This window comes from Lepisma saccharinum, chromosome 9 (assembly GCF_977018435.1).
Source record: "Lepisma saccharinum chromosome 9, izLepSacc3.1, whole genome shotgun sequence".
Lineage (NCBI taxonomy): Eukaryota > Metazoa > Arthropoda > Insecta > Zygentoma > Lepismatidae > Lepisma > Lepisma saccharinum.
The window spans coordinates 11,427,218-11,715,575 of record NC_139237.1 but is presented as its reverse complement, the minus strand read 5'-3'; the positions used below and the strand labels follow the sequence as shown (position 1 = coordinate 11,715,575).

Sequence of the window (288,358 nt, the reverse complement as noted above, 5' to 3'; positions counted from 1 at the left end):
TCTCAGTTTCGTATCGAGCTAAAAATGCATCTCTCGTTCTCGGGATTGTCATATTTGAAATGAAAGGCATTCTCGGTTTCGATTCTAGCTCAAAATATTTGTGTCGTTCTCTGTTTCTTTATACTTTGACATGAATATCATTCTCAATTTCGTTTCGACCTGATAATGTTTCCCTCGTTCTCGGTTTCGTCATAGCTTTACATGAATGTCATTCTCGGCTTCGTTTCGAGCTGAAAATGTTTGTCTCGTTCTCAGTTTTATCATCCTTTGACATGAATGTCCTTCTCGGTTTCGTTTCGAGCTGAAAATGATTGTCTTGATCACGGTTTTGTCATATTTTGACATGAATGTTATTCTCAGTTTCGTATCGACCTCAAAATGTTTCCCTCATTCTCGGTTTTGTCATACTATGACATGAATGTCATTCTCGGTTTCGTATCGGGCTAAAAATGCCTCTCTCGTTCTCGGGTTTGTCAAATTTGAAATGAATGTCATTCTCGATTTCGTATCGAACTGAAAGGTTTTGTGTCGTTCTCGTTTTAATCATAGTTTGACATGAATGGTATTCTCGGTTTCGTTTCTAGCTGAAAATGTTTGTCTCGTGCTCGATTTCGTCATACTTTGACACGAATGTCATTCTCGGATTCGAAATGAGCTGAAAATGCCTCTCTTTCTCGGTTTCATCGTACTTTGACATGAATGTCATTCTCGGTTTCGTATCGGGCTAAAAATGCCTCTCTCGTACTCGGGTATGTCAAATTTGAAATGAATGTAATTCTCGATTTCGTATCGAACTGAAAAGTTTTGTGTCGTTCTCGTTTTAACCATAGTTTGACATGAATGTCATTCTCGTTTTCGTTTCTAGCTGAAAATGTTTGTCTCGTGCTCGGTTTCGTCATACTTTGACATGAATGTCATTCTCGGTTTCGAATCGAGCTGAAAATGCCTCTCTTTCTCGGTTTCGTCGTACTTTGACATGAATGTCATTCTCGGTTTCGTATCGGACTAAAAATGCCTCTCACGTTCCCGGGTTTTTCAAATTTGAAATGAATGTCATTCCCGATTTCGTATAGAACTGAAAAGTTTTTCTCGTTCTCGTTTTAATCATAGTTTGACATGAATGTCATTCTCGGTTTCGTTTCTAGCTGAGAATGTTTGTCTCGTTCTCGTTTTAATCGTAGTTTGACTTAATGTCATTCTCGGTTTCGTTTCGAGCTGAAAATGTTTGCTTGTTCTCGGTTTCGATATACTTTGAAATGAATATCATTCTCGGTTTCGTATCGAGCTGAAAATGCGTCTCTCGTTCTCGGATTGTCGTATTTGAAATGAATGTATTCTCGGTTCCGATTCGAGCTCAAAATGTTTGTCTCGTTCTCGTTTTAATCATAGTATGACATGATTGTCTTTCTCGGTTTCGTTTCGAGCTGAAAATGTTTGTCTCGTTCTCGGTTTCGACATACTTTAACATGAATATCATTCTCGGTATCGTATCGACCTGAAAATGGCTCTCTCCTTCTCGGGTTTGTCATATTTGACATGAATGTCATTCTCGGTTTAGTATCGAGCTAAAAATGCCTCTCTCGTTCTCGGTTTGTCTCATTTGAAATGAAAGTCATTCTCGGTTTCGTTTCGAGCTCAAAATGTTTGTCTCGTTCTCCGTTTCGTCATATTTTGACATGAATGTAATTCTCGATTTCGTATCGAAACTGAAAATATTTGTCTCGTTCTCAATTTCGTCATACTTTGACATTAATGTCATTCTCGGTTTTGTATCAAGCTGAAAATATTTGTCTCGTTCTCGGTTTTTTCATAGTTTTACATGAATGTCATTCTCAGTTAAGTATCGAGCTAAAAATGCCTCTATCTTTCTCGGTTTGTCTCTTTTGAAATGAATGCCATTCTCGGTTTCGTTTCGAGCTGAAAATGTTTGCCTCGTTCTCGGTTTTGTCATATTTTGACAGGAATGTCATTCTCAGTTTCGTATCGAGCTAAAAATGCATCTCTCGGTCTAGCGTTTGTCATATTTGAAATGAATGGCTTTCTCGGTTTCCATTCTAGCTCAAAATATTTGCGTCGTTCTCGGTTTCTTTATACTTTGACATGAATGTCATTCTCTATTTCGTATCGACCTGAAAATGTTTCCCTCCTTCTCGGATTTGTCATACTTTAACATGAATGCCATTCTCGGTTTCGTATCGGGCTAAAAATGCCTCTCTCGTTCTCGGGATTGTCAAATTTGAAACGAATGTCATTCTCGATTTCGTATCGAACTGAAAAGTTTTGTCTCGTTCTCGTTTTAATCATTGTTTGACATGAAAGTCATTCTCGATTTCGTTTCTAGCTGAAAATGTTTGTCACGTTCTCGGTTTCGTCATACTTTGACATGAATGTCATTCTCGGTTTCGTATCGAGATGAAATTATTTGTCTCGTTCTCGGTTTCGTCATACTTTGACATGAATGTCATTCTCGGTTTCGTTTCTAGCTGAAAATGCCTCTTTCTTCCTCGGTTTCGTCGTACTTTGACTTGAATGTCATTCTCGGTTACGTATCGGGCTAAAAATGCCTCTCTCGTTCTCGGGTTTGTCGAATTTGAAATGAATGTCATTCTCGATTTCGTATCGAAGTGAGAAGCTTTGATTTGTTCTCGTTTTAATCATAGTTTGATATGAATGTCATTCTCGGTTTCGTATCGAGCTGAAAATGCCTATCTTGATCTCGGGGTTTGTCATATTTGAAATGAATGTAATTCTCGGTTTCGTTTCGAGCTAAATATACCACTCTCGTTCTCGAGTTTGTCATATTTGAAATGTATGTCATTCAAGGTTTCTTATCGACCTGAAAATTCCTCTCCCCTTCTCGGGTTTTTCATATTTGACATGAATGTCATTCTCGGTATCGTATAGAGCTAAAAATAACTCTCTCGTTCTCGGTTTGTCATATTCAAAACGAATGTCATTCTCTGTTCCGTTTCGAGCTCAAAATGTTTGTCTCGTTCTAGTTTTAATCATAGTTTGACATGATTGTCATTCTTGGTTTCGTTTCGAGCTGAAAATATTTGCCTCCCTCTCGTTTTCGATATACTTTGACATGGATATCATTGTCGGTATCGTATCTAGCTGAAAATGCCTCTCTCGTTCTCGGGTTTGTCATATTTGAAATGAATGTCATTCTCGGTTCCGTATCGAGCTAAAAATGCCTCTCTCGTTCTCGGTATCATAATATTTGAAATGAATGTCATTCAAGCTTTCTTATCCACCTGAAAATGTCTCTCCCCTTCTCGGGTTTGTCATATTTGACATGAATGTCATTCACGGTATCGTATCGAGCTAAAAATACCTCTCTCTCTTTCTCGGTTTGTCATATTTGAAATGAATGTCATTCTCGGTTTCGTTTCGATCTTAAAATATTTGTCTCGATTTCGGTTTCGTCATATTTTGACATGAATGTTATTCTCGATTTCGTATCGAGCTGAAAATGTTTGTCTCGTTTTCGGTTTCGTCATACTTTGACATCAATGTCATTCTCGGTTTCGTATCGAGCTGAAAATATTTGTCTCGTTCTCGGTTTTGTCATAGTTTTACATGAATGCCAGCCATTCTCGGTTTCGTATCATTCTGAAAATGTTTGTCTCGTTCTCAATTTCGTCATAGTTTTACATGAATGTCATTCTCGGTTTCGTTTCGAGCCTGACAATGTTTGTCTCGTTCTCGGGTTTAACATACTTTGACATGAATGTCCTTCTCGGTTTCGTTTCGAGCTGAAAAAATTTGTCTCGATCTCGGTTTTGTCATATTTTGACATGAATGTCATTCTCAGTTTCGTATCGAGCTAAAAATGTATCTCTCGGTCTCGCGTTTGTCATATTTGAAAAGAATGTCTTTCTCGGTTTCGATTCTAGCTCAAAATATTTGTGTCGTTCTCGGTTTCTTTATACTTTGACATGAATATCATTCTCTATTTCTTATCGACCTGAAAATGTTTCCCTCATTCTCGGTTTAGTCATACTTTCACATGAATGTCATTCTCGGTTTCGTATCGGGCTAAAAATGCCTCTCTCGTTCTCGGGTTTGTAAAATTTGAAATGAATGTCATTATCGATTTCGTATCGAACTGAAAAGTTTTGTCTCGTTCTCGTTTTAATCATAGTTTGACATGAATGTCATTCTTGGTTTCGTTTCGAGCTGAAAATTTTTGTCTCGTTCTCGTTTTAATCATAGTTTGACATCAATGTCATTCTCGGTTTCGTTTCTAGCTGAAAATGTTTGTCTCGTTCTCGGTTTCGTCATACTTTGACATGAATATCATTCTCGGTTTCGTATCGAGCTAAAAATTCCTCTCTCATTCTCGGTTTCGTCATATTTGAAATGAATGTCATTCAAGGTTTCTTATCGACCTGAAAATGCCTCTCTCCTTCTCGGGTTTGTCATATTTGACATGAATGTCATTCTCGGTATCGTATCGAGCTAAAAATGCCTTTCTCGTTCTCGGTTTGTCTTAAGTGAAATGAATGTCATTCTTGGTTTCGTTTCGAGCTCAAAATGTTTGTCTCTTTTATGATGTCATTAACCAGCCCCCGACCCTCAGAGATATTCCAAAATTTAGGTGGTAGAGTATTAATAATTTTTATAAGATATCCAATCCCCTGAGTGTCATTCACTATAAAATTTGGTGATTATCATGTCCATAATTCCAACCTTTTCATTGTAAAAATTTTGGTTGCCAGCATTTTCTTCCCCAGCTATCACCAGCAACCTATCTACAAGTTTCCTGACATCATCAACCCACACAAATTCTTTAGGCAGGGTGTTGTATTGTTTGATTCCACTACCAGTCTTGATCTGTGACCATATGGGCTTGATTAAGTTGTTGTATTTTGCTCCACTGCTAGACTTGACTCTTTTTTGTGTGGGATCATTGTTCTGGTATAGCGCATTTGATTTTATTAATATTTCTTTGTAATGCTCATAATCTTGATCTGTATAGCTGCCAGGTCTCTTCCGAGTCATCAGTTCACACAATCAAGGTGTGCCGGGATACTTAACAAAACCACCTCTTTCTCCAAGATGAGATTCTGAATATACAATTAGATCATCTCCCATAAATGTTACTTTGAAATTGCCAATTCTATGTATGATGCTACCATCACGCTCTGTGTCAGCATATAAGCCAAAGACCTCATCTTTGTTGTCTTTTGGTGTGCTTAAATATTTTTGAGCAAGAAGACCCAATTCAAAGGGATCCTGACTAGCCTCAATTCTTCGAGGAGGAACAGGACTAGGTGTATGAATACTAGAAAGTGGGGTTATTGGATAATCTAATATGTTCCTAGCAGCTACAGGTACAAGCTCTGTGATCAAATTTTAATTTTGCTCTGTAACAGTTTTGATATTTTTACCTAATTCACTAATAGCATCAATAATAGGTTGTTCTGTTTGCTTGTGTTGTTCATAGATTCCTCGGTTCTCTGATTTCCATCCCTTAAATCTTTTTACAAGATAATCTCTTAATTTAAGATCATCAATGATTGGCCTTTTCATGGTTATTTATATATGTTTCAATGTCTAGAAAATTGTTGATTTTATATATCTATATTTACCATTATTGGGTTTCCTTGTCATATCAATTGTGACAAACCCATAGCTGTCCTGGTTCCAGAACCTACTGCAAAATTTTGAAAAATCATTGTAGCTCAAGTCCCCACCTACATATTCATCATGTATGTGTTTGAGGTTGGTATGATCTTGATGAAACACACATATAAAATTTCTGTTGTCTCGGATCAGCTGCTTCGGTATTTTAGAAAAAGTCTGTGCCAGGTATAAGCAATCTATGATTTTGTGTCGGCCCTGTGTTAAAAAATTTCTAACCTTGTTTTGATTATCCAGTATAATGTCATCAAACACAACAACAGAATTATCGAGACATTAAGGGAGTGGCTTAACATCTGGTTCAAAAGTGGCTATATCCAGTCCATCATATAGCTTCATCAGCTGCTGATATTTTAATTGTTCCAAGCTCTTAGAGAAAACATACAAGTGCCTGTTTTTTCAGTTTAACCAGTTGGGTGCCAATAAAAAATTATCAATCATTAGTGTAGTTTTACCACAAGCCGATGGCCCAACAATAAGACATCTAATATTATCAGGCAGCAGCTTGCCATTTCTCTTAGTCTCTGTTCAGGATCTGGCAGTCTCTTTATAACATCCCAAGTGTTCATAGTATCACTTTGTCTGCCTCGATCCAGCTGTGTTCTGGAAGTCCTAGCCATTTGACAAGTATCTTGTTGCCTTTTCTGCGGACGATTTTCTCTAAAAGATATGTGTCAGGCTGATTAGTTTTGCTGAGTTCTTCTTCATGAAACCTGCCTTTGAGAATTTCTCCTCGGTGATCTTTTATTATATATGTGTATCGGGTCCCAGGCTTAACTTGAACCACTGTAAATAATTCAATGCTCCAGTTTCTGGTAAAGCCTCTTTTGAATAAGTGCTTATATTTGCTGATTCTTACTTGATCACCTACCTTGTATTTGGCTTTTCTTGTTGTTGGATGGTATCTAGGATAACAAACAGTACTGATCAATTTTTGCTCATCAGATGAAGTTACCTCAGAGGGCTTCATGTTGATTGTGGAATGGACCGAGTTGTTATATCTATCTAAAAGTTCTGGTAGGATACTGAGCCATTTATAATTACCTTGGAGAGTAAATTGTTTATACATATGATTTTTTAGGGTTTTGTTGAATCTCTCTACAATAGAGGCCTTGAGATCACTGTAACTCGAGTAATGTTGTATTGACTGGCTTTTAATAAATTGTTGGAACACCGAATTATAGAATTCTTTGCCATTATCTGTTTGCAAATAGCGCGGTGATCTTCCACTCTGATTGATTATTGTCCTGAAGGCTTCTGTAACACATTTTCCAGTCTTGGATTTGAGTGGCACAGCCCAGGCAAATTTTGAAAATGTGTCCTTGACAGTGAGTAGATACTTGTAGCCCTTGTTGATCTTGTCTAAGTTTTTCAGCTGTCCACTTGCCATCTTAACCAAGTCACACTGTCATAAATCATCTATGCCTTTTGTAACCACTATCAGTCTCTTATAATTATGTCTGGCTTGTCTGTGTAATTCATCAACAATAATTTGTCTAGACATAGTATGTAAACAAGAATATTGCAACTATGGGGTGTTCAGCAGCTGATACTACAGGATTTTCTAAATATAGTTCGTCTCCTATTTGTATATTAAATTCCAGAGAGCCATCATCTTCAGCCTAAGATGTTTCTAATGTATTGGGGTCTGTAAAATCCTCTAACTCTACACTGGTGACTTTTGGTTTCTTGCCAGCATTTGTTATTGATAAGGTAGGGTAATGGTGTGCCTGTGGTTGTCATAGGATCCTGGGACCTCAATATATAAGAGGTCACCAGCAGAAACAGTATATACAGTGCCAGAAATCATGTTTGAGTGCTTTATCCTGTAAATATTTTTGCCTACTGAAACCTTGACATTACCCTCGGGAGTTGTAATAAATTGTAATTGACCACCTACAGGTAATTGGTAATGATTTAAGTTATTGTTAAATATGTACAATGTTTTACCTGTTTCATCATCAACATCTGTAAGTATGCTGTTCAGATGAATAATTAACACAACCACTTAGTTTAGTTATCATAGATTGTATATTAGAAGAGGGTGCTGGTGTTGGCAGGTCCATAATAGCCTGTTTTTTAACCCAAATAAGTTCATAGGCATGTTTATTTATTTCAAATCATGCTCTGTATTTGGGCATTGTTTGCCACTTTTCAAATCACAATGACCCCATGGTAGAGTATGTATGCCACATAACAAAATGCATCTCTTATCATCATGTGGGTCCAGAGCGACTTTTCTTACAACATTTGTAGTCAACAAGTGATCCACACTCTGAATTCTGCATTCTGATGTTCTAATTAAACTCTGGGATTTGAGACAATCTTCATAATTTTTAAATTGGAGCTCTTTATCTACAGTATCTCTGCCAATGCCCTTGGCTTTTTTTGCAACAACACCACTACATGTTTCAAAACTGTACATCTTGCCTTAACCAAGCAAATGCCTCAATAACATCACCAAGTGTCTCATCTTTTAACTTGCCAGGCACCTTTTTGTTGTGGGGTTGAATCTTTGCATGTTCACTGGTATAAAATATTTAAGCAATGCAGGCTGTGATATATCTTGATAAACATCTTCTGTCTGAATATCAAGAATAAAACTATCTGTGTCCATGAACATCAGTTTTATACGATCACCATATAAAGGCTTGAGAACATCATAATACAATTTTAACATGTGTAATTTGGCCAATTCCAATATCACAGCCCCTACATAAATAGGCTTATCAAACTTAACTTTTGTTTTTATTTCATGTTGAAGAGTGCCATATTTTCATCATAAATTCTTCTATAATTGAAATTAGGCTTTGCTATCAATTTTTTGCTCCGGCTGGGGTCAGTAATTAATTTAACATCAGTATGTTTTCTGACATTTTCTATGGTTTTGCCATACACTGAATTTACCATCAATTTAAACAAGGTCTTATCAAATTGGCTCATTGCAGATGTTCGAAGCTCTGTGTTTGTATCAATGTATGGCTTCAACCATCTTGAGTGCCTGAACCTTAAGACTTTGCCAACTTTGGTCACTTGAACACCATGATGCATCAGGAACTGGAGGTTTTTGTAATATATGACATAATCCTGTTTTGGCTCTAGAGTCATCATGAGCTTCTTCTGTTTAGAGCCAGGTGAACACTTAACCTCAGGAATTGGATGCAGGTCAGAAAATGTGTTTTGTAAATGATCTGGAATTGTCAGATCAACCTCTAAGAACAGGCCATAGTTACTGTCATCAAAATCCTGAAGATCTTCAATATTGAAATCTTCAACCCACTCAAGCCCTGCATATGGCAATTTATCCATCATAGTATAACCATACAGGCTGTTGGCATCTACATACAGTATATAATTTGATGGCAGTGCTGGATCATAATTGGGAATATATTTGTTATTTGCTACGGCATATCTCTGAGAACATTGCACCATGGTTCCTCTTATACATTGCTCCATAAACAGATACATATCTTGATCTTGGATCAGATCCAATTGCATTTTGGTGTTTAAAAACATTGCCGACCATGCTAGGCCTGGTGCACTATAGAAATACTTTGGATCCAGTTTATAATTTTCCATGGAAGATTTTCTAAATGCCTGAAGTATATCAGCTAAGAGAGTGACATCAAGTTTTAAATATGCCTTGTGATAATCACCAAATGTCTGGCATTTTAAATTGTTCTACATCAACTGGGCATGGTGATAATCATCATCAGTGATTCCAGATGCCCTGAATTTACTGTAGAACTCTTGTTGTGGTGGTAGAGAACACTTATTAAATTTAGAAAAATCTGTAACATAGTCATATGGATATACACCCTTCCGCCTAAATAATTTCAGGTCCTGATTTGGAAACAAAGCACATGCGATTTTGAATTGATCATCAGATAATTGACTGGCCAGTGTAGCAGGCTAGCAGACAGAATTCTGTAGGAATCAAGAAATCTTAAGTGAATGGGAACACCATTAACTTTAATTATCTCGCTAATAGCTATATATTTCTCATTATTTTCTGCTAAAATATTTAAATTCTGCTTGTCAAACCCCTCGAACCTGATCAAATGATGAACATCATAATTGGATGCACCATGGCAAAATATAAGGACAAATTTTTGTCTCTGGATCTTAATATTACAGCTATTATACAGGGCAATTAAGAATTTACCATCTGTATGAGAATGGTGTTTCACTTTGATATTTGTATCTGAAAATTCAGAATCACATACCGGGCATTTCTCTGCATTGTTGAAATCTTCAATCTGACCCTCTGTTAAAGGCAACATAGGTTTTGATTTTAATAAGACATTAGATGCTATGTTATGGCACTCATTTTCTATTCTATGTGCAAATTCTTTGATGGCATCTGATCCCATGTATAAATATTATTCACTAACAACCCCATCTTGTACAACAACATAATAAAAACTAGAAGGTTCATGTAGCTGGTATGATGTAATTGAAGATTCATCAGGATCTGGGCTGCAGAATGCAAGGGGTTTGAGGTTTGATTCAAAATCACAGACTATATATGCTGGGTGTTCCAACAAGGCTTCAATTTTTTTGAATTTGGCATTTTCATTTGGCTTAGGCATAACCATAAGAACAGGTTTATGGTTGCCACAGTATTTTAAATGTTCAATTAACTTGTTTTTAGCAATTTCTGCATTCTCTTCACAAACACTATTCACCATTTTTCTACCATTAAATACAGTCAAACATCTTCTACACAACTTGAATATTGTCTTAGATTTGTCTAGTTGTTTTCTGACTAAAGCTTCAAGACTGTGTATCAGAGTGTAATGGTGTGTGTCATCCCATTCAATTAAGAGCAGATCAATCGGAACAGCAGAATCATCATCAAGTGTATTGATTCTGAGAGGTGCTATCAAGCAATTTCCACGGCCAGTAGAACAAATAAAACATGAATAGATAATTGTTTACCATTTATATCCCTGGCCTTTTTTTCAAATTTATCAATATTCTGAACAGACATTGGATATTCTAAGCCCTCCATAGCTTCATCAAAATTGTGTTATTATTGTTTATAATAAGTTATTCTCTGAGGATTCCTTAAAACTGGATACGAAGCAGCTAAAATACACCACAGAAAACATTTCTCATCATTATTTTCTATGTTAACCACGGCTTTTTTGTTTTTGATATTGGCAGGTAATGGCAGATATGTAGAACCTAGAAGTGGGCTGAATTCAGAAATATTAATATATAACTTGTGTGCAGATCCACATAGGCTCCATCCTGATTCTTTTGCTGCAAATTCAAGGTGTTTAATATTCAATTGCTCTATCAAACTGCTTATTATTTTGTCTAAATTCGCATTTGAATATACAGCTACAGTTTCTGTTATGTGGGCTGTGTAAATTTTGTGCCATTTGATTTCTTATATTGTGTAAACAATTTGAGGGGCAGCTTATAAGAGCCATTTTGTGCATTTAGAATTGCCTGCACATCAGGATTTATACTGTTCAAAAAATTCTTAATGTCACATCTTGGTTCTGATTCAAAACAGTGATCCCTAAGTTGGCCATTAAAACTGCTATGGATAGGTAGTGCATACCGTGGCTGCTTTGCTGCTCTAGCATTAACAGGTGTTTCATGCTTCCTTTTCAGACCAGATGTAGATATCTGTGGGGGCAATGTTGGTGACTGTACATAACAAGTACACTTATGCCCATTGTAATATGCTTTGCTTAATATTTTATGGCATCTTGGACATATTTTTGTAGCCTTTCTGCATTTCTTAGGATCACAATTATGCCGGTGCCTAGCCCAATTAGAACTAGATATATTTTTATTGCATTGATTGCAATATTTCAAGTTTGGCATTTTTATTGTTTGTTTATATAAAATTTCTTGGTCCAAAAAACAGAACTATGGATAGTATGCCAAAACAGTTATAACAGCAGTTAGTGGCTGAGCTGGTGCTTTTATACCCAGACAACAGCAGTAACTGGGCTCTGGTGATCCCCAATATAAAATAGTTTTGCTCTATTATACTGTTGTATAACACACTTTACCAGGTATCAAACCCGGGAGCCTCTTGATTACAAGGCAATAATACCAACACTTTGCCATCAGGGAGGCCTACACACTTTACCTGGTATCAAACCCGGAGCCCTTGATTACAAGGCAGCAAGACTAGCACTTCTCCATGGGGAGGCCTCAAACCCAGGAGCCTTTGATTACAAGGCAGCAATATTAACACTTCTCCATGGGGAGGCCTCAAACCCAGGAGCCTTTCATTACAAGGCATATAAGCTATGGGGCTATGCCACGTTCTACTGAGTATCAGAGCCCAGGAGCCTCTTGATTACAAGGCATATAAGCTATGGGGCTATGCCCACACTCTCTACCGGTCTTCAGACCCGGGAGCTCTGAGCTGGATATCAGCTAGCAGTGAACATTTTCAAAGTCTAACTTGTGTATATATTATTTCAGAGCAAAGCCCTTTAGAATTGGACTCAGGCTTGCATGCTGTTATGCAAAGAAGTAATGTCCTTTTAGTAAGAACTTCTCCTATTACACAGAAATTTTAATTGACGTTTCATGCCCCTTCCAGTGAATTGGAGTCAATGGCATATGTCAGGCCTGCATAAGAGCATGCAAAAGAAATTTTCTCTAGAATTACACAGAAATATCAATAATGCCCCCTTTCAACTTATTTTTTTCTCTGTAGATTACCTCCCATGCATGACAGCTATAATGGAATATAAAAGCCCCCAAGCATGCATAATTTATTACCGGGGCAAGCAATGCATCGATCTCCCAGATCGAAACTGTCTGACAGACTAATGCATTTCTGAGCTAAGTAATTACTGCTCCAGGCATAAAACTGATCGAAGATTAGAAAGAAAACAGGTAACACTTCTATTTACAGCCTGTCTTTGCCCAAGATAATCCTGTATTGTATTAGATATCTTTAGCAGGCTTACATCAAACAACAATCTCACAGATGTAGCTTTTGCACACATGGCCAAATCTGTCTGTTGAGGTTTCTTCATTTGTACACTAGGGCTCAAGATTCTTTAGACTTAACTGTGTGCACACTTGGCCGATTGATTCATATAGACATCTTGACATTGTTTTAAGTATAGCCAAATCGGGCTGTTTAATGATATGAGCTCTTCATTTGTACACTGTGTGATTCTTCATTTGTACACTAGGGCTCAAGATTCTTTAGACTTAACTGCGTGCACACTTGATCAATTGATTCATATAGATATCTTGACATTGTTTTAAGTATAGCCAAATCAATCTGTTTAATCATTTGAGCTCTTCATTTGTATGGTTTTTGTGCTCATCCTACCACAAATAACACTACTGGCTTTCTCGGTTTCAATTCTAGCTCAAAATATTTGCGTCGTTCTGGGTTTCTTTATACATTGACATGAACATCATTCTCTATTTCGTATCGACCTGAAAATGATTCCCTCATTCTCGGGATTGTCATATTTGAAATGAAAGGCATTCTCGGTTTCGATTCTAGCTCAAAATATTTGTGTCGTTCTCTGATTCTTTATACTTTGACATGAATGTCATTCTCTATTTCGTATCGACCTGATAATGTTTCCCTCGTTCTCAGTTTCCTCATAGTTTTACATGAATGTCATTCTCGGCTTCGTTTCGAGCTGAAAATATTTGTCTCGTTTTCGGTTTTATCATACTTTGACATGAATGTCCTTCTCGGTTTCGTTTCGAGTTGAAAATGTTTGTTTCGATCTCGGTTTTGTTATATTTTGACATGAATGTCATTCTCAGTTTGGTATCGAGCTAAAAATGTATCTCTCGGTCTCGCGTTTGTCATATTTGAAATGAATGGCTTTCTCGTTTTCGATTCTAGCTCAAAATATTTGCGTCGTTCTCGGTTTCTTTATACTTTCACATGAATGTCATTCTCTATTTCGTACCGACCTGAAAATGTTTCCCTCATTCCCAGTTTTGTCAAACTTTGACATGAATGTCATTCTCGGTTTCGTATCGGGCTAAAAATGCCTCTCTCGTTCTCGGGTTTGTCAAATTTGAAATGAATGTCATTCTCGATTTCGTATCGAACTGAAAAGTTTTGTCTCGTTCTCATTTTAATCATAGTTTGACATGAATGTCATTCTCGGTTTTCGTTTCTAGCTAAAAATGTTTGTCTCGTTCTCGGTTTCGTCATACTTTGACATGAATGTCATTCTCGGTTTCGAATCGAGCTGAAAATGCCTCTCTTTCTCGGTTTCGAATCGAGCTGAAAATGCCTCTCTTTCTCGGTTTCGTCGTACTTTGACATGAATGTCATTCTCGGTTTTCGTTTCTAGCTGAAAATGTTTGTCTCGTTCTCGGTTTCGTCATACTTTGACATGAATGTCATTCTCGGTTTCGTTTCTAGCTGAGAATGTTTGTTTCGTTCTCGTTTTAATCATAGTTTCACTTAATGTCATTCTCGGTTTCGTTTCGAGCTGAAAATGTTTGCTCGTTCTCGGTTTCTTTATACATTGACATGAATAACATTCTCTATATCGTATCGACCTGAAAATGATTCCTTCATTTTCGGTTTCGTCATACTTTGTCATGAATGTCAGTCTCGGTTTCTTATCGACCTGAAAATACCTCTCTCTTCTCGGGTTTGACATATTTGACATGAATGTTATTCTCGGTTTCGTATCGTGCTAAAAACTCTTCTCTCGTTCTCGGGTTTGTCATATTTGAAATGTATGTCATTCCTGGTTTCGTTTCGAGCTCATAATGCTTGTCTCGTTCTCGGTTATGTCATACCTTGACCAGAATGTCATTCTTGGTTTCCTTTTGAGCTGAAAATGTGTGTGTTGTTCTCGGTTTGTCCATATTTTGACATGAATGCCATTCTCAGTTTCGTATCGAGCTAAAAATGCATCTCTCGTTCTCGGAATTGTCATATTTGAAATGAAAGGCATTCTCGGTTTCGATTCAAGCTCAAAATATTTGTGTCGTTCTCGGTTTCTTTATACTTTGACATGAATGTCATTCTCTATTTCGTATCGAACTGAAAATGTTTCCCTCGTTCACAGTTTTCTCATACTTTGACATGAATGTCATTCTCGGTATCGTATCGGGCTAAAAATGCCTCTTTCGTTCTCGGTTTCGTCAATTTTTGACATGAATGTCATTCTCGATTTCGTATCGAGCTGAAAATGTTTGTCTTGTTCTCGGTTTCGTCATACTTTGACATTTATGTCATTCTCAGTTTCGTATCGAGCTGAAAATGTTTGTCTCGTTCACGGTTTTGTCATAGTTTTACATGAATGCCATCCTTGGTTTCGTATCAAGCTGAAAATGTTTGTCTCGTTCTCGGTTTCGTCATAGTTTTACATGAATGTCATTCTCGGTTACGTTTCGAGCTGAAAATATTTATCTCGTTCTCGGTTTTATCATACTTTGACATGAATGTCCTTCTCGGTTTCGTTTCGAGCTTAAAATGTTTGTCTCGATCAAGGTTTTGTCATATTTTGACATGAATGTCATTCTCAGTTTCGTATCGAGCTAAAAATGTATCTCTCGGTCTCGCGTTTGTCATATTTGAAATGAATGGCTCTCTCGGTTTCGATTCTAGCTCAAAATATTTGCGTCGTTCTCGGTTTCTTTATGCTTTGACATAAATATCATTCTCTATTTCGTATCGACCTGAAAATGTTTCCCTCATTCTCGGTTTTGTCATACTTTGACATGAATGTCATTCTTGGTTTCGCATCGAGATAAAAATGCCTCTCTCGTTCTCGGTTTCGTCATATTTTAAATGAATGTCATTCAAGGTTTCTTATCGACCTGAAAATGCCTCTCTCCTTCTCGGGTTTGTCATATTTGACATGAATGTCATTCTCGGTATCGTATCGAGCTACAAATGCCTTTCTCGTTCTCGATTTGTCTTAATTGAAATGAATGTCTTTCTCGATTTCGTTTCGAGCTCAAAATATTTGCCTCCTTCTCGGATTCGTCATATTTTGACATGCATGACATTCTCGATTTCGTATGGAGCTGAAAATATTTGTCTCGTTCTCGGTTTCGTCATACTCTGACATGAATGTCATTCACTATTTCGTATCGACCTGAAAATGATTCCTTCATTCTCGGTTTCATCATACTTTGACATGAATGTCATTCTCGGTTTCTTATCGACCTGAAAATGCCTCTCCCCTTCTCGGGTTTGTCATATTTGACATGAATGTCATTCTCGGTTTCTTATCATGCTAAAAATTCCTCTCTCGTTCTCGGGTTTGTCATCTTTGAAATGTATGTCATTCTTGGTTTTGTTTTGAGCTCAAAATGTTTGTCTCTTTCTCGGTTATGTCATACTTTGACATGAATGTCATTCTCGGTTTCGTATTGAGCTGAAAATGTTTGTGTCGTTCTCGGTTTTTTCATATTTTGACATGAATGTCATTCTCAGTTTCGTATCGAGCTAAAAATGCATCTCTCGTTCTCGGGATTGTCATATTCGAAATGAAAGGCATTCTCGGTTTCGATTCTAGCTCAAAATATTTGTGTCGTTCACTGTTTCTTTATACTTTGACATGAGTGTCATTCTCAATTTCGTATCGACCTGATAATGTTTCCCTCGTTCTCGGTTTCCTCATAGTTTTACATGAATGTCATTCTCGGCTTCGTTTCGAGTTGAAAATGTTTGTCTCGTTCTCGGTTTTATCATACTTTGGCATGAATGTCCTTCTCGGTTTCGTTTCGAGCTGAAAATGATTGTCTCGATCTCGGTTTTGTCATATTTTGACATGAATTTTATTCTCAGTTTCGTATCGAGCTAAAAATGTATCTCTCGGTCTCGCGTTTGCCATATTTGAAATGAATTTCTTTCTTGTTTTCGATTCAAGCTCAAAATAATTGCGTCGTTCTCGGTTTCTTTATACTTTGACATGAATGTCATTCTCTATTTCGTACCGACCTCAAAATGTTTCCCTCATTCTCGGTTTTGTCATACTTTGACATGAATGTCATTCTCGGTTTCGTATTGGGCTAAAAATGCCTCTCTCGTTCTCGGGTTTGTCAAATTTGAAATGAATGTCATTCTCGATTTCGTATCGAACTGAAAAGTTTTGTGTCGTTCTCGTTTTAATCATAGTTTGACATGAATGTCATTCTCGGTTTCGTTTCTAGCTGAAAATGTTTGTCTCGTGCTCGATTTCGTCATACTTTGACATGAATGTCATTCTCGGATTCGAATCGAGCTGAAAATGCCTCTCTTTCTCGGTTTCGTCGTACTTTGACATGAATGTCATTCTCGGTTTCGTATCTGGCTAAAAGTGCCTCTCTCGTACTCGGGTATGTCAAATTTGAAATGAATGTCATTCTCGATTTCGTATCGAACTGAAAAGTTTTGTGTCGTTCTCGTTTTAACCATAGTTTGACATGAATGTCATTCTCGTTTTCGTTTCTAGCTGAAAATGTTGTCTCGTGCTCGGTTTCGTCATACTTTGACATGAATGTCATTCTCGGTTTCGAATCGAGCTGAAAATGCCTCTCTTTCTCGGTTTCGTCGTACTTTGACATGAATGTCATTCTCGGTTTCGTATCGGACTTAAAATGCCTCTCACGTTCCCGGGTTTTTCAAATTTGAAATGAATGTCATTCCCGATTTCGTATAGAACTGAAAAGTTTTTTCTCGTCCTCGTTTTAATCATAGTTTGACATGAATGTCATTCTCGGTTTCGTTTCTAGCTGAGAATGTTTGTCTCGTTCTCGTTTTAATCATAGTTTGACTTAATGTCATTCTCGGTTTCGTTTCGAGCTGAAAATGTTTGCTTGTTCTCGGTTTCGATATACTTTGAAATGAATATCATTCTCGGTTTCGTATCAAGCTGAAAATGCCTCTCTCGTTCTCTGATTGTCATATTTGAAATGAATGTATTCTCGGTTCCGTTTCGAGCTCAAAATGTTTGTCTCGTTCTCGGTTTAATCATAGTATGACATGATTGTTTTCTCGGTTTCGTTTCGAGCTGAAAATGTTTGCCTCGTTCTCGGTTTCGACATACTTTAACATGAATATCATTCTCGTTTTCGTATCGAGCTTAAAATGCCTCCCTCGTTCTCGGGTTTTTGATATTTGAAATGAATGTCATTCTCGGTTTCATATCGAGATAAAAATGCCTCTCTCGTTCTCGGCTTTGTCATATTTGAAATGAATGTCATTCAAGGATTCTTATCGACCTGAAAATGGCTCTCTCCTTCTCGGGTTTGTCATATTTGACATGAATGTCATTCTCGGTATAGTATCGAGCTAAAAATGCCTCTCTCGTTCTCGGTTTGTCTCATTTGAAATGAAAGTCATTCTCGGTTTCGTTTCGAGCTCAAAATGTTTGTCTCGTTCTCCGTTTCGTCATATTTTGACATGAATGTAATTCTCGATTTTGTATCGAAACTGAAAATATTTGTCTCGTTCTCAATTTCGTCATACTTTGACATGAATGTCATTCTCGGTTTCGTTTCTAGCTGAAAATGCCTCTCTCGTTCTCGGGTTTGTCAAATTTGAAATGAATGTCATTCTCGATTTCGTATCGAAGTGAAAAGCTTTGATTTGTTCTCGTTTTAATCATAGTTTGACATGAATGTCATTCTCGGTTTCGTATCGAGCTGAAAATGCCTATCTTGATCTCGGGGTTTGTCATATTTGAAATGAATGTAATTCTCGGTTTCGTTTCGAGCTAAATATACCTCTCTCGTTCTCGAGTTTGTCATATTTGAAATGAATGTCATTCAAGGTTTCTTTTCGACCTGAAAATTCCTCTCCCCTTATCGGGTTTTTCATATTTGACATGAATGTCATTCTCGGTATCGTATAGAGCTAAAAATGCCTCTCTCGTTCTCGGGATTGTCAAATTTGAAACGAATGTCATTCTCGATTTCGTATCGATCTGAAAAGTTTTGTCTCGTTCTCGTTTTAATCATTGTTTGACATGAAAGTCATTCTCGATTTCGTTTCTAGCTGAAAATGTTTGTCTCGTTCTCGGTTTCGTCATACTTTGACATGAACGTCAATCTCGGTTTCGTATCGAGATGAAATTATTTGTCTCGTTCTCGGTTTCGTCATACTTTGACATGAATGTCATTCTCGGTTTCGTTTCTAGCTGAAAATGCCTCTTTCTTCCTCGGTTTCGTCGTACTTTGACATGAATGTTATTCTCGGTTACGTATCGGGTTAAAATGCCTCTCTCGTTCTCGGGTTTGTCAAATTTGAAATGAATGTCATTCTCGATTTCGTATCGAAGTGAAAAGCTTTGATTTGTTCTCGTTTTAATCATAGTTTGACATGAATGTCATTCTCGGTTTCGTATCGAGCTGAAAATGCCTATCTTGATCTCGGGGTTTGTCATATTTGAAATGAATGTAATTCTCGGTTTCGTTTCGAGCTAAATATACCTCTCTCGTTCTCGAGTTTGTCATATTTGAAATGAATGTCATTCAAGGTTTCTTTTCGACCTGAAAATTCCTCTCCCCTTCTCGGGTTTTTCATATTTGACATGAATGTCATTCTCGGTATCGTATAGAGCTAAAAATACCTCTCTCGTTCTCGGTTTGTCATATTCGAAACGAATGTCATTCTCGGTTCCGTTTCGAGCTCAAAATGTTTGTCTCGTTCTCGTTTTAATCATAGTTTGACATGATTTTCATTCTTGGTTTCGTTTCGAGCTGAAAATATTTGCCTCGTTCTCGTTTTCGATATACTTTGACATGGATATCATTCTCGGTATCGTATCTAGCTGAAAATGCCTCTCTCGTTCTCGGGTTTGTCATATTTGAAATGAATGTCATTCTAGGTTTCTTATCATGCTAAAAATTCCTCTCTCGTTCACAGTTTTCTCATACTTTGACATGAATGTCATTCTCGGTATCGTATCGGGCTAAAAATGCCTCTTTCGTTCTCGGTTTCGTCAATTTTTGACATGAATGTCATTCTCGATTTCGTATCGAGCTGAAAATGTTTGTCTTGTTCTCGGTTTCGTCATACTTTGACATTTATGTCATTCTCAGTTTCGTATCGAGCTGAAAATGTTTGTCTCGTTCACGGTTTTGTCATAGTTTTACATGAATGCCATCCTTGGTTTCGTATCAAGCTGAAAATGTTTGTCTCGTTCTCGGTTTCGTCATAGTTTTACATGAATGTCATTCTCGGTTACGTTTCGAGCTGAAAATATTTATCTCGTTCTCGGTTTTATCATACTTTGACATGAATGTCCTTCTCGGTTTCGTTTCGAGCTTAAAATGTTTGTCTCGATCAAGGTTTTGTCATATTTTGACATGAATGTCATTCTCAGTTTCGTATCGAGCTAAAAATGTATCTCTCGGTCTCGCGTTTGTCATATTTGAAATGAATGGCTCTCTCGGTTTCGATTCTAGCTCAAAATATTTGCGTCGTTCTCGGTTTCTTTATGCTTTGACATAAATATCATTCTCTATTTCGTATCGACCTGAAAATGTTTCCCTCATTCTCGGTTTTGTCATACTTTGACATGAATGTCATTCTTGGTTTCGCATCGAGATAAAAATGCCTCTCTCGTTCTCGGTTTCGTCATATTTTAAATGAATGTCATTCAAGGTTTCTTATCGACCTGAAAATGCCTCTCTCCTTCTCGGGTTTGTCATATTTGACATGAATGTCATTCTCGGTATCGTATCGAGCTACAAATGCCTTTCTCGTTCTCGATTTGTCTTAATTGAAATGAATGTCTTTCTCGATTTCGTTTCGAGCTCAAAATATTTGCCTCCTTCTCGGATTCGTCATATTTTGACATGCATGACATTCTCGATTTCGTATGGAGCTGAAAATATTTGTCTCGTTCTCGGTTTCGTCATACTCTGACATGAATGTCATTCACTATTTCGTATCGACCTGAAAATGATTCCTTCATTCTCGGTTTCATCATACTTTGACATGAATGTCATTCTCGGTTTCTTATCGACCTGAAAATGCCTCTCCCCTTCTCGGGTTTGTCATATTTGACATGAATGTCATTCTCGGTTTCTTATCATGCTAAAAATTCCTCTCTCGTTCTCGGGTTTGTCATCTTTGAAATGTATGTCATTCTTGGTTTTGTTTTGAGCTCAAAATGTTTGTCTCTTTCTCGGTTATGTCATACTTTGACATGAATGTCATTCTCGGTTTCGTATTGAGCTGAAAATGTTTGTGTCGTTCTCGGTTTTTTCATATTTTGACATGAATGTCATTCTCAGTTTCGTATCGAGCTAAAAATGCATCTCTCGTTCTCGGGATTGTCATATTCGAAATGAAAGGCATTCTCGGTTTCGATTCTAGCTCAAAATATTTGTGTCGTTCACTGTTTCTTTATACTTTGACATGAGTGTCATTCTCAATTTCGTATCGACCTGATAATGTTTCCCTCGTTCTCGGTTTCCTCATAGTTTTACATGAATGTCATTCTCGGCTTCGTTTCGAGTTGAAAATGTTTGTCTCGTTCTCGGTTTTATCATACTTTGGCATGAATGTCCTTCTCGGTTTCGTTTCGAGCTGAAAATGATTGTCTCGATCTCGGTTTTGTCATATTTTGACATGAATTTTATTCTCAGTTTCGTATCGAGCTAAAAATGTATCTCTCGGTCTCGCGTTTGCCATATTTGAAATGAATTTCTTTCTTGTTTTCGATTCAAGCTCAAAATAATTGCGTCGTTCTCGGTTTCTTTATACTTTGACATGAATGTCATTCTCTATTTCGTACCGACCTCAAAATGTTTCCCTCATTCTCGGTTTTGTCATACTTTGACATGAATGTCATTCTCGGTTTCGTATTGGGCTAAAAATGCCTCTCTCGTTCTCGGGTTTGTCAAATTTGAAATGAATGTCATTCTCGATTTCGTATCGAACTGAAAAGTTTTGTGTCGTTCTCGTTTTAATCATAGTTTGACATGAATGTCATTCTCGGTTTCGTTTCTAGCTGAAAATGTTTGTCTCGTGCTCGATTTCGTCATACTTTGACATGAATGTCATTCTCGGATTCGAATCGAGCTGAAAATGCCTCTCTTTCTCGGTTTCGTCGTACTTTGACATGAATGTCATTCTCGGTTTCGTATCGGGCTAAAAGTGCCTCTCTCGTACTCGGGTATGTCAAATTTGAAATGAATGTCATTCTCGATTTCGTATCGAACTGAAAAGTTTTGTGTCGTTCTCGTTTTAACCATAGTTTGACATGAATGTCATTCTCGTTTTCGTTTCTAGCTGAAAATGTTGTCTCGTGCTCGGTTTCGTCATACTTTGACATGAATGTCATTCTCGGTTTCGAATCGAGCTGAAAATGCCTCTCTTTCTCGGTTTCGTCGTACTTTGACATGAATGTCATTCTCGGTTTCGTATCGGACTTAAAATGCCTCTCACGTTCCCGGGTTTTTCAAATTTGAAATGAATGTCATTCCCGATTTCGTATAGAACTGAAAAGTTTTTTCTCGTCCTCGTTTTAATCATAGTTTGACATGAATGTCATTCTCGGTTTCGTTTCTAGCTGAGAATGTTTGTCTCGTTCTCGTTTTAATCATAGTTTGACTTAATGTCATTCTCGGTTTCGTTTCGAGCTGAAAATGTTTGCTTGTTCTCGGTTTCGATATACTTTGAAATGAATATCATTCTCGGTTTCGTATCAAGCTGAAAATGCCTCTCTCGTTCTCTGATTGTCATATTTGAAATGAATGTATTCTCGGTTCCGTTTCGAGCTCAAAATGTTTGTCTCGTTCTCGGTTTAATCATAGTATGACATGATTGTTTTCTCGGTTTCGTTTCGAGCTGAAAATGTTTGCCTCGTTCTCGGTTTCGACATACTTTAACATGAATATCATTCTCGTTTTCGTATCGAGCTTAAAATGCCTCCCTCGTTCTCGGGTTTTTGATATTTGAAATGAATGTCATTCTCGGTTTCATATCGAGATAAAAATGCCTCTCTCGTTCTCGGCTTTGTCATATTTGAAATGAATGTCATTCAAGGATTCTTATCGACCTGAAAATGGCTCTCTCCTTCTCGGGTTTGTCATATTTGACATGAATGTCATTCTCGGTATAGTATCGAGCTAAAAATGCCTCTCTCGTTCTCGGTTTGTCTCATTTGAAATGAAAGTCATTCTCGGTTTCGTTTCGAGCTCAAAATGTTTGTCTCGTTCTCCGTTTCGTCATATTTTGACATGAATGTAATTCTCGATTTTGTATCGAAACTGAAAATATTTGTCTCGTTCTCAATTTCGTCATACTTTGACATGAATGTCATTCTCGGTTTCGTTTCTAGCTGAAAATGCCTCTCTCGTTCTCGGGTTTGTCAAATTTGAAATGAATGTCATTCTCGATTTCGTATCGAAGTGAAAAGCTTTGATTTGTTCTCGTTTTAATCATAGTTTGACATGAATGTCATTCTCGGTTTCGTATCGAGCTGAAAATGCCTATCTTGATCTCGGGGTTTGTCATATTTGAAATGAATGTAATTCTCGGTTTCGTTTCGAGCTAAATATACCTCTCTCGTTCTCGAGTTTGTCATATTTGAAATGAATGTCATTCAAGGTTTCTTTTCGACCTGAAAATTCCTCTCCCCTTCTCGGGTTTTTCATATTTGACATGAATGTCATTCTCGGTATCGTATAGAGCTAAAAATGCCTCTCTCGTTCTCGGGATTGTCAAATTTGAAACGAATGTCATTCTCGATTTCGTATCGATCTGAAAAGTTTTGTCTCGTTCTCGTTTTAATCATTGTTTGACATGAAAGTCATTCTCGATTTCGTTTCTAGCTGAAAATGTTTGTCTCGTTCTCGGTTTCGTCATACTTTGACATGAACGTCAATCTCGGTTTCGTATCGAGATGAAATTATTTGTCTCGTTCTCGGTTTCGTCATACTTTGACATGAATGTCATTCTCGGTTTCGTTTCTAGCTGAAAATGCCTCTTTCTTCCTCGGTTTCGTCGTACTTTGACATGAATGTTATTCTCGGTTACGTATCGGGTTAAAATGCCTCTCTCGTTCTCGGGTTTGTCAAATTTGAAATGAATGTCATTCTCGATTTCGTATCGAAGTGAAAAGCTTTGATTTGTTCTCGTTTTAATCATAGTTTGACATGAATGTCATTCTCGGTTTCGTATCGAGCTGAAAATGCCTATCTTGATCTCGGGGTTTGTCATATTTGAAATGAATGTAATTCTCGGTTTCGTTTCGAGCTAAATATACCTCTCTCGTTCTCGAGTTTGTCATATTTGAAATGAATGTCATTCAAGGTTTCTTTTCGACCTGAAAATTCCTCTCCCCTTCTCGGGTTTTTCATATTTGACATGAATGTCATTCTCGGTATCGTATAGAGCTAAAAATACCTCTCTCGTTCTCGGTTTGTCATATTCGAAACGAATGTCATTCTCGGTTCCGTTTCGAGCTCAAAATGTTTGTCTCGTTCTCGTTTTAATCATAGTTTGACATGATTTTCATTCTTGGTTTCGTTTCGAGCTGAAAATATTTGCCTCGTTCTCGTTTTCGATATACTTTGACATGGATATCATTCTCGGTATCGTATCTAGCTGAAAATGCCTCTCTCGTTCTCGGGTTTGTCATATTTGAAATGAATGTCATTCTAGGTTTCGTATCGAGCTAAAAATGCCTCTCCCGTTCTCGGTTTCGTCATATTTGAAATGAATGTCATTCAACGTTTCTTATCGACCTGAAAATGCCTCTCTCCTTCTCGGGTTTGTCATATTTGACATGAATGTCATTCTCGGTATCGTATCGAGCAATATATTATTTCCGGCTTTTCTTCTGAGAATTTCCCTGTATGGCAGTATCATGATGTATGGTACTCAAAGGGATAACAGCCGGATTCTTCTTTGGAACTTAACTTACTAATGTGAGGTTATCCTTGAACCCAAACGATGATGAGTAAACGTCTCGTTCACGGTTGGGCTACATTGCTGTTGGTATTTGAGGTTTGTTGAGGTACATCGTTCAAACTGAAGTTACCTCTTTCTGAAAGAGTTCCTTAGCTAAAGGAATGGTGGTGAAAAAAATATCGAAGGTGACATTTGTGGATGAGTTGTGCAATGACTTCACCAAGCATATCACAATAGATTGTCCCAGATTTCTTTGTACAGGTTCTCTCTCCTTCCGCCATCAACAGCATATCTCGTCAATGAATCGCAAAGCCAGAAAATGTTTATGCCGTACTTGGCAGGCTTAATTGGCATATACTGTTTTAACTAACATCGTCCACGAAATGGAAGAAGTTGTTCATCTACAGTCACACTCTCTTTCGGTATGACTCGTTTTCGGCACATCTGAATAAACATGTCCCATACATGGCGAAAAGCAGCCAATTTATGAGATTGTAGGCGAGCTTCTCTTGTCCTATCATAAAGGCGAATAATTCGACGTATATATTCAAATCTGATGACAGATATGCTGGGTTTGTACATAGGATGTGAACGTTTATGAAAGAATATTTCCCTTGTCTCCACGTCTCCACGGCCCTCATACTGGAAATTAAATGCATCTTTACTAGAGCATATTATGTACAAACAATGTTTCAAGAAAAATGGTCATATTGGTGTGGGAAAAACAAACATATAGAGACTATGAAAACTAAATATTCTGACCCAGGCAGTGATTTATTTTATTATAACATAAACTAAACGTATAGTTTCAACCTTCTAGCAAGGTCTTCTTCAGACTCTATATCTGAAGAAGACCTTGGTAGAAGGTTGAAACGTTACGTTTAGTTTATGTTTTTAATAAAATAAATCACTGCCTTGGTCAGCATATTTAGTTTTCATAATCATGGAAAAAAGACTTGATGGTGTTATATTATAGAGACTATAAAGAATGGTGGATAGAATATGTAAAACCTAGAATAAAATCCTTCTCTCAATGGTTCGGGAAAGAGTGTGTACGCGAAACAGGAAATACACGTCGTAGATTCCGTGAATTGAACGCAAGGTTACTGGGGCACCCAAAATACCGTTAGCCTAGAAAGGAGAATTATATATTCCAAATGCAGGCATAATCATTGTTCTTTTTTTTAAGTTCACTTTATGCACAAATATAATAATCGGGCTGAATTTACAGTTTCAAATCACTATGTTCTGGCACCAAGTATCAAAAACCTGTGGTTATTTTATTATATGTTAGGCGATATTGATAGGATGTGAGTGAAATAGTTGTTGCAACTTACCTTTTAAACCCAGTACATGTGTAGGAAGAACTGCGTATAAGCTGCCTCACTCTCTCTCTCTGTCTGTGTGTTTTGTTTTCGTCAGGTGGTCGTGTCAATCGCTAGTTGTATGTCACAGTTTAATCCGTGAAAAAACCGTACTAGGTAATATTTTTACATGAGTTAAGTTAGCATACTCTAATAGGGTGTTTTGTGAGTATATGTTTCAAGCTTCTAGCTGTAGAGCATTAGCTTTAGCTTATTTCCAAAAAGGTAAGTTTGGTAACACTGCTCGTGGAAAGCAGCTCAAGCATTGTTTCTAGCTGTAGGTTAATTTTCCCCGTCATAAAATATAAAAACAATTGCAAGAGGTGAATTGCTTATAACCTATCTGGAAGGCTTGGAGTGTTTTTCCATGGCTTAAGTCGTAGGTTAATTTAGTTTGCAATAAATCTTGTGTGTTGGCAACCGCCAGCCCTTAAAAGTAAAATAGCAGGCTTACTCAGTAAGGCATAGTGTGTGTGTGTGGTTGAGTGGGTGAGGTTAGTTTAGTTCACGATAGATCGACCTGTCACGACCAATCAAAGCTATGCACCACTTTTTGCCTTTGAGTCACATCTGCTTTACTCTGTAAGGCTATATGATGGGTAGACGAGTGAGGTTAGTTTAGTTCACGATAGATCACACTTTGAATTTGCTCACTTTTGGACAGTAAAATTAATCAGAAATATTAACTGTACTTCAAAAAGTAAAATTGTGTGTATCTCATGTCGAACTAGAAATAAAGAAGTCAGACATTAAGCATGCATGCAGATTAATTAAGCTGTAAGGTCAAAATTTGACCCCTTCCCCCAAATCGCATTACAGACATGTGGGGGACAGAGGTATGCATGTTTCCGTCCCTGGTAAAACAAGAGAAGAGCCCTGCCTCCCAATATTGCTTAAGAGGATTTGGTTAGCATGCAATGGATCAGTATGCTAGAAAAGACAGAGGGGAGAGCATCAACACTGCACCACTACTATTGCTAGTTAGCATGTGTTAGATCGTAGTCATTTGTCACCAACTCTCCATCTTACTGCATACTTATCATCTTAAAAGGCTACAAAATATTACAGCATAGATCGCTGTCAACACCTATTTGTAGGTTAGCCTCGCCTGCGAAATATCATATGGTGAAATTTTTGTGGAGTAATTTGGCAACACTGCGAGCCCCTCCCACTGTGGGCCCCACCAAAAGTAGTAGTGGGGGCTTTGAACCAAGGCCACAATGTTCTTCGGGATAAGGGGCTCACACATCGTAGCCGTTTACGCTGAGGAGCCACCCCACCTACAAAAAAGCCCGTAGGCGTTTACGTTGAGAACCCACCACCTACAAAAATAAGATTGAGAAACAAATAGGGTCAAATGCTATGAAATCAACAAAAAAATCATCAAAATCATCAAAATATGTCACAACTGAGGTTAAATACTAGGTCCACCTACGTGGGTTGCGTAGAAACAGCCATTTTTACAGTTCGTAGTTTATTTTAACCCGTAAAAGGCTGTAAAAAAGTGAATAGGTTAAGTTATATCACGTAAGATCATCGCATACCTACAAAGATGAGGCTCCAAAAATAAGATTGAGCAAAAAAATAGGGTTAGAGCATCGTCGAACGCAATAAAATCCATAAAAAAATCATCAAAATCATCAAAATATGTCACAACTGAGGTTAAATACTAGGCATACCTACAAGGATTACTTAGAACCAATACACTTCCACTACTTAGGAATGTTCGCGCCGATGTGTTTGATGCCAGCTTCGAGTTTGGTGTTGTTCTCGAAATAAAAAAAATCTCCGATCGTACCCAAGTCCACGGTTTCTGTTGCGGATACCAACTCAACTCTGTGGGTCATGAAATTTTCAGAGAGAAATACTCATTTTGGTAATACGACTTGTAAAGTGAACAAATACTTCTTTTCCAGCATGATGTTGATTTTTTCGTTTCCGATTTTGATAGTGTTGTTGTGTTGGATCACATTTGGTATCAGGTACATGCTGTAGAATGCACGAATGACAATGGATTTGGGATAGAAGATATCGTCGTTCAACGTGAGTTTCAAGACCGAAGTTTCGCTTGTGAGATGGAACACTCCCACAATGTTTCAGGTTCCACAATGCTTTATGGAAATCTCGAATTGATGGGTTATTGATTAGAGACAATAAGGAGAGCATGGAAACGCAAATATGACTGCAGTTCATTTCCTCGAAACCTTGGATTCTTACGTCGTTGTAGTAGATATTGGAAGCTTTGAGATATTTAAGTAAACCCGATGGTGGAATACCTCCGAAAGAATCGAATACGAAACCGTTATTTGAATTTTTGAGCTAACATATCCAATGTTTGCCTGGATTTTCGTTATTGTCCAAAGTGACGACACCATGCTCTGTTCTTTTAACTGTAGAGTATAAAGAATCTTACATGAAATCTGGTCTGAAGTGTTTGATTCCCAACGGTTCGATCAGAGATTCAATGTCGTGGTCACTGAGTGGTTCTTCATTTTTTAAATTTACTCAAAGCATTGTTTTGTTTTCTCTTGGGGCCTTTACCTTTTTTTTCCATTTCCAGGTTGTGACGTTTCTGTTCTTCAAATTCCGCCTTGCTCTTTTTCGCGCCTTTTGCTATGGCGGCACTACCACCTGCCAAACTCTCCACGGCACCCAAAGCTGCTTGAATTACTGGAATGCTTAATATGAAACCTCCCGTGTGAGATTTTTTCCTCCAACGCTACAATCTTTTCAATTGAGAAGTGCTGAGCAACATTTTCAGTACGGTATTAGTTGTTTCTGTATATCATAAATTTCTAGGTTTGCGATCTGGTTTTGGCTTTGCGTGAATGTCTAGTCAGTCAGGGATGCAATGCATTTTGAGCGTATTCCGGATATTATGTACAAGAGGTTGTGGTCGCCATTGATTTTGGGAGCAAGTATAGTAATACTAGTGACGTTTTTAAAATTATAATATGCTCATGAACTGATTCAGTTAAAAAGTGCTCTTTCTGGAATAAGATCTCCACATGTTGGATGGGCATGAAGTATATTTTGAAGAGGGTCAAAATATTATCATTGATCTGCTCATAGGTAAACTCCTGAAATTTAGTGCGGGACTTTATTATATCTTCCAAGAAGTTTACCGCAAAGTCCCATAGGAAAAGAGGTAGCGTTTTCTTTATATCGTGCCAAATTTAAGGGCTTGCTTTGCTTTCCAGCTTGGCAAAGAATTAATCTACCTTGCTGGGTTTCCCCCGCTAAACACGGATGAATATACCGCATGTGTTATAATATTCCTTTTCACCTTGTGGGCTTGTGGGTTTGGTTTTTGGATGTGCTTGTCGTGAGATCGTGTGTTTTTCTTGGCCTTTTTGGGATTGTGTATACGCGGCATGGGCGACACGGGAACATGCGATCGGATGATGGGTGCTGCTGGGTTTGATGGAGTTTGAGATGGTGCAGAGAAGAGAATCAGGATCTCATATTGGTATATATCTATATATGTGTGTGGAGAATATCATTCATACATGCGAGACGGTGGACGGCGTTGTCGAGGACCTTGCGTCAGTTAATAGAGTGTACTAAACATTTGAGCAAAGAGAAAAATGTATTTCCAAAAACATAAGTAAACGCAATTTGCAATGTTATTTTGGGCCCCCCAGATAGCGTGTTGGTAGCGCCGTAGCCTTGTAATCAAGGAGTCCCGGGTTCAATTCCCGGTGGAGGCACATAGTAGTTCGGTGCCCACTTTAAACTGTACATCCAGTCCCGATTATTCTTTCTATGAATAAAGTGCACTTCAAACACTAACTCAACCAATCAAAGAACAATGCTAATTCGGCATTTCAATTGCAAGTCGGAAATGGTCGCTGAGTACGAAGCAAGTTTCCCCTGTAGTGTGGGTGGTCAGGGAAAGTCTTATTTGGTTTTCGAGTGTGTTCTATTAATGGGGAATATGATAAAAGTTCACAAAATTAGTGTATATATATATATATATATATATATATATATATTAGGGTGGGTTTACTTTTGTTCGGGGGCAGCATAGAAAAAATAACTTTCTCTGGAATTTGTGCAATGTGTAGTATCCTCAATTTTCAGTTTGATACGTAGTAGAGCAAAAACACCGATTGAATGCTGTTAAATCTTTTATTTAATGGTTCCAAACTTTTCCTATTTTAATAAATATCTTATATATATATATAAACATTCAATTTACATTATTATTGAAATTTAATTTTTTTTGCATATTATCAATTTATTTTTTTGACTTTGCATATCACGTGAAATTGTGGCAAATACAGAGGAAATATTCTATACAAAATAATCTCCAATATTGTATAAACGAAAGCGTCTAAAATTGTAGAAGACATGCTATGGATATATCAGTGCGGATTCCGTTCAAAGAGATAATCTATACATCACATATTCAGCATATTCAAGATTATGGAAAAGTTCTATGAACATAATCTTGAATATATATCTGCACCTTCTCTTTATAGACTACCAGTGGGCATTTGGAAGTTTGCACAGAGCAGAGATCACTTAGGTAATGTAGAGAGTTCACAGATAAGGTGATAAGAATGATTAAATTTACTTTAGAAAATACAACAGCTGGAGTCATTATGCAGGGTGAAGTCTCAACAACTATTAAGATAGAAACAAGGGTGAGACAAGGGAATGTTCTGTCCACTTTAATTCTTATTATTGTTCTACATGATATTATCGGTCTACTGCAAAACGGGGGTACATATTCTACAAACCAACTCAGATACTCGCTTATGGTGATGTAATTTTGAAAATGTCATGGACAATTACAGATATGTTCTTAATGATATATAGCAAATGCGTAGGAACTGGAGAATTAATTAATGAAACTAAGACGAGGTACATGACTGTCCAGATAGACAAACGAGCTGAAAATCCGTGACTCTAAATGTTAGGACATACTGTTTTGAAGGAGTCTCCACTATTACGTACCTTGGAGCTATGATACTTAAAAATATAGAAGAAGAAGAGATAGCTATCCAGAGTAACCAGAGGCTGAAAACAGACAATATTATCCACACATAGAATTATACAAGTTCAAAAGCATATCCATGAATACAAAATTAAGACAGTATTGGACACTCATCAGACCAGCTTTAATATATGGTGCAGAATCCTCGTAACCTACAACTAAAGCAGAAAGCAAGGTGTTTGAAAGGAAGTTTTTACGAAAGATCTTTGACGCTATTGAGAATGAAGATGCATCCTATAAAATTAGAAATAACATGGAGCTAAAAGAGTTGATCTGGTTAGATACACATTTTGGATTGAAAGCATTGTGGCGTAGGGGGTATCGAAAAAAGCAAATTTTTTATGATGCTTCTGGGGTAGAGCGGAAAAGTTGCCTCTATACATAAGTAACTTCTGTTCAAAATTTCACCACCCTAGGATAATGTCTTCTGTTCTGGCAAGGGACGTGAAATTTCAAAAATTTAGTAAAATCGGCATTTTTTTTTATTTTTTTTTCAAATTTCACAGCACTTTGCGGTAGTGTGCAAAAGTTGCACCTATGTATGGTTAATTACAGTGCAAAATTTGGCGCCCCACGGACAATATGTTCTGTTCTGGCAAGGAGCCTGAAATTACCTAAAAATCGACAAATACACATTTTTTTTTCATTATTTAACTAACATTTATTAAACATAAACCAGAATTGTCATACACTCGCATACTATTAGATATAAGAATTAAGAAATAAGTATTCAAAATTAAAAGTACGAAAATGTGTGTTTTGTAGGTAATAATAATGTAAAATATGTGTCTTTAGGTTTTGTACTGTCTCTTGCACCTAAATTCAGGCATGGCCTTTCTCAATTTCAGAGTGCAGCGAATAAATCCATCCCGTTTTTTATGACCACATACTTTCTTTGAGGCCTCCGTAATCAATTTTACTGTTTTTTCCACAGCTTGTGTGTGGCATGGGAACTTTGTAGAAGTCCAGTCAATTGGTATTGGTTCTTTCAGCATACTTTTCAAATCTTCTGTAGTCACATCATTCAGTATTGATGGTGGAGTTACTTCGCTGGACGACCAGTCAATTAGTTCGATATAGTCGTTTGCTTCGAAGTTTATTTTTGGAATATCGAACTTTCTAATCCCAACGTGTCCAACCGTCTCACATGATTCTCGTGCTTTTATGACTCTTCGAATGCCAAGGGCTCTGATATGTGTTCTCTTATCAGTCAGCATCGCGAGCAGAATGTTTTCTGGAGATGCGAAGTAAGCATTCAGAGAAATCACTGGGTCGATGACGTTGCGGTTAACTTGATCCAAGTATCTGGATGACTGCATGAAATGGTAAAGATGCCGAGCTCCATCCTTAATTGAATGATGGATTTTGATGCGGAACCAAGATGGCACATACACCCTGATAACGAACTCTACTATGGTACGTAAGTTGTCTGATGGTTCCGTGGTGGAAACATACAGCCTTAATATCCTGTTGGCTGTTGTCAACCAGCGGGACATGTTTAGGGGACCTGGATCGCGCTTAGCAAGACCTGGAGGACACATGCCTGAGCTAACGGCGAGAGCATTATCCCTCAGATATTTCTGGTCCTTACTCAAAGTGGATATATCATCTGATGGCAAGGTGCAGTTAACTGGCTCAAATGTTAGCACTGGAAGCATCTCACACGCCTTCAAAGATTTTCCAATGCAACTAGTGTAGGAATTGGGTCCGGAGGTGGGACCATCAAGGGACTCGAACAAGTGGCGGAGAGGCAATTCGTTGAAATGTAGTTGACAAACAGCCCATGGCACAGCTCTTCCGATCTTCAGTTCAAGACGACGCAGTACCCCATTGTGAACTCCAGTATTTACGACCGTTCCATCACACCCTAGAACAAGAATATGGTTTAAACCTCCGGGCACTTCTGCTGTGATATAGTCGTAAATACTTTCAGCAATGGCCAGACTTGATCCTGAAACTGGTGTAACAGGACCAACGTAGCTAGATCCTGGTTGTTTCACCAAGGAATAGTGTTCCTCTACAATTGTTCTTTGGTAGTATTTATCATCCTCCTTTTCTGTTGACAATGTTTTGTCACGTCGGCCATCGAAGTAAAGACCTGTTAAATGATCATTGTCAATGTCCGAACTCTCACTTTAAAGCTCTTGCATGGTTCGATACCTTTCTCTAGCAATTTTGTTCTTATCAATCACTAAAGATGTATCCGATTCAGAGACTAGGCCTACGTCGTGCAGAACGCTAGAAGCTATGGCAGCCGTGGCTTGAAGCGATACTCCAAATCTTTGGCTTATTAAGGCGGTATTTGAAAGTTTCTTTCGCACTTGCGAAGAGGATGAAGTCGACGGTCCGGGATTGTAGTCGTAGTCATCAGGTTCAGGTTCCTTATCCTCATCCATTGCCTCATCATCTCCTAATAACGTTGATGTTGATGAGAGCTCATCACCATCAGGCTGCGATGAGCAGGACGCAGTAAATTTAGAACTACGAAGGATTTTTTTTGTCTTCCTTTCAGCACGTGCTTGGAGCTTTTTGGTTTCTTGCAAATCGTGAGATCCAATGCACATTAGGCGCTTTCTTCTCTGATCAGCAAGAAATGTCTGTTCCTTAAAGGGGACCTTGGATTCCTTTGGGCAATTGCAGTCTGTAAACGTGGAGCACTTACAAGCTGCTATATCAAAAAGAAAGCATGATTCTTCTTTAAACTTCTCCACCCTTGCTTTAGTTGCCATGCTTTTCTCTTTTCTTTTATAAACAGCCTTGATATCGATATATTACTTGTGATATGCATGAATCATATCAAGGACACGTTTCTTTGAAACTGTCGGAATGGAAGCATCAGAATACAGCATTTGCAGCTTTACACTAACTTGCTCTGCGATGTAAGAAAATGCGGGTTCCTTGTTACCAGTTGTTTCAGATCCAAGACGCCACCTTTCGTAAATGCAGCATTTAATAACATCCTCTTTTGTTGGAAGCATCCCAGCAAAATCTGTCGGTGATCCGAAAATTGGGCAGTCTAATGCTCCTCGCTTTGAAAATTTTGAAGATTTTGCCATGTTTTGTTGCTCACTGCTAGCTCAGTTCACGACCTGTAACAAAAAAAGATTAACAATTAATAATCATTAATTAATAATCATTAATTAGTGGTTAATGATAATCTGGAAAATCTGCTGCTAACATAATTGTTAATAAATCATATTTATATGTTAAAGTATAATGAAAAACAGTGTATTTGTCGATTTTTGGGTAATTTCAGGCTCCTTGCCAGAACAGAACATATTGTCCGTGAGGCGCCAAATTTTGCACTGTAATTAACCATACATAGGTGCAACTTTTGCACACTACCGCAAAGTGCTGTGAAATTTGAAAAAAAATTCAAAAAAAAAAATTGCCGATTTTACTAAATTTTTGAAATTTCACGTCCCTTGCCAGAACAGAAGACATTATCCTAGGGTGGTGAAATTTTGAACAGAAGTTACTTATGTATAGAGGCAACTTTTCCGCTCTACCCCAAAAGCATCATAAAATATTTGCTTTTTTCGATCCCCCCTATTGTGGCGATATAAGACATATTTTTTGTAAGGTACAAAGTAAGAAAAGCCAACATTTCCGGATTCATTTACATGTAGTGAGACGATGTTCATTTCTATCAACCTCTCCACATTGTCGACACTCATTTGTTTATAATCTTTTTATTTCATTTAGTATAACATTTGTTGAATCTAGGCCATGCACCAGGGTATACCACAAGCTCCAAATGTCCGTGTCAAAGAAATGCTTTTGGAGATTTCGCCATATATTTGAACTAAGAACTTTAAGATATTTTTCTCTATTCGGCTACTCTGCAAGTAAAGTTGTCATTGAAAATGTTGATGGAAATGTTTTCACATAGTATTCTAACACAAAACCACGGAGAACTCCACATAACTCCACTCTTGTACAAATATTCTTAAATACATAGGGTTTTTCTTTAGTAGAGAGAAGTTGTGTGAATTTTGCGGTGGAAACGTATCGATAAATAGGCGCCACCACATTGACGTAATCGACTCTTGAAGTAAATGCAATTTATAATTTCTAGCTAAAAATAGCGACTTACATTTATTTTCAATCTTCCAATATTCTAGTTGACCTGTCATTTGTGTTTGTCACAAGATCGGGAAAGATATCCGAAGAAAATGTCCGTACCATAAACCATCCGACAACACTAGCAGATATTTTGTGTGATTATCAACAATTGAGCTACAAGAGTTATCTTACTAAAAAGTATGAAGAAACCAAATCCGTTGGATTAAATTAAGTTGTCTTCCTCTCTCTCATTGATAGCACTGTGTCATGATTTCGCTTACAATTTTCATCCAATTTAATTCCAGAATGCGAGACTGGTTGGAATGAAAATCATACCTACAATTCTGAGTTAATTCGCATAAAGTATACCTATGTCCTGCTGTTCTTGTTTCCAGTTTCCAACAGGTAAAAATTTTGATTTCTTCTTGTTTATTTCTGCTCCATTTGCAGATTAATATTAATATATTGCATTTAGAATATTTTGGAGCTGGGTCCTTACAATTACAGAAGGCAATAAATCGTCTGCCAAAGTAAACATTTAAGTTTCAAGAAAAGCATTCTCTGCTCGTGGAACTCGGCAATGAATGTATCTGAGTAGTGGATCCAAGGTCAAGGCATAGAGAAGCCTACTCAAAGGGCATCCCTGGCGAATGGATCTCGTCACATGTATTGCAGAAGTCACGAATCCATTGATAATGAGACTGGAGTTTGCTTTTCGGTAGAAACCTTGCAAAACAGAAATAAAGACAACGCCGAAACGATATGTTCGGAGTACGCTAAACAAATATTGGTGAAGTACAAGTTCAAAAGCTTTTCTAAACTCAAGGGTAGAACATACACATGCTGATGTCTGTTGCATTTCTTAATAAGACATTAAAAGAAGTATACCCGCCACCGCAGAAAATATGTTATGTGTTTTCTGATACATGTTTGCTTCGTACTGAGTATAGAAGATAATATAGGTTTTACCTAATTAGCCAAGACTTTAGCCATGATCTTATAGTCACAGTGTAATCGTCCGCAATCAGCGGGGCGTCACTGAGTGCCGCCTCTTTAAAAATATTAAATATTTTTCCTTACGAGAGCTATAATGGTAGGGAATGCACTAGGTAACTTATCTTCACTATTCCCCTGAAAACATAGAGGTGTTTGCGTCATTATTCTGTGGTTCATTCAGTTGCATAAACGCCTCTGAAGTGACCGGTTCCCCTTTGGTGATACTCAGTACCGCTCTCGGGAACGTTTCATTTCTTATATCACAGCATGCCAGCCATGAGTGTGGGGGAAATAACAAGAATATAACCAAGGTACGTTGTTCGAAATGCAAATTATTTGTATGCAGAAACCATTGCAGTACGCATACGAAATGTCGGTGTTGTCAAAGTAACGATATTGAAAATTGACAACATTGTCATCCTTATGTTTGAGTCAGTATGCATTTTGTTGCTTATACCTCGTATGAAAACGAGAAAAAAATTGAGATTTTAACATTTGAAAATTTTTTGTAAGATTCTTCTAGGTGTTTTGTTCTTTTCTACATTTGATTGCTTTTTATGCAAGCCAGTAAGATTCTGACAGAAGAGTTTTGGAAGAAATAGTTTCTTTGTACGCTCATATCAGTTGTAAGATTTCAATTTGATTTTAAAAATAAGTTGGATATTTTTTAAAAAAAATACGTTGAATATTTAAAAAAAGACTTTGACACTGTTGTGAATGATGAGTTAATTTATTTGTGCCTTTATTAAATGGCAAAGTTTTAATTACTTTTAGAATAATATTTTTGTGCATTTGCTTCAAGAGTCTAAGCTTGTAATTCTATGAGACTCTTTATTTTTTCTATTCTTTTAATAGCTTATAAAAATGTCCGAAGTGGACATGTTTGCATTTATGCATATTTCGCCTGATTTGCAGTAAGTGCTGGTATAATTTAACCTCCACTTGCATCAATAATTGACGTAAATAAAGTTGGTTTTGATGAGGCGGCATTGAGTGTTGCGAGCGGGACATTTTTGCTACAATGAGGACGCGGATGACGGAGGGTTAACAAAGTGATGAGCCTGTAGTCATGCACTGCACTCGGTTGAGTTTTTTCGGGAATCAATACGGTTATATCTTCATTTATATCTTATACCATCTTTCCCATGAATTTTCTTAATATTACAGGTTCGCAATGCTTCGTAAACCTCATGATCAGTGACGTATTTAACAAAGTGAGCTCTATCTTCGTCCGTTAAATAAATTGTTTACTGAGGTGAGCAATTTTTATTGATCTAGTTCATTACCGCTATACAGTGTACAGTGTATAGAGTATTATAATAGTTTTAAACGTCGGTTATATACCGTGTTGAGATCGATGTGTATCTCCATCCAAAACTGCAATACTTTTTACGAAGAGGGCTTTTCTTTGTTTGTGCATTTGTATGTACTGATGAAATTATGTTCTTTCATCTTGCTCCGTGTTTGTCAGAGCTCTTACTTTGAAAACTTCTAAATGTTTCCGTTGTGTGCCGAGCATTTCGTCTTTATATTTTTATTTTTTTTCATATTGTTTGTAATGTGTTTTCTTGTATACAATTAGTGTAAACATGCATAATAGAGAATTAGATTTTGATTTCGATTTCGTACACACTCTTTCCCGAACCATTGAGAGAAGGATTTTATTCTAGGTTTTACATATTCTATCCACCATTCTTTATAGTCTCTATAATATAACACCATCAAGCCTTTTTTCCATGATTATGAAAACTAAATATGCTGACCAAGGCAGTGATTTATTTTATTAAAAACATAAACTAAACGTAACGTTTCAACCTTCTACCAAGGTCTTCTTCAGATATAGAGTCTGAAGAAGACCTTGCTAGAAGGTTGAAACTATACGTTTAGTTTATGTTATAATAAAATAAATCACTGCCTGGGTCAGAATATTTAGTTTTCATAGTCTCTATATGTTTGTTTTTCCCACACCAATATGACCATTTTTCTTGAAACATTGTTTGTACATAATATGCTCTAGTAAAGATGCATTTAATTTCCAGTATGAGGGCCGTGGAGACGTGGAGACAAGGGAAATATTCTTTCATAAACGTTCACATCCTATGTACAAACCCAGCATATCTGTCATCAGATTTGAATATATACGTCGAATTATTCGCCTTTATGATAGGACAAGAGAAGCTCGCCTACAATCTCATAAATTGGCTGCTTTTCGCCATGTATGGGACATGTTTATTCAGATGTGCCGAAAACGAGTCATTCCGAAAGAGAGTGTGACTGTAGATGAACAATTTCCTTCCATTTCGTGGACGATGTTAGTTAAAACAGTATATGCCAATTAAGCCTGCCAAGTACGGCATAAACATTTTCTGGCTTTGCGATTCATTGACGAGCTATGCTGTTGATGGCGGAAGGAGAGAGAACCTGTACAAAGAAATCTGGGACAATCTTTTGTGATATGCTTGGTGAAGTCATTGCACAACTCATCCACAAATGTCACCTTCGATATTTTTTTCACCACCATTCCTTTAGCTAAGGAACTCTTTCAGAAAAAGGTAACTTCAGTTTGAACGATGTACCTCAACAAACCTCAAATACCAACAGCAATGTAGCCCAACCGTGAACGAGACGTTTACTCATCATCGTTTGGGTTCAAGGATAACCTCACATTAGTAAGTTAAGTTCCAAAGAAGAATCCGGCTGTTATCCCTTTGAGTACCATACAGCATGATGCTGCCATACAGCGGAATTCTCAGAAGAAAAGTCCGGAAATAATATATTATTACAATAAAACCAAAGGCGGTGTTGATAAGATGGATCAGATGGTTAAAAATCATTCATGAATCCGCAAACTCGTCGTTGGTCTTTGGCGCTGTGGATTTACGTAATGGATATAGGCCGCACTGAATGCTGTATGCATTTAATCTCTTTGTAGAGCAAAATCCTTATTACCGCAAGGACGTGAACAAGAGTAGAAGACTTTTTTGAAGGAGTTAGCAATGCAGCTGATATTACCAAACATAGGAGAATCGCACACAAAACCCAAGTCTCCCTAGGTCGACTGTGGAAGCTCTCTTACGTTGTGATGTGATCGCTGCTTGTTCTGACATCCCCACAGCAACAAAAGGAAAGCGAAAGAGATTGCTTTCTTTGTTCCCGTAATAATGACAGAGAGAGTGCAATTGTTGCGTGAAGTGTAAAAGAAAATGTATTTGGTGAGCATTCTAATGTATTCTGCACTGAATGCAAGTAGAAACTTAAAGCTTTCAGCTGTGCGTTAGAAAAAGAAGTGTAATTTATGCTTTTACATGAGAAGAACACTGCAATTTTTTATACCTGTGTGTGTCCTGTTGTTGTTGCTATGAATTCCATTGTATGACTGAATATAAGCAATAATATTTTAGATATAATTATAAATATTTTTTTGTTAATACAGATAGAAATCTAACTTCCAAATACACTAATCACGTACTAATGTTGAAAAAATTAACTTTATAGTGCTAATGTAAACAACGTTGTGAATTCTGCTTCATCTGGCAATAAAAAAGATTAAATATGTTTTGATTATTATTTTTTTGTTCGTTTGTAAAAAGATAGGAGGTAAATGTTAGAGTAGATCTGTTATAACTTCGTGTGGATAGTAATAACTGGATTGGGAGTACGTAAGACAGAAGGAGGTGGAGGTTTTATGTTGCTTCGGCGATTAATATTCGGGTTTTGGGATGCCATAGAGTTAGTTAGTTTGTAAATGTTGTGATTAAATACGTGAGTATATCTCAAAACGACATGAATATGTGATTTCCTTATCTTGCTTTAGAAAAAATGTATTTGTAATTACTTTTACTGATATATTTTGAAGGGGTCTATGAGACCCCACCTATCTAAAGTAGTAAATATTTGTGGATATGCGTCCTAGGGTTAAGGTGGTATGACGAACACAATAAATAATTTTGTGTCTTTTACTAGGGTTGGTCACTCCTTCTTTCTTCTGTTATTGTGGATACCCCTGGATGTTGACAAAGGGTTCCACCGGGTATCAGTGAATGTTGAGTCGGAGCTGCATCGGGTTTTTCCATCTTGCTTATTGTCGGTAAGAATCGTGATCTGGATCCTTTGGGTTTTGCCGGTCGACTTTGTCCTTTATCAGTATTGATTGCTGGACATTCATCCCCTGATATGAATCCATCTTCTGTGGCGGTTTCTTCATTCTGGAATACTGTCTTCTTGTCTGCTTCCTTCCCGAGTTGTGTGATATTATCTGAATTGTGTCGTTCCTTATAGGGCATGTGTAGTGTTGTTAAAGGGGTTGAATTGGAGTTGGAGTGTTGGCGACTTTCTTCTTTTCCGCCCGCACTTTTACCTTGTTCTTCGTCCTGTTGCTTCGTCGATTCTCTTTTATTTCTTTGGTTCTGTTGGTTTTTGACTGTGTTTGAAGCTCTACTTCAGAGGCGGGTGTCTCTGTTGTTTCATCTGTGAAATGGGAGTTTACCTCTTTTCTTGATGTTGTTAACCTTTTTTGGGGTATTGACGGTACTATTAGGTCGCTATTCCATAGGTGTCGATGCAGTAGTCAAACTATCAGGAAATCTTCCTGCTCTATTAACGCGGGGCCTTCGTGAGACGCATTCTAAGAAGTAGTGTCCCTCCAAATCACACCCGCTGCACGTACGTACTTCACCAGAAAAAGTTACCCAGTACCTGTCTCCATAGTAGATATAATTGACGGGCTGTGCAACTTCAAGTGGGTCTCAATGTTGCCAACCCACCCCAAGAAAATTTCACCATATGATATTTTACAGGTAAAGCTAACCTACAAATATGAGTTGGCAACACTGACTAGTTTCTTCACAAACCTTTTAATTTTTAAATTTTTTTCCATATGATATTTCAGAGGCGAGGCTAACCTACAAATAGGAGTTGACAGCGTAGCCTTCTAAGATACTAAGTATGCAGTAAGATGAAGAAGAGTTGGTGACGCTAACTGGCAATAGTGGTGGTGGTGCTCTTGTTACCCCCCTTTTTCCCCTTTCCCCCCTCTATTTTTTCTAACATACTGATCTATTGCATGCTAACCAAATCCCCTTAAACAATATTGGGAGGCTGGCTCTTGTAACGCCACGGCTCCTCCACATGTATGTATGTATATAATGCGATTTGTGGCGCGAGCTGGTTTGCCAAAATGTAGGGGACTACCACGATGAGTACCTAAAACTCGATATGACGCTCCTCGCTGATGTGAGCCAGGCGTTTCGTGCAACTGCGATGACCATCTACAAGCTGGACCCTGTATACTTCTACAGTCTTCCTGGACTGGCATGGTCGGCCATGCTTCTTGTTACAAAAGTCAGGCTTGAGCTTCTTTCGGACGTGGACATGTTGCTGTTTGTAGAACGTGCCGTCCGGGGTGGAATGGTCCAGGTGTCGCAGCGACACTCGCACGCCAACAATCACCACATGGCCACCGATTACGAACCCTCCCAACCGTCCAGCTACATCATGTACACAGACGTCAACAACCTCTACGGACACTCCATGATGCTGTCACTTACCTTTAGAGGGTTCATGTTGACGTTGAAGGTTTCTGCGATTTGCATTTCGGATTTTCTGCCGATGTGGACCTTGAGTTCTCCAAGAAGCTGCAGGATTTTTTCTGCGACCTTCCGCCAGTCCCGGAATTCAAGCCCAAAGAGCGTTATGTTCTGCACTACCAAAATCTCTGGTGGTTGATGAAGCAATGGGTTACCGTCCGCACAGTACATCGAGTTCTTTTGTTCGTGCATTCTCCATGGTTGAGGCCATACATCGAGCTCAACACCCAACATCGCACAGTCGCCACTTCTGATTTCGATCGCGATTTCTTCAAGTTAATGAACAACGCAGTGTTTGGGAAAACCATGGAGAATGTGCTAAATCGTGTGGATGTGAGGCTAATATATAAAAAAGCACAATTTCGCAAGCTTGTAGCAAACCCGTTATTCAAGTATTCAAGTCACGTACAATTTACAATGAGCAGCTTGCTCTGGTGCATATGAGGAAGAGCGAGGTGATGCTCAACAAACCCTCTATGTTGGTGCCTCAGTATTAGACCTGAGCAAGCTGCGCATGTTTCAAATATATTATGGGATACTACGCCAGCACTATAACAACAATATCAGCCTACTCTACACGGAAACAGATAGTTTGGTGTACCACGTTCGCACGGACGACCAATATCGGGATATAGCCATGGTACCAACTTCTGTGAACCTTTTTGACACGTCAGGCTATTCCCAGTCGAACCAATACAAAATCCTGGCTCGCAACAAGAAGGTGCCTGGCAAACTCAAAGACGAGAAGGACGGAGTTGTAATTCTTGAGTTTGCCAGTCTTCGCGTCAAAGCCTATGCTATTCGGGTAGAGGGTTTCATCACAAAAAAAGCTAAGGTTGTGGGCAGGTAGGTCGTCCAAGACCACCTCAAGTTCGAGGATTACGTCGAGACTCTTCAAACTAGGACGCGAATTCTAGGAGTGGAGCAGCTCATTCAGAGTGTCGACCATGTGTTGACAACCAACAAGGTGAGAAAGGTTGCCCTGGACGCACGCGACGACAAGAGGTGTATTCTGAAATGTGGGATTCACACGCTCCCGTGAGGCCACTATCGTCTAAAAACTAGTAAGACATGCCTCAAATGTAGTAGTATGAAGTAATAGATAGTATGTATAAAAAAACAACTCATGTAACAGAAGTTATAATTTAATAAAGCCAAGGTACTAGAACAATAGTGTTTATCTTCAAATGCAAACAGGTGGAGGTTTGGAATATTTTTTTAAAAGGAACTAACTTCCTGCCGTGTCCTACGGGGCGAAAAAGGGGCACACGCAGGGCCAAAGAGGAAGTTTCTTTGCGCGCTCAATTATGATTATTTCTAAAATGCATCAAAATTAAATTTTATTATTTTTTTCCAGATTATCCTCAAAACATTTTCTCCACAAATGTAAGAAGATGTTCCATGAAGTATGCTTAATTATCAACCTCTACTCTTCGCAGTACATCCTGGACACTGCGTTGCATGTTAACAAGAACATCTAATATTTGAACCTACGGTCAGTATAATTTTTATAGAATTATGTGAATTTCTTTTCTTGTACTTAAAACTGTTCGGTCACTCTTTCATTCTTGACATCATACACAAAAGTTTTCTCTGCAATAAGGATGAAGCTGCACAGGGTGTTGGCAGGCAAGGCATCGTGGAACTCAAAGACAACCTTGATGTTGGTGCGATCGTTAACAACCACCTGCTTTCTCTTCGATGTGTTAATGACGAGCATGGGTCTGCGAGCTATGAACTCATTGGGGTTGTAGTACACGTCAACATTGCCGGATGTCACTCTTTTGTAAGCTGTGTATGCCTCGTACAGTTTCAGGTAGTAATTGTTGTTTGCAATGTTCAGGTTGTAGTTCTCACGTGGGAATATCTCGTTCCTGCCATTTTTGAGGTATATGTTCTTGATCTTGAAATTGTCGAACTGGCTCGAATCTTCTTCTTGGTTGTTATCCTACCCCGTCTGGCAGAGCACGACCACAAACTTTGGCATATCGTACCGGATGCTGTTAAATTGTGTGGTCATGTCAAATTCAAATTGGTTGCCGGAAGCAGGTTTCTAGCACGCGCTGGTAACCGTAAAATTGGATGGGTACTTGGGGATTCTTCAAAATGTTTGCTTTGTACTTGAGAGCGTAGTTAGTTTCGTATTCCACTACGGGCATGCGCAGCTTCATGGACTGGATGATGCACTTGGCAGGATCGGGTAGTGTGTTGGGAAGTGCTCAACCGTCTGCACTCAAGGTGCTGAAACGCATCAGCGCATCGTTGTCAGTAGTGTAATTGATGATACAACCAGGACCACTTACAGGTGTACAAATGATGAGCTCATATAATTAAACAGCCCGATTTGCCCACACTTAAAATTATGCCAAGATGCTCTTATTCCCTAATTCTTCAAGTGTGATATGCTCTTAATTCTAAGAATTTTGAATCCTAGTGTACAAATGATGACCCCCCTCAGATTGATTTGTCCACACTTACAAAAGGCACTTCTGTCAGATTGTTGTCCATAAATTTGTTAAAAATATGCCCCTCTTGATATTTTTTTTGCCCACGCCTAAAACTAAGCTAAGATGCTCATAAAACCCCCACCCACACACACCCACACCCACCCACACCCACACATATTTACTTCCGGTCCACTTCCGGTCCACTTCCGGTTCACTTCCGGTCCACTTCCTGTTCACTTCCGGTCCACTTCCGGTTCACTTCCGGTCCACTTCCGGTTTGCCTACTTCCGGTCAACTTGTGGCAAATTTCAGGTTTATTTATAATGCATCATGTTTAGCAACAAATTATTAGACATGTGTTGTTTTCTGATTGGTTGGTTATGACATAATGTGTTGATGTGTTATATTCTGATTGGCTTATTGTTTCAGATGTTTTCAATGCGGTCTGTGCTTAGGCTATATAAAGAGATTTTGCATTGCATATCAGCCAGTATTGTGAGAGTGGGTGAGGATCACAGATGTGCTGTTACAGTGCTTTTCATACTACAGGCCTGTTTGGGTTAATATATAACATTTATTATTATTCATATTAAATATATTTCTGGTATATTGAACAAAAAGGGCTTATATTTTGTATAAAAAATCTGATATTTGTTGCATCCAGCTTGTTTGTTGTAATCCACTCTTATTTAGAGTCAGGCTTATATCTGTCCCAGCCTGTTATACAAAAATCAATACATAACACTCAGCGCTAGGTCATTGCCTTTCTAGGACATGCATGCCTGTGCAGGCATTTGCGGAAGGTCAGTGTAGATCAATATTTATTCTCTTTTTCCACTTGTAGGCTATTAGCTTTACAACCTGTCATAATAAGCATAGAGTTTTTGTTTAAAACCCAAAAAAATTTATATAATAAACTGAGAATAAAAATTAACAATATTAACATATTAAATATACACAAGAAATAAACAAAGCACACAGATGAACAAAATATATATATATATTAAGTACAAAATTTTGAATTGAACCCCAGGAAATCTTATATAATAAACCAACAACAAAAATGCCAAATCAAAAATATTGCAATCAGTGTAATAAAAATATATCCAGCCCCAATTGGGCCAGACACCAAAAGAATTGTGACCAAGGCAAATATAGAACTCCCACTAAAATATGTCCTAAATGCCACAAAATATTTAGCAAGGCATATTTCAATAGACATGTGGGCTCTTGTTCTGCACAGTTATCAACATTGCCCCCTCAACCATCTACATCTGGTCTGAAAAGGAAGCATGAAACACCTGTCAATGCTGGACCGGCAAAGCAGCCACGCTATGAACCCATCCATAGCAGTTTTAACGGCCAATTAAGGGATCACCGTTTTGTATCAGAGCCAAGATGTGGTATTAAGACTTTTTTGAACAGTATAAATCCTGATGTGCAGGCAATTCTAAATGCACAAAATGGCTCTTATAAGCTGTCCCTCAAATTGTTTACACAATATAAGAAGCCAAATGGCACAAAATTTACACAGCCCCACATAACAGAAACTCTACCAGTATATTCAAATGCAAATTCAGACAAAATAATAAGCAGTTTGATAGATCAATTGAATATTAAACACTCTGAATTTGCAGCAAAAGAGTCTGGATGGAGCCTATGCGGATCTTCACACAAGTTATATGTTAATATTTCTGAATTCAACCCATTACAAGGTTCCACTTATGTGCCATTACCTGCCAATATCAAAAACATAACAGCCGTGGTTAATATAAAAAATAATGACGAGAAATGCTTTTTGTGGTGTATTTTAGCTCCTTTGTATCCAGTTTCAAGGCATCCTGAGAGAATAACTTATTATAAACAACATGAAAATGATTTTGATGAAGCAATGGAGGGTTTAGAATATCCGATGCTTGTTCAGAATATTGATAAATTTGAAAAAAAGGCCAGGCACATCAATGGCAAACAATTATCTATTAATGTATTTACTTGTTCGACTGGCCGTGACAATTGCTTGAAAGATCCTCTCAGAATCAGTACACTTGATGATGAATCTGCTATTCCGATTGATCTGCTCTTAATTGAAAAGGATGGAACAAATCATTACACTCTGATACATAATCTTGAAGCTTTAGTCAGAACACAACTAGACAAAACTCATAGAATATTCAAGTTGTGCAGAAGATGTTTGACTGTATTTGATGGTCAAAAAATGGTGAATGGGGTTCGGGAAGAGAATGCAGAAATTGCTAAAAACAAGTTAATTGAGCATCTGAAATACTGTGGCAATCATAAACCTGTTCATATGGTGATGCCAATGCCAAGTGAAAATGCCAAATTCAAAAAGTTTGAAGCCTTGTTGGAACACCCAGCATATATAGTCTGTGATTTTGAATCAAACCTCAAACCCCTTGCATTCTGCAGCCCAGACCCTGAGGAATCTTCAATTACATCATATCAATTACATGAACCTTCTAGTTTTTGTTATGTGGTTGTACAGGGTGGTGTGGTTAGTAAAGAGTATTTATACATGGGAGCAGATGCCATCAAAGAATTTGCACATAGAATAGAAAATGAGTGCCATGACATAGCATCTAATGTCTTATTAAAATCAAAACTTATGTTGCCTTTAACAGAGAAACAGATTGAAGATTTCAACAATGCAGAAAAATGCCCGGTATGTGATTTTGAATTTTCAGATACAAATATCAAAGTGAAACACCATTCTCATACAGATGGTAAATTCAAAATGGCCCTGTGTAATACCTGTAATATTAAGATCCAGAGACCAAAATTTGTCCCTATATTTAGCCATGGTGCATCCAATTATGATTTTCATCATTTGATCAGGTACGAGGGGTTTGACAAGCAGAATTTAAATATTTTAACTGAAAATAATGAGAAATATATTGCCATTAGCAAAATAATTAAAGTTAATGGTGTTTCTATTCACTTAAGATTTCTTGATTCATACAGAATTTTATCGGCTAGCCTGGCTACACTGGCCAGTCAATTATCTGATGATCAATTCAAAATCACATGTGCTTTGTTTCCAAATCAGGGCCTGAAATTAATTAGGCGGAAGGGTGTATATCCATATGATTATGTGACAGATTTTTCAAAATTTGATGAGTGTTCTCTGCCACCACAACAAGAGTTCTACAGCAAAATCAGAGGGTCTGGAATCACTGATGAAGATTATCACCATGCCCAGTTGATGTGGAACAATTTAAAATGCCAGACATTTGGTGATTATCACAAGGCTTATTTAAAACTTGATGTCACTCTCTTAGCTGATATACTGCAGGCATTCAGAAAATCTTCCATGGAAAATTATAAGCTGGATCCAATGTATTTTTACAGTGCTCCGGGCCTAGCATGGTCTGCAATGTTTTTAAACACTAAAATGCAATTGGATCTGATCCAGAATCAAGATATGTATCTGTTTATGGAACAATGTATAAGAGGAGGCATTGTGCAATGTTCTCAGAGATATGCCAGAGCAAATAACAAATATATTCCTGATTATGATCCAGCACTGCCATCAAATTATATACTGTATGTAGATGCCAACAGCCTCTATGGTTATGCTATGATGAAAAAACTGCCATATGCAGGGCTTGAGTGGGTCGAAGATTTCAATATTGAAGATCTTGGTGATGTTATTGTGGCATTTGCTGGGTTAGGGGCCAAGATGTACAGTTTTGAAACATGTAGTGGCGCTGTTGCAAAAAAAGCCAAGGGCATTGGCAGAGTGACTGTAGACAAAGAGCTTGAATTTGAGGATTACAAAAATTGTCTCAAATCATGTAGCACAATCAGAACATCAGAAAATAGAATTCAGAGTGTGGATCACTTATTGACTAGCAATATTGTAAGAAAAGTGGCTCTGGACCCACATGATGACAAGAGATGCATTTTATCATGTGGCATACGTACTTTACCATGGGGTCATTGTGATTTGAAAAGTGGCAAACAATGCCCAATTACAGAGCATGATATGAAATAAATAAACATGCCTATGAACTTATTTGGGTTCAAAAAACAGGCTATTATGGACCTGCCAACACCACAACCCTCTTCTGATATGATATCTAAACTAAGTGCTTTGTTAATTATTCATCTGAACAGCATATTTACAGATGTTGATGATGAAACAGGTAAAACATTGTACATATTTAACAATAATTTAAATCATTACCAATTACCTGTAGGTGGTCAATTGCAATTTATTACAACCCCTGAGGGTAATGTCAAGATTTCAATTGGGAGAAATATTTATAGAATTAAGCACTCAAACATGATTTCTGGCACTGTATATACTGTTAATGCTGGTGACTGCTTATATATTGAGGTCCCGGGATCATATGACAAGCTTATACCTTTTTTTATAGAATTAAATATCAGATATTCAATAATAAATAACCACTAAAACAAAATGCCTAATGATATATTTGGCCATACAAGACATGAAGATCACAGTGATGAGATTCTGATGCTTGATGTCAGAGTCAAGAAATTAAGATGTGATTTACAAGCTTTACAAACCACTCTCAATGCTAGTCTTCAACTAGAAATTACAAATTTACAAACACAATGCATGGACCCTCTTCTTAAAATTGATTCTAAACTCAAATTATTGCTTCAGAAATATACTGACTTGGCCACATTAGATAATTTTCAAAGTTTAGAAGAAGCTGTATCAGCTCTTCAAGCCAAATTTAAGACCCAGGCCACCAACTCTGAGCAATTGAAACAGCAATTGGAAGAGCAGATAAATAATGTCCAGGCACAGCTCCAAACAATTGTCAAAAGCATAAAATCACAAGAAGATTTTGATCTAGTGATTTCCACTCTAAAAGAACAGATTCAATCACTCCAAATACCTAATCTGGACCCCTTGAACAATGCCATAGCCGAGGTTAAAGAAAAAATTGAGACACTTGAAAATTTTATGAACAACTTGCCATCTTCTGATGCTTTGAGTGCAATAACTCGAAGTGTTGCCAACATTAAGCTGCAACTTGAAACATATGAAGATTTTGGAAAAATTCAAAGTACCATAACCCATCTTGAGGGTACAATAGCAGCAGTGCAAAGTGATTTGACAAATGTACAAGAATCTCTAGAATCCCGCCTGCCTGGTATTGTAGACACACTTGTCAGTGTCCAGCAACAGATCACAAAGCTTGAAAACCTCAACACTGAATCTGAACTATCTCATTTTCATCACTTGATCGATGATATCCAAACAAAACTTGAAATTTTACAACAATCAACACCCACTCATACAGATATAGCCCTGCTCCAAAATGCTATGCAAATGTGGCTGATGCTTCTGAATTAAATAATGTGAAATTGGCACTTGAATCTTTGCAAAATACTGTATCAAATCTGCCTACATAACAGGAACTTAAAAATATAAAGAGGGTAGTGAATCGCATATTGAAATCAGAAGATATCAAGAATATCCAGACAGAGATCAAACAACTTACTCAGACAATGGCCACTCTACCAACTAATCAACATATTAATGAACTGCATGCCCTGTTTGAGGATATCAGAAGACAGGTCCATGATCTTACTGCTCAAAATTCAAAATTGGCAGTTATTGAAAATTTGCAACAAATTGTAGCTAATATCAAGCAACAGCTAGGGACCATGGAATCCAATCAAGCAAATGCTCTGTCTGTTCTTGCCACCCAGCTTCAAGAGATTGTGCAACAATACAAGAAACTTATTGTGGACATAAAAATCAAGCCAGGCCATGATGATGTTGTTAGGACTATCAATGAGCACCTTGAATCTGTAACAAGCAGATTGCTTACAGCAGAAAAAGAAATAACAGGCATAATTGATAATCCAAAACATACAATAATTATTGAATTGTACAGCATCCCCAACAAAGAATATGATTCACCATTTACACCAGGTGGCAAAATATATATGCTGTCCCCTGCTCAATTTTATTACCAGTTTTTTGTTGGGGTCACACTGAGACCAATCAAGATCAAATATTGGCTTCAACCACAGGCACACCACTACCCCACTTTATCAATAACAAATGCTGACAACAAACCAAAAATCACCAGTGTAGAGTTAGAGGATTTTACAGATCCCAATACATTAGAAACATCTTTTGCTGAAGATGATGGCTCTCTGGAATTTAAAATACAAATAGGGGACAAATTATATTTAGAAAATCCTGTAGTATCAGCTGCTGAACACCCTATAGTTGCAATATTCTTGTTTTCATATTATGTCTAGACAAATTATTGTTGATGAATTACACAGACAAGCCAGACATAATTATAAGAGACTGCCAGTAGTCACAAAAGGCATAGATGATTTATGGCAAGGGGACTTGATTGAGATGGCAAGTGGACAGTTGAAGAACTTAGACAAAATCAACAAGGGCTACAAGTATCTACTCACTGTAATAGATACATTTTCAGAATTTGCCTGGGATGTGCCACTCAAATCCAAGACTGGAAAATGTGTTACAGAAGCCATCAGGACAATCATCAATCAGAGTGGAAGATCACCGCGCTATTTGCAAACAGATAATGGCAAAGAATTTTATAATTCGGTGTTCCAACAATTTATTAAAACCAGTCAATACAACATTATTCGAGTTACAGTGATCTCAAAGCCTCAATTGTAGAGAGATCCAACAAAACTCTAAAAAATCTTATGTATAAACAATTTACACTTCAAGATAATTATAAATGGCTTAATATTCTTCCAGAACTTCTACATAAATATAACAAATCGGTCCATTCCACAATCAACATGAAACCCTCTGAAGTAACTTCATCTGATGAGCAAAAATTGATCAGGACTGTTTATTATCCTAGATACCAGCCAACAACAAGAAAGGCCAAATACAAGGTGGGTGATCAAGTAAGAATCAGCAAATATAAGCACTTATTCAAAAGAGGCTTTACAAGAAACTGGAGCACTGAATTATTTACAGTGGTTCAAGTTAAACCTGGGACCCTTAACACATATATAATAAAAGATCACCGAGGAGAAATTCTCAAAGGCAGATTCTATGAAGAAGAACTCAGCAAAACTAAACAGCCTGACACATATCTCATAGAAAAAATCATCCGCAGAAAAGGCAACAAGTTATTTGTCAAATGGCTAGGACTTCCAGAACACAGCTGGATCGATGCAGACAAAGTGATAATATGAGCACCTGGGATGTTATAAAGAGGCTGCCAGAACCTGAACAGCAGATTAAGAGAAATGGCAAGTTGCTGCCTGAAAATATTAGATGTCTTATTTTTGGGCCATCGGCTTGTGGTAAAACTACACTAATGATTGATATTTTTTTATTGGCACCCAACTGGTTAGACTGGAAAAACAGGCACTTTTATGTCTTCTCTAAGAGCTTGGAACAATTAAAATATCAGCAGTTGATGAAGCTATATGATGGATTGGATATTGCCATTTTTGAACCAGATGTTAAGCCACTCCATGAATGTTTGTATAATTCTGTTGTTGTGTTTGATGACATTATACTGGATAATCAAAACAAGGTTAGAAATTTCTTTACACAGGGCCGACACAAAAACATTGATTGCTTCTACCTGGCACAGACTTTTTCAAAAATACCGAAGCAGCTGATCCGAGACAACAGCAATTTTATATGTGTGTTTCATCAAGATCATACCAACCTCAAACACATACATGATGAATATGTAGGTGGGGACTTCAGCTACAATGATTTTTCCAAATTTTGCAGTAGGTGCTGGAATAAAAACAGTTATGGGTTTGTCACAATTGATATGACAAGAAAACCCAATAGTGGTAAATACAGAAATAAAATCAACAATTTTCTAGACATTGAAACATATATAAATAACCATGAAAAGGCCAATCATTAATGATCTTAAGATAAGAGATTATCTTGTAAAAAGATTTAAGGGATGGAAATCAGAGAACCGAGGAATTTATGAACAACACAAACAAACAGAACAGCCTATTATTGATGCTATTAGAGAATTAGGTAAAAATATCAAAACTGTTATAGAGCAAAATCAAAATTTGATCACAGAGGTTGTACCTGTAGCTGCTAGGAACATATTGGATTATCCAATCACCCCGCTTTCCAGTATTCATACACCTAGTCCTGTTGCTCCTCGAAGAATTGAAGCTACTCAGGATCCTATTGAATTGGGTCTTCTTGCTCAAAAATATTTAAGCACACCTAAAGACAACAAAGATGAGGTATTTGGCTTATATGCTGACACAGAGCGTGATGGTAGCATCATACATAGAATTGGCAATTTCAGAGTAACATTTATGGGAGATGATCTAATTGTATATTCAGAATCTCATCTTGGAGAAAAAGGTGGTTTTGTTAAATATCCCGGCACACCTGGATTGTGGGAACTGATAACTAGGAAGAGGCCTGGCAGCTATACAGATCAAGATTATGAGCACTACAAAGAAATATTAATAAAATCAGATGCTCTATACCAGAACAATGATCCCACACAAAAAAGAGTCAAGTCTAGCAGTGGAGCAAAATACAACAATTTAATCAAGCCCATATGGTCACAGATCAAGACTGGCAGTGGAATCAAACAATACAACACCCTGCCTAAAGAATTTGTGTGGGTTGATGATGTCAGGAAACTTGTAGATAGGTTATTGGTGATAGCTGGGGAGGAAAATGTTAGCAACCACAATTTTTACAATGAAAAGGTTGGAATTATGGACATGATAAGCACAAAATTGTCTAATTTTATATTGAATGACACTAAGGGGATTATATATCTTATAAAAATTATAAATACTCTACCACCTAAATTTTGGAATATTTCTGAAGGCCGGGGGTTGGTTAATGACATTATAAACAAGCTGCCAGTTGAACTACATATTCCAGGTTATCAATATTGTGGTCCCGGTACAAAATTGGACCATAGATTAAGCAGAGGTGATCCTGGTGTTAATCCCCTAGATGCTGCTTGTAGAGACCATGACATAGCATACAACACACATTCTGATCTTGACAAGAGACATGTTGCAGACAAGAAATTAGAAGAGGCTGCATTTGGTAGATTTGTAAGCAAAGATGCTTCTTTGAGCGAAAAAATAGCAGCATTGGGAACCACCATAGCTATGAACACCAAACAAAAACTGGGGTGGGGGCTGTGAATATATATATATAATAAACCTAGAATGAAGGCCAAAGGTGTTATGTATCAAATACCTTATGCAGGTCTTAAATCTCTTAAAACTATTGGTAGCCTTTTAACCAAAAAGCAGCGCAAGAAAAAAATTCTTGTATTGCCAAGGGCCATGGTATGAAATTGTTGCTTAGTACCCCCCAATTAAAAAAAATACAACAATCTAGAAAAAATCACATGTGGGGGGTTTCATATTTACTATCCCTTTCATCTTAGCAGCACTTGGGATTGTTGGGAGCTTGGCTGGGGGATCAGCTGAAATAGCAAAAACAGTAATAGATGCCAAGAAAAATAAGGCAGAATTAGATGAAATAAAGCGCCATAACCTGGCCATGGAGAAACAAGGCAAAGGTGTTAAGAGAGCCATGAATAAGTTTAAAAAAACAAGAGCCGCTTACAAACCAACATATTGAAGCTTTAATCAAGCCACTGGGCATCAAAAATTTTAGAGGTGTGTACATATCTGATTCTTTGCCAGAGCAAACACTCAACAAAGAGTGTGGCATTGTTAATTTGGATAAGTACAAAAATCAGGGCACTCACTGGATTTGTTATCTTAAATATTTAAACAATGAGGCATTTGTGTTTGACTCATTTGGAGGTGATCCACCTGAAAATTTAATAAAATATCTAAAATCAGCTAATCTTTATTACAATAATGCCCGTGTTCAAAACTTCAAAGATGTTAATTGTGGACATTTGTGTTTATCTGTTCTTAGATATATGTTTCAAATAAATAAACCATCAATTGAAAATTTTCAAAAAGCCTTGTGGTATTTAAAACATCATGGGGGTATTCCATCTCACCAGCCAAAATTCAATATTGAAACTCAAATTACATGATGATATAGTGTATCCCAAAACAATAGCTCTCAGAGTATTTTATGGCATGTACTTGATCCCTAATATTACACACCACAACAACACAATTGCAGTAGGGGATCAAAAAATTGTCATCACTCCAGGGCGATATAATCTGTCCACTCTAAATGCTCAATTACCCAGAGGTATAGTATTAACTCAAAATTCTGTCACTCACAGAGTAGAGATTGTATCTGCTAGAGAGACAGTGGATCTGGGTACTATAGGAGAGCTGTTAGGCTTTGAGAACAACACAAAACTTGAACCAGCCATCAAACACACTGCTATTAATATACCTAAATTCTTAGCCATAGAGACTCTGAATATTCACTGTAATGTGGCCGAGGGTATGATCACCAAATCAAATGGCATAGGCACTCACAAACAAACTGGCATCATTGCAACATTCAAACCTAATTCTGAATTTATGGAGCCAATCATCTACACTCCATCCCCAACATTATATTTTCCTGTGTGCCATAATAGAATAGATAACATTGAATTGATGGTCACTAATGATAAAGAAGAATTAGTTGATTTTGCTGGAGCCACAACAACTGCAATCATAGAGATTAATATTTAAATAAAAATACATACAAAAAAATGGAAAATATTGAGAGTTATGAGCTACAATCATTCCCTCCAAACAGGAGGACATTTGCAAATTTAAATCAACCCAACACAGAAATTGAGGTTGATCTTGATGTAGGGGATGGCTTTATACACCCCCACAGAGCAGATCTATACATCAAATTTGATGTTGTAAAGCTCGATGGAACAGATTATCCGGCAAATTCAAATATAAGAAATGTAGATAATTTTGTGCCGCATCTGTTCTCTGAAATTGAGATCAGAAAACATGGTGTTGTCATAAACAGAGTGGATTATCCCGGCATTACCTCCACAGCTTTGGCCACACTAAAATTATCCAAGACCGAGGCTTCTTACTGCAAAATAGGTGGATTTGAGGCTGGTGATAAAATATTATCCAAGAGCCACACAGTGCTGTTCCCTATGCGCCTGTTGCCAGGATTCTTCTCAGATTACAAAGATATTATGTGGAAGGGTGGTTTAAGAATCACATTTAGAAGAGCTGCCAATGATAATAATGCTTTGATGAGGTACAGCACATTAAACTCTACAGGGGAAGCTCTGCCCAATACCCTACCTGATGAAGGTAAGTGCCTTATTCAGACTATGGAGCTAAGAATCCCAGTTGTTGAATATGGAGCCAGTTATGCTCTTAAATACAAAGCAGATATAATAAAAAATCCACAGATTCCTTTACAATTTTATACATATCAATGTGTACAGAAGCCTGCCGCTGGTACTTATTATGAGTTTGATGCTACAAATTCATTCTCCAGTGTACAATATGACATGCCGGATTTTGTGGTGGTACTGTTTCAGACTGGAAGACACAATAATCAGGAAAAAATTCAAGTAGATTTGATAACTGCAACACCAAGAACATATATCTTAAAAATGGCAGAAATGAGGTATTTCCTAGAGAAAATTATAATTTAGACATGTCCAAGGATGATTTCCTTAAATTATATGAAGCATTTACAGCATACAAAAGGGTCACTACTGGCAATACTGACATGTATTACACACCAGATGAATTCAAAGCACAGAGACCCATGTTTGTCATCAACACTTCAAAAAGAAAACAATTTGTGGTTAATGACAGGACAAACATTAAAATTATCTGTGAATTCCACGATACACTCCCCGATGACACCATATATAGTGTTATTCTCATAGGAGAAAAATCATATGTTTATGATGTAAGAAATGAGAGAGTCACAGAGCAATTCTAGAAGAATTACATTGTTTTAATATTAGGTAAACAAATTGAACCTGGTATCCAATTGAACTTAAACCGGAAGTAAATATGTGTGTGTGTGTGTGTATGTGTGTGTGTGTGTGTGTGTGGGTGTGTGTGGGTGGGTGGGTGTGGGTGTGTGTTAATGCTTTTGGCCTAGTTTTACGTGTGGGCAAAAAAAATATCAAAAGGGGCATATTTTTAACAAATTTATGGACAACAATCTCACAGAAGTGCCTTTTATAAGTGTAGGCAAATCAATCTGAGGGGGGTCATCATTTGTACACTAGGATTCAAAATTCTTAGAATTAAGAGCATATCACACTTGAAGAATTGGGGAATAAGGGCATCTTGGCATAATTTTAAGTGTGGGCAAATCGGGCTGTTTAATTATATGAGCTCATCATTTGTACACCTGTAAGTGGTCCTGGTTGTATCATCAATTACACTACTGTTGTCGTTGGCGCTTCTGCGAAAAGTGACGCGCAAACCACCCTTCCACATAATCTCTGTGTAGTCGGAGAGGAAGCCAGGAAGCAGGCGCATGGGAAACAGAACTGTGTGAATTTGAGTTTTGATTTTTGTACCTGCTTCGAATCCCCCTGCAAGGTAGTATGCTGAATCGGTCTTCGAGAGTTTCAGTGTTCCCACAGCTCTAGAGGTAATCCCGGGATAGTCAACCCAATCGATTACGGTGTCATGCTTTCTAACTTCCACCTGCGAGAATAAGTACGGCACAAAATTATTTACAAGTCTTAAATTTGCATTGGCAAGAAATGCTTCGCCGTTGTCTCTCTTTACAACATCAAACTTGATATACAAATCAGCTCTGTGAGGATGATTGAATCCACCCCGACGTCCACGTCGTATTCTATCTCTCGATTCGCTTCATTGAGGGTGGCAAACGTGCGACGATTGGGAGGGAAGGACTGCAACTCGTAACTCCTGCAAAATCAACCACCTCTCCCTTCTCGTTGTAATTGCCAATTCTATGTTGTCTATGCTACTACGAGATTCAGGAAAATATATCGGTGGCGAGGGTGTGTAGATAATTTGCTAAATGAACTCAGAGTTTGGTTTGAACGTAGCGATAATACCTGTTTGCTTGTGACTCCCTGGTATGTCGTCCGAGGATTTGGTTATTATACTTTCTGCCACATTGCAATGACTGTCCGGTGTCTCGATGTCTAGAAATTTAGGAATGTTAGCACGGATGTGCTTGATGCCAGGTTCGAGCTTTGTGTTGTTCCCGAATCCCAAAAGCTCTCCGATGGTACGCAGGTCTACTGTTTCCGTGGCAGACACCAGTTCCACCCTGTGAGTTACAGAATTTTGGACAGCAGTACACTTCTTGGCAATTGAGCCTGCAAGGTAGACAGGTTGTACTGGTCAGGGGTGATGCTGATTTTTTCGCTGCCAATTTTGATGGTAATGTGTACCGTCACATTAGGTATCAGGTACATGCTGTTTTACAGGGTAGGTGGTGTAAAATTATTTTAATAAACATACATGCACCAACGGAAGATAAAGATGATAATACTAAAGATGATTTTTATACAGAGTTAGAACAGGTCTTTGATAAATTTTCTCAGCATGATATGAAAATTCTGTTAGGTGACTGTAATGCACAGATTGGCAAAGAAGAGACATTTAAACCCACGATTGGTAAAGAAAGTCTTCATGAATTAAATAATGATAATGGTATAAGATTGATTACTTTTGCAACCTCAAAGAATTTAATTGTGAAAAGTACCACTTTTAAACATAAAGATATCCATAAATATACCTGGTCTTCTCCAGATGGTAAAACTCGTAATCAGATAGATCATATTCTCATTGATAAGAGAAGGCATACTAGTATAATTGACGTTCGTACACATAGAGGTGCTGACTGTGCCAGTGACCATTATTTAGTAATTGCTAAATTAAGAGAAAGACTCTCAGTGATAAATCATAAGCAACAAAATCTAAAAGTTCTAAAATTTGATACAGGAAAGTTTACTGATGAAAGAATTAAGAAAGATTACCAAATTAAACTGTCAAATAGATTTGATGTCTTGCAGGATTTAAATGATGATGAAAATATAAATGAAACAGATGTAAATAAGAATTGGGAGAACATACGTAATGCAATAGAATCAGCAGCTAAAGAAAGTATAGGATACCATAAACCGAGAAAAAGTAAGCCATGGTATGATAATGAATGTCATAATCAAATAGAAATAAGAAATCAGGCTAGACATAGCTGGTTAAATAACTCTGATGATACAAATCTAAACAATTATAATAGAATAAAGCGAGAAGTTAACCGCATGTTTAGAAGTAAAAAAAGAGATTAATTGAAAAGCAAAATTAACGAAATTGAAACAAACAGCAAAAACAAAAATATCAGAGATTTATATAAAGGTGTAAATGAGTTTAGAAAGGGGTGGCAACCTAAAGTAAACTTGATAAAAGATAAAGACGGTGATTTTCTAGCTGACCCAAGCGATATTCTAAATAGATGGAAGAACTATTTTAATGACCTTTTAAATGTCCATGTAGGAGATAAATCAGAAGTAAATGAAGTACACACAGCAGAACCTTCAGTTCCAGAACCTAACTTGACTGAAGTTAAAGATGCTATTAAAAGGCTAAATAATAACAAAGCACCTGGCATTGATTTAATACCAGCTGAGTAAATTAAATATGGTGGAAATTCATTAATATGTCAAATTCATAAATTAATTTGTTTAATATGGAATAAAGAAGAAATCCCTGAACAGTGGAAAGAATCCATAATTGTTCCTGTGTTTAAAAAAGGTGATAAAATGAACTGCAATAATTACCGTGGAATTTCTCTACTCTCACCAACATATAAAATATTGTCTAACATTCTTTTAACAAGACCAACCCCATATGCTAATGAAATTATAGGTGATTATCAATGTGGATTTAAACGTAACAGATCAACTACAGATCAAATTTTTCACATCAGACAGACACTTGAAGAAAAGTGGGAATATAATCAAAATGTCCATCAGCGATTCATTGATTTCAAAAAAGCATATGATTCGGTCAAAAGAGATAAATTATATAATATATTAGTAGAGTTTGGAATACCTAAGAAGCTTGTTAGTATGATAAAAATATGCACCAGTGAAATAGAAAGTAAAATTCGTGTGGGTATCAATATGTCTGACAAATTTACAATTCATGATGGGTTAAAACAAGGAGATGCATTATCTCCATTGCTCTTTAATTTTGCCTTAGAATATGCTTTTAGGAAGGTAAAAGAAACTAAAGAAGGACTAAAATTAAATGGTGTTACTCAGTTGTTAGCATATGCAGATGATGTAGACTTACTGGGGGATGATGTGAATACAATTAAGAATAATGCTAAAATATTTTTCAAAACTGCTAAAGAGATAGGTTTGGAAGTGAACAAAGAGAAAACTAAATATATGCTTACAGGCCGAAACCAAGTGTTAGGTAATAATCAAAATCTAATTATTGATAACAACTCGTTTGAATCAGTTTCCAAATTCAAATACTTAGGAGTAATATTAACAAATGAAAATTATATTAAAGAGGAATTAAAAAGTAGGCTTAATTCAGGAAATGCATGTTACTTCTCTCTTTATAAACTTTTGTCTTCTCGTTTAATATCTAAGAAACTAAAAGTTAAAATATACAAAAAAAATAATTTTGCCTGTAGTATTATATGGATGTGAAACTTGGTCCCTTACATTGACAGAGGAACATAAATTGAGAGTATTTGAAAATAAGATCCTTAGGAAAATCTTTGGACCTAAAAAGGATGAGGAGACAGGTGAGTGGAGAAGGTTACATAATTTAGAACTGCATAATTTATATTCATGTCCAGATATTATTAGAATGATTGAATCAAGAAGACTTAGTTGGGCAGGCCATGTGGCACGAATGGGAGAGCAAAGAGGAGTTTACAGGATTCTTGTTGGGAAACCTGATGGTAAGAGACCTGTAGGAAGGCCAAGACGAAGATGGAGGGACAACGTTGAGATGGTCCTAAGGGAAATCGGTAGGGATGGAAAAGAGTGTATAGAACTTGCTCAAGATAGGGAAAGATGGAAGGCCTGTGTTGCTGCAGCCATGAACCTTCGGGTTTAAGAAGGCTAGAGAGTTAGTTAGTTAGTACATGCTGTAGAATGCACGAATAGCAATAGATTTAGGATAGATGATATCGTCATGCAATGCGAGTTTCAGAAGCGAAGTCTCGCTTGTGAGATGGAATACTCCCATAGTGCTTCAGGTGCCTCAATGCTTTCTGGAAATCCTCGATTGTTGGGTTATTTAATTGCGAGAGGAAGACAAGCATGGAAACGCAGAGATGGCCACAGTTCACATCGCTGAAACTCTGAATGCGTTCGGCATTGTAGTAGAACTTGACAACACTGAGGTACTTTACCAACCCAGCAGGTGGCGTGCCTCCGAATGAGTCGAAAACAAATGCTTTGTTGTTGTTGGCTTTGAGATTGCATATCCAATGTGTACCTGGATTTTCGTAACTGTCTAGGTTAACCACACCACACTCTTTTTCCTTCACAACAAAGGGTAGAGAATCAGACATGAAAACGCACCTGAAGTACTTGACCCCCAATGATTCGATCAAAGATTCAATATCGAATTTGGACAGGGGCTCTTCTTTTTTTAAAACTTTTTCAATGCTTTTAGGTTGTTCTTTCACTTTTTGGTCACACCTTTCCCCTTTTTCTCCATAGCTAGGTTGTGGCGTTTTTGGTCTTCTAGCTCGGACTTGTTCTTTTCTGCATCGATGACGGTCTTGGCAATGGCGGCATTGCCTCCTGCCAAGCTGCCTACAGCACCCAATGCTGCCAAGATAGCCGGGATGCTGAATATGAAACCTCCAGTCTTCTGCTGTTTTCGCGAAACTTGTATCCTCCTCAACTGAGGAATGCTAAGCAGCAATTTTATTCCATGACCTTTTGCTAAGCAGGAATGTTTCTTCTCGCGCTGCTTTTTGGTGAGCATTCCATCTAATGTTCCGAGAGACTTGAGGTTTGCGTAGTGTATTTGGTAAACAACACCTTTGGGCTTCATGGTGATAGTATGTTTATCATATATCGTGAGAGGGTAAGGCTTTGCCCCTAATAAAATAAAATGATGATAGGTTGATTATACAAGTTGCTTTTTTCAAAAGGTTATTTAGTTACAATCCCCACCCTAATTTTCGTTTTGTGTTCTTGGCGATGGTCGTACCCATTGCGGCAACCCGTTCACCTAGCGAGGCATCTCTGCTGACGATTCTCCCGAAAGCCGCATGCTCCAACTTCTTGTCAGCATCATGACGTGCGTCAAGATCGGTGTGAGTATTGTAGGCAATGTCTTGGTCCTTGCATGCTGCGTCCAGTGGGTTCACTCCCTTGTCTCCTCTTTCCAGTCGCTGTTCGAGTTTGGTACAGGGGCCGCAGTACTGGTAACCTGGAAGGTGCATCTCGAAGGGTAGCTTGTTGATAATATCGTTCACCAAACCTCGACCCTCGACTACATTCCAGAATTTGGGAGTCAAGGTGTTGATGATTTTGATAAGATAACCTATACCTTTGTTGTCGTTGACAATGAAGTTGGCAAGCTTGGTGCTAATCATGTCCATGATGCCCATCTTCTCGTTGTGGAAGCTGCGATTGCGTGCATTTTCTTCGCCTGCGAAGCTTCCTTACGTCGTCTACCCAAACAAACTCTTTAGGTAGGGTATTGTGGAGTTTGACACCGTTGCCAGTCTTGGCTTGATGAGGTTCCTGTACTTTTCTCCACTGCTAGATTTCACACGATTCTGTGTTGCATCGTTGTTTTGGTATAGGGCATCCGTCATGATCAAAATTTCTGTGTAACTTTGGTAATCCTCGTCTGTAAAATCTTTATGTTGCTTCTTAGTAATAAGTTCCCACAGTCACACCTTGCCAGGATACCTAGTCCAGCTCTTCTTCTTGCCCAAATTGATTTTCACGTCGTTGCCCTCGAACGTGACTTTCGAGTTTCCAATTTTCCAAACCACACCGTCGTTATGTTCCATGGTCGGGTACAATCCGAATACCTCGTCTTTTTCGAATTTCCCGGTGCTTAGGTAATCAATCGCCAACGGACCCAGCTCGACTAGCTTGTTCAAAGAGGTACTACCTAGGGCCTGACGTCTCGGAGCCGGAGCAAGTTCGAACGAATTGGTGTGAATGCTGGATATCGGTGTAGGTATGGTATAATTTCGAGCAGTAAGTGGCACAATTTCGTTCATTAACTCTTTGTTTTGCTCGGTGACATCTTTGATTTCTTTACCAAGTCTACTGATGGCATCGATGATAGGTTGGTCCTGACGCTTTTTCTCTTCGTAAATTCCACGATTCTCGGATTTCCAACACTTCAACTGTTTTGCTAGGTAGCTACGCAGCTTCAGGTTGTCGTCTGCAAGTTTGCGTTTCATTTTTTCGTATGTAGTTATTTACAATAGGTCAAGACCTTTCTTGTAACGTTGCAACGTTTAGAAAATTATTTATTCGGTATTTTCCGTTATTGGGTTTCCTCGTCATGTCTATTGTGACAAATCAAAATCCGAAATCATCTTGGTTCCAGCATGAAGAGCAAAATTTGGAAAACTTATTGTAGTTTATGTCCCCACCTACATAATCATCGTAAGCGTGTTTTAAATTGGTGTTGTCTTGACGAAACAAACAAATAAAATTAGTATTGTCTCGGAGGAGGTGCTGAGCAAGGTAGAAGCAGTCCATTCCTCTGTGCCGACCCTGAGTAAAAAAAATGCGAATTTCGTTCTGGTTCTCCAGGATCACATCGTCAAAAACCACCACCGAATTTTCGATACAGCAGTCTAGTGTTATCACTTCAGAAGCAAATATAACTATGCCTAGTCCCTCCTACAGTTTCGACAGCTGGCGGTACTTTGGTTGCTCCAAACTTTTGGAGAAAACATACAGATGCCTGTTCTTCCAGTTTAACCAGTTGGGTGCAAGAAGAAAATTATCAATAAGTAACGTTGTTTTTCCACATCCAGAAGGTCCAACAATAAGGCAGGAAATGTTGCCTGGTAGAAGCTCGTCACTTTTTTATCCTGAAGTTCGGATGGAAAATCTGGCAGTCGCCGTGCCACATCCCAAGCACCCGTTACACATTCACCTCGTTTGGGTCTATCCAACTTTTTTCCTCGAATCCCAGCCATTTCACAAACAGTTTGTCCTCTTTTCTACATAATACTTTTCAATAAGATACGTGCCGGGGTATTTTGTTTTAGAAAGTTCCTCTTCATAAAATCTTCCTTTCGGAATTTCGTTGCGATTATTTTTTATTATATACGTGTGACGGTTTCCGAGTAAAACACGAACTACGGTGAATTTTTTGTGAAGATTTTTTCAAACGCACGCTTAAATTTACTGATTCTCACATGATCTCCAATTTTGTATTTCGGTTTCTTGCTTGTAAATTTGTACTTTTTTACAATAAACCGTAGAAATTAAACGTCGCTCGTCAGAAATGTTGACGTCAGCTGGTTTCATGTTTATCGTGCGATGCAAACTGTGATTATAGCTGTAAACAAGTTCGGGAAGCATGTCGAGCCACTTGTAATTCCCCTGAAGCGTGATTGTTCCACATGCGTGTTTTGAGAGTTCGGTTGAAACGTTCCACTATGCTGGTTTTGATGTGACTAAAGGTGGAGTAATGTTGAATATTTTGTTTTTGAATAAATTGTCGAAAGACAGAGTTGCAGAATTCTTTTCCGTTTTCTGTTTGAAGAAATCGAGGTCGTCTGCCATTTTTATCGAAAATAGTTTTGAATGCTTCCACTACACAGGTTCCTGCTTTTGCCTTCACGGGTAAAGCCCACTCAAATTTAGATAATGTGTCTATAACGGTCAGAAGATACTTGTATCCCTTGTTGATTTTATGTAATTTTTTTTAAGTTGACACTGCTCATTTCCACAAGGTCAGCTTCCCACAGGTCGTCTATGCTTTTGGTCACTACCGGCAGTCGTTTGTAGTTTCGCCGTGCAGGTTTGTGCAGCTCGTTCACAATAGCCTGCCTAGACATTGTGTGAAAATAAAAATATAGCTTGGATGGGATTTGTGGCTGCAGACAATGCCGGGTTTTCTATGTACAGCTTGTCACCTATTTCTATGTCGATAATTTGAGTAGCATCTTCGGCATAGGCAGTCTCGCGAGTTTCGGATTGGGTGAAATCGACCAACTCCACTCCTCTTATTTTAGGCTCGTGACTGATGTTCGTCACGGTCATGGTTGGGTAGTGGGCTGTGTGAGGCAAAGACCAGTATGAAACCTTGACGAACTGAAGTGTGCCAGCGAGGAAAAAATGGTGATAGGCTTTGGCAGGAGTCAGCATGTAGAGTTTGGCACCCGTATGGAAGAGCGAGGAAAATTCCCTGTTTGGAATGCTGTACAGTTCGATGACAACAGTGGACTTGAGATTAAGGATGCTGGCGTTCAAGGTGTTTACATTGGTTCGAACCTCGCTCTCCGCATCCTCCAATCTACCGTTCACCGATTCCAGGTGTTCCTCGATAGCACGGACACAGTGTCGTAATTGGGTTTGATCTTCACATCGACAATTAGCCTCTTGAATTTTTCTTTTAACTCATGTAGTTGGGTACTGAAATTGGTTATGGCCGATTTCTGGCTCGCCTCGATGCTGCATATTTGCTCTTTCACATTGGCGATAATCTGCTGTAGACTTTCCACGAGTGTCAACTTGGAGCTCTGGGTAGTGAGGTCGTGGACCTGGGTTCTAATTTCCGCAAACAAGACATGTTGCTTGCTGATGGTTTGGTTGGTGGGTAAGATTACAACAGACTCCCGAAGCAATTCAATTTCGGTTTGGATGTGTTTTGATGTCGTCGGATTTGAGTATTCGGTTGAGAGCGCTCTTCACGCTTTTCAGTTCCTGCGAAGTAGGCAGGGGGGCCACCGTGTTTTGGAGCGACTCCAAAGCTATTTCACGGCATCCAACTCTAAGGCGGCAGCAGCAGCAGCGCGTGTGCCTTCTTGTAATTGTGTTCTGTCGTCCTGGTTGGGGGTGGATTGTTGCAATGTTTCCAACTTAGCCTGTATGTTGTCGCTCAAGTGATGAAAATGCGACAACTCTGATTCGGTGTTTAGATTTTCCAACTTGGTGATCTGCTGTTGGACGCTGGCCAGAGTATCCCTGATGCCAGGCAATTTGGATTCCAGTGCTTCGTGTACGTTTGCCAGATCATTTTTGATGACAGCAAGAGCATCCTCAGTATGGGCTATGGTACCTTGCAGCTTCCCGAAATCCTCGTAAGTCTCAAGTTGGAGTTTTATGTTGGCAACACTACGGGCAATGGCGTTCAGCTCGCTGGACGAAGGTCGATTGTCGATGAAGTCCTCCAGCGTTTGGAGTTTAGTTTTGACTTCGTTGATGACTGCATGCAAAGCGTCCGTTTTAAGCTAGGCTATTATGCTTTCCAACGTAGGAATTTCGACCGATTGAAACTGTTCGTGCAATTTGGCAATACTGGCATTCACGCGATCGTAGTCATCTTGAGTTTTTATACTGTGGATAATGTTTTGCAGTTCAGTCTGGATGGTGCTCGTTTGGTTCTGCAAGTGTCGCTTCAGCTGTTCCACGTCAGAAGCTTGCGTTTGCTGCAGCTTCACAAGTTCGTTTTGGAGCTTGCCTACACTCAGTGCCAAGTTGTCGAAGTTGTCTATTGACGCGAGGTCGGTGTTCTTTTGCAGCAGCGATTTAAGCTCGGCGTCAATTTTGTGTACGTGGTCCAGGCACTGAGACTGCAGGCTAGCTATTTCTGACTGGAGGCTGGAGTTGAGCGTGGACTGCAGAGCCTGAAGGTCGCTTCGCAACTTCTTGACCCTGACGTCGAGCATGAGTAGATCGTCGCCGTGATCATCGCGCTTGGTATGACCAAAAATATCGTTAGGCATATTTGCTATGGTTATTTATTATAGGGTAGGTGATTTTCAATTCTATGAAAAGAGGGTTGAGTTTATCGTAGTCGTCCAAGAGTTCCACGTACAGGCGATCGCCAGCAGACACATCATACGTTGTAGTAGCATCCATCCTATCATGCTTGATGCGATAGATGTTCTTGCCAGATGAAACCTTGGCCTCCCCTTTGTACTCGGAATTCATATTGAACTGCAGTTTGCCGGAGATGGGGAACTGGTAATAATTCAAGTTGTTGTTGAATACATAGAAAGTTTTGCCCACATCCTCGTCGTACTGAATAAAAATAATATTCAAGTGTATAATTAACAGACCGTTAAGTTTAGTTAGCATGGAAGGCAGGAGTTTGCTGAAGCTCGTAGGCTGGACGGGCTTTTCCATAGCTTGCTTCCTGAAGACAAACAGATTCATAGGCATTGTTATTTTATAGAAACATTTCTAGCTGTAAGGTTAAATTGGGCAGTAAGGAATTCCATCGTTCAGCTACTAAAAAAACAGGAAGTATAACTTCCGCCCTCCAAGGCCCTGCCTATTGTTCATTCTGTCATTCTGTCAACATTGTTAGCACGCAGAATGACGAAATTTTCGTTTTCTATATGTCCACAGAAAAATAATTTTCAAATACGATAACAGAGAGAGAGAGCACATTCGCTTTTCGATCTCAAAAAACTAATTGATACAATACAATAAATAAATATTTACAATTAATAGCAAAATATTAATATTTATTTAACAACATCTATGAATTTGCTTCGAACAAAAAACGCGTTACAGAAACATTGCCAGCCGTAAGTTCAAAATTTTGCCCCCCCCTCTTCCCCCACAAATCGCATTACATACATACATACATGTGGAGGACCCGTGGCATTACAAGAGTCCTGCCTTCCAATATTGCTTAAGAGGTTTGGTAAGCATGCAAAAGATCAGTATGCTAGAAAAAAATATTGGGAAAAAGAGGGGGTAAATAGAAGGGGGGCATTAACACTGCACCACCACCACTATTGCCAGTTAGCGTCACCAACTCTTCTTCATCTTACTACATACTTATCATCTTAGAAGGCTACGCTGTCAACTCCTATTTGTAGGTTAGCCTCGCCTCTGAAATATCATATAGCAAAATGTTTGAAAAAAAAAAGGGTTTGTGAAGCAACTAGTCAGTGTTGCCAACTCATATTTGTAGGTTAGCTTCGCCTTAAAAATATCATATTCTGAAATTTTCTTGGGGTGAGTTGGCAACACTGAGACCCACTTCAAGTTGCACAGGCCGTCAATTATATCTACTCTCCATATATTATAATGCACGATCGGATTACCGGACGATTCTGCAAAGTGCGTCATATCCCTGATCTGTGGCGGAAAATATTTCGGAACTCCGGCAAAATATTATTTCAACTGAGATCAAATTGTTGTACAGAGTTTCACGTAAATATTGTAATATCCTGGAGCAGTTGGTCAGACGTTCGTCTTGATATACTATTTCATCAAGAACGAAACATCGTAGGTTCAAATCTCACACACTCCTGATTTGTTTTGTTATTTACCGAGTACGAAGTGTTGTAATAATGTAATTTAAAATTATATTATATCACTGTAAATATTTATGCAATTCATATCTCTGGAATGTTTCTGCTCAACTTCTTGATTTTTTTAGTTATTGACAGTATTATTGGGAAGATATTTTTTTTTCATTCAGCTGCCAAAAGTTATGTGAACACACATTAAATATTTATATGTAATTAATATATGTTCTTAAACAGGATGTTATAATCACTCTATCCCAGATTTTAATATCAGGTGGAGGCTCATTGCACAGTGGTTTGGATTCCTGTTTAAAATGTAAGTCCAGTCCCGTTACACAGTGACAGTTACAATTAAAATGAACACATACCTTGTTACAAGAGGTGTTTGAAATTATGTCCTCCTGCATCAATATAGTTTAAAGAAATTTTGAATAACACCCATGAGTTCCTCTTCCGAAATTGTTTCAATTTATTTCCTCATATATTCTTTCAATTCTTGAAATATATGGCTTCCGGTTTATAAGCTTGGTAGTTCGCCAACAAGAAAGAAAAAGTTAACAAATTCTAAATTTGAAATATTAAAATTGAGCTCCACACCCAAGTAGTCTGACTAAAAGAGTGCTGCCTTGTAACTAAGTGGTCCGGAGTTCGTTCCCTCTTGTAGTCACAACTCATTAAGTATATCGGAAACTACTATAAAATACAGCAATATGTGCAACCGTCAGCACGCTTTGGAAATTTAAAGTTCTTCGTAGTTTTAGGAATATGCCTACATTCACCAAGCGTGCTGATTTTTTAACAGTATTGCAGTATAGTTGTTGGATTTATATTTACCTCATGTCTGAGGTAAGAAAAAAATTCTTACTCTCTAAGTAGCCCACTTCGATTTCAGCATGTGCAACCAGAAGAGCTCCATCTGAAGATCATATTACTATTACGATTTATTTTCCAGTGCTTGATCACCTAATTTCTAAATTAAAGTAAAGCTTTAATAAGGACAGTGATGCGTTAATTGGAGTTGACCGTTTCAATACAAAAAAATCCGATTTAATGAACAACGAAATGCTACAATCTTTCGCCGCTCACTACTGTTGTGATATAGAAGGAAATTGGGGGGGGGGGCTTACTTTCCCTTGGTTCATAATGTCAAATTTATTGCAAATTGCCTCTACTTTAACCCCTTTTAGGGAACACACCTAATTACAGGCACCCTGTATATATACAGGGTGATTGGTAATTCGACCTATTCCTGGAAAACGGTAATACTAGAGCACATTTGCAAACAAATTTGACCCTATGCACCAGGGGTCGCAGATCAATGACTTTCCAGTTATTGCAGTTTGTAGATTTTCGTGACATATTCCGACTTGCGACCAAAAACCTAATAAATTTGAAAAAAACTACTTCACCCTGGGCACTTAATAGACACGTTGCTAACAGCTGACGAATGAGTGACTACTCGAAAAAAAAAATATGCCCAAAATTACGATACCCACAGAAAGAAACAGTCATTGGAGCACTCGTCATGAAGAAATTTGGAAATTATAATTAATTATGATATTATTAAATATAAATAGAAGAGGATTACTCGAACAAATGATAACACACTTAGCGTAAAAATTACGGAACATTTTTTTTTCGTCTCATAAGCTCTCCAAAAAGATACAAATGTTGTCAACCGGCACAAGGGTTGGGGGAAAAATGTGAATGAAAAGCGAAGAAAGCGCGTTGTAGACTTGTTTGTAAAGTGAAAAAAGTTGTCGGTTGTGAGAAATAAAGGATTACCGGTAAAAAAAACTACAAATCCCGTTCAAATTGTCTCCCTAGGTTACGTATGCAAGCTCGCAGCCTGTGGCGTACTTCAGACACAGTCACCCGCGTTGACATTCTATCTCTTATGTATTGAGTGGCTGCCACAATTCTTTCTCTCAACTCATCTTGAGAGTCCACTGGTGTACTGTAGACTAATTCTTACATGTGACCCTAAATGTAAAACTCGCATGGCTTCAAATCCGGACTCCTCGCCGGTCAGGGGATCGGGCCCCCTCGACCAATACGTCGCATGGGATAATTGTTTATCCAGCCACTGTCGCACATACCGGAAATAGTGGGCCAGGCATTCATCATGTTCGTAAATCATCTTCCATCAGCGTCGTCAATTCTTCCCTTAGCAAGTTCTCTTAGGTTATGCCGTTTAGGTTTTGTGGCAGAAAGAATGGTCCAATAACATGATTGTGGATGATTCCCATCCACACATGTAGTGAGAATTTTCTCTCCTGACCCTTTTCTTTAGATTTTCTTGGGATGACCCTATGCGCCCAAAAATGCGCATTATGAAAATTCGTAATACCATCGAGGTCGAATTTGGATTCGTCCGTCCACAGAATTCTTGTCAGATGATGGGGGTCTTCAGTGTCGGTATTTAGAAAAAATATACAAAACCATCTTTCTGACAAGATCTCCCTCCTCAGTAGCATACACTGACGTGTAATGGTATGGATACAGTCGTGCTGTATGCACAGTGAGTTAGACTTTCCATTGAGTCAAGTTAAGTCGCCTCGCGATCGTTGTTGTTGAAGTATCCGTCTGCTCCAAAACATTGCACGATTTCCTCATCTTCGACAGGATCATGAACTTGGGGTCTGCCAGTATCGCCTTGGCATCGCTGAACCGATCCCGTTTCTCGTATCTGCCAATATGTCGTACCAAACGCGCTCACGTCAGGTAAATTCGTTTTCGTTCCTTTATTTCTCACAACCGGCAACTTCTTTTCACTTTACAAAGAGGTCTACAACGCGCTTTTTCCGCTTTTCATTCAGATTTTCCCCCACCCCATTTGCCAGTTGACAACATTTGTATCTTTTTGGAGAGCTTATGAAACAAGGAAGTTTTTTTCCGTAATTTTTACGCTAAGTGTGTTACCATTTGTTTGAGTAATCCTCTTCTATTTAAACGATAATTTCCAAATTTCTTTATGACGTGTGCTCCAATGACTGTTTCTTTCTGTGGGTATCGTAATTTTGGGCACGAATGATTTTCCCAGTAGTCACTCATTCGTCAGCTGTTAGCAACGTGTCAATTAAGTGCCCAGGGTGTAGTTGTTTTTCAAAATTATTAGTTTTTTGGTCGCAAGTCGGAATATGTCACGAAAATCTACAAACTGCAATAACTCGAAAGTCATTGATTTCCGACCCCCGGTGGATAGAGTCAAATTTGTTGCAAATGTGCTCTAGTATTACCCCTTTCCAGGAATACGTAGAATTTCCTAACACCCTGCATATATATATATATATATATATATATATATATATATATATATATATATATATATATATATAGTGTTTCCGGAATGATGATACAAACATTCAGGGATGATGGAGAAGGGCACATGTATCAATTTGAGATAAGGAACTCTGGTCCGGAAACGACTTAGTCGAAAGTTATAAGCGAAAATCTGCGTATGAAGATGTAATTCTTTTATTAGTAATTATTTTATTACCTGCACAAGTTTCACAAGCTGAGGGGATCCTGTTCCGTGGCCAGCTCGGTCACCTGATCTGACCCCACTTGATTTCTTGTGTAAGGTCATGTGAAATGTCTCGTGTACGAGACACCTGTCGAGACTGAAGAGGATTTACTGGCAAGAATTCTCGCTGCCTGTGACATTGTTCGAATTACCCCTTGGTTGGGGTTGTTCCAACGGGTACACCAGAACATTGTGCGACGATGTCATGCCTGCAGCGAAGCTGGGGGATGCCACTTCGAACAACTGTTGTGAATGTAGCAGCTTGTGAAATTTGTCACCGATTTTCGCTTATAAATTTCGACTAAGTCGTTTCCGGATCAGGCATCCTTATCTTAAATTGATACATGTGCAATTCTTCATCATCCCTGAAAGTTTGTATCAGTAGCCCGGAAACAACCTGTATAACAGGGATCAGAGTCATATAAAAGAGGAAGAGGAGGCTTTTCATTGACTAGTTTGGCTTTTGAGGATAGTCGAGAGGATATATTGTCGATTGGATGTTGGTTACTCACCTTCATGGTCTTTGGACATCACCCTGGTTCCGTGGGGGGTCTGGACTCAGGCAGTTGGCTGGCTGATGGATGGCGGCTGCAACGATCGGCTTGGGTCGTCGGGGTCAACCTACTGGAGGCAGCGAGCGACCGGAAGTGACGGTGATAGGCAGACAGCAACCCGGTAAACACGATTGGTGTATATAGAGAGCGAGATAGGAGGACAGAGACGAAAGGCGACGACTGCGTTGGGCGTTCTCAGCGTTGTCTCCAGAGGTGCAAGGCGTGCTCGTCCCCAAGTGACTGGCATATTTTTCGTTTGAGTCCCGATGTGCTGTTCTTTAGCTAATAACTTTTGATGTCTTGCAAAACGAGACCTTGGTGAGTCCAAGTGGGAGTCTTCTGCACGTTGTCTTGCCTTGGTGGAGACTCTCTCAGCTTTCTCCCGTTCGTCCCAGAATTCGGGTTTCATTCATCTTGATTTTATGGCGGAAGATACTGATATTGCCTTACGTCAATCAGTAGAGTAATCATATTCCTTCACCGACAGTACTTGGTACGAGGCCTATTATTTTTGTTAATTTAAGCACAATAGAAAACCTATTTAGACGATGTTTTTTGTCGATTTTATACTATTGCAAATCTATGATTTTTCATGTTTTTTTATGTTGTTGCAATGCTGCTCATAATTGTTTTCATGTGCTATGCACAGGGTGTTAATTTTTATACTTAGTACAAATATATATTTTATGTATAATAAAAAAATAGCTAATATAAAATAAAACATCATGAATATTTTTGGGTTTAAAAAGCAACAACATAATCAGCCTGTGGAGAGAATTCAAATGAACATGCATGTATTTAGAGAAATTTATCATGAATTGAAAGAGTTACTTCTTGTTCACTTGAATGGTATTTGGTCTCATGTTGACTAGGATACTGGAGAGCACTTACTTGTATTTAATAATAACTTATCATCATATAAGTTACCTGTTAGTGGGAAAATTCAAATAAACGTTTCAGCACCCAATGGGGCAGTTTTGTACATAGGTCGAAATTTGTATAGAAGTAAACATAGTACATTACTTCCTGATACGTCTTATGATGTGGAAGCTGGTGAATTTTTGTATGCTGAGATAATTGGAGAGTATGATAAATTGATTCCACTGTTTATCGAAATAAGAATAATCTATCCTCTTATTAATATATAAAATACCTTAAAAAACATGGATATATTTCGTAATAGAAGGCGACAGGAGATTCCAGATAATTCCAGCGAGATTGCTAGTTTAGATGTACGTCTAAAGAAACTGAAATCAGATTTACTCATATTACAGAATTCGCTAAATCTAAATATTCAAGCAAAGATTACAAATCTTCAAACTCAACTGATTGATCCTATAGTAAAAATTGATGGAGAACTCAAATCTTTGCTTGAGAAATATACTAATTTAGCTTCAATAGATAATCTTCAGAACTTAGAAGAGAATATTGCCATCTTGAAAAAAGAACTTGATAAATTTAGACAAATCCAGAGAACGAATACCGAACAGCTGATACAGCAATTAAATGACCAGGCAAATAGTATTCGTACCGAACTGCAAACCATCATCCAGAATATCAAAACTCAAGAACAATATGAGCAGGTAAATGCTAGTATTGCTAAATTGCAAGAACAGTTTCAATCTTTCGAAGTTCCTACATTGCAAATTATCAAATCTGAATTACAGACAGATGAACTGCATGCAGCTATAACGGAAGTTCAATCGAAACTACAGACATTGGAAGATTTTATCAATAATTTACCTTCATCTTTTTAATTAAATGGTATTGCTCGGAGCGTTGCCGGCATCAAATTGCAGTTGGAGACTTATGAAGATTTTGGGAAGATACAATATACCATAGCTCACATAGAAGATACTGTGGCAAACTATTTGAAATGGGCTAACAACTGTACAGGAAAATCTGAAATCGAAATTCCCTGGCATTACTGATATCCTAGCTATAGTTCAACAGCAAGTTACTCACCTTGAAACTTGAATACTGAATCAGAATTATCGCATCTTATTGACGACATTCAGAGTAAATTACAGACACTGCAACAGTCTACACCTACGCAGGATGACATAACGCAACTGCAAGAAATTTTTGAAAAATGCAGCTGATGCAACAGAACTCGATGCTCTAAAATTAACTCTCACCACACTTCAGAATACTGTAGCTGCTTTGCCTACTTCTCAAGAAATCAGAGCTATGAGGAGAGCAGTACATCGAATTTTAAAATCTGAAGATATCAAAAACATTAAATCAGGAATTGCGGAAATCAGAGAAACTGTTGCCAGTCTCCCCAACAATCAAATAATTAACGAACTACATGCATTATTTACAGAAATCAGAAGTCAAGAACACGATATTTCTACTCAGAGCTCTAAATTGAAACTTGTAGAAAATTTACAAGAGATTATTTCTAATATTACGTCACAAATTACCACTCTTCAAACAAGTCAAGAATCTGCTTTATCAGGTTTTGCTACTCAACTTCACGATCTCAAAGAGGAATATAAACAACTGTATGTTGATGTAAAAATCAAACCTAGCTACGATGAGTTGGTTCGTACTATCAACGAACACTTGGAATCGGTATTGAGCAGACTATATGACGTAGATACTCGTCAATTTTATTTTATGGGAATTGCTAGGTTACAAAGTGTTCCAAATGCTCGAGAGCACTGGACGTACGCCAATGCTGGCAATCTTTACAAATTATATCCGTACACTCAGGTACATGAATTTTTTGTTGATGGTAGTTTACGATTTCTGAAGTTTAGTTTTCTAAAACATGGAAAACATATTGAATTTCCTCAGTTTACTATAGTGCGAAAAGATGGTATACACAAGCCAGTTCAAATACCTATTGTATACTGTGATGAGTCTACAAATAAATATAAAGTACATGACGACGAACAATTATCAGTTTTTGATTGAAATTGGTGACAAGCTAGTATTTGACATAAAGCGGTTATACCCTGAGGACAATCCATTTTATGCGATATTCTCACTTCGAACTAGATGTCAAGAGAAGAAATAGTTCATGAATTACACAAACCAGCCCGTCGCAATTATAAGCGATTAAGTGTAATAACGAAAGGTATAAATGATATGTTCCAGGCAGATCTGATCGAGATGGCTCCTCGCCTAAAGGGGGGGACTTTAAAAAATTTGGATAAGATAAATCATTGTTACAAACATATGCTTACAGTTATTGATACTTTTAGCAAATATGCATGGGCTGTTCCCCTAAAATCCAATACTGGTACTTGTGTAACACAGGCTTTTAAGTCGATATTCAGCAAGGTAACGATACCAAAATATTTACAGACAGATAGAGGGAAAAGATTTTACAATTCTACATTTGTTAATTTAATGCAACAACATAAATATTAAACATTATTCTACATACAGTGATTTGAAAGCTAGTATAGTGGAACGATTCAACAGGACATTATAAAATCGCATGTGAAGACAATTCACTCTACAGGGCAATTATAAGTGGGTGCAAATTTTACCCAAGCTAGTTCATGATTACAACTATACAGTACACAGTACTAATCACATGAAACCTTCTGAGGTAACCAAATATGATGAGCAACGGTTGATTTCTACTGTTTATTGTAAAAAGTATACACACACTACCAAGAAGCCAAAGTTTAAAATAGGGGATCAGGTAAGGGTCAGTAAGTATAAACAGTTATTCGAGAAGGGATTCACTGAAAATTGGAGTACGGAGTTAATCTTAGTAGTTTAAGTTTTACCAGGGAATATAAATACATATATCATAAAAGCTAACCATAACAAAATATTGAAAGGGAGATTCTATGAAGAGGAACTTAGTAAAACAAAATATCGAGATACATATCTAATCGAGAAAATATTGAAGAAGAAAAATAATAAATTGTATGTGAAATGGTTAGGTCTGCCAGACAAAAGTTGGATAGAAGCAAACCAGGTGATTCTTTAACCAACGTGGAATGTGGTACAGCGTTTACCAGATATAGTGGAAACTAATAAGAAAAATGGAGAGTTGTTACCTGAAAACATAAGATGCCTCATTGCAGGCCCATCAGGTTGGGGAAAAACCACTTTGCTGGTTGATAATTTCTTGCTTGCCGCCAATTGGCTAGATTTCAAAAATAGACAGTTGTATGTATTCTCAAAGCGTTTAGAACAACAGAAATACCAACAACTCGTGAAGCTGTACGAGGGACAGGGCATAGCTACATTTGCATCAACAATAAAACCTTTCAACCAATGTTTGAAAAATTCTGTTGTGGTGTTCGATGATGTTATTCTAGAAAATCAGAATGAAATTAGATTTTTTTTTACACAGGGTCGTCACAAAGAAATAGACTGCTTTTATTTAGCTCAAACTTATTCCAAAATTCCCAAACAGTTACTACGAGATAATACAAATTTAATCTCTTTCTTTCGTCAAGATCATACTAATTTGAAACATGTATACGATGATTATGTGGGAGGAGACTTAAATTACAATCAATTTTCAAAATTCTGTTCATCTTGTTGGAACAGCGACGATTTTAGATTTGTTACTATCGACATGACTCGTAAACCTAACAATGGTAAGTTTAGAAATAAAATCAACGAATTTTTGAACGTTGAAACGATATAAAATAACCATTAATCAAAAAATAAATATGACGAAACATAAAATCGAAGATAATTCGAAATTACGAGAGTACTTGTCCAAACGTTTCAAAGATTGGAAATCAGAAAATCGAGGTTTTTACGAACAACAAAAGCGTCAAGACCAACCTATTATTGATGCAATCAGTGGTCTCGGTAAAGAGATTAAGAGTGTTACAGAACAAAATAAAAACCTCATCAATAAATTGCTACCTCTTACTGCTAAAAATTATGCAGAATTTCCTCCTACGACATTATCTAGCATCCACACTCCTCTAGTACTCAAGGAACCACCTGCTAAAGCAGCTATAGAAGAATCAGACAAATTCGAGTTAGGTCCCCTTGCAAGGGATTATTTGAGTACAGGAAAATTCGAAAAAGATGAAGTATTTTGTTTGTATCCTACTATGTAGGGTAATGAAGGCGTAGTATAGAAAATTGGCAAGTCTAAAGTAACATTTGAAGGGGACAACATTAAAATTAATTTGAGTGGGAGAAACAGCTGGTCTAGATATCCTGGTACCGTAGGGCAATGGGAGCGCATCACTAAGAGACAACCAAAACATTTTACAGAAGATGATTATCAAAGTTACTCTGAAATTTTGACACTCTCTGATGCTTTGTATCAAAATAACGATGCTAGTCAAAAGCGTGTGAAATTGAGCAGCGGGGATAAATAAAAAAATCTGATTAAAACTATCTGGAATCAACTCAAAACCAGTAGAGGTATAAAACAATACAATACTCTAACTAAGCAATTTGTATGGGTAAACGATGTGAGAAAACTTATAGATAGGTTGCTTGTTATAGCAGGAGAGGAAAATGCTGGGAACAATAATTTACATAATGAGAAAATGGGTATTGTAAACATGATTAGTAACAAATCAGCTAATTTTATTGTAAACAATCCTAAATGTATAGGATACATAATTAAAGTTATCAATACTCTACCTGCTAGATTCTGGAATATATCAGAGGGTCTAGGTTTAGTGAATGATATTATTAATAAACTTCCGTTCGAGTTACCTGGTTACCAATATTGTGGTCCTATTACAAAACTTGAGAAACGAATAGAGAGAGGGGACAGGTGTATTAATCCACTCGATACAGCTTGCAAAGAACATGATATTGCATACAACACACACAAAGATCTGAATGATCATCATGTGGCTGATCAAAAACTGGAAGAGGCAGCTTTTGGAAGATTATGAAGCAGAGATGCCGCATTGGGTGAAAAAATAACAGCGTTGAGTACAACTATTGATATGAATACAAAACAAAAATTAAGGTGGGGTTTGTAATATAAATACACTGAAATATAATAATAATAACAACAACAACATGAAACCAAAAGGAGTTGTGTACCAAATACCGTATCATGATCTTTGAAATTTAAAATTTAATTCGATTATAACTAAAAAACAACAAGAAAAGAAGAGGCAATGTATAGCCAAAGGGAACGGAATGAAATTATTACTCAGTACGCCACAATTAAAACGATTGCAAAATGCAACAAAGAAAACACAAAGTGGTGGATTCATATTCAGCATTCCAGCTATCCTGGCTGTATTGGGAGCAGTTGGGAGCATAGCTGGGGGTAGTGCTGCTCTTGCCAAACCTGTCATTGATTCGAACAAGAATAAGGCAGAACTAGAAGAACAAAAGCATCATAATATTGCCATGGAGAAAAAAAATAGGCAAAGGTGTGAAGTCAAGAGCACTTAGAAAATTAAGAAAAAAAGAAGAAGCACTCACGAGCCAAGACATTGAATCTTTAGTTAAAATATTTAAAATTAAAAACTTCAGGGGGGTTTTCATGTCTGATTCTCTCCCTAAAGGTAGTCTTCACTCTCGAGAATGTGGCGTGGTGAATTTGGACAAGTCCGAAAACGTTGGTACTCACTGGATATGCTATTATAAACAAAATGACAATACTTTTATTTTCGATTCTTTCGGAGGGGAACCCCCTACAGAATTAATTCGTTACTTGAAACATGTTAAAATTTATTACAACGACGATCGTATTCAAGATTTCGATCAAATTATATGTGGCCATGTTTGCATTACGACGCTCAGAATTTTAAATAAGATACCAAACATCAAATTAAAAGATTTTCAAAAAGCTGTATTATATATTAAGTATGGGAATTTTCCATCTCTCCAGCGAGACTTCGGTTTTGAAACTTCATCTTCACGATATTATCTATCCAAAATATATAGCTCTGAGAGCATTCTACAGTATGTATCTGATTCCGAATGTAACTACCTACAACAATACTATATTAGTAGGTAATGAAAAAATAATTATTCCTCCTGGACAGTATAACTTATCTACTTTACAGTTTGAACTTCCAACCACTGTCTTGCTTTCTCAAAATTCTGTAACACACAGAGTGGAGACTGTAACTACTAATGAAACAGTGGACATATCTACCATGGGGGAACTTTTAGGATTTGAGAAAAATAGCAAATTAGAAGCAGGTGTTAGGCACGTAGGTAAATTTATACCGAAATTCTTAGCCATAGAGACATTGCCAAAGGTATGATTATCAAAGCAGAAGAAAATTCGATTGGCAGCCACAAGGAGACAGGTATCATTGCTACGAATTCGGAATTTATGGAACCTATCTTTTATTCCCCAATCCCACCAGTCTATTTCCCTGTTGCTATTGATAAAGTTAATTACATAGAAATAAATATTACAAATGAAAAAAATGAGATCATCGACTTTGCCGGTGTTAATATTTAAAATACATAAATAAATACCAAGATGGAAAATATCGAGAGTTATGAATTACTGTCCTTCCTTCCAAACAGGAGAAAATTTGCAAATTTGAATCAGCCCAACAAGGAGATACAGTATGACATCCCAGTAGGGGATGGGTTCATTCATCAACTTAGATCTGATCTGTATATAAAATTTGATATTGTAAATCAAATAATGGTGAAGAATATCCCCTCCCTGGGCCTAATATAAAACTTATAGATAATTTTGTTCCATTATTATTTCTCAAATTGAAGTCAGAAAGCATGGTACAGTGATTAATAGGATTGATTGCCCTGGAATTACATCCACTACAGTACACTACATTGAAACTGTCCAAATCAGAGAGTGCATATTATAAAGTTGGTGGGTTCGAAGCTGGAACAAAAATTCAAGCAACACGTCAGAAAGTACTGTTCCCCATGAGATTGCTATTTGGATTTTTCTCTGATTATAAAGAAATTATGTGGAAAGGTGGTTTGAGTGTCATATTTCGCAGGGCACCCAATGATCATAATGTCATCATGAGATACAAAACTTTGAATGCAGATGGGACAGCCAATGAGACTAGTTTACCCGAAGCTGCGAAATGTGTGATCTATTCTATGGAATTACGAATGCCTATAGTTGAATATAAATCGAAATATGCTCTCAAATACAAAGCAAACATTTTGAAAAATCCTCAAATTCCGATTCAGTTTTATACATACCAATGCATACAGAGGCCGGTGGATTGTAATTTGTTTGAATTTGATCTTACTAATCAGTTCCAATCTTTGAAATATGACATGCCAGAGTTCGTAGCTGTGCTGTTTCAGACAGGGAGAGATGACAATCAGGAAAAAGTAAGCAGCCAGTTTGATAATTGTAAAGTTAAAAATGTGTATCTGAAGAATGGCACAAATGAAGTATTTCCTCGTGAAAATTTCAACATTGCAGAACAAGATTATTTAAAATTATATGAGGCTTACAGTGCATTTCAAAGAGTAACTGAAAGTACCATAGACATGTATTATAATCCAGATGAGTTCATAATTCACAGACGAATAATTTTAATCAACGCATCACAAAGAAAATTAATAGTTATAAATGATCGAACTAATATAAAATTAGTATGTGAATTTCATGAAACTCTATCTGAAAATACTACATGCAGTGCAATTATAATTGTGGAGAAATCATATATTTATGATGTTAAAAAGTGAAAGAGTGATAGAAAAATTGTAATAGTATAGTAGAGAATAATATATAAAAAATTAAACTACGTGTAGACTGCAATTATTATTAACTTCTAAACTAAAGTGCCCCCAAGGCAAAGTATGGATTCCACACTCGAGAATACACCTCTTGCCGTCATGTGGATCCAGGGCTACTTTTTTATTTTACGTGTTGTAATCTCATGGTTTGAGCTTTGTATTCTATTATCCTCTAGAAGTATCCTCGACTGTGAAGAAAGACAACAAATATAATCTTGGAATGTTAGTTTGTTTTCCACAGTATCTTTGCACGTTCCTTTTGCTTTCTTCGTGACGCTGCTCTCTGTACTGAATGTATACATCTTCGAACACAAACCAGCGAACTCAAAAATAATATCGCCGTTACACTCATCTTTGAACTTGCCGAGAACCTTCTTGTTGTGGGAAGGAATTCCAAATCTGTTGGGTTGAGGATAGAAACAAATGTCGAAATACCCAAGCATGGAAGGATGATTAAGATCTTCGTAGAGGTTAGATGTTTGTATGTCACAAATAAAACTATCAGTGTCCATGTACAAAATTGACAGCTTATCATTATAGAAAGGTTTCATAATATTATAGTGAAATTCGAACATGTACAATTTCGACAAGTCGAGAACCGTTCCGCCAACTTAAATAGGTTTTCTGAATTTTATCAATTTTATATCTAGATTAAAAAGTGCTAAATTCTCATTGTAAATTTTTCGCGATTTGAATCTAGGATCAGATACTAATTTTCTACATTTATTGATATCCGAAACCAATTTTATGTCTACATTCTTTCTGACGTTCTCCATTGTCTTTCCATAAACAGCATTATTCATTAGTTTATAAAAATCTTTATCTAATTATTAAATTGCAGCTGTTCTGTGTCTCGTGTTGGTCTCAATATAAGAATCTAAACATGCAGAGTGTTTGAACTTGAGAATTCTTCTCACAATTACTACCTAAACACCTTTCCCAATCAAAAACCGGAGATTCTTGTAGTGGACGACATATCTCTCTTTTCTCTCCAGAGTTAACATAGCTTGCTTTGATTAGAATCAGGTGGACATTTAATTTCTGGAACCGGAGGCAAATCGGAAAAAGTAGCATGTAAGTATTTGAAATTTCAATGTCCACCTCAATGAATAAACCAAATTCACGATCGTCGAAACGATTAATATCAATTGAAATAGGATCCAGCCACTCGAACCCTCCGTATGGAAGTTTCTGTATCCTTGCGAACCCGTAGAGATTAATTACGTCATCATAAAATATGTAATTCGATGGTCGATTTGCATCGTATTGATTCTCAGACATGTGAATATTGTTAGCCTTTGCGTATCTCTGCGAACATTGCACCATCATCCCACGTATCCCCTTTCTATAAAAAGTAACATGTCAACGTCCGATATCAATTCCAACTTGATCCTGGTCTGGAGAAACATAGCAGACCACGCCAAACCAGGAAGACTGTAGAAGTGTGCTGGATCTAATTTACAAATATTTATTGCTGTTTTTCTGAACACTTGGAATACATCAGCAATTATTGATACGTCTAAATTGTGATACGCATCGTGATAATCGCCAAGAGTATTGCATCTCAATTCCTTCCATATTAATTTCGCATGTTTGTATTCTTCGTTCGTGATTCCGGTTCTTTTCAGTTAACTGAAGAATTCTTTTTGAGATGGGAGAGTGTCATCGTCAAATTTAGACTCATCGGTTACATATTCGTTAGGATAAATGCCTTTACGTTTAATCAGCTCTAGGTGTACGTTGGGAAAACTAGCTTTTGTAATTTTAAACTGTTCGTCAGTAAGTTTACTCGCTAAAGCATCGAGACTTGCCGATAGGAATCTGAAAGAATCTAGAATCGCATCTTTATGATTTCATTCGTTGCTGGAATCATAACTTTTTACTTATAGAAATATAACGCTCTTCGTTTTGAGCAAGTATATATTTTTTTGCGTATCGTATCCAAGATTTCTAATTAAGAAGTGGAAGTCGTAATTGTATCGATTGTGGAAAAATATTGCTACAAATTTAGGCTTCTGGATCTTGAGGTTGCAGGTGTTACAGATTCCACTAATGTAGTTTCCGGTGAAATGATTGTGATAAAATACTTTCCGATTCTCATTCGTGAAATGTTGATCGCACACTGGACACGTCTCAATGTTATTGTAATATTGAAATTCATCGCTTGATAGTGGAAACATTGATTTGGATTGACATAAGAAGCTGCCAATGTTTTCAACCTCCTCTACCATCTTCTTGAAAAAGTGTTCAATAACATTCGGTCCGCGATATATATATATATGGTTTATCTATCCTATCTTGCCAGACAACAACATATCCAAAACTATTTGGATCATGAAACTAGTACGGTGTTGTGGAAGACAATTTTGGATCCGGATAGCAATAACACAATGGTTTGAGAAAAGAATCAAGGTCCGCAATGATGATGACCGGATGTTCCAATAAGGCCTTGTGCATTTTAAATTCTTCGAATTCATTTGCTTTGGGCATCAACATGCGAGCCGGCCTGTTAACTCCACAGTAGACTTTATGTTCAGCAAGTTTTTGTTTGGCAATTTCTTGATTTTGGAAATGTTGGTAATTGCGTTGGTCAAGATCGTCGAATACTGTTAAACACCTTGGACAAAATTTGATGTGTGCATGAAACTTGTTTTTTTTGCTTCTGATCAACGAATTAGCGTGTAATGATGAAAATTATCGTCAGCAATAAGAAGCAGATTGATTTCCATGGCTTCGTCATCAACAATATTAGTTATCCTAACAGGATGCACAAAATTCTTAACTGAAGTATATGAATATACATTTATAGCTAATCGTTTTCCTTCTCCATTTCGTGCCCTGTTTTCAAACTTTGTTATGTCAGAAATAGCAACAGGGTATTCGATGCCTGTCATAGCATATTCAATCTCATCGATATATTTCTTATAGTGACTAACTCGTTACGGATGATCTATCCAATGAACCGGGTGAAGCGCTGCAAAAATGCACCATACAAAACACTTATTGTCGGTGTTATGAGTGTTCAGCACAACTCTCTTATGCAGAATTTCTACCGGAAGTGGAACGTAGCTTGAAGCAGAAAAAGGTGTAAATTTGTTTACATAAGCGATTAACCTGTGAGGACTTCCGCATAGAGACCAACCTGATCCCTTAGCCTCGAACTCATCGTGTTTCCAAATCAAATCACTTGTAAGATCAGAATAAAAGACGTTCAAATTATCATTGTCCGCCAAATAAAGTACTTGGTTTCTCGTTTTGTGAAATAAAACATTTCTTGTACCATTGGGTTTTTAATATTTACAAATTAGATCAATATAAACTTTTATGACGTTGTGTTATAGTTTACTTTTCAGAATATTTATGATAGATGTTTTAATTTCAATCAAGAAACTAGAAATATCACAGCGTGGGTTCGAAGTAAAACATAAATCCAAGAGTTGGTTGTTGAATGCAGATCTAATCGGCTTTTGGTCATTAGACATCTTAATTTGTTTAGAAGTAGAAGCTTCAGTATCAGGATGATCAATTTTTATTTTCAATGTTCCATGTCTGGTTGATGCAATGCAAATTTTCATGTGCTTACTTAAACTAGCAATGCTAATTATTTCTCCACATTGACTACAAGGCCTAGTAGGTAACGAACGATTTATTTTCGAACCTGTTTCGCAACATCTTGCCCTATGCTTGCAAATAATAGTTTTGGAGATGAATTTCCCACAAATAACACATTCGATGAAAGTGGTAGATGACATTTTTTTTAATATGCTTTAAGTAAATAACAATAAGACGCACAATCAAGTCAAGATTCAATAAGACAATTTCAAACTTACGATAATTGATATAATGTAACTTAGAAAAGACAATAGTTATAATTATAATATTTTTTCAGCTCTCGTATTTATATACAAATTTTCTCCGAAAAAAAATACAAAATTCAATACAAATACAAATTCATACAAATTCAATCTGTATGAAAAAACGACTTGAACCCTATTCAAAATAAAATAATTGTAGCTATTACGATAAAATTTTCAGCTATGTTATTTATACAGAATTTCCAGAGACAATAGAAGCAGACCGGAAGTAGACCCAAAGTAAATTTGTGTGGGTGGGCGTAGGTGTGCGTGGGTGTATACTTAAAAAAACTGGAAAAACTCACAGGTGTCTGTCAAGTGGACCGAAAGTGGACCGGAAGTGGACCGGAAATAGACCTCAAATATACCGGGAGTGGCCCGGAAGTGGACCGGAAGTAGACCGGAAGTAGACAGGAAGTAGAACGGAAGTGGACCGGAAGTAAATAGGTGTAGGTGTGCGTGGGTGTAGGTGAGTGTAGGTGTGCGTGGGTGACCGTGGGTGGGTGTGGGTGTAGGCGTTACAAACTTTAGCTCGTAAGAAATTATGACACTCGTACCAAGTACGAGATGAAAAATCACAGATTTGCAATAGTATAAAAACGACAAAAACGTCATCAAAATAGGTTTTCGATTGTGGTTAAATTAATAAAAAATAATAGACCTCGTATCACTGGTACGAAGTACGAAGTGAAAAATCATAGAGTTGCAATAGTATAAAATCGACAAAAAACATCGTCAAAATAGGTTTTCTATTGTGCTTAAATTAATAAAAATGATAGGCCTCGTACCAAGTACGGTCGGTGAAGAAATATGATTACTCAACTTCAATCTCTACTCGTTACCTCTTGCCGATGATTGCAATCCAGCATTGAGGCGGTTTTTTGCTGAAATGGCGGAACTCGTAGGTATTTCTCTTACTGGGTTGGGTGAGTGTCAGGTGCGTAATGTCCTGGAGAGTGAGCGAATTTTGTTGTTAAAGATTCGGATCTCATATATATATATATATATATATAATGTGACAAGTGCGTTTCCGAGGTACGAGGTATATTACTCATTGGTGTGTCAGTAAATCTATGCTCAACTGGTATTTGCAGGTTGTGGATAGCTCTCCTTGACTCGATGAAGATGTATTTAAGGCGGACGAGCAAAGCACACTCACCTAATAGGCGTCTCGGACTCTGGTGACTACCACGGCCGAGGGAATCAATCACTCCGGATTGCAGGTCCCAGATGTTAGCACCAGAATGGTGACGCGTGTCAGCCGCAATCCACGAATAAGTTCTCAAACTCCGGATAATTCCGGATTGTCTGAGTTGCTTATTCGACTCGCCACGTGCCGTGTTTCTATTAAACTTGCAAGCTACGGTGCCACTACTTCCCTGTATCGATCATGAATAGCAACTCAGAAGTTGCAATATGGATTTTGTCTAGCCAGAGGAATTTTGTTATTGTGGCCGCCTTGATTGGGCAAGTGTGCTCGAGTTAAATTTCTTTTTACTTGAAGCCCATGATATTCTCACGATTTTTTCTGAATCCTACTTTGCTGGTTACTTGCTTTTTATTTATATTTTATTGCTTTTCTTTTGGAGGAGAGATACCCACAATGTTTATATTTAATAAAGCATGTGTGTATGATGTGCACTTTGGTACATCGACTTAGTATATGAGAATCCCGCTAATGAGAGAAAATATTTGCATTACAGAAGCTTCTTCTCTTTCGATATAGACAACTTTGCCGAAGACATAACAAACGTTTATTGGGAAACAGTGCAATCACTCAACACAGTTGAAGAGAAAGTAGATTTTTATAGATCCAATATCGTACGTTTATTTGATTGCCATGCACCAATGAAAACCGCCCGAGTGTCTCCTCGGTGGTGTAGTGGTAACATCGTCGTCTTGTGATGAAAGGGTCCCGGATCCGATCCCCGGTGGAGGTATATTATTGTTCAGATCCCACTTGGTTCAGCCCCGATTAGCTTTACTGTGCATAAAGTGGACTTAAAACACCAACTCAATCAATCAATTGATCGAAAACCGCCCGTGTTAAAAGGATGCGCCTTCCGTGGATAACTCTTAATCTCACTTTATTAATGCGTATTCGAGACAATGCTCTGAGGAAATTCAACCGTACGAACAACGTTGCCGATTGAAACCACTACAAAGAACTCCTAAATTTTACGACTACCGTTATCCGACAGGAAAATAATTCATATTTCTCTTTCAAATTTGGCGCTATTCAATGAAATAAGAAGGAAACATGAGGTGAACTAAGACAGTGTGGCATGCTGGGCAATAAAAATGTCAATACCAAGTTATCCTATTTTGTGAACACTGAACACGAGATCGATGCTTTTAATAATCATTTTGGGTAAATTAACAATCTATCTAGTATTCCCACTCAACAAAATGCACAACAAATAAAGTACTTTGAAAGCTGTACCTTTACTGGTGAAGATAAATAAATTGATGAGCATAAAGCAGTACATAACGTAAATCAAAGAATGTTTTGGAGCGGACAGCATAAACACTGAGATGTTAAAGATTGCACTACAATATACACTGGCTCCATTAACCCACATTATCAATTATTCATTGTCTAAAGCGTGTTTGCAGAAAAATGGAAAGAACCGCAACTCTTGCCTCTCGAAAGGAAACAAGACATCAGTTCATTCAATGACTTAAGACCTATAAGCCTTTTGCCAGTACTCTCTAAAGTACCATAAGAAAATATATTTACGCAAGTAATGTATTATGTTGACGTGAACAACTTGTTACCTAAAGTTCATCTGGGTTCCATGCACGGCATAAATAGCAACAGCGTTAACAAAAGTTACAGATCATACTCTTTGCAAAATTGGCAATCGTAGTTCTACACTTCTCGTATTACTAGATTTTATTAAAGCTTTCAACACAGTTCAACATGATTTGTTAATATCGAAGCTCAAATACTATAAATTTGACTCTGTAACCGTAAGGTGGTTTGAATCATATTTTCTTAATAGAAAAGAGAACATTTCTTCAAAATTCACTCTCACAGATCTCAGAGGCTATAGGTTTAAAAGCTTGGTTTCCACAGGGAATAACATTAGGACCACTCCTTTTCACCCTCTACACTGCAGACGTAAATAAGGTTTAAAAAATCACACAATATCTATGAAGATGATACACAACTTTATTTTTTTACTAGACGTACAGCGCAAGAAGCACAATCTAAAAAATCATACAGCTCAGAAACCTCTGCCTCTTCTAAGATTAACTACCTGCAGAATGTAAACTTATACTAGTTAAATATTTAATTTGCCGTTATTTGATTATTGTGACACTGTGTGTGGGTCCAAACGTGCGAAAACTATGTAAGAAAATTCAAGTCGCACAACATGCATTCATCAGATACACTTTTCGCCTGAATAAACCCGATCACATCCTTCTCATTTTAAGCAGACATAATATTTTAACAATGGCCAATATTAGGATACTGCACTATCTTATTCATGATCTGCGTACTGAGCGTAAACCTGCATACTTATTTGAAAATGCATTTAAGAGCAACACAATTCACTGACACGGGACACGTCGTCACAACGAACTTGACATTTCTCTCCACTGGACTAAGCTATATACCTCATATTTTTTTAATATCTGCACCGAAAATATGAAATGCACTACCAACGAATGTTAAATCCATAAAACTCAATAAGACTTTCAAAATTAAATTCAAAGAAATACATCTACAGGAACAGCAGAAGAACAGTAGCACAAACAAGAAGTAGACTGGCACTCAAAATACTACAAAATACTCACATTCTATAACTGTAACTATTGGAATTTTATTACAATCTTCAAATTAGAATCATTATTATTTACTTAAAGGCAACCTTACGTTAACATTCACATTTATTTTTTTTTCTTTTTACATTTGTATTTTTAATATTTTTTCTTTCATATTTACATTATCTTGTGACTAACATTACTGTAATGGGAATATTCTTAAAATTTAGGTAATGTGAAATTCGTTATTTCTCGTTAGTGTAATCAAGCTTTCCATCTGTATTCATATATTATATTATATACTTATATTTTTTTATGTAGCTGATGACAAGGGATTGGTGGTAGAGCAGCATAGGGCTGAACTTCGCCCGCTCAATAAAGGAATTATTATTATTATTATTATTATGTGTTGTCAGGACAGCGACTGCAGCTTGTTAGTGGTCTTGTGTGAGATGATCTGGTAGAGCATCTCTGGAATGGCCCTGGTATGGGTTGTCCTGGTAACCTTTCAGAGGTGCCCTTTTTAAGCAAGTAACTCTTTCTGTAACTGTAACGCAGTTAATTTTAAGGATTCCGAAAACTGTCCGCTTAATTGTCCAGAGGTTATGTTTGTTAGGACCCTTAGTCCACATTATTTGACTCTACTCGGAGACATTTATAGTTCAATTATGTTCAAACAGGGTGCTTTCAGGATACAATGCGCGTTTGGTCTAGACCGTTCATCTTCCAGGTTCGCCGAACATTCAGCTGTAAAATTCTTCTGTGAATAAGCTATATAGGAATGCACAGCACACCAACCACTAATAGGAAAATTGTGCAAAACCTGCTTCTTTAACAACACATAGACAAGTATAACATTAAGTAAAAGGTGACAACAGCACATGCGTAAGATCTGCTTTCATTAGCTTTTCGTTGTTTGACAGAAACATTTTCCATGTTTCTGATTAGTGCAGGAACTGCCGAGGCTTTATGTTCTCGGAAAAAGTGATAGGTTAGACCAAACGCGAGGTAGCTACCGGATTTATATTTTCATGTGTCTACCGATAATAAATTTGTTAGTTCAAACGTTGTATCTCTCCGTCTCTTTCCCGCCATATACGTGGCCTTGATAAGCAACACTTTCATTAAAGGTATATTCTGGGAAATATCTTTTGTCTTTATGTTAAAGATTCTCGCTAACAAGCTATTTCGAGATAGTTAAAGTTGACTAACAATTGTGTTAACAATGTGACGAAACAAAAAATTCTAAAATGAAGTTCTTCTTGTAATGATTAATTTATTTGCTGTGACTGCATGCATTAAAAATATTTAAATGTGGGTATGTAGTGAAGGTACTCAGATACGACACATGCAAACTTTTAAGTGTCGTTACAGTTAACATTTGAATCTCAGTTGATTCATGAATGTGTAATATTAAATTCAATTTAGGTATCTGAACTTCAGAAGCCTAGGATTATCTACATCTATGTTCATTTCATCGTGAGTCCTGGATTTCAATTGTCTTCTTACGGTAGGAACATTCAGCTTGAAACGTTTTTCCCTTAATTCCATGTCCTTTTTCTTCTTGTAATGTAAAATTGTCTTTATAGGTAACATTAGCCAGTACGAGAAAAATTCTAATACACTCAGAAGGCTGAGTCCAAGAAATACTCCAAAAACACCGCCATAGGACACTGAAAATAAATTAAATTAATTTTACTATTAATTTCCATGAATAATGAAATTATACTATATTTCACACAATACAATCATTCATCCTGTTTTTACTTTTACTAGTTGACCACAAATAATAACTGCATTGTGCATTTACAATAAACGGCCATTTAGTTCAAACAAATACCGGATTATCATTATTTTTAAAGAGGGACAGATACCTTAGAAACTTCAACTCATATTGCGGCTTCGTCTGGGTGTTCAATAATTGAAGATTGGGGAAAATGTATTAAGCATTAATCTAATTTTGTCAGAGCAAGATACTAAAGCATTTTGTTTGCGTAAAGTGTATCTTTAGAATGTTGTGATGGTACTGGCTCAGTCCTGGTGGTAAGAATAGCACTTTTGCGCTTATGAGCAAATCAAATATTCTCATCGCATATGAGCACACATGCTTCTTGTATGAAGCTTTTAATTTAAGGGGGACAAAATACCATGGTCTCGCATAGTAGAGTATGATTTGGGGAAGAATACACTTACATAAAACGGACTGCTACTCATAGTAAAGCCTATGTATGCTTTTCAAGTGGGGACGAAATATCATGATTCGCTGATGTTAGTGTTCAGGAGGACAAAATATATTGATGCAAAACGTCCACCTACTGATAGAGAAGTTCTTCCATAGATGTAAAGGGAATGTGGGTGAAGAAATACCATGGGTGCCCATAGTAGAATGTGCAAAATATACTTATTTACAATGTTCTCGTACTGATAGAGAGGCTTATTAAAGAGAGAAGCCTATCCATATAAAGGGGGGAAAGGAATATCATGGCTCGCGTACTATACAGTGTCCAATGAAAAATTTATCATTAAAAAAGCCCATTGAGTTTCGCCCTCATTGTTTAAACTGAGGGAGGGATTCTACAATTAAGGATAAAGTTTCAATTGTATTTTCACCTAGGGCGACATTTTACTTTTTTTCTTGGAAACTATTATCATGAGGACGTTCTACACTGCGACACCAGAACAGAGCACAATTACGACAATCATGAAAACACTGTGTTTGTATACACACATTTACACACACACACAGAAAACTTCTTTTCAGTTTTTCAACGAGTTAAATAGTCCATGTTTTAAGCTTACACCTCAAGTTTTTCCATCAATTTATTCCATTATTCTATGAGTATCTGCTCAATGAAGCAACATCCCATCAATGTGTAACGAAATACTGGGGATAACCATTTTCACTTTCCGCAACGAGCTAATCATCGTAATTCTTTGCTACGGCAGCGACGCGTCAAGTATCTGAGCGCTCAGCGAGCAACGTGATAGCTCAGATACTTGGTAACCAATTAGGATTGCTCGGAGAGCTCTGCTTATTTGCTTGTTGAGTAAACTTGAACCTTGCTCGTCACAAGTTTAAGCCAGGTTTTTAAGTTTCGATCTAGTGACGTAAAGAGTAAGAAGAGGAAGATTGTGAGAAGACGGCACCTAATGAAAAACTATTTGTGATTAACCCTCCAGTACTCGCGCGGGTGACAATTGTCACCCCGCCCTTTGTTTTCGTTACCGCCAATCAGTGTGGTGGATGGGAGTGCTAGGGGCTTCAGTACCTTCCGCCTACATTTCGAGCTACCTGACAAGTGTGCGTTTGTATGTTGTAGTGAGCAGTGGCCCGTGTTATTGCGCTTGAACATTAGTTGTGTGACACTTGTCCCCCGCGCGATTAACAACGTTATGAATGCACTAAAGCGTCCACGACTGTGTAATAACTCCCTAAAATTGGACGTAATGCTTGGTGAGAGTTCCGATGAGGACGATGTTGTGGAGAATGATAGTGCCGATGGTGGAGATGATCATTTAGATGTCCAGGATGATCTCTTTGACACCGAAGAAGCACATGAGCCACAAAAGGACCAAGTGAAAAATGACGAAAATGACCTGGTGCCAAATGCAGAAGAAGAATCCAGTGATGAAGAGGACATCCCATTTGCAAATTTATACATGGTAAGAGACCAGTTTAGGAATGTAATGAAGTGGAAAACTATCCCCTCAGCCCAGAAATGTACGAACCAGAGCCCACAACATTATTTTGCGGCTCCCAGGAAGCGTCAAAAAGTAGTGAAGCACGCAGTGCACTTCATTGTTTTGTACTTTTTAATGTTATTGGAACTATAGTCACATCAACCAACATTGATATTGACAATATAAAGGAGCATTTTAGCCGAGACAGGGACGCCAAACACACGAATGTTGTTGAAATTCGTGCTTTCATAGGCATTTTGCTACTTGGGCAGTAACAGGATAAGATCTAAGCAGGTGTGGGACAACTCTGCAGGGACTGGTGTGGAAGTCTGTTAGCTTGCCATTAGTGAGAATAGATTTCATTTTCTCATGCGATGTCTTAGTTTTGATGACATCAGAGATCGCCAGCAGTGAAGAGAAATTGAGCACCTATCTGAGAATTCCTAGAACTTGTGGGGAAAAAACCTGTGGTCAACGCCCAATCATTTACAAGTTCAACAATGCTGCAGCTAAACCACCTGCAAGACGATAATTCCTGAAACGTTTGGCGTTGGAACTCATAAAACCTTTGATTGAAAGTCGAATCCAGCTTCCTTTCATCCCAGGCCATTCTTGTAATCGAAGAAACTCCTCAGCCTGAGCGCAGACAACAAGGTAACAGTAGAGGTCGCTGCTATCTGTGTGGGAGGGCGAGAGACAAAAAACCAGAAAACATTGTGAAAAATGTGGATGTCATATCTGTAGTGATCATTGATCATTTGTTTTTACTGAATTGGAATGGGACGAAAGTAATACAACCATTGCAACTGTAAAATATTGCTGACTTCTTAGTATTTTTATGTACAAATGTATTTTTTGTAGTTTAACATTCATTTCAATCTTAATATCCAAAATGTGAAACAAAATTAGGACTTTATAGGCCTAGTTATTACATTGAAATTTTCAACCTACAATATGCGTAAAAAAATATTACGAATAACAAACATTGTTGTGACTATACTATTTCTATATGTAAAATGCAGGGTACGCTTTAGGGATTTCTTTTGCCTTGTAATAAAGGCCAAAAATAGTTAATATATATGTTGATGGATTCTCAATAAAGCTGTCTTTCAGATGAGCAAGGAGTTTTACAATGTTGACCTGAATTAAAAAAAGTTAAGGTAGCCTAAAATTTAAGATATTTTTTCCATGCAAAATTTTGATAAAGAGCGATTTGGTATTTTTTTTCTTTACAACACCTGCTTGATATAAAAATAATTCAAAAACTACTTTAAGTGTCGCTAGAATAAATTGTAAATATAAGAAAACAAAAAAATTCACCATGCTATAATTAGTATTTTCGAAATTAATAAAATACCTTATGGGTCACAACTGTATCCGTGTTATGGGATGCTGTGCGAGTACTCGAGGTTTAACAGCTTGTGATGTAGCGTAATTACAGAGGAAGTTCAAATAAGAAAATTTAATATAGTGTGTTTTAAAAGTGTGTGTGGGAGGGTGAGTGGTTGGGTGGGGGGTGAATGGTTGGGTGGGGGCATGATGTTGCTTGAAGTGAACCTCATTGATGATTGTAACTTCCAATCATCAGCGTTAACCACTAACTTTTCGTTGTTCACTAAAATACAATTTATAGGGAAACAAAATATACCTAAAATCTGAACAAAAACAATTCCCTCTTTTACTATATATGGAATGCAACCAGAGACTACTTCAATACGAGGCAACGGTATTAACCACTAAGCTTACCAACTAACTTTTCGATCGTCTGCGGCATCTTTTTTTACATGTTATAACATGTTTCGAATTGGATGCAGGCACATATCCTCTACACACACAAACACACACACACACAAACGTTTTAGCACACAACAAAGAAACAACATCAAGGTTCAATTAGCCTCTCTACATTCCACATCGCCACGGGGTCTTCGACGGATGATTTTTTTATATTTCATTTGATTTTTTTTACTTCGTTTTTGTGCCACTTTTTGCTAATTTGCGAAGATGGGAATGAGTGATGATACGATGAAATTGATGAATGGACACTTACAAATATTCATGCTCAGGCCAGGATTGGAACCCAGGACCCCTGGGTTCGTAGTGCGATATGCTAACTACTCTACCACGGGGGACTCTTCGACGGATGTATTCAAAGTCAACAGGCACGTAAAGTGTCTGATGAGTCATCGATACATCAGGTCATCCACGGATGTCTCACGTTCAGCGGAAATTAATACAGGGTGATTCTAAAGGTATAGTACAAACGAAAACCACAGATACCTCCCATGAAATAGAGACAAAAGTTCCCCTTCCACTTTGCCGAGAGATGCCTCCTTGAGGAGCTAGACAACGCCGAAAACGTGTGAAAATGAACTTCACACCTCTGTACAGCCAGTACCAGTGAAGATAGAAAGGCGGAACAAACGAAGTCAAAAGGAACACCAAAGTCGCCCATCCGAAAAACACTAGGCGGCAGCTGCGCAACGCATGCGCATGGGGTTCCACAAAGGAAATAGGAGTGTCCCGCAAGACAAGTGAAGGGAAAGTTTAGCGATCGACAACAGTAGAGAGAAAAGAAGCTATGAAGCATGAAGTAACAATTGCACAGCGGGAAACAAACACCATGAATGAAGACGTGCAGTCGAGAAAAGTAGTGCGGGCTTGTAGAACCACGGGAAGACGACGTAGGATGTAAAAACACACCGAGAATGCAAGCAAAGTGGTCCGTGACACTCGACAGGCAACAGACGCGTACATGGTTCGGGGCAGAAATGGCGGCGCTGACCAGTGCAGCGCAAGGGGAGTCCCCAAAACACAGTGGGGAGACACCGCAGCAAAAACAAAGCACGGTGCAACAAAAGAGAAAGAGGACCGGACGGGGAATGGTACCTGCCAAGGAGACAACAAATGCGGGACGAGGGATTCCCCGTAGCAGCACCGAGGAGATGTCACACAGAGGTCGTGCGCCAGCAGGACAAACACAGCAACTACGGGCACAGGAGGTTATTGCTAATGAAAGGTGCACGTACAGATAGGACCACATACCCCGTACTGACGTTGTAACAAACGTCGTGATGAGGCCCAATCAGCCTCTTAGAAATGAAGCCGGAGGCACATCGCTGGGTTGGAGCGGGCGAAAGGCTGCTGGAGTGTCGTACGGACCCCACCACTCCGTACGGTGGACGACAATAATGGACGAGGTCGGAATGTTTCCATCCCGATCACCAGGTCCACCGTTCCCAGACCTGACGCAGCTGCTTGGTTCCGAGAGCAACCCCAGCCGAACAACTCGAGTCCCTCCTCGGCCGCAGCCTTCCGCTCCGAAACCAAGCGTGGCCTCACACCACCGCAGCCGCACACTGCCGCGTGGGTGTGAGACCGGGCCGAGCAAGGCTGGACAGATAAACTGCGTGGGACAATCGTGTAATGAAGCTACGTGGGGGTATGCACGTCTGTTCAACTGCTGGGTTACCCCACATTGGTGTACACAAACACCACACGATCGTACGTAGTGCTCCCCGTCGACTCGAGCAAGACGGACGAAGTACGTGTTGTGGGTGAATGGTGCAAGAATGAAGGACGCTACATGTGTTCCACGATGACAAGGCCCCAGAGTACATGGCCCCACCTGACGGCAGTGGTCAGGTAGTGAAGAGCACAGGCACGGGTAGCTCAGGAACGTCAGCTGATTGTACCACAGCGCCGTGCGGACGTGTGGGCTGATTGGAAGTGCATTGTCAGGGAGCGTGTCAGTGAAAGAGCCGGTGGTGGTGTGCTTGACGTACGACAATTGAGTACGTTGTTTCGAAGCCGTTGTGACCAGTGTGTGTGTGTGTGCCACCTGTGCACTGCGGTACAGTATTCCATAATTGGCACTATCCTCACTGTACCATGGAACGCTACACATTTGTAGAACTGAGGGACATGCATTTTGTCTACGGCCTTGCAGATGGCAATGGCCGAGCAGCTGCACGCCTTTATCGCGGACGGTATCCGGAGAGGCGACAAGCCGACAGCAGGTTGTTTTCGAACGTGCACCGTACCCTTGGTGAATCGGGTGTGTTACGTGCAGGCCATCATGTCGGTCACCCAAGACATGTGCGCACCGCGGCGGTTGAGGAGGACGTACTTGCTCGCGTGGGCGACACACCGTCCACTAGCACCCGTAGCATTGCAGGTGCAGTGGGAGTATCACAGTCGACAGTGTGGCGTGTCCTTCATGATGATCTGCTGTATCCCTATCATCCACAGCGAGTCCACGCGTTGCAGGCTGGGGATTACCCACGACGTGTGGAATTCTGTCAACGACTGTTGCAGTTTTGTACCGACGATCCCCGTTTTTTGCGACATGTGCTTTTCACGGACGAGGCAACATTCACCCGTGAGGGCATCTTCAATTGCCGAAAAAGCCATGTGTGGGATTATGAAAATCCACATGCAGCAGTCGAGGTGCACCATCAGGCCCAGTTTGCAGTGAATATCTGGGCAGGTATCATCGATGAACAGATTATCGGTCCATACCTGCTGCCACCACGTTTAAATGGCCGCCTCTATCGCACCTTTCTTGCATCAGTCCTTCCAGAGCTGCTAGAAGATGTACCCCTCAACGTGCGACATCGTATGTGGTTTCAATTGGATGGAGAACCTGCACATTTTGATGGCAATGTGCGAACTCTTTTGCACCGTACCTACCCACAGCGCTGGATCGGCAGAGAGGGCCCCGTCCCCTGGCCCGCCCATTCGCCTGACCTCACACCAATGGATTTCTTCTTGTGGGGCCATGTGAAACACTCGTCTACGAGACCCCGGTGCCTGACAAGGAAACATTTGTAGCGCTGATACTTGCAGCATCGGCCGAGGTGTGTACCATGCCAGGGATTTTTGATAGGGTTCGCCAGAATTTCCTGCGACGCTGCAATGCCTGCATTGAATGTGGTGGTCGTCAATTTGAGCAACTTTTGTAACAACGTCAGTCCGGGGTACGACTACGTACTACGTACTATTCCTATCTGTAAGTGCACCTTTGCGTGGCAATAAACCTCCTGTGCCCGTAGTTGCTGTGTTTGTCCTGCTGGCGCACGACCTCTGTGTGACATCCCCTCGGTGCTGCTACGGGGAATCCCTCGTCCCGCATTTGTTGTCTCCTTGACAGGTACCATTCCCCGTCCGGTCCTCTTTCTCTTTTGTTGAACCGTGCTTTGTTCTTACTGCGGTGTCTCCCCACTGTGTTTGGGGACTCCCCACGCGCTGCATGTGTTTGTTTCCCGCTGTGCAATTGTTACTTCATGCTTCATTGCTTCTTTTGTCCCTACCGTTGCCGATCGCTACTCTTTCCCTTCACTTGTCTTGCGGGACACTCCTATTTCCTTTGTGGAACCCCATGCGCATGCGTTGCGCAGCTGCCTCCTAGTGTTTTTCGGATGGGCGACTTTGGTGTTCCTTTTGACTTCGTTTGTTCCGCCTTTCTATCTTCACTGGTACTGGCTGTACAGAGGTGTGAAGTTCATTTTCACACGTTTTCGGCGTTGTCTAGCTCCTCAAGGAGGCATCTCTCGGCAAAGTGGAAGGGGAACTTCCGTCTCTATTTCATGGGAGGTATCTGTGGTTTTCGTTTGTACTATACCTTTAGAATCACCCTGTATACGTCCTGATGTGTCAGATTTCACACATGTCGTCAAGTTCACTACCACCCAAATTCGCAGTGTCTATTCACTTTTCCTGATACATCGATTGTGTCCTCGTGAGAGAAGATAATATGAAACTGATGAGCATCGCCATATAATCGGGTTAATATTAATACACAAAATCCCCACCATATGTCACAGTCGCCTTAATTAATTAATTAATTGCATTAATTCAACAGAGAGTCTGGGGTATCGGTTTAAAAATGTAAAAAAATAGATTTTCGAAACATTTGCTGGTCTACAATGTCACAATTCTATCTTGGAATTTCAGATGAGCCCTGAACAGAGAGATTCGATATATTTTTCTCTTTGCGGTGAGGTATCTACATAGTTACCTGTATTGCACAAGTCATAATAACTTCACTACTCGGTGTTTTAATATTATTTAATATGTTGACGGTGATTCAGTGAGTTCCCAAAATATTATTTGAAATGATTATATAATAGAGGCGCACTTAGTCAGCTTAAGGGGCCTGAGGAACTTGGCATATATACTTGGTCTCCTTCGAAACGCTGATTAAACTTACTTCCTTGCAAATGGCCGTTTATAGGAGAAAAATCCATCTCATACCTTTCTCTATACTACACCGCATGACGTAAAGTTTTAGAGCGTATATTGCTTACGGTTATGAATCCAGATGCAAGTTTATTATCTTTCAGTCAGTTTATCTCCTATTGTAACACAATAAACAATCAAACTGGGTATTTCATGAACGTTTAACACTGATGTTATTCTTACGAGTGTTATTTAAATATAACTTACTACAAAATATTTTGAAGGGGTTCAAGGGTTATCATACTCAAGGAAGAGCTGAGATAAATTTTTCACGTTGTCCACACATGTTACGTGTTACAGTATATTCTCTATTTTTAGATGTAATGTGACGAGGATATTGCTTTCTCCTTTAACTATTAAAACTTCGAAAGGCCCATAAACTCAGTAGGCGGTTGGGCCAAGAAGGACATATTTTCTCACCAAAAGAGCCAGTAGCCCCTTGTCACCGTTACTTGGGAGAATTTTGTGAAGTTTGACTGTCTTCTGTAGTTAATTTTCTAAGATATTTCTTTGGAGCCAGGTTTCAATTTTCAGTATGTTATGGTTTTGTGATTTACAGTACTCAAAGTAGAATTTCCTAGCTGGTTGGGTGGGGATGTTCAGTCGATTTTGAGAACAGAAGAAACGATCCTTGTAGGGCTATGGATTAACATTGAGGCAATGCAGTGAGTGGGGTATACTTAAATTATTTTTTTCTATGGATGTTTTATGAATAATATTTTAATGGGGGATGCCATCTTTCCCGTGTCCCCCACACTTCAAGTACTGATGATCTATTTAAAAGACAAGTATTTTTTCATGAAAAATTAAGAAATGTATGTTCGATGGTATAATTATAAAAAATTACATCCTCAAAATTATTCTCAATAATATCCAAGTCCACTAATATGCAAATAAACACCTTGTCTCTGTGGCAACAACCTCTTTGGGATCTAGTCATCCCAATCGGCTTTCATAGTGTCATTTTCTGTAAAAGAGTCCCATCGTCGTTTTTATCTATCTCTCAATACTGTAGTTCAACTCTATTTCTTTGACAAGTAAAGTTCAACCTCAAAAAGTGTAAAAGTATATTTACTAAAATATGTAATAATGACTATTAATGTAGTATTAGTAGGCAAATGTGTACAACGTTTCCGTTAAATCTTGGACCCAGCCGAAGGGCTGAAGTCTAACTCACCTAAAAGTCTAAAAAGAAATATTTTTTATAATTTAATCAGTTCTCTAAAACATGATTTCAAAAATATATATATATATATATATATATATATATATATATATATATATATATATATATATGCATGTATATATGTAACCTATTTTACACAAAGTTGTATCAAGCAAAAAATTCAAAAGTTCGTGCACTACATATTTGACCGCAGGAGGTCCCCTTCCTCTCCTCCCCGCACACACACTCCTTACAAGAATAAATCCTGACTGTCCCACTGCATTAAAGTAAAGAAAAAAATCCAATTTTATCTACCTCTCATATATAAGAGACTCGTACCATCAAGATTTACTTTCCATAAGATAGTACACTGACATAATTCGATAACAAAAATGGGAAGACAGGGTATTTTGGGTAAAAGTTAGCTTTTTCTACAACTCAGCAGAATGACGGAGGGCGTATTGTTTGTGCGTCCAAACCATTTACACTCTCGACAATTAATTCGCTGATGAGCCCGAAATATGTCACTTGCGGGGTGTTAGCAAACTGCGCTACGCCACTGGTGTGAGCTCATCAATAGCCAATGTTAAAAAAAATAGCTCCTTAGGGCCGTCGTTGTAGAAATAATAAGGATAATATTTTTTTAATTGAATTCAGAATTAAAGAAGAAATACTTGCTGCACAAAAAAATACATATATATTAAAGCACTTGCCATTGCCTTTCATGGACCTTAAACTCTACAAGAGGGAAGATTTAATCGATATAGAAGACTAGAGAAAGTGAATTCGTAGTAACCGATGGCCTTGTCTCTCATTACGATTTACTATGAAGTGAATTTTAGCATATGTACGGATAACATAGAAATCTACATCGACGTAATATAGAAAATGTTCACAATTTTACCCCATACAATATATTCTACCCGAAATACCTAGATATACAGTAATTTTTCTACGCCCAATTCTGAAATTTTATACAGGAATCAGTGTTCAAGATATACTCATATTTCCTACTGCATTTGACCTATTTTAAACGTTTCATTATATCTTCGTAGGATAATTGTAATGACGAAGAGGAATGATTAAATGGATAAGATGTAAAGAAAAACATTATATTTTTCACGCAGGCGACTGTGAAACATACAGCCGACTCCAAGCACTGTGTATGTGAGAGAGAATGATTAAATGATGAAAGAGAAATAGAGGGAAAGAAAGAAATAAAGAGAAATGAAGAAAGAGGAAGAGATAGAAAGAAACATAGATAGAGAGACAGAGAAAGAGAGAGAGAGAGAGAAAGTGCATGAGAGTGAGTATGATTGTATACGTACATATACAGTATGTAACATTCACATTCGTACACACGGATTTGAAAAAAATACTTTAATATCTTAAAGGAAATACACTCGTTTGAAATCATTTCTTTACAATTCAATAACTAATATCATTAGGAACAGAAAATCGTACTCAAATTCTGTATAACCAATGACAATAATAAACTAAATGAAACTGAAACAGAAACATTCCTTTTTTTGCACAAATTTCCTATTCGTACAATTAATAATTTAAGAGAAAAAGTATATTCAGAGCTAATTGACTGACAGTTCTAGCACTTTAATAGTAGAATTGAAACTAGATACAAGCTTTTTCCTTGCTTTTTAATTGACATTAAGGGTTTTTTATTCACTATCGAGGGGTGACGTTATTGTTAATAAATCAAGAGGCACGTGTAGGGTGAAGGGGAGGAGATGTTTCATCGATGACTGATGCGCACGTGTGAGTTTGGAATTAATGGTTTTACATTAGTGCACAAAATATACTTTTATGTATCCCGTTTTAACCCTAAAATAAACCTATTGCTGTTCTTTATATATGCATTAGAGCCGGATACGAGTCATGGCTGCCTCATACACACGTGGGAGTTGGGAATTAATGGTTCTCCATTAGTGTACAAAATATACTATTATGGAGTCCGATTTTACGTAAAACAACATTATTGTTGTACTTTATATATGCGTTTCTGCCGTGTATGAGTCATGGACGATTCAGGCTGACATGGGAGCTTGATTTATTAGTTTTCCATTAGTGTACAATATATACTATTATGGAGTCCGTTTTTTGCCTTTCGCGTCTCCCGTTTATGTTTTTGTTATATGTGTTCCAGCCGGATATGAGTCACGGATGATTTACACAGACGTGGAGCTTGGTTATAAGGGTTTTCCATTAGCGCTCAATATATACTATTATGGAACCCAGTTGAGGCCTATTTTAACCCAAGGAAAACAGTTCTGGCCTATTCTAACGCAGTTTATGCTTTTCTTATACGTGTTACGCCCGATTTGTGCAGTCGGGGAACTTGAAGTTAATGCGTTTTATTCAATAACGAGGAGACGGTTCCGGCCAATTCTAAGCCAATTGATGGCGTCAGTCCAGGTTTGCAGGTGTCGGTGACGTCATGAGCGACCATTTTAGGAGCGGTGCTTGATCATATTAGGTATAATTAAGGATCTGGATTTATCCGGATACAACTGGACCCGAAGGGATCTGAGGTAGAAGATATTATAACAACAATATATGGTGTTATCCTATGTGTGCTTTAAAGTCGACGAAATTGAACGATGTAGCCTATATGAAAACGAACGTACAGAATGCATGTTATTAAAATTAATTGCTTTTTAAAAAGTCATGAACACCTCTAGTTCAAAACCCCTCTACAAGGTTGCGGACGAATTTCGCACTAGAAAAGAAGAATATTTCCCCCTCCGCTAAACCCGAACCGCAAGGTTTCCCCTCCGGCTGAAGTGGGAAAAAGGGTCTCCATTGTCAGTTCCCGCGGTCCCCCTACTTGAACTTTACGGGATAATAAATTGTAATGGAAGTCATGTTCCGTGAATATTTTAACACGTTTGTATTGATTTTTTGAGGTTCCAATTTTGAATTGTGGAAGTGACTTGGGTAATGTTCTTTCGTAACATTGTATAGACTATTTTACCTAAAGCAAAAGGGATTTATCTGAACTAGGAACAACGCGGGCCAGTATTTACAGATTGAAGCGGCTTCGAACTATTATTTGCTTTCGTTACGGGGTTTCAAACCACAGAGCCTTTGATAATTGCTTTATAAACAGCAATATTCAAGTAAAATTGACCATATTTTTACTCGTAGGGCCAATATTTCACATTTTGTGCTTATTTTTACTCAGAAAACTCTATTTGAAAGATTCAAGCAAGAGTTTGTATTGCAATTTAGACACTCAGAGTGTGTTTCTTCAACTTTAGCTGAAGTTTAGACTTATCTTTACCAAAAAAACGTTATTTATACTTTTCGAGCAACATTTTGTATTAAATGTTGGACTCACAAAGACATTTTTTTTAAACTTTTAACTTATTATTTTAAAAGTTGATTATTATTCAATTTCTTTGACATTAAAGCAAACATAGGCTAACGCCATATATTTTGTTATAATTTCTTCTACACCAGATCCCTTCGGGGCCAGTTGAATCCGGATAAATCCAGATCCTTAATTATACCTAATATGATCCAGCACCGCTGCCAAAATGGCAGTTCATGACGTCATCGACACCTGCAAAGCTTGACTGACGCCATCAATTGGCTTAGAATAGGCCGGAACCGTCTCCTCGTTAGTGAATAAAACGCACTAACTTCAAGTTCCCCGACAGCATAAATCGTGCATGACTCATATTCGGGAGTAACACGTATAATAAAAGAACTGCATTAGAATAGGCCGGAACTCTTTTCCTTGGGTCAGAATAGGCCGGAACCGTGTTCCATAATAATATCTATTGAGCACTAATGGAAAACCCTTAAAACCAAGCTCCACGTCTGTGTAAATCATCCGTGACTCATAACCGGCTTAAACACATATAAAAAAAACATAAATGGGAGACGCAAAAGGCCGAAAACGGACTCCATAATAGTATATACTGTACACGAATAGAAAACCTTTAAAATCAAGCTCCCACGTCAGGAAGAATTGTCCATGACTCATATACGGCTGTATCGCGTATATAAAGTACGACAATAGTGTTAGGTTAGGGTAAAAACGGACTCCATAATATTATATTTTGTACATTAATGGAAAACCATTAATTCCAAACTCTCACTAGTGCATGAGGCACCCATGACTCATATCCGGCTCTAACGCATATTCTTCTTCTTCCATTAGCGTCACAACCCTTTGTGGGTTTTAGCTTTCTCAGACAAATCATTCCAATCTTTCCTCTTCTTTGCCCTTTCTTTCCAATTTCTAACTTTGAGAATCTTTAAATCTTCGCATACATCTTCAATCCATCTCATCCTAGGTCTTCCAATTGGTCGCCTTCCCATAGGTTTCCATTCTAGTATACGTTTTATAGTTCTCATGTTATCTATTCTTTGTATGTGGCCTAACCACTTAATTCTTTGACTTTTGATATATCGTATAATGTCTGCACCATTGATTAATTTTTCTAGTTCCACATTATTTCTTATTCTCCATACATCATATTCTATCTGTACCGGTCCAAAGATCTTCCTTTAAATTTGTCTCTCAAATATACTTAATTTGTTTCTATCTTTCTGTGTTAGGGTCCAGGTTTCAGCAGCATATGTAATCACTGCTCTTATCATAGTAAGATATATCTTCATTTTTGTATTTCGTTTCAGAAGTTTCGATTTTAGCAGGGATACATTTGCATAATAGGCCTTTCTTTATTCTTTCGTCTATTTCAGATTATATTTTATTGTTTTCATTAAGTGTAGATCCAAGGTATGTAAAGTTACTAACACATTCAAAAGAGTAATTATTTATTAATATTGATCCGTTATTATTCATGTTTGTTGTATTAATATTCATGTATTTAGTTTTCTTTTCATTGATTTGGAGTCCTACTCTTCCTCTACTAGACTTATAAACGTTTCTGAAAGAGTTTTCTTAGTTCTTGATACAATAGCTACATCATCAGCTTATGCTGTGACTTGTTTTAGTCTAGTACTGATATTTCCTCTCACATCTAATATTTTAATCACCGAGTACAAAACTAAATTAAATAATGTTGCTGAAAGAGGATCTCCTTGGCGGACTCCTGTCATGACATCGAAAAAGTCCAATCTTGCATTTTCAATCTTAACTGAAGCTCTAGAAATTTGAATTGTCATTCGGATTAATCTTACTAATTTATTTGGTATTCCAATTCCTTGTAACCTTTGTAATATTGTTGGTCTATATATTGAGTCGAAGGCTTGTTTGAAATCAATAAACAGAACATGCAAATCTATATCATATTCATAGCATTTCTCGAATATCAAACGCATCTCTGTAGTACTTCTGTTATTCCTAAATCCACTTTGATACTCCCCTATAATATCTTCGGCATAATCAGTTAGTCTGATGTTAATTATTGCTGCAAGTATTTTATATAGGTTATTTAGTAGTGATATGCCTCTATAATTTTCACAGACTGTTTTATCTCATTTTTTAAGTATAGGGCACACTAGTGCTATGTTCCAATCTTTTGGCATTTGTTCTCGATTCCATATATTAATTATAAGTTTATATATTCTACGGTACATTTCTTTTCCAGCTGCTTGTATAATTTCACTGTTCATATTGTCATTTCCTGGTGCTTTCATCTTTTTAAAGTTTTTAATTACTGTCTCCACTTCTTCGTATGTTGGTGCATCAACTAATATGTTTTCATTATCCTGCTGATTCATCGTATTCCAGTAGGGCACTTCTAAATCCTGGTTGTGTTGAGCTCCCTGGAAATGTTCTTTCCATCTATTCATTATTTCTGCTTGTTCAGTTAGGATTTGACCATCTTTTGATTTTAAGTTTCTAGTTCTTGGTTTATACTCTTGTGTTATAACTTTCTTGGTTCGATAGAATTTTCTATATTCTTTTTTGGTGTTTAGTTCTTGTAACATTTCTATTTGTGTTTTTCTGCCTGGCGTTTCTTTTCTCTACACATTTTCTTAGCATGCTTTTTCAGATTTTCATATTTTTCGCTATTTGATCTTGTAGTTCTATTAAGATAACTATTTCTAGCTTCATTTTTTGCTTTAACCGCCTTTTTACATTCTTCGTAATACCAATCTTAAAATTTTTCATATGCTTTGGTTCCTAAAACATGATTAGCAGTATGATGTTTCTTAAATTATCCCACTCGACTTCTACATCATCTTCTTCTCCTGCCTCATCGAGTTTCGTTTGTATTTCTTGTCTGTATGTATTTTGTATAGATGATTTCTTCAATTTTTCTATTTTCCATTTCTTAGTTTTCTTGTATATTCCATCATTAACCATGCTAATCCTTTGTCTTATTTTAGTTCTAACAAGATAGTGATCCGTATCACAACTAGGTCCTCTATATGTTTTGACATCAATTATTAATGTAGCTCTCCTCTTATTGATCAGTACATGATCAATTTGATTACATCGTTGTTCACCGGGTATTTTCCAAGTCCCTTTGTGGATTTTTTTATGCTTAAATCTGGAGCTACTGATATCAAGGTTTTGTAATTGTGCTAGTTGTATCAGCCTTTCTCCATTGTCACTTGTTTCTTTGTGTAGGGAAAATCTGCCTGATACTCCACTGCTGCTGGATTCATTACCTATTATTGCATTAAAATCCCCCAGTAGAATTAATGCATCATGTTTTGGTACTCTATCACATACATCTGACAGTTCACTATAGAAATGTTCAATTTCTTCTTTGTTTGTGTCTTCAGTTGGTGCATATATACATATAAAGGTCACGCATATATAAAGTACAAAATAGGGTTAGGTTAGGGTAAAAACGGAATACATAATAGTATCTTTTGTGCACTAATGTAAAACCATTATTTCCAAACTCACACGTGCGCATGAGTCATCAATCACTCATCTCCTCCCCCTCCCCTTACACGTGCCTCTTGATTAATTAACAATAACGTCATCGTCTCGTTTCAATTATACTTTTCATGCGTATCATTTGGCTTTAACTTCTGCTTCACACCTGTTCTTAATAGAATTAACAACTTTCCAACATGTTTTAGAGCTTATTTTATTCCACTCGGCTTGCACAAAAGTTTTCAACTCTTGTTCGGATGTCACGCCTGATTTAGAGACCCGTCCCTTCAATATTGCCCATAAATGCTCAATGGTATTTATGTCTGGACATTGAGCTGGTGTTTGTAGTAGTTTGGGTACATTCCATAGCAGCTAATTCATGTTAACTCACGTCTTATGCTTACTGTCATTGTCTTGTTAGAATCTGTAGATAGGCGACATGCCCCATTTTTTGGGTACTCTGCTTTAAATTGTTCTTCAATATGTAAATATATACATATGCATCCATGATACCTTCAATACACTGGATGGTACCAACACCTTTGGACGACATACAGCCCCTAATCATTAATGACCCACCTCTGTGTTTAACTGTTGGAACTGTGTTAATATGATCATTGTCTTTATTTTATTTTCTCCAGACCCTTTTTATGACATCTGACCCGTATATATTAATCTTGGACTCGTCTGTCCATATGACACTATCCCAAATTTCCTGGTCCTTGTGGATATGCACTTTCGCGTATGAAAGTCTATTTCTGCGATTCAGATTATCTACATACGGCCTCTTAGTGGTGTATTAGCTTCGTTCTGGACCATTTATTTGCTATTTATTCATTTCACCCCGATGTCAGCTAATTTTCCAAGTGAAAAATATCTAAAAAATCCAAATGTTACCATTTTTATAGTGTAAATTATAAGGTACTATACATAACTAACTTAGTAGGTAATATATATTTTACATGTTATTCCTTTACTTTAAGTTATTGATTTATCTTTGACTTGTATTGTGTCCCAACCGTTGCACAAAGAAACAATTATTTTCTCCTTTAACTGTCAGAGTTCCCCTCAACTCCACTAGAATATTAAAAGGTGTATTACCTTCTTCTTTTGTTTTAAATAATTTATTTCTCAAAATTTACAAATTCATAGAAATTAAAGAGAGCAGTGTCACACCTGTCCAACCCGAGATTCAAAATTGTTAACTTATAGCTAGAAATCTGTGAAACTATTTTAAGGGTAGTTATATTTAATCAACAATATTCAGTTCCATCTTTCATTGCACAGAAACTGTAAGAGAATTGTTGCTTAACTATCAGTAGAATAGTTCACTTGAACGGCCGGAAGGTTCACCGTTTCTTTAATTACTATCCCGTTTTTCTTATTTTTCCTCAAAATTTTGTAACATTTTTAAGATGACATATTAAAATATACAAAATACGTATAATTTATTAACGTGCAAATTTCATGTTATACCTCTGGAGAAGAGGGAAGAGTCAATTTCACCCCTGTAATGTTTCATTTATGCGTGCAGCAATATGAGCGTTAGGTTGAGGTTCCTGTGTAAACGTGTATTTAGTCTGATTTGATTTTGATTTGATTTATTTTACTTCGCTTCTTGTACCACTTTTGGCTAATTTACGAAGATGGCGATATGATGAAATTTATGAATAGACATCACAAACGTCCATGCCCAGGCCAGGATTCGAATACGGGGCACCTGGCGTCGCAGCGCGATGTGCTAACCACTCCGTCACGAGGGCTGACTAAAAGTGTCTTTAGCATGATCCCACTTGCCACAGTTTACATGTCGTTATGCAGGTAGTCGTTTCGGACTGGGAAGGACGTCTCCGAACATGAAATATCAAGTAGAAGTCTCTCGTACAGGAATGTTGCGTATTCGGGAGTGTTCAGTTATTTATGATTGAAATTTTTATTTGTAATGAAAATGTATCAAAAGCCACCTGAACACTTTGATTATAATACTTAAAGCACAAAAAATAATATAAATTTAAAATACGATCCCATTCTAAAATAATTAAATTTTACATGTAATTTATAAGAGGGGTCAAATGACTCCTTTTCGTTGTTGTAGGTGTTATCACATACTTCGCCGTTCTAGTTTTAATATAAAAATTGAAGTATGTGTGTGCCACCCGTGACAATAGAATTCTCCATTTTGTCATACTGCTAACGTTTGTTTTACTTACCAAGTATATCCTGCCATCCAGAAAGAAGCCTTCTATTGTAACGTTGTTCTGGCCGCTTCGTAAGCATTATCACAAATACATTACTAAAACAAAATTATATATTTTATTCAGTGTAATAAAATGAATTAAAATATTATTTATTATTTAACAGAATTATCATGCATATGGTCAGTGCAGTAACAAAATATCGCGGTTATTTTAACGAGATTAATAAGCGGGGCAGGCATTGTGGTTAGATACAAAATCTTCAGACGTACTATACAAATTTAAACAACAATACTATTAATTATTTCACTCTGAGAATGTATATATATATATTATTATTATTTTTGCTTCTTCTTGACCTAAGTACGCTCACGTCTTTTGAAATAGTCCAGGGTTGAGGCAACATCGTTCTCTATGGATAATATTGCTAGTTCTGACAATCTATCTTGTGACATTATCCTCCGGACCTAGGTTATTAATATTTTAAAACTGGGAAAGAATCTTTCAGCGAATTTAGGGGGTATAGAATTAATTAGAAAGACTCAGCAAAATACAAATTTTTAGATACACCTCACCTCAGAAAGTTAGCCTTTCTGTACATTTTATACACTTAAGAAACAAACTTAAAGAAACGTTATTATGCAGTTTTTCACAAAGTGTTGACTGTTAAGGTTTCTTAGTGATTAAGAGTAAATTATTTTTAATTTCGAACCAAAAAGTGATATTTGGAAAATTGTATTTTTCAATCGTTGTCATTCTTTTATATGTTGCAGTAGGTCATGAGAAATTAATATTGTGCAATTTGGAGACTATGAAAAAATTTCCCTCTTCTGTAGAAAATATGAAATTTCAAGATCAGACCGACCATTTCTCATGAAATGTGAAACATGTTGCTTTGGTTGCCATAACACTCTGAACTTCAGTTTTCATATTATTTTAGGAAAAACTTTTTGCTTATAAACTTTCCCTTGTTTTAGTGGGGCATTACTGCTGTAAATTGTTAGGCGCAATCAAATAAGTGCAAAAATACAGTTCTTGTCTGATAGCCTTCCTGTACATGAAGTTGGCTTATATACAACAAAGCTCTACCAAACTCTCTGTACAGTGGCGTAAAAAGGATTTTCGAAAGAGTGTTGGTGGTGGTGGTTTACCTATACATTTTTGTAGTAGCCAGACATCATTTTGCCATTTAGCACAGCATGATGTGCCAACTACTCCCCCATGGAGGTCCAATCCTAGAGCTTCCTGAATTGAAATAGGTTTATTTTGGGAATCTCGGACAGTGTAGGGCAAAGAAGGGTAAAGTGGCCAGTGCGGCTAAAGTGACCGTGTGAGTTTTTTTCGCTGTGTAGCGCTTCCGCCACGCGGGAACCGGGCGAAACAGTCGCCACGAATCCTGTCAGTGTTGTCTGTTACTTTGAAGCGGGAGGCTGCACGTTTCTAGATTTGAACTTATTTTATTGTTTTTTCGCAAGTCTGATTTTAGATAAGTTGTACAAATTGTTAATTATAGCTTAATAATAGTAAGTGTTATAATTATATGCTCTTGTGCTGTTTGATCAGCGAGAAATAACCTTTTAAATGTTGTGTGTTTGAAAACGCTAAGTTATGAAGGTTAGACGTAAGAGCACAGTTTTTGTAAAGGCGTCATTCTGATCAAAGTGGTCACGAAACAGACAGACTCGAAAGGCAATGAAGGATGGAGTAGATGTTTAAAATATAAGAAGTGGGAACATGAAGAGTGCGCTGGTTGTGACGAAGAAGATGTTGAGTTTGATTGCGAATTTGGCAAATAGGCCTACGTTTAATTCTTATTAATACACTATTGATTACGAATTACAATTTTCTTTATTTTGTAAAGATTTCATACTTAAGATAATACTTCAAAAACATAATACTTATTCTTAATGTGTATTACTTCAGTTTGTGTTGATTAAATACACACTCAGAATCAATGTGATTTGTTCACTTACCTATGCAGGTAAAATGGGAAGGGGCTGGCAACTTTAATCAACCTAGGCGGGCAAAGTGGCCAATACGTACTTTTTCAATAAAAGTAACGTGTACATTTCTAAACAACAAGAATTAAAAATAAATAAATATAAATTAGAAGTAAAGTTATTATACTTAATATTGGTCTATGTTTCTAGAACCTTGCTGATTAAAAGGTATGATAAGAATTCACACTGTTCTTTATCAAGATATAAAGGGCCTAAAACAGGCTGAAACTACATTTTGGCCACTGTACCCTTCCTTCCCTAAAGTGTTACCAATACTGACTTTTGCAAGAAAGGTCAATTTTCTTTGATACGTTACCCCCACACCACCTATACGGCTTCATGGCGTAGTGCTAAGCACAGGGAAGCACTTTACCTTTTTTTTACAATAATACAGAATCATTTGCAAACAACGAACTCTTATCGCATGAATTCCATACATATATGTGTGTGTATGTACACGGTGACGTACACCCTATGGGCAGTGTTAAGGTCAAAACAACTTCTTTGGCCCAGTAAATAGAATATCAAAGGCAGGAAAGGATGATAAAATGATGCCTGGCTACTTAAAAAACATGTGTAGGTAAACCAGCACCACAGTTCTATCGAAAGTCTTTGGATCACCACTGTATATACAGTTTGGTAGAGTTTTCTTTTTAAGCACACTTCATTCGCAGGAAGGCTAATTTTGAGATGGACCTTACATTTTAAAGTGGAATCCAAAAAATGTGTACCTCCAACTTGAATTTTTACATCGAGGAGAAGCTACCACTACGCTATCCATGATAGAAAAAAAGAGAATTTTTTCACAATATGTCAAGGCATGGATTGTTCCATTTGGAACAAGAAAAGAGAAGACAAAGGGCGGTTCCACTTTCTGAGAGATGAGGAAGTGTGACAATTTTTATTGAAATTCCCTAATATTTTATTTTTTCTCTCAAAAATAGGACGAAGTCTAAATTTTTTTTTAATATCCTTGTCTTAGTACATATTCAAATATAAGATGGCATACTTAGTTTATTTCTTGCTTGATGCTGATTTGATATAAATCTAATTTTAAAGTAACGGATGTTTCCATTTTTGAGTACTCAAAAGGTTATATCTGCTAACAACATTAATATCCAAGTAAAGTGTCATGTCAGCTTGTTCAAATAGTGAGCTTCAATGCCCAGTAAACAAATCTTTGGGACACTGTACTTTTACCGAGATATTAAGGGCCGAAAACAGGCAGAAACTACATTTTGACACGTCTGTGTATTGAGCCTAACAATGGAAAGTAACAATGCCCCACCAAAACAAGTGAAAGTTTATAAGCAAGGTAGTTTATACTAAAACTATATGAAAACAGAAGTTCGGGGTGTTATTGCTTTCCAAAGATACAGCAGTCCGAACTTACCCATGTTTCATTTTTCATGAAAAATGGTAGGTCTGACATTGGACTTTGATATTTTCTACAGGAGATGGAAAATTTTTCAATGGTCTCAATATTGCAAATATTTATTTATCATTACCTAGATCAACACTTAAAATAATGAAGCGAATCAGAAAATACAACTATATCACTTTTATGAAATTTCATAATCTCTTAATAGCATACAATGTTCTACAAACCTTTAATACTAAAATTCGTAATCAACCTTGTGTTCGTGTGTAAGAAATTGTCCTAAGGCTTTAAACATGTCTATCGTTCTGAACACAAAAAATACGACCCGTTTGCTATGTGCCTATTTTAGCTGTGTGGGTTCAGAAGTTTCTAACGCTCTTTCTGCGTTTCCTTAAAACCTTAGCATGAAAAATATTTACAGATTCGATAAAATTGATTATTTTGTTCCTAACCCATTTATATCGACGTTGCTTCTGAAATACTAAGTATTTAATATATTCATTCAAATTGTAAGGTTCAACTAAAATTTAAAGGCAGAATAAAAATATTATAGAATGTTGCAGTTTTAATACGAAGACAAGATAGTATTTTCCATATATTTTTCTCACTTCTAAACTTCTTATATTTTTTGAATAAACCCCACGGGATGCGAGACCCATTCAGGCATTCAGTCATAAGACCCCAGGCTGTCACCCTCTTCTCACAGACCTTGTTACACAACTGCATGATAGCCCCAGTTTTTGAGGTACACCATACATAATTGATAACTATATTAGGATTGTGTGTATTACTATTGCCTCTTAGAATATTGAGGAAAATGTTTTGTGGGGGATGAAAATTAAATTTCTTTGGATTGGGCAACCATTATTCAGTGTCAACAATGAGTATAAAATTGGCATGGAAATGTGGATTGAAGATTAAATTTCAATGGCGGATAGAATTGGCAAGGGATTTTGGTAGTAAGGGAGGGTTCGAACATTATTTATGGAAGGGACTATATTTCTAGATTTGGGTAAACACGTTTTTGACACCGAAAATGTAAAAAGTGAAGCTGAAAAAAGTAAATTTCACGAAATCCTATGTTATAACACCTCATTAGATTAACATTCTTGTATTTCTGCAAAGAATTGATGTAACGCTGTCTTCTAGTTTTGCTCGCAATAGTGAATTATAAAAATGTTTGTTTGGTGTTGTGATGACGTGTTGGTGGAAACAAAATATACCATTGTGCATTACAGAGATCTAAAAAAAAATTCTCAATATTGATTAATCATATCACTTGTTAAAATATAATGCTTGTTTTTTTGTATACTGTTTACTGTGCAGGTGCATATTTTGGATCATGCAGTTCTACAAGCAATGTTGTTGTATTATAATTCCCAAATACCATGGAGTAAAATATAGAGCCAAATTTTTGTTTTAAAAACCCCCTTTTTTTTCAAGTCATCACTTTACCGTGAAAACATCTTGTTTATTGAGAAACATTTACTGGTGTCGCAACTTCGGGTATATTTTACAACAAATATTTTCATTTCATCGCATTTTATATTAATGTTCTGCAACTGTTGTGGAAGGTGAAATCGATAGTGTTCCCGTACGTAGAAAATATGATGGATACAATACAAAGATAGAGTACAATACAAGACAAAGACGTACGAACACAAACGAAAAATATAAGAAGGTCAGATGGAAGACATAAGCTCCAAATCAATCTGCACTCTGGCATGCGCATCCTGTGTCCGGCGTAGGGATCGAAGTCCTTCCACCGATGTCCGTATTGGCTGGATTAGTGTTGGGTTCAGAAAGGTAATGAGGAGTCTATGTAATACTTCTAGGTTGTCGGCTCTCTGCATTGTCTGTCACGAGAAGAAGGCCTGTGATTTGCTGGGAGAAGGAGCGGCCAATATATCGCTGGTAAATGGCTAATGTTGTTGAATGGTGCTCGGCTGTGACATCGAAGTTTGTTTAATGGCGTTGAACGCAAAGTCGCTGGTGGTTGAATGGAAGCAGTTGAAGATGTTTCTTCTTCTCCTTGTTGTTGTGGCCCTGGTGGACTGCTTGGAGCCTGGAGCACGGGAAGCCTGGAGAGAACGTAGATATAGGGGGAAACCCCTGTAATTCGATGTGTGTGACCCGGCAAAGGAATTGCATACAGCCGGGATACCGGGTGATCGGTTTGGGCATTCTGTAATGTTGTGCCCTCTTGCACATTTAACACATCTGGGTGACAGATAGCAAGAACGCCGTCTATGGCCAAGAATTTGACAGCGATGTCATTGTAGAAAATTTTGTGGCAGTATATTTTCCACCTGGATTTTGAATCCAGAAATGGAGCCGAGATCAGATGAGGGTCGTGCCTCCTCGTGCGTCAATTGTGGGCGTCGTATAGTAACAACGACCAGTGGTAATGAAATTTTTGGATATTCTTGACCAGTCTGGGACGACGAATTTGGAGTTGGAAGTCGCTGAGGGAGACGTCGAATTGTGTCTACGTGAAAACCGACCGAGTGCCTGTAAGGCATGAATGATTTGTTCGTCAGTTTAGAGGAACGTGACAAATGACTACCTTACTGTAGCACTTTACTGCTGATCCTACTGCCATATCGGCAGGGCGGCATTCTTCCTCTTAGTATTGAAGACGAAACCAAACTTTGTTTAAGTCAAAAATAGTCTTGAACTTTACCTTAAGTTGTTTACTCAAACAGACGAACATGGGCGGCCTATGCAATGACAGCGTATTGAATACCGTTGACAAAAATTTGGCCGAAAGTGTTTTTCGGTGCAGAATGGAGTGTAATCATTTCGACGAAAACCATATGGGTTGGCGAACAACTTGTTTTCGGAGGTTCACTCCAGGACGGTGATTATCTGCAACGTTTCGACCTTAACTCGGGCGTTGTTCAGCGAGACGAGTGAGACATCCTGTCTCATCAGGTCCGAGGTTGGGAATGAATAAAACCCTAATTCGCAGCATAATTATATATGGGAGTAAAACATGGACATTCAATCAAAGCGCAGCTGAAATAGTGGACTTGTTTGAACGGAAATCTGAGGAAAATATTTGGGCCAATAAAAGTGCAAGGTATGTGAAAAATTAGAACCAATCATTAAATACCTGAACTTTACAAAGATGTTACCATTTCAGCTCATTTAAGAGCTAAAAGGTTAGAATGGCCAGGACACATAATCAGGATGGATGACAGCCGAATTACCAAGAAGGTGACATAAGGAAGTTTTGGAGGGAAAAGATCAGTGGTGAGACCCAGAAGCATATGGGAAGAAGTTGTTGAAGCAGATGCAGTACAACTACTTAGAACTAGAATTTGGAAGAGAGCAGACTTGGATAGGACAGGATGGAAGAGGAAGATTGGGGAGGCCTTGCACCAAATACTAACCGGAGCGCCATAGAAAAAGAAGTATGCCGTACTAATTGCACATTATCCGATGAAAAATAAGACGATAAATGATGTCAAATTCGCATTATTAACATATTTTTGCAGGACAATTTTACTTTACGTTGATTTATCTTATCTAATATCTTAACTAAATTGCAAATGTTTCTTGCAATTTAGTTAAGATATTAGATAAGATAAATCAACGGAGATGAGGTGAAGTCCAAGTACTAATTGATGTGGATTACTAAAATAATTATGTTTTCGCCATGCAGAGGGGGGCGAGTTCTTTGAATGAGCCACCTGATTATATTTTCCCCGCAGCCTTAGGAATTTCTAGCTAGGGTTCTGCACAACCTAGTCTAGTTCGCTGCACTTTTTGTAAATAGGTGTGCTGCATGTGCATCAGGCTGTGCAAGGAAACTATGTTGAACTAAGTATTCTCTTCTTGAAAAAGAAATCGATGTTAGAATTCCGAACTTTAAAGAAATGCATGTGTGCTGATTTAAATGTTCATTTGATTGCTTAGCACACACCACGTGACCTTACTCAACACTATAAAACGATGCAGACGTTAAATACAACACCTAATGAACGAAGCAGACAAGTCGGTGTTGCATTATTTAACTAATTAGACGCGTGAGTGCAAGGACAATGTCGAAAACTGCAGGGAATTAGACGGACCTATAAGTCTAGTAAAATATTAATTGAATCGGTTACGCGAACAAGGCAGTTTTTGTTATAAGAAAAGTGCAGCACGTTATTAGTTGTGTCCAGGAAGAATGTTATATCTAATGCTATGTAACAACGTGGGAAAATTACTCAAAAATTGACATTATTCATCACTAACACTACTTAAATGCATATATATATATATATAATGAACTACATTTGCGTTGAATTATCTGAAGAATTTAACCAATTAATGTGGTACATTTCTGTTTTTCAAAAATTTGAATAATTGTAATTATGTGATTATATTTTACGAATGTTCATAGCTATTTAAAAATTACATATTATTAAGTGTTGGTTGAATATTTCTATTCTATAAAGAAGCAAGACATACATGAAGTCTAACTCTTACCGCTGCTGTTAGAATGGTGTGGTTTAACAATTCTTCATGAGATGTATGTCTTGTATACAAGAATATGTAATTATTTTATATAAGTATGCTTTCACATAATAGTTTCAAAGCGTCATTAACCTTGACAATTATTTAATTGTACTATGTACTTCTTATTCGTAATAATTTACAACACATGACATCACAATTACATATGTTATCATGAAAATATTTAAATTTGCCAGTGCGAATATTTATTTGGTACCAATATATGAAAAATATTGTTACACATGGATTGGTAATAAATAAATTGTTTTCCCTGATTGAACGCTAATTAATTTTCATGAGTTCAGGCTTCTAAATGTTTAACTATAAATACATGTTTGTGCTTATTTAAGAGGACTATAATTTTCCTGCCTCAAGTCATCTTTTGGTGATATTCTCATATTTTGGTGAAATTCTCATCTTCTCGCGAGATCCTCATCTTTTGGCGATTTAACTTGTAATGCACACACGACATCTATTTTCAGTTGAGGGTGATGCAATCGCAGAGGGTTGGTTCTCGAAACTATTTTTGGACGAAATTCCCATCATTTGGTAGAATGCGAAAAATTGCGAGAGGCCATGATGTCCTTCCGGTCCTTCCCAATCGTGTAGTGATAACGCCTTCGCCTTCCATTACAAGGTCCTGGGTTCGATACTCAGTGGAAGCACATAATGGTTCGGATGCAACGTTAAACTATAGATCCAATCCCGATTAGTCTATCTGTGCATAATGCGGACTTAAATCAACAAGTCATCAATAAATCATGATGTCGTTGAGTAGGTAGTAAATGTGCATTTGAGAACAACCCCAACTTAGACCGTTCAAAAACCTGTCATTTTAGTGCACGAACTCACTATCTCTCTACGCTCGCGGCTGTTTCATTGCAGTGACGAACTAAAAGAGCGAAAAAAAGGCTCTGAAAAATGAGTGTCAAAAATGTACTTTCAAGTACGCACGCTCCAGCGTTGTAACTTTCTAAAACATGTGTCGTCCATGTTTCTATGTCGTGAGCATTGTAAACCTAAAATGTTGCTGCTTTTTCCTCATGTTTTTTTCATATCGTGATCTTCGTAAACCTCTAATGTTCGCATCTCTTATTTTCGGAACATTTTTTTTAGGTTTCCATATCGTGATCTTTGTAAACCCCCAACCTCTCATTTTCTGTATTGCGATTTGTAAACCAAAATGTGTGCTTTCAAGCAAACAAATATTTGATTTTTTATTCCTAGGAACAAAAATAAATGGTTTCAGTATCCACCGATAAATGCACCTACACCAGCTTGCTGTAAAGCAATCGCATCGAACCACACCTTTTCGGCTACACACATACCACCTACAGTCTCAAACATTTTTTTACTCTAAAAAAAATCCTATTATCGTGAGTGTGACCACGAAAGATCTTTACGAGTACTACTTGAAGAAATATAAAAAATTAACTACTCGAAAATTGACACCTCTCCAACCAACGCAATTTAACGGTGTCATAGAAGGAGATACCATTTACCTTCTGTTACTTTCAATTTACTTCATAACTTTAGTTAGTGTACGGAGTCAAATTCGTAAATACGTGTTGCAGCAAGGTTTTGGTTTGTTGAGCGGAGGTAAGTTAATGGAGATCAAACACAACCCCATTATAAATCTATATTTTACAAATCGATACCTCAACGGAAAAAAATAAATATTTCCGTAGATTTGAACGGAGTAGCAGTTTAGCTGGAATACGCGGACCTGCAATCTCACACCCTCTATGCAAACCTTCCGAGTGCCAAGTTTCTCCAGAACTTGCAAATGTTTTAGCTCCTCGTAAAAAAATGAGCGTTTATAGCCGAACGCCAACATTAACACGAAATGATTTGCATGTTAAACGATTAGTTGTTAAAAGACGAAAACATTTGTGAAAAATTATCATTATTATATTTTTTTACGATCATGGTATTTGCAGATATCATTAACCAATATCGTGACTACATCACTTATCAATTTTACAGAATGATTCGGAAAGATAATCCAAATGCTTTACGGGTAAAAGTGAAACAAAATCCAACTTCCGGACGATGTTTCGAATTTGAATTAGTAGGCAAGCACATTCAATTGGGATTAGATCTCTGCTACCTTTCCCCGCACTTAATAAGTTCGGATAATTTTTAATTCACCCCCAGACGGCAGAAAAAGAGTATATATAGTCGATCCACGAACGTTGGACCTAAAAAATCATCTGTGTGCGACTATCTGGCTTCCGTGTTTATTCTTGCTGTCTGTTGGGACCTCGGCTAGTCTGTAATGATTATCGCGGAACATGTGTGGGGTGCATTTCCTGTCTCGCTGAAAAGAATAGAAGGTCATTTGTGACAGGAAATGCACACAACACATAGGTGGATCGGTCAACCGGGGGTCTCGCTGAAAAAGAAGAAGGAAGTAATATTTACAACTGTGTCGCTGAAAAGGCCAATTGCGTCAATAACGGTGTTGCTGAAAAGAAAGGAAGTAACATTGTCCATAGTGCCAGGGCAACACGTGGGTGAGTGAATATATAACGGAAAAGTTTCCTGCTTTGTGTAGCGGTATCATAGTGAACATTCATTGTGATAGTTCAGTACGCTCTTTTTTGTGATACAAGTCTTTTTGCGCAACGTGGGACTCTTATGTTTTTGTCTACAAGTTTTTTAGAGGTAAGTTATTTTTGTTATTATTATTTTTGCGAGTGTGTTTAATGACATTTTTTGCGTTTTTGAAGATGAGAATACGGTAATTACATACCCGGAGGAGACATAACATTTTTTTAAAGTCATGCCACACAAACTTTTTGCTCCATTCTTTTTCACAACTGTTCGCGTGTACGATGTCTAGCATGTTCAGCTTTTTGATTTTTTTCCTGTTTCAATGCTATTCTCCGTCACCCAAATAAAATCAAAGCTTTGGACATATAAAATAACATAGATACAGAATGGAGCCGCAATCCGGCCCCTCTGGTCTCTGCAAAAATGTGCCATGCCGAAACTGTGAGAAGTTGATTTCTAAGCTGAAAATGTCTAAGCATAAGAAGAGATGTCGCCTACCGGAAAATGAGAGTGTTGATGTCGCCCCGGCAAAAAAATCTCGCATTGATGCGCATGAAGGCTCTGCTTTGAATAAAAGCGCACGGATCATGACGTATAAATCTTCACCTGATGAAAAATGTGATTCTGGCACGTTCTTGGATAATTGGAAATCTCTTGTTGTTGACAAATTACGGGATTGTATTATTAACATCGCAATCAAAATTCATCTTTTGTTAACTCTTATGTATGAGAAAGTCGTCTCGTCCCAGAGAAGCAGTTTTAGTTTTTATGTAGGATGTGAAGTCTTACATCAGGGTAATCTCATCGATCTTGACGAAATTACAAGTCGTCTATTAGACCATCTGGCAAGAAAACAACAGGATTTTGAAGGACGCGTAAGCGGTTGGAGTCTTTGTGGCCGTAGCCACATGTTACAGCTCAGAGTATGCGATTTGAAAGCGCTAGCGGGTTGTGCTGCACCAGAGATTAAAAAAAAGCAAAATTCAGTGCTAAACATAGAAAGTAAAGATAAGAAGAATTTTTTATGGTCTGTCATCGCAGCGTTACACCCAGCGACTGATCACCCCCAACGTCTGTCCAACTATACCGGATTCAAGAGGAGATTCAAAAAAGTGATGAAGGGAATTTCATATCCAGTGGGTTTGAATGACATCGACATATTTGTAAAACAGTATAAAGAAGAAGAGGGGCCAAACATTAATATTTCCGTGTTCGGGGTTGACGATTGCGGGGACATTTGCGTTCTCAAACCTGCAAAAAGCCAAAATAGTGTATTCAGCTTCTTCTCATAGACGGTCGTTACAGTTTAATTCGCAAATTTTCACGCCTAGTGGGAAAACAAATAAGCAAGAATCACGACAAGATTGAAATTTGCGATCGGTGCTTGGGAATTTTTCGCTTGGGAAAAATAGAACAACACAATTGTTTCGGTTCGATGCATGCAGAACCCGAAGTTGTCATGCCGGAAACCGGAAGCAAGATGACATTTCAAAAATATCAGGCTCTTCTCCCCCATCCTATTGCTGTTTATGCTGATTTTAAAATTTTTCAAGTTCCGTTAGAGTCATGCGACCCTGACCCCAATATTTTAAACATAATAGCAATTTTTCACCACGAACCTTGAAGTTTTGCCATTTACGGGGAAAAGTTAAATGAGGTTATTACGTATTGTGGACCCGATGCTGGGGAAAAAAATGTCAAAAAAGCAGAATGTGCCAAAGAACTTGCACCTAGACTTAAAGCCCTTACGTTTTTCCACCCCCACTCACAACGGAACAACAACAGAGACATGACATGGCCACAAGATGCGAGGAGTGCAACCATTATTTTACCGACGAAAATCGGAAGGTCATTCATCACAACCATCAAAATTCTAAAATTTTTCCATCATTTGTAACGTGTGTAATCTCAAATTCAAGGAAGCACGATTCATTGCTGTGTATCTCCATTACACAGAGAAGTACGATACACGTCTGTTCATCAAAGATCTCTACAATATCACCTATCGCATCAGGATCAATCCGAGAACAAGCGAAATGTATATTGCTGTAAGGGTGTGGATACCTCTCGAACACGGAGGAAGTGTGGAAGTGCGAATCCTCGACTCTTACAATTTCCTGTCTTCCAGCCTGGCCACCCTTGCAGCTCAACTTAGCGACGAAGATCTTGTGGCCACGAAACAATGTTTTGGGGACGACAATTTGAATCTTTTCAAACGTAAGGGCGTTTTTCCCTATGAATACGTCAAAGATTTCGACAAATTTTACGATACCGAAATGCCACCGCGTACTGCATTTTATTCTCATCTCACCGAGCACGTTTGTTCCGAAGATGATTATCAACATGCCCGTAGAGTGTGATCGACCTTCAATTGTCAAACTTTTCGGGACTATCACAAACTGTATCTCACACTTGACGTCACCCTTTTGATGGACATTTTCGAATCGATTCAGAACAGATGTATTGCAATCTACAAGTTGGACCCAGCACATTTTTTTACAACACCGGGACTGACATGGGAGTCCATGTTGAAATACACCAATGTAGCGCTGGACCTCATCACGAACAAGGACCAATATGTATTTCTTGAGAATGCAGTACGCTTTGTCATTGTCCAATGTCCACGTCGCCATGCTGTTGCAAAACATTATTATTCTCCTAGTTACGATGCATCAAACCTGACACCTATATTGTCTACTAGGATGTGAATAATTTATATGGCTATTCCATGCCGCAGTGTCTTCCCTTCAGTGACTATCAATGGATGGACGAAGATGAACTCTTCTCCAAGGATTTTCTCAACTGCACCGAAAATAACGAATGGGGCTGTTTTTTGGAAGTCGACCTTGAATATCCTGAAACGCTCCATGATAAACATCAAGGATTAACCATGGCTCCAGTAAAAGAAAAAAACACCTGGACGATCGGAGCCAAAACTCGGATTAAGCTTGAACAACAAACGAAATTACATTCTCCCCTACAGTTACTTCAATTCTATCTGAATCTTGGTTTGCAGCTTAAGAAAATACATAGAGGTTTGAAGTTCAGACAGAGCAAATGGTTGGAGCCGTATATTGCTGAGAACAGCAAGCCTCGAACAAAATCTACAACTTCTGTAGAAAGAGACTTCTACAAGTTTTTTAACAATGCAATTTACGGCAAAAGAATGGACAACGTGAGCAAGTACATCGATGCAACATTAGTTACGGATGTGAAGAAATTTGAGAAAATTGCTGCTTCCTCATACTTCAAGACGTTCAAAATTTTCGATGAGAATTTAATATTCGTTGAACGTAAAAAGAAGGTAGTGAAGCTCGATAAGCCGATTGCTATAGGTGCCACCGTTCTTGAAATCTCTAAATTACTCGTGTACGAATCCAAATATTTTATGGGGATAACAATCAAATTTGCTACATCGACACCGATAGCTTTGTGTTTCTAATCCAAACGCAAGACCTCCATCATTATCTGACTTCGATGAAGCATCTTTTTGATTTTAGCAACTTACCATCAGGCCATCTTTTGCATTCGTCAGAAAATAAAATGACCATAGGAATGTTCAAAGACGAGGCGGCCGGTAATTACATCAGTGAATCTGCAGGACTTCAGGCAAAAATGTACTGCGTGAAATTTGCGGATAAGAAAGAGGTCAAGAAAGCAAAGGGGGTGGGAAAAACTTGTAGAAGTAGATTCACCATAGGAGGTTACAAAGAATGCCTGTTTAAAAAGAACAAAGCTAGCCACCGATCATCGCATTGTGAATACTTCGCACGAACTCTACACAACACGCGTGACCAAGCTAGCATTGGATTGTTGGGACAATAAATTAAATGTACTTGATTGTCAAGTACATACACGCGAGTGGGGACACTGGAATACCAGGGACAAATGTGCCAGGGTCCTCAATAGACGCTAACCGCTTTACCACGATGTCTCTCTCTCTCTTTTCTGTTTTGCGTGCTTGAAGCATAGGGAAGAAGATAAGAGATAACGAACGACATTCACTCATGCCACTAGACGGAAGTCATTAAGTCATTAAGTTCAACCTGCAACTCTTTTTTCTAACTGGTTTTAAACTTCATGCATAACATAAGACGTAAGTGCAACATCAAGCGCTTGTTACTTAATGATAAATACAGCGTATTTTTACCCGATAAGAACCTAAAACAAAACTCAAATTGTGTATAATGGTAAATTGGATCTTCAAAACACGTCATAGAATTTTTGTAATGTATTAAATAACGTGAAAATACCGATGTATTTATTTGGTTTCAGAAAGCGAACCAACAAGGAAACTGTACGCCACACGACTACAGATAATGAATTTTTATCTTCAATACTATCCAAACTCAACGATCTGTTGATCGTTCACCTGAACAGCATTTGAACGAAATACGACGACGGCGTAGGCAAAACTTTTTACATCTTCAACAACAATTTAAATTTCTACGAGATTCCGATCGGCGGAAAAATTCGTATCACCGTGAATTCGGAGAATGCAGACGAAATCAAAATTTCATCGGGGAGCAACATTTATCGAATCAAGCACGACAAGATGGATTCCGCTAATACCTACGTTGTTTCTGCAGGAGATTATCTTTACGTTGAACTCCTTGGAGATTACAACAAACTCATTCCTATGTTCGTGGAACTGAAAATCACGTATGCGATAATAAATAACCATTAACAAAATGCCTAACGACATTTTCGGACACACGAAGCGAGTGAACCATACAGACCAGATTCTCATGCTTGACGTTCGAGGTAAAAAGTTGAGAAGTGACCTGATTGCTTTGCAGGAGACGTTAAACAACAGTTTAAAATCTGAAGTGGCTAATTTACAAACACAATGCTTGGGTCCTATTATGAAAATTGATTCCGAGTTGAAAACACTAATAAAAAATTATGTTTACGTGCCTTCGTACGAAAACGTACAAAATATACAATTTAGTGTGGATTCGCCTCAAAATGATTTTGCGAACTTACAGCAATATCAAACGAAAGTTTGGAAAAATTAAAACTCGAAATCGAAGAACGAACTTCCACAATTGAGAAGAATTTCTCTGAGCTTCATGTGGAACGTCTACAAAATTATGTTTTCAAATTCACCACAAAATTCACCACCACTTTTTGAAGAAAATAAATCTAAATTACAAATTTTAGAAGATACAATGAAATATCTACCATCCTCCGATGAATTGCTAGTCATTAGCAAGAGCGTGGCAAACATGAAGATTCAATTAGAGGCTTATCAAGATTAAGAACACATTCAAACCACTATTGCTAAGCTTCAGGCATCTTTGTTGTTGACCAACGACGCTCAAGCTCAAACGGGTATTCAAAATACTTTAAGCACGGTTCAGCAGAAAATCGATTACCTGGAAAATTTGAAGGTTGAAAGAAATCTTAACCATTTTCGTCATGTACTGCACAACATCCAGGGTGATTTGGAATTGTTAGAAGTGTGCCTTCGAACGAAGATTTAAAAAAAAATTAAAACGGCAGTGACGTCATTATCCGAGATGAGTGACATAAAAAGTTCATTGACTGCTCTCGAAAATACAGTAACCAATCTACCTACCTCTAAAAATTACATGCTTTGAAAAGGAACATATATCGAATGCTAAAACTATTAGAAACAGGAACAACAAACATGGAACAGATTCGAGGTGAAATTGCTTCGTTTCGCGAAATGGTGTCCACGTTGCCGACATCGCAGAGTGTCACGGATCTTCATACCCAGTTTATCGACATGAGGAACATCTTGAACGACCTTACCGTGAAAAGCTCGAAATTGAATCTAGTTGAGAACCTTCAGAACATTGTATTCAACATTATAGATGAAATTTGAGCCCTGGAATCCACACAGGAAACTACGCTGGCCGCTTTCGGTGCAAAATTACAAGAATTGAACAAAAACTACAAACAATTAAATGTTAAAATTAAAATCAAACCGTCATTTTCTACCATATCAGATCACATTGCAGAACAACTTGTAGCTTTAGAAAATACACTGGGGCAGGTTCACCTTAACCTGCTTACCGTCGATACTAAATTCGCAAGACTGCATTCTCTGGATGCCATCGAAATCAACAGCGTTCCGAATCAGCAGTAAATTTCCACGTTCGTTGAAGGTAACAAACTGTAGATGTTGCATCCTTATCATCCGTATTACAAGTTTCCCATCGATTGCACTATTCAGATAAACGAATTTTCGTATTGGTCTCACGGCAGAAAAGCTAGTGTCCCCACCATGAACTTAATATCGAATCGTGGTGTCAAGAAAGCAGGAAACATTATTTTGGCACATTGGAACGAAACACGCAACATATATGAAATACACCAAGACGAAGATGTTACTGTGTTTGACGTGAGTGCATGTGATAAACTTATCATTCAAAACACAAGTGAGGGTACCACCTTCATTGAATCCCATCACGTTAGTCCATCTCTTCAAACGTAATCCCAATGTCTAGGCAAGCTATCGTCGACGAATTACATAAACCTGCACGCCGCAAATACCAACGTTTGGCTGTAGTAACAAATCTGGCCTTGAAAACACGCATGTGGAAACGCTTCTCGCTTCAGGGCAATTACTAATGGGTCAACATGCTAACGGAACTCATCAAGGACTATATCATACGGTGCACAGCACGATAGGCATGAAGCCAGCTGCAGTTACGAAATCTGACGAGCAGCGTTTAATTTCTAGCGTTTACTGCAGCAAATATCAGCGCAAGGCAAAAAAGCCAAAATTTAAAATTTATGACCGGGTGCGTATCAGTAAATTCAAACGCACCTGCGAGAAGGGCTTCACTAGAAATTGGAGCACGGAACATTTCACTTTAGTTCAATTCTTACCCGGAAACCGTCACACGTATATAATAAAGGACAATCGCAACGAAATTTTAAAGGGTAGTAGTGTAAAAACCCCTATAATCAGGACGAGAAAGTATGAACCCCCCTCAGGCAGATTTGCCTACACTTAAAACAAGCTCAACATGCCCATATGAGCTTTTTGCTCAAGTGTGGAACCCCGTCTAATCCAAGATTTTTGTAAAAATGCCCTCGGGAATTTCCTGAGTGCATGTGATAAACTTATCATTCAAAACACAAGTGAGGGTACCACCTTCATTGAATCCCATCACGTTAGTCCATCTCTTCAAACGTAATCCCAATGTCTAGGCAAGCTATCGTCGACGAATTACATAAACCTGCACGCCGCAAATACCAACGTTTGGCTGTAGTAACAAATCTGGCCTTGAAAACACGCATGTGGAAACGCTTCTCGCTTCAGGGCAATTACTAATGGGTCAACATGCTAACGGAACTCATCAAGGACTATATCATACGGTGCACAGCACGATAGGCATGAAGCCAGCTGCAGTTACGAAATCTGACGAGCAGCGTTTAATTTCTAGCGTTTACTGCAGCAAATATCAGCGCAAGGCAAAAAAGCCAAAGTTTAAAATTGATGACCGGGTGCGTATCAGTAAATTTAAACGCACCTGCGAGAAGGGCTTCACTAGAAATTGGAGCACGGAACATTTCACTTTAGTTCAATTCTTACCCGGAAACCGTCACACGTATATAATAAAGGACAATCGCAACGAAATTTTAAAGGGTAGTAGTGTAAAAACCCCAATAATCAGGACGAGAAAGTATGAACCCCCCTCAGGCAGATTTGCCTACACTTAAAACAAGCTCAACATGCCCATATGAGCTTTTTGCTCAAGTGTGGAACCCCGTCTAATCCAAGATTTTTGTAAAAATGCCCTCGGGAATTTCCTGAGAAAGTATGACCCCCTCAGATTGATTTGCCTACACTTATAAAAGGCATTTCTGTGAGATTGTTGTCCATAATCCTGTCAAAAATATGCCCCTCTTCATATTTTTTTGACCACACCTAAAACTACGCCAAACGTATTAACACACACACACCCAGACACCCCCCCACACACACACACTGATCTTGATCTTGACCTTGACCTTGACTATTTTTTCGATTATTTTTTCGAATTTTTTTTCTATTATTTTTTCGATTATTTTTTCGATTATTTTTTCGATTATTTTGACTTTGACCTTGACCTTGAGATGACCTTGACCTTGACCACACCCACCCACATACACACCCACATACACACCCACACCCACCCACATTCACACCCACATACACACCCACACCCACCCACAACCACCCACACCCACCCACACCCACCCACACACACCCACATACACACCCACACACACCCACATACACACCCATACACACACACACACACCCACACCCACCCACACATATTTACTTCCGGTCCACTTGTGGCCTATTTCTGGTTTATTTATATTGCATCATGTTTTGCAACAAATTATTACCCAATATTATGTATTAGACATGTGTTGTTTTCTGATTGGTTGGTTATGACATAATGTGATGATGTGTTATATTCTGATTGGCTTATTGTTTCAGATATTTTCAATGCGGTCCGTGCTCAGGTTATATAAAGAGATTTTGCATTGCATATCAGCCAGTATTGTGAGAGTTGTTAAAGAGTGAGGGTGTGTTGTTGCAGTGTTGCTCATATTTTTTTAAACACAAAAATATTGCAAATTTGTATAAATTGAATTACAAATCTATTTGATTTAATATATAGAATTTTTAACAACCTGTCATAGGTTTATTAAGTATAAAGTTTTGATTTGGACCCAAAGAAATTTTATATAAATACCAAAGCCAAAAATATTAACACACACACACACACACACACACACACAAAATATACAAATCACACTGCTGAACCCAACTGATATTTTTTTATTAAGCATAGAATTTTGATTTGAACCCCAAGAAATTGTATATAATAAACAACAACAAAAATGCCAAATCAAAAATATTGTAATCAATGCAAAAAGAATATATCCAGCCCCAATTGGGCTAAGCATCAAAATATTTGTAATCCAGACAAATGCAGAACTCCCACAAAAATATGCCCAAAATGCCATAGAAAATATAGCATGGAATACTTCACTTATAAACATAAAGGTACTTGCTCTGCACAGTCATCAACATTGCCCCCACAACCATCTACATCTGGTCTGAAAAGGAAGCATGAAACACCTGTTAATGCTGGACCGGCAAAGCAGCCACGCTATGAACCCATCCATAGCAGTTTTAACGGCCAATTAAGGGATCACCGTTTTGTATCAGAGCCAAGATGTGGTATTAAGAATTTTTTGAACAGTATAAATCCAGATGTGCAGGCAATTCTAAATGCACAAAATGGCTCTTATAAGCTGTCTCTCAAATTGTTTACACAATATAAGATGGCAAATGGCTCAAAATTTACACAGCCCCACATAACAGAAACTGTACCGGTATATTCAAATGCAAATTCGGACAAAATAATAAGCAGTTTGATAGATCAATTGAATATTAAACACTCTGAATTTGCGGCAAAAGAGTCAGGATGGAGCCTATGCGGATTTCCACACAAGCTCTATGTTAATATTTCTGAATTCAGCCCATTACAAGGATCTACATATTTGCTATTACCTGCCAATATCAAAAACAAAACAGCCGTGGTTAATATAAAAAATAATGACGAGAAATGCTTTTTGTGGTGTATTTTAGCTGCTTTGTATCCAGTTTCAAGGCATCCTGAGAGAATAACTTATTATAAACAACATGAAAATGATTTTGATGAAGCAATGGAGGGTTTAGAATATCCAATGCTTGTTCAGAATATTGATATATTTGAAAAAAAGGCCAGGCACATCAATGGCAAACAATTATCTATTAATGTATTTACTTGTTCTACTGGCCGTGACAATTGCTTGATAGATCCTCTCAGAATCAGTACACTTGATGATGAATCTGCTATTCCGATTGGTCTGCTCTTAATTAAAGGAGATGGTACATATCATTACACTCTGATACACAGTCTTGAAGCTTTAGTCAGAACACAAATAGACAAATCCAATACAATATTCAAGTTGTGTAGAAGATGTTTGTCTTTATTTGATGGTGAAAAAATAATAAATGGGGTTCGTAAAAAAAATGCAGAAATTGCTAAAAACAAGTTAATTGAGCATCTGAAATACTGTGGCAACCATAAACCTGTTCATATGGTGATGCCAATGCCAAGTGAAAATGCAAAATTCAAAAAGTTTGAAGCCCTGTTGGAACACCCAGCATATATAGTCTGTGATTTTGAATCAAATCTCAAACCTCTTGCATTCTGTAGCCCAGATCCTGATGAATCTTCAATTACACCATACCAGCTACATGAATCTTCCAGTTTTTATTATGTTGTTGTACAGGATGGGGTTGTTAGTAAAGAAGATTTATACATGGGAGCAGATGCCATCAAAGAATTTGCAGATAGAATAGAAAATGAGTGCCATGACATAGCATCTAATATCTTATTAAAATCAAAACCTATGTTGCCTTTAACAGAGGAACAGATTGAAGATTTCAACAAAGCAGAAAAATGCCCGGTATGTGATTCTGAATTTTCAGATGCAAATATCAAGGTTCATCACCATTCTCGTACAGATGGTAAATTCTTAATGGCCCTGTGTAATAGCTGTAATATTCAGATCCAGAGACCAAAATTTGTTCCTATATTTTGCCGTGGTGCATCCAATTATGATTTTCATCATTTGATCAGGTACGAAAGGTTTGACAAGCAGAATTTAAATATTTTAGCTGAAAATAATGAGAAATATATTGCTATTAGCAAAATAATTAAAGTTAATGGTGTTTCTATTCACTTAAGATTTTTTGATTCATACAGAATTCTGTCTGCTAGCCTGGCTACACTGGCCACTCAATTATCTGATGATCAATTCAAAATTACATGTGCTTTGTTTCCAAATCAGGACCTGAAATAAATTAGGCGGAAGGGTGTATATCCATATGATTATGTTACAGATTTTTCTAAATTTGATGAGTGTTCTCTGCCACCACAACAAGAGTTTTACAGCAAAATCAGAGGATTTGGAATCACTGATGATGATTATCACCATGCCCAGTTGATGTGGAACAATTTAAAATGCCAGACATTTGGTGATTATCACAAGGCTTATTTAAAACTTGATGTCACTCTCTTAGCTGATATACTGCAGGCATTCAGAAAATCTTCCATGGAAAGTTATAAGCTGGATCCAATGTATTTTTACAGTGCGCCAGGCCTAGCACGGTCTGCAATGTTTTTAAACACTAAAATGCAATTGGATCTGATCCAGGATCAAGATATGTATCTGTTTATGGAACAATGTATAAGAGGGGGCATGGTGCAATGTTCTCAGAGATATGCCAGAGCAAATAACAAATATATTCCTGATTATGACCCAGCACTGCCATCAAATTATATACTGTATGTGGATGCCAACAGCTTCTATGGTTATGCCATGATGAAAAAACTGCCATATGCAGGGCTTGAGTGGGTTGAAGATTTCAACATTGAGGATCTTCAGGACTTTGATGACAGTCACTATGGCCTGTTCTTAGAGGTTGATCTGACAATTCCTGATAATTTACACAATACATTTTCTGATCTGCCCCCAATTCCTGAGGTTAAGTGTTCACCTGGCTCTAAACAGAAGAAATTGATGATGACTCTAGAGCCGAAACAGGATTATGTCATATATTACAAAAACCTCCAGTTCCTGATGAATCATGGTGTTCAAGTGACCAAAGTTGGAAAAGTTTTGAGGTTCAGGCACTCAAGATGGTTGAAACCATACATTGATACAAACACAGTGCTTCGAACATCTGCAATGAGCCAATTTGATAAGACCTTGTTTAAATTGATGGTCAATTCTGTGTATGGCAAAACAATTGAAAATGTCAGAAAACATATTGATGTTAAAATAATTACTGACCCCAGCCGGAGCAAAAAATTGATTGCAAAGCCCAACTTCAATTACAGAAGAATTTATGATGAGAATATGGCACTTTTCAACATGAAAAAAACAAAGATTAAGTTTGATAAGCCTATTTATGTAGGGGCTGTGATATTGGAATTGGCCAAATTACACATGTTAAAATTGTATTATAATGTGTTGAAGCAAGAGATGCATTTTATCATGTGGCATACATACTTTACCATGGGGTCATTGTGATTTGAAAAGTGGCAAACAATGCCCAATTACAGAGCATGATTTGAAATAAATAATCATGCCTATGAACTTATTTGGGTTCAAAAAACAGGCTATTATGGACCTGCCAACACCGCAACCCTCTTCTGATATAATATCTAAACTAAGTGATTTGTTAATTATTCATCTGAACAGCATACTTACAGATGTTGATGATGAAACAGGTAAAACATTGTACATAATTTAAATCGTTACCAATTACCTGTAGGTGGTCAATTGCAATTTATTACAACCCCTGAGGGTAATGTCAAGATTTCAGTAGGGAGAAATATTTATAGAATTAAGCACTCAAACATGATTTCTGGCACTGTTTATACTGTTTCTGCTGGTGACTGCTTATATATTGAGGTCCCTGGATCCTATGACAAGCTTATACCTTTTTTTATAGAATTAAGAATTAGATATTCAATAATAAATAACAACTAAAACAAAATGCCTAATGATATTTTTGGCCATACAAGGCATGAAGATCACAGTGATGAGATTCTGATGCTTGATGTCAGAGTCAAGAAATTAAGAAGTGATTTACAAGCTTTACAAACCACACTCAATGCCAGTCTTCAACTAGAAATTACAAATTTACAATCACAATGCATGGACCCTCTTCTTAAAATTGACTCAGAACTCAAATTGCTGCTTCAGAAATATACTGATCTGGCAACATTGGATAATTTTCAAAGTTTAGAAGAGGCTGTAGCAGCTCTTCAAGCCTAATTTAAGACCCAGGCTACCAACTCTGAGCAATTGAAACAACAATTGGAAGAGCAAATAAATAATGTCCAGGCACAGCTCCTAACAATTGTCAAAAGTATAAAATCACAAGAAGATTTTGATCTAGTGATTTCCACTCTAAAAGAACAGATTCAATCACTCCAAATACCTAATCTGGACCCCTTGAACAATGCCATAGCCGAGGTTAAAGAAAAAATTGAGACACTTGAAAATTTTATGAACAACTTGCCATCTTCTGATGCTTTGAGTGCAATAACTCGGAGTGTTGCCAACATTAAGCAGCAACTTGAAAGATATGAAGATTTTGGAAAAATTCAATGTACCATAACCCATCTTGAGGGTACAATAGCAGCAGTGCAAAGTGATTTGACAAATATACAAGAATCTCTAGAATCCCGCCTGCCTGGTATTGTAGACACACTTATCAGTGTCCAGCAACAAATCACAAAGCTTGAAAACCTCAACACTGAATCTGAACTATCTCATTTTCATCACTTGATCGATAATATCCAAACAAAGCTTGAAATTTTACAACAGTCAACACCCACTCAGGCAGATATAGTCCTGCTCCAAGATGCTATGCGTGGTGTGGTTGATGCTTCTGAATTAAATGATGTAAAATTGGCACTTGAATCTTTGCAAATACTGTATCAAATCTGCCTACATCACAGGAACTTAAAAATATTAAGAGAGCTGTGAATCGCATATTGAAAACAGAAGATATCAAGAATATCCAGACAGAGATCAAACAACTCACTCAGACAGTGGCCACTCTACCAACCAATCAACATATTAATGAATTGCATGCCCTGTTTGAGGATATTAGAAGACAGGTCCATGATCTTACTGCTCAAAATTCAAAATTGGCAGTTATTGAAAATTTGCAACAAATTGTAGCTAATATCAAGCAACAGCTAGAAACCATGGAATCCAATCAAGCAAATGCTTTGTCGGTCTTTGCCACCCAGCTTCAAGAAATTGTGCAACAATACATGAAACTTGTTGTGGACATAAAAATCAAGCCAGGCCATGATGATGTTGTTAGGACCATCAATGAGCACCTTGAATCTGTAACAAGCAGATTGCTTACAGCAGAAAAAGAAATAACCGGCATAATGGAGAATCCAAAACATACAGTAATTCTTGAATTGTACAACATCCCCAACAAAGAATATGATTCACCATTTACACCAGGCGGCAAAATATATATGCTGTCCCCTGCACAATTTTATTACCAGTTTTTTGTTGGGGGCACACTGAGACCAATCAAGATCAAATACTGGCTTCAACCACAGGCACACCACTACCCCACCTTATCAATACCAAATGCTGACAACAAACCAAAAATCACCAGTGTAGATTTAGAGGATTTTACAGATCCCAATACATTAGAAACATCTTATGCTGAAGATGATGGCTCTCTGGAATTCCATATACAAATAGGAGACAAATTATATTTAGAAAATCCTGCAGTATCAGCTGCTGAACACCCTATAGTTGCAATATTCTTGTTTTCATATTATGTCTAGACAAATTATTGTTGATGAATTACACAGACAAGCCAGACATAATTATAAGAGACTGCCAGTAGTCACAAAAGGCATAGATGATTTATGGCAGAGCGACTTGATTGAGATGGCAAGTGGACAGTTGAAAAACTTAGACAAAATCAACAAGGGCTACAAGTATCTACTCACTGTCATAGACACATTTTCAAAATTTGCCTGGGCTGTTACACTCAAATCCAAGACTGGAAAATGTGTTACAGAAGCCATCAGGACAATCATCAATTAGAGTGGAAGATCACCGCGCTATTTGCAAACAGATAATGGCAAAGAATTTTATAATTCTGTGTTCCAGCAATTTATTAAAAGCCAGTCAATAAAACATTACTCGAGTTACAGTGATCTCAAAGCCTCAATTGTAGAGAGATTCAACAAAACCCTAAAAAATCTTATGTATAAACAATTTACACTTCAAGGTAATTATCAATGGATTAATATTCTTCCAGAACTTCTACATAAATATAACAACTCGGTTCATTCCACAATCAACATGAAACCCTCTGAGGTAACTTCATCTGATGAGCAAAAATTGATCAGGACTGTTTATTATCCTAGATACCAGCCAACAACAAGAAAGGCCAAATACAAGGTGGGTGATCAAGTAAGAATCAGCAAATATAAGCACTTATTCTAAAGAGGCTTTACAAGAAACTGGAGCACTGAATTATTTACAATGGTTCAAGTTAAACCTGGGACCCTTAACACATACATAATAAAAGATCACCGAGGAGAAATTCTCAAAGGCAGATTCTATGAAGAAGAACTCAGCAAAACTAAACAGCCTGACACATATCTCATAGAAAAAATCATCCGCAGAAAAGGCAACAAGTTATCTGTCAAATGGCTAGGACTTCTAGAACACAGCTGGATCGATGCAGACAAAGTGATAATATGAGAACCTGGGATGTTATAAAGAGGCTGCCAGAACCTGAACAGCAGATTAAGAGAAATGGCAAGTTGCTGCCTGAAAACATTAGATGTCTTATTGTTGGGCCATCAGCTTGTGGTAAAACTACACTAATGATTGATAATTTTTTATTGGCACCCAACTGGTTAGACTGGAAAAACAGGCACTTGTATGTTTTCTCTAAGAGCTTGGAACAATTAAAATATCAGCAGTTGATGAAGCTATATGATGGATTGGATATTGCCACTTTTGAATCAGATGTTAAGCCACTTCATGAATGTCTCGATAATTCTGTTGTTGTGTTTGATGACATTATACTGGATAATCAAAACAAGGTTAGAAATTTCTTTACACAGGGCCGACACAAAAACATTGATTGCTTCTACCTGGCACAGACTTTTTCAAAAATACCGAAGCAGCTGATCCGAGACAACAGCAATTTTATATGTGTGTTTCATCAAGATCATACCAACCTCAAACACATACATGATGAATATGTAGGTGGGAACTTGAGCTTCAATGATTTTTCCAAGTTTTGCAGTAGGTGCTGGAACCAGGACATTTATGGGTTTGTCACAATTGATATGACAAGAAAACCCAATAGTGGCAAATACAGAAATAAAATCAACAATTTTCTAGACATTGAAACATATATAAATAACCATGAAAAGGTCAATCATTGATGATCTTAAATAAAGAGATTATCTTGTAAAAAGATTTAAGAGATGGAAATCACAGAACCGAGGAATTTATGAACAACACGAACAAACAGAACAGCCTATTATTGATGCTATTAGTGAATTAGGTAAAAATATCAAAACTGTTACAGAGCAAAATCAAAATTTGATCACAGAGCTTGTACCTGTAGCTGCTAGGAACATATTAGATTATCCAATCACCCCACTTTCTAGTATTCATACACCTAGTCCTGTTTCTCCTCGAAGAATTGAAGCTACTCAGGATCCTATTGAATTGGGTCTTCTTGCTCAAATATATTTAAGCACACCTAAAGACAACAAAGATGAGGTCTTTGGCTTATATGCTGACACAGAACGTGATGGTAGCATCATACATAGAATTGGCAATTTCAGAGTAACATTTATGGGAGATCATATAATTGTTTATTCAGAATCTCATCTTGGAGAAAAAGGTGCTTTTGTTAAGTACCCCGGAACACCTGGGTTGTGGGAACTGATGACTAGGAAAAGGCCTGGCAGCTATAGAGATCAAGATTATGAATATTACAAAGAAATATTAATAAAATCAGATGCTCTATACCAGAACAATGATCCCACACAAAAAAGAGTCAAGTCTAGCAGTGGAGCAAAATACAACAATTTAATCAAGCCCATATGGTCACAAATTAAGACTGGCAGTGGAATCAAACATACAACACCCTGCCTAAAGAATTTGTGTGGGTTGATGATGTCAGGAAACTTGTAGATAGGTTATGGGTGATAGCTGGGGAGGAAAATGCTGGCAACCACAATTTTTACAATGAAAAGGTTGGAATTATGGACATGATAAGCACCAAATTGTCTAATTTTATAGTGAATGACACTAAGGGGATTGGATATCTTATAAAAATTATTAATACTCTACCACCTAAATTTTGGAATATTTCTGAGGGCCGGGGGTTGGTTAATGACATTATAAACAAGCTGCCATCTGAACTACATATTCCAGGCTATCAGTATTGTGGTCCAGGCACAAAATTGGACCATAGATTAAACAGAGGTGATCCTGGTGTTAATCCCCTAGATGCTGCTTGTAGAGACCATGACATAGCATACAACACACATTCTTATCTTGACAAGAAACATGTTGCAGACAAAAAATTAGAAGAGGCTGCATTTGGTAGATTTGAAAGCAAAGATGCTTCTTTAAGTGAGAGAATAGCAGCATTGGGGACCACCATAGCTATGAACACCAAACAAAAACTGGGGTGGGGGCTGTGAATATATGTATATAATAAACCTACAATGAAGGCCAAGGGTGTTATGTATCAAATACCTTATGCAGGTCTTAAATCTCTTAAAACTATTGATAGTCTTTAACCAAAAAGCAGCGCAAGAAAAAAAAAAATTCTTGTCTTGCAAAGGGCCATGGTATGAAATTGTTGCTTAGTACCCCCCAATTAAAAAAAATTACAGCAATCTAGAAAAAAATCACATGTGGGGGGTTTCATATTTACTATCCCAGCCATCGTAGCAGCACTTGGGGCTGTTGGGAGCTTGGCTGGGGGATCAGCTGCCATAGCAAAATCAGTAATAGATGCCAAGAAAAATAAGGCAGAATTAGATGAAATAAAGCGCCATAAGGTGTTAAGAGAGCCATGAATAAGTTTTAAAAAAACAAGAGCCGCTTACAAACGAAAATATTGAAGCTTTAATCAAGCCTCTGGGCATCAAAAATTTTAGAGGTGTGTACATGTCTGATTCTTTACCAGAACAACCACTCAACAAAGAGTGTGGCATTGTTAATTTGGATAAGTACAAAAATCAGGGCACACACTGGATCTGTTATCTTAAATATTTAAACAATTAGGCATTTGTGTTTGATTCATTTGGAGGTGTTCCACCTGAAAATTTAGTAAAATATTTAAAATCAGCTCATCTTTATTACAATAATGCCCGTGTTCAAAATTTCAAAGATGTTAATTGTGGACATTTGTGTTTAACTGTTCTTAGATATATGTCTCAAATAAATAAACCATCAATTGAAAATTTTCAAAAAGCCTTGTGGTATTTAAAACATCATGGGGGTATTCCATCTCACCAGCCAAAATTCAATATTGAAACTCAAATTACATGATGATATAGTGTATCCCAAAACAATAGCTCTCAGGGCATTTTATGGCATGTACTTGATCCCTAATATTACACACCACAACAACAAAATTGCAATAGGGGATCAAAAAATTGTCATCACTCCAGGGCAATATAATCTGTCCACTCTAAATGCTCAATTACCCAGAGGTATAGTATTAACTCAAAATTCTGTCACTCACTGAGTAGAGATTGTATCTGCTACAGAAACAGTAGATCTGGGTACTATAGGAGAGCTGTTAGGCTTTGAGAACAACACAAAACTTGAACCAGCCATCAAACACACTGCTATTAATATACCTAAATTCTTAGCCATAGAGACTCTGAATATTCACTGTAATGTGGCTGAGGGTATGACGACCAAATCAAATGGCATAGGCACTCACAAACAAACTGGGATCATTGCAACATTTAAACCTAATTCTGAATTTATGGAGCCAATCATCTACACTCCATCCCCAACATTATATTTTCCTGTGTGCCATTATAGAATAGATAACATTGAATTGATGGTCACTAATGAAAAAGAAGAATTAGTTGATTTTGCTGGAGCCACAACAACTGCTATCATAGAAATTAATATTTAAATAAAAATACATACAAAAAAAAATAATGGAAAATATTGAGAGTTATGAGCTACAATCATTCCCCCCAAACAGGAGGACATTTGCAAATTTAAATCAACCCAACACAGAGATTGAGGTTGATCTTGATGTAGGGGATGGCTTTATACACCCTCACAGAGCAGATCTATACATCAAATTTGATGTTGTAAAGCTCGATGGAACAGATTATCCGGCAAATTCAAATATAAGATTGGTAGACAATTTTGTGCCACATCTGTTCTCTGAAATTGAGATCAGAAAGCATGGTGTTGTTATAAACAGAGTGGATTATCCCGGCATTACCTCCACAGCTTTGGCCACCCTAAAATTATCCAAAACCGAGGCTTCTTACTACAAAATAGGTGGATTTGAGGCTGGTGATAAAATATTATCCAAGAGCCACACAGTGCTGTTCCCTATGCGCCTGTTGCCAGGATTCTTCTCAGATTACAAAGATATTATGTGGAAGGGTGGTTTAAGAATCACATTTAGAAGAGCTGCCAATGATAATAATGCTTTGATGAGGTACAGTACATTAAACTCTACAGGGGAAGCTATGCCTAATACCCTACCTGATGAGGGCAAGTGCATTATTCAGACTATGGAGCTAAGAATCCCAGTTGTTGAATATGAAGCCAGTTATGCTCTTAAATACAAAGCAGATATAATAAAAAATCCACAGATTCCTTTACAATTTTATACATATCAATGTGTACCGAAGCCTGCCGCTGGTACTTATTATGAGTTTGATGCTACAAATTCATTCTACAGTATACAATATGACATGCCGGATTTTGTGGTGGTACTGTTTCAGACTGGAAGACACAATAATCAGGAAAAAAATTCAAGTAGATTTGATAACTGCAACATCAAGAACATATATCTTAAAAATGGCAGAAATGAGGTATTTCCTAGAGAAAATTATAATTTAGACATGTCCAAGGATGATTTCCTTAAATTATATGAAGCATTTACAGCATACAAAAGGGTCACTACTGGCGATACTGACAGGTATTACACACCAGATGAATTCAAAGCACAGAGACCCATGTTTGTCATCAACACTTCAAAAAGGAAACAAGTTGTGATTAATGACAGGACAAACATTAAAATTATCTGTGAATTCCACGATACACTCCCTGATGACACCATATGTAGTGTTATTCTCATAGGTGAAAAATCATATGTTTATGATGTAAGAAATGAGAGAGTCACAGAGCAATTCTAGAAAAATTACATTATCTTAATACTAGATATACAAGTTGAGCCTGGTGCCCAATTGAACTTAAACCGAAAGTAAATATGTGTGTGTGTGGGGGGGGGGTGTGGGTGTGTGTGTGTTAATACGTTTGCCGTAGTTTTAGGTGTGGCCAAAAAAATATCAAGAGGGGCATATTTTTGACAGTTTTATGGACAACAATCTCACAGAAGTGCCTTTTGTAAGTGTAGACAAATCAATCTGAGGGGGTTCATACTTTCACAGGAAATTCCCGAGGGCATTTTTACAAAAATCTTGGATTAGAGAGGGTTCCACACTTGAGCAAAAAGCTCATATGGGCATGTTGAGCTTGTTTTAAGTGTAGCCAAATCTGCATGAGGGGGGTTCATACTTTCTCGTCCTGGTTATAGGGGTTTTCACACTACTAAGGGTCGCTTTTACGAAGAATAAATTTCTAAAACTAAAAACCCCGACACGTATCTTATCGAAAAAGTGTTGTGTGGAAAAATAACAAGCTGCTGGTGAAATGGCCGGGACTTTCGGAAACAAGCTGGATCGACGCGAACGAGGTGATACAATGAACTCAACGTGGAACGTTGTAAAACATTTACCCGATTCGGAACGCGAAAAAAAAGAAACTGCGAGTTATTACCCGGCAGCATGCGCTGTCTAATCGTAGGGCCTTCAGGGTGTGGAAACACGAACTGGGAAAACAGGCATCTCTATGTATTTTCAAAAAGTCTCGAACAACCAAAATTCAGGCAACTTATTCATTTGAACGAGGGACTGGGCATTAGTACGTTCTCTTCCGAAATCATTCCACTGGACGATTGTCTCCATATTTCCGTTATCATGTTCGACGACATGATCCTGGAAAATCAAAGTGAGATTCGTAATTTATTCACTCTAGGTCTTCACAAAGGATTAGATTGTTTTTACCTGGCACAAACTTTTTCCAAGGTTCCGAAACAACTGCTAAACGATAATGCTTATTTCATTTGCTTGTTTCGTGAAGACCATATGAATTTAAAACATGATCATGATGATTACGTGGTGGCTGACATGAACTACAATCAACTTTCTAAATTTTGCTGTTCGAACCAAGACGACTTTGGTTTTGTTACGGTCGACATGACACGAAAACCTAATGACGGAAAGTACAGGAATAAAATCAACGTTTTTCTAAACGTCTCAACGTTATAAATAACGCCAAGTGAAACGCAAATTTCAAGAAGACACAAAACAGAACAATCAACTGTCGCAAACGTAAATATAAACGTTATAAAAACAGTTTCTCAAACATATATATATAAATAACCTTAATACCGAAAAGTCGATCATCTCAAATTTGGTGACGACAACAACAACGGAGCCTAAAAAACGTCTCAAACGTATATACAAATAACCATAAAAAATGTCGAATCTCACATTTCAAGAAGAGGATAATCTTAAGCTGCGGGATTACTTGGTGAAACGATTCAAAGGTTGGAAGTCCGAGAATCGTGGTTTGTACGAAGAGAATAAGTGTGAATGTCAACCTATCATCGACGCCATCAGCGGTCTCGGCAAGGAAGTTAAAAATGTCACGGAACAGAACAAGGATCTGATCACGGAACTCATACTTCTTGCCGATCGAAATTATGAATATTTTCCTTCGACGCCCCTCTCCAGCATTCACACTAGTAGTGGGTTTTGTACTACGGACAGCGCCGGAAAGGAAGAGTACTTCTCCAGCAGCTTTGCTACACTTAAAACTTGCTTAACATGAGCATATGAGTTTTTTGAGCAAGTGTGGAATCTTGTCTAATTCAAGATTTTTGTAAAAATGCCCTCGGGAATTTTTCAGAAAAGAAGAGCTCTCTTAGATTAATTTGCACATACTTAAAACTTGCATCAGCCAGATTTTTGTTCATAAATTTGCCAAAAATTGATATATTTTTGGCTACACCAGAAATTAAGCTTATAGTATGTTTTTCTGTCAAAATCCCAGGAATCTTGAATTGATATCTATTGGGTTCTGAGACCGAGTGGAGTGTGGTCCATGGTTTTTATTGCCTTGTAATCAAAAGGTTCGGGTTTGAGTCCTCATAAAATCTGATGGCAAAATGTTAATATTGTAGTTTTGTAAACAAGGGGCTTTGGGTTCGAGTCCTGATAGATGTGGCATTCCATATGTGAGATTTTTAGAATAATTTTGTTTTGTTGATAGCTCCCAGATCTTAAATTTGGTAAAAAATGTTATACAACAAAACAAAATTATTCTCAATTAAGAATCACCAGAGTTTTGTTATCTGGGAGCTCAACAATACGGGGCAAAACTGCATAATCAATACAATAGAATGGAGGTCAAGTAAACATTGCATGTGTTTTCCAATCTTTTGATCAGTCCCATGTTTCGGCCAACAATTAATCATGCATGCCCGTGAGTTGTATGCGAGCGGATATAATCTACACTGCGTCTTTTCAGAGTTATTCATTATTAAAGAGTAATTGCCTTCTTTCTGTATGCCTGAGTGATTATATCTATTGATATTACCTCTATTGTGCCTTTTCCGAGGGGAAATTACATGTAATTTGTCATGGAACTCAAAGAGAAATTCTTATCTGCACTATGTACCTTTTCAGGGACCATCCATCATATTGAGGAAATTCCTGGATATTGTCATTGCAAACTGAATTGCATTTAGGCTTGGTCTTGTTGTACACAAGTCTGTAACTTACAGAATAATTATTGCAATATTTCTGTATTTCAGCTTTTGGCAGTATTTTAGGTAGGTATCTGCTACGAGCAGAGATGGTATAAAATGGGTAGGTAAATATATTTTCTGACGGTAAAGTATTGTTTTATATCCAAAGGGCCTTTGTGTTTGAATTGTGTTTCTAGTTCGAGTTGCTGTTTTAAGTCCACTTTATGCACAGTAAGGCTAATCGGAACTGGCCCTACAGTTTTAAAGTGGGATCCGAACCACTTATGCCTCCACCGGGTATCGAACCCGGGACCCCTTGATTACAAGGCAATGATGCTACCACTGCGCCATGGGGGAAGCCCTGAATCGTGCTTCTAGAACTGCTCTGTGACCCGCTCATTTCTTACATCATAAATATATGATTTCTCACCTATGAGAATGACACTACATATGGTGTCTTCAGGTAATGCCTCGTGGAATTCACAGATAATTTTAATGTTTGTTCTATCATTAACCACAACTTGTTTTCTTTTTGAAGTGTTAATTACGAACATGGGTCTCCGTGTCTTGAATTCATCTGGTGTGTAGTACATGTCAGTATTGCCAGTAGTGACCCTTTTGAAAGCCGAAAAAGCTTCATATAATTTAAGAAAATCATCCTTGGACATGTCTAAATTATAATTTTCTCTAGGAAAGACTTCATTTCTGCCATTTTTAAGATATATATTTTTGATGTTGCAGTTATCAAATCTACTTGAATTTTTTTCCTGATTGTTGTGTCTTCCAGTCTGAAACAGTACCACCACAAAATCAGGCATGTCAAATTGAATACTAGAGAATGAATTTGCTGCATCAAATTCATAATAGGTACCAGTGGCAGGCTTCTGTGGCAGCTTGATATGTGTAAAATTGCAGAGGAATCTGTGGATTTTTTACTATATCTGCTTTGTATTTAAGAGCGTAACTGGCTTCATATTCAACAACTGGAATTCTTAGCTCCATAGTCTGAATAATGCACTTGCCCTCATCAGGTAGGGTATTAGGCATAGCTTCCCCTGTAGGGTTTAATGTGCTGTACCTCATCAAAGCATTATTATCATTTGCAGCTCTTCTAAATGTAATTCTTAACCCACCCTTCCACATAATTTCTTTGTAATCCGAGAAGAATCCTGGCAACAGGCGCATGGGGAACAGCACTGTGTGATTTTTAGATAATATTTTATCACCAGCTTCAAATCCCCCTATTTTGTAGTATAAAGCCTCGGTTTTGGATAATTTTAGGGTGGCCAAAGCTGTGGAGGTAATGCCGGGGTAATCTATTCTGTTTATAACAACACCATGTTTTCTGATCTCAATTTCAGAGAACAAATGCGGTACAAAATTATCTACAAGTCTTATATTTGAATTTGCAGGGTAATCTGTACCATCGAGCTTTACAACATCAAATTTGATGTATAGATCTGCTCTGTGGGGGTGTATAAAGCCGTCCCCTACATCAAGATCAACCTCGATTTCCGTGTTGGGTTGATTTAAATTTGCAAATGTCCTCCTGTTTGGGGGGAATGATTGTAGCTCATAACTCTCAATATTTTCCATTGTATGTATTTTTATTTAAATGTTAATCTCTATGATAGCAGTTGTTGTGGCTCCAGCAAAATCAACTAATTCTTCTTTTTCATTAGTGACCATCAATTCAATATAATCTATTCTGTTGTGGCACACAGGAAAATATAATGTTGGGGATGGATTGTAGATGATTGGCTCCATGAATTCGGAATTAGGTTTGAATGTTGCAATGATGCCGGTTTGTTTGTGAGTGCCTATGCCATTTGATTTTGTGATCATACCCTCGGCCACATTACAGTGAATATTCAGAGTCTCTATGGCTAAGAATTTAGGTATATTCATAGCAGTGTGTTTGATGGCCGCTTCGAGTTTTGTGTTGTTCTCAAAGCCTAACAGCTCTCCTATAGTACCCAGATCCACTGTTTCTGTAGCAGATACAATCTCTACTCTGTGAGTGACAGAATTTTGACTTAACACCACACCTCTGGGTAATTGAGCATTTAGAGTGGATAGATTATATTGCCCTGGAGTGATGACAATTTTTTGATCCCCTACTGCAATTTTGTTGTTGTGGTGTGTAATATTAGGTATCAAGTACATGCCATAAAATGCCCTGAGAGCTATTGTTTTGGGATACACTATGTCATCATGCAATTTGAGTTTCAATATTGAATTTTGGCTGGTGAGATGGAATACCCCCATGATGTTTCAGATACCACAAGGCTTTTTGAAAATTTTCAATTGATGGTTTATTTATTTGAGACATATATCTAAGAACAGATAAACACAAATGTCCACAATTAACATCTTTGAAGTTTTGAACACGGGCATTATTGTAATAAAGATTAGTTGATTTTAGATATTTTACTAAATTTTCAGGTGGAACACCTCCAAATGAATCGAACACAAATGCCTCATCGTTTAAATATTTGAGATAACAAATCCAGTGAGTGCCCTGATTTTTGAACTCATCCAAATTAACAATGCCACACTCTTTGTTGAGTGGTTGTTCTGGTAAAGAATCAGACATGTACACACCTCTAAAATGTTTGATGCCCAGTGGCTTGATTAAAGCTTCAATATCTTGGTTTGTAAGCGGCTCTTGTTTTTTTTAAACTTATTCATGGCTCTCTTAACACCTTTGCCTTTTTTCTCCATGGCCAGGTTATGGCGCCTCTGCTCATCTAATTCTGCCCTATTTTTTTTGGCATCTATTACTGTTTTTGCTATGGCAGCTGATCCCCCAGCCAAGCTCCCCACAGCCCCGAGTGCTGCTAAGATGGCAGGGATGGTAAATATGAATCCCCCTACATGTGATTTTTTTCTTGATTGCTGTAATTTTTTTAATTGGGGGGTACTAAGCAACAATTTCATACCATGTCCCTTTGCAAGACAAGAATTTTTTTTCTTGCGCTGCTTTTTGGTCAAGAGACTGTCAATAGTTTTAAGAGATTTGAGACCTGCATAAGGTATTTGATACATAACACTCTTGGCCTTCATCCTAGGTTTATTATATACATGTTCACAACCCCCACCCCAGTTTTTGTTTGGTGCTCATAGCTATGGTGGTTCCCAATGCTGATATTCTCTCACTCAAAGAAGCATCTTTGCTTACAAATCTACCAAATGCAGCCTCTTCTAATTTCTTGTCTGCAACATGTCTCTTGTCAAGATCAGTATGTGTGTTGTATGCTATGTCATGGTCTCTACAAGCAGCATCTAGGGGATTTACACCAGGATCACCTCTGTTTAATCTATGATCCAATTTTGTGCCTGGACCACAATACTGATAGCCTGGAATGTGTAGTTCAAATGGCAGCTTGTTTATAATGTCATTAACCAACCCCCGACCCTCAGAGACATTCCAAAATTTAGGTGGTAGAGTATTAATAATTTTTATGAGATATCCAATCCCCTTAGTGTCATTCACTATAAAATTAGACAATTTTGTGCTTATCATGTCCATAATTCCAACCTTTTCATTGTAAAAATTGTGGTTCCCAGCATTTTCCTCCCCAGCTATCACCAGCAACCTATCCACAAGTTTCCTGACATCATCAACCCACACAAATTCTTTGGGCAGGGTGTTGTAATGTTTGATTCCACTACCTGTCTTGATCTGTGACCATATGGGCTTGATTAAATTATTGTATTTTGCTCCACTGCTAGACTTGACTCTTTTTTGTGTGGGATCATTGTTCTGGTATAGAGCATCTGATTTTATTAATATTTCTTTGTAATCCTCATAATCTTGATCTGTATAGCTGCCAGGTCTCTTCCTAGTGATCAGTTCCCACAACCCAGGTGTGCCGGTGTACTTAACAAAAGCACCTTTTTCTCCGAGACGAGATTCTGAATATACAATAATATCATCTCCCATAAATGTTACTCTGAAATTGCCAATTCTATGTATGATGCTCCCATCAAGCTCTGTGTCGGCATATAAGCCAAACACCTCATCTTTGTTGTCTTTAGGTGTGCTTAAATATTTTTGAGCAAGAAGACCCAATTCAATAGGATCCTGAGTAGCTTCAATTCTTCTAGGAGCAACAGGGCTAGGTGTATGAATACTGGAAAGTGGGGTGAATGGATAATCTAAAATGTTCCTAGCAGCTACAGGTACAAGCTCTGTGATCAAATCTTGATTTTGCTCTGTAACAGTTTTGATATTCTTACCTAAATTATTAATAGCATCAATGACAGGCTGTTCTGTTTGTTTGTGTTTTTCATAAATTCCTCGGTTCTCTGATTTCCATCCCTTAAATCTTTTTACAAGATAATCTCTTAACTTAAGATCATCAATGACTGGTCGTTTCATGGTTATTTATATACGATTCAACGTCTAGAAAATCGTTGATTTTATTTCTGTATTTTCCAGTATTAGGTGTTCTTGTCATATCAATTGTGACAAACCCATAACTGTCTTGATTCCAGCACCTACTGCAAAACTTGGAAAAATCATTGTAGCTCAAGTCCCCACCTACATATTCATCATGTATGTGTTTGAGGTTGGTATGATCCTGATGAAACACACATATAAAATTGCTGTTGTCTCGGATCAGCTGCTTCGGTATTTTAGAAAAAGTCTGTGCCAGGTAGAAGCAATCAATGTTTTTGTGCCGCCCCTGTGTAAAGAAAAGTCTAACCTTGTTTTGATTATCCAGTATAATGTCATCAAACACAACAACGGAATTATCGAGACATTCATGGAGTGGCTTAACATCTGGTTCAAAAGTGGCAATATCCAATCCATCATATAGCTTCATCAGCTGCTGATATTTTAATTGTTCCAAGCTCTTAGAGAAGACATACAAGTGCCTGTTTTTCCAGTCTAACCAGTTGGGTGCCAATAAAAAATTATCAACCATTAGTGTAGTTTTACCACAAGCAGATGGCCCAACAATAAGACACCTAATATTATCAGGCAGCAAGTTGCCATTTCTCTTATTCTGCTGTTCAGGTTCTGGCAGCCTTTTTATAACATCCCAGGTGCTCATATTATCACTTTGTCTGCATCGATCCAGCTGTTTTCCGGATGACCCAGCCATTTGACAAGTAACTTGTTGCCTTTTCTGCGGATGATTTTTTCTATGAGATATGTGTCAGGCTGTTTAGTTTTGCTGAGCTCTTGTTCATAGAACCTGCCTTTGAGAATTTCTCCTCGGTGATCCTTTATTATATATGTGTTAAGGGTCCCGGGTTTAACTTGAACCACTGTAAATAATTCGGTGCTCCAGTTTCTTGTAAAGCCTCTTTTGAATAAGTGCTTATATTTGCTGATTCTTACTTGATCACCCACTCTGTATTTGGCCTTTCTTGTTGTTGGCTGGTATCTAGGATAATAAACAGTCCTGATCAATTTTTGCTCATCAGATGAAGTTACTTCAGAGGGTTTCATGTTGATTGTGGAATGGACAGAATTGTTATATTTATGTAGAAGTTCTGGAAGAATATTAATCCATTTATAATTACCTTGGAGGGTAAATTGTTTATACATAAGATTTTTTAAGGTTCTGTTGAATCTCTCTACAATTGAGGCCTTGAGATCACTGTAACTCGAATAATGTTTTATTGCCTGGCTTTTAATAAATTGTTGAAACACTGAATTATAAAATTCTTTGCCATTATCTGTTTGCAAATAGCGCGGTGATCTTCCACTCTGATTGATGATTGTCCTGAAGGCTTCTGTAACACATTTTCCAGTCTTGGATTTGAGTGGCACAGCCCAGGCAAATTTTGAAAATGTATCTATTACAGTGAGTAGATACTTGTAGCCCTTGTTGATTTTGTCTAAGTTTTTCAACTGCCCACTTGACAACTCAATCAAGTCGCTCTGCCATAAATCATCTATGCCCTTTGTGACTACTGGGAGTCTCTTAAAATTATGTCTGGCTTGTCTGTGTAATTCATCAACGATAATTTGTCTAGACATAATATGTAAACAAGAATATTGCAACTATGGGGTGTTCAGCAGCTGATACTACAGGATTTTCTAAATATAATTTGTCCCCTATTTGTATTTTAAATTCCAGAGAACCATCATCTTCAACATATGCTGTTTCTAATGTATCGGGGTCTGTAAAATCCTCTAACTCTACACTGGTGATTTTTACTTTGTTGTCAGCATTTGTTATTGATAAGGTAGGGTAGTGGTGTGCCTGTGGCTGATGCCAATATTTGATCTTGATTGGTCTCAGTGTGCCCCCAACAAAAAATTGATAATAAAATTGTGCAGGGGACAGCATATATATTTTGCCACCTGGTGTAAATAGTGAATTATATTCTTTGTTGGGGATGCTGTACAATTCAAGAATTACTGTATGTTTTGGATTCTCGATTATGCCTGTTATTTCCTTTTCTGCTGTAAGCAATCTGCTTGTTACAAATTCAAGGTGCTCGTTGATGGTCCTAACAACATCATCGTGGCCTGGCTTGATTTTTATGTCCACAATAAGTTTCTTGTATTGTTGCACAATCTCTTGAAGCTGGGTGGCAAAAACAGACAGGGCATTTGCTTGATTGGATTCCATGGTTCCTAGCTGTTGCTTGATATTAGCTACAATTTGCTGTAAATTTTCAACAACTGCCAATTTTGAATTCTGAGCAGTAAGATCATGGACCTGTCTTCTGATATCCTCAAACAGGGCATGCAGTTCATTAATATGTTGATTTGTTGGTAGAGTGGCCACTGTCTGAGTAAGTTGTTTGATCTCTGTCTGGATATTCTTTATATCTTCTGATTTCAATATGCGATTCACAGCTCTCTTAATATTTTTAAGTTCCTGTGATGTGGGAAGATTTGATACTGTATTTTGCAAAAATTCAAGTGCCAATTTCACATTGTTTAATTCAGAAGCATCAGCCACATTTTGCATAGCATTTTGGAGCAGGGCTATATCTGCCTGAGAGGGTGTTGATTGTTGTAAAATTTCAAGTTTTGTTTGGATATCATCGATCAAGTGATGAAAATGAGATAGTTCAGATTCAGTGTTGAGGTTTTCAAGCTTTGTGATCTGGTGCTGGACACTGACAAGTGTATCTACAATCCCAGGCAGGCGAGTTTCTTGTACATTTGCCAAATCACTTTGCACTGCTGCTATGGTACCTTCAAGATGGGTTATGGTACTTTGAATTTTTCCAAAATCTTCATATGTTTCAAGTTGCAGCTTGATGTTTGCTACACTCCGAGTTATTGCATTCAAAGCATCAGAAGATGGCAAGTTGTTCATAAAATTTTCAAGTGTCTCAATTTTTTCTTTAACCTCGGCTATGGCATTGTGCAGAGGATCCAGATTAGGTATTTGGAGTGATTGAATCTGTTCTTTTAGAGTGGAAATCACTAGATCAAAATCTTCTTGTGATTTTATGCTTTTGACAATTGTTTGAAGCTGTGCCTGGACATTATTTATCTGCTCTTCCAATTGCTGTTTCAATTGCTCAGAGTTGTTAGCCTGGGTCTTAAATTTGGCTTGAAGAGCTGCTACAGCTTCTTCTAAACTTTGAAAATTATCTAATGTTGCCAGATCAGTATATTTTTGAAGCAACAATTTGAGTTCGGAATCAATTTTAAGAAGAGGGTCCATGCATTGTGATTGTAAATTTGTAATTTCTAATTGAAGACTGGCATTGAGTGTGGTTTGTAAAGCTTGTAAATCACTTCTTAATTTCTTGACTCTGACATCAAGCATCAGAATCTCATCACTGTGATCTTCATGCCTTGTATGGCCAAATATATCATTAGGCATTTTCTTTTAATGGTTATTTATTATAGAGTATCTGATTCTTAATTCTATAAAAAAAGGTATAAGCTTGTCATAGGATCCAGGGACCTCAATATATAAGCAGTCACCAGCAGAAACAGTATATACAGTGCCAGAAATCATGTTTGAGTGCTTAATTCTATAAATATTTCTCCCTACTGAAATCTTGACATCACCCTCAGGGGTTGTAATAAATTGCAATTGCCCACCTATAGGTAATTGGTAATGATTTAAATTATTGTTAAATATGTACAATGTTTTGCCTGTTTCATCATCATTATCTGTAAGTATGCTGTTCAGATGAATAATTAACAAGCCACTCAGTTTAGACAGCATATCAGGAGAGGGTTGTGGTGTCGGCAGCTCCATAATAGCCTGTTTTTTGAACCCAAATAAGTTCATAGGCATGTTTATTTATTTCAAATCATGCTCTGGAATTGGGCATTGTTTATCACTTTTCAAATCACAATGCCCCCAAGGTAAAGTATGTATGTTACATGATAAAATGCATCTCTTGTCATCATGTGGGTCCAGGGCCACTTTTGTTACAACATTTGAAGTCAACAAGTGATCCTCACTCTGAATTCTATTTTCTGATGTTCTAATTGAACTCTGTGATTTGATGCAATTTTTATAATCTTCAAATACAAGCTCTTTTTCAACAGTTACTCTGCCAATACCCTTGGCTTTTTTGACAACAGCACTACATGTTTTAAAACCGTACATCTTGGCACTTAACCCAGCAAATTCCACAATAACATCACCAAGTGTCTCATCTTTTAACTTGCCAGGCACCTTTTTGTTGTGGTGGTGTTGAATCTTTGTATGTTCACTGGTATCAAAGTATTGAAACAATTCAGGCTGTGACATATCTTGATAAACATCTTCTGTTTGAATATCAAGAATAAAACTATCCGTATCCATGTACAATAATTTTACACGATCACCATAAAAAGGTTTCAGCACCTCATAATACAATATTAACATATGTAATTTGGACAATTCCAATATCACAGCCCCTACATAAATAGGTTTATCAAATTTGATCTTTGTTTTCTTCATGTTGAAAAGTGCCATATTTTCATCATAAATTCTTCTATAATTGAAGTTGGGCTTTGCAACCAATTTTTTGCTCAGGCTGGGGTCAGTAATTAATTTAACATCAGTATGTTTTCTGACATTTTCAATAGTTTTGCCATACACTGAATTCACCATCAATTTAAACAATGCCTTATCAAATTGGCTCTTTGCAGATGTTCGAAGCTCTGTGTTTGTGTCAATGTATGGTTTCAACCATCTTGAGTGCCTGAACCTCAAACTTTTGCCAACTTTGGTCACTTGAACACCATGTTTCATCAGGAACTGGAGGTACTTGTAATATATGACACAACCCTGTTTCGGCTCCAGGGTCATCATGAGCTTCTTCTGTTTAGAACCAGGTGAACACTGAACCTCGGGAATTGGGGGCAGATCAGAAAATTTATTGTGCAAATGATCTGGAATTGTCAGATCAACCTCTAAGAAGAGTCCATATTCACTGTCATCAAAATCCTGAAGATCTTCAATATTGAAATCTTCAACCCACTCAAGCCCTGCATATGGCAGTTTTTGCATCATGGCGTGACCATAGAGGCTGTTGGCATCCACATACAGTATATAATTTGATGGCCGTGCTGGATCATAATCAGGTATATGCTTGTTATTTGCTCTGGCGTATCTCTGGGAACATTGCACCATCCCTCCTCTTATACATTTCTCCATAAACAGATACATATCTTGATCTTGGATCAAATCCAATTGCATTTTAGTGTTGAAAAACATTGCGGCCCATGCTAGACCAGGGGCACTGTAAAAATACACTGGGTCCAGTCCATAATTTTGCATTGAAGATTTTCTGAATGTCTGTATTATATCAGCTGAGAGAGTGACATCAAGTTTCAAATATGCCATGTGATAATCACCAAATGTCTTGCATTTTAAACTGTTCCACATCAATTTGGCATGGTGATAATCTTCATCAGTGATTCCAGATCCTCTGATTTTGCTGTAAAATGCTTCTTGTGGTGGCAGAGAACACTCATCAAATTTAGAAAAATCTGTGACATAGTCATATGGATATACACCCTTCCGCCTAATTAATTTCAGGTCCTGATTTGGAAACAATGCACGTGTGATTTTCAAGTCATCATCAGATAATTGAGAGGCCAGTGTAGCCAGGCTAGCAGGTAAAAATCTGTAAGAATCAAGAAATCTTATGTGAATAGGAACACCATCAACTTTAATTATCTTGCTAATAGATATATATTTTTCATCATTTTCAGCTAAAATGTTTAAATTCTGCTTCTCAAACCCCTCGTATCTGATCAGATGATGGAAATCATAATTGGATGCTCCATGACAAAATATGGGGACAAATCTTGGTCTCTTGATCTGAATATTACAGCTATTACACAGGGCCTGTTTATATCGACCATCTGTATGAGAATGGTGTTTCACCTTGATATTTGTATCTGAAAATTCACAATCACATACCGGGCATTTTTCTGCATTGTTGAAATCTTCAATCTGTTCCTCTGTTAAAGGCAACATGGGTTTTGATTTTAATAAGTTGTTAGATGCTATGTCACGGCACACATTTTCTATTATATCTGCAAATATTTTGATGGCATCTTCTCCCTTGTATGAATATTCTTTAATAACAACACCATCCCGTATAACCACACAACAAAAGCTGGAAGGCTCATGTTGCTGGTACGGTGTAATTGATGATTCTTCTGGATCTGGGCTACAGAATGCAATAGGTTTGAGGTTCGATTCGAAATCACAGACAATATATGCTGGGTGTTCCAACAAGGCTTCATACTTTTTGAATTTGCAATTTTCACTTGGATTGGGCATCACCATATGAACAGGTTTATGATTGCCACAGTATTTCAGATGCTCAATTAACTTGTTTTTTGCAATTTCTGCATTTTTTTCACAAACACCATTCACCATTTTTCTACCATCAAATACAGTTAAACATCTTCTACACAACTTGAATATTGTATGAGTTTTGTCTAGTTGTGTTCTCACTAAAGCTTCAAGATTATGTATCAGAGTATAATGGTATGTATCATCTCCTTCAATTAAGAGCAGATCAATTGGAATAGCAGATTCATCATCAAATGTACTGATTCTGAGAGGTGCTATCGGGCAATTGCCAGTGGAACAAATAAATACATTAATAGATAATTGTTTGCCATTGATGTGCTTGGCCCTTTTTTCAAATTTATCAATATTCTGAACTGACATTGGATATTCCAAACCCTCCATTGCCTCATCAAAATCGTGCTCATGTTGTTTGTAATAAGTTATTCTCTGAGGATCCCTTGAAACTGGATACAAAGCAGCTAATATACACCACAAAAAGCATTTCTGGTCGGCATTTTTTATATTGACCACGGCTCTTTTGTTTTTGATATTGGCAGGTAATGGCACATATGTAGATCCTTGTAATGGGCTGAATTCAGAAATATTAACATATAACTTGTGTGATGAACCGCATAGGCTCCATCCTGACTCTTTTGCCGCAAATTCAGAGTGTTTGATATTTAATTGATCTATCAAATTGCCTATTATTGTGTCTGAATTTGCATTTGAATATACAGGTACAGTTTCTGTTATGTGGGGCTGTGTAAATTTTGTGCCGTTTGGTTTCTTATATTGTACAAACAATTTGAGGGATAGCTTATAAGAGCCATTTTGTGCATTAAGAATTGCCTGCAGATCAGAATTTATACTGTTCAAGAAATTCTCAATGCCACATCTTGGCTCTGATACAAACCGGTGATCTCTTAATTGGCCGTTAAAACTGCTACGGATAGGTTCATGGCGTAGCTGTTTTGCTGCTCTGGCATTAACAGGTGCTTCGTGCCTTCTTTTCAGACCAGATGTAGATGGTTGTGCAGAGCAAGTATCTTTATGTGTATATGTGAAGTATTGCATGCTGTATTTTCTATGGCATTTGGGGCAAATTTTTGTGGGAGTTCTGTATTTGTCTGGGTTACAAATTTTTTGGTGTCTGGCCCAATTAGAGCTAAATATATTTTTATTGCATTGGTCACAATATTTTTGATTCGGCATTTTTGCTGTTGTTTATTATATACAATTTCCTGGGTTTCAATTCAAAACTTTATACTGAATAAAAAATATCAGTTGGGTTCAGCACTGTGATTTGTATGTGTGTGTATGTGTGTAGGTGTGTATACACTTAATATTTTTGGCTTTGGTATTTATATAAAATTTCCTGGGTTTTAAATGTAATCTCTATGGATTAATATTATTAATATTAATCTTATAACAAGTTGTAAAGCCAATAGCTTACAAGTGGAAAATCATTCACACTGACCCAGCGCAAATGCCTGCACGGACATGCATATCTTGAATAGCAATAACCTTGTTATGTATAACCGGCTAGGACAAATATAAGCTTGACTCTAAATATGACTGGATTACAACAAATAACAGATTTTATATTGTTCAATATGAATTTAAACCAGTAAGTATGAGAAGCACTGTATCAACACGTCTGTTCCCCTCAGTCAGTCTCACAATACTGGCTGATGCAATATTCGGGAATTTCTGTAAATACTGGCGCTGAGGAAAAAAATCAATACTACCGTCTCGGGAATTCCACACACTGACGCAGAGGAGAAACATGCAAACACGGAGCAATTCTAGAGGTAAGCTCTGCATATTGCATTGTTTTAATATTGGATAAGCAAATTGAATGGTATCCAATTGAACTTAAACCTGAAGTAAATATGTATAGGTGGGTATGGATACAAGTTTATAGACTGGCTGATGCAATTTTTGTAAATATTAACAAATTTGCTTGAGAAGAGTTAATACTTTCCGAATTACAAAACTCTTGGGTTAGGCAGGTGCTACACTTAAACAAATGAACATGTTGAGCAAGTTATAAGTATAAACAAATCAATCTGAAGAGCTCTTCTTTTCTGAAAAATTCCCGAGGGCATTTTTCCAAAATTCTTGAATTAGACAAGATTCCACACTTGCTCAAAAAACTCATATGCTCATGTTAAGCAAGTTTTAAGTGTAGCAAAGCTGCTGGAGAAGTACTCTTCCTTTCCGGCGCTGTCCGTAGTACAAAACCCACTACTCACACTCCTCTGGAACTTAGACAACCGCCAAAACGTTAACCCACAGGCAGTACCTCTTCGGATAAGATCGAGTTGGGACCTTTGGGACGAGACTACCTGAGCACGGGGAAATTTGACAAGGACGAGGTGTTCGGATTGTGCCCGAGCATGGAAACCAACGAAGGCGTCGTGTGGAAGATTGGAAAATTGAAAGTCACCTTCTAAGGCAAAGACATTAAAAATAATTTAGGTGAAAAAAATAGTTGGTCCAGGTATCCGGGTACAGTGGGATTGTGGGAACTCGTTGCCAAAAAATAGCCAAAAGATTACACCGACGAAGATTATCAGAGTTATAGGGAAATTTTAATCATGACGGATGCCATGTATGAAAACAACGATGCCACACAGAATATGGTGAAATCGAGCAGCGGTGAGAAGTACAGGAATCTCATCAAACCGATATGGAACGAGGTGAAAATTGGAAGCAGCGTCAAACGCTAGAACACGTTACCGAATGAATTCGTTTGGTTGGACGACGTGAGAAAACTAACTGATTGTCAGATTGTTAGTGAAAGCCGGTGAAGAAAATGCCGGTAATCATAATTTCTACAACTAGAAGGTGGGCATCGTTGAAATGATCAGCACCAAACTTTCAATCTTCATCGTGAACGACGACAAATTTATCGGGTACCTCATGAAAATTATCAACATCCTTAAAGATGCTGGAACGTGACCGAACGAAAAAATCTCGTGAACGACATCATCAACAAGTTACCTTTCCAAATGCATTTACCAGGTTACCAATACTGCTGCCCCGGTACCAAACTCGAGAAAAGATTGGAAAGAGGAGACAAAGGGTTGATTCCTTTGGACTCTGCATGCAAGGACCACGACATTGCATACAACGCGCACACCAATTTAGATGCCCGTCAAGAAAGCAGACAGAAAATTGGGACATGCAGTTTTCGGGAGGCACGTCAGCAGAGACGCATCCTTGGTTGAAAGGGTTGCAGCATTGGGCACCACCGTCGCCATGAACGCAAAACAAAAATGTTGGTGGGGTGTATAAGTAACATACAATATGTCGCAATCTTGTATAATTGATTTGCCGTCCGAACTTCTATGTAAAATATTCAAACACACTTTAAACGGAGATTGTGAGGATGCTGAGAAACTTGTAAACTTAGCAAGAACAACGCCGTAATTTCATATCCCATGTGATATGGTTTTCAAGGACCATCTTCGGGAGATAAGTGGCTTGAGGTGCACTCTTCTTTCAGCTGCAGGGGAAAAATAAAGTTACAGGATGGACGAATTTCACGAGGCGAGGCAGGGGAGGAGACGATACACGGATGACTGGTGCAAGTCTAAACAGGAGACCGATGATATCATCACGCACATCATCGCGTTTTCCAAAGCACGAACTTTCTTCCTCTAACACACAAAAATAAAAAATAACACACACTGTGAAAAAGAAAATCATCGATACACACCGCGAAAAAAATTCTTCGATATAAAAATAACACACCCTTAAAGAAAAATTCTTCAATATGAGTGGCGTCCAAGCATTATAACTAATGCTAAATTTGTCAGTCGAGTATATGAAAATGCAGGAATTGGAAGTGGACAAACCTTACACGATAACTTGCGGTGAAATTGTTGCAACCCAGTATGGTCCCAAAATACGTCTGTTGCTCAACTGAAAATACAGTCTATTTTTACCAGATCGATACGATACACTATCATGTTATCTGACCAGAAGCTATCTATTTTAATCGAGAATGAAACTCGAATCGCGAACAAGGGGACGAAGGAACTTCCTGGTGAGAAAACGAAGCACTTAATAGAATTTGTTTAACAGCTGCAGTAAAAAATCTGAGAACATATATAAATAACATACCGTGAAAAAAATTTAGAATGACGCCCAAGGGTGTCGTGTACCAGATACCATATTCGAATCTGGAAACGCTGGGTGCCCTCGATGGGTTACTCACCAAGAAACAACGCGAGAAGAAACGTACTGCTTGACGAAAGGACACGGAATGAAATTGCTGCTCAGCACTCCACAATTGGGAAGGTTGCATCGTTCACGGAAACAGCAAAAGGCAGGAGGTTTCATATGCAGCATTCCGGCCATCCTGGCTGCATTGAGGCCAGTGGGAAGTTTGGCAGGGGTAGCGCCGTCATAGAGAAAACAGTGATCGAATTGAAAAAAAAAAAACAATGCGGAATTGGAAGAACAGAAACGTCACAACCTGGCCATGGTGAAGAAGCGGAAAGGCGTAGTGAGCAAGTTTAAAAAAAAATAAGAAGCACTCAACAACCACGACATCGAATCTTTAAAAAAAAAAACATTAAAAATTAAACACTTCAGAGGCGTTTTCACGACAGATTAATTCCTTTCAACCGTTAGAAATAGAGAATGTGGCGTAGTCAACTTGGACAGTCACCAAAGTCCAGGCACGCATTGTATATGTTACCACTACGCAAATAATAAAGCATTCGTTTTAGATTTTTCGGAGGTGTTCCTCCTACAAATTTAGTCAGTTATCTGAAAACGAACAACCTATAGTACAACGACGAACGCATTCAAGATTTCGGATACGTGAACTGCGGTCATCTCTGTCTCTCAATGCTCGTGTTTCTCTCTAAACTAAATAACACTACGATCGAATATTTCCAGAAAGCACTGTGGAACCTGATACACAATGGGAGTGTTCCATCTCACGAGCGAGACTTAGGTCTTGAAACTCATTTTGAACTACGACATCGTCTATCCTAAATGCATCGCTTAACGTTCATTCTAGAGCATGTACCTCATACCTAACGTCCCAGAGCACAATAACAAAATTAGCGTCGGAAATGAAAATATCATCAACACAACAGGTCAATACAATATTTCTACTTTGCAAGCTCAGTTACCTAGAGGTACATTCCTTTCTCAAAATTCTGTCAAGCACAGAGTTGAAATTGTGTCCTCGACGGAGACGGTGGATCTGGGCACGATAGGAGAAATATTAGGTTTGGAGAACAACACCAAACTCAAAGCTGGCATCAAGCACACAGGAGCATACATTCCTAAATTTCTAGTCATCGAGACGTTAAACATTCACTGCAACGTGGCTGAAGGCATGATCACGAAATCTGAAAGGTTGTTAGGAAGTTACAAGCAGACGGGAATCATCGCCACGTTCAAATCCAGTTCCGAGTTCATGGAACCGATCATCTGCACACCCTCTTCGCCGATTTATTTTCCAGTATGTCGCAATAGAATAGATCAGTTAGAGTTAGTGGTGACGTACGAGAAAGGAGATGTGGTGTATTTTGCAAGTGCCACAACTACGGCCATTGTCGAGATCAATGTGTAATAAATAACCGTACATCATGGAGCAGATTGAAAGTTACGAATTGCATTCTTTCCCTCCCAACCGTCGCACGTTCGCCAATATTAACGAAGCTAACCGGGAACTCGAATACGGCGTGGACGTAGGAGATGAGTTTGTTCATTCTCACAGAGCGGACCTGTACTTTCAATTCGATGTGGTGAAAAAATGAAGCGGAGATGCATTCCCAGCCGCAGCAAATTTGAAACTTGTGTACAATGTCGTGCCTTACTTGTTCTCGCAGGTCAAAGTCAGGAATCACTACACCGTCATCGACAGAATCGATTATACAAGCATTACGTCAACGGCAGTAAGAAAATTGAAATTATCCAAAACGGATGCAGCATACTATCAGGCGGCGGGTCCTAGCAGGAACGAAAATATCGACGAAAAGTCACACTGTGCTGTTTCCCATGCGTCTACTTCCGGGATTTTTCTCGGACTACAAGGAGATTATGAGGAATGGAGGACTGAGAATCACATTTTGCAAAGCGGCCAACAACAACGACGCACTGATGCGATACAGTAACTTCAACGCAGACGGTACGCCACTTCCCAACACTTTACCAGAAGCTGCCAAGTGCGTCATACAGAGCATGCAATTGAGAATGCCGGTGGTGGAATACGAAACAAAATACTCTCTTAAATACAAAGCAGAGATCTTGAAAAATGAAGATACACTGATTCACTTTCACTGTTACCAGTACGTGCAGAAATTAGCGTCCGGAAGTCACCTGGATTTCGACGTCACGACGCAATTCAAGAACATGCAGTACGACATGCCAGATTTCGTCGTAGTGCTCTTTCAGGGACAACAATGAGAAAGAAATATTCCAGTAAATTCGACGACTGCGAGATCAAGAACGTTTATCTGAAGAACGGTAGAAACGAAGTGTTCCCGCGCGAGAATTACAACCTCGACATGACAAAAGATGATTTTCTCAAACTATACGAAGCGTTCTCCACATACAAGCGTGTGACCGAGGGAAACGTGGATATGTACTACACACCCAGCGAATTCAAAGCACACAGACCCATGTTCGTCATCAACACGACGAAGGGAAAGCACGTTGTGGTCAACGATCGCACAAACATCATGGTCGTCTGTGAGTTCCATAGTCCATTGCCCGAGGACACCGTGTGCAGCATCATCCTGATTGCAGAGAAGTCCTTCATCTATTACGTGAAGAACGAGAGGGTGACGGAACAGTTTTAACAGGTGCGACAAAAAAATAGCAGAATATAAAAAGTTTATACACTATAACACATTTTTTTGCACTATAGCACAAGATAATCAGTTACAATAGAAATTTTGCACTATAGCACGAGATAATCAGTTTCACCAGTTACCACTACAAAACGAGATAATCAGTTACAATAAGAATAGTTGTACTATAGCACGAAATAATGGTTTCTCGTTTCAGACGCTGCTGCTGCTGCTGAACAACAAGCACACACACTAGAAAAAGAAAAGCATGCAACTCTATTTGTAACATATTCTCTATACATCTTCATCAAAAAACATGATAAACATAACTTACAAGAAAATATTAAATAACACTAGAGTCCTTAGTACACGTTGCATGCATTACGGAGGTACTCTGTAGGGGGTTTCATGTGAAATAAAAAAAACACGTAAAAAACTCTACAGAGGTGTGGTTATTTAACCGCAGCAATTAGAACTTTTTTGGTTGGGCACCACGCACCCTGGCCTCATTGGGGCCAGGGAATACAAAAAAAACAACAACAAATATTTGTTTGCTTGAAAGCACAGTTTTTGGTTTACAACTCGCAATACAGAAAAATAAGAGGTTGGGGTGTTTACAAAGATCACAATATGGAAACCTAAAAAAATGTTCCGAAATAAAGTTGCGATATTGTTTAATTCTGAATCTTCCAAAATTAATAAGAAGTCAAATTACCACACATCAATATAAAATTCGAGTATGCGACAGATACCTGGGTATATTCTACGGTCGAGGAAAAAAGAATGCTGATGAAGAACTCCAAGATCATCATGAAATGTGTAGTACATATCCGGCAACAGCTATCAAAATGGCTTCTCGAGACATGACATTTTCCAACTACAAGGCATTACTCTGGCATCCCGTGGTGATTTGAAAGTTTCCAACTACCAATCGCCATCTGTATACCGAATCCCAGTGTATCGAGCACTACCGAAATTCTACATCACGAAGCCTGCGCTTTTGGATTGATGGTCAACAACACAGGCAATGTTATTTTACACCGTGGCAATGATGCTCCACAAATATTCGTTCAAACCTTGAAACAGATGGCCATACAATTCGCTCCTCTACTACGAGAAGACAAAGCAATATAGCCTCTTACCCAGGAAGAGAAGGAAGCATACGACCTTTCCTCTAAGTGTGATGTGTGCGAATGTATCTTCACCCACGAAAATATCAAAGTTCGCCACTATAATCATCACACGGGAAAATATGTGGCTCCCCTGTGTAACAACTGTAATCCAGAAATCAAAGAACCGAATTTTATTCCTGTATTCATTCACAATTTGGAGAGCTATGGCGCCAAAATCTTCATAAAGGAGATGGGATGCGACGCTCAACCCATTAGCGTCATAGCTCGCACCAAAAGGAAATACTTTTCATTCAGCAAGAAGATGGACATTGGAAATGGCAGTCACGTAGACTTGGACTCCTACAACTTTCTGTCTTCGAGTTTGGCGACACTTGCGTCTCAACGATGATTTGGTCGCCACCAGGAAATGTTTTGGTGACCAACATTTACCACTGTTGAGACGCAAGGGTGTTTACCCCTACGAATACATGTTGGATGCTTCCAAATTCTCAGAAACATCATTACCACCGAGAGAATCATTCTACAGTCGTCTTAGCGACAGCTGTTGCACCGAAGAGGACTACCATCATGCTCAGCATGTTTGGTCTTCAATCTCTTGTCAAACCATGGCCGACTATCCTGATCTATGTAAGAAACTTGATGTTACGCTATTGAGCGACCGTTTTAATCTCCATCGCTTGAGAGGAATGGCAGCATATGGGTTGGATCCCACTTTCAGCTACACCACACCGGGTTATACTTGGCAGGCGTTGCTAAAATCCACAAAGGTGAAGATAGAACTAATCAAAGACGTCAATCAACTTTTGTTTGTCGAAGATGCAAAACGTGGAGGAATCGTCCAGTGTCCCCTTCGATACGTCAAGGCCAATAATCCATATGTTGCCGATTTCGATGGAGGGAAACAGACAAACTTCTTGGCACACTTGGAACAAACTGTATGGTTATGCCATGTCCGAGCCTCATTCACACTAATGTATAAATGATTTTGCATTCACACTTTTTTTTGTATTTTTCTATCATATTATGTACACTATTTGAGGTTTTTTTTTCTTTCAGATACTGCACCCTACGGAAACTTTTAGTTCTTACACATTCCATTCTTAACCAAAATTTTTCTTCTCTTCAATCATAAAACACACACATTACACACGGAGGTCCTCTGTAGGGAGTCATGGAGGGGTTTAAAAAAAATAACCCTTGAAACTCTACAGAGGCATGGCTTTGATAGCCATGGCCACTAGAACTGTGTTGGGCACCACGCACCCCTGGCGGGATTTTCTTTGGGGGCCAGAGATTTCCTTAACAAAAATAATTTTGATTATCACACACACACCGTAGAAGATCACACATGAGTTTTAAAAAACATCGTATTAATTCGTAACAGATTACACTGAGAGCAAAAGCCTATTAGGTGCTTGTAGCAGATTACACTGAGGGACAGACGATCGCCACCTTACAGTAAGAGGAGACAGACTTATAGGAAAATGTCGTAAGTCATTTCAAAAGTAGGTCAAAGGGCGAGGACATCCAAAGAGCAGAAGGTAAAAAATAGCTTAAAAAGTGATGCCAGAGCTTCTTCTGTACATGTTTTTTCTCATTGTAGGTTAGTATAGTCCGTAAAACGTCGTAAAATAAAAAAAAGTAGGTCAAAGGGCTGTTCCAGAACGAAGCATTTCACCTACTAGTCTAATTAGCTGGAATGTTTGGCAAGAGGAGAGGCTAATATAAAGCGAGGACTGTGTATAAAGCTTTTACATCTGACATTAATTCATCTTTGCTGGATGGGCAGGGATTCACATTCGTTCGTGGAAGAATCTGAACAGGCTCCGCCATGGATTCGGGTACTAGCAGCAGAAAGCTTGGAAGAACAGACTATCTTGCATCATAAATTGTGAATATTTCTAATTCCAAATTTAATTTAATTATTAACTTATATCCTGAAATAGATTGGAAAAACGTAAAAAAAATATTAAAATATATCCTTCGTTACCACACTCTCCAATGTCTATTTAAACGCTGTGCATTATTTACAAAATCATGCTTCTATTCCCTAAACTCAAGAGGAGAGTCATTCAGCGAACTAGGGTATGGTCTGTCAGCATTATATCATATCCTCTACCAGTCAAAACCACACTCATCTATTATCATTTCACCAGATTACATGTCTTCGAATTTTCTCTCTTATATTCAACGTAATTACAATTGTTAAATATCTTGGAATCAATCAGATATATGCAACAATAAGTAAGTTAATCTTAAGCAAAGCTGTCCCATTTCTCGATTAAAACACTGCATAACAAAATAAATCAAGTTACCATGCCTTGAGTTGAATGGGAGAGGGTGAAAAATATTGGTACATTTGCCCGTGCCATCTTCGTAAGTATTAGGTCGCAACAAGTTGGGATTTGCACTGCTTGGATGTATCGATATCCTTCACTAATACTGACTAAATTCATAAATTCTAAGCACGCATCCAATTTTTTAATGTTCAGATGTATAAAGTAACGAAATGAACAAACGTAACATCCATGAATTGTATGCTTATGATGCCAATTGTTACAAAATGTAAGTTACATTATTCCAATACGAAACACAGAATCTACGAGAACAAATGTAATCCGTGACTCTACAAACATAATCATCACAAACATGTGTTAGGTTTGTACGGTATTGTAAGATTGTATTTTTTCGAGTCAGCTGCTTCATAATATAGGGACCGCTAGCGTCATCTTTAGTTTTATCTTTCACCATCGTCTGACAGATCGTGTTGCTGTGTTTAAAGGCCGAACTTGAACATTCATACACACGTTCGTACATACATACATACGTACATACATACAAAATACACATACATACATATATACATACACACGCACACTCAACTACAGTGCCTTTCACGGCAGGCTATAGTGGACAAGCTACACAGAACCAGGCGACGAAACTATGAATGCCTACCGTTAGTGACCAAAGACATCGACGATATATGGCTATAATGAACAGCGGTAATTGAAGAGTGTACAGAGGGCCAATAGGGGCTAAAAATACAGTAATCAACAGCCAATCTCCCAAACTCTGCAACATGGGAGATTGTCGAGGTTTGGCGAAAGCTCTCGACGCCGCATTCAAGGACCATTACATCGCCTACAGCACAAACGGTCCTCGACGCTCGTCAGGAAACCGACCTAAAATTTGAGAAGCCGGGTTCGGAAGACTGGTCAGTAGGGAAACGTCGTTCGGTATGAGTGTGGCCGCGATGGGTAAACTGAGGTGGGGATTTTAACGTATATAAACAGACATCATGAAGTTCAAGGGTGTAGTGCACCTGGTGCCCTATGGCAATCTGAAAACACTGAGGTTCTAGACAGTCTCCTCACCCAGAAAAGCCTGACAAGAAGTAATCATACTTTGCCAAAGGTCACGGAATGAAGTTGTTGGTTAATACTCCTCAATTGAGAAGACTCCAGCGGTCGAGACGAAGAACGCACATCAGTGTCTTCATATTCAGCATCCCCGCCATCCTGGCAGCTTTAGGCGCCGTGGGTAGCTTGGCCGATGATAGTGCCGCTATTGCCAGAACAGAGCACGACGCCAAGAAGAACAAGTCTGAACTAGAGTATCAGAGACGTCATAATCTCACCAAGAATAAAGAGGGCAAGCTCGTGAAGCAGAACCGTGCTGCCTTGAGAAGATTAAAAAAGAAACAGCCGCTCTCCAAATAAGGCATCTAAATTATGAACCACGTGTATGTGATTAAGCACTTCAAGAGGTGTTTCATGTCCGATACTCTACCTCGCTACGGATTGCTTCAACAACAGTGTGGCGTCATCAACTCAGACAGTTGGAAAAAGTTTAGACACGCATTCGATCTGCTACTACAAAAATTCGAATAGGGCGTTCGTCTTTGATTAGTTCGGAGGCAGGCCGCCTGCACGGTTGGTCGAGTATCTAATGTCCTCGGACCTCTACCACAACTACGAACATATCCAGGGCTACGACGATGTGAACTGCGGACAATTTTGCGTTTCTACGATCGAGTTCTTATAAAGAATAAATATACGTAAGTAGAGGGATTGGAGGTGTTCTAAGCAACACTTGGTACGAGGCCTATTATTTTTATTAGTTTAAGCACAGTGGAAAACCTATTTTGACGATGTTTTTGTTGATTTTATACTATTGCAAATCTGTGCCTTTTTACCTCACACTTCGTACGAGTATCATAATTTCTTACGAGTTAAAGTACGTAACACCCATACCCACCCACACCTACACTTACACCCACACAAATTTACTTTCTGTCTACTTCCGGTATACTTCAGCTTTACTTACGGTCAACTTCCGGTTTAATTTTTGTTTACTTACGGTTTATTTCCGGTCTACTTCCGGTCTACTTCCGGTCTACTTGACAGACACCAGTAGGTTTTTTAGTTTTTTATAAGTACTTGTATTTTAGGGGTTCAAAATAACACTCGGTACGAGGTCTATTATTTTTATTAATTTAACCACAATGGAAAACCTATTTTGTCGATGTTTTTGTCGATTTTGTACTATTGCAAATCTGGGTTTTTCACATCACAGTTGGTACGAATGTCATAATTTGTTTTGAGTTAAATTACGCAACATTGCGATGGTTCGTAAAGTAATGAGCAACTAATGAGCAATGTTTACGCAACAGGTTATTACGCAGACTCGTATCTAGCTTGTTGTTGTTGGTTATGACGTAATGCGTGTCTTCTGATTGACTTACTGTTTCGGAAGCTTTCATCCGCGCTTAAGTTACTTAAAGGGTTTTCGCATTACAGATCAGTAAGTATCGTGAGAGTGTTTGAAGAGTACGGATGTGTTGTTTCAGTGTTAAAAGTTAAGTTTTTAATTTATTTTAAAGCTACATACTATTTACTATTTTAAGTTTAGAAAAGTGTATCAAGTGATTTTTTTCATAGTAATTTCGATCAGATTGAGTTTTGATGTGATCATATGTTACATGTTGTATAGGGAAATTCTGTATAAATAACACAGCTGAAAAAATTTTCATAATAGCTAAAATCATTTTATTTTGAATGTGGTTCAAGTTGATTTTCACACAGATTGAATTTGTATGAAATTGAATTTGAGTTGAATTTTGTATTTTTTCCCGAGAAAATGTATATATAAATACCAGAGCTGAAAAAATATTATAATTATAACTATTGTTTTTTTACATTCTATCAATTATCGTAAGTTTAAAAGTGTCTATTTTTTAGTAAATAGAATCTTATCGAATTTTGAGCTGATTTTGCGTCTTATTGTTATTTAATGAAAGCATATTTAAAAAATGTCATGTATCAAGTTCATCGAATGTGCTATTTGTGGGAAATTAATCTCCAAAACTAATATTAGCAAACATAGGGCAACATGTAGCGAAACAGTTTCGAGAATAAATCGTTCGTTACCTACTAAGCCTTGTCCTCAATGCGAAAAAATAATTATCATTGCACATTTAAGTAAACACCTGAAAATTTGCAAGGCATCAACCGGACATGCAACATTGAAAATAAAAATTGATCATGCTGAAACTGAAGCTTCTATTTCCAAACAAATTAAGATGTCTAATGACCAAAAGCCGATTAGAACTGCATTCAACAACCAACTCCTGGATGTTCTTTTTACTTCGAAACCAGGCTGTGATATTTCTAGTTTTGTACCACGACCACAACTCGAACGGAGGTTTATTAATAATATCATTTAATAAACCTCGACCCTCTGATATTTTCCAGAATTTAGGAGGTAAAGTATTGATAATTTTAATTAAGTATCCTATACCTTTAAAATCGTTTACAATAAAATTAGCTAATTTGTCACTAATCATGTTTACAACACCCATTTTCTCATTATGGGAATTATTGTTCCCAGTATTTTCCTCCCCTGCTATAACCAGCAACCTATCTACAAGTTTTCTCACATCGTTTACCCATACAAATTCCTTAGGTAAAGTATTGTATTGTTTTATACCACTACCGGTTTGAAGTTGATACCAGACAGGTTTAATCAGATTATTGTATTTATCCCTGCTGCTAGATTTCACAGGCATTTGACTGGCATCGTTATTTTGGTACAAAGCATCAGAGAGTGTCAAAATTTCAGAGTAACTTTGAGAATCATCTTCTGTAAAATTTCTTTGGTTGTTTTTTGGTAATGAGCTCACATAGCCCTACGATACCAGGATATCTGGACCAGTTGTTTCTCTCACCCAAATTTTTTTTTTGTTATCCCCTTCGAATGTAAGTTTAGACTTGCCAATTTTCCATACTACGCCTTCATTTCCCTCCATAGTTGGATGGATACAAACCAAATACCTCATCTTTTTCTTATTTTCCAGTACTCAGGTAATCCCTTGCCAGGGGACCAAATCGATTTTCTCTGATTATTCTATAGCTGTTTAGCAGGTGGTTCCTTGAGTACCACGGGTGTGAGGATACTAGATAATGGCGTAGGAGGGAAATCTGCATAATTTTTAGCAGTAAGAGGTAAAAATTCAATGATGAGGTTTTTATATTGTTCTGTCACACCCTTAATCTCTTTACCACGACCACTGATTGCATCGATAATAGGTTGTTAGTCTTGACGCTTGTGTTGGTCGTAAAAACCTCGAATATCTTATTTCCAGCCTTTGAAATGTTAGGACAAGTACTCTTGTAATATCGAATTATCTTCTATTTTATGTTTCGTCATATTTATTTTTTGATTAATGGTTATTTTATATCGTTTCAACGTTTAAAAATTAGTTGATTTTATTTCTAAACTTAACATTGATAGGTTTCCGAGTCAGGTCGATGGTAACAAATCCAAAATCGTAACTGTTCCAACAAGATGAACAGAATTTTGAAAATTGGTTGTAATTTAAGTCTCCTAATACATAATCATCGTATATATGTTTCAAATTAGTATGGTCTTGACGAAACAAACAAATTAAAATTGTATTATCTCGTAGTAATTGTTTGGGAATATTGGAATAAGTTTGAGCTAAATAACAGCAGTCTATTTCTTTTTAACGACCCTGTGTAAGAAAATTTCTAATTTCATTATGATTTTCCAGAATAACATCATCGAATACCACAACAGATTTTTTGAAACATTGGTCGAGAGATTTTACTGTTGATGCAAATGTAGCTATTCCCAGTCCCTCGTACAGCTCCATGAGTTTCGAGAACACATACAAGTGTCTATTTTTCAAATCTAGCCAATTTAGGCAAGCAAAAGATTATCAACCAGCAAAGTGTTTTTTCCACAACCTGATGGGCCTACAATGAGGCATCTTATGTTATCAGTTAACAACTCTCCAATTTTTTTTAGTTTTCACTACATCTGATAAGCGCTGTACCACATTCCAAGTTGGTGTCAAAGAATCACCTGGTTTGCTTCTATCAAACTTTTGTCTGGCAGACCTAACCATTTCACATACAATTTATTATTTTTCTTATTTAATATTTTCTCGATTAGATATGTATCTCGATATTTTGTTTTACTGAGTTCTTCTTCATAAAATCTCCCTTTCAACATTTTGTTATGATTATTTTTTTTATATGTATTTCTATTCCCTGGTAAAACTTGAACCACAGAGAATAACTCCGTACTCCAATTTTTAGTGAATCCCTTCTCGAATAAATGTTTATATTTACTAACCCTTGCCTGATCCCCTATTTTAAACTTTGGCTTCTTGGTAGAGTATGTATATTTTTTACAATAAACAGTATAAATCAATTGTTGCTCATCATATTTGGTTACCTCAGTAGGTTTCATGTGAATAGTAATGTGTACTGTATTGTTGTAATCATGGACTAACTCGGTTAAAATTTGCACCCACTTATAATTGCCTTGGAGAGTAAATTGTATACACATGCCATTTTTTAATGTTCTGTTGAATCGTTCCAACTGTACTAGCTTTCAGATCACTGTATGTAGAATAATGTTTAATATTATGATGTGGCATTAACTTAGCAAATGTAGAATTGTAAAATTCTTTCCCTCTATCTGTCTGTAAATATTTTGGTATCCTTCTCTCACTAAATATCGAATTAATAGCCTCGGTAACACAAGTACCAGTCTTGGATTTTGAGGGAACAGCCCATGCATATTTGCTAAAGGTATCAATAACTGTAAGCATATATTTGTAACCATGATTTCTCTTATCCACATTTTTTTAAATTTCCACTTGGGGGGCATCTCAATCAGATCAGCATGAAACAAATCATTTACACCTTTTGTTACAACACTTCATTGCTTGTAATTGCGACGGGCTGGTTTGTGTAATTCATGAACTATATCTTGTCTTGACATCGAGATCGAAGTGAGAACATCGCATAAAATGGATTGTCCTCAGATTATAACCGCTTTATGTAAAATTCTAGCTTGTCACCAATTTAAATATCAAAAGCAGATAATTGTTCGTCGTCATGTACTTTATATTTATTGGTAGACTCATCCCAGTATGCAATAGGTATTTGAACAGCCTTGTGTATACCATCTTTTCGCACTATAGTAAACTGAGGAACTTTAATATATATTTGTTTAAACTAAACTTCAGAAATCGTAAACTACCATCAACAAAAAATTAATGTACTTCAGAGTACTGAAATAATTTGTAAAGATTGCCAAAATTGACCTACGTCCAGTGCCCTCGAGCATTTGGAACACTTTGTAACCTAACAATTTCCATAGAATACAATTGACGAGTATCTACGTCATATAGTCTGCTTAAAACAGGTACCAAGTGTTCGTTGATAGTACGAACCAAATCATCCTAGCTAGGTTTGATTTTTACATCAACATACAGTTGTTTACATTCCTCTTTGAGATCGTGAAGTTGAGTAGCAAAACCTGATCAAGCAGATTCTTGACTTGCTTCAAGAGTAGTAATTTGTAACGTAATATTAGAAATAATCTCCTGTAAATTTTCTACAAGTTTCAATTTAGAACCCTGGGTAGGAAGATCGTGTACTTGATTTCTGATTTCTATAAATAATGCATGTAGTTGGTTAATTATTTGATTGTTGGGGAAACTAGCAACAGTTTCTCTGATATGCGCAATTTCTGCTTGAATGTACTGCTCTCCTCATAGCTCTGATTTCCTGAGAAGTAGGCAAAGCAGTTACAGTATTCTAAAGTGTGGTAAGAGTTAATTTTATAGCATCGAGTTCTGTTGCATCAGCTGCATTTTTTAAAATTTCTTGCAGTTGCGTTATGTCATCCTGCGTAGGTGTAGACTGTTGCAGTGTCTCTAATTTACTTTGAATGTCGTTAATAACATAATATAAATGCGATAATTCTGATTCAGTATTCAAGCTTTCAAGCTTAGTAACTTGCTGTTGAACTATAGCTAGAATATCAGTAATGCCAGGCAGTTTCGATTCCAGAGTTTCCTGTACACTTGTTAGCTCATTTCTCATAGTTGCCATAGTATCTAATACTATGTGAGCTGTGGTACCTTGTATCTTCCCAAAATCTTCATACGTCTGCAACTGTAATTAGATGCCGGCAACGCTCGGAACAATAGCATTTAATTCAGAAGATGAAGGTAAATTATTGATAAAATCTGCCAATGTCTGTAGTTTCGATTGAACTTCTGTTATGGCTGTATGCAGTTCATCTGTCTGTAATTCAGATAAGATACTTTGCAATGTAGGAACTTCCAAAGATTGAAACTGTTATTGCAATTTAGCAATACTAGCATTTACCTGCTCATATTCTTCTTGAGTTTTGATATTCTGGATGGTGGTTTGCCGTTCGGTACGAATACTATTTGCCTGGTCATTTAATTGCTGTTTCAGCTGTTCGGTATTCGTTCTCTGGATTTGTCTAAATTTATCAAGTTCTTTCTTCAAGTTGGCAATATTCTCTTCTAAGTTCTGAAGATTATCTATTGAAGCTAAATTAGTATATTTCTCAAGCAAAGATTAGAGTTCTCCATCAGTTTCTACTATAGGATCAATCAGTTGAGTTTGAAGATGTGTATTCTCTGCTTGAATGCTTGAATATTTAGATTTAGCGAATTCTTTAATATGAGTAAATCTGATTTCAGTTTCTTCAGACGTGCATCTAAATTAGCAATCTCGCTGGAATTATCTGGAATCGCCTGTCGCCTTCTATTAACAAATATATCCATGTTTTTTTAGGTATTTTATATATTAATAAGAGGAGAGCTTATTCTTATTTCGATAAACAGAGGAATCAATTTATCATACTCTCCAATTATTTCAGCATACAAAAATTCACCACCTTCCACATCATAAGACGTATCAGAAAGTAATGTACTGCGTTTAATTCTATACAAATACCGACCTATGTGCAAAACTGCCGCATTGGATAGAGAAACATTTGTTTGAATTTTCCCACTAACAGGAAACTTAGATGATGATAAGTTATTATTAAATACAAATAAGTGCTTTCCAGTATCCTCGTCAACAAGAGACCAAATACTCTTCAAGTAAGCAAGAACTTACTCTTTCAATTGATTATAAATGTCTGCAAATACATCCATGTTTACTGGAAATTTCTCTACAGGCTGATTACGTTGTTGCTTCTTAAACCCAAAAATATTCATGACTTTTATTTTATATTTGCTATTTTTTATTATATATAAAATATATATTTGTACTAAGTATAAAAAAATTACTAAATACACCAAAACTCAATCTGAACGAAATTACTAAGAAAAAAACTCTGGATACACTTTTTTAAAACTTAAAAATAATAAATAGTATGTAGCTTTAAAATAAATTAAATACTTAACATTTAACACTGCAACACCACATCCGTACTCTTTAAACAATCTCACGATACTGACTGATCTGTAATGCGAAAACCCTTTATGTAACCTAAGCGAAACAGTAAGTCCATCAGAAGACACCCAATACGCCATAACCATCACGTTAGATACAGGTCTGCGTAATAGTTTACCTTACGAGCCATCGCAATGTTTCGTAATTTAACTCATAAGAAATTATGACACTCGTACCAAGTGTGAGGTGAAAAAACCATAGATTTGCAATAATATAAAATCGACAAAAACATCGTCATATTGGGTTCTCCATTGTGGTTAAATTAATAAAAACAATAGGCCTCGTAACAAATGTTCCTTTGAACCCCAAAAATATATGTACTTATAAAAAACTAAAAAAAAAACACTGGTGTCTGTCAAGTAGAGCGGAAGTAGACCGGATGTAGATCGGAATTAGACCGGAGGTAAACTGGAAGTAAACCGGAAGTTGACCAGAAGTAAACCGGAAGTATACCGGAAGCAGAACGGGAGTAAATTTGTGTGGGTGTAAGTGTAGGTGTGGGTGGGTGTGGGTGTTACGTACTTTAACTCTTAAGAAATTATGACACTCGTACGAAGTGTGAGGTGAAAAAACACAGATTTGCAATAATATAAAATCAACAAAACATCGTCAAAGTAGGTTTTCCACTGTGCTTAAATTAATAAAAATAATAGGCCTCGTACCAAGTGTTGCTTAGAACACCTCCAATCCTTCTACTTACGTACATTCGAAAACTAGCAGAAAATTGCTGTGTCACTTGAAGCATGGGGATATTCCATCTCACTAACGAGGCTTATGTTTTAAAACTGACTTTGAAGTACGACATCATTATCCTAAATCCATAGCCCTGCGTTTTTTGCTACAACAAGTAACTCTTTCTCATACCGTAGACCTGGGCACCGTTGGCGACTCATGGGTTTCGATAAAGCACCAAGCTCGACCCGGCCATCAAGCAACCAGTGTCAACATACCTACATTTTTGGCAATCGAGACATTGAACGTGCACTGCAACGTGGCAAAAGGCATGATCATCATTGCTGATGGCATCGGCAGTCAGAACCAAACGGGCATCATCGCCATCTTCAAGTAAAACGTCGAGATCATGTAGCCGATCATCTTCTTGCCCATGTACTTCCCCCTGTCTCGCAACCGCGTCAACCAATGCGAATTGGTAGTGAACAACGAGAAGGGTGAAGTGGTGGATTTTCACGGTGCCACTAGTACGGTCGTTATAGATGTCAACATGTAAAGTAACCGTGGAATAAATCAGAGATTACGAATGGTTTTTCCTTCTCTTTCAGCCGTTGCACCTTCGCTAAGCTAAACGAACCGAATCAGGAGAGTTCGACATGGACGTTGAAGATGCGTTAATTCAACATCACAGGGCTGACCCGTTCATTAAATTGGACGTCGTGAAGTAGCAAAATATCGAGGCATTCTTACACATCGCGAATTTGAGACTCCTAAACAACTTCGTGCCGTATCTGTTCTAGAAGGCAGAAGTCAGGAAGCACGGCACCGTCATTAATTGAGTCGATTACACCGGCATCACCTCCACAGCTGTGCCAACGTTGAAATTTTCAAAAGCCGACACCGCTTACTGAGAAGTTTCTCTTGGGTCTGCTGTTTGACTTCCTCTCCGAATACACGGAGATCATGTAAAAGGGTGGATTGAGCATCATGTTTCGTAGATCCGCAAAAGGCAACTACTTGGTGATGTCTTATAACACTTTGAACGTCGATGGAACATCGATCGCCGGTACTTTACAAGACGCTCTTAAGTGCGTCATCCAGTCCATGGAGATGCCCATGTCCATAGTCGAGTACGTACCCAACTACGCACTCAATTACAAGGCCGACATACTGAAGAAACCCACATGGGACCATACAGTCTTACAGTTAACAGTACGTGCAGAAACCGATCTCAGGCAAATTTCAGAGGACGACGTCACTACACGGTTCAACAGCATCAGTAGGGCAGCAATGTGAATTTGAGGCCAACTCCAACTTGGACCCTTCTGAAACCTGTCATTTTAGTGCACGAACGCACTTTCTCTCTACGTATCGCGGCTGTTTCATTGCAGTGACGAACTAAAAGAGCGGAAAAAAGACTCTGAAATGTGAGTGTCAAAAATGTACTTTCAAGTACGCACGCTCTAGCGTTGTAACTTTCTGAAACATGTATCGTCCATGTTTCTATATCGTGAGCTTTGTAAACCTAAAAATGTTTCTGCTTTTCCTCATTTTTTCCTTATCGTGACCTTTGTAAACCTCTCATGTTCGCATCTCTTATTTTCGGAACATTTTTTTGGGTTTCCATATCGTGATCTTTGTAAATCCCAAACATTTTATTTTCTGTAATGCGAGTTGTAAACCAAAATGTGCCCTCTTTTTTCAAGCAAACTACAATATTTTTTTTGTATTCCCTAGCCCCCAAATCCCGCCATGGTGCGTGGTGCCCAACCAAAATTGTTCTAATGGCTGAGGTTAGATAACCACACCTCTGTAGAGTTTTTGTACGTGTTTTTTTTATTTTACCATAAAAAACCTACAGAGGACCTCCGTAATGTATGCAACGTGTATACTAACGACTCTAGTGTTATTTGATATTTTGATATATAGAGTTTATTGTTAGATATGTTTATTATTTTCTTTGGTGAAGATGTATAGAGAATATGTTACAATTAAAGTTGCATGCTTCTATTCTAGTGTGTTTGTGTGTGTGTGTGTGTGTGTGTGTGTGTGTGTGTGTGTGTGTGTGTGTGTGTGTGTGTGTGTGTGTGTGTGTGCTTGTTGTTCGGCAGAAGCAGCGTCTGAAACGAGAAACCATTATTTCGTGCTATGGTACAACTATTCTTATTGTAACAGATTATCTTATACAATAGTGGTAACTGGTGTAACTGATTATCACGTGCAATAGTGCAAAATTTCTATTGTAACTGATTATATTGTGGTATAGTGCAAAATAATGTGATATATTGCATAAACTTCTTATCTTCTGCTATTTTTTTTGTCGTACCTGTTAAAACTGCTCCGCTACCCTCTCGTTCTTCACGTCATAGATGAAGGACTTCTCGGCAATCAGGATGATGCTGCACACGGTGTCCTCGGGCAGTGCATTGTGGAACTCACTGATGACCTTGATGTCAGTGCAATCGTTGACCACCACCTGCTTCCTCTTCGTCGTGTTGATGACAAACATGGGTCTGTGTGCTTTGAAATCGCTGGGTGTGTAATACATGTCTACGTTTCCCTCCGTCACGCGCTTGTAAGCGGAAAAAGCTTCGTATAGTTTGAGATAATCATCTTTTGTCATGTCGAGGTTGTAATTTTCGCGCGGGAACACTTCGTTCCTATCGTTCTTCAGATAAACGTTCTTGATCTTGCAGTCGTCAAATTTACTGGAATTTTTTTCCTGATTGTTGTCCTCCCGGTCTGAAAGAACACTACACCCAAATCTGGCATTTCGTACTGTATATTATTGAATAGCGTTGTAACGTCGAAATCCAGGTGATTTCCGGACGCTAATTTCTACACGTACTGGTAACAGTGAAAGTGAATCAGTGTCTCTTCATTTTTCAAGATCTCTGCTTTGTACTTGAAAGCGTAATTAATTTCATATTCCACCATCGGAATTCTCAATTCCATGCTCTGTATGACACACTTGGCGGCTTCTGATAAAGTGCTAGGCATTGGCGTACCGTCTGCGTTCAAGTTACTGTATCGCATCAGTGCGTCGTTGTTGTTGGCCGCTTTGCGAAATGTGATTCTCAGTCCTCCATTCCTCATAATCTCCTTGTAGTCCGTGGAAAATCCCGGAAGTAGACGCATGGGAAACAGCACCGTGTGACTTTTCGTCGATATTTTTGTTCCTGCTTCGAATTCCGTCGTCTGATAGTATGCTGTATCCGTTTTGGATAATTTCAATGTTCTTACTGCCGTTGACGTAATGCTTGTATAATCGATTCTGTCGATGACGGTGTAGTGTTTCCTGACTTCGACCTGCGAGAACAAGTAAGGCACGACGTTGTCCACAAGTTTCAAATTTGCTGCGGCTGGGAATGCATCTCCGCTTCATTTTTCACCACGTCGAATTGAATGTACAGGTCCGCTCTGTGAGGATGAACGAACCCATCGCCTACGTCCACGCCGTATTTGAGTTCCCGGTTCGCTTCGTTAATATTGGCGAACGTGCGACGGTTGGGAGGGAAAGATTGCAATTCGCAACTTTCAATCTGCTCCATGATGTACGGTTATTTATTACACGTTGATCTCGACGATGGCCGTAGTTGTGGCACCTGCAAAATTCACCACATCTCCTTTCTCGTTCGTCACCACTAACTCTAACTGATCTATTCTATTGCGACATACTGGAAAATAAATCGGCGAAGAGGGTGTGCAGATGATCGGTTCCATGAACTCGGAACTGGGTTTGAACGTGGCGATGATTCCCGTCTGCTTGTGACTTCCTAACAACCTTTCAGATTTCGTGATCATGCCTTCATCCACGTTGCAGTGAATGTTTAACGTCTCGATGACTAGAAATTTAGGAATGTATGCTCCTGTGTGCTTGATGCCTGTGTTTCCTGTGTTCTCGAAACCTAATAGTTCTCCTATCGTACCCAGATCCACCATCTCCGTCGAGGACAAAATTTCAACTCTGTGCGTGACGGAATTTTGAGAAAGGAATGTACCTCTAGATAACAGCTTGCAAAGTAGAAAGATTGTATTGACCTGGTGTGATGATGATATTTTCATTTCCGACGCTAATTTTGTTATTGTGCTCTGGGACGTTAGGTATGAGGTACATGCTGTAGAATGTACGTAAAGCTATGCATTTAGGATAGACGATGTCGTCGTGCAAAGTGAGTTCAAGACCGAAGTCTCGCTCGTGAGAAAGAACACGCCCATTGTGTTTCAGGTTCCACAGTGCTTTCTGGAAATCTTCGACCGTAGGGTTATTTATTTTAGAGAGAAACGCTAACATGGAGAGACCGAAATGACCGCAGTTCACGTCTCAGAAATCTTGAATGCGTTCATCGTTGCAGTATAGGTTGTTCGTTTTCAGATAATTGACTAAATTTGTAGGTGGAACACCTCCGAAAAATCTAAAACGAATGCTTTATTATTTCCGTAGTGGTAACATATCCAATGCGTGCCTGGATTTTGGTGACTGTCCAAGTTGACTACGCCACAATCTCTATTTCTAACGGTTGAAGGTAATGAATCTGTCATGAAAACGCCTCTGAAGTGTTTGGTTTGTAATGGTTTGATTAAAGATTCAATATCGTGATTGGTGAGTGTTTCTCCTTTTTTAAAAACTAAGCAGGTTACGCATGTGCTTACATTCACACATAGTGAACATAAATTTGGTATATTGTAGATTGAAACATAATGTACTTCAGGTTTTGTACTAAATACATAAGCATTTCTAATAAGATTTACTTTCAATGTCATTTTATGCAAATGATTTTTTTATCACCCTGTCTCTGAACCGCCCATCCCAATTTTTCCATCAGGCATTAGTACACACTCTCAGCTACCTACATATAAAATTGGGGGGAAATTGAAGGGGGGCATTGCATGAAATTTGCTCTTGATGTTAGTCATTTATTTTTCTAAAAAAATACATAAAACTATATATAAAATACATGTTTTTTGATGCATTCATCTGAAAAGTAATTTAAATGAAAGCTTTTACTATTCTGAACAAAATAAAACAAACTCGAAGTTTTTACGGCAAACCCGAGGGAAGATACGATCGTTTATAACCTAATGCGGGTCATTCAAAGTGGAGCTGCAAGTGGTGTACACGGAGTTCTTAAAAAGCTCGTAACTTTTGAACCCCTTGACCAATTTTAAAAAAGTTGTCATTTTTGTAATGAGCATTAAAAGTTCTATAAGTATACCGAATTTCATCAAAATCGGGGATGGTGGGTGACATTTTCATAAAATTCTGGATGATTTGACATGGAATGACCCAGAAAGTTCGTGCTTTGGAAAACGCGATGATGTGTGGGATGATATCATCGGTCTCCTGTTTATACTTGCACCAATCATCCGTGTATCGTCTTCTCCCCTGCTCGCCTCGCGAAGTTCGTCCATCCTGTAGTTTAATTTTTCCCCTGCAGCTGAAAGAAGAGTGTCGAGATCACTGCACCTCAAGCCACTTTTCTCCCGAAGATGGTCCTTGAAATCTATTTCACACGGGATACGAAATTCCGGCGTTGTTCTTGCTATGTTTACAAGTTTCTCAGCATCCTCACAATCTCCGTTTATTGTGTGTTTCAATATTTTACATAGCAGTTCGGACGGTAAATCAGTTATAGAACACTGCAACATATTGTATGATATTTATACACCCCACCCACATTTTTGTTTTGCGTTCGTGGCGACGGTGGTGCCCAATGCTGCATATCTTTCACCCAAGGATGCGTCTCTGCTGACGAGTCTCCCGAAAGCTGAATGTCCAAAATTTCTGTCTGCTTCGTGACGTGCATCTAAATTGGTGTGCGCGTTGTACAGAGGTTGTTTCCGATCTATGGTGACAAAATTGCACACCTCTTGCAGCACCACCAAGCGGGAAGAGAACGAAGCCGCCAGTCGTGTGGGCACGTTGGACCTTTGATTATGTGTGACAGGAGTGGCCAGTTCGTATCGGGAAGAATGCCGCCGAAAATCAGTGCATATTGGGATTGTTACATATCTGCAATTTCCGACGTAAACTACAGTGATAGTGCCACTATAAAACTGTGCAAGGAGATTGGATTTACTGTGTCCGAAATGGGTATATCATGGGTGTTGAAAGGGGCTGGTAAGGCGAGGCGTGGGATGATTCATATGTTGCAGAAACAGGCCAACCCCCGGCCTGCCACTAGCCGCACACCAGCTACAATTCGGGACGTCCGGGCGCTGATCATCAGGGAGAATCCAGCCACACAGAAATGTATGGCAAACTGGCTACAAACATCACTGAAGACATTGCACACCATCATTCACCACGATTTGGGTTTGCAAAAGCGACGCAAAGGGCATGTTCATAAGCTCAAAACAAGGTGTCAAGTCACACATCTCGCTCAACCCGCCTCTTCCTCCAAAAAAGTGGCAGATGAAACTGGAATTCAAGCCATTCGTTTCACCAACATTCCAGTGAAGTCACCTCATGCCTCACCGATGGACTCTTGCACCATCAGCCTACTGAAACAAGCTCTGTGTCACAGGAGACCCGGCACCATTGAAGGGCTATGGAAAGCCTGTCAGAAGGAGTGGTTGAGGCTGGGCATGACTACACTTCGTCCCAGTCTCCTACAGTGGAAACCACGTTGTCGGGCAATTTCCAAGATACAGTGCCATCAAATAGAGCACTCACGATGGTGGTGAAATGGTTTCTCTTAAGGTAGGAGCAGCTTGAAATCGTCACTATAGATCGGAAACAACCTCTGTATGCTATGTCGTGGTCCTTGCATGCAGCGTCCAAAGCAATCAACCCTTTGTCTCCTCTTTCCAATCTTTTCTCGAGTTTGGTACCGGGGCAGCAGTACTGGTAACCTGGTAAATGCATTTCGAAAGGTAACTTGTTGATGATGTCGTTCACGAGACCTTTTCCTTCGGCCACGTTCCAGAATCTTGGAGGCAGCGTGTTGATAATTTTCATTGGGTACCCGATAAATTTGTAGTCGTTCAAGATGAAGTTTGAAAGTTTGGTGCTGATCATTTCCACAATGCCCACCTTCTCGTTGTAGACATTACGAATACCGGCATTTTCATCACCGGCTATCACTAACAATCTGACAATGAGTTGGTTTTCTCACGTCGTCCAACCAAACGAATTAATTCGATAACGTGTTCTAGCGTTTGACGCCGCTTCCACTTTTCACCTCGTTCCATATCGGTTTCATGAGATTCCTGTAATTTTCACCGCTGCTCGATTTCACTCTATTCCGTGTAGCATCGTTATTTTGATACCTGGCATCCGTCATGATTAAAATTTCCCTGTAACTTTGGTAATCTTCGTCCGCGTAATCTTTCGGCTATTTTTTGGCAACGAGTTCCCACAATGCCAATGTACCTGGATACCTGGACCAACTATTATTTTCACTAAATTAATTTTAATATCGTTGCCCTCGAAGGTGACTTTCGATTTCCAATCTTCCACACGACGCCTTCGTTGGTTTCATGCTCGGGTACAATCCGAACACCTCGTCCTTTCCCCTTGCTCAGGTAGTCTCGTGCCAACGGAACCAACTCGATTTTATCCGAAGAGGTACTGTCTATAGCTTGACGTCTTGGCGGTTGTCTAAGTTCCAGAGGAGTGTGAATGCTGGAGAGAGGCTTCGGAGGAAAATCTTCATAATTTCGACCGGCAAGAGGCACGAGTTCCATGAACAGATCCTTGTTCTGTTCCGTGACATTTTTAATCTTAATGCCGAGACCGCTGATGGCGTCGCTAATAGGTTGACATTCGCACTTGTTCTCTTTGTACAAACCACGATTCTCGGAACTCCAACCCTTGAAGCGTTTCACCAAGTTATCCCGCAACTTGAGATTACCCCTCTTCTTGAAATTTGCGTTTCGACATTTTTTATGGTTATTTCTATATAAGTTTGAGACGTTTTTTTGAGCCTCCGTTGTAGTCACCAACTTGAGATGTTTCACTTTTTCGATATTAAGTTTATTTATATATGTGTGTGTGTTTACACACACACACACACACATATATATATATATATATATATATATATATATATATATTTATATGTGTGTGTGTGTGTGTGTGTGTGTGTTTGACCTTTTATATATGCGTTTGCGACCGTTGATTTTTGTTTTGTGGCTTCTTCATGAAATTTGCGTTTCACATGACGTTATTTATTACGTCGAGACGTTTAGAAAAACGTTGATTTTATTCCTGTACTTTCCGTCATTAGGTTTTCGTGTCAAGTCGATCATAACAAAACCAAACTCGTCTTGGTTCCAACAGTCGGAGCAAAATTTAGAAAATTGATTGTAATTCATGTCAGCTCCCACGTAACCATCATGTACATGTTTTAAATTCGTATGGTCTTGACAAAACAAGCAAATGAAATTAGCATTATCGCGTAGCAGTTGTTTCGGAACATTGGAAAAAGATTGTGCCAGGTAAAAACAATCTAATCATTTGTGAAGACCTCGTGTGAAAAATTACGAATCTCACTTTGATTTTCCAGGATCATGTCGTCGAACATGATAACGGAATTATCGGGACAATCGTCCAGTGGAATGATTTGGGAAGATAAGGTTCTAATGCCCAGTCCCTCGTACAAGTGAATAAGTTGCCTGAATTTTGGTTGTTCGAGACTCTTTGAAAATACATAGAGAAGCCTGTTTTCCCAGTCTAATCAATTGGGTGCGAGGAGACAATTATCAACAAACAGTGTCGTCTTTCCACACCCTGAAGGCTCTACGATTAGACAGCGGATGCTGTCGGGTAATAACTCGCAGTTTCTTCTTGTTTTCGCGTTCCGAATCGGGTAAACGTTACACAACGTTCCACGTTGAGTTCATAGTATCACCTCGTTCGCGTCGATCCAGCTTGTTTCCGAAAGTCCCAGCCATTTCACCAGCAGCTTGTTATTTTTTCTACACAACACTTTTTTGATAAGATACGTGTCGGGGTATTTAGTTTTAGAGATTTCTTCTCCTTAAAACCTAACCTTTATAATTTTGTTGCGCTTGTCCTTTATAATATACGTGTGAGGGTTTCCGGGTAAGACTCGAAATAAGGTGAAAAGTTCCGTGTTCCAATTTCTAGTGAAGCCCTTCTCGAAAGTGCGTTTGAATTTCCTGATACGCACCCGGTCACCAACTTTGAATTTAGGCTTTTTTTTTTGCCGTGCGCTGATATTTGCAGCAGTAAACAGTAGAAAGAATAACCCTGCTCGTCAGATTTCGTAACTTCAGCTGGCTTCATGCCTATCGTGCTATGCACCGTATGATTATAGTCCTTGAGAAGTTCCGTACGCATGCTGACCCACTTGTAGTTGCCCTGAAGATGAAGCGTTTCCACTTTCGTGTTTTCAAAGTCAAATTGAAACGTTCCACGATGCTGAAATTCAAATAAAATTGAATGTCGTAGTTATGAATAAACTTTTGGAATACGGTGTTGTAGAATTTCTTCCCATTGTCTGTTTGCAGAAATCGTGGTCGTCTCTTACTTTCGCGGAAAATAGCTTTCAATGCTTTCGTTATGCATGTTCCTGTTTTTCATTTCAACGGTAGAACCCATGCGAATTTTGAAAATGTGTCTGTGACGGTGATGGGGTATTTGTTGCCCTTGTTCAATTTATGTAAATTCTTCATCTCGACGAGGTCACTCCGCCAGAGGTCATCAATGCCCTTTGTTACTACAGTCATACGTTCGTAGTTGCGGCGTGCAGGTTTATGTAATTCGTCGACGATAGCTTGCCTAGACATTGATATTACGTTTGAAAAGAAGGACTAACGTGATGGGATTCAATGAAGGTGGTACTTCACTTGCGTTTTGAATGATATATTTATCACCTGCACTCACGTCAAACACAGTAAGATCTTCGTCTTGGTGTATTTCATATATGTTGCGTGTTTCGTTCCAATGTGCCAAAATAATGTTTCCTGCTTTCTGGACACCACGATTTGGTATTAAGGTCATGGTGGGAACACTAGCTTTCTGCCGTGAGATCAATACGAAAATTCGTTTATCTGAATAGCGACATCGATGCGAAACTTGTAATCCAAATGATAAGCATGTAACATGTACAGATTGTTACCTTCAACGAACGTGGAAATTCTCTGCTGATTCGGCACGCTGTTGATTTCGGTGGCATCCAGAGAATGCAGTTTGGCGAATTTAGTATCGACGGTAAGCAGGTTACTGTGAACCTGTTCCAGTGTATGTTCTAAAGATACAAGTTGTTCTGCAATGTGATCTGATATGGTAGAAAATGACGGTTTCATTTTAATTTCAACATTTAATTGATTGTAAAGGGTGATCCATAAAGAACGCCGGATTTGAAAAGGACGCCATATTTTTTGTTTGGTTTGCAGCATTATTTGAACGATTGTTGTTATCAGTTATCATTGAGGTTTTGTGTTGAGAAGCAGTAGTAGTAAAATATGCATCTGAAAACAACTCTGAGTTCTTGACCAAACGACCACAAAAAGTTGAAAAACTCACTTTCTCTCCCCGTTCCGTGCCTCATTTATTACGCTGACGACGTTTCACGGGGGCAAAAAGGCAGTGATGAGTGAAAGAGGAGCTCTCCTCCTCCTCCTCCTCTCCTCTTCTCATCTTCTTATTTTCTTATTTTCTCATTTTCTCATTTTCCTATTTTCTCATCTTCTTATTTTCTCATCTTCTCATCTTCTTATTTTCTCATTTTCTCATCTTCTCATCTTCTCATTTTTTAAGGACCAAATGTTTGTAGATCGTGATCTTCGTAAACCTCTCTTCTCATTTTTTTTATTTTCTCATCCTCTCATTCTCTCATTTTCTTATTCTCTCTACCTTTAGAACATTGTCGTCAACATTAGAGATGAAGTTGGAGTGCTGGAATCAAGGGGGCCAAATGTTTGTAGATCGTGATCTTCGTAAACCTCTCTTCTCATTTTTTTTATTTTCTCATCCTCTCATTCTCTCATTTTCTTATTCTCTCTACCTTTAGAACATTGTCGTCAACATTAGAGATGAAGTTGGAGTGCTGGAATCAAGGGGACCAAAATGTTTATATATATCGTGACCTACGTAAACCTTTCTCTCTCGGGGAGGGAACGATGTGCCACACACATACGTGCGCGCGTACGTATGCTTTTTATTATTTTCCGTATTGTGACGCAAGCAAACAAAATAATAATTGTTGTTTTTTTTTTTTAGGATCCCTGGCCCCTATATAACCTCACCGGGGGTGCATGGCGGCGACGAAATCATCACGAGTTTAGATTTGTACTGTGAATGTTGTCAAAAATTTAATCAATATTGTTTATTCTCGATGCTAGAATCTTACATAAATTATTCTCTAAAAACAAAAATCGATAATCCTATGCCAAACCCCCCCAGGCATTCAGGCAATTTCTAATGTTCGCGTGGATAGCCACGCTCGGTAGAATTTTTCCTGTTCCTGTGGAGCAATTGTGTTTCGTCGCCCAATGTAACATTTTCATCACGGACCAAACTATCCACGACAACCCCTCCCCGAACCTATTCACCTTGCATCTTTTTTCGCCCGAAGAGATTCTATTTTTTTCTGCTTTCCCACGGTTCTGAATAAAGAATCCATCACATCCCTGATAACAATAGAATCAGAGGGGGATGTGGCGGAAGCAAACACAGCAGCATCTTCCGTTTTTGAGTTTTATACTGGGAATTATTTGTTTCACACACCACACCCTGACGGGGCGTGGAATAGATGACGATGGGGAAATAATCGACAATACATACATGGGTGGAACTATCAACGTCCCGTTTATTGTTATTTGTCCCCCACAGGATATTGTGCGCATCACAAAATCTTTTGTTAAAAAAATATAGCATGAGCGCTATAGTCAACAAGAGTTTTTATTTACTGGAACATTGACTATAGCGCTTATTGTGTTTTCACCAAAGAGAGTCGCGTGGAGTAGGAAGGAGGGAAGGAGAAAAAAAAAAAGGAGAGGAGTTTCTATATAACGTACCAGTTTCTTCTTTTGTACATCATTATCATAGTGAACGTCAATCGTGGCAGTTCAGTATTCTTAATTGTTTATCTGGTAGTATACATATATATCATCGTGGAAGTTTTAGTGAGCTACAAGTTTATTTTGAAGTTTCTCTATCTCTCTTAAAAAGTGAACGTCAATCGTGGCAGTTCAGTATTCTTAATTGTTTATCTGGCAGTATACATATATATCATCGTGGAAGTTTTAGTGAGCTACAAGTTTTTATTTTGAAGTCTCTCTCTCTATCCCTGTTGAAAGGTAAGTTTTTATTTTCATGATATATTAATATTTTTTGTTTTGCGTCTGACACACACATATTCAGAGGAGGCATAAAAAATTGACACACACTTACATGTCGTATATTTTTAACCCCCTACAACAGTGCACACACACATACATACATACATACATACTGTTCGCGTCTAATATATATGTGGAAGGAAAAAATATCTAGCATTTTTCAATTTTTTTTTCCTTCTGTTTCAGTGTGCTTTCCACTACCATTACCACAACCCCCCAAAAAAAATTTCTCTGTATATATATAAATAACAGAGAGAAAAAAATGGAACCGCAACCAGGTCCCTCCGGTCTTTGCGTTAAAGTGGCATGTCGCAACTGCGGAATATCAATTTCTAAACGTAATATTGCTAGGCATTTGAAAAAATGTCGTCGACCGGATCATGATGATGTAGCCCCGCCGGCAAAAAAATCTCGCACTGATGGGGATGAATGCGGTGCTTTGAATAAAAGTGCACGCATCATGACCTATAAATCTGGAAGCGACGAAAAATGTGACTCAAGCATCTTCCTCGACAACGTGAAATCTCTGGTAGTCGATAAATTACGTGATTGCCTCGTCAATGTTGCAATTAAAATTCATCTCGTCTTGACCTTGCTGTATGAGAAAGTTGTCTCGTCCGAGTCAAGTACTTTTAGCTTTTACGTAGGGTGTGAAAGCTTACACGATGACAATAACGAGAATCTTGACGAGATAGTGACACGGCTATTTGAGCACTTGACACAAAAACAAGAAGAGTTTGAAGGTAGAGGAAGTGGATGGAGTCTTTGCGGTCACAACCACATGTTAGAACTTCGAGTCTGCAATTTCAAACCATTACGCAGCACTCAAAAAAAAACAAAAAAACAAAAAAAGCAAAATGCAGTGTTGAACATACAAAGTAATGATCAGAAGAGTTTCCTATGGTCTGTCATCGCTGCATTACACCCAGCAAATAATAACCCCCAACGTCTGTCCAATTACAGAGGATACGAGGGAAGATACGAGAATATGATGAGAGGAATTTCCTATCCTGTGCCCCTGAATAAGATCAATCAAATTTTAAAAAACTATAGAGAGGAAAAAAAAGAAGATATTGATATTTCTGTCTTTGGGGTTGACGATTCCGGCAATATTCGTGTCTTAAGACCTGCTAGAACCCAGAATAATGTAATTCGACTCTTGCTTGTAGATGGCCGTTACAGTTTAATTCGGAATTTCTCAGGATTAGTAGGAAGACAGATCAGCAAGGATCACGATAAGATCGAAATTTGCGATCGATGCTTGAGAATTTTTCGTGTGGGAAAGAAGATGAAAGAACAGCACAAGTGTTTTGGCTCCGTGAATGCAGAACCCGAAGATGTCATGCCGGAACCCGGAACCAAGATGAAATTTCACAAACACCAGGCTCTTCTCCACCATCCCGTCGTCCTTTATGCCGACTTTGAAAGCTTCCAAGTTCCCATGACCTCTTGCGACCCTAATCCCTCTACCTCAAGCACGACCCAAATTTTTCACCACGAGCCTTGCAGTTTCTCCATCTACGGAGAAAAATTGAATGATGTCATCTTGTATTGCGGACCTGATGCGGCAAAACATTTTGTTGAGAAGATAGCGGAATGCGCGAGAAAACTTGCACCCAGCCTGAAAGGCTCTTACGTTTCTCCACCTGCTCTCACAACAGAACAACAACAGAGACATGACGCGGCGACAAGATGCGAGGAGTGTAACCAGACTTTCACCGCCGAAAATTACAAGGTCGTCCATCATAACCACCAGAATGGGTTATTTCTAAGCACCATCTGTAATTCGTGCAATCTCAAGATTAAGGAGTCGCATTTTGTTGCCGTGTTTCTGCACTACACGGAGAAGTACGACACGCATCTCTTCGTCAAAGAGCTCCACAACATAACTTCTCGAATCAGTATTATTCCGAGAACGAGCGAGAAGTATATTACAGTGAGAGTGTGGATCCCTCTCGAAGAAGGAAAAAGTGTGGAAGTACGAATCCTGGACTCTTACAATTTCCTGTCCTCCAGCCTCGCAACCCTTGCATCTCAACTTGGCGACGAAGATCTTGTGGCCACCAAGCAAAAATGTTTTTCGGGGAGAGATGAGAATTTGAATCTGTTGCGTCGCAAGGGCGTCTACCCCTACGAGTACGTCAACAATTTCGACAAATTTGACGAGACGGAACTTCCACCCCGGGAGGCATTTTATTCTTCTCTCACGGAGGACGTCTGTTCCGAAGAGGACTACGAACACGCTCGTAGTGTATGGAGGGCATTCAATTGCCAAACTTTTCGTGATTATCACGATCTTTATCTGAAATTGGACGTGACACTTCTGATGGATATTTTCGAATCATTTCGTAAGAGATGCATCACGATATACAAGTTGGATCCTGCGTATTTCTTCACCACGCCGGGATTGACTTGGGAATCGATGATGAAATACACTAACGTGGAACTGGGCCTCATCGCAGAGAAGGAACAGTATGCTTTCATGGAGAGTGCGATACGCGGTGGCATCGTCCAATGTCCCCGACGCCATGCTCAGGCAAACAATCCTCATACGCCTGGTTACGATGCATCGAAGCCCAACACCTATATTGTCTACTGGGATGTCAACAACCTGTACGGCCACTCCATGTCTCAGTGTCTTCCCATCAGCGACTACGCGTGGATGACCGAAGAGGAACTCTCCTGCGAGGATTTTCTCAACTGGAGCGAAGATAACGAATGGGGTTGTTTCTTGGAAGTGGATCTCGATTATCCCGAAACACTTCACAAGAAACATCACGGATTGGCCCTGGCCCCCTCCAAAGAGAAGCCACCTGGAGGATCGGAGCCAAAACTAATACTAAGCATGGAGAACAAGCGGAATTACGTTCTGCACTACCGACTCCTCCAATTTTACATAAGTCACGGCTTGCAGTTGAAGAAAATTCATAGAGGATTGAAGTTCCAACAGAGCAAGTGGCTCGAACCGTACATAGCCGAGAACACGCGCCGCAGAGCGCAATCGACATCGCCTGCAGACAAGGATCTGTACAAACTGTTCAATAACGCCATCTACGGCAAGACGATGGAGAACGTGCGTAATTACATCGACGCAACGTTGGTCACAGACGAAAAGAAATTTGAGAAGATCGTCGCGTCCCCCTACTTCAAAAACTTCACTATTTTCGACGAGAATCTAGTATTCGTCGAGAGGAACAAGAAGCAAGTGATGCTCAACAAGCCGATTGCCATAGGTGCCACTGTCCTTGAACTATCAAAATTGCACATGTACCAATCGTACTACGATCAGTTTCAACCTTTTTATGGAGATAACATCCAAATATGTTACATTGACACGGATAGCTTCATTTTTCTAATCCAAACACCAAGCCTCGAACATGATCTGACTAAGATGAAGCATCTGTTTGATTTTAGCAACTTACCATCAGGCCATCACTTACATTCGGCAGAAAACAAAATGACGATTGGAAAATACAAAGATGAAGTTGGCGGGGAGTACATCAGCGAATTTGCGGGGCTTCGTGCCAAAATGTACTGTGTAAAGATTACAGAAGAAAAAGAGATCAAGAAGGCGAAGGGGGTGGGAAAAATAAGTACCAGCAAATTTAGCATGCAAGACTACAAAGAATGCCTTTTTCATGGTAAAAGGCAACTCAGCACCGATCATCGCATTGCAAGTAAATTGCATGATGTGTACACGACGCGCGTAACCAAAGTAGCATTGGATGCAACGGACAACAAGTTACGTGTTCTCGATTGTCAAACCCACACGCGAGAGTGGGGGCACTACAATAAAAGCGATAAATGTGACGCGTGTTAACCGTAACCTCATAGCCATGAAGTCCGCTGTGTTTTTGAAGAAGAATAGCAGACGGAGGGAAAGAATGAAAGTGGGAGCCCTCGGGCGATGAAAAATAAAAGTTGAATTTAATGAGCCTCAGTTTGGAGCGGGCTTAACAACTTAATAACAGGTTGCAACTTTTCATCGCCCGAGGGCTCCCACTTTCATTCTCTTCCTCTGTCTGCTTTTGAAGAATAGGAAAAGACACAGCGTGTTAAAATAACTAACAGGGACAATGAATCTTTTTGGTTTTCGCAAAGAAAACAAGATGGACACTCCTTCACCGAATTCTAATAACCTCTTACCTTCCGTGTTATCTAAACTCAATGGTCTACTAATTGTACATCTTAATAGTATATGGACGGAAATAAATAACGATGTGGGCAAGATGTTTTATGTTTTTAATAACAATTTACATTTCTATGAAATTCCGATCGACGGGAAACTTCAAATCACCTTGAATCCGGAAAACGCAGGCGAAATCAAAATTTCTACCGGCAAGAACATTTTTCGAATCAAGCACGACAAGATGCTTTCTAACATTACGTACGATGTGTCTGCAGGAGATTATCTTTACGTGGAACTCCTCGGAGACTACGACAAACTTATTCCTCTATTCGTAGAATTACGAATCGTCTATCCTATTATAAATAACCGTTAACCAAAAATGCCTAACGACATTTTCGGCAATACCAAGCGTGTGGACCACGCAGAAGAGATTCTCATGTTGGACATTCGAGTTAAGAAGTTGAGGACCGATTTGATCGCTTTGCAGGAAACCTTAAACAAAAGTTTAGAGTCGGAAATCGCTACGCTCCAAACGCAATGTCTCGACCCTATTCTGAAAATCGATTCCGAACTGAAAACGCTGATAAAAAATTATGTCGACGTACCTTCTTACGACAGCGTTCAAAATATACAGTTGAACGTGGATTCGCTTCAAAATGATTTGGCCAAATTACAACAATTTCAATCGAAAAATGAAGATTTGGAAAAATTGAAACTCGAAATCGAAGAACGAACTTCCGCAATAGAAAAGAATTTCTCTGAACTTCAAACTGTGGTGAATGATATAGACGCAGAACGCTTGCATGTCGTTGTTTCCAAATTACAAGAAGAATTCACCAGCACGTTAGAAGAAATTAAATCCAAGTTGCAGACTTTGGAAGATACAATGACGAACCTACCATCGTCGGACGAACTGCAGGTCATCGGTAAAAGCGTCGCGAACATAAAAATTCAACTGGAGGCTTATCAAGATTTCGAACACATTCAAACCACCATCGCTACGCTTCAGGCGTCTCTGGAGTTGATCAACGAAGAAATTAAAAATATTCACGCTGAAGCAAGTGTGTTGACGAGTATTCAGGACACGTTAAGCACAGTTCAGCAGAAGATCCAATATTTGGAAAATTTGAACGTCGAATCCAATCTTCCTCATTTTCATCACGTACTGGACAACATACAGGGTGACTTGGAATCGTTACGAACGAGCGTGCCTTCAAGCGAAGATTTGGAAAAATTGAAAACGGCGGTGACGGCACTATCCGATTCGAGTGACATCAAAAGTTCGTTGAGCGATCTCGAGAGTAAAGTGGCCAATCTCCCTACCTCCAAAGAATTACACGCTTTGAAAAGGAACATATCACGTATGCTGAAACGACTGGAAACGGAAACGACGAACGTGGAACAGATTCGAGACGAACTTGCTTCGCTGGTGTCGACGCTACCCACTTCGCAGAGCGTCGCCGACCTTCACACGCAGTTTACAGAGATGCGAAGCATCGTGAACGATCTTACCGAGAAGAGCTCGAAATTGAATCAAGTCGAGAACCTTCAGAACATTGTGGTCAACATCAGAGATCAAGTTGGAGTGCTGGAATCAACGCAGGAATCAACGCTGGCCTCTTTCGGTGCCAAGTTGCAAGAACTCAACGAAAACTACAAGCAGTTGAACGTGGAAGTGAAAATCAAACCGTCATTTTCTACCGTAACGGATACCATAGTCGAGCATTTGTTGCCCGTACAAAACACGCTGGGTCAGCTTCACAGCAACCTTGTTAGCGTCGATACTAAATTCGCTAAACTGCATTCTCTGCAAGCCATCGAAATCAACAGCGTACCCAATCAACAGAGAATCTCCACGTTCGTCGAAGGTAACAAACTGTACATGTTGCATCCTTATCATCCGTATTACAAGTTTCTCCTCGGTGGCACGATTCAGATAAACGAATTTTCGTACTGGTCTCACGGTAGAAAAGCTAGCGTTCCCACCATGACTTTGATATCGAATCGTGGTGTCCAGAAAGCAGGAAATATTCCTCTGGCACGTTGGAACGAAACGCGCAACATATATGAAATACACGAAGACGAAGATCTCACCGTTTTTGACGTGAGTGCCGGCGATAAGCTGATCATTCAAAACACGAGCGAAGTGCCACCCTCTTTGAATCCCATCACGCTTGTGCTTCTCTTCAAACGTAATCTCTAAAAATAATAAAAATGTCTAGGCAAGCTATCGTCCAAGAATTGCATAAACCTGCGCGCCGCAACTACAAACGTTTGGCCGTGGTAACCAAGGGAATCGACGACCTCTGGGAAAGTGACCTCGTGGAGATGAGTAGCGGCAAGTTAAAAAACGTACATAAATTAAACAAGGGCAACAAGTACCTCCTCACCGTCATAGACACGTTTTCGAAATTCGCATGGGCCCTACCTTTGAAGGCGAAAACGGGAACATGCGTCACGGAAGCATTCAAGACAATTTTTCGCGAAAGCGGTGGCAGACGACCTCGGTTTCTGCACACGGACAAAGGGAAGGAATTTTACAATGCCGTATTCCAAAAGTTTATTCAGAAACACAACGTTCAACATTACTCGACCTTCACTGACGTCAAGGCCAGCATCGTGGAAAGATTCAATCGCACTCTGAAATCGCGCATGTGGTCATGCTTCACGCTTCAGGGAAGCTACAAGTGGGTCACTATTCTTCCGGAACTTGTTAACAACTATAATCACACACGGCACGCAACGATAGGCATGAAGCCAGCTGATGTTACCAAGTCTGACGAGCAACGTTTAATTTCTAGCGTTTACTGTCCAAAATACACGCCCACGACAAAAAAGGCTAAATACAAAATTGGAGAACAGGTGAGGGTCAGTAAATTAAAGCGAACGTTCGACAGGGGTTTCACACGAAACTGGAGCACCGAACTTTTTACCGTGGTTCGAGTTCTACCCGGGAACCGTCACACGTATATAATAAAAGACAGTGGCGGTGAAATTTTATTGGGGCGCTTCTATGAAGAGGAACTCTCTAAAACTAAATACCCCGACACATATCTTATTGAAAAAGTTTTGCGCAAGAGAGGCAACAAACTTTTGGTGAAATGGCTGGGACTTCCGGAAACAAGTTGGATCGATTCAAACGAGGTGATTCTATGAGTACGTGGAATGTTGTGAAACGTTTACCTAATTCGGAAAGTCAAACGAGAAAGAAAAAGAACGGCAAATTGCTTCCCGACAGCATCCGCTGTCTGATCGTAGGTCCTTCGGGGTGTGGGAAAACAACACTGCTCGTGGACAATTTTCTCCTCGCACCGAATTGGTTAGATTGGAAGAACAGGCACCTGTACGTGTTCTCGAAAAGTTTGGAGCAATGCAAATACCAGCAACTGATGAAACTGTACGATGGTCTGGGCATTGCAACGTTCGCCTCAGAAATAAAACCACTTGACGATTGTCGTGAAAATTCGGTTGTTGTGTTCGACGACGCCATCCTGGAAAATCAAAATGAAATTCGCAACTTTTTCACGCAAGGTCGTCACAAAGGAATGGATTGCTTTTACCTAGCTCAAACGTTTTCCAAAATTCCAAAACAGTTAGTACGGGACAATGCTAATTTCATATGTTTGTTTCGTCAAGATCACACCAACCTCAAGCACGCGTACGATGACTACGTAGGCGGAGACATGAACTACAATCAATTTTCGGAAGGCTGCTCTTCTTGCTGGAACGGTGACGATTTCGGATTCGTGACGATCGACATGACGAGGAAACCCAACGACGGAAAATACAGAAACAAAATCAACGACTTTCTAAACGTTGCAACGTTGTGAGAAACGACGTATATAAATAACGTCATGACGAAACGAAAAATTGAAGACGAAAATCTCAAGCTTCGCGATTACCTCGCGAAACGCTTCAAAGGTTGGAAATCCGAGAATCGCGGATTCTACGAAGAGAAGAAACGTCAGGATCAACCTGTGATCGATGCCATCAGCGGTCTAGGTAGAGAAATTAAAAGTGTCACGGAACAAAATAAAAATTTGATTAATGAACTCGTACCGCTCGCAGCTAAAAGTTATGCTGTACCCACGCCCATTTCGAGCATTCCTTCGACGCCGTTCGAACTGAAGGATGCACCGGCACGACGTCGAGCCATAGGCAGCACGTCGTCGTCTTCGGATAAAATCGAGTTGGGACCTTTGGCACGGGGAAGTTCGACAAGGATGAAGTGTTCGGATTGTATCCCAGCATGGAAACCAGCGAAGGCGGCGGTGTGGTGTGGAAGATTGGGAAATCGAAGGTGACCTTCGAAGGCAACGACATTAAAGTCAATTTAGGCGACAAGGATAGTTGGAACAGGTATCCGGGTACGGTGGGACTGTGGGAACTCGTCGCCAAAAAGCAGCCGAAAGATTATACCGACGAAGATTACCAAAGTTACAAGGAAATTCTGATCATGACGGATGCCTTGTACCAGAACAACGACGCCTCGCAGAATAGGGTGAAATCGAGCAGCGGCGAGAAGTACAGGAATCTCATCAAACCGATTTGGAACCAGGTCAAAACAGGCAGCGGCGTCAAACGCTACAACACGTTACCCAAAGAATTCGTTTGGGTGGACGACGTTAGGAAACTCGTGGACCGATTGTTGGTGATAGCCGGCGAAGAGAATGCAGGCAACCGTAATTTCTACAACGAGAAGGTTGGCATCGTGGACATGATCAGCACGAAACTTTCCAACTTCATCGTGAACGATGACAAGGGCATAGGTTACCTCATCAAAATCATCAACACGCTGCCTCCGAAATTTTGGAACGTGGCCGAAGGAAAGGGGCTTGTGAACGACATCATCAACAAGTTACCTTTCGAGATGCATTTACCAGGCTACCAGTACTGCGGACCGGGTACCAAACTCGAGAAAAGATTGGAGAGAGGAGACAAGGGTGTGAATCCGTTGGACGCGGCATGCAAAGATCACGACATCGCTTACAACACCACGCAGACGGATCTGGATGCACGTCACGAAGCAGACAGAAAGTTAGAGCATGCAGCTTTCGAAAGGTTCGTCAGCAGAGACGCATCGCTGGGTGAGCGGGTCGCCGCACTGGGTACCACCATCGCCATGAACACAAAACAAAAATTGGGGTGGGGTATATAAATAACATACCGTAAAAAACAACATGGCTTGCATAACTGATTTGCCACCCGAGCTACTATCTAAAATATTCAAAAAGGTAGTTAACGGAGATGTTAATAAACTTCTAATCATGGCAAGAATGACGCCGGAATTTCGCATCCCTTGTGAAATGGTTCTCAAGGACCATCTTCGGGAGATCAGCGGCCTGAGGTGCGGTGATCTTAATATTCTGCTTTCGGCTGCAGGGGAGAAATTGAACAATAGGTCGGACGAACTGTACGAGGCGATGCAGGGAAGAAGACGGTATACTGATGATTGGTACAAGTCTATGCAGGAGAGGAAAGATATCACTACGCACATCCTCGCGTTTTCCGAAGCACGAACTTTCTTCCTGTGTTAAAAAAATAATAATATATATACGTGTCAAAAAAAACTTGATATATAAATAACACGCATCGTGAAAAAAAATAATCTTCACACATCGTGAAAAAAAACAATTAAATTTCTCTCTAACACTCTGAAATTTTTGATATGACGACTGAAAAAATAAGTGAGCTCCAAGCATTAAAACAAATGCTAAATTTGTCATTTGAGTATGTAAAAATTCGGGAATTGGAAGTCGACAAATCTTACACGATAACTTCCGGTTCAATCGTTTCTACCCAGTATGGCCCCAAGGTACGCCTGTTGCTCAACGCACAATACAGTCTATTTTTACCAGATCGATACGCTAACATGTTATCGGATGAGAAGCTATCTATTTTAATCGAGAACAAAACTCGAATCGTGTACAAGGGGACAAAGGAACTTCTTGGCAAGAAAACAAAGCACGTAATAGAATTTGTGTAACAACTGCGAGGCCTTAAAAATATATAAATAACATACCGTAAAAAACTACACAAGAAAAAATCTCAGAATATATATAAATAACATACCGTGAAAATAACACATAGAGCATCAACATGAAGCCCAAGGGTGTCGTGTACCAGATACCATATTCGAATCTAAAAAATCTAGGTACCCTTGATGGGTTACTCACCAAGAAACAACGCGAGAAGAAACGTTCTTGCTTGTCGAAAGGACATGGAATGAAATTGCTGCTCAGCACACCTCAATTGAAAAGGTTGCAACGTTCGCGGAAACAGCAAAAGATCGGAGGTTTCATATTCAGCATCCCGGCCATCCTGGCAGCATTGGGGGCCGTTGGAAGTTTGGCCGGCGGAAGTGCCGCCATTGCGAAAACCGTCATCGACTCGAAGAAGAACAAGGCGGAATTGGAAGAACAGAAACGTCACAACCTGGCCATGGAGAAGAAGGGGAAAGGCATAACCAAAAAACAAAAAAGCAACCTCGATGCTTTGAAGAAATATAAAAAAAAGAAACAGAAGCACTCACCAACCGAGACATTGAATCTCTGATCGAACCGTTACGAATCAAACACTTCAGAGGAGTTTTTATGTCCGACTCGCTACCTTCAAGCGTCAAAAGAAGAGAATGCGGAGTAGTCAACTTGGACGGCCAAGAAAATCCAGGCACGCATTGGATATGTTACCACAAAAACAATAATGATAAAGCATTCGTTTTCGATTCTTTCGGAGGTGTTCCACCTACAAATTTAGTTCATTATCTGAAAACAAACAAAACCTCCATATACTACAACGACGAACGCATTCAAGATTTCGGAGACGTGAACTGCGGTCATCTCTGCCTCTCCGTGCTCGCCTTTCTCTCTAAAATAAATAACCCTACGATCGAGGATTTCCAGAAAGTACTGTGGAACCTCAAACAGCATCACTAGGATGGGTGTGTTCCATCTCACGAGCGAATCTTCAATTTTGAAACTCACGCTGCACGACGACATCGTCTATCCTAAATCCGTGGCTCTGCGTGCATTCTACAGCATGTACCTCATACCTAACGTCACCCAGCACAACAACAAAATTAGCGTCGGAAGCGAACACATCGTCGTCACGCCAGGACAATACAATCTTTCCACTTTGCAAGCTCAATTACCCAAAGGCACGTACCTTTCTCAAAATTCGGTCACGCACAGAGTGGAAATCCTATCCGCGACGGAGACCGTGGACCTGGGCACCATAGGAGAACTTTTAGGTTTCGAGAACGACACAAAACTCGAAGCTGGCATCAAGCACGTGGCAACCAACATTCCTAAATTCTTGGCCATAGAAACTTTGAACGTACACTGCAACGTGGCGGAAGGTATGATCACGAAATCCTCGGACGGATTATTAGGAAGTCACAAGCAGACGGGAATCATAGCCACTTTCAAACCAAGTTCCGAATTCATGGAACCGATCATCTACACACCCTCTTCGCCGATCTATTTTCCAGTATGTCGCAACCGCATAGACGACATAGAGTTGGTGGTGACGAACGAGAAAGGAGACGTGGTGGATTTCGCAGGTGCAACGACTACTGCCATCGTGGAGATCAACATATAATAAATAACCATACATGTAAAATGGAGCAAATCGAAAGTTACGAATTGCAATCTTTCCCTCCCAACCGTCGCACGTTCGCCAATCTCAACGAGGCGAACAGGGAGATCGAATACGACGTGGACATAGGCGATGGGTTCATTCATCCTCACAGAGCAGACCTCTACCTTCAATTCGACGTGGTGAAGAAAGAAAGCGGAGACGCGTTTCCCGCAGCAGCAAACTTGATACTCGTGGACAACTTCGTGCCTCACCTGTTCTCGCAGGTGGAGGTGAGGAAACACAACACCGTCATCGACAGAATAGATTATCCAGGCATCACGTCGACGGCAGTGGGAACGTTGAAATTATCTAAAACAGACGCAGCGTACTATCAAGCGGGGGGATTCGAAGCCGGGACCAAAATATCGACGAGAAGTCACACGGTGCTCTTTCCCATGCGTCTGCTTCCAGGATTCTTCTCCGATTACAGGGAGATCATGTGGAAGGGAGGACTGAGAGTCACGTTTCGAAGAGCGGCCAACGACAACGACGCACTGATGCGATACGCTACTTTGGGCCCGGACGGCACCACGCCGATAGCCAACACTTTACCCGAAGCAGCGAAATGTGTTATCCAAAGCATGGAATTGAGAATGCCGGTGGTGGAATACGAAACAAACTATGCCCTCAAGTACAAGGCGGAGATCTTGAAAAGTCCGCAGGTACCGATTCACTTTCACGGTTACCAGTGCGTGCAGAAGATGGCGACGGGAAGTCACATGGAATTCGACGTGACGACGCAGTTCAACAACATACAGTTCGACATGCCAGATTTCGTCGTAGTGCTCTTTCAGACCGGGAGGGACAAGAATCAGGAGAAAGATTCCAGCAAATTCGACGACTGCAAGATCAAGAACGTTTATCTGAAGAACGGACGCAATGAAGTGTTCCCGCGCGAGAATTACAATCTTGACGTGACCAAAAACGATTACCTCAAACTTTACGAAGCGTTTTCGGCTTACAAACGCGTGACCGAGGGAAGTGTGGACATGTACTACACCCCCAGCGAGTTTAAAGCACGGAGACCCATGACCGTCATCAACACATCTAAGAGAAAGCAGGTGGTGGTCAACGATCGAACCAACATCAAGGTCGTCTGCGAGTTCCATGATGCCTTGCCCGAGGATACCCTATGCAGTGTCATCCTGATTGCAGAGAAGTCCTTCGCCTACGACGTGAAGAACGAGAGGGTCACAGAGCAGTTTTAACAAGTTTTTTAACATCTTTTCTTGCACAATAAGAAATTTTCTGCACTAGCACAATCAGTTACAATGGCACAATACGAATTTCACTAGTTCAGATCAGTTACAAATGTCAATTTCATTAATTATCACTCACAATATCTTTTTGCACTATAGCACGAAACAATCAGAAAATTTGCACAAAAAAATTTGTTGTTGTTTTTACACGTGAAAATTAACAATAAAATTTCTTTTTTATCGTTTCAGATGCTGTTGAAACATCAAAAACATATACACACACTAAAAAAATAAGCATGCAACTTTATTTGTAACACACACACACATACATTCTCCATCTTCATCAAGAAAATATTATAATAAACATAATCATTTTTATCTATCTCATAATAAAACTCTATATCCAAAAATATCACAACATTAAATAACACTAGAGTCGTTAGTACACGTTGCATGCATTACGGAGGTCCTCTGTAGGGTTTCATGGAAGTTTGGGGGAAAAAAAAAACACGTGAAACTCTACAGAGGTGCGGTAATCTATAACCGCAGCCATTAGAAAACTTTTACATTTTTGGTTGGGCACCACGCACCCTGGCGAGGTTATAGGGGCCAGGCATCCTAAAAAAACAACAATTATTATTTTGTTTGCTTGCGTCACAATACGGAAAATAATAAAAAGCATACGTACGCGCGCACGTATGTGTGTGGCACATCGTTCCCTCCCCGAGAGAGAAAGGTTTACGTAGGTCACGATATATATAAACATTTTGGTCCCCTTGATTCCAGCACTCCAACTTCATCTCTAATGTTGACGACAATGTTCTAAAGGTAGAGAGAATAAGAAAATGAGAGAATGAGAGGATGAGAAAATAAAAAAAATGAGAAGAGAGGTTTACGAAGATCACGATCTACAAACATTTGGCCCCCTTGATTCCAGCACTCCAACTTCATCTCTAATGTTGACGACAATGTTCTAAAGGTAGAGAGAATAAGAAAATGAGAGAATGAGAGGATGAGAAAATAAAAAAAATGAGAAGAGAGGTTTACGAAGATCACGATCTACAAACATTTGGTCCTTAAAAAATGAGAAGATGAGAAGATGAGAAAATGAGAAAATAAGAAGATGAGAAGATGAGAAAATAAGAAGATGAGAAAATAGGAAAATGAGAAAATGAGAAAATAAGAAAATAAGAAGATGAGAAGAGGAGAGGAGGAGGAGGAGGAGAGCTCCTCTTTCACTCATCACTGCCTTTTTGCCCCCGTGAAACGTCGTCAGCGTAATAAATGAGGCACGGAACGGGGAGAGAAAGTGAGTTTTTCAACTTTTTGTGGTCGTTTGGTCAAGAACTCAGAGTTGTTTTCAGATGCATATTTTACTACTACTAGAAGCATTTCAGTTGTTCTACTGTTTGTGTTTGTTGTTAACGCAATGTAAAGGTACAGTAAGGAACAGTGAGTTTTGATTGTCAAAACGCACTACAAGAATGGTGAAAGTTTCGCGGTGACTGTTCGGAAACTTCGTACGATCTTAGAACCCAAGAGTGATTCAGGAAAAGGAAATGCATCCTCAGAGAGTTACGGTTTGGTGTGGGATTTGGAGTGGGGGTTTGATCGGCCCTTACTTTTTTGAAGACGAAGAAACAAATGCTCTGGCAGTGAATGGAATTCGTTACCGTGCAATGCTAACAGATTTTCTTTGGCCTCGTTTGGATCATCGAAAATTTATGGTTCCAACAAGACAGCGCAACTTGCCACATTTCAGGAGAAACAATCAATCTGCTGCGTGAGAAGTTCCGGGACAGAATAATCTCGTTGCGAGGAGACCAAACTTTCCCACCTCGATCCTGTGACTTGACACCATGTGACTTTTTCTTGTGGGGGACACCAAGTCACAAGTTTACCAGAACAAATCCCGAAATGTGTTGGAACTTAAGCAAGAAATTCGAAGTGTCCTCAACACACTTGATGAGGAAATGTGTGATCGGGTCATGGTGAATTTCATGGACTGAGTGATTGCGTGTAGGGCTAGTAGGGGGGTCATATGCCCGATATTGTTTTCCGTGTTTAAACCTTAATATCTCCTGAAGAGAATGGTATGTGTTTTGTGCTTTTTTTCAAAAATAAATTTCATTTATAGCAACTTCAAATCCGCGTTCTTTATGGATCACCCTTTAGTTTTCGCTCAATTCTTGTAATTGTTTACCGAAGGCGGCTAATGTTGATTCCTGTGTGGATTCCAGCGCTCCAATCTGATCTCTAATGTTGACTACAATGTTCTGAAAGTTCTCAACTAGATTCAATTTCGAGCTTTTCACGGTAAGGTCGTTCACGATGTCCCTCATCTCGGTAAACTGGGTATGAAGATCCATGACACTCTGCCATGTCGGCAACGTGGACACCGTGTCGCGAAACGAAACAATTTGATCTCGAATTTGTTCCACGTTTGTTGTTTCTGTCTCTAATCGTTTTAGAATTCGAGGTATGTTCCTTTTCAAAGCATGTAATTCTTTAGAGGTGGGAAGATTGGCTACTGTATTTTCGAGAGCACTCAATGAACTTTTTATATTTTCGACGTCACTCGACTCGGATAATGCCGTCACTGCCGGTTTCAATATTTTCTAAATCTTCGATCGAAGGCACATTCGTCTGTAACGATTCCAAATCACCCTGTATGTTGTCCACCACGTAATGAAAAATGTTAAGATTTGTTTCAACAGGGCTCCTCAAACAGGGCTTCCAGTTCGTTAATATGCTGATTGGTTGGAAGAGTAGCCCCTGTCTGAGTAAGTTGTTTAATCTCTGTCTGAATATTCTTTATGTCTTCAGATTTCAATATACAATGTACGGCTCTTTTAATATTTTTAAGTTCCTGTAGTGTAGGCAGATTTTCCACCGTATTCTACAGAGACTCAAGGACCAATTTTACATCATTTAATTCACTAGCGTCAGCCACACTACGCATAGCATCTTGGAGCAGGACTATGTCTGCCTGAGTAGGTGTCGATTGTTGCAAAATTTCAAGGTTTGTTTGAATATCATCGATCAAGTGATAAAAATGTGATAGCTCAGATTCGGTATTAAGATTTTCAAGTTTGGTGATCTGTTGCTGAACACAGACAAGGGTGTCTACGATACCAGGTAAACGGGACTGTAGAGTTTCTTGTACATTTGTCAGATCGTTGCGTACTGCTGCTATGGTACTTTCAAGATGGCTTATGGTGCTCTGAATTTTTCCAAAATCTTCGTATGTCTCTAGTTGCAGCTTGATGTTGGCAACACTACGAGTAATAACACCCAGAGCACCCGAAGATGGTAGGTTGTTAATAAAACTTTCTAGTGACTCAATTTTTTCTTTAACCTCGGCTATGGCATTGTTTAAGGGATCCCGTTTAGGTATCTGTAGTGATTGAATCTGTTCTTTTAAAGTAGAAATCTCTAGATCAAAATCATCTTTGGTCTTTATGCTTTAGACAATTGTTTGGAGCTGTGTCTGGATACTACCGATCTGCTCTTCTAATTGCCGTTTCAGTTGCTCAGAGTTGGTAGCCTGAGTCTTAAATTTGGCTTGAAGAGCTGCTATGGCCTCCTCTAAACTCTGAAAACTATCTAGTATAGCCAAGTCATTGTATTTCTGAAGCAGCAATTTAAGTTCTGAGTCGAATTTAAGAAGAGGGTCCATGCATTGTGATTGTAAATTAGTAATCTCGAGTTGAAGACTGGTATTGAGTGTGGTTTGTAGAGCTTGTAACTCACTTCTTAATTTTTTGACTCTGACGTCAAGCATCAGAAAATCTCGTCGCTGTGATCTTCCGCCTTGTATGGCCAAATATATCGTTAGGCATTGTGTTTTTTAGCGGTTATTCTAAATTCTATAAAAAGAGGTATAAGCTTGTCATAGTGTTCCAGAACCTCAATATATAAACAGTCACCGGTAGAGACGGTATAAACAGTGCCAGAAACCATGTTTGAGTGCTTAATTCTATAAATATTTCTTCCTACTGAAACCTTGAAATTGCCCTCGGGGGTTGTAATAAATTGTAATTGACCACCTACAGGTAACTGGTAGTGGTTTAAATTATTGTTAAATATGTACAATGTTTTACCTGTTTTATTATCAACATCTGTAAGTATGCTATTCAGATGAATAATTAACAAACCACATAGCTTAGATAGCATAGACTGTATATCAGGAGAGGGTGCTGGTGTTGGCAGGTCCATAATAGCCTGTTTTTTTAACCCAAATAAGTTGATTTACATGTTTATTTATTGCAAGGCATGCTCTGTGATTGGGTATTGATTGCCACTTATTAAATCGCAATGGCCCCATGGTAGAGTATGTATACCACATGGTAAAACACATCTCTTATCGTCACGTGGGTCCAGAGCCACTTTTCTTACAATATTTGTAGTCAACAAGTGATCCACACTCTGGATTCTACATTCTGATGTTCTGATTGTACTACATGATTTGAGACAATCTTCATAATCTTCAAATTTGAGCTCTTTGTCTACAGTTACTCTACCAATGCCCTTTTTTTGGTGACAGCACCAATGGATGTTTCAAAGCTATACATCTTGGCTCTTAACCCAGCAAATGCTACAATAACATCGCCAAGTGTCTCGTCTTTAAACTTGCCAGGCACCTTTTTGTTGTGTGGTTGAATTCATTGAGTTGGTGTTTTAAGTCCACTTTATGCACAATAAGGCTAATCAGGACTGGACCTACAGTTTAAAGTGGAATTCGAACCACTTGTGCCCCACCGGGGATCGAACCCGGGACCCCTTGATTACAAGGCAATGACGCTACCACTGCGCCATGGGGGAGGCCCTGTGGTTGAATTCAGATGGCCAGTTAATTCGCTGGTTTCGATATATTCAAGCAATGCAGGCTGTGCTATATCTTGATAGACATCTGACAAATTATGACGGGTCGTAAAATTAATAATTTATTAGCTTGGTCTACAAAGCAAAGATTTATCGCAAATGCGTGCCTTCACAGGCTTGTTGTGTAGCATTAATCTCCTGTGTACACGACAAGCTGGATGTGTGGACACGGCACCATGTTAATAACCCTGTGGATTTTCACATCTCAAATAAAATGAACAACTGTCGACACGCAACCTGCAGTATTAACCCTACCGCACGACTTGAGTTTCTCATGTGCCAGGCGCGTTTCAGACTTACCCAGTCTTGAAATTATCTACTGTGCATGCTACGCTTGATACTAGACTTCTTACAATGAATAATGCCAGCACATATTATCCCTCTATGACAAACTGGGATACTAAAAGTTAACATACATGCTTTGGATTGTAACAAATAAGCTGGATTGGTCAAATATCAGATTGATCTATACAAAAAAGATCATATACTTTATACAATGCTCTATGGAGGAATTGTATAAGAATTTAAAAATACGTGTTGATCATGCACTGGTCGTATATGCTGAAATAGAGCAAAGAGTCACATAGCAATTCTAGAAAGTCTCTGCATATGCATTGTCTTATTACCAGATATACAAGTTGAGCCTGGTGCCCAATTAAAATATTCGGGTTAACATATTAATACTCTGAACTGACTGTCAAGGATTTAAGCACACTTTACAGAATATTATACTAAAAGCAATAAGCTCATATGAGCATCTTGGCTTAGTTTTAAGTGTAGCCAAAACAATGCCAAAAGGGCCATATTTTTTTACGATCCTATGGACAACAATCTGACAGATGCAGCTTTTGTACGTGTAGCCAAATCAATCTGAGGGGGGTCGTACTTTTTACGGGCAATCCCTGAGGGCTTTTTACTAAAGTCTTGTATAAGACAGAGTAGCACACTGTAAGAAATAGGCTCTTATGGGCATCTTGGCTTAGTTTTAAGTGTGGCCAAACTAATCTAATTGAGGTTCGTACTTTTTTTGTCCCAGTAATAGGACCAAACATACTACTCTCATCGAGAATGGTGAACGTCTTGAAGTATGAGGAAGCAGCAATTTTCTCAAATTTCATCACGTCTGTGACTAATGTTGCATCGATGTACTTGCGCACGTTGACCATTGTTTTGCCGTAAGTGGCATTGTTAAACAACTTGTAGAGGTCTCTTTCTACAGGGGTTGTAGATTGTGCTCGACGCTTGGTGTTCTTAGCAATAGACGGCTCCAACCATTTGCTCTGTCTGAACTTCAAACCTCTATGTATTTTTTTGAGCTGCAAACCATGGTTCAGATAGAATTGAAGTAACCTGTAATGGAGAATGTAATTTCGTTTGTTGTTCAAGCTTAATCCGAGTTTTGGTTCCGATCCTCCAGGCGGTTTTTTTTTTCACTGGAGCCATGGCCAATCCTTGATGTTTATCATGGAGCGTTTCAGGATATTCAAGGTCGACTTCCAAAAAACAGCCCCATTCGTTATTTTCGGCGCAGTTGAGAAAATCCTTGGAGGAGAGTTCATCTTCGTCCATCCATTGATAATCACTGATGGGCAGACACTGCGACATGGAATTGCCATAAAAATTATTCACATCCCAGTAGACAATATAGGTGTCAGGTTTTGATGCATCGTAACTAGGAGAATAATAATGTTTTGCAACAGCATGGCGACGTGGATATTGGACAATGCCACCGCGTACTGCATTCTCAAGAAATACATATTTGTACTTGTTCGTGATGAGATCCAGAGCAACATTGGTGTATTTCAACATGGACTCCCATGTCAGTCCCGGTGTTGTAAAAAAATGTGCTGGGTTCAACTTGTACATTGCAATATATCTGTTCGGAAACGATTCGAAAATGTCCATCAGAAGGGTGACATCAAGTTTGGGATACATGTCGTGATAGTCCCGAAAAGTTTGATAATTGAAGGCCTACCACACTCTACGGGCATGTTGATAATCATCTTCGGAACGAACGTCCTCAGTGAGATGAGAATAAATAGCAGTACGCGGTGTCAGTTCGGTCTCGTAAATTTGTCGAAATCATTGACGTATTCGTAGGGGTAGACTACCTTACGTTTCAAAAGACTCAAATTGTCGTCCCCAAAACATTGTTTCGTGGCCACAAGATCTTCGTCGCTAAGTTGAGCTGCAAGGGTGGCCAGGCTGGAAGACAGGAAATTGTAAGAGTCGAGGATTCGCACTTCTACACTTCCTCCCTGTTCGAGAGGGATCCACACCCTTACAGCAATATACTTTTCGCTCGTTCTCGGAATGATCCTAATGAGATTGGTGATGTTGTAGAGCTCTTTGATCAACAGATGTGTATCGTACTTCTGTGAGTAATGGAGATACACAGCAAGGAATCGTGCTTCCTTGAATTAGAGATTGCACACGTTACAAATGATGAACAACATTTTACAGTTTTGATGGTTGTGATGTACCACCTTGTGGTTTTCGGCGGAAGAATCAAGAAAGCACTCCTCGCATCTTGTGGCCATGTCACGTCTCTGATGTTGTTCCGTTGTGAGTGGGGGTGGAAAAACGTAAGGGCCTTTCATTCTAGGTGCAAGTTCCTAGGTACATTCTGCTATTTTCTTGACAAAATTTCTCCCAGCATCGGGTCCACAATACGTAATAACCTCATATAACTTTTCCCCGTAAATGGCAAAACTGCAAGGTTCGTGGTGAAAATTTGTATTGTGTTTGAGATAGTGGGGCAAGGGTCACATGAGTCTAACGGAACTTGAACATTTTCAAAATCAGCATAAATAACAATATTTGAATTTTTTAAATTTGAATTTAAAATTTTGAGAGCGTCAGCACTTAGGCTATTTTACTCCCGTCACATTATACGGGGGCCAGCCCCTTACCATTACAAATAACAACACTGTAGTTGCATAACTAGAAATCTTAAAAAGTTCTGACTTCTGTTAAAAGCTGAGGATGTAAATGGGCACTCAGCATACGCAAGGACACAAACAGGACATCACACACAAAATTATACTGGCCATAGTGCCAGTCGCCAGAGCCTCGTTAGTCTTTAGGCCAGGGTGCACTACTTGGAAGTGGGGTTGACTTTTGGGCGCCTACGTGGAAAGTACCCCTTACACCCTATAAAGAACAATAGGATGGGGGAGAAGAGCCTGATATTTTTTAAATGTCATCTTGCTTCCGGGTTTCTGCATGACATCTTCGGGTCCCCCGCTAAAAATTCTAAAGCACCGATCGCAAATTTCAATCTTGTCGTGATTCTTGCTTATTTGTTTTCCCACTAGGCGTGAAAAGTTGCGAATTAAACTGTAACAGTCGTCTACGAGAAGAAGTCTGATTACGCTATTTTGACTTTTTGCAGGTCTGATAACGCAAATGTCCCCTCAATCGTCAACCCCGTACACGGAAATATCAATGTTTTGCCCCTTTTCTTCTTTATACTGTTTTACAAATATGTCGATGTCATTCAAACCCACTGGATATGAAATTCCCTTCATCACTTTTTTGAATCTCCTCTCGAATCCGGTGTAGTTGGACAGACGTTGGGGGTGATCATTCGCTGGGTGTAACGCTGCGATGACAGACATTAAGAAACTCTTCTTATCTTTATTCTCTATGTCTATCACTGCATTTTGCTTTTGTTAATGGCTGGTGCAGCGCTACCCGCTAGCGCTTTGAAATCGCATACTCGGTGCGTTGTAACATGTGGCTACGGCCATAAAGACTACAACCGCTTCCGCGTCCTTCAAAATCCTATTGTTTTCTAGCCAGATGGTCGAATAGACGACTTGAATTTCATGAAGATCGTTGAGATTACCTTGATGTTACCCTTCACATCCTACATAAAAACTGAAACTGCTTCTCTGGGACGAGACGACTTTCTCATACATAAGAGTTAACAAAAGATGAATTTTGATTGCGGCGTTAATAATGCAATCCCGTAATTTGTCAACGAGAAGAAATTTCAAATTATCCAAGAAAGTGCCGGAATCACATTTTTCATCAGGTGCAGATTTTTACGTCATGGTGCGTGCACTTTTATTCATAGCAGAGCCTTCATGCGCATCAATGCGAGATTTTTTGCCGGGGGGACATCAACACTTTCATCTTCCGGTAGGCGACATCTCTTCTTATGCTTAGACATTTTCAGCTTAGAAATCAACTTCCCACAGTTGTGGCATGGTACATTTTTTCAAAGACAAGAGGGTCCGGATTGCGGCTCCATTCTGTGTCTATGTTATTTTTATATGTCCAAGATTTTTTTTTTTTGGGACGCGAAAAAGCACTGAAACAAGAGAAAAAAAATCAAATCAAAAGCTGAACGTGCAATATGTATCACGCGAAAAAAAAAGCAAAAAGTGTGTGTGGCATGACTTTAAATAAATGTTATGGCTCCTCCGGGTATGCCTCATCTTCAAAAACGCGAGAAAAATGTCACTAAACACCCTCGAATAAAAAAAAATAAAAAAATAACTTACCTTTAAAAAACTTGAGGCACAAAAAATAAGGGCCACTGCACAAAAAACGTGTATTACAGATAAGGGCGTACTGACCTACCGCAATGAATGTTCCCTATGATACTTCTAGACAAAACAGGAAACTTTTCCGTTATATATTCCCTCACCCACGTGTTGCCCTTGCACTATGGACAATGTTACTTCCTTCTTCTTTTTCAGCGAGTCATGTTTACCGATCCACTCATTTGTGTATGATGCTCTGACTTCTTTTCAGCGAGACAAGAAATGAACACAGTTCCAGGCCAATCATTACAGACTAGGCGAGGTCCCAACAGTCAGCAAAAACAACAAAAAACACGGAAACCAAATAGTCCCACACAGATGATTTTTTTAGGTCAAACCTTCGTGGATTGATTCTATACTCTTTTCCTGCCATCTGGGGGGATCTTGAAATAAAAATTATCCGAACTTCTTAAGTGCTGGGAAAGGTAGCAAATATCCAAACCAAATTGAAGGTTTTTGACTACGAATCCGTAAAAAACATCTGGATAATCTTTCCGAATCATTTCATAAAATTGCCACGATATTTGGTTTATGATATCTGCAAATTCCATGATAGTAAAAAAAATATAATAATGATAATTTTTCACAAATGTTTACCTCTTTTAACATGCAAATTATTTCGTGCTAATGTTGGCGTTCGGTTATAAACGATAAATTTCAGTTTACGAAGAGCTAAAAATTTTGCAAATTCTGGAGAAATTTGTCATTCGGAAGGTTTGCGTAGAGGGTGTGGGATTGCAGGTCCGCGTATTCCAGCTAGACTCCGACTCCCTTCAAATCTACGCAAATAGTTAATTTTTTCGTTGAGGTATCGATTTGTGAAAGATAGATTTATAATGGGGTTGTTTTTTATCTCCATTAATTTACCTCCGATCAACAAACCGATAAACTTTGCTGCAACACGTATTGACGAATTTGACTCCGTACACTAACTAAAGTTATGAAGTAAATTGAAGGTAACAGAAGGTAAATGGTATATCCTTCTATCACACCGTTGGTTGGAGGGGTGTCAATTTTCGAGTGGTTAATTTTTTACAATTTTTCACGTAGTACTCGTAAAGATCTCTCGTGGTCAAACTCACGAAAATAAGGAATTTTTTTTCGGACTAAAAATATGTTTGAGACTGTAAGTGGTATGTGTGTAGCCGAAAAGATTTGATTGGATGCGATTGCCTTACAGCAATTTGGTGTAGGTGCATTTATCGGTGGATACTGCAACCATTAATTTTTGTTCATAACCATGGGTATGCAAGTACATTTCTCGTAGCTCGTCGTATCCAACACGATGGGCATGATTGTGTTGGTAAAGTCTGATTTCAGGATGTGTTTAGCCACAAGATGAAAATACAATTTCTAATGCAAGGTGAAACGCAATAATGCACATTCCATAAATATAAAATAGCATCTTTAAAAAACTTAAAATCTGCAAAAGAATAACGTCGAAAAGAAATAGATGTTAGTATATTATTCGGTGGAGGGTACGTTAGAGCTGATTTTGATGTGTGTGTGTGTGAGCGTGTAAGTAATGGAGGGTCCGAATTTACCGTCTGTAAAGTACATCAAAAATTTCAATCACACACCGTGGATCATATCGGTCCTTCAACATTCGGGCTCGTCATCGAGTTGATGCGAACATTAGAGGTTTACAAAGGTCACGATATGGAAAAAAACATGAGGAAAAGCAGAAACATTTTTAGGTTTACAAAGCTCACGATATAGAAACGTGGAAAGTTACAACGCTGTAGCGTGCGTACTTGAAAACACATTTTTGACACTCACTTTCCAGAGCCTTTTTTCCGCTCTTTAGTTCGTCACTGCAATGAAACAGCCGCGATACGTAGAGAGAAAGTAGGTTCTTGCACTAAAATGACAGGTTTTTGAAGGTTCCAAGTTGGAGTTGGCCTTAAATGCACATTTCTTCCCTACTAGCATCCAATACGGTATGCCCGAGTTCTCCTCGCTACGTTCGCGCTCATGCAGTCGGCTGTAAAAGTCGTTTCGCGATGGCAACTGCGTCTCTTCAGATCTGGCAAAGCTATTCATGGACTTGTAAGAGTATACACACTTGCGCCTCGACAGGGTAAGACGGTCAGTGCCAACATGCTACTTTGTATATGCAAAGTCGTCATCTCCCTATTGTTCGACCAATGTGGTGAAGCTGCTGGTTAGAATCTTGCCAAAGGATGATTTGTTTCCCGCTGTAAGTTACATTCGGTAGTTTTATACTAGTGTAAAGCTTATGTTAATTTTACTCATCGCATTTCCAGCTGTCGAGTAGGAAACATCGAATCGCGGTCAGTTGAATTATCTTCGCCCGACAGCGGAAATTTTCGACGGAACCGAAAGATCCTTGCTGGTCTAAACAAATGAGCATCAGAAAAAAGGCACATTGCTGTAAAACGAGGGAAAGATAGAGTTGATCAGCGTATTTTCTGGATAATAGTTGTACAATAGTAGAAAATGCACGGGAAATGTGTTCACAAAACTCCCAAAAACTATAGTAACAATCTGATAGAAACAACTGACAAAAAGAGACGTGCGCTTGGCAACGTTGTAACGAGAGAGCCATGATAACCTTGCAAAATTTATCTCTCAACCAAGGTTGACACTTATGGAGCCAACCCTGCGCAAAAAGGTGATTGGTGGACAGATCGAGCAAGGCAGCAAAAAAGTAGGTTTCCCGCCAGTTGGGTTTCCGAAGAGTACGCATTATTGTGATTTTGGAATTTATATATTAAAAGTCTCGGGAATGTGTAAATACATATTTCATGTGAATGCATTTCCTAAATATATTGTACGATATTAATATATTATAAGAATTATTTTTTTGTGCTATTTAAGCTCTATGAACAAGTCGCAATCTCAGCATACAATCTCGATTTGGTGTTTGAAAACTTTTGAACGATGTATATATTCTCCTGGCAGAGAGGCAAACATCCACATTTCTCTTCGTTCCAACCCTGGATTCCTTCGATGCTCTGATCTTCTAATGGAACTGAAAGATTAAAATTAAAATTTAGAGTGATATTGTAAAATTTTGGGAGCATCATTTTTCAACATATACCATTTCACACATTATCTGACGATTCATTTAGTTCGATGTGTAAATATAAAAGTTCAATGAATAGAACCGAATGAATAAATGGAATTACGTCATTTGATAAGTTTCAATCGATAAATAGGACTGTAATTAGTAATGAATGATCATTAGTAAAAAATCTTGAATAATAAATTAATCATAATATTTTTCAAATCTTATTCCAAGGTTTTTAAAGTACTGGTCTACTTTTCTTAGAACTATTTATGTAACATAAATAAAAACTCAAAGTTAGAATGGATACATCTTACAGCTACATACGATACTTTTCGTCACATTCTTCTTTGAGTTTTATGGTCTTAGGATATCCTGGATTGAAGGTTTGTATGCTATCCCTCTACCAGTTGCTATCAAATACCGAAGACATCTATGGATATCCAAAATATCCTAAATTGGGACGGAATGATATAAATCTGATAGGGCAAATATCGTGCTGAAAGGAGATGTCCAACAAAGTTTAGAAGAGATTGTCTCCATTGTTCACGGTTGTGAATTTCATTTATGTCGAATAAACAGATCTCAAAAGAAAAATGTTTGTCATGACTTTAACCAGCTATTGCATTTCTTATCTTATATAATTTTGTGCGACAGTATTATTGTCTTAAAAGTGTTACAAGGCAATCTGAGTCTTGACCAACCACGATACAAAAGAACTATGAAAACCCTAGCACCAGCTCCAGTAGGTGTGCTCACAGTTCTCAAAAGTGTGCTCAGAGAATGTTGTCGCCGGAGGCACTGACCATCTCAAAAGGTTGTCCACCAGGCTGCTACTGCCATCCAGCCTTCAAAGGCTCTATACCAAGCTGCTACGGACATCCAGCATCCAGAGTCTCTCTACCAAGCTGGTACAGTCACCCTGCTTCCAAAGGTTGTTTGCCAAGCTGCTACAATCACAAAACCTCCAAAGATTGTCTACTAGGATAGTGTAGTATAACTCATGAAATTATGTCATGTGGACTTGAACTATCACGTTAATAAAGCAAGATCTGCATTTTATTGACTTCGGAGCTGTATCAGCAAGGCGACATGCATACTGGACGATTTCCCACGACACAGGCTGTAACCCCATATATTTTATTTCGGCCTGCATGACCTTGTAGTGATTTACCTTAAATGTATTACAGTTTTTTAACAGATATTCCATTTGCTTCAATTGCTTACATTTATCTGTGTGTTAAGAGTAGATTCCTCCAGATCTTGTTTGTATGATGGGTGTTATGCTGGCTTTCAGTAGACTTCATAAATTCATAATTCCTACCGACCAATGCACTTTTTGACTGATTATGTGGACTGACTTTCCAATAAGTGTTATACCTCTTAGATGAAAAACATTGTATTCAAAGAAATAAAATTATTGGGAGAATTATTTTTGTTTTGTGGTTGACTGACATAAAATGAGGTTGTAACTTTGATGTATAAACTTGTAATTGATTTTGTTAAAGGTATTTGTTATATATAGTTAAAGAGAAGACTTGTTAATAAAATTTAAAGGCAAAATGATGGTTCTACATTGACGAATATTAATTATCTAAAGTTGTAAAATATATTAACTTCCACTTCCCAGATAATTTAATATCCGGAAGCTCATTTTCTTTTAAAATCTTGAGAGGTATAACGGATTATAGATTTTGCGGTCATCCAGCCTCCAAAGGTTGTCTACCGCACAACTTGTACTGCTCAGCCTCCAAAGTTTACGTACTAGACTGCTACCACCACCAAAACTCTAATAGTTGTCCACCAGGCTGCAACAACCACCAAGAATCAAAAGGTTGTTTATCAGGTTGCTAAGACCAACCAGCCTCCAACGATTGTATACCAGGTCTCAAAGACAACTCAGCTTCCAATGGTCGACTACTAGATGTTGGCCTTCAATGGACTTCTCCTCGTTTAAATATGTATCCACTAAGGATGGATCTAAGATGGCCGCTAGCTGTCGATCGCCGTCTGATCGCGCTTCGCATAAGATTGTTTTTTTTTGTGTTCTCAGTTTATTTCTATATTGTGGTACTTTGCACGGGTGTTAAGCTATAGCTATTGAAAGGTGCCGACGGTAAAAATATTAGGTTGAGTGAGTGGAAATGCAGTGACAGATGTGTTATTGTTCCAGCGGATGGCGTCCTCCCGACGCTTTACTCTGCCACGTCGAGGGAGACACGTGCAACGGACAGCGGCCACGGTAATCCCACGCATCACTGGCTCTTGAACTTTTACTTTCTTGTGCTGCTGTGTGGGGACATTAGTAGAGGTAAAGTAAAGTAAAGTGGCTGAAGTGTAGGGGACTATTTTCTAGAGCGAAATGTTTCGGATTTCTATTGGTCCACGTTGCTTTGGCTAACATATCACTCACTAAAACGGATAAAACTAAAAGCTCTCGTGTAAGAAGTTCAGTTTTATTTTGAACCTCGGTGAAGAAAAATATTTTAGCAGGATTTCCAAAAGTGAGTAACTTTGTTTCTTAGGTTGCATGGCTTGGCTTTGAGTTCTAAATATGGCGTTGCTTTTGTGGCTCGATTCTGAACAACCAAACAGACGTAAGGGATTGTGGATGGGAAGTAACTTCCTGAAAAACCAAACAGCCCTTATGTATTGTGGAAGAAAATATACTCACAAAGCATACAAAGAGAGAGTATAGAAGTTTTTTGAGTGTGTTTCATGTCTCTCTCTCTGCTTGATATATATTTGGAGCATGCTGAAAATTTAATGTAACTATTTTTAAGAATAAGTAAGCAATATGTTTTTCGTGAATTCTTAAAACTAGTTGTGTATTGCTTTTTTCAGTATGTGGGTAGCTGGAATATTTTTCTCTTTCTCTGTGCAGTTCGGGGCATATTTAAAAAATAATAACAAATGTGTTAAATTGTTAGAGGAAGGCAAGAAAATGGAGGGGCGTAATCGAAGAATTTTGTGTTTGATATCTAGTGGAGGTACATAGTGATTTGAATCTTATTATTTAAAAGTAGTATAAAATACTATAGGATGAGCACAAAAATCATACAAATGAAGAGTTCACATGATTAAACAGACTGATTTGGCTATTCTTAAAACTATCTCAAGATGTCTATATGAGGCAATTGCCCAAGTGTGCCACACAGTTACATCCAAAGAATCTTGAGCCCTAGCGTACAAATGAAGAATTACAGTGTACACATGAAGAAGCCTCAACAGACTGATTTGGCCATGTGTACAAAAGCTGAATCTCTCAGTCTGTTGTCTGTAAGCCTGATAAAATTATAGTCTTCTTGATATGGTTATGGCTACACTTAAAACTAAGCCAAAAATGCTCATGTAGGTGCCTCTAACAACTTACAGATCTAATACAATGCTGGATTACCTTGGACAAAGGCAGGCTGCAAACTGAACTGTTACCTGCTTGCTTACTAATTGCACTAATTACTTAGCTCAGAGATTCTTCAGTCTGCCGCCTATAGACAGTTTCGATCGGGGAGATCGATGCATTGCTTGGCCTGGAAATAAATTATGCAAACATGGGACTTTCATATTCCCCTTTGCATGCTCTCATGCAGACCTGACACACGCTACTGGCTCCACTGGAAGGGCATGAAACTTTAATTGATATTTCTGTGTAATTCTAGGAAAATTCTTACTAAAAGGATATTACCCCTTTGCATGCTCTCATGCAGACCTGACACGCACTACTGACTCCAATTCCAGAAGTCTATGCTCTGAAATAATATCCCCACACGTGGGAATTTGAGAATATTCACTGAAGATCCAAAGTCCAATTTTTACTGTATTAGCTGATATCCAGCTCAAGGCTCCCGGGTTTGCGATGGCTTATTTGTATGTAATCAAGAGGCTCCCGGTTTGATACTCGGTAGAGTGTGGGCTTAGTCCCGATGGATTATATGCCTTGTACAAGAGGTTCCCGGGTTTGATACTCGGTAGAGTGTGTGAGATTGAAATACGTGTGGCAGAATAATATCCCCACACGTGACACTTTGAGAACATTCACTGCAGATTCAAAGTCCAACTTTGACTGTATTAGCTGATATCCAGCTGATGGCTCCCGGGTTTGATACCTGGTAGAGTATGTGGGCCTCCCTGATGGCAAAGTGTTGGTATTAGTGCCTTGTAATCAAGAAGCTCCCGGGTTTGATACTCGGTAGAGTGTGTGGGCCTAGTTCTGATTTGTTTCACTGTGCATAAAGTGGACTTAAAGCACCAACTCAACAACAACTCTAGAATTGTTTGTTTAAAAACATATAAGTAAATGCTGGACTGTGGAATATTTATGAATAGCACTATGCTGTTAAGCATTTGCTAGTACTTAAATTGTCTATTGCTGTAGGCAAATCGAAACTGATTGGCTTTTTGGATAACAATTCTATTTGGTATAATATAATTGTACCCAAATAATTTCAAGTCTGTTATACAACAGCATAATAGAGCAAAACTACTCTACATTGGGGATCACCAGAGCCTAGTTACTGCTGTTGTCTGTGTATAAAAGCACCCGCTCAGCCACTAACTGCTGTTATAATTGTTTTGGCATACTATGCATAGTTCTGTTTTTTTTTTGGCCCAAGAAATTTTAAATAAATAAACAATAAAAATGCCAAACTTGAAATATTGTAATCAGTGTAATAAAAATTTATCTCGTTCTAATTGGGCTAGGCATCATTGTAATCCTAAGAAATGCAGAAAGCCTATTAAAATGTGCTCAAAATGCCATAAAATATTTAGCAAAGCATATTACAATAGGCATAAGTGTACTTGCTATGTACAGCCTTTTACTTCATCACAGCCATCTACATCTGGTCTAGAAAGAAAACTTGAAACACCCGATAATTATAGACCAGCAAAGCAGCCAAGCAATGCACCCATCCATAGCAGTTTTAATTGTGAATTTAGTGATTACTGTTTTGTATTAGAGCCAGAATGTGACATTAAGAATTTTTTGAACAGTATAAATTCTGATGTGCAGGCTATTCTAAATGCACAAAATGGCTCTTATAAGCTATCCCTCAAATTGTATACCCAATATAAGAAAGCAAATGGCACAAAATTTACACAGCCCCACATAACAGAAACTGTACCTGTATACTCAAACATAAACTCAGACAAAGTACTAAGCAGGTTGATAGACCAATTGCTTATGGAACACTCTGAGTTTGCTGCTAAGGAATCGGGTTGGAGAATATGTGGATCTCCACACAAGTTTTATATTAATATTTCTGAATTCAGACTACTACAAGGTTCTACATATCAGACATTACCTGACAATATCAGACACAAAAAAGCTGTGGTCAACCTTAAAAAAATTATGATAAAAAAAACTTTCTGTGGTGTATTTTAGCTGCTTTGTTCCAGCATGAACATGATTTTGATGATGCTATGGATGGCTTAGAATATCCAATGTCAGTAGTACAGATCAACGGGTTCTACGCCATTAAGTGGGTCTCAGTGTTGCCAACCCCCCAAGAAAATTTCACCACGTGATATTTTACGGGCGAGGCTAACCTACAAATATGATTTGGCAACAATGACTAGTTGCTTCTCAGCGTCTTGGAAAACGTCTTGAGACAAATATATTAATATTTAGGAAAGTCGACTTCCGGTATGTCAATTCCGGCCTATCAAGAAAATTTTCTTAAGACAAATATCTTAAGACGTTTTTCCAAGACATTGATTTTCTTGGCTCCTAATTGAGCGAGGATGATGATTTTAGGTTTGTTGGATATAATTCGGCGAGAACTATTCGACTGGCAAATAAAATCATTTCTACCCCCCCTCTATTTTTTTCTAGCATACTGATCTATTGCGTGCTAACTAAACCTCTTAAGCAAGAATAGCATATACATAAATAACGCACATCAAACCCAGCACCATCGTGAATTAGCCTTCCAAGGTTTTTTTATTGCAAGGTATTTATTTTGTCACACTCCACTAAATATATATAAAAATTACATACCCCACAAATATTTTTTCAACAAGATGCAATAGCTAAAAAATTGCCCTATGTGTGAAACTGGTGTTTCAAGTAAAAATTTTGAAAGACATCGCCGTACCTGTGTACCTGGTAAGCATGTGACCGCTAGAAAACCATGTCCCAGGTGCGGTAAACATATCACTATTGGTAATCTAAAAAGGCATATAACAACATGCAAAGTCGTCGGAGCACCTGTCCCACGCTCGACGAAGAGAAAAGCGAAAGCCGACTTGCCACCATCCGCCAAACGTGTCAAGCCTGTGGCGAAAACGAACCAGTCTGCTTTCGAGGGCTTGTCAGAGGACTTTGTCCTCACTTCGGAGAGCTCACGTGACGTGCGTAGCTTTTTGGAGAACTTGCAAGCCAAAATTATTTCCATCCTCATCGATGCGTTTGCAACGCACTCCACCAAATTCTACGCATCGCTTTGTTGCCAGTCCAAGAAGCCGTCTGATGAAATTTATAGCTTCTACCACAATACCAAGGCGAAGACGCTGCATCTGGCGGATGTCGACAACCTAAAGGACATCTTCAACGAATTTGCCGAGGAGCTGGTAGCCAAGCAGGAGGAACATCAAGCTGTGGGCTCAGGAGGTTCGCTGTGTGGTGAACCTCACGAAATGTGTATCAAACTTAACAAGTTTGTGTCTCTCTTCGCGTCCAGCTACGTCCCCTTACCACGTACCATTGTGTTAAAGAAGGCCGTCCTGAATATTCAGAACAGTGACGCCAAGTGCTTTCTCTGGTCGGTGCTTGCAGCGTTGCACCCAGTCCACTGGAAAAAACAACCACACCGAGTTAACCACCACAAGCAGTACGGGCCAGAGCTGGAAGATGCGATGGTTGGGATCGACTACCCGGTGGAGGTCTCGGATATTCGCAATTTCGAGGCCCGTACACACAACCCGCGGTTGGCTATCAACGTTTATGGCCTCACTGAGAAAAATGTGGTGTACCCTATTCGGGTGAGCGATGTAGACGACGATGTTGAGCAGGAAATCCATATTTTACTCATCAAGGATGAAACTCGCCATCACTATACTTTTATTCGCTCTCTCTCTCGGCTTGTTTCGAGCCAACTCAGCAGTGATAGTCACCACGTCGAGGTGTGTCGCAGGTGCTTGTCAATGTTTGACGGACGGGATCAACGCAGTTACCAACATGTTCGAGGCTCCAACATCGTTGCCGAGAAGCTCGCTCGCCACAAGCTCTACTGCAGTACAAAACGAGCCGGGGGTGGCAGTCTTGCCCAAACCTGGTACTGTAGAAATATTTCACATGCACAGTGCCATGGTAGAGCACCCTGCTAACATCATCGCCGATTTAAAGGCCTTCTTCAAGCCTATGTCCACATGCGTTCCCAATCCCGAAGTTTCCTCTACTACCCCTTACCAACTCCACGAGGCCTCGAGTTATGCTTATCTTGCGGTGTGGCGAGACCAACTTCTTGACCCCGAGCCCTATGTGTATCGCGGTCCCGACGCAGACAAACATTTTCTAGAAAGGATGGTTGTGGAAGCCTACAAGATAGGGGAGTTCCTGTTGACCCCCAAGTCTATGAAACGGCTGTCTCCAAACGACAAAATCAAGCACGAGAAGGCTACTACCTGTTCTGTGTGCACCCGGGAGTTTAGCACCAACAACAGTAAAGTTCAACACCATGATCACTTCAACGGTAGATACATTGGTCCTTGGTGCAACCGGTGTAATTTGTTGGCCCGGGTCCCGCGCTTCATCCCTGTGTTTTTCCACAATGGCTCGGGGTACGACTTCCACCATCTGGTGCCACATCGTGGGTACGACGACATGCAAATCAACGTCCTGGCGCAGAAAGAGGAGCGTTACATTAGCTTGAGAAAGTGGGTGCAAAACCCAGAATCAGGCTCTGCCATCTAACTTCGTTTCCTCGACTCCCTGATGTTCCTCCCGGCCAGCATCGATGCCCTGGCGAAAAAGCTCAGCGACGAGCAAATGCTCATCACCTCTGCCAACTTTCCAAACTTGGACGCCGGTCTCTTCAGGCGTAAGGGGGTCTACCCCTACGAACACATCACCGACTCTACCAAGTTTGCGGAGAAGTCGCTGCCTCCTCCAGCGAAGTTCTACAGCAAGCTGCGAGGCTCAGGCATCTCTGAGAACGACTACAATCATGCTCAGTCCATGTGGCGCTACTGGATTGCCAAAATCTTGGGGACTACCACGATGTATACCTAAATCTCGATGTGACGCTCCTCGCTGATGTGATCCAGGCGTTTCGTGCAACTGCGAAGACCATCTACAAGCTGGACCCTGTATACTTCTATAGTCTTCCTGGACTGGCATGGTAGGCCATGCTCCTTGTTACAAAAGTTAGGCTTGAGCTTCTTTTGGACGTGGACATGATGCTGTTTCTAGAACGTGCTGTCCGGGTTGGAATGGTCCAGGTGTCGCAACGACACCCGCACGCCAACAATCGCCACATGGCCACCGGTTACGACCCCTCCCAACCGTCCAGGTACATCATGTACACAGACGTCAACAACCTCTACGGACACTCCATGATGCTGCCACTCCCCTCCGGTGGGTTCGGGTGGGTTGATCCCTCTAAATTTAATGTTGAAGGTTTCAGCGATGCGGAATGCTTTTTTTTTTTTTTTTTTTTTTTGCCGAGGTGGACCTTGAGTTCTCCGAGAAGCTGCAGGATTTGTTCTGCGACCTTCCGCCAGCCCCAGAATTCAAATACCCGCCTGGCTCGAACCAACCAAAGCTCGTCATGGACTTCAAGCCCAAAGAGCGTTATGATCTGCACTACCAAAACCACTGGTGGTTGATGGAGCAAGGGGTTACCGTCCGCACAGTACATAGTTCTCATGTTCGAGCATTCTCCATGGTTGAGGCGATACATCGAGCTCAACACCAAACACCGCACAGTCGCTACTTCTGATTTCGATCGCGATTTCTTCAAGTTAATGAACAACGCAGTGTTTGGGAAAACCATGGAGAATGTACTAAATCGTGTGGATGTGAGGCTAATATCAAACAAAGCACAATGTCGCAGCCTTGTAGCAAGCCCGTTATTCAAGTCACGTACTATTTACAAATAGCAGCTTGCTCTGGTGAATATGAGGAAGAGCGAGGTGATGCTCAACAAGCCAGTCTATGTTGGTGCCTCATTATTAGACCTAAGCAAGCTGCACATGTTTCAAATATATTATAAGAAACCACGCCAGCACTATAACGACAATGTCAGCCTAATCTACACGGACACAGATAGTTTGGTTTACCACGTTCGCACGGACGACGCATATAGGGATATAGCCACGGTACCAACTTTCGTGAACTTTTTTGACACGTCAGGCTTTTCCCAGCCAAACCGATACAAAATCCTGGCTCGCAACAAGAAGGTGCCTGGCAAACTCAAAGACTAGAAGGACGATGATGTAATTCTTGAGTTTGCCGGTCTTCGTGCCAAAGCCTATGCTATTCGGGCAGAGGGTTCCATCACAAAAAAAGCTAAGGGTGTGGACAGGCAGGTCGTCCTAGAGCATTTCAAGTTCGAGGATTACGCCAAGCCTCTTCTAACTAGAACGCGAATTCTAGGAGTGGAGCAGAGCATCCAGATTGTCGACCATGTGTTGACAACCAACAAGGTGAGAAAGGTTGCCCTGGACGCACGCGACGACAAGAGGTGTGTTCTGAAATGTGGCATTCACACGCTCCCGTGGGGCCTCCAGCATCTAAAAACTAGTAAAACTTGCCTCAAATGTAGTAAATAGTATGTATGTATGAAAAAACCTCATGAAACAGAAGTTCCAATTTAATATAGCTAAGATACTAGAACAATAGTGTTTATCTTCAAATGGAAACAGGTGGAGGTTTGGGATTTTTTTATGGAACTATCTCCCTGCCATGCCCTTCGGGGTGGAAAAAGGGCACACGCAGGGCCAAAAGAGGCAGTTTCTTTTGAGCGCTAAAGTGTGATTATTACTAAAATGTATCAAAGTTAATTTTTTTTTTTCCAGATTATCCTCAAAAAATCTTCTCCACAAATATAAGATGTTCTATGAAGCATGCTCAATTGGAGTGTAAGGGTACCTTCCACGTAGGCGCCCAAAAGTCAACCTCACTTCCACGTATTGCACCCCGGAATTATGACTAACGAGGCTCTGGCCACTGGCACTATGGCCGGTATAATTTTGTGTGTTGTCCTGTTGTTGTTTTTTGTTCTTGTGTGTACTGAGTGCCTGTTTACAGCCTCAGCTTTTAACAGAAGTCAGAATATTTTAAGATTTTTAGTTATCTAACGTTAGAGTTGTTATTTGTAATGGTAAGGTTCTGGTCCCCGTATAATGTGACGGGAGCAAAATAGTCTAAGTGCTGACGCTCCCAAAATTTTAAATTTATATTCAAGTATGTTTAATTATCAACCTCCATTCTTCGCAGTACATCCTGGACACTGCGTTGCAGGTTAACAAAATTGTAATGTTTGATCCTACGGTCAGTATAATTTTTATGGAATTATGCGATTTTTTTCTTGTACTTAAAACTGTTCGGTCACTCTTTCATTCTTGACATCATACACAAACGTTTTCTCTGCAATAAGGATGTCGCTGCACAGGGTGTTAGCAGGCAAGAGTAGGGGTAAAAAGACAGTTCCGCAACCGAAAATGGTGAATTTTATGCTACCTTAACGAAAAAGTGTGTAAGGCAATGCGAAAATGGTGAATCAGTGTAGCCTTTTACGAGCTAATTTAACCCCACACCCTACACCCCCAACCCCAATTTTATACCTTACCTCTTACTTCTTACCCCTATCCCTTATGAAAGTGGTGAATCAGTGTAGCTTTTTACGACTTAATTTAACCCCACACCCCCTCACTACTGGTTAACAGTATTGAATAATAATAATAATAATAATAACAATAGCTTTTCTTGAGTTAGCGTAACCTTTGACATGTTTGTCAGTATACAGCATAAAAAAGCCATGGGCCCTCAAACATATACATCATAAAAAGCTACGCTGTTGTTTTAGGCACTTGCCTTAGGGGTGAGTTGTTATAATGTTCTCTTCCCCTCTTCTCTTGTGAAAGGCTATGCTGTTGTTTTAGGCACTTGTCTTAGGTTGAGTTGTATTTTATTGCCCGAAATATAGCTCGGTGACCCCCGAAAAGATTTTTCCTAAGTCTTACCTTTTCCAAGATAACCCTGTTTCCGGTTGCTATTTTGGATTTCCGAGCATAGGTTTTTTCATATTTTCCTTCACATATAGGCGTGCATGATGAATCCGCAAACAGATTTTTCCTAAGTCTTACCGTTTCCAAGATAACCCCGTTTCCGGTCACCATTTTGGATTTCCGAACATAGGTTCTATTCACATTTTACTTACGTATATGCGTACATGATGAATCAGCAAACAAATGTTTCCTAAGTCATACCGTTTCCAAAATAACCCCACTTCCGGTCGCCATTTTGGATTTCCGAACATAGGTTCTATTCATACTTTTTCTCACGTATACATGAGGAATCAGCAAACATATTTTTCCTAAGTCTTACCGTTTCCAAAATAACCACACTTCCGGTGCCCATTTTGGATTTCCGAACATAGGTTCTATTCATACTTTTTCTCACGTATAGGTGTACATGATGAATCAGCAAACACATTTTTGCTAAGTCTTACCGTTTCCAAGATAACCCCACTTCCGGTCGCCATTTTGGATTTCCGAGCATAGGTTCTATTCATACTTTTTTCTCACGTATAGGTGTACATGATGAATACGTAGATTTTTGCTAATTCTTACCGTTTCCAAGATAACCCCACTTCCGGTGGCCATTTTGAATTTCCGAGCATAGGTTCTATTTTTTCTCACATATAGGCGTACATGATGAATCCGAAAACAGATTTTTTGCTAAGTCATGAATTGGAGGGTTCTATGACAACCTATATTAATTCTCGTAAGATAACCGAAAACACACAAAAAAAACAATACTGTGGTTACTACAACAAATAGTCTTCTTCAACCCCTATCCAACAAACCAAAAATCATCATCTTAACTAGAACCATGTAACTATCTACCATCTGTTAGATGTTTTGTGAACTAAGTCGTGCTTTGTTTGTGTGTAAAAAATGCAATGCTTTTTGCACTTGGTTATCATCACCTAACATGTTATTAATTGTTTTTTTAAAATTAATTACAACTGACAACTAATAATTAATATTATCTAAAGTTACTAGTTAATATTATACAAGTAATTGATATATTTTTTTTGCTCTTGTTGCTAGTGTTGTGTAATTATAGTTGTTGCAAAATATAGCTCTCGCGTATGACAGTTTCTGAGTTTTGTTGGGTATATATAGAAGAATCGAAATTTTACTTGTTATGTTAAATTGTATGTTAGGGTACATGGTAGGAGAAATCATTGTATATTAGAGCTCTCTTTTGATGATTTGCCTATAACTGCATACAGGCAGCCGTAATTTAGCATAAAATATCCTGATCCTGTTTCTTCTAGCATGTGCGACGTTTGTTGTGGTGGGATCATTGGGGGAAATGTGATTCTCCCATGATGTCATCTGACTTACTAGCATATGCGATACGAAGAACAGGTGTGTATGTGGCTTACTAGGATTAGGCTCATTGTAATGAGGTCCTAGTAGCTGAAACGTTGTCGGGGTATTTTGCAAAAATTTTCCTTAAACAGTTAACAAATATAATATATTTTTTTAATTCAGACATTAGATGGATTTTACAAATATATTTTAAAAAAATAGGTTAGGTAATTGTGGCTTATACAGCTCGCCAAGCAGGGTGCTCTTGCATAAGCTCTTATCAGTCTGTAAGTTGTAATATATCAGCAACAAGCAACCTGCTCTAGAGGTAGATGCTCTTGACATTGTGTTCATGAAAAATAAAAGCTTGAGTAAATTTAGCTTGTTTTCGAGTAACTTTTTTTTGCTCTTGATATTGTGTTTTCTGATTAGTTAAAAGATACGTAATGTGATGATTCATATCTTCTGTTTGCGAGACAAGTTATTACGTAATGTGATGATTCATATCTTCTGATTGTGCAATAAATTATGATGTAATGTGATGACTCATATCTAATGGGGTCTCTTCTGATTGGTGGAAAAATACGTCATACTTAACGTGGTCTCTTCTGATTGGAGGAAAAATACGTCATAAATAAATCGAGTATATATAAGGTGTGCATAGGGCAGTCAGTCATAGTTTGCGAGAGCAGCTTGAAGAGTACGGATATCTTGTTGCAGTGTTCCTCGTAGATTTGCGTTACGTGGTGAATAGCAAAATATTTTTTTATACAATATAATCAATTAATTATAATTTGTAAAATTTTCTAAGAACAATTATTATTTTTTTATAGTGCTGTACCTAATTACACAACACTACGTGGGAAGCAATTGTGGATTCTACATCTAAAATCACATATCAGTATATCGGCATATATATATATAAATAAACATACCCCCCAAAAAATGCATCCTACAAAAATTTGTCTTACATGTAATAAAAGTATTTCGTATGCTCATTATGCGCGACATAGTCGTACCTGTGTGCTTCGGAAGCATTTATCGGCAACAGGGATGTGTCCTAAGTGTTACAGTTGCATATGTCAAAAAGCATCAGCTTAATTGTAAGGGTACTGGAGACCCAGCGTCACAACCATCGACTTCGGTCAAGAGGAAGACTGAAGCAGATCCTCTTGGTGTGTTGCCACCTGCCAAACGCGTTAAGACATCATCAACAAAACCAAACCGGTATGCCTTCAATCACATATTAGAGGATTTTAATTTTACTTCAGATAGTTCATGCGACGTGCAAAGTTTCTTGAAGAATGTGCGACAGAAGATAATTATTGTTTTGAGCGATGCGCTGGTTGCGCACTCTACTAAATTTTACGCTTCTCTGAGTTGTGAATATAAAAATCAATGCGATGAGACCTACACCTTCCACCACTGCACCAAGGCGAAAACGTTGTATTTGGCAGATGTTCCAAACTTGAAAACATCTATGATGTGTTTGTTGAGGAACTGGTAGTCAAGCAAGAGGAGCATCAGGCTAAGGGTTCGGGTGGTTCGTTGTGTGGTACCCCACATAAACTTTGTGTTAGTCTTAACAAGTTTGTGCCACTAGCGGGGTCCAGCTACGTTCCACTGCCGGCAATAATTGTAGTCAAGAAGGCTGTTTTGAATATTCAAAACAGCGAGTCAAAATGCTTCCTCTGGGCTGTGCTGGCTGCCTTGCACCCGGTCCACAAGAAAAATCAACCGCATCGTGTTGCCCACTACTTCCCATACGAGTCAGAACTAGAAGATGCGATGGTTGGGATCGATTACCCAGTTCAGTTGTCGGACATAAACACATTCGAGACCCGTGTACACAATTTAGTAAACCTGCAACTAGCTATCAATGTTTACGGCCTTTCTAAGAACACGAATATTGTATACCCTATTCGAGTGAGCAACATGGAAGGTGAAGCTGTACAAGAAATCAATTTGTTACTTATCAAGAACGAGACTGGCTATCATTACACGCTTATTCGCTCTCTCTCCCGCGTAGTCTCAGGTCAAAAAAGCAAGCATGATGGTTGCATAGAAGTCTGTCGCAGGTGCTTGTCCACATTCGATAATAAAAAACCACAAGATTACCAACACATTCAAGGTCCCAACATTGCTGCCCAGAAGCTTGCCCGCCACATGCGCTATTGTAACGACAACAGGCCTGGGGTTTCAGTCTTACCCGAGCTTGGTACTGTGGAGCAATTTCGGGCGCATAGTGCTATGGGAGAGCAGCCTGCTATTATCATTGCAGATTTAGAGGCCTTCCTTGAACCTGTAATCCTAACCCAGAAGTTTCTTCTACCATGCCTTGTCAAATTCACAAGATCTCCAGTTTTGCCTATGTTGTGGTGCGACGAAATCAAATAATTACCCCTGAGCCATATGTATATCGCGGTCCCGATGCAGCCAAATATTTTCTGGAGAGGATGATTGTAGAAGTGAACGAGATACGAGAAGTATTGTTAGATCCTATAGCTATGCGAGACTTAACTCCCGAAGAAAAGCGTAAACACGAAGAGGCTACACACTGTCCAGTTTGTAACCAAAAATTTATTGATAATGGAAAAAAAAAGAAAGTTCGACACCACAATCACTTCACCGGAAACTATATTGGTTCTTGGTTTAACGGGTGCAACCTGAAGGCTAATGACCCGCGCTTCGTCCCCGTATTTTTCCATAACGGCTCCGGGTACGATTTTCACCACCTTATCAGTCATCTCGGATACGACCATGCGCGCCTTAATATTATAGCAGAAAATGAGGAGCACTTCATTGTCATCTCTAAATGGGTGCAAGCCATAGAACTTCGGTTTCTCGATCCTCTGAGGTTTCTCCAGGCAGGCCTGGATGCTCTCGCTGGGATGCTCAACAACAATCAACTAATTATTACCTCAGCCAATTTCCCGAACTTGGATGCTAGTCTCTTCAGGTGTAAGGGGGTCTACCCCTACGAGTATGTTAGCGACCCTTCCAAGTTCGAGTAGAAGTCGTTGCCTCCCCAGGCTAAGTTTCACAGCCGGCTGCGAGGTTCGAGCATCAGCGATGAAGAATATCAGCATGCTCAGTCCATGTGGCTCAAGCTGGGTTGTCGAAATTTTGGAGAATACCACGATGCCTACTTAAAACTTGATGTAACACTCCTCGCAGACGTCTTTGAAGCGTTTCGCGCAAATGCGATGCAAATCTACAAGCTGGACCCTGCATACTTCTACGGTCTCCCCGGGCTGGCATGGTCGGCCATGCTTCTTCTAACAAAAGTTAAGCTCGAGCTTATTTCCAATGTGGACATGCTTTTTGTGGAAAAGCTTGTTCGGGGTGGCATGGTCCAGGTGTCACAACGGTACGCTCGCGCTAACCAACACATGTCGACCGGGTACGACCCTTCTCAACCATCCAGCTACATCATGTACACGGATGCTAATAATCTTTTCGGGCACTCCATGGTGCAAAAACTTCCATTTGGAGGATTTGAGTGTGCTGATCCTTCCAAATTCGACGTAGAAGGTTTCGACGACTCGGAACGAGGCTTCTTTGTCGAGGTGGACCTCGAGTTTTCCGAGAAGCTGCAGGATGTGTTTTGCGACCTGCCACCAGCATCGGAATTCAAGTGTCCACCTGCGTCGAAGCAGCAAAAACTCATCATGGATTTCGAACACAAAAAGCGTTACGGGTTGCACTACCGAAATCTTCGGTGGTTGATGCAACGAGGAGTCGCGATTACGGGAATTCACCGAGTCGTTACTTTCGACCATTCAAATTGGTTGAAGCCATACATCGACCTCAATACTAAACATCGTACTGCTGCTACCTCGGAACTTGATCGCAAATTTTTTAAGGACATGAATAATATAATATTTGGTAAAACAATGGAAAACACGCGAAATCGTGAAGACATAAGGTTGCTTACTAGCGTCGACCGTTGTCGCAAACTTATTGCAAGCCCACTGTTTAAATCCCGAACAATCTACAACGAACAGCTTGCTTTGGTACACATGAATCGTGGCGAGGTAAAGCTCAACAAACCAGTCTATGTTGGTGCCACAGTGTTAGATTTAAGCAAGCTGCAAATGTTCGAGATATATTATGATATACTACGCTTGCACTATGGTAACAACATCAACCTTCTCTACACAGATACGGACAGTCTGGTATATCATGCCCACACTGCTAACGCATATAAAGATATCGCCACGATTCCAGTCCTCGTTAACTTGTTCGACACGTCAAGCTATCCCCAACCAAATCGATATGAAATCCTGGCTCGAAACAAAAAAGTGCTTGGCAAAATAAAGGATGAAAAAGATGGGGATATTATATTAGAGTTTGCTGGCTTTCGTGCCAAGGCATATGCAATTCAAGCTGAGAGTTCTGTGACCAAAAAAACTAAATGCATAGGCAAGCAGGTAGTTCAGAGAAAACTCAAGTTTGAAGACTACGTCGAGTGCCTCGAAAACGAAAAGCCGATTCTGCGAAAAGAGTATCGCATCCAGAGTGTTAAACATATACTTACAACCAACACCGTCAGGAAAATTGCTCTGGATGCACGAGACGACAAGAGATGCGTTCTCGAATGTGGGATTCATAGCTTGCCGTGGGGTCACTATCGCCTGAAAACAGTTAAAACTTGCTCTGTGTGCCCAAAATAAAAAAAAGAAATTTGATTTACTAGTGTTTTTTTGCCCTCGAATGCAAAACGAGGGGGTGGAGGTGGGTAATTTTTTCAAAATATTAATTTCAAAGTTTTTTTGTAATACATACTATATATTCAATCAACAGACAATTTTGTTGACCTACACAAAATAATACAAAAAATTAACAATGTCTGCAAATATATAGTATGCATTTTTTTACGGAACTAACTCCCGCCGTGTCCTACGGGACGAAAAATTTGGGGCATGTGCAGGGCCAAAGGGGAAGTTCCTTTGCGCGCTCAAGCATGTTTTTTTTATTATTATTTCTTGTTATTTGCTATGAATATTTAAAACTGCTCTGTCACTCGCTCGTTCCTGACATCATACACAAAAGTTTTCTCTGCAATAAGGATGACGCTGCACAGTGTGTTCGCAGGCAGAGCATCGTGGAACTCGCACACAATCTTGATGTTGGTGCGATCGTTAACAACTACCTGCTTTCTTTTAGATGTGTTGATGACGAACCTGGGTCTCCGAGCTATAAACTCGTTTGGATTGTAGTACACATCCACGTTACCCGAAGTTACTCGTTTGTAATCTGTGTACGCATCGTACAGTTTCAGGTAGTCCTCTTCTGCGATGTTTAGGTTGTAGTTCTCACGTGGGAAAACTTCGTTCCTGCCATTTTTGAGGTAAATGTTCTTAATCTTACAGTTGTCGAATTGGCTGGAAACTTTTCTTGGTTATTGTCACTTCCTGTGTTGAAGAGTACGGCTGAAAACACGGGCATGTCGTACCGAATGTTGTTGAATTGCGTGGTTACGTCAAATTCGAAATGATTGCCGGAAGCAGGTTTTTGCACACACTGGTAGCCGTAAAACTGAATGGACACTTGAGGATTCTTCAGGATGTCGGCTTTGTACTTGAGAGAATAGTTTAATTCGTATTCTACCACTGGCAGGCGCAGCTCCATGGACCTTACAAGACACTTGGCAGCGTCGGGTAGTGTGTTGGGAAGCGAGGTAGTCCCGTCCTGGCCCAAAGTGCTGTAGCGCATCAGTGCGTCGTTGTCGTTGGCAGCTCTGAGAAAAGTGACGCGCAAACCACCCTTCCACATGATCTCCGTGTAGTCGGAGAAGAAGCCAGGACGCAGGCGCATGGGAAACAGTACTGTGTCACTTTGAGTTTTGATTTTTGTACCTGCTTTGAATCCCCCTGCCTGGTAGTATGCTGCATCGGTCTTGGAAAGTTTTAGTGTTCCCACAGCTGTAGAGGTAATCCCGGGGTAGTCAACACTATCGTTGACGTTGCCGTGCTTTCTAACTTCCACCTGCGAGAATAGGTACGGCACAAAATTATCTACAAGTCTTAAATTTGCATTGGCAAGAAATGCTTCACCGTTGTCTCTCTTCACTACATCAAACTTGACGTACAAATCAGCTCTGTGAGGGTGAATGAAACCATCCCCGACGTCCACATCAAACTCAATCCCTCGGTTCGGTTCGTTGAGGTTGGCAAACGTGCGACGGTTGGGAGGGAAGGACTGTAATTCGTAACTTTCGATTTGTTCCATGATGGATATTTATATGTTAATCTCCAAGACAGCAGTGGTCGTGGCTCCGGCAAAATTTACCACCTCACCCTTCTCGTTTGTCACTGCTAATTCTATGTTGTCTATGCGATTACGAGATACAGGAAAATATATCGTTGAGGAGAGCGTGTAGATGATTGGCTCCATGAACTCCGAACTTGCTTTGAACGTGGCAATGATCCCAGTCTCCTTGCGTCTACCCGGGATGCCGTCCCAAGATTTGGTGATCATGCCTTCCGCTACGTTGCAGTGGACGTTCAGAGTCTCGATGGCTAGAAATTTAGGAATGTTGGCACCGATGTGCTTGATGCCAGGTTCGAGCTTGGCATTGTTTTCGAATTCCAGAAGATCTCCGACGGTACCCATGTCCACGGTTTCCGTTGCAGACACAATTTCAACTCTGTGAGTGACCGAATTTTGAGAAAGTAGCACACCTCTCGGTGAGTGGGCCTGCAAGGTAGACAGGTTGTACTGGCCAGGGGTAATGCTGATTTTTTCGCTGCCGACTTTGATTGTGTTGTTATGCACCGTCACGTTGGGTATCAGGTACATGCTGTAGAATGCACGAAGAGCAATTGATTTAGGATAGACGATGTCGTCGTGCAACACGCGTTTTAAGACCGAAGTCTCGCTGGTGAGATGGAATACTCCCATAGTGCTTCAGGTGCCACAATGCTTTTTGAAAATCCTCGATCGTAGGGTTATTTATTTGAGACAGAAACACAAGCATTGATATGCAGAGATGACCGCAGTTCACTTCGTCGAAACCTTGCATACGTTTGTCGTTGTAGTAGGGACTCGAAGCACCGAGGTACTTTGCCAACCCAGCAGGTGGCACACCTCCGAATGAATCGAAAACAAATGCTTTGTCGTTGCTGGTTTTCAAGTAGCAAATCCAATGTGTACCTGGATTTTCGTAACTGTCCAGGTTAACCACACCACACTCTTTTTTCTTCAAAACAGAGGGTAGAGAATCGGACATGAAAACACCCCTGAAGTGCTTGATTCCCAACGGCTCGATCAGAGCATCAATGCCGAGGTTGGACAGCGGCTCTTCTTTTTTTTTAAAATTTGTTCAAAGCTTTGACCTTCCTGCCCACGCCTTTCCCCTTCTTTTCCATTGCCAGGTTGTGGCGTTTTATGCTCTTCCAACTCGGCCTTGTTCTTCTTTGCATCGATGACGGTTTTGGCGATAGCGGCACTTCCGCCGGCCAAGCTACCCACAGCACCCAGAGCAGCCAGGATGGCCTGGATGGTGAATATGAAACCTCCGGTCTTTTTTTTTATTGCTTTCGCGAATGTTGCAACCTCATCAACTGAGGGATGCTGAGCAGCAATTTCATTCCGTGTCCTTTGAACAAGCAAGAATGTTTCTTCTCGCGCTGTCTCTTGGTGAGTAACCCATCGAGGGTAATCAGAGTTTTCAGATTCGAATAAGGTATTTGCTATACTACACCCTTGGGCTTCATTTTGAGGATATGTTATTTATATATTGTGTGAGCTTGAATATTTTTACAGAGCAGTTCGTGTAGGTTGTTATTTATAGACCCACCACAATTTTTGTTTTGTGTTCATGGCGATGGTCGTACCTAATGCAGCGACCCGTTCACCTAGCGAGGCGTCTCTGCTGACGAGTCTCCCGAAAGCTGCGTGCTCTAACTTTCTGTCAGCATCATGACGTACATCGAGATCGGTATTAGTATTGTAGGCAATATCGTGATCCTTGCATGCAGCATCCAGGGGATTCACACCCTTGTCACCTCTCTCCAGTCGCTGATTAAGTTTGGTTCCGGGGCCGCAATATTGGTAACCTGGTAGGTGCATTTCGAAGGGTAGCTTGTTGATGATGTCGTTCACGAGACCTCGACCCTCGGCCACGTTTTAAAATTTCGGAGGTAGGGTGTTGATGATCTTGATGAGGTACCCTAAGCCTTTGTTGTCGTTCACGATGAAGATGGCAAGCTTCGAGCTTATCATGTCCACGATGCCCATCTTCTCGTTGTGGAAATTACGGTTGCCGGCATTCTCTTCGCCTGCAATGACCAGCAAACGGTCCACGAGCTTTCTCACGTCGTCTACCCACACGAACTTCATCGGCAGGGTGTTGTAGAGTTTGACGCCGCTGCCTGTTTTGACCTGGTTCCATATCGGCTTGATGAGATTCCTGTATTTTTCACCGCTGCTGGATTTAACGCGATTCTGCGTAGCGTCGTTGTTTTGGTACAAGACATGCGTCATGATCAAAATTTCCTTGTAACTTTGGTAATCCTCGTCTGCGTAATCTCTTGGCTGCTTTTGGTGATGAGTTCCCACAGACCAACCGTGCCGGGATACCTGTTCCAGCTGTCCTTCTCTCCCAAATTGACTTTCACGTCGTCACCCTCGAACGTGACTTTCGATTTTCCGATCTTCCAAACCACGCCCTCGTTGAGTTCCATGGTCGGGTACAATCCGAAAACCTCGTCTTTCTAGAATTTCCCGGTGCTTAGATAATCCCACGCCAACGGTCCCAGATCGACTACATTTTCCGAAGAGGTGCTGCCTAGAGCCTGACGTTTCGGTTAAGGCGCAAGTTCGTACGGGGTAGTGTGAATGCTGGATATGGGTGTTGGTATGGTATCATTTCGAGCAGTGAGTGGTACGAGCTCGTTGATCTTTGTTTTGCTGGGTGACATCTTTGATTTCCCTACCGAGTCCGCTAATTGCATCGACGATAGGTTGGTCCTGTTGCTTTTTCTCTTCGTAAATTCCAGGATTCTCGGATTTCCAACCCTTGAAGCGTTTTGACAGGTAGTCGCGCAGTTTCAAGTTGTCGTCAGCCAATTTAAGCTTCATTTTTTTGGTATGTAGTTATTTATAATACGTCAAGACGTTTCTTGTAACGTTGCAACGTTTAGAAAATTATTAATTTTGTTTCTGTATTTTTCGTCATTGGGTTTTCTCGTCATGTGAATTGTGACGAATCCGAAATCATCTTGGTTCCAGCATGAAGAGCAAAATTTGGAAAACTGATTGTAGCTCAAATCTCCACCCACATAGTCATCGTGCACGTGCTTGACGTTGGTAGCATCCTGACGACACAAACAAATAAAATTAGCATTGTCTAGAAGCAGCTGCTTGGGGATTTTGGAGAAAGTCTGTGCAAGGTAGAAGCAGTCTGTGCCTCTGTGGCGACCTTGAGTAAAAAAATTGCGAATCTCATTTTGGTTCTCCAGGATTGCATCATCGAAGACCACCACCAAGTTTTCGAGGCAACAGTCTAGTGCTAGTGTCATCACTTCAGAAGCAAAAGTAGCGATGCACAGCCCCTCGTACAGTTTCATCAGCTGACAGTACTTGGATTGTTCCAAAATTTTAGAGAAAACATACAGGTGCCTGTTCTTCCAATCTAACCAGTCGGGTGCAAGCAAGAAATTATCCACATCCAACGTGGATTTTCCACATCCAGAATGTCCAACAACAAGGCAGCGAATATTGTCAGGCAGTAGCTCGCCGCTTTTCATAGAGTGTTCCGAGGATGAATCGGGTAGTCGTCTCACCACATCCCACACACCTGTCACACAATCACTTTGCATTGATCCAACTTTTTTCCTCGAATCCCAGCCATTTAACCAGTAGTTTTTTACCTTTTCTACCTAATACCTTTTCAATAAGATATGTGTTGGGGTGTTTTGTTTTCGAAAGTTCCTCTTCGTAAAACCTTCTTTTCAAAATTTCGTTGCGTGCATCCTTTATTAGATACGTGTACCTCGCCCCCGGCATGACTCGAACTACGGTGAAAAGTTCCGTGCTCCAATTCTTGGTAAAGCCCTTCTCAAAAGTACGCTTGAATTTGCTAATCCTCACCTGGTCTCCTATTTTGTATTTCGGTTTCTTGCTGCAACTTTATATTTTGGACAATAAACTGTAGAAATTAAATGCAGCTCGTTAGATTTGTTAACGTCAACGGGTTTCATGCGTATCGTGCGATGCAAACTGTGATTATAGCTGTCGACAAGTTCCGGAAGCACATTGACCCACTTGTAATTCCCCTGAAGCGTGAATTGCTTCCACTTGCGTGTTTGGAGAGTACGGTTCCACTATGCTGGCTTTGATGTGACTAAAGCTGGAGTAATGTTGAATATTTCGTTTTTGAATAAATTGCCGAAAGACAGAGTTGTAGAATTCTTTTCCGTTGTCTGTGTGAAGAAATCGAGGTTGCCTGCCACTTTCATCGAAAATAGTTTTGAATGCTTCCACTACGCAGATTCCTGTTTTTGCCTTGAGGGGCAAAGCCCACGCAAATTTTGAAAATGTGTCTATGATGGTGAGAAGATACTTGTATCCCTTGTTGATTTTATGTAAATTTTTTAGATTGCCACTGCTCATTTCCACAAGGTGAGCTTTCCACAAGGTGAGCTTCCCACAAGTCGTCTATGCCTTTGGTCACTACCGCAAGTCGTTTGTAGTTTCGCCGTGCAGGTTGGTGCAGCTCGTTCACAATGGCCTGCCTAGACATTGCGCGAAAATAAGAATATAGCTTGGATGGGATTTCTGGCCGCAGACAATGCCGGGTTTTCTATGTACAGCTTACCACCTATTTCTATGTCGATAATTTGACTGGCATCTTCGGCATAGGCAGTCTCGCGAGTTTCGGGGTGGGTGAAATCAACCAACTCCACTCCTCTTGTTTTAGGCTCGTCACTGATGTTCGTCACGGTCATGGTTGGGTAGTGGGTTAAGTGAGGCAAAAACCAGTATGAAACCTTGACGAACTGAAGTGTGCCAGCAAGGAAAAACTGGTGATAGGCTTTGGCAGGGGTCAGCATGTAGAGTTTGGCGCCCGGAAGGAAGAGCGAGGAAAATTCCCTGTTTGGAATCCTGTACAGTTCGATGACAACAGTGGATTTGAGATTGTCGATTCTGGCGTTCAGGGTGTTTACGTTGGTTCGAACCTCGCTCTCCACATCCTCCAATCTACCATTTACCGATTCCAGGTGTTCTTCGATAGCACGAACAACAGTGTCGTAGTCGGGCTTGATCTTCACATCGACAATTAGCCTCTTGAATTTTTCGTTTAACTCATCTAGTTGGGTACTGAAATTAGTAGTCCAGTTTAGAGAGTTGAGAAACCTCAAGTGAGGAGCTGAAGTGAGGAGCTTGCCTTAATGGATTTCTCTCGTAAGGCATGAGCTCTATTTGATGGCGCAGTGTTGCTAGCTTCTTACTCGAAAAAATCACCAAGGTTTTTGGGGTAACCTAACCTAAAACAAGGAGCTGGCAACCTTTTTCTCGCAGTGTTGCCAGCTCCTCACTCGAAAAAATCACCAAGGTTTTTGGTTTAACCTAACCTAAACCAAGGAGCTGGCAACTTTTTTCTCGCAGTGTTGCGAACACTACACCCGAAAGTAAAGCTTGGTGGGGCTTGCTTTAATGGTTTGCTCTTATAAGGCATAAACCCCCCTATTTTCGGACACAGTATTACCAACATCTTACTCGAAAAAAATCACCAAGGTTTTTGGTCTAACGTAACCTAAAGCAAGGGGCTGGCAACTTTGCTTGAGGCTTGCCTTACAGTGCATAAAGCAAGGTTACCAACCTACTGGTACTTTTGCCATAGCCTTTTACAAAAAAAAAGAGGGGGGAGAGAGGGAGGGAAGAGTTAAACAGCCGACAGCCTACCTACAGCTTTTTTTTTGTCTAACCTAACCTCAAGCAAGGGGCTGGCAACTTTGCTTGAGGTTTGCTTTACAGTGCATAAAGCAATTTTTGCCAACCTACATATACAGGGCAAGGAGAGCCGGCACTGCCGTAAAAGAGAGAGAGATGGATGGATGGGAACACTACACGGGTTCAACGTCATCAAATAAAAATCGCCTTAATGGTTTTTTCTTGTAAGGCATGATCTCTATTTTTTCGCAGTGCTACCAACTCCTGCCTACACCTTTTTTTAGTTGGCAAGGGCTAGAGAGAGAGAAAAACTTATAGCTGGGAACAGTAATGAGCGAATGCGCCATATCGTAATTTTCCAACTCCCGGGGGCCAATGTTTGTATATCGTGATTTTTGTAAACCTCTCTCTCGGGGGAACGATGTGCCACACACACACACACACACACACACACACACACGCACGCGCGCGCGGGGGCCAAAATTTTTGAATTTACGGTTGGAAAAATGTTTTTCTATGACATGTTTTCGTTCGAGGCAAATTCGTAGGTAGATATTGTTAAATAAATATTAATATTGTAAATATATATATATATTTATTGTATTTAGTTTTTCGGTATCGAAAAGCGACTGTCATATTGTATTTGAAAAAAATATTGTGCTTTTGCCTGTGGATATCTAGAAAAACGACAATTTCGTTCCCTCTCTCTGCATATGCTATCAACGTTGACACAATGACACAAATTCAACAAATACGTAGTCAACCGTACATCTCTTTTTTTTTCCTGACAATTTCGTTATCTGACTAGGGCGGAAATGGGTTTTCCGGTGACAGGAAATACGTTGCTCCGTTTCTATACAAATAACCAGAAATCACCATATGCATTTCGCAACTATGCTTGGTGGCAGAGAAAAAATACAATTCCGGTTATTTATTTCATTGCCCTATGTAAATCCAATTTCAATGAGCATCTATTGAAGATAGATTCAAAACAGTATTCAGCCGGCGAAATGAAAACACGAAGTAGCGTCCGCTCTCGTGGGTGCAGAGGCGAGGTCAAGAGCTATGAAATAAATAACCGGAATTGTATTTTTTCTCTGCCACCAAGCATAGTTGCAAAATAATGTGGCTGAAATGTAGGGGGGGAGAATGTTCTAGAGAATTTGGTTTTTCGATTTCTATTGGTCCACGTTGCGTTGGCTAACATATCATTTTTGACGTTATTAGAAAACCGTATAAAACTTAAAGCGCTGGTGTATAAAGTTCTGTTTCATTTTCAACGTTAGTGAAGAGCATTTCCGCAGAATTTCTAAAAGTAAGTAACTTTGTTTCTTAGCTCGCATGAGTTGGTTTTGATTTATAAGTATGGTTTTTGTGGAAGAAAATATACTCGCAAAACATGTAAAAAGAGAGAGAGAATATAGAAGGTGTTTCATGTCTCTCTCTGCTTTTATATATTTGAAGCATGCATCTTGGTAGCTGGAATATCTTTTTTCTTCCGTGTGCCGTTGTTGGTAGGTAGGAAATATGTGTGCGGGACATATTTCAAAAAAAATAAATGTGTTAAATTGTTAGAGGAAGACATGAAAAATAGAGGAGAGTTGCGTGTTTTTGATATCTAGTGGAAGTACTGATTGATTGATTGAGTTAACGTTTTTTTTGTTTAAGTCCACTTTATGCACAGTAAAACTAATCGGGACCGGACCTACAGTTTCAAGAACCACTTATGCAGGTATCGAACCCTTGATTACAAGGCTATCGCTGTGCTAACGCAGAGGCTAGTGGAAGTACTGATTGATTTGATGTTTTAAGTCCACTTTATGCACAGTAAAACTAATCGGGACTGGACCTACAGTTTCAAAAACCACTTGTACGGGTATCGAACCCTTGATTACAAGGCTATCGCTGTGCTAACGCAGAGGCTAGTGGAAGTACTGATTGATTTGATGTTTTAAGTCCACTTTATGCACAGTAAAACTAATCGGGACTGGACCTACAGTTTCAAAAACCACTTGTACGGGTATCGAACCCTTGATTACATGGCTATCGCTGTGCTAACGCAGAGGCTAGTGGAAGTACTGATTGATTTGATGTTTTAAGTCCACTTTATGCACAGTAAAACTAATCGGGACTGGACCTACAGTTTCAAGAACCACTTATGCAGGTATCGAACCCTTGAATACAAGCCTACCGCTGCGCCATCGCAAAGGCTAGTGGAAGTACATAGTTATTCGAATCTTATTTATTTAAAATATTTAGTTTTTTTTTATGCACGCTTATTGATTTTAAACCTAAAATTAAATAAAATCCGGTAATTATAACCAATTATACTTATGGCTACAACGAGCATTGAGATTTTTTTTACCACGTAAACAAAATGGCTGACATGCCAAATATGAACAGGCTATATAGATTTGAGAGAGAGATGGATAAAAAAAGTTAATTAAAATTTAATTTCATGATTGCAACACGGAACTTAATGATTGATTTAGTTTATTTTATTTTACGTTTTGTACCTCTCGGCTAATTTGCGAAGATTGGGGATGAGTGATGAAATGGACATTCACAAACAACCAAGCCCGACCAGGATTCGAACCCAGGACCCTTGGCGTCGCAGTGCGATGTGCTAACCACTCGGCATCAGGGTCGGGCAAGTGCTGGTATATACATAGATCAAAGTTACATGGTTCTAGGCCCCATAGGAGCCGAGAAAATCAATGTCTTGGAAAACGTCTTAAGACAAATATCTCAATCTTTAAGAAAGTCGACTTCCGGTATCTCAAGATGTTACTTCCGGTCTGTCAAGAAAATTTTCTTAAGACAAAAATCTTAAGACGTTTTCCAAGACATTGATTTTCTCGGCTCCTAATTGAGCTAGGATGATGATTTTAGGTTTGTTGGATAAGATTCGACGAGAACTATTCGACTAGCAAATAAAATCGATTCTACCCCCTCAAGTTTCGGAAATACAGACATTTTTTTATTTTTTTGAGAAACTTGATTTGCAGGCTTAGTTTTTGCCCTAATTCGAAAATTTTAATAGCATTCGATACAAAATTAGAAGTACTCTACAACTTATTGGAGGGATGATGACTACTGCCTGCTGTTTTTGAGTTATTTTGGATTAAAATTTCAAGATGCAATTTCTAAGATGTTTTGTAATTCATCAACTATGGGTTGTGGGAAAACAATTCTTGCTCTATCTGCTATCGCTCGACGAATACTATAAACATAAATAATGCTTATGGTTTGATTTTTAAAATGGCGAGCGGAAAATAACTATGTTTTCTGAAATTATGATTTATACTTCATACGCCAAGAGGGCTGAGGGTTAGAAAAAAAAGATTGTTTGGTAGAATTATGCACACATAATATTTTTGTATTTTCTATACACAAGCTTAATTATTTTTTTTCAATTATTTACAGGATTCATTAAGAAGCAAGAAGTAGCATAAATAACACACTCCCATCAAACCCAACACTATTGTGAATTATTGCACAGTATTTATTTTGTGGCACTCCACTATATATATATAATAACATACCCACAAATATTTTCAACAAGATGCAATCTGAGAAAAGTTGCCCTGCGTGCAAGATAACCATATCAAGCCAAAATTTTGCAAGACATTGTCGTACCTGCGCACCTAGTAAGCGTGTAACCGCTAAAAAATCATGTCCCAGGTGCGGTATACATATTACTATTAATAATTTAAAGAGGCATATAACATCATGCAAAATTGTCGTCGGAGCACCTGTTCCACAACCGTCGACCAGCTCGACCAAGAGGAAAGCGGAAGCCGACTCGCCACCATCCGCCAAACGCGTCAAGCCTGTGGCGAAAGCGAACCAGACTGCTTTCGAGCGGTTGTTAGAGGACTTTGTCCTCACTTCGGAGGGCTCATGCGACGTGCGTAGCTTTTTGGAGAACGTGCAAGCCAAAATTATTTCCATCCTCGGCGATGCGCTTGCAACGCACTCCACCAAATTCTACGCATCGCTACGTTGCCAGTACAAGAAGCCGTCTGATGAAATTTACAGCTTCTGCCACAACACCAAGGCGAAGACGCTGCATCTGGAGGATGTCGACAACCTCGAGGTCATCTACAACCAGTTTGCAGAGGAGCTGGTGACCAAACAAGAAGAACATCAAGCTAAAGGCTCGGGGGGTTCGCTGTGTGGCGAGCCTCACGAACTGTGCGTCAAACTTTGTAAGTTCTTGCCTCTCTCCGCCTCCAGCTACGTCACCTTACCACCTACCATTGTGGCAAAGAAGGCCGTCCTGAACATTCAGAACAGTGACGCCAAGTGCTTCGTATGGTGTGTTCTGGCAGCGTTGCACCCTGTCGACCAGAAAAACCAACCACGCCGAGTTAACCACTACCTACCCTACGAGGCAGAGCTGGAAGTTGCGATGGCTGGGATCGACTACCCGGTGGCGCTTTCGGACATTCGAAAGTTCGAGGTTCGTGCGCGGTTGGCCATAAACGTTTACGGTCTCACTGACAAAAATGCGGTGTACCCCATCCGGGTGAGTGACGTAAACAACAATGATGCTCGAGAAATCCATCTCCTACTTATCAAGGACGAGACCCATCACCACTACACCCTTATTCGCTCGCTCTCCCGGTTGGTGTCGAGCCAAAAAAGCAAGCATCATGGTAGCATAGAAGTTTGTCGAAGGTGTCTGTTCACTTTTGACAATCAAGAACAGCAGGATTCTCAGCACATCAAAGGTCCCAACATCGCTGCAGAGAAGCTCGCCAGCCACAAGATCTACTGCAATGCCAACGAGCCGGGTGTGGCAGTCTTGCCCAAACCTGGCACCGTGGAGCGTTTCCACATGCACGGTGCTATGGTGGAGCACCCCGCTATCATCATCGCGGATTTCGAGGCCTTCCTCAAACTCCTGTCCACTTGCGATCCCGATCCCGAAGTTTCCTCCACCACCCCTTACCAACTCCACGAGGCCTCGAGTTATGCCTACGTTGTGGTGCGACGAGACCAGCACATCGCCCCCGAGCCCTACGTGTATCGCGGTCCCGACGCAGCCAAACACTTCCTCGAGAGGATGGTTGTCGAGGCCAACGAGATAGGGAAGGTACTGTTGGCCCCCAAGTCTATGCTCCCACTGTCTCCCGACGATCAACGTAGACACGACGAGGCCATCGCTTGCCCTGTCTGCGTCAAGAAGTACACCGCCAACAACCGTAAAGTCCAACACCACGATCACTTTAACGGTAGGTATGTTGGTCCTTGGTGCAACGGATGCAACCTCATGGCCCGGGACCCGCGCTTCATCCCTGTGTTTTTTCATAATGGCTCGGGATACGACTTCCACCATCTGGTGCCTCACTTTGGGTACGACGACATGCGAATCAACGTCCTGGCGCAGAACGAGGAGCGTTACATTAGCTTGAGCAAGTGGGTGCGAATCTCAGAATTACGCTCTACCGTCGAGCTTCGCTTCCTCGACTCTCTGAGGTTCCTCCCGGCCAGCCTCGATGCTCTCGCAGGGAAGCTTAGCGACGAGCAAATGCTCATCACCTCCGCGAACTTTCCGAACTTGGACGCAGGTCTCTTCAGGCGTAAGGGTGTCTACCCCTACGAATACGTCACAGACCCTACCAAGTTCGCGGAGACGACGCTACCTCCTCGAGCAAACTTCTACAGTCAGCTGCGAGGCTCGAACATCACCGACGAAGAATATCACCACGCCCAGTCCATGTGGCGCGAGCTGGGCTGTCGAACTCTCGGGGACTACCACGACGCCTACCTCAGACTTGATGTGACGCTCCTCGCCGACGTGTTCCAGACGTTCCGTGCAACTGCGAAGACCATCTACAAGCTGGACCCTGCATACTTCTACAGTCTCCCCGGACTGGCATGGTCAGCCATGTTTCTGGTGACGAAGATCGAGCTGGAGCTTCTTTCGGACGTGAACATGATGCTGTTTGTGGAACGTGCCGTGCGGGGTGGAATGGTCCAGGTGTCGCAGCGACACTCGCACGCCAACAATCACCACATGGCCACCGGTTACGACCCCTCACAACCGTCCAGCTGCATCATGTACACGGACGTCAATAACCTCTACGGACACTCCATGATGCAGCCACTCCCCTTTAGAGGCTTCGAGTGGGCTGATCCCTCCAACTTCGACATCGAAAACTTCGACGATTCGGAACATGGGTTCTTCGCCGAGGTGGACCTTGAGTTCTCCGAGAAGCTGCAGGATTTGTTCAGCGATCTTCCCCCTGCACCCGAGTTCAAGTGTCCACCCGATTCCAACCAGAAGAAGCTCGTCATGGACTTCGAGTCCAAAGAGCGTTATGTCCTGCACTACCAAAACCTCCGGTGGTTGATGAAGCAAGGGGTTACCGTCCGCACAGTACATCGAGTTTTGATGTTCGAGCATTCTCCATGGTTGCGTCCATATATTGAAGTCAACACGAAACACCGCACCGCAGCCACGTCCGAGCTTGATAAGGATTTCTTCAACGGTATGAACAATGCGGTGTTCGGGAAAACCATGGAGAATGTACGGAATCGTGTAGATGTGAGGCTAATATCAAACAAAGCACAATGTCGCAGGCTCGTAGCAAACCCGTTATTCAAATCGAGGACTATTTATAACGAACAGCTTGCTCTGGTGCATATGAGGAAGGGCGAGGTGAAGCTCAACAAGCCAATTTATGTTGGCGCCTCAGTATTAGACCTGAGCAAGCTGCACATGTTTCAAATATATTATGGGAAACTACGCCAGCACTATAACGACAATATTAGCCTACTCTACACGGACACGGACAGCTTGGTGTACCACGTTCGCACGGACGATGCGTACGGGGATATAGCCACAGCTCCATCTTTGGTTAACCTTTTCGACACCTCGGGCTATCCCCAGCAAAACAAGTACGGTATCCTGGCCCGCAACAAGAAGGTGCCTGGCAAACTCAAAGACGAGAAGGACGGTGATGTAATTCTCGAGTTTGCAGGTCTTCGCGCCAAGGCCTATGCCATCAAAGCCGAGGGCAGCGTTACCAAGAAGGCCAAGGGTGTCGGCAGACAGGTGGTTCGGGAGCATCTCACATTCGAGGACTTTGTCGTTTGCCTCAAGACCAGGTCGTCGGTTCTAAGAGTAGAACAGCGCATCCAGAGCGTCGACCATGTGTTGACCACAAACAAAGTTAGAAAAATTGCGCTGGATCCCGATGACGATAAGAGGTGCGTCCTCGAGTGTGGTATTCACACATTGCCGTGGGGGCACTATCGCTTAGCAGAAAGCAAAACCTGCAACATATGTCCATCTTCAACAGAAGATTCATAAAAACAAAACAAAACAAAAAAAAAACACTTTGACTGTCATTACAAGAAACTTTGACCGTATTCTTAAATAACCAGCATGCCTATGAATTTGTTCGGTTTCAAAAAACAGATCATTATGGAAACCATACCAGATCATGAAGTCTTACCTTCCGTGTTACCTAAACTCAACGGTCTGTTGATCATTCACCTCAACAGCATTTGGACGAAACTGAATGACGATGTGGGCAAGATGTTTTATGTTTTTAATAACAATTTACATTTCTACGAAATTCCGATCGACGGGAAATTTCAAATCACCGTGAATCCGGAAAACGCAGGCGAAATCAAAATTTCTACCGGCAAAAACATTTTTCGAATTAAGCACGACAAGATGCTTTCTAACATTACGTACGATGTGTCTGCAGGAGATTATCTTTACATGGAACTCCTCGGAGATTACGACAAACTTATTCCTCTCTTCGTAGAATTACGAATCGTCTATCCTATTATAAATAACCGTTAACCAAAAATGCCTAACGACATTTTCGGCAACACCAAGCGTGTAGACCACGCAGAAGAGATTCTCATGTTGGACATTCGAGTTAAGAAGTTGAGGACCGATTTGATCGCTGTGCAGGAGACCTTAAACAAAAGTTTAGAGTCGGAAATCGCTACGCTCCAAACGCAATGTCTCGACCCCATTCTGAAAATCGATTCCGAACTGAAGACGCTGATAAAAAATTATGTCGACGTACCTTCTTACGACAGCGTTCAAAATATACAGTTGAGCGTGGATTCGCTTCAAAATGATTTGGCCAAATTACAGCAATTTCAATCGAAAAATGAAGATTTGGAAAAATTGAAACTCGAAATCGAAGAACGAACTTCCGCAATCGAAAAGAATTTCTCCGAACTTCAAACCGTCGTGAACGATATAGACGCAGAACGCTTGCATGTCGTTGTTTCCAAATTACAAGAAGAATTCACCAGCACGTTGGAAGAAATTAAATCCAAGTTGCAGACTTTGGAAGATACAATGACGAACCAACCATCGTCGGACGAACTGCAGGTCATCGGTAAAAGCGTCGCGAACATAAAAATTCAATTGGAGGCCTATCAAGATTTCGAACACATTCAAACCACCATCGCTACGCTTCAGGCGTCCTTGGAGTTGATCAACGAAGAAATTAAAAATATTCACGCTGAAGCGAGCGCGCTGACGAGCATTCAAGACACGTTGAGCACAGTTCAGCAGAAGATCGAGTATTTAGAAAATTTGAACGTCGAATCCAATCTTGCTCATTTTCATCACGTACTGGACAACATACAGGGTGACTTGGAATCGTTACGGACGAGCGTGCCTTCGAGCGAAGATTTGGAAAAATTGAAAACGGCGGTGACGGCACTATCCGATTCGAGCGACGTCAAAAGTTCTTTAAGCGATCTCGAGAGTAGGGTGGCCAATCTCCCCACCTCCAAAGAATTGCAAGCTTTGAAAAGAAACATATCTCGAATGCTGAAACGACTAGAAACGGAAACGGCGAACGTGGAACAGATTCGAGACGAAATTAGTTCGCTGGTGTCGACGCTGCCCACTTCGCAGAGCGTCGCCGACCTTCACACGCAGTTTACAGAGATGCGAAGCATCGTGAACGATCTTACCGAGAAGAGCTTGAAATTGAATCAAGTCGACAACCTTCAGAACATCGTCGTCAACATCAGAGATCAAGTCGGAGTGCTGGAATCCACGCAGGAATCGACGCTGGCTTCTTTCGGCGCCAAGTTGCAAGAACTCAACGAAAACTACAAGCAGTTGAACGTGGAAGTGAAAATCAAACCGTCGTTTTCTGCCGTAACGGATACCATAGTCGAGCATTTGCTGCCCATCGAAAATAAACTCGGACAAGTTCACAGTAATCTGCTCGGCGTCGACACTAAATTCGCTAAACTGCATTCTCTGCAAGCCATCGAAATCAACAGCGTACCCAATCAACAGAGAATCTCCACGTTCGTCGAAGGTAACAAACTGTACATGTTGCATCCTTATCATCCGTACTACAAGTTTCTCCTCGAAGGCACGATTCAGATAAACGAATTTTCGTACTGGTCTCACGGTAGAAAAGCTAGCGTTCCTACCATGACTTTGATATCGAATCGTGGTGTCCAGAAAGCAGGAAACATTCCTCTGGCACGTTGGAACGAAACGCGAAACATATATGAAATACACGAAGACGAAGATCTTACCGTTTTCGACGTGAGTGCCGGCGATAAGCTGATCATTCAAAACACGAGCGAAGTGCCACCCTCTTTGAATCCCATCACGCTTGTGCTTCTCTTGAAACGTAATCTCTAAAAAAATGTCTAGGCAAGCCATCGTCGAAGAATTGCATAAACCTGCACGCCGTAACTACGAACGTTTGGCTGTGGTAACCAAGGGCATCGACGACCTCTGGCAAAGTGACCTCGTGGAGATGAGTAGCGGCAATTTGAAAAGCGTGCATAAATTGAACAAGGGCAACAAGTACCTTCTCACCGTCATAGACACGTTTTCGAAATTCGCATGGGCTCTACCTTTGAAGGCGAAAACGGGAACGTGCGTCACGGAAGCATTCAAGAATTTTTTTCGCGAAAGCGGTGGCAGACGACCACGGTTTCTGCAAACAGACAACGGTAAAGAATTTTACAACGCCGTATTCCAAAAATTTATTCAAAAACACAAGATTCGACATTATTCGAGCTTCAGTCACATCAAAGCCAGCATCGTGGAAAGATTCAATCGAACCTTGAAAACACACATGTGGAAACGATTCACGCTTCGGGGAAATTACAAATGGGTCGACATCCTGCCGGAACTCGTCGACACCTATAATGATACGGTACACAGAACAATAGGCATGAAGCCAGCCGACGTTACCAAGTCCGACGAGCGGCGTTTAATTTCTACAGTTTACTGTCCAAAGTACACTCCCACTACAAAAAAAGCTAAATACAAAATTGGAGACCAGGTGAGGATCAGCAAATTCAAACGCACCTTCGAGAAGGGATTCACAAAAAATTGGAGCACGGAACTCTTTACGGTGGTTCGAGTTCTACCCGGAAACCGACACACGTATATAATAAAAGATAGTAGCGGCGAGATTTTGAAAGGAAGATTTTACGAAGAGGAACTCTCTAAAACGAAACACCCCGACACGTACCTCATCGAGAAATTATTGCGTAGGAAAGGTGACAAACTGTTTGTCAAATGGCTGGGACTTCCGGAAAAGAGTTGGATCGACGCGGACGAAGTGATCTTGTAAGTGCGTGGAACGTGGTGAAGCGTCTACCGGATCCGGAAAGTCAAACGAGAAAAAAAAAGAACGGCGAGTTGCTTCCCGACAGCATCCGCTGTCTGATCGTAGGTCCTTCGGGGTGTGGGAAAACGACACTGCTCGTGGACAATTTTCTCCTCGCACCGAATTGGTTAGATTGGAAGAACAGGCACCTGTACGTGTTCTCGAAAAGTTTGGAGCAATCCAAATACCAGCAACTGATGAAACTGTACGATGGTCTGGACATTGCAACGTTCGCCTCGGAAATAATACCACTCGACGATTGTCGTGAAAATTCAGTTGTTGTGTTCGACGACGCCATCCTGGAAAATCAAAATGAAATTCGCAACTTTTTCACGCAAGGTCGTCACAAAGGAATGGATTGTTTTTACCTAGCTCAAACGTTTTCCAAAATTCCAAAACAGTTAGTACGCGACAACGCTAATTTCATATGTTTGTTTCGTCAAGATCACACCAACCTCAAGCACGCGTACGATGACTACGTAGGCGGAGACATGAACTACAATCAATTTTCGGAACGCTGCTGCTCTACTTGCTGGAACGGTGACGATTTCGGATTCGCGACGATCGACATGACGAGGAAACCCAACGACGGAAAATACAGAAACAAAGTCAACGACTTTCTAAACGTTGCAACGTTGTGAGAAACGACGTGTATAAATAACGTCATGACGAAACGAAAAATCGAAGACGAAAATCTCAAGCTTCGCGATTACCTCGCGAAACGCTTCAAAGGTTGGAAATCCGAGAATCGCGGATTCTACGAAGAGAAGAAACGTCAGGATCAACCCGTGATCGATGCCATCAGCGGTCTAGGTAAAGAAATTAAAAGTGTCACGGAACAAAATAAAAATTTGATCAACGAACTCGTACCGCTTGCAGCTAAAAGTTACGCCGTACCCACGCCCATTTCGAGCATTCCTTCGACGCCGTTCGAACTGAAGGATGCACCGGCACGACGTCGAGCCATAGGCAGCACGTCTTCGGATAAAATCGAGTTGGGACCTTTGGCACGAGACTACCTGAGCACGGGGAAATTCGACAAGGATGAAGTGTTCGGATTGTATCCCAGCATGGAAACCAGCGAAGGCGGCGGTGTGGTGTGGAAGATTGGGAAATCGAAGGTGACCTTCGAAGGCAACGACATTAAAGTCAATTTAGGCGACAAGGATAGTTGGAACAGGTATCCGGGTACGGTGGGACTGTGGGAACTCGTCGCCAAAAAGCAGCCGAAAGATTACACCGACGAAGATTACCAAAGTTACAAGGAAATTCTGATCATGACGGATGCCTTGTACCAGAACAACGACGCCTCGCAGAATAGGGTGAAATCGAGCAGCGGCGAGAAGTACTGGAATCTCATCAAACCGATTTGGAACCAGGTCAAAACAGGCAGCGGCGTCAAACGCAACAACACGTTACCCAAAGAATTCGTTTGGGTGGACGACGTTAGGAAACTCGTGGACCGATTGTTGGTGATAGCCGGCGAAGAGAATGCAGGCAATCGTAATTTCTACAACGAGAAGGTTGGCATCGTGGACATGATCAGCACGAAACTTTCCAACTTCATCGTGAACGACGACAAGGGCATAGGTTACCTGATCAAAATCATCAACACGCTGCCTCCGAAATTTTGGAACGTGGCCGAAGGAAAGGGACTCGTGAACGACATCATCAACAAGTTACCTTTCGAGATGCATCTACCTGGCTACCAGTACTGCGGACCGGGTACCAAACTCGAGAAAAGATTGGAGAGAGGAGACAAGGGTGTGAATCCGTTGGACGCGGCATGCAAAGATCACGACATCGCCTACAACACCACTCGCACCGATCTGGATGCACGTCACGAAGCAGACAGAAAGTTAGAGCACGCAGCTTTCGAAAGGTTCGTGAGCAGAGACGCTTCGTTTGGTGAAAGAGTTGCAGCACTAGGCACCACCATCGCCATGAACACGAAACAAAAATTGGGGTGGGGTGTATAAATAACATAGAGTAAAAAATAATAATAATAACAACATGTCTCGCATAACTAATTTGCCGCACGAACTACTATCTAAAATATTCAAAAAGGTAGTTAACGGAGATGTTAATAAACTTGTGATCATAGCAAGAACGACGCCGGCATTTCGAATTCCGTGTGAAATGGTTCTCAAGGACCGTCTTCGGGAGATCAGCGGCCTGAGGTGTGGTGATCTCAACATTCTGCTTTCGGCTGCAGGGGAAAAATTGAACGAGAGGTTGGACGAACTGGACGAGGCAAGGCAGGGAAGAAGATGGTACACAGTAGATTGGCGTAAGTCCAAACAGGAAACTGAAGATATCATTACGCACATCATCGCGTTCTCCGAAGCACGAACTTTCTTCCTCTGTTAAAAAAATCTTCGATACAAATCGTGAAAAAAAACTTGATATATAAATAACACACATTGTGAAAAAAAATAATCTTCGGTATATATAAATAACACACATCGTGAAAAAAACAATTAAATTTCTCTCTAACACTCTGAAATTTTTTTTGATATGACGACTGAAAAAAATAAGTGATCTCCAAGCATTAAAACAAATGCTAAATTTGTCAGTCGAGTATGTAAAAATTCAGGAATTGGAAGTCGACAAACCTTACACGATAACTTCCGGTTCAATCGTTTCTACCCAGTATGGTCCCAAGGTACGTCTGTTGCTCAACGCACAATACAGTCTATTTTTACCAGATCGATACGCTAACATGTTATCCGACGAGAAGCTATCTATTTTAATCGAGAACAAAACTCGAATCGTGTACAAGGGGACAAAGGAACTTCTTGGCAAGAAAACGAAGCACGTAATAGAATTTGTGTAACGACTGCGAGGCCTAGAAAATATATAAATAACATACCGTAAAAAAACTACACAAGAAAAAATCTCAGAATATATATATAAATAACATACCGTGAAAATAACACATAGAGCATCAACATGAAGCCCAAGGGTGTCGTGTACCAGATACCATATTCGAATCTAAAAAATCTAGGTACCCTCGATGGGTTACTCACCAAGAAACAGCGCGAGAAGAAACGTTCTTGCTTGTCGAAAGGACACGGAATGAAATTGCTGCTCAGCACACCTCAATTGAAAAGATTGCAGCGTTCGCGGAAACAGCAAAAGATCGGAGGTTTCATATTCAGCATCCCGGCCATCCTGGCAGCATTGGGGGCCGTTGGAAGTTTGGCCGGCGGAAGTGCCGCCATCGCGAAAACCGTCATCGACTCGAAGAAGAACAAGGCGGAATTGGAAGAACAGAAACGTCACAACCTGGCCATGGAGAAGAAGGGGAAGGGCGTGATGAAGAAGTTTAAAAAAAAGAAACAGAAGCACTCACCAACCGAGACATTGAATCTCTGATCGAACCGTTACAAATCAAACACTTCAGAGGAGTTTTCATGTCCGACTCGTTACCTTCAAGCGTCAAAAGAAGAGAATGCGGAGTAGTCAACTTGGACGGTCAAGAAAATCCAGGCACGCATTGGATATGTTACCACAAAAACGACAATGATAAAGCATTCGTTTTCGATTCTTTCGGAGGTGTCCCACCTACAAATTTAATCTATTATCTGAAAACGAACAAAAGCTCTATATACTACAACGACGAACGCATTCAAAATTTCGGAGACGTGAACTGCGGCCATCTCTGCCTCTCCGTGCTCGCGTTTCTCTCTAAAATAAATAACCCTACGATCGAGGATTTCCAGAAAGCATTGTGGAACCTCAAACAGCATCACTAGGATGGGCGTGTTCCATCTCACGAGCGAATCTTCAATCTTGAAACTCACGCTGCACGACGACATCGTCTATCCTAAATCCGTGGCTCTGCGTGCATTCTACAGCATGTACCTCATACCCAATGTTACGCAGCACAACAACAAAATTAGCGTCGGAAGCGAACACATCGTCGTCACGCCAGGACAATACAATCTTTCCACTTTGCAAGCTCAATTACCCAAAGGTACATACCTTTCTCAAAATTCGGTCACGCACAGAGTGGAAATCCTATCCGCGACGGAGACCGTGGACCTGGGCACCATGGGAGAACTTTTAGGTTTCGAGAACGACACCAAACTCGAAGCTGGTATCAAGCACGTGGCAACCAACATTCCTAAATTCTTGGCCATAGAAACTCTGAACGTACACTGTAACGTGGCCGAGGGTATGATCACGAAATCTTCGGACGGATTGTTAGGAAGTCACAAGCAGACGGGAATCATAGCCACGTTCAAACCAAGTTCCGGGTTCATGGAACCGATCATCTACACACCCTCTTCGCCGATCTATTTTCCAGTATGTCGCAACCGCATAGACGACATAGAGTTGGTGGTGACGAACGAGAAAGGAGACGTGGTGGATTTCGCAGGTGCCACTACGACGGCCATCGTGGAGATCAACATATAATAAATAACCATACATGTAAAATGGAGCAAATCGAAAGTTACGAATTGCAATCTTTCCCTCCCAACCGTCGCACGTTCGCCAATCTCAACGAGGCGAACAGGGAGATCGAATACGACGTGGACGTAGGCGATGGGTTCGTTCATCCTCACAGAGCGGACCTCTACCTTCAATTCGACGTGGTGAAGAAAGAAAGCGGAGACGCGTTTCCCGCAGCAGCAAACTTGATACTCGTGGACAACTTCGTGCCTCACCTGTTCTCGCAGGTGGAGGTGAGGAAACACAACACCGTCATCGACAGAATAGATTATCCAGGCATCACGTCGACGGCGGTGGGAACGTTGAAATTATCCAAAACGGACGCAGCGTACTACCAGGCCGGGGGATTCGAAGCCGGGACCAAAATATCGACGAAAAGTCACACGGTGCTCTTTCCCATGCGTCTGCTGCCTGGTTTCTTCTCAGACTACAAGGAGATCATGTGGAAGGGAGGACTGAGGGTCACGTTTCGAAGAGCGGCCAACGACAACGACGCACTGATGCGATACGCTACTTTGGGTCCGGACGGCACCACGCCGATAGCCAACACTTTACCCGAAGCAGCAAAATGCGTCATCCGGAGCATGGAATTGAGAATGCCGGTGGTGGAATACGAAGCGAACTACGCCCTCAAGTACAAAGCAGAGATCTTGAAAAGTCCGCAGGTGCCGATTCACTTTCACGGTTACCAGTGCGTGCAGAAGATGGCGTCGGGAAGTCACATGGAATTCGACGTGACGACGCAGTTCAACAACATACAGTTTGAAATGCCAGATTTCGTCGTAGTGCTTTTTCAGACCGGGAGGGACAAGAATCAGGAAAAAGATTCCAGCAAGTTCGACGACTGCAAGATCAAGAACGTTTATCTGAAGAATGGACGCAACGAAGTGTTCCCGCGCGAGAATTACAACCTCGACGTGACGAAAAACGATTACCTCAAACTTTACGATACGTTCTCGGCTTACAAACGCGTGACCGAGGGAAGTGTGGACATGTACTACACGCCCAGCGAATTCAAAGCACGGAGACCCATGACCGTCATCAATACATCTAAGAGGAAGAAGGTTGTGGTCAACGATCGAACCAACATCAAGATCGTCTGCGAGTTCCACGATGCCTTGCCCGAGGATACCCTATGCAGTGTCATCCTGATTGCAGAGAAGTCCTTCGCCTACGACGTGAAGAACGAGAGGGTCACAGAGCAGTTTTAACAAGTTTTTTTAACATCTTTTCTTGCACAAATAAGAACTTTTCTGCACTAGCACAATCAGTTACAATGGCACAATACGAATTTCACTAGTTCAGATCAGTTACAAATGTCAATTTCATTAGTTATCAGTTACAATATCTTTTTTGCACTATAGCACGAGACAATCAGAAAATTTGCACAAAAAAATTTGTTGTTGTTTTTACACGTGAAAATTAACAATAAAATTTCTTTTTTTATCGTTTCAGATGCTGTCGAAACATCAAAAACACATACACACACACTAGAAAAAAAAGCATGCAACTTTATTTGTAACACGCACATATTCTCCATCTTCATCAAGAAAATATTATAATAAACATAATTATTTTTATCTATATCTCACAATAAAACTCTATATCCAAAAATATCACAACATCAAATAACACTAGAGTCGTTAGTACACGTTGCATGCATTACGGAGGTCCTCTGTAGGGTTTCATGGAAGTTTGGGGGAAAAAAAAAAACACGTGAAACTCTATATAGGTGCGGTAATCTATAACCGCAGCCGTTAGAAAACCTTTACTTCTTGGCTGGGTACGCACCCTGGCGAGGTTATAGGGGCCAGGCATCCTAAAAAACAACAATTATTATTTTGTTTGTTTGTTTTTTGTTACAATACATACGCGCGCGCGTGCGTGTGTGTGTGTGTGTGTGTGTGTGTGTGTGGCACATCGTTCCCCCGAGAGAGAGGTTTACAAAAATCACGATATACAAACATTGGCCCCCGGGAGTTGGAAAATTACGATATGGCGCATTCGCTCATTACTGTTCCCAGCTATAAGTTTTTCTCTCTCTCTAGCCCTTGCCAACTAAAAAAAGGTAAAGGCAGGAGTTGGTAGCACTGCGAAAAAATAGAGATCATGCCTTACAAGAAAAAACCATTAAGGCGATTTTTATTTGATGACGTTGAACCCGTGTAGTGTTCCCATCCATCCATCTCTCTCTCTTTTACGGCAGTGCCGGCTCTCCTTGCCCTGTATATGTAGGTTGGCAAAAATTGCTTTATGCACTGTAAAGCAAACCTCAAGCAAAGTTGCCAGCCCCTTGCTTGAGGTTAGGTTAGACAAAAAAAAAGCTGTAGGTAGGCTGTCGGCTGTTTAACTATTCCCTCCCTCTCTCCCCCCTCTTTTTTTTTGTAAAAGGCTATGGCAAAAGTACCAGTAGGTTGGTAACCTTGCTTTATGCACTGTAAGGCAAGCCTCAAGCAAAGTTGCCAGCCCCTTGCTTTAGGTTACGTTAGACCAAAAACCTTGGTGATTTTTTTCGAGTAAGATGTTGGTAATACTGTGTCCGAAAATAGGGGGGGGTTTATGCCTTACAAGAGCAAACCATTAAAGCAAGCCCCACCAAGCTTTACTTTCGGGTGTAGTGTTCGCAACACTGCGAGAAAAAAGTTGCCAGCTCCTTGCTTTAGGTTAGGTTAAACCAAAAACCTTGGTGATTTTTTCGAGTGAGGAGCTGGCAACACTGCGAGAAAAAGGTTGCCAGCTCCTTGTTTTAGGTTAGGTTACCCCAAAAACCTTGGTGATTTTTTCGAGTAAGAAGCTAGCAACACTGCGCCATCAAATAGAGCTCATGCCTTACGAGAGAAATCCATTAAGGCAAGCTCCTCACTTCAGCTCCTCACTTGAGGTTTCTCAACTCTCTAAACTGGACTACTGAAATTGGTTATGGCCGATTCCTGGCCTGCTTCTATGCTACCAATTTGCTCTTTTGCGTTTGCGATAATTTGCTGCAGGCTCTCCACAAGTGTCAACTTGGAGTTTTGAGCTGCAAGGTCGTGGACCTGGGTCCTAATTTCTGCAAACAAGGCATGTCGCTCGCCGACGTTCTGGTTGGTAGGCAAGGTGGCAAAAGCATCCCGAAGCGTCGCAATTTCGGTTTGGATGTTTTTGATGACGTCCGATTTGAGTCCGATTCGGTTCAGAGCCCGCTTCAAACTTTTCAGTTCCTGCGAGGTAGGCATGGTAGCAACTGTGTTCTGAAGTAATTCCAGAGCTTTCTTCACAGCATCCAACTCTGATGCATTCGCAGCTGCACTTATGCCTTCCTGCAATTGCACTATGTCGTCCTGGGTGGGAGTGGATTGTTGCAGTGTTTCCAGCTTAGTCTGTATGTCGTCAATCAAGTGATGAAAATGAGACAACTCTGATTCGGTGTTTAAATTTTCCAGCATCGATCTTGAGTACAGGGTCCAGGCACTGAGACTGCAGGCTGGCTATCTCGAACTGGAGGCTGGAGTTGAGCGTTGACTGCAGGGCTTGCAGGTCGCTTCTCAGCTTCTTGACCCTGGCGTCGAGCATGAGAAGCTCGTCGCCGTGCTCGTCGCGCTTGGTGTGACCGAAAATGTCGTTAGACATTGCTGCTACTAACTAACTAACTAACTAACTCTCTAGCCTTCTTAAACCCGAAGGTTCATGGCTGCAGCAACACAGGCCTTCCATGTTTCCCTATCTTGAGCAAGATCTATATACTCTTTTCCATCCCTACCGATTTCCCTTAGGTCCATCTCAACGTTGTCCCTCCATCTTCGTCTTGGCCTTCCTACAGGTCTCTTACCATCAGGTTTCCCAACAAGAATCCTGTAAACTCCTCTTTCCTCTCCCATTCGTGCCACATGGCCTGCCCACCTAAGTCTTCTTGATTTAATCATTCTAATAATATCTGGACTTGAATACAAATTATGTAGTTCTAAATTATGTAACCTTCTCCACTCACCTGTCTCCTCATCCCTTTTAGGTCCAAAGATTTTCCTAAGGATCTTATTTTCAAATACTCTCAAGTTATGTTCCTCTTTCAATGTAAGGGACCAAGTTTCACATCCATATAATAGTACAGGCAAAATTACTGTTTTGTATATTTTAACTTTTAGTTTCTTAGATATTAAACGAGAAGACAAAAGTTTATGAAGAGAGAAGTAACATGCATTTCCTGAATTCAGCCTACTTTTTATTTCCTCTTTAATATAATTTTCATTTGTTAATATTACTCCTAAGTATTTGAATTTGGAAACTGGTTCAAACGAGTTGTTATCAATAATTAGATTTTGATTATTACCTAACACTTGGTTTCGACCTGTAAGCATATATTTAGTTTTCTCTTTGTTAACTTCCAAACCTATCTCTTTAGCAGTTTTGAAAAATATTTTAGCATTATTTTTAATTGTATTCACATCATCCCCCAGTAAGTCTACATCATCTGCATATGCTAACAACTGAGTCACACCATTTAATTTTAGTCCTTCTTTAGTTTCTTTTACTTTCCTAACAGCATATTCTAAGGCAAAATTAAAGAGCAATGGAGATAATGCATCTCCTTGTTTTAACCCATCATGAATTGTAAATTTGTCAGACATATTAATACCCACACGAATTTTACTTTCTGTTTCACTGGTGCATACTTTTATCATACTAACAAGCTTCTTAGGTATTCCAAACTCTACTAATATATTATATAGTTTATCTCGTTTGACCGAATCATATGCTTTTTTAAAATCAATGAATAGCTGATGGACATTTTGATTATATTCCCACTTTTTTTCAAGTGTCTGTCTGATGTGAAAAATTTGATCTGTAGTTGATCTGTTACGTTTAAATCCACATTGATAATCACCTATAATTTCATTAGCATATGGGGTTAGTCTTGTTAAAAGAATGTTAGATAATATTTTATATGTTGTTGAGAGTAGAGAAATTCCACGGTAATTATTGCAGTTCATTTTATCACCTTTTTTAAACACAGGAACAATTATGGATTCTTTCCACTGTTGAGGGATTTCTTCTTTATTCCATATTAAACAAATTAATTTATGAATTTGACATATTAATGAATTTCCACCATATTTAATTAACTCAGCTGGTATTAAATCAATGCCAGGTGCTTTGTTATTCTTTAGCCTTTTAATAGCATCTTTAACTTCAATCAAGTTAGGTTCTGGAACTAAAGGTTCTGCTGTGTGTACTTCATTCACTTCTGATTTATCTCCTACATGGACATTTAAAAGGTCATTAAAGTAGTTCTTCCATCTATTTAGAATATCGCTTGGGTCAGCTAGAAAATCACCGTCTTTATCTTTTATCAAGTTTACTTTAGGTTGCCACCCCTTTCTAAACTCATTTACACCTTTATATAAATCTCTGATATTTTTATTTTTGCTGTTTGTTTCAATTTCATTAATTTTGCTTTTCAAGTAATCTCTTTTTTTACTTCTAAACGAGCGGTTAACTTCTCGCTTTATTCTATTATAATTGTTTAGATTTGTATCATCAGAGTTATTTAACCACCTAAGTCTAGCCTGATTTCTTATTTCTATTAGATTATGACATTCATTATCAAACCATGGCTTACTTTTTCTCGGTTTATGGTATCCTATACTTTCTTTAGCTGCTGATTCTATTGCATTACGTATGTGTTCCCAATTCTTATTTACGTCTGTTTCATTTATATTTTCATCATCATTTAAATCCTGCAACACATCAAATCTATTTGACAGTTTAATTTGGTAATCTTTCTTAATTCTTTCATCAGTAAACTTTCCTGTATCAAATTTTATAACTTTTAGATTTTGTTGCTTATGATTTATCACTGAGAGTCTTTCTCTTAATTTAGCAATTACTAAATAATGGTCACTGGCACAGTCAGCACCTCTATGTGTACGAACGTCAATTATACTAGTATGCCTTCTCTTATCAATGAGAATATGATCTATCTGATTATGAGTTTTACCATCTGGAGAAGACCAGGTATATTTATGGATATCTTTATGTTTAAAAGTGGTACTTTTCACAATTAAATTCTTTGAGGTTGCAAAAGTAATCAATCTTATACCATTATCATTACTTAATTCATGAAGACTTTCTTTACCAATCGTGGGTTTAAATGTCTCTTCTTTGCCAATTTGTGCATTACAGTCACCTAACAGAATTTTCATATCATACTGAGAAAATTTATCAAAGACCTGTTCTAACTCTGTATAAAAATCATCTTTAGTATTATCATCTTTATCTTCCGTTGGTGCATGTATGTTTATTAAAATAATTTTACACCACCTACCCTGTAAAACTGCATATGATATCCTATCATTAATAAGTTCTACTGTTTTAAGAGCCGAGATAATTCTATTATTTATAAAAAAGCCTGTTCCAAAATTATGATTTTCAGTACCACCATAGAAAAAGGTATAATTTTTAGTTTTACAATTCCCTTCTCCTGGCCACCTAACTTCCTGGACAGCTACTACATCTAATTTATACTTAACTATCTCATTAACTGTACACTGAAATGCCCCAGGCCGGTAAAGGCTCAGAACATTCCAGGTGCCTAATTTAATATATTTATTCCTAATGTAGATCTTATCCTTAGTCCAGAGACCTCCCAAAGTAGTCCCCACCCGGAGATCCGAACGGGGGACTATTTTACCTCCGGAATATTTTACCTTGGGAACATCCATGGCCTTATATTGTTGTTTCTTGACATGTGTTTTTACAGTGCAGAGTTGTCAGCTCTACGCCTAACCCCCAATATGAATGGAGGAACTACTACACAAGACAAACACAAACACATTAGACAGCACAACTACTACACAAGACGAACACAAACACATTAGACAGCACAACTACTACACAAGACACACAAACACATCACAACTATAACAAAATATTAACACAAACACACCACAACTACTACACAAGACAAACACAAACAAATTAGACAGCACAACTATTACGCAAGACAAAACCAACATACTAGACAGCACAACTACTACACAAACATACTAGACAGCACAACTACAACACAAGACACATACATACACACCACCGATGCTACACAAGACAAACAGAAACACATTAGACTACTAGGCACCACAACTACTACACAAGACAAACCCAAACACACTACACAGCACAACTACTGCACAAGACACACAAACACATAACAACCACCACACAAGAAAAAACACAAACGCACAACTACTACTACACACGATTATATATATATATATATATATATATATATATATATATATATATATATATAAAAAAAAAAGCGAAGTAAAATAATGCAAATCAATCAATTTGTTTGCTGTGTTCAGAGTGGTGTAGGTAACTGCCTGGAGCAGTTGGCGCTGCCAACCTATTCACGTGGTGAGTGTAACAAAAAAAAAAAAAAAAAAAAAAAAAAAAAAAAAAAGTTCCTGGATCGTATTCAAATTCAGACGGAAAAAGTTCCTGGACCGTATTCAAATTCAGCCGGAAAAAAGTTCCTGGATCGTATTCAAATTCAGACGGAAAAAGTTCCTGGACCGTATTCAAATTCAGCCGGAAAAAGTTCCTGGACCGTATTCAAATTCAGCCGGAAAAAAGTTCCTGGACCGTATTCAAATTCAGCCGGAAAAAAGTTCCTGGATCGTATTCAAATTCAGCCGGAAAAAAAGTTCCTGGATCGTATTCAAATTCAGCCGGAAAAAAGTTCCTGGACCGTATTCAAATTCAGCCGGAAAAAAGATCCTGGATCGTATTCAAATTCAGCCGGAAAAAAGTTCCTGGATCGTATTCAAATTCAGCCGGAAAAAAGTTCCTGGACCGTATTCAAATTCAGCCGGAAAAAAGTTCCTGGATCGTATTCAAATTCAGCCGGAAAAAAAGTTCCTGGACCGTATTCAAATTCAGCCGGAAAAAGTTCCTGGATCGTATTCAAATTCAGCCGGAAAAAAGTTCCTGGACCGTATTCAAATTCAGCCGGGAAAAAGTTCCTGGACCGTATTCAAATTCAGCCGGAAAAAAGTTCCTGGATCGTATTCAAATTCAGACGGAAAAAGTTCCTGGACCGTATTCAAATTCAGCCGGAAAAAAGTTCAGATGAGTTCAGAAATAAAATTTATTAGAGAATAGTTATGTTACATTTGATTTGAAATTTATTTGTATTATATCTTGTTCTACTTTTATTCTTATTGCCCCCCTCTTATACCTAAAGATTAGTGTAATATTAGTGACTGAAAATATTATCACTGTTTCTTTATTTTTTAATCTACTCATTGCAGAGATTTCCATTATCCTTACTGCTACTATGGTTATTTATTTATTATAGGTTAGGTTATTTGAAGCTCCACAAAAAGCGGGATGAGTTTGTCGTAATCACCCAGCAACTCCACGTACAAGCAATTGTCGGCAGATACATCGTACATGGTGACATTGTTCATCCTATCGTGCTTGAGGCGATAAATATTCTTGCCGAAAGAAACCTTGACTTCACCTACATTCTCTGGATTGACAGTTAACTTAAGTTTACTGTCGATCGGAATCTTGTAGAAATTTAGGTTGTTGTTGAAGACATAGAAAGTTTTGCCAACGTCCTCGTCGTATTTCGTCCAAATGCTGTTCAGGTGAATAATCAACAAGCCACTCAGTTTGGATAGCATGGACGGCAACAGGTCGAAGCTTGGCGTTGTAGCCTGACTCGGTGCTTCCATGATAGTCTGCTTCCTGAACCCAAACAAGTTCATAGGCATGGTATTTTTTATGCTCAAAAGTAAATTGGAAAACACTCTTAAACATGCAAAAGCCACCCCGTAATAAAATTAAGAGTATAAAACATATACCCTTTCACCCAGTAAGGGTTGGCCCAAAGGCTCAGTGTGTGAGTGTGTAGTCCCGAAAACATTGCCACAATCCTAAAATATTTAAGTCAACACTGCTAGCCCTAACATTGTGTGTAGCTCGGTAAAAAAATGAACTGCTGGATGTTTAGGTTACGCTAATTCAAGAAAAGCTATTATTATTATTATTATTATTATTTTTATTATTCAATACTGTTAACCAGAAGTGGGGGGGTGTGGGGTTAAATTAAGTCGTAAAAAGCTACACTGATTCACAACTTTCATAAGGGGTAGGGGTAAGAAGTAAGAGGTGGGGGTATACAATTGGGGTTGGGGGTGTATTGTGTGGGGTTAAATTAGCTCGTAAAACGCTACCCTGATTCAACATTTTCGCATTGCCTTACACACTTTTCGTTAAGGTAGCATAAAATTCACCATTTTTGGTTGCTGAACTGTGTTTTAACCCCTACTGGCAAGGCGTCATGGAACTCATAGACAATCTTGATGTAGGTACGATCGTTAACAACCACCTGCTTTCTCTTCGATGAGTTAATGGCGAACATGAGTCTGCGAGCTATGAACTCATTGGGGTTGTAGTACACGTCCACATTGCCAGAGGTCACTCTCGTGTAAGCTGGGTATGCCTCGTACAGTTTCAGGTAGTCGTTGTTTGCAATGTTCAGGTTGAAGTTCTCCCGCGGAAATATATCGTTCCTGCCATTTTTGATGTAGATGTTCTTGATCTTGCAATTGTCGAACTGGCCCCAATCTTTTTCTTGGTTGTTGTCCTCCCCCGTCTGGAAGAGCACGACCAAAATCTCAGGCATATCGTACCGGATGCTGTTAAACTGTGTGGTCACGAAAAATTCAAAATGGTTGCCGGAAGCAGTTTTCTGCACGCACTGGTAACCGTATAATTGGATGCGTACTTGGGGATTCTTCAAAATGTCTGCTATGTACTTGAAAGCGTAGTTAGTTTCGTATTACACTAGGAGCATGCGCAGCTCCTTGGAGTGGATGATGCACTTGGTAGGATCGGGTAGTGTGTTGGGAAGTGCTGAACCGTCTGCACTTAAGGTGCTGTAACGCATCAGCGCATTGTTGTCGTTTTCGCTTCTGCGAAAAGTGACGCGCAAACCACACTTCCACATAATCTCTGTGTAGTCGGAGAAGAAGTCAGGAAGCAGACGCATGAGAAAGAGTACTGTGTGACTTTAAGTTTTGATTTTTGTACCTGCTTCGAATCCCTTAGCCTGGTAATATGCTGCATAGGTCTTGGAGAGTTTTAGTGTTCCCACAGCTGAAGAGGTAATCCCAGCCAGGGTAGTCAACCCTATCGATGACGGTGCCATGCTTTCTAACTTCCACCTGCGAGAATAGGTATGGCACAAAATTATCTACAAGTCTTAAATTTGCTTTGTGAAGAATAGCTTCTCCGTTGTCTCTCTTCACAACATCAAACATTATATACAAATCAGCTCTGTGAGGGTGAATGAATCCATCCACGACGTCCACGTCGTATTCTATCTCCCGATTCGCTTCGTTAAGGTTGGCAAACGTGCGACGATTGGGAGGGAAGGACTGCAACTCGTAACTTTCGATTTGCTCCATGATGGTTATTTATTATATGTTAATCTTCACGACGGCAGTGCTCGTGGCTCCTGCAAAATCAACCACCTCTCCCTTCTCGTTGGTAATTGCCAATTCTATGTTGTCTATGCGATTACGAGATACAGGAAAGTATATCGGTGGGGAGGGTGTGTAGATAATTGGCTCCATGAACTCAGAGTTTGGTTTGAACGTAGCGATAATACCTGTTTGTTTGTGACTCTCTGGGATGCCGTCCGAGGATTTGGTGATCATACCTTCTGCCACATTGCAATGTATATTCAGAGTCTCGATGGCTAGAAATTTAGGAATGTTAGCACCGATGTGCTTTTTCCAGGTTCGAGCTTTGTGTTGTTCTCGAATCCCAAAAGCTCTCCGATGGTACCCAGGTCTACGGTTTCCGTGGCAGACATCAGTTCCACCCTTTGAGTTACAGAATTTTGCGACAGCAATACACTTCTTGGCAATTGAGCCTGCAAGGTAGACAGGTTGTACTGGCCAGGGGTGATGCTGATTTTTTCGCTGCCAATTTTGATGGTATTGTTGTGTACCGTCACATTAAGTATCAGGTACATGCTGTAGAATGCACGAAGAGCAATAGATTTAGGATGGATGATATCTTCATGCAATGTGAGTTTCAGAAGCGAAGTCTCGCTTGTGAGATGGAATACTCCCATAGTGCTTCAGGTGCCACAATGCTTTCTGGAAATCCTCGATTCTTGGGTTATTTAATTGCGAGAGGAAGACAAGCATGGAAACGCAGAGATGGCCACAGTTCACATCGCTGAAACTCTGAATGCGTTCGTCATTGTAGTAGAGGATGGTGACACTGAGATACTTTACCAACCCAGCGGGTGGCATGCCTCCGAATGAATCGAAAAAAAATACTTTGTTGTTTGTTGGCTTTGAGGTAGCATATCCAATGTGTACCTGGATATTCGTAACTGTCTAGGTTAACCACACCACACTCTTTTTCCTTCACAACAGAGTGTAGAGAATCAGACATGAAGACGCCCCTGAAGTGCTTAACCCCCAATGATTCGATCAAAGATTCAATACCGAAGTTGGACAGGGGCTCTTCTTTTTTTAAACTTTTTCAAAGTTTCGAGATTGTTCTTTCGATTTTTGGTCACACCTTTCCCCCTATTCTCAATAGCCAAGTTGTGGCGTTTCTGCTCTTCTAACTCGGCCTTGTTCTTTTTTGCATCGATGACGGTCTTGACAATGGCGGCACTGCCTCCTGCCAAGCTGCCTACAGCACCCAATGCTGCCAAGATAGCCGGGATGCTGAATATGAAACCTTCAGTCTTCTGCTGCTTTAGCGAACCTTGTAACCTCCTCAACTGAGGAATGCTAAGCAGAAATTTCATCCATGACCTTTTGCCAAGCAGGAATGTTTCTTCTCGCGCTGCTTTTTGGTAAGCATTCCATCAAGAGCTCCGAGAGACATGAGGTTTGCGTAAGGTATTTGGTAAACGACACCTTTGGGCTTCATGGTGATAGTACGTTATTTATATATATTGTGAAAAGGTAAGGCTTTGCCCCCTAATAGGTTGGTTATACAAGTTGCTTTTTTCACAGGGTGTTATTTATTTACAACCCCACTCCAATTTTCGTTTTGTGTTCATGGCATGGTCGTACACAATTCAGCAACCCGTTCACCTAGAGAGGCATCTCTGCTGACGAGTCTTCCGTAAGTTGCATGCTCCAACTTCCTGTCGGAATCATATTGTAGGCAATGTCGTGGTCCTTGCATGCTGCGTCCAGGGGGTTCACACCTTTGTCTCCTTTCTCCAGCCGCTGTTCGAGTTTGGTACCCGGACCGCAGTACTGGTAACCTGGCAGGTGGATCTCGAAGGGTAGCTTGTTGATAATATCGTTCACCAAACCTCGACCCTCGGCTACATTAACGAATTTGGGAGGCAGGGTGTTGATGATTTTGATGAGGTAACCTATACCTTTGCTGTCGTTGAGAATGAAGTTGCTAAGCTTGGTGCTAATCATGTCTATGATTCCCAACTTCTCGTTGTGGAAGTTGCGATTGCGTGCATTTTCTTCGGCTGCGATAACAAGCAATCGATCTACAAGCTTCCTTACGTCGTCTACCCAAACAAACTCTTCAGGTAGGGTATTGTAGAGTTTGACACCGCTGCCAGTCTTGACCTGTTTCCATATTGGCATGATGAGGTTCATGTACTATTCTCCACTGCTAGATCTCACGCGATTATGTGTCGCATCGTTGTTTTGGTACAGGGCGTCCGTTATGATTACAATTTCTGTGTAAGTTTGGTAATCCTCGTCTGTATAATCTTTAGGTTGCTTTTTGGTGATGAGCTCCAACAGTCCCAACGCGCCAGGATACCTAGTCCAGCTGTTCTTCTCGCCCAAATTGATTTTTACGTCGTCGCCCTCGAACGTGACTTTCGAATTTCCAATCTTCCAAACCACACCCTCGTTATGTTCCATGGTCGGGTACAATCAGAATAACTCGTCTTTTTCGAATTTCCCGGTGCTTAGGTAACCCCTCCCCAACGGATCCAGCTCGACTAGCTTGTCCGAAGAGGTGCTGCCTAGGGCCTGACGTCTCGGAGCCGGAGCAAGTTCGAACGAATTGGTGTGAAAGCTGGATATCGGTGTAAGTATGGTATAATTTTGAGCAGTAAGAGGCACAAGCTCGTTCATTAACTCTTTGTTTTGCTCGGTGACATCTTTGATTTATTTACCAGGTCCACTGATGGCGTCGATGATAGGCTGGTCCTGACGCTTTTTCTGTTCATAAATTCCACGATTATCGGATTTCCAACCCTTAAACCGTTTTGCCAGGTAGCTAAGCAGCTTCAAGTTGTCGTCTGCAAGTTTGTGTTTCATTTTTTTTGGTATGTAGTTATTTATAATAGATCAAGACGTTTCTTGAAACGTTGCAACGTTCAGAAAATTATTAATTTTGTTTCTGTATTTTCCGTTATTGGGTTTCCTCGTCATGTCTATTGTGACAAATCAAAATCCGAAAACATCTTGTTTCCAGCATGAAGAGCAAAATTTGGAAAACTGATTGTAGTTTATGTCCCCACATACATAATCAGCGTAAGCGTGTTTTAAATTGGTGTACTCTTGACGAAACAAACAAATGAAATTAGCATTGTCTCGGAGTAGCTGCTTGAGGATTTTGGAAAAAGTCTGAGCAAGGTAGAAACAGTCCATGCCTCTGTGCCGAGCCTGAGTAAAATAATTGCGAATTTCGTTCTGGTTCTCCAGGATCACATCGTCAAAAACCACCAAAGAATTTTCTAGACAGCAGTCTAGTGGTATTACTTCAGAAGCAAATATAGCTATGCCTAGCCCCTCGTACAGTTTCGACAGCTGGCGATACTTCGATTGCTCCAAACTTTTGGAGAAAACATACAGGTGCCTGTTCTTCCAGTTTAACCAGTTGGGTGCAAGATGAAAACTATCAATAAGCAACGTTGTTTTTCCACATCCAGAAGGTCCAACAATAAGACAGCGCATGTTGTCGAGTAGAAGTTCGCCATTTTTCCTATCCTGACGTTCCGATGGAAAATCTGGCAGTCGCCGTACCACGTCCCAAGCACCCGTTACACCATTACCTCGTTTGCGTGTATCCAACTTTTTTTCCTCGAGTCCCAGCCATTTCACCAAGAGTTTGTCACCTTTTCTACGTAATACTTTTTCAATAAGATACGTGTCGGGGTATTTTGTTTTAGAAAGTTCCTCTTCGTAAAACCTTCCTTTCAGAATTTCGTCGGGATTATCTTTTATTATATACGTGTGACGGTTTCCGGGTAAGACTCGACCTACGGTGAAAAGTTTCGTACTCCAATTTTTTGTGAAGCCTTTTTCGAACGCACTCTTAACTTTACTGATTCTCACCTGATCTCCAATTTTGTATTTCGGTTTCTTGCTTGTAAATTTGTACTTTGCGCAATAAACCGCAGAAATTAAACGTCGCTCGTCAGATTTGTTGACATCAGCTGGTTTCATGTTTATCGTTTGATGCAAACTGTGATTATAGCTGTTAACGAGATCCGGAAACATATCGAGACACTTGTAATTCCCCTGAAGCGTAAATTGTTTCCACATTAGTGTTTTGAGAGTTCGGTTGAATCGTTCCACTATGCTGGCTTTGATGTGACTAATAGTGGAGTAAAGTTGAATATTTTGTTTTTTAATAAATTGAAGAAAGACAGAGTTGTAGAATTCTTTTCCGTTATCCGTTTGAAGAAATCGAGGTCATCTGCCACTTTCTTCGAAAATAGTTTTGAATGATTCCACTACGCAGGTTCCTGTTTTTGCCTGGAGGGGTAAAGCCCACGCAAATTTGAAAATGTGTCTCTAACGGTGAGAAGATACTTGTAACCCCTGTTGATTTTATGTATTTTTTTTTAAATTGCCACTGCTCATTTCCACAAGGTCAGCTTCCCACAAGTTGTCTATGCCTTTGGTCACTACTGCCAATCGTTTGTAGTTTCGCTTGCAGGTTTGTGCAACTAGTTCACAATCGCCTGCCTAGACATTGCGCGAAAATAAGAATATAGTTAGAATGGGATATCTGGATGCAAACAATGCCGGGTTTTCTATGTACAGCTTATCATCTATTTCTATTTCGATAATTTGAGTGGCATCTTCGTCATAGACAGTCTCGCGAGTTTCGGGGTGGTTAAAATCGACCAACTCCACTCCTCTTATTTTAGGCTCGTCACTGATATTCGTCACGGTCATGGTTGGGTAGGGGTTGCATGAGGCAAAGACCAGTATGAAACCTTGACGAACTGTGCCAGCGAGGAAAAACTGGTGATAGGCTTTTGCAGGGGTCAGCATGTAGAGTTTGGCACCCGGATGGAAGAGCGAGAAAAATTACCTGTTTGGAATGCTGTACAGTTCGATGACAACAGTGGACTTGAGATTCTCGGTGCTGGCGTTCAGGGTGTTTATATTGGTTCGAACCTCGCTCTCCACATCCTCCAATCTACCGTTCACCGATTCCAGGTGTTCCTCGATAGCACTGACAACAAAGTCGTAATTGGGCTTGATCTTCACATCGACAATTAGCCTCTTGAATTTTTCGCTTAACTCGAAGCTGCAAATTTGCTCTTTCACATTGACGATAATCTGCTGCAAACTTTTCACGAGTGTCAACTTGGAGCTCTGGTTTGCGAGGTTGTGGACCTGGGTTCGAATTTCCGCAAACAACGCATGTAGCTCGCTGATGTTGTGGATTTTGGGTAAGGTTGTAACAGACTCCCGAAGCAATTAAATTTCGGTTTAGATGTTTTTGATGTCGTCGGATTTGAGTTTTCGATTGAGAGCCCTCTTCACGCTTTTCAATTCCTGCGAGGTAGGCAGGTTGACCACCGTGTTTTGGAGCCACTCCAAACTTTTTTCATCGCATCCAACTCTGAGGCAGCAGCAGCAGCGCCTATGCCTTCTTGTACTTGTGTTATGTCGTCCTGGGTTGGGTAGATTGTTGCAAAGTTTCCAACTTAGCCTGTATGTCGTCGATCAAGTGATGAAAATGCGACAACTCTGATTCGGTGTTTAGATTTTCCAACTTGGTGATCTGCTGTTGGACGCTGTCCAGAGTATCCCTGATGCCAGGCAGTTTGGATTCCAGGGCTTCGTGTACGTTTGCAAGATCATTTTTGATGACGGAAATAGCATCCTCAATATGGGCTATGGTACCTTGCAGCTTCCCGAAATCCTCGTAGGTCTCAAGTTTGAGTTTTATGTTAGCCACGCTACGGGCAATGGCATTCAGATCGCTGGACAAAGGTAGATTGTGGATGAAGTCCTGTAGCGTTTGGAGTTTCGTTTTGACTTCGTTGATGGCTGGATGCAATGCGTCCGTTTGAAGCTCAGTCTTGATGCTTTCCAACGTAGGAATTTCGAACGATTGAAACTGTTCGTGCAATTTGGCAATACTGGCATTCACGCGATCGTAGTTATCTTGAGTCTTGATGCTTTGAATAACGTTTTGCAGTTCAGTCTGGATGGTGCTCGTTTGGTCATGCAAGTGTCGCTTCAGCTGTTACACGTCGGAGGTCTGCGCTTGCTGCAGCTTCACAAGTTCGTTTTGGAGCTTGCCTACCCTCAGTGCCAATTTGTCGAAGTTGACTATTGACGCGAGGTCGGTGTTCTTTTGCAGCAGCGATTTAAGCTCGGCGTCAATTTTGAGTACTGGGAACAGGCACTGAGACTGCAAGCCAGCTATTTCTGACTGGAGGCTGGAGTTGAGCGTGGACTGCAGGACCTGCAGGTCGCTTCGCAACTTCTTCATCCTGACGTCAAGCATGAGAAGCTCGTCGCCGTGATCGTCGCGTTTGGTGTGACCAAAAATATCATTAGGCATTGTTACCACTGTGGTTATTTATTATAAGGTAGGTGATTTTCATTTCTATGAAAAGAGGGATGAGTTTATCGTAGTCTTCCAAGAGCTCCAAGTACAGGCGAGCGCCAGCAGACACATCGTACGTTGAAGTCGCATCCATCTTATCATGCTTGATGCGATAGATGTTCTTGCCTGATAAAACCTTGGCCTTCCCTTTGTTCTCAGGGTTCATGTCGAACTTAAGTTTGCCAGATATGGGGAACTGGTAATAATTTAAGTTGTTGTTGAATACATAGAAAGTTTTGCCCACATCCTCATCGTACTGGGTCAAAATGCTATTCAAGTGTATAATTAACAGGACGTTAAGTTTAGATAGCATGGAAGGTAGGGGTTCGTTGAAGCTCGACGACGACGTAGGCTGGACGGGCACTTCCATAGCTTGCTTCCTGAAGCCAAACAGGTTCATAGGCATGGTTATTTTATAGAAACATTTCTAGCTGTATGGTTAAAAATGGCCAGTGAGGAATTCCATTGTTCAGCTACTGAAAAAAACAGGAAGTATAACTTCCGCCGTCCAAGCCCCTACCTATTGGTATATTTCTGTATTCTGTCAACATTTTTAGCAAGCAGAGGGATCGAAATTGTCGTTCCTAGACGTCCAAGGAAAAATAATTTTCAAATGCGATGGCAGTCGATTTTCGATACCAAAAACTAAATACAATAAGTATATATATTTACAATTAATAGCAAAATATTAATATTTATTACTAATATATATATATCTATGAATTTGTTTGAACATGTTATAGAAAACATTTTTCAGCCATAAGTTCAAAATTTTGGCCCCCCTTTCCCCCCCAAATCGCATTACATACATACAAGTGGAGGACCCGTGGCGTTACAAGAGCCCCTGCCTCCCAAGAGGTTTTGTTAGCATGCAATAGATCAGTATGCTAGAAAATACAGAGATGAAGAAGAAGAGGGGGAAAGAGGAGGAAGCATTAACACTGCACCGCCAGTTAGCGTCATTAATTCTTCTTCTTCATTTTACTGCATACTTATCATCTTAGAAGGTTACGCTGTCAACTCCTGTTTGTAGGTTAGCCTCGCCTCTGATATATCATATGGCAAAATGTTTAAAAAACAAAAGGTTAGTGAAGCAACTAGTCAGCGTTGCCAACTCATATTTGTAGGTTAGCTTCGTCTTTAAAATATCATATCGTGAAATTTTCTTGGGGTGGGTTGGCAACACTGCGGCTCACTTAAAGTTGGTCAATCGAGCTGATTGTACTACTAATGTCTGTTCAGAATATTGATAAATTTGAAAAAAAAGGCCAGTGATATAAATGGCAGGACATTATCTATTAATGTATTTATTAATTCTACTGGTCGTGGCAATTGTTTGATAGAACCTCTCAGAATGAGTACACTTGATGATGATTCTGCTGTCCCGATTGATCTGCTGTTAATTTAAAAGAATCGCACATATCATTATGATCTGATACATAATCTTGAAGCTTTAGTCAGAGAACAACTAGGCAAATCTAATACAATATTCAAGTTGTGTCGAAGATGTTTGACTGTATTTGATGGTCAAAAAATAGTAAATGGTGTTCGTGAACAGAATACAGAAATTGCTAAAAACAAGTTATTTCAGCATCTGAAATACTGTGGCAACCATAAACCTGTTCATATGGTTATGCCTAAGCCAAATGAAAATGCCAAATTCAAAAAATTTGAAGCCTTGTTATGGCACCCAGCATATATAGTCTGTGATTTTGAATCAAACCTCAAACCCCTTTCATTATACAGCCCAGATCCTGATGAATCTTCAAGTACATCATACCACCTGCATGAAACTTCTAATTTTTATTATGTGGTTGTACAGGATGCTGTTGTTAGTAAATAATATTTATACATGGGACCAGATGCCATCAAAGAATTTGCACATAAAATAGAAAATGAATGCCGTTGCATAGCATCTAAATTGTTGTTAAAACCAAAACCTATGATGCCTTTAACAGAAGATCATATTGAAGTTTCAACAATGCAGGAAAATGCCCGGTATGTGATTCTGAATTTTCAGATACAAATATCAAGGTGCATCGCCATTCCCATACAAATGGTAAATTCAAAATTGCCCTGTGTAATAGCTGTAATATTACGATCCAGAGACCAAAATTTGACCCGATATTTTGTCACGGGGCATCCAATTATGATTTTCATCATCTGATCAGGTACGAGGGGTTTGACAAGCAGAATTTAAATATTTAACAGAAAATGATGAAAAATATATAGCTATTAGCAAAATAATCAGTATTAATGGTAGACCAATTTACTTAAGATTTCTTGATTCATACAGAATTATGTCGGCTATCCTGGCTATTCTGGCTAATCAATTATCTGATGATCAATTCATAATCACATGTGCCATGTTTCCAAATCAGGACCTGAAATTATTAAGCATAAGGGTGTATACGCATATGAATATGTTACAGATTATTCTAAATTTCATGAGTGTGCCCTGCCACCACAGCAAGAATTCTACAGAAAAATCAGGGCATCTGGAATCACTGATGAAGATTATCACCATGCACAGTTGATGTGGACCAAATTAAAATGCCAGACACTTGGTGATTATCATAAGGCATACTTGAAACTTGATGTCACTCTCTTAGCCGATATACTTCAGGCATTTAGAAAATCATCGATGGAAAATTATAAGCTGGATCCAATATATTTCTACAGTGCTCCGGGCATAGCATGGTATGCCATGTTTTTAAACACTAAAATGCAATTGGAACTGATCCAGTATCAGGACATGCATCTGTTTATGGAACAATGTATACGAGGAGGCATCGTGCAATGCTCTCAGAGATATGCCAGAGCCAACAACAAATATATTCCCGATTATGATCCAGCACGGCCATCAAACTATATACTTTATGTGGATGCCAACAGCCTATATGGTCATGCTATGATGGATAAACTGCAATATGCAGAGCTTGAGTGGTTCGAAGATTTCAACATTGAAGATCTTCAGGACTTTGGTGACAGTGACTATGGCCTGTTCTTTGAGATTGATCTGACAATTCCTGATAATTTACACAACCAGTTTTCTGATCTGCCCCCAATTCCTGAGGTCGAGTGTTCACCTGGCTTTAAACAGAAGAAACTAATGATGACTCTAAAACCAAAACAGGGTTATGTTATATACTACAAAAACCTCCAGTTCTTGAGGCATCACGGTGTTCAAGTGACCAAGGTTGGCAATGTCTTGAGGTTTAAGCACTCAACATGGCTGAAGCAATACATCGATACAAACATCGAGCATCGAACACTTGCTGTAACCCAATATGATAAGACCTTTTTCAAATTGATGGTCAATTCAGTGTATGGTAAAACAGTAGAAAATGTCAGAAAACATACTGATGTCAAGTTGGTTACTGACCCCAACCGGAGCAAAAAATTGGTAGCAAAGCCCAACTTCAATTACAGAAGAATTTATGATGATAAACTGGCACTCTTCAACATGCAACAAACAAAGATTAAGTTTGATAAGCCTATTTATGTAGGGGCTGTGATATTAGAATTGGCCAAATTACACATGCTAAAGCTCTATTATGATGTGCTGAAGCATTTGTATGGTGATCGTGTAAAACTGATGTACATCGACACGGAAAGCTTTATCCCTGATATTCACACAGAAGATGTCTCTCAAGATATATCACATCCTGCATTGCTTAAATATTTTGATACCAGTAAACATCCAAGGATTCAACCCTACAACTAAAAGGTGCCTGATAAGTTAAAGACGAGACACTTGCGATGTTAAGAGCCAAGATGTACAGCTTTGAAACATGTAGTGGTGCTGTTGCCAAAAAAGTCAAGGGCATTGGGAGATTAACAGTGGACAAAGAGCTCCAATTTAAAGATTATGAAGATTGTCTCAAATCACAGAGTTCAATCAGAACATCAGAATGTAGAACCCAGAGTGTGGATCACTTGTTGATCACAAATATTATAAGAAAAATTGTTCTGGATCCACATGACGAGAAGAGATGTTTATCATGTGGCATACATACACTACCATGGGGTCATTTTGATTTGATAAGAAGCAATCAATGCCTAATCACAGAGCATGATTTGAAATAAATAAACATGCCAATGAACTTATTTGGGTTCAAAAAACAGGCTATTATGGACCTGCCAACACCAGCAACTTCTCCTGATATACAATCTATGATAACTTAACTAAGTGGTTTGTTAATTATTCATCTGAATAGCATACTTACAGATGTTGATGATAAAACAGGAAAATCATTGTACATATTTAACAATAACTTAAACCACTACCAGTTACCAGTAGGTGGCCAATTACAATTTATTACAACCACCAAGGGTAATGTCATGTTTTCAGTAGGAGAAAATATTTACAAGATAAAACACTCAAACATGGTTTCTGGCACTGTATATATTATCTCTGCCGGTGACTGTTTATATGTTGAGGTCCCGGGACACTATGACAAGCTTATAGCCTTTTTTATAGAATTAAGAATCAGATACTCTATAATAAATAACTACTAAAGCAAAATGCCAAATGATATTTTTGGGCATACAAGGCGCGAAGATCACAGTGATGAGATACTGAAACTTGATATCTGAGTCAAGAAATTAAGAAGTGATTTAAAAGCTCTACAAACTACACTCAATGCCAGTCTTCAACTAGATATTACCAATTTCCAATCACAATACATGGACACTCTTCTTAAAATTGACTCAGAACTCAAATTGATGCTTCAAAAATATACTGACTTGGCCACATTAGATAATTTTCAAAGTTTAGAGGAGGCTGTAGCAGCTCTTCAAGCTAAATTTAAGACTCAGGCTACCAAATCTGAGCAATTGAAACAGCAACTAGAAGAGTAGATTGGTAGTGTCCAGACACAGCTCCAAACAATTGTCAAAAACATAAAGTCCAAATATGATTTTGATCTAGTGATTTCTACTCTAAAAGAACAGATTCAATCACTACAGATACCTAATCTGGACCCCTTGAACAATGCCATAACCGAGGTTAAAAAAATCGAGACACTTGAGAATTTTATTGACAACCTACTATCTTCTGACGCTCTGAGTGCTATCACTCGTAGTGTTGTCAACATCAAGCTGCAACTCGAGACATATGAAGATTTTGGAAAAATTCAGAGTACCATAAGCCATCTTGAAGGTACCATAGCAGCAGTACAAAATGATGTGACAAATGTACAAGTAACTCTAGAATACCGCTTACCTGGTATTGTAGACACCCTTGTCAGTGTGCACCAACAGATCACCAAACTTGATAACCTCAACAGTGAATCTGAGATATCTCATTTTCATCACTTGATCGAAGATATCCAAACAAGGCTTGGAATCTTACAACAATCGGCACCTACTCAGGCAGACATAGCCCTGCTCCAAGATGCTATGTGCAGTGTGGCTGATGCTACTGAATTAAATGCTGTGAAATCAGCCCTAGAGTCCTTGCAGAATACTGTAGCCAATCTGCCTACATCAAAGGAACTGAAAAATATTAAAAGATCCGTGAATCTCATATTGAGGTCTGAAGACATCAAGAATATCTAGACAGAGATCAAACAGCTTACTCAGACAGTGGCTACTCTTCCATCCAATCAGCATATTAATGAACTGCATGCCCTGTTTGAGGATATCAGGACCCAAGTTCATGATCTTGCAGCCCAAAGTTCTAAATTGGCTGTTGTTGAAAATCTACAGCAAATTGTAGCCAACATTAAGCAACAGCTAGGAACTATAGAATCCAACCAAGCAAATGCTCTGTCTGTTTTTACCACGCAGCTTCAAGAGATTGTGCAACAACACAAGAAACTTGTTGTGGACATAAGGATCAAGCCGGGCCACGACGATGTTGTTAGGACTATCAATGAGCACTTTCATCTGTAATAAATAGATTGCTTACAGCAGAAAAAGAAATAACTGGCCTAATCGAGAATTCTAAGCATACAGTAATCCTTGAATTGAACAGTATCCCCAACAAAGAATATGATTCACAATTTACACAAGGTGGCAAAATATATATGCTGTCCCCTGCACAATTTTATTACCAGTTTTTTTTTGTTGGGGGCACACTCAGACTAATCAAGATTAAATATTGGTTCCAACCACAGGCACACCACTACCCTACCTTATCAATAACCAATGCTGACACAAACCAAAGGTCAAAAGTGTAGAGTTAGAGGATTTTACAGACCCCGATACATTAGAGTCAGCTTATGCTGAAGATGATGGTTCTCTTGAATCTGATATACAAATAGGGGACAAATTGTATTTAGAAAATCCTGTGCTTTCTGCTGCTGAACACCCCATAGCTGCAATATTCTTGTTTGCATACTGTCTAGACAAACTATTGTTGATGAACTACACAGACCAGCCAGACATAACTATAAGCGATTGCCAGTGGTCACAAAAGGCATAGATGATATGTTGCATGCTGACTTGGTTAAGATGGCAAGTGGACAGCTGAAAAACTTAGACAAGATCAACAGGGGCTACAAGTATCTACTCACTGTCATAGACACATTTTCAAAATATGCCTGGGCTGTGCCGCTAAAATCCAAGTCTGGAGCATGTGTTGCAGAAGCCCTCAGGACAATCATCAATCAGAGTGGAAGATCACCGCGCTATCTACAAACAGATAATGGCTAAGAATATTTAATTTGGTATTCCAAGAATTTATTAAAAGCCAGTCAATACAACATAACTCGAGTTGCAGTGATCTCAAGGCCTCTATTGTAGAAAGATTCAACAGAACCCTAAAAAATCATATGTATATACAATTTACCCTTCAAGGTAATTATAAATGGCTTACTATCCTACCAGAACTTCTAGGCCAGTATAAGAACTCAGTCCACACCACAACCAACATGAAACCCTCTGAGGTAACTTCATCTGATGAGCAACAATTGATCGAAACTGTTTACTATTCTAGATACCAGCCAACAACAAGAAAAGCCAAATACAAGGTAGGTGAACAAGTAAGAATCAGCAAATATAAGCACATATTCAAAAGAGGCTTTACCAGAAACTGGAGCACTGAATTATTTACAGGGGTTCAAGTTAAACCTGGGACCCCTAACACATATATATTAAAAGACCATCGAGGAGAACTTCTCAAAGGCAGATTCTATGAGGAAGAACTCAGCAAAACTAAACAGCCCGACACATATCTTATAGAAAAGTCATCCACAGAAAAGGCAACAAGATACTGGTCAAATGTCTAGGTCTCCCAAAACACAGCTGGATCGAGGCAGACAAAGTGATACTATGAACACCTGGCATGTTATAAAGAAATGGCAAGCTGCTGACTGAAAATATTAGATGTCTTATTTTATTGCCATTGGCTTGTGGTAAAACTACACTAATAGTTGATAATTTTTTATTGGCACCCAACTGGCTAGACTGGAAAAACAGGCACTTGTATGTCATTCTAAGAGTTTACAACAATTAAAATATCCGCAGCTGATGAAGCTATATGATGGACTGAATATTGTTATTTTTGAATGAGATGTTAAGCCACTCAATGACTGTCTTCATAACTCTGTTGTTGTGTTTGATGACATTATACTGGATAACCAAAACAAGGTTAGAAATTTCTTTACACAGGGGTAACACGAAAACAGATTGCTTCTACCTGGCACAGGCTTTTCTAAAATACCAAAACAGCTGATCCGAGACAACAGCAATTTTATATGTGTGTTTCATCAAGATCATAACAACCTCAAACACATACATGATGAGTATGTAGGTGGGGACTTGAGCTACAATGTTTTTTCTAAGTTTTGCAGCAGTTGCTGGAACCAGGACAGCTATGGATTTGTCACAACTGATATGACAAGAAAACCCAATAGTGGTAAATACAGAAATAAAATCAACAATTTTCTAGACATTGAAACATATATAAATAACCATGAAAAGGCCAATCATTGATGATCTTAAATTAAGAGACTTTCTTGTAAAAAGATTTAAGGGATGGAAATCAGAGAACCGAGGTTTTTATGAACAACACAAGCGCACAGAACAGCCTATTATTGATGCAATTGGTGAACTAGGGAAAGATATCAGAACTGTTAAAGAGCAAAATCAAAATTTTATCACAGAGCTTGTACCAGAAGCTGCTAGGAACATATTAGATTATCCAATCACCCCACTTTCTAGTATCCATACACCTAGTCCTGTTCCTCCTCGAAGAATTGAAGCTAGTCATTATCCTAATGAATTGGGTCTTCTTGCTCAAAAATATTGAATATGCTTCTTTGGGTGAGAGAATAGCTGCATTTGGACCACCATAGCTATGAACACCAAACAAAAACTAGGGTAGGTGTTGTAACAGACTAAATAAGCTGGCCCTGCAATAAGTGCTACAACTTAAATTCAAGCCACTTAATTAAGCTTTGTAATCCCAGAATATGTATATAAAAATCCTACGATGAAGGCCAAGGGTGTTATGTATCAGATACCTTATGCAGTTCTCAAATCACTTGGGACTATTGATAGTCTTCTAACCAAAAAGCAGCGCAAGAAGAAAAGCTCTCGTCTTGCCAAGGACGATGGTATGAAATTGTTACTTAGTACCCCAAATTAAAAAAATTACAGCATTCCAGGAAAAAATCACATGTAGGCTTCATATTTAGTATCCCGGCCATCTTAGCAGCACTAGGTGCAGTTTGTAGCTTAGCAGGGGGATCAGCAGCCATAGTAAAAACAGTAATAGATGCCAAGATGAATAAGGCAGAATTAGATTAACAAAGGCGCCATAATCTGGGAATAGAGAGACAAGGCAAAGGTCTTAAGAGAGCCATGAATAAGTTTAAAAAAACAAGAACCGCTCAACAACCAAGATATTGAAGCTTTAATCAAACCACTGGGCATCAGAAATTTTAGAGGAGTTTACATGTCTGATTCTTTACCAAGACAACCACTCAAAAAAGAGTGCGGGATAGTCAATTTAGATAAGTACAAAAATCAGGCCACTAACTGGATCTGCTATCTTAAATATTCAAACAATGAGGCATTTATATTTGATTCATTTGTAGGTATTCCACCTGAGAATTTAGTAAAATATCTAAAATCAACTAATCTTTATTACAATAATGAACGTGTTCAAAACTTGAAAGAAGTTAATTGTGGACATCTGTGTTTATCTATTCTTAGATATGTGTCTCAATTAAATAAACCATCAATTGAAGATTTTCAAAAAGCCTTGTGGTATCTGAAACATCATGGGAGTGTTCCATCTTACCAGCCAAAATTCAATATTGAAGCTAAGACTACATGATGATATAGTCTATCCCAAAATAATAGCTCTTAGAGCATTCTATGGCATGTACTTGATCCCCAATATTACACACCACAACAACAAGATTGCAGTTGGTGATCAAAACATTGTCATTACTCCAGGGCAGTATAATCTGTCTACTCTAAATGCTCAGTTACCCAGAGGTATAGTGTTACTCAAAGAGCAGAGATTCTGTCTGCTACGGAGACAGTGGATCTGGGTACTATAGGAGAGCTTTTGGGATTCCAGAACAATACAAAACTTGAACCAGCCATCAAACACAGTGCTATTAATATACCTAAATTCTTGGCCATAGAGACTCTGAATATTGACTGTAATGTGGCCGATGGTATGATCACCAAATCAGATGGCATAGGCACTCACAAACAAAAAGGCATCATCGCAACTTTCAAACCTAACTCCAAATTTATGGAGCCAATCATCTACACTCCATCACCAACATTATATTTTCCAGTGTGCCATATTAGAATAGACTATATTGAGTTGATGGTCACTAATGAAAAAGAAGAATTAGTTGATTTTGCTGGAGCCACAACAACTGCTATCATAGAAATTAATATTAAAATAAAAATACATAAAAAAAATGGAAAATATTGAAATTTATGAGCTACAGTCATTCCCCACGAACCGTAGGACCTTTGCAAATTTAAATCGACCCAACACAGGGATTGAGGTTGACCTTGATGTAGGGGATGGTTTATACACCCCCGCAGAGCAGACCTCTATATCAAGTTTGATGTTGTAAAGCTCGATGGTACATATTATCCGGCTAACTCAAATATAAGACTGGTAGACAATTTTGTACCACATCTGTTCTCTGAAATTGAGATCAGAAAACATGGTGTTCTTATAAACAGGGTAGACTACCCTGGTATTACCTCTACAGCTTTGGCCACACTAAAGTTATCCAAAACCAAGGCTTCTTACTACAAAAAAAGGTGTATTTGAGGCTGGTGATAAAATATTAGCCAAGAGCCACAAAGTACCTATGTGCCTCCATCTTCTCAGATTACAAAGACATTATGTGGAAGGGTGGTTTAGGAATCACACTTCGAAGAGCCGCCAATGATAATAATGCTTTGATGAGGTACAGTTCATTAAACTCTACTGGTGCTGCTCTGCCTAATACCCTTCCTGATGAAGGCATATGTATTATTCAGACTATGGAGCTAAGAATCCTGGTTGTTGAATATGAAGCCAGCTATGCTCTTAAATACAAAGCAGATATAGTAAAAATCTACAGGTGCCTATACAATTTTATACATATCAATGTGTCCAGAAGCCTGCTACTGGTTGCTATTATGAATTTGATGCTACAAACCCATTCTCCAGTATACAATATGACATGCAAGATTTTGTATTGGTACTGTTTCAGACCGGAAGAAACAATAACCAAGAAAAAAATTCAAGTAAGTTTGATAGCGGCAACATCAAGAAAATATATCTTAAAAATGACAGAAATGAGGTGTTCCCCAGAGAAAATTATAATTTAAACATGTCCAAGGATGATTTTCTCAAATTATACGAGGCATATACGAGGGTCACTATTTATATTTTGAGCCTAACAATGAAAAAACAATAATTTGGCATTGAAAACTGCTTTATTGTTTTTCGAAGTATTCTCCTTTATGGTCAATACACTTTTGCATTCGTTCGAACCATTTGTCAAAGCAGTTTTTCCAATCTTCTTGAGACACCTCCATAATATGGATTTTGAAAGCGTCAACGGTGTCTTCCGCCGACGAAAATCGTTGTCCACGCAATTTATTCTTCACATTCCGTAAGAAGAAGACGTCATTGGGTGTCAAATCAGGACTGTACGGCGGATGACCCATCAATTTGATTTTTTTACTGTACATAAATTCTGTTGTTAGACGAGATGTGTGACTGCTGGAATTGTCTTGATGGTGAATGATCCTACGGCGTTTGCTTGTTTTCCGTATTTGACCGAAGACCTCTGGCAAACAAATTGTTGTAAACCATTCAGAGTTGACCGTTCTACGTTCCTCTAAAGGCACAGTTGCCACATGACCAGTTTTCCCGAAAAAACAGGCGACCATTCGTTTCGATGTGCTTCGAGCGCGAACAACTTTTGTTGGATTGGGTTCATCTTGAAACACCCATACAGTCGACTGCTGTTTACGTTCCGGCTCATATGCATATATCCATGATTCGTCACCTGTTACAATCTTATATGCGTCTTTTGAAGCACCACGATTGTATTTATTGAGCATTTGTTTGCACCAATTGACGCGTGCGTCTTTTTGAGTTTTAGTCAATTTGTGTGGGATCCAACGAGAACATACCTTTCTCACAGCTAAATGATCATGTAATATTTTATACATGCTGGTGGAACTAATGCCTATGGTTGCCTCAATCTCACAGTATGTCACATGACGATCCTGCAGTATTAGTTTTGCACAGCATCAATGTTTTCTTGAACAACAACTGATTTTGTACGACCTTCGCGAATCTCGTCGGTGAGCGAATGGCGGCCACGAATAAATTCGTTATACCAGCGTTTTACAGTGGCAAAGGATGGGGCTTCATCGCCAAATGTGGAAGTAAGTTGATCGATGCACTCTTGTCTTGATAATCCACGTCGAAAATCGAAAAAAAATCATCGCACGGTAATGTTCACAAGTTAATTCCATTTTGTTGTTGTCGCGCAATTTCAAAGGCAACATAAACAACACAAATGAAGCTATTGACAAAACATTTGAAGTAAGTTATGGTCAATAATGCCAGACGATTCCGTGCAAACGTCAAATCGCGCCTAACTTCAATCAGTGTTGCCAAGGCTCAAAATATAAATAGTGACCCTCGTATAACATACAAAAGAGTTACAACCGGGAATACCGACATGTATTACTCACCAGATGAATTCAAAGCACAGAGACCCATGTTTGTCATCAACACCTCAAAAGGAAACAGGTTGTGGTTAATGACAGGACAAACATTAAAATTATCTGTGAGTTCCATGATACACTCCCTGCCGACACCATATGTAGTGTTATTCTTATAGGTGAAAAATCATATGTTTATCATGTAAGAAATGAAAGAGTCACAGATAAATTCTAGAAGACCTCTGCACAATGTATTGTATTAATATTAGATATATATGAGTTGAACCTAGATTTTAATTAAAATAATCAGCATATTCCAGGTCAACATATTAACATAACAGTAACAAGTATTTAAGCATATATTACAGTATACTACTGTGTAAGCAAAAAGCTCTTATGAGCATTTTTGGCTTAGTTTTAAGTGTAGCCATAACAATATCAAGAAGACTATATTTTTAGCATTCTTACAACAACAGACTGACAGATTCAGATTTTGTACACATGGCCAAATCTGTCTGTTGAGGCTTCTTCATTTGTACACTCTAATTCTTCATTTGTACACTAGGGCTCAAGATTCTTTGGATTTAACTGTGTAGCACAATTGGGCAATTGACTGATATAGACATCTTGAGTTTTAAGTATAGCCAAATCAGTATGTTTAATCATATGAGCTCTTCATTTGTATGATTTTTGTGCTCATCCTATAGTATTTTATACTACTTTTAAAATATTTAGTTTTTATGCAATTAAAAAATAAAAAAGCTTTTTGATATTAAACCTAAAATTAAATAAAATCATGTAATTAATGGCAACTATTTCAAATTATGCTTATTGCTACAGCGAGCATTCGCAAAAATGGCGATGATGTGGCTTGAGATTTTGTTTTTGCCACGTAAACAAAATGGCCGACGCGCAATGACTGTGCGAAATATAAACAGGTTATATAGATTGAGAGATGGATAGATAAGTTAATTAAAATTTAATTTCATGATTGCAACACAAATATTGTGGAACCTAAATATACATATAAAATAAAAATATATATATTTGATAAGCGACAACAACAAAGCCATCTATGGGCATATGTCTGAACTCGGTGAACACTTGGGAACAAGCCAACCTTTTTCAATACTTTATTTTAAACTCTCTTTGCCAGCAATAGGGAATGATAATAAGCGTTAGACAAAGTACTTTGGAGCTGTATATGCCTTTCTTAAGACGTCGTATATTGTTAAAATGTCTTTTATTTACGTATTTCTCATACCGCCGTATCTTGTTCTATTAGACCTCATCAAGAAAATCGCCAATTAGTGAAAATTAATTGAGCAAAAAGAGGCTAATAGGGCAATCATACAATGATATGGGGATGTGTGAATTGTCGGTTTCTTCGATTCAGATAAATGGATCGAATTGAAACTGGGATATTTTGCAAATTTAATGCACCGAAAAGAAAAAGCTTATTGATATTAAACCTAAAATTAAATAAAATCCTCTAATTAATGGCAACTATTTCAAATTACGCTTATGGCTACAGCGAGCATTCGCAAAAATGGCGATGATTTGGCTTGAGATTTTGTTTTTGCTGCGTAAATAAAATGGCCGACGCGCAATGACTGTGGCATATATGAACAGGCTATATAGATTGAGAGATGGATAAAAAATTTAATTAAAATTTAATTTCTTGATTGCAACACAAATATTGTGGAACATAAATATACATATATATTAAATGTATGGTGTTGATCACATCACACATTGCCAACTATGTTGGAACTATGTATTGGACTTCCATATGTTCACATATGAACAGATATGAAATTTTTTTTATTCTATTTTTTTGGTGTTGTAGTGCAAATATGTTGTCAGGCTCGGGACCTGAACATACAGACTAAAACATTATGGTATTATTGCTGCAATTATATGCAATCTTGGCCAGAGAGAACAAAAGTGATATATATTTTTTTAATATCGAGCGTAGCTTCTCATCTATATTTAAATGTATACATGTGGGCATGCGCGCAGGGGTGAACTTTATTTTTTTTGTTTGGGTGGGTTGTAAGGTGAGTGAATATGTAGGAAAAACAATGGTATACACATAAACCAAAGTCACTAGGTTCAAGATCCCATAGGAGCCAAAAAAATTAATGTCTTGGAAAACGTCTTAAGACAAATATCTTCATCTTTAAGAAAGTCGATTTCCGGTTTGTCAAGATGTTACTTCCGGTCTGTCAAGAAAATTTTCTTAAGACAAATATCTTAATACGTTTTCTAAGAAATTGTGTTTCTTGGCTCCTAATTGATCTAGGATGATGATTTTAGGTTTGTTGGATAGGATTAGACGTGAACTATTCGACTAGCAAATAAAATCGATTCATCCCCTCAAGTTTTGGAAATACAGACATTTTTTAATTGTTTGAGAAACTTGATTTGCTGGCTTACTTTTTACCATAATTCGAAAAATTTAATAGAATTCTATAAAAAATTAGAAGTACTCTACAACCTATTGGAGAGATGATGATTAGTGCTTCCTGTTTTCGAGTTATTTTGGATTAAAATTTCAAGATGTAATTTCTAAGATGTTAGGTAATTCATAAACTATGGGTTGTAGAAAACCCATTCTTGTTTTATCTGCTATTGCTCGACGAATTGTATAAACATAAATATACTAGACTCTCGCTAATCTGGCCCCTCAATAGTCTTCCCCTCTCAGTAGTCTGGCCCAAATTCGGCCTGTAGTTACTCAAGCAGAAATGACGCGCAAAACAATAAATTATTGTGTTCAACAATGTTGTTAGTTAAAAATGTTAAACAATGCTATACATACGTACAGTATTTGAAATTTTGACTTTTTGCAGTAAAGTTTAGTACACACTGTAGTTTCTAAAATGAAATACGTTACTCTTAACCTCAAGCAGAAACTAGAAATTTTAGATAAGTTGAACCGAGGCTTATCACAAAAAGCCATTGCCATTAATCGTCTCGCTAATCTGGCCATTCCTTGCACATATGGGTGCCGGATTCGCGAGAGTCTAGTGTAATACTTATTGTTTCAGTTTTTAAAAAAATGCGTCTGGAAACAACTGTTTTCTGGAATTATGATTTATATTGCATACGCCAAGAGGATTGAAGGTTAGAAACAGATTGTTTGGTAGAACAAGTTAAATAGAATTATGTACACATTCGATTCGCAAACATATTTTCTTATATATTTTTTTTATTTATTTACAGGGTTAATTAAGAAGCATATTTGTAGAAGACAACATCACCCAACAATAACATATACATCAATTAAAACCACCAATAGCGAATTAGCCTCACAAGATTTTCTTGTGTAAGGATTTTTTTGTGAACATACACACTTCACCAACCAAACAGCACATATAAAATAACATACCCTAAAAATATTTCACCGACATGCGCTCCATGAAAACTTGCCCTGTGTGCGAGAAAAATATTTCAAGTAAATATTACACAAAACATTGTCGTACCTGTGTGCCTGGTAAACATGTGGCTGCTACCAAACAGTGTTCCGGATGTGGTAAATACATTACTATAAATAACATAAAAAGGCATCGATTTGCTTGCAACGGTGACGGAGCCCCAGTTCCACAACCGTCCACCTCGACCAAGAGGAAGGCAGAAGCAGCTCCCATCAACGCATCATCTGCCAAACGCGTCAAGCCTGTGACAAAAGCAAACCAAACCGCTTTCGAGCGTGTATTGCAAGACTTTGTTCTTATTTCGGATGGCTCATGCGATGTGCGAAGCTCCTTAGATTGCGAACGGGCCAGGATAATTTCCATCCTTCGCGATGCATTGGCCACGCATTCTACTAAATTCTACGCCTCGCTATGTTGCAAGTACAAAAAAGCATCCAATGAAACGTACAGCTTCTGCCACAACACCAAGGAAAAGACATCGCATCTGGCGGATGGCGACAACCTCACAACCATCTATGACAAGTTTTTCGAAGAGCTGCTGGCCAAACAGGAAGAGCACGAGGCTAAAGGCTCGGGTGGCTCGCTCTGTGGCACCCCGCACAAACTCTGCGTCAAACGTACAAAGTTCATGCCACTGTTGGGGTCCAGCTATGTTCCCCTGCCATCCAAGTTTGTGGCAAAGAAGGCTGTTCGGAATATTCAGAACAGTGACGCCAAGTGCTTTCTTTGGTTGGTGCTTGCAGCGTTGCACCCCGTGAACAGTAGAAACCATCCGCACCGAGTAAACCACTACCTACCCTACGAGCCAGAGCTGGAAGATGCAATGGTTGGGATCGACTACCCGGTGGAGGTATCGGATATTCGCAAGTTCGAGGCCCGTACACACAACCCGAAGTTGGCTATCAATGTTTATGGTCTCACGGAGAAGAAAAACAAAGTATACCCTATTCGGATAAGCGACGTAGACACCAATGATGCTCAAGAAATCCAGCTTTTACTCATCAAGGATGAAACTCACCATCACTACACTCTTATTCGCTCTCTTTCTCTCGGTTTGTTTCTAGCCAAACAAGCAAATACAAACACCACATAGAAGTTTGTCGCAGGTGCTTGTCCACTTTTAATAATAAAAAACAGCAGGATCATCAGTGCATTCGAGGTCCCAACAATACTGCAGAGAAGCTTGCTCGCCACAAACTCAATTGCAATGCCATCGAGATAGGGGTGGTAGTTTTGCCCAAACCTGGTATTGTAGAAACATTTCACATGCACAGTTCCATGGTAGGGAACTATGGTTTCATCATTGCCGATTTCGATGCCTTCCTCAAACCTATGTCCACACGCGATTCCAATCCCAATCCCAAAGTTTCCTCCTCTGTCCATTTCCAACTCCACGAGGCCTCGATTTTTGCTTATGTTGTGGTGTGGCGAGACCGATATATTCACCCCGAGTCCTACGTGTATCGTGGTCCCGACGCAGCCAAACACTTTGTAGAGAGGATGGTTGCTAAGCCAACGAGATATGAGAGTTCATGATGACCCCCAAGCCTATGCTACCGCTTTCTCTTGACGACGAAATCAAGCACAAGAAGGCTACTACCTGTTCTGTGTGCACCTGGAAGTTTACCACCAACAACCGTAAAGTTCAACATCATGATCACTTCAACGGCAACTATTTTGGTCCTTGGGGCAACCGGTGAAATTTGTTGGCCCGGGACCCGCGCTTTATCCCTGTTTTTTCCACAATGGCTCGGGGTACGATTTCCACCATCTGGTTCCGAATCTTTGGTACGACGGCATGCAAATCAACGTCCTGGCGCAGAACGAGGAGCGTTACATTAGCTTGAGCAAGTGGATGAGAATCCCAGAATCAAATTCCCGCATCGAACTTCGTTTCCTCGACTCCCTGAGGTTCCTCCCGGCCAGCCTCGATGCCCTGGAGAAAAGCTCAGCGACAAACAAATACTCATCACCTCTGCCATCTTTCCGAACTTGGACGCCGTCTCTTCAGGCGTAAGGAGGTCTACCCCTACGAATACATTACCGACTCTACCAAGTTTGCGGAGAAGTCGCTGCCTCCCCGAGCAAAGTTCTACAGCAAGCTGCGAGGCTCAGGCATCTCTGAGAACGACTACAACCATGCTCAGTACATGTGGCGCAAGCTGGATTGCCAAAATCTTGGGGACTATGACAATGTTTACCTAAAATTCGATGTGACGCTCCTCGCTGATATAATCCAGGCGCTTCGTGCAACTGCGAATACCATCTATAAGCTGGACAATGCAAACTTCTACAGTCTTCCTGGACTGGCATGGTCGGCCATGCGTCTTGTTACAAAAGTCAGGCTTGAGCTTCTTTCGGACGTGGACATGATGCTGTTTGTAGAACGTGCCGTCCGGGGTGGAATGGTCCAGGTGTCGTAGCGACACTCGCACGCCGACAACCATCACATGGCCACCGGTTAAGACCCCTCCCAACCGTCAAGCTACATCATGTACACAGACGTTAACAACCTCTACGGACACTCCATGATGCTGCCATTCTCCTTTGGAGTGTTCAAGTGGGCTGATCCCTCCAATTTTGACGTTGAAGGTTTCAGCGATGTGGAATGCGGGTATTTTGCCGAGGTGGACCCTGAGTTCTCCGAGAAGCTGCAGGATTTGTTCTGCGACCTTCCGCCAGCCCCGGAATTTAAGTGCCCGCCTGGCTCGAACCAACCAAAGCTCGTCATGGACTTTAAGCCCAAAAAGCGTTATGTTGTGCACTACCAAAACCTCTGGTGGTTGATGCAGCGAGGGGTGACCGTCCGTACGGTACATCGAGTTCTTATGTTCGAGCATTCTTTATGGTTGAGACCATACATCGAGCTCAACACCAAACACCGCATAGACGCCACTTCTGATTTCGTTCGGGATTTCTTCAAGTTAATAAAAAATGCAGTGTTTCGGAAAACCATGGAGAATGTCCGAAATCGTGTGGATGTGAGGCTAATATAAAAAGAGCTGAATGTCGCAAGCTTGTAGCAACCCTGTTATTTTAGTCACGTACTATTATACAATCAGCAGCTTGCTCTGGTGCATATGAGGAAGACCGAGGTGAGGCTCAACAAGCCAATCTATGTTGGTGCCTCAGTATTAGACCTGACCAAGCTGCGCATGTTTAAAATATATTATGGGATACTACGCCAGCACTATAACGACAATATCGGCCTCTTCTACACGGACACAGATAGTTTGGTGTACCACGTTCGCACGGACAACGCATATAGGGATATAGTCACATATATATGCGAACCTCTTTGAAATGTCAGGCTATTCCCAGCCAAACCGATACAAAATCCTGGCTCGTAACAAGAAGGTGCCTGGCAAACTCAAAGACGAGAAGATCGGAGATGTAATTCTTTTATTTTACCGGTCTTCGCGCCAAAGCTTATGCTATTCGGGCAGAGTGTTCCATCACAAAAAAAGCTAAGGGTGTGGACAGGCAGGTTGTCCAAGAGCACCTCAAGTTCGAGGATTACGTCTAGACTCTTCAAACCAGGACGCCAATTCTAGGAGTGGAGCAGCGCATCCAGAGTGTCAACCATGTGTTGACAACCAACGAGGTGAGAAAGGTTGTCCTGGACGCACGCGACGACAAGAGGTGTGTTCTGAAATGTGGGATTGACACGCTCCCGTGAGGCCACTATCGTCTAAAAACTAGTAAGACATGCCTTAAATGTAGTATGGAGTAGTAGTAGATAGTATGTAATAATGATAATGAAAAAAACTCATGTAACAGAAGTTCCAATTTAATATAGCCAAGATACTAGAACAATAGTTTCTATCTTCAAATCCAAACAGGTGGAGGTTTGGGATTTTTTTTAATTGAACTAACACCCTGCCGTGTCCTACGGGACGAAAAAGGGCCACACACAGGGGTGAAGAGGAAGTTTTTTTGTGCGCTCAAATGTTATTATTTCTAAAATGCATTAAAATTAAATTTTATTATTTTTTTCAGATTATCCTCAAAAAAATTTCTCCACAAAAATAGCAGCATGAAACAATGTTTTGACAGGGAGAGTATCGTGAAATCTTAATATTGTAAGAAGATGTTCCATGAAGTATGCTCAATTATCAACCTCCACTCTTCGCTAATGTTTGAACCTACGGTCAGTATAATTTTTATAAAATTATGAGATTTTTTTCTTGTACTCACTCTTTCATTCTTGACATCATACACAAAAGTTTTCTCTGCAATAAGGATGACGCTGCACAGGGTGTCGGCGAGCGTGACATCGTGGAACTCACAGACAATCTTGATGTTGGTGCGATCGTTAACAACCACCTGCTTCCTCTTAGATGTGTTGATGACGAACATCGGTCTGCGAGCTATAAACTCATCAGGGTTGTAATACACCTCCACGTTGCAGGAAGTCACCCTCTTGTACGCCGTGTACGCCTCGTACAATTTCAGGTAATCTTCGTTTGCAATGTTTAGGTTGTACTTCTCACGTCGGAAATCTTACGTTCCTACCATTTTTGAGGTAGATGTTCTTAATCTTGCAATTGTCGAATTGGCTGGAATCTTTCTCCTGATTATTGTCCCTCCCTGTCTGGAAGAGTACAGCAACGAACTCTGACATGTCGTACCGGATGCTGTTGAACTGTGTGGTAACATCGAATTGAAAATGATTGCCAGAAGCAGGTTTCTGCACGCACTGGTAACCGTAAAACTAGAAGAGGACTTGGGGATCCTTCATGATGTCTGCTTTGTACTTGAGGGTATAGTTAGATTTGTATTCCACCGCAGGCATGCGCAGCTCCATAGACCTCGCAAGACACTTGGCAAGATCGGGTAGTGTGTTTGGAATCGGGGTGGTATCGTCCGCACCCAAGGTGCTGTAACGCTTCGTTGTCGTTGGCGCTTCTGCGAAAAGTAATTATATATATATATATATAATATATATAATATTATATTACGTTATTAGAACACTTCGTACTCGGTAAATAAAAAGGGAAAAAAATAATATGGAAAGGGTGGGATTTGAACCTAGGATGTTTTGATCTTGACGTGAACAGTAAAAAAACGGAAGTGCTGCCATCTAACCAACTAGGAGATTACTAACCAACCAGGAGATTACTACCTCGAACCTCAGTAAAGCCCGTTGATCTCTGTTGAAGCAACCTTGTGCCGGAGTTTCGAACCATTTTCACCAAGAACCAAGGAAAAAACACACTTTGCAGAATCGTTTGGTGTTGTGCAAGGTATCTGTACTAAACATTTCGCATAAAATCATCATAAATTTGCCTTCTTGCATTCAAATGTGACCGCAATTCTTTCCAGGTGGATGAGAACCTGTTCAGTGTTTCAAAGTGCTCATAACGTTTCCTATTTTCAAACTCAGAACGAAGAATCTTGAAATATTTTCAACATTCGTATTTCTACTTAACAGTTTTTTGTCTTCTCATATATTTTATTACTGCTTTACGGTATCTTTACTTAATGGAAGATGAAAGAATGAAAAAAATCACAAGAGCGTTTTCATTCAGGAAGAAAAAATGTTGCAAAGCTGGCTACTCTTAGTTGGCTCTGAAGCGGTATGCTGCCAAATTTACGAATTCCGGACTTTGAAATTTTTCAAGGCGGTCAAATAAGATGTTGCGAAGTGTACATGCGTTGTAAGTGGCAAAACACATCAAGGAGATTTGAGAATCTTCACAGAGGGAAGAAACGCCCACTACGTGGCAAACCCTGCATGTGCTCTTCTTGCCTAGTATGTTATTTCGAACAATTCATTTTGTACTGACACTACAGACGCCTTACTACAGAAGGTCATAACTTATATTGTCAAATTGTGTGTGATGATATCTTCCTGGAACAAGAGCATCTGCTGGCAGAAATTGTTGTTCTGTCTCAAAATATAAACTTGGGACGAGTGGAACCTGTGCTGAACGGTCAATTTCCTCTGAGAGAATCAAATATACCAGATGGCATACAGGAGTTGTCTGCAAAAATTGATGACCGTAAAAATTCTCCTAACAATTGTGTTTATCTGTTTACAGGACAAACATACCCTGTCCCATTTTGGTATTTTGATGGGTGTTTCTATGTACACTGGCGAACTTTAAAAAAAGGTCTCCCTCCTCATAGTTAGATTGGAAGGTAGTTCGAAACACTTCATTTCTCCTGTATTGGATAAGAAAGTGGGCGAAGGCAGTTGCAGACAAGGCCTACCTTATGCGCACGTAAACTTGTTTCCGGAAAGCATTCTGTTGGAGTCTTGTCAGGCATGATCTGGGCAGTCTGTGGAAGAATTTTGTGTTCCTATCCCCCCTCTCTCTCTCTGTGTGTGTGTGTGTGCGTGCGCGCCGACACCCGTTTCTTTTTAAGTTTGGCGTATTTTTATTGCATCGACTAATTGCTGTTATGGCTGGGAATGAACCAGGTTAGCAAAGGGCAAATAAAAAAGTATGAAAAATACCAAAATTCTTGGCATGAGTAGTTAGTAGTAGTAGAGGTTAGGTAAAGTTCCTCGTTCCTATAGCACATTTAGGCACATTTAGATGATGTGGTAGTAGAGCACCGCATATTCTCGAGCTTGGCCATTTTGGAGGTGATACGATCAGCACCACGCTCCAGCCGCCTTTTTTCGCCAGGGTTGTAGTAGAAATGAGAAAATAGAAATGTTTTGCATTCTGCGTATGTGACAGTATTCAGTAACATCCTAATGGTTCCTGAGAAGTAATGAACATAACACAGAATGCGCACTAGTTTAGCTCACGTTTCTTGGGGCGATGGGGGTGAGAATGATACTACAAATTTATTCTACGAATGCTGACGTCATTGTGACAATGGAGTATATTTTGCAGACTAACGAGGATCTGGCGTCTAGACACAAGGCCAGTATAATGGTCTGTGAAGTTTGGGCTGTGTCCTACGTTTGTGATTGCCTTTAACAAATTTCGTCTTAACACACCTTTCATTCTTACCTATGTGATTACTCAAAAGTGAAAGAAAAGCGAAGTAAAATATATCAATCAATTGGTCATTGTGTCCCTGCGTTTTTCAATATTTCTTCCTGAACGAAAATTAATGTTTCTCCGATTTAATGCATCAATATAGTCATGTGAATTATTACTTTCAGTCATCATAGTGTGCTTAATCATTCTTTAAAGCATAGACTTTAACGCTGTTGCCCTTAGTTTAAACGATCTTAACTGTGTGGAAGTTGTTATGTACGCAAAAAAATGGTTTAGAGTAAATCCCAATTGATTGTTAGCAATTTAAAATATTATAACTCTGACGTGACGCATATTAACTGTTCTTAGTTCTCTGTCAAGGAACGATTTCTCCTAACGAAAAAGGATTCCGGCCTCCGTGGTAGAGTGGTTAACGCAGTTTGCTTAAACACCGCCTTGGCATTGTGTTCGTTTGGTGTTCATTGTGACTGTCCCTTCATCAATTTCATCATTAGATCGCTCATCTTCATCGTCGCGTTTAGCC

General features: G+C 39.3%; 1 protein-coding gene across 1 annotated transcript; it reads right to left on the bottom strand.

The window, feature by feature from the left end:
* Positions 1 to 88,957: 88,957 nt before the first annotated feature.
* Positions 88,958 to 208,807, bottom strand: LOC145992594 (uncharacterized). The gene is made up of 3 exons (XM_083128950.1): positions 208,719 to 208,807; positions 107,827 to 107,909; positions 88,958 to 89,377 (listed from the first exon to the last, which is right to left on the bottom strand). Exons 2-3 carry the CDS (start codon positions 107,891 to 107,893, stop codon positions 89,124 to 89,126), a joined length of 321 nt encoding a protein of 106 aa, XP_082985076.1. The 5' UTR covers positions 107,894 to 107,909; positions 208,719 to 208,807; the 3' UTR covers positions 88,958 to 89,123.
* Between the last annotated feature and the right edge of the window lie 79,551 nt (positions 208,808 to 288,358).

Coding starts and splice junctions, on each gene's coding strand:
- LOC145992594 (XM_083128950.1), bottom strand. CDS start 107,893: ATGCTTACGAAGCGGCCAGAACAACGTTACAATAGAAGGCTTCTTTCT. Junction 89,378..107,826: donor TGGATGGCAGGATATACTTG/GTAAGTAAAACA, acceptor ATTTATTTTCAG/TGTCCTATGGCGGTGTTTTT.